Source organism: Panthera pardus, unplaced genomic scaffold (genome assembly GCF_024362965.1).
Source record: "Panthera pardus isolate Hobbes unplaced genomic scaffold, ASM2436296v1 HiC_scaffold_22, whole genome shotgun sequence".
In the NCBI taxonomy this organism is placed as follows: domain Eukaryota; kingdom Metazoa; phylum Chordata; class Mammalia; order Carnivora; family Felidae; genus Panthera; species Panthera pardus.
Genome location: NW_026526788.1, coordinates 85,776,992 through 86,013,182, shown reverse-complemented (window position 1 = coordinate 86,013,182; position 236,191 = coordinate 85,776,992). Strand labels below are relative to the sequence as shown.

General features: G+C 58.7%; 3 protein-coding genes, 1 long non-coding RNA gene and 1 pseudogene across 28 annotated transcripts; 2 read left to right on the top strand and 3 right to left on the bottom strand.

Annotated features, from left to right (window-relative positions):
- Positions 1–363: 363 nt before the first annotated feature.
- Positions 364–1,536, bottom strand: LOC128779051 (uncharacterized). The gene is made up of 2 exons (XR_008424989.1): positions 633–1,536; positions 364–599 (listed from the first exon to the last, which is right to left on the bottom strand). It is a non-coding gene; the product is annotated as an uncharacterized LOC128779051 (long non-coding RNA).
- Positions 1,537–17,546: 16,010 nt separating this feature from the next.
- On the top strand, positions 17,547–96,137 carry STK32C (serine/threonine kinase 32C). The gene is given in 15 exon segments (XM_019432264.2): positions 17,547–17,766; positions 17,768–17,845; positions 17,847–17,910; positions 17,913–17,954; positions 64,174–64,229; positions 84,491–84,642; positions 87,298–87,471; positions 88,346–88,383; positions 88,485–88,574; positions 88,787–88,890; positions 89,359–89,475; positions 90,728–90,853; positions 90,944–91,075; positions 94,492–94,559; positions 95,467–96,137. Coding segments are annotated over 15 exon segments (1,455 nt in total). The 5' UTR covers positions 17,547–17,691; the 3' UTR covers positions 95,606–96,137.
- LOC109256716 (small nuclear ribonucleoprotein Sm D2-like) lies at positions 35,300–35,868 on the top strand (annotated as a pseudogene).
- A 1,391-nt stretch (positions 96,138–97,528) lies between the features above and the next one.
- On the bottom strand, positions 97,529–112,221 carry DPYSL4 (dihydropyrimidinase like 4). Its single transcript, XM_019432316.2, has 14 exons — positions 112,016–112,221; positions 109,519–109,607; positions 108,845–109,029; positions 106,676–106,840; positions 106,034–106,095; positions 105,859–105,939; positions 104,381–104,449; positions 103,904–104,024; positions 102,892–103,048; positions 102,469–102,610; positions 101,606–101,776; positions 101,122–101,301; positions 99,278–99,443; positions 97,529–98,447 (listed from the first exon to the last, which is right to left on the bottom strand). The coding sequence occupies exons 1-14, from the start codon at positions 112,052–112,054 to the stop codon at positions 98,356–98,358; spliced, it is 1,719 nt and encodes a 572-aa protein (XP_019287861.1). The 5' UTR covers positions 112,055–112,221; the 3' UTR covers positions 97,529–98,355.
- A 2,255-nt stretch (positions 112,222–114,476) lies between these two features.
- On the bottom strand, positions 114,477–229,888 carry JAKMIP3 (Janus kinase and microtubule interacting protein 3). Of its 25 annotated transcripts, none has more exons than XM_053910057.1 (24): positions 229,542–229,888; positions 183,025–183,272; positions 174,474–174,971; positions 164,057–164,272; positions 162,518–162,637; positions 161,808–161,954; positions 160,844–160,975; positions 158,308–158,343; positions 157,461–157,520; positions 155,578–155,709; positions 154,553–154,681; positions 152,713–152,796; positions 151,081–151,143; positions 148,497–148,595; positions 147,372–147,470; positions 147,233–147,292; positions 142,186–142,251; positions 141,388–141,456; positions 141,224–141,301; positions 133,708–133,911; positions 131,979–132,044; positions 130,096–130,137; positions 128,433–129,412; positions 114,477–116,987 (listed from the first exon to the last, which is right to left on the bottom strand). In XM_053910057.1, exons 2-23 carry the CDS (start codon positions 183,157–183,159, stop codon positions 129,254–129,256), a joined length of 2,694 nt encoding a protein of 897 aa, XP_053766032.1. In that variant the 5' UTR covers positions 183,160–183,272; positions 229,542–229,888; the 3' UTR covers positions 114,477–116,987; positions 128,433–129,253. The 25 variants fall into 25 exon arrangements, with proteins under 25 accessions (XP_053766032.1, XP_053766033.1, XP_053766036.1 ...); XM_053910058.1 differs by having other exon boundaries at positions 147,239–147,292; XM_053910061.1 differs by having other exon boundaries at positions 147,239–147,292; positions 155,578–155,706.
- Positions 229,889–236,191: the final 6,303 nt, after the last annotated feature.

Sequence of the window (236,191 nt, the reverse complement as noted above, 5' to 3'; positions counted from 1 at the left end):
AGAAGGAAGAAAATGCCATCTTAGGTCTCCAGTTATCTTCATGGTTTTAAAATGGGTAACATACGGGGCACCTGGGTGGCTCGGTCGGCTCAGGTCATGATTTCATGGTTTGTGGGTTTGAGCCCCGTGTGGGGCTCTGCACTGACAGTGAGGAGCCTGCTTGGGATTCTCTTTCTCCCTCTCTCTCTCTCTCTCTCTCTCCGCCCGTCTCCCCCAGATGAATAAATAAACATGAAAGCGTAGAAATAAAGTGTGTAATGTTAGTCACACACCAGGCAACATGAACACGTGATCAAATCCAAGAAAAACGAGGAAAAAGAAACTGACCTGTGGGTGGTCCAGATAATGAAATTTGCAAGAATACAGTTTGGTAAGGCTTAATATGTTCAAAGAAGTAATGATATTGGAAATTACAGCCAGGAATCAAATTGGAATTCTGGATCTGAAAAAATACAATAATAGCTTAGAGCTGAAGAGGGTGTTGGTGAAGCAGAAAGTAGGTTAGAAGACCACATCCATCAACAGGCAGGGAGAGTAGGGTCGGCACAGGGGATTCCACGAGCAAGTCTAACACACGGAGACTCTGGCCAACTCAGCACCTCCGTCCTGCCCTCGGAGTGCCTCCTCTGCACCTCCGTCCTGCCCTCGGAGTGCCTCCTCTCCTGCCCTGGATACTTTTCTGTGTGGTTACAGGGGCTCTTGCAGGAGGCTTGGAAACGGAGGAAGACGGGCTATTAGTTTCTGGAGGCACACGCAACGCTAAGGGCAGGTGAGAGGTTCAGAGCAGATTCCCAGATGACCCACGGTGGCAGGACGGGCATAGTGTGGCGGGTACAGATGTGCCTGTCGGAAAGTGTATGAAAAGTCTTTCTTTTGATCTCACTCTTGAATGAGGGTCAACTGGTATAGAACTCCTCGTTGGCAGTTATCTCGAGTCAGAATTTTAAAGACACGACTCTTTGGAAGCTCTTGCTGCTGACGAGAAGCTTGCTGTCCATTGAATTGCCATTTCTGTGAGGGAAATCCGTCTTTTCTTACTGTGTCCTAATGTCCTGACATTTCACTACGATAATTGTCAAGTGTGGGTTGTTTCAGTGACACTGCTTGGCACTTGGTGTGTTCTTTCTGTCTGAGAACAGAAAGGATCTTCGATCCCGGACATTCCAGGCGTTTTGTCTTCACGTAAATGTGGCCTGTGGTCTGCACCCCGACCTCGATTCTCGTATTCTGGGTCTCCTGTGAGGGGATAGATTGAAACCAGTCAGTCTGTTCTCCATGTCTCAAAACTGCTTTTCTTAATGTTTACCTGTGCTCTCCACCGGGAAATCTGTCTCCACTGGTGCCCGCTTAGACTTTGTATCATGTACTTAGATGGTTATTTTTTTATGACTTCATGTCTCATTTCTAATTTTCTTTGTTATACTGTTCTTATTTTGTTTTTCCAGTTCTTGTTTTATAATCTTTTCCAAGTTTTTGTGGATGTTTTCTCTTTATCCAATGTGAGAATCCTAAACATGGTTATTTTAAAATCTCTATTTTAATTTTTAGGTTGCTGTATTGTTTTCATTTCATCTGGGATGAATTCATCTGCTGGTTGCTGATCTTGTTACCTTTCTTCTTAGAGTAACGTGGTTTGGAGTTGAGGCTGGCAGGCTCGTCGTAAACAAGGGGCTTGTGTTCTGTGTTCTCTGTCTGCTCACCTGTCTGTGTTTCTCTGTCCTGCAGGTGCCTCCACACAGCCTTTTGGGGCTCTGCAGCGCTGATGTGTGTTACACTGGGTGCTCGGGGCTCTCGTGCAGCCACCCCCTGAGAAGTGCAGAAGTGTCCAAGTCCATCCTCTGGGGGATCCTCAGGTAACTGTTGCAGAGGTGATTTTCTTTCTCAACTTCCTGTCGTAGAGGTGGGAGACTTGCCCTGGGTCCAATTTTAGGTGATGCTCTTGGCTGTTGTTCCCCCACTCCCTTTGGGCAGTTTTAGACTCTTCGACCCTCAGGGACCGCATTTCCCAGCCACTTGCCTATTTCTGGACCCAGAGCCCCGCAGGTCCAAGGTCTCTATCCTGCACCCTGTTCTGTGTCTTCCTTCCGCCTTTGGTCTGTGGAAGGGTTAGGGTTTTTAATGCTTTCTTTTTAAACATCTCTGTCGTGGCCGTGGATGGAGGGAATGGTGGAAGGGTCTGTGTGCGCAAACCTAGGGTGCCTGCTTGCCCAGAGGAAGTAAGTGTTTTATGCACAATGGACAATAAGAGCATTTTGTTCTGTTTTAGTTTTTGCTGTTTAATTTCTTGGTATGAAGAGGCTGTAAGTTATGTTTGGTAGATTCCTGATAACTAACATCCTTCTGTATCAAAAGAAAAGCAAAATAAAAACTATGTATTTTTTTAATGTTTATTCATTTTTGAGAGAGAGACAGAGTGCAAGTGGAGGCGGGGCAGAGAGAGAGGGAGGCACAGAATCCGAAGCAGGTTCCAGGCTCTGAGCTGTCAGCACAGAGCCCAATGCAGGGCCTGAACCCACGAACTGCAAGATCATGACCTGAGCTGAAGCCGGACGCTTAACTGACTGAGCCACCCAGGCGCCCCCAAGACAAAATATTTTTAAAACTTGAAATCTACTTTCTAGAAAGTTTTAAAAAAAGAGAATAAGCATTTCTAGGTAAGCTTCACAGACTTCAGAATGGCTGGGAGTTATTTTCTGGAAAACGTTCCAGATGCTTCTGAGCAGCTGGCGCCATCTCTGCTCTGCCGGCCGCGCCGAGTTCTAAATGTGGCGGTTGAAACGTATCCTTCCTCAGAAGGCAGTGAGGCCGCAGAGGGAAGACGACCTTGGTTTTCACGGGTGCCACCCGCCACTGAGGGTGCACGAGGCGTGGGCAGCGGGACTGCCTCAGGAAGGCAGGAGGACCACGCGGGGATGCTGGTTCTCTGGCGTCTCAGGAGGAGCGTGGGATGACTCCTCAGTGAATGCTCCAGGCGAGCCCGGGGGTGAGCTCGCCTTTGAGATTTGGGGACAAACAGTTGAGCCCCATAGACGGCCCCCACCGGCTCCATGGCCCATGGGCACCGGTCACCCTCCCCCAGGCTCCCGTGAGCTCCGGCTCTTGGGGGTTCAGGGTGCAGCGGGGAGGGAGGGAGGGCTGGCTCTGCATGGCCCTCTGCCTCTGCCCTCCCTCTCCTACCCGGCATCGACCCACTCTTAAAACCCAGGCGTCCGCAAGGTCCTCACGCAAAGCCCTCGTGAGAACAGCAGCACTTTCCGCATGGCTGGGGACAAGGGTTCGTATCCCCGTGGAGCGGCAGCCCCGCTGTGGGGCAGTCCAGACACGGTCCCTGCCCCACCCCCCACAATCTTCCTGAGTCCCGGCGCTCCCCTCTTCCTTTTCCACTCTGGGGATGAAGCAGATTCCTCTCCAGATGTCTCCTAGACAGCGGGCTTTGAGTCGCTTTCTTGTCCCCTGGCGAGGTCCTTCGCTTCCTGCGAGCCCATCGGTGCCATGAAAGTGTGGATTATGTGAGACCTTGCTGTTGTGTCGCTTGGGGGCCCCTCGGGGTATCAGCACGGAGGCCGTGCCCGAGAGCGGCACACAGCGCCCGTGGCACGAGGGAGCCCAGTCAGACTTGAATGAACGAGTGAGGAAATGCAGGTGCATTCCTGTCTTTCCAGCTGGCGTGTGGTTCCACGCCCACGGCACGAGGCCACGTGTCCGGGATTTCTGATAAGCGGAGCCCATGCTGCCACTGGAGAGAAATCAGCCCTGTAACACGACACGGCCCTCATGGAACGGACGGTGCGCAGAGGGCAGGCGTCTCCGGGGCACAAAAGGGAGCCTAACACAGGAAGCGCTTTGCTTTCAGCCTCAGACGGAAGGCTCTCGCTCGCACGGACTGACCTGTGACCCGAGCACTTCCGGGCCGTGTCTGCTGGGCTTTCGTCGCCTTGGCATTCATGCCCAACAGGGTGAAAACGGTTTGCCTCAACTCCGTGTCCCGTGGCTGCCGTAGAAATCCGTCAGAGCCTTGGTGGCCTGTGACAGACGCGTTTCTCCTACAGCTCGGGCGCTCACAAGTCTGGCTGGCTTTCCCTGGGTGACATGAGGTGTCTACAGGACTGCTTCCTGCTGAGGCTCTGGGCGAGGATCTGTTTCCTTGTCTTCTCCAGCTTCTCGAGGCACCTGTGTCCCTTGGCTCACGGCCCCTGCCTCGTGTCCTCACTCCCATTGTCACACCTCCATCTCCGACTCTGACCCTCCCGCTCCCTCTCCCACGGAGCCTGTGATGCCGTTGGCCCATCAGATAATTCAGGATCATCTCCCCCTCAGCATCTGTCACTCACCACGTGTATGACGTCCCTTTGGTCCTGTGTGTACCATACTCACAGGTTTTGGGGGTAAGGTTGTGGACGTTTTGGGGCCACCACGCCGTCCCCACAGTGAGCATATCTCCTGGAAAGGAACTGTCTTCACTGGAGAAAATGTGGCGACGAGCTGATGTGGAGGCTCACAGCCTGTGGCCGTGGGTACTGGCCTGTGATGGCAGCGAGCGTGAGGCCCGGGCCGGCCAGCGACGGCCCCGCTCAGTCCGCACGGTCCAGAGAAGACGGGGATGGAAGCCAAGAAGCCAGGGGCAGGCGCTGCGGCACCAGTCATGACACCAGGCCCGTCTGCAGACCCGGGCCCAGCGGTGGACCCACATCGCCCTCTGAGGAAGAGGGCTGCCCCAGCCCAGCACCGGCGGTGACCCCCGCTGTTCCCCCCGGGTGCCGTGACCACGGGCACTGGGACATTTCGAGAACTGGGGAACGTGGGCTGGGTCCATATTCCTACCTAAGTGGGGGGGTGCTGAGGTGTCACCGTGGCAGCTGTTTGAGTGCCGCACGTAGAGGTGAGGTAAGAGAGATGTCCTGGCCCAGCTGTGTGTGGTGGGCACGCGGGGTCCACAGCCCACCCCCAAAGCCGTTCTCCCAGCCCCCGGACCGATCGCTAGAACAGATGTACGGCGGCCAGCCTCTCCTCGGTACTAACCACACTGGTTTATTTTCTGTATGTTCGTGCCGTGGTCTCTGGGGCCTTGCTGACTGGGCAGAGACGCCGCCCCCAGGCTGGGGGAGGCAGGGGATGGGCGTGCACGTGGGGCGTGTGAGGGGCCGAGTCGTGTCTCTCTGAAACCCATGCATTGAATCCTGGTCCCAGCACCTGAGGGGTGGCCCTGACCCATTCTGACGGGCGTCCTTGTGAGAAGAGAGGACACGAGGACACAGACACGCACGGGGACGACCCCGTGGGGACATGGGGAGGGCCGGCCGGCTACACACTGAGGACTGCAGAGCGAGGCTTCGGGAGGAACCGGGCTCGTGGACACCTGATCCTGGACCTCCGGCCTCCAGAACCGGGAGGGAATTAGCCTCTGTTGTTTCAGCCGCCCCTGCTGTGGGATCTGTGGTCGCGGCTTCAGGGGGCTAATGGGTGGGGTGCCGGTGGCGGGGTCGGCTCGCGGGGTTCCTGCTTGCGCTTCAGAGCTTTTATATGTTCCACGTGTCACGTGTCCCAGAGCAAATGAGCTACGGGACGAGCACCTGCTGCCCAACTGCTGTGGGGGGCACGGGGTCCTAACCCACCCCTGCTCACGCCCGGGCCTGGGTGGGTCCTTCCGACCCTGTCACTCGCTTGTAAAATGCGGTGGTCACGACGGGGATCTTGTATGATGGTGTGAGGTCTGAATGCAGCTTGTGGTAAGACAGCAGCATGGTGCCCGACGGGCCAGCAAACGCCGGGTGCTCGTCTCCGTGACGCCGTGTGGGGGTTGTTTCCCGATTCCACACGGAGAAGCGAAGGTGCGGGGGTGGCGACTGGGGGCCGGAGACGCCCCCGGGAAAATGGAGGACCTGGATTCACGCCTGGCTCTCGACCCGCCCCTCCTTCCAGGAGCATCTAAGGGGAGCATGAGAAGGTGGGGGTCCCCTCCCACAGCCAGACTCTAAAGCAGAAGTGATTTCTCCACAGGGGGCCTTTCTGGAAGCCCAGAAGCAGCAGGCTCACACTCTTAGGTGGACTTAACCAGTAGCCACGACACCGCAGGCCTCCGGCCCGGGTCTGACATCCGGCCCCTGGTGCCCGGGTCCTGGGCCAGATCTGAGCTGAGCGTCCACACGGACCCAGCCTCTGGGCTACAGGGCCCAGCCCCTGCCCGCGGATGTCGGCCGCATGGCCAGAGGGGTGCCCACGGGCCCCTGCAGAAGCTGACACACAGCCTGACCTGGGCAGCATGACCGTGTGGCCTCTCCCAGGGAGGGGACGATGGCACACAGCCCAGTGTGGATAACCTGGGGCTCCCGTGCCAGCTTGTGCTAGGTGTCCCCAGCCAGGACAGGCGCGGCTTTTCTCTGACCAGCCAGACAGAACTTTCCCAGTCAGGCCTGAAGAAGCCTGATTTCTTTCTTGCTTTCTTAATTTTTTTAATGTTTGTTTATTTTTGAGAGAGAGAGAAACAGTATGAGCAGGGAAGGGACAGAGAGAGGGAGACAGAACATGAGCAGGGGAGGGACAGAGAGAGGGAAACACAGAGTCCGAAGCAAGCTCCAGGCTCCAGGCTCCGAGCTGTCAGCACAGAGCCCGACACGGGGCTCGAACCCACGGACTGTGAGATCATGAGCCAAAGGTGGACGCTTAACTGACTGAGTCACCCAGGTGCCCCATGAAGAAGGCTGATTTCTACTGCAGAGTCTTTGCTTCAAAACCAGGTGAGGCAGCCAGGGTGCTCACAAGCCGATGTCGAAGCAAATGAGCAAACCTTTTTAAAATTTTAGAGAGAAAAGAAGAGCTTTATCGGAGCCCAAGTTAGGCCCAGCTGCCCGAATACACGACTTTCACGAGGAGGGACTGCTCCGGGGAGGGGCCTTTGGGGCAGCGTCGTATGTGTTTGCACATAAAGAATTACAAATCATCACGACCGGGGACAGTGTGGAAGGTTAGAGACTTTATCTTCTGTTTCTAGTCTGTGCAAGGCTGTGGGACTTTAATTGCATGGGGAGCAGGGAGGTTTTCTCTTTTTCTTATCTGTCTGTTCAGAATGCTCCTTTTTGCTTAAGTTTCTAACGGAGCAGATATACGGTGTGTGTGGGGGCAGAAGTAGCCCCGTGCTTTGAGGTTTTGCCAAGTCATTCTGACCCCGTAAATGTTGAAGGACAGCTTCCCTGGGCGCCCAGGAGCAGGGCCCACAGGCACGAAAAGATGAAACTTCCCTTTATTTTGTCACCTCTTTTGAAGAGAGGATTGAGGACAATGCAGAGAATTGGCCCTTTTCCCTGAAGATTTCAGGAGTGTTTGCGCAGAACTCCATCAGAAGCGGTGGGGGAAGGATTCTCCCCCAGATCTCTCCACCCTGTGTGGTCCTCATCCTCAACAAGCCGCTGGGGCCACCTGGAGGTTCAGTTTTACTTAAAGGCAGCACTGAGTGCTGTGGCCGTGGAGGGTGGCTTGGTGTCCCAGCCCCTGCCTGGGGACAGAGACCGGCCTGGCCCTCTGAGGCGACTAGCTCCGGGCTCAGAGGGAAGGTGGGCTGGTGACGGCCGCTTATCCACTTGCTGCGGAGGGACGTGCCCCCCAGAAAATGTGCAGTCGTCAAACATAAAGGTCCCTGAATCCCGCACAGCGCCCGAGAAACAAGACGTGGACACGTCAGTTTAGGTCCGTGGTTCCTTGTGGGTGGGCAGCACGGGACAGAGTGATGAGGCGGGTGGCCCCTCACCACCTGACAAGCCCGTGTTCCTGGGGCACGTTTGCAGGAAGTCCGGCGAGGACACGGGCTCTGCCTTCCGGGAGACCTGCGTCTGCCTGCCTCACCCACACCCGCCTCGGGCGCCCCACGAGCCAAGTCTGGGACCCGGGGCTGATGGCTCGCCGCGCTTCCACGGGGTCCGGCATCAGATCGGTGTGAGCTGCGGACGGTCCCCGGCAGCCAGGTGGAGGGTGAGGGGGGCCACGTGGAGAGAGCCGCACGCGGCACCTGCTACGTTGTGCCCCTTCACGTTGTTAATGGTCGAGTGGTTCAAAGTATACCGGACAGATCTAATTCAGGGCAAGGGAGTTTTTTAAAGGAGATTTTTTTTTTTAAGTTTATTTATTTTGAGAAAGAGCGAGCATGCAGGGGAGGGGCAGAGAGAGAGAGGATCCCGAGCAGGCTCTGTGCTGCCAACACAGAGCTTAAGGAGGTTTTTTTAAAAAGCAGAAATAAAAAATGTCAGATGGGGGCGCCTGGGGGACTCAGGCAGTTAAGCCTCCAGCTCTTGATTTCAGCTCAGGTCATGAGCTCACGGTTCATGAGTTCGAGCCCCACGTCAGGCTCTGTGCTGACAGCGCAGGGCCTGCTTGGGATTCTCTCTCTTCCTCTCTCTCTGCCCCTCCCCTGCTCATGCTCCCTCTGTCTACCTCAAGATAAATAAATAAGCTTTATATATATGTATATATATATATGTGTGTGTGTGTGTGTGTGTGTATATTATATTTATACACACACACACACACACGAAAATGTCAGATAAATAGAGTGCCACTTGCCTAATAACAAGGCAGTTTGAAGCCATGTTTTTCTGCATTTGGGGATGCTTACCTCGTGCACACCCCGATTGTTACAGATAAGGAAACAAGTTCAGGGTGGTTAAGGACTTGCCAGCTCCATGCAGCCATCAGTGAGAGAGCTGGGATGTCGTCCCCCGATCACAATCTCCGAAGTAGTGAGGTCCCAACAACACGGCTATTTTTCAACCACGTGAAAGAAAAAGGACGAGAAATTCGCCCAGGCACGGAGTATAAGAATGCATGAATTCAACCATAAAACCAGATCAACAGGAATTCAGCCGCAGACAATTCAACAACAACTGCAGGTAGACTGTAGCCCATGGCTCTCCGTTCGTCCGTAATCTGACTGCCAGGCCACGTGAAACCCCTCCGTCACGTGCAGTTGAGACGTGGCATGTTGTGGTTCCGGCAGCTCCAGCCACCCTCAGTGGCCGTGACAAAGCTTTGAGAGCGCGTGGCCGCTGAGACGTCTGTGGACAGGGCTGTCGTGCAGTGGCCACCGGCTGTCACTAACCTGCCTCGCGGGGACCACAGGTGCCTGTGACGTCCGGACCTCCTCCCGTGTCACGCTTTGCCAGCCAGCCAGCCCTTCTCACCTCGGGGCCACGCAGATGCTCTTCTCGTCACGGAGTCCTTCGAGCTCCTCCACAGTGTGAGCAGAAGGGACGTGAGCAGAGTCGCGAAGGCCCTTGTATCCGTGTAGAAAGCACGTGAGTGGCCTCCTGCTCCCAGAAGAATAGAGGCCCACAGGACAGACGTGGCCTGAATCCGTGACCCACAGCCAAGCCTGGTGAGATCTGCCGAAGCACGGCCGACCGCAAGGTGCACGAGTCAGATGCAAATCGTAGGTGGTAGAGAGAAGTTGGGGGTGGTTTGTTAGCGGAAATGTCATGGGAATGGCCAGCTGGTGCAGGGTCACCTCGCCCCTCTCTGGAGCCCTCGGGGACGGTGTCCAAGAGGGCCCTGGGCCAGCTCCATGCAGGGAGCAGCTCCGTGTACCTCTGCCCTACCGAAGGGGCCACTTCACCCCTCCCTTGTCTGCAGTCTCTCTCACAACATGGCTTTTGAGGGACCACGGTGAGTTTTGCGGTCTGTTAGTTATACTTTTGTAAAAATGGAGAGGTGACAAACAAAAAGACCCCTGACCACAGCCCATCGTACAGACACAATTCAATGATTTGTAGTAAATGTATAGAGTTGCAACCGACACCACCGTCCGGCTTCAGAACGAACTTCCCACAATCCCCATTTCCACCTCCAGCCTTAGGAGTGCGCTGATGTGTGCCTTCTGCCTCCACAAATCTGCCTTTTCTGGACATTCCGTATAAATGCAACCATACGATACATGGTTTTTCATCTGTTTTTTTCCCATTTTATCCTGACTTTAAGGTCCGTCCGTGTTGCAGCAGGTAGCAGTATTCCACTCCTTTCCATTGTTGGGTGATATCCCGTGGCACGAATCTACGGTTTGTTTATCTGTTTGCCAGCTTGTGGATATTTGGACTATTTACGGTGTGGGGACATTAAGAATAATGCTGTTATAGGGGCACCTGGGTGTCTCAGTCGGTTAAGCCTCTGGCTTTGGATCAGGTCATGACCTTGTGGTTTGTGAGTTCAAGCCCCACATCTGGCTCTGCACTGACAATGCTTGGGACGCTCTCTCCCTCCCTCTCTCTCTCTGCCCCCACCCCCCCCACTTGTGTGTGCACACACACACTCTCAAAATAGTGAAGAATAAAAAACTTTAAGAAAGAATAATGCTGTTATGAATATTTATGTGCATGTATTTGCATTGCTGTGTGTTGTATTTTTCTTGGGTAGATTCTTAGGAGGGGAATTGCTGGGTCTTATGGTGCGTTTATGCTTCAATTCTTAAGGAGTTAACTATTCTCCAGGTGGCCATATCACTGTACATTTCTATCTGCAGAATTTGGGGGTTCCAGTTCTGCTACGTCCTTGAAAACACCAGGTATTTGGCCACCACAGAATATGCCACCCTGACATGGGATCACCTTAGGTGAATGGTGCTGAGAAACAGTGTGTCCCCACCACCAAGTCAGGGTGCAGATGTCCCTCCGCGAAGACGCTCTCCCGCGCCGGGAGGGGAGACCGCTCTCAGCTCTGGAGATGGTGCTGACTCCAGTCTGTATAATAAACCTTCCTAAATTACCTTATCTTCCAGTACTTTCTCCCATATGTTTTTCTTCCCCCAACTTACCATCCCTAGAAGCCCAAAGCACTTTTTCTTGTCACTTCTCTACAATTTACTGCCCTTTGTTAAAATGGCGTATGAATCCCCAGGCCAAGTAGCTTTTTTGAGCTTTTCTTGTCTTCTCTCTGACGCCTCCCTTGTGCACAGAAAACAAACGTTTTCTCCTATTACTCTGTCGTCGTTTTAATTCACACACCCCAGAAACTGGGTCTGAGAAGATACAGGGAAAGTTTTTTCCTCCCCTGCAGTAGTGAGTGTGGTTTTTATTATAGCCCTTCTAATGAGCATGGAGTACTATCTCAGCGTGGTTGGAATTTTCATCTGCCTGATGATTAACGGTGTAGAGTACGTTTCTACGTGTGCATTAGCCGTTTGTATGAATCGGTCAAATGTCTGTTCAAGTCTTTTGCCCACCTTTTAACTGGGTTGCTTGTTTTCTTATAACTGAGTTGTGAGTCATTATATATTCTCTGCACAAGTCCTTTGCCAGAAGTATAAGCTTAGCATCACCGCCTCCCAGTCTGTGCCTCCCCCTTTCGTTTTCTTTATGGTGTCTCTGAAGCACGCGAGTTTTTAAGTTCAGTGAAGACAGACACGGGCTTTTTGACAGCTTGAGCTTTTGGTGTCACATCTGATAGCTCTTCGGCCAACGGAGTCATGTAGGTCCGCCATGTTTTCTTGTAGAACCTTGTGGTGTCAGCTCTCTGACACCAGAGGCCTCTGATCCGTTCTGAGTTAGTATCTGCGTAAGGGTCTCAGCTTGTTCTCATACGGATATCCAGTTTTCTCAGCAAATACACTTGTCTTTGGGGGCATGTTTTTAGATATAGAGTCAATTTTGTGCACACATATGACCTATTCATATTCTCTGTTCTATCAGTCTTGATAAACTGCATTTTTAAAAAGGCTTCTCCCATTTTATTTGAGTTGTGAATTTATGGCACAAAATTTCTGCGATATTCCCTTATTTATTTTAACATTATTTTTAATGTTTATTCATTTTTGAGAGACAGAGAGATAGAGTGTCAGCAGGTGAGGGGCAGAGAGAGAGAGGGAGACACAGAATCTGAAGCAGGCTCCAGGCTCTGAGCTGTCAGCACAGAGCCTGATGCGGGGCTCGAACGCATGAACCGTGAGATCATGACCTGAGCTGAAGTCAGACGTTTAACCGACTGAGCCACCCAGGTGCCCCCTTAATTATTCTTTTAATCTCCTTAGGCCCTGTAGTGATAACCCCCTTTTCCATTCTGATGTGGCAATTTTTTTGCTCTATTTTTATTCTATAATAGTAGGGTTTTATCAGTTTTACTGGTTGTTTTCAAAGTACCAATAATTTGCTTTATTGACTTTTTCTATCATTTGTCATGTTCTGTTTCATAGATTTCTGCTCTCATGTCTTTTCCTTCTACTCACACTGAATTTAAATTACTCTTCCTTTTTTAGCTTCTTAAGATAGAACTTAGATCATTGATTTTAAACTTACTTTTTTCATATAAGCATTTAAAAATAGCTGTATCCCACACGTTTTGTTATGTTGGTTTTCATACTCATCCAGTTTTAAATATTTTCTAATCCCCTCTGTGATTTATTATGTGGTCCATGGATTACTTGGAAGTTTGTCATATAATTTCCAAATGTGTGCAGCCTTTTAGGACATCTGTTATCATCGGTGTCTTTTTTAATGTATTGTGTTCAGGCAACATATTCTGTATGATTTTAAACCTTTGAAATTTACTGAAACATTTTTCTTTTTTGGTCCCAGGATATGACTTATCTCCATGAATATCCCTTGCACGCTTGAAAATGATGTGTAATATGCCACTGATTTTATAATGTTCTCTAGAGGTCGGTTAGGGCAAGTTGGGTGACGGTGTTGCTCAGACTTGTGTGTGTGTACTTGCTCTATCAATTAGAGAGAGAGAGGAGGATTTAAATCTACCACCATTGGGGATTGTTTTCTTCTTGGGTTGTTGTACGAGTCAGGGTTTTCCAGAGAAACGGAATCAAGAGGATATGCAGAGGTATATATACGGGGGTTCATTACCGAAGCCGGGTCATACGGTTACAGAGGTCGAGGGGCCCTGGGATCTGCTATCTGCAAGCCAGAGAACCGGAGTCGCTGAGTGTTACTTCCCAGTCTAAAGGCCAAAGGCCTACAAACCGGGGAAGGGGCTACGAGGGGGTGGAGTGGGTAGCTGGTTTAAGTCCTAGAGTCGGAAGGCCTGAGAGCCAGGAGCTCCATCCAGTGTCTGAGGACAGCCGAGCTCCAGAAGAGAGAATTCAGGCCCCCAGCAGGTTAGATGCTGCCCACCCATGGCGGGGAGGATAGTCTGCTTTGTTCAGTCTACCAACTCAAATATCAGTCTCTTCCGGAGACACCCTCACAGACTCGCCAAGAAATAATGTTTTGCGAGCTCTCTGGGCTTCCCAAGCCCAGGCAGGGTGACACATAAAATTAACCATCACAAGCCCACCCCTTGCCGACCTGACATCATACACACCTCTTCAAACGACACTTGGTCTCCAAACAAAGACATAATGAGATCATAATTCCACCCAATAAGACATACACCCCAAGATGAACTAAACTCTTCCCCAGTGGATGATGACGGGAGGCATTCAACCACCATGAGCAAGGTGGCCATGGTGGCCGTGATGCACAGCAGAGGCCAAGTCTGACTTGAGCAGACCTGTGGTGTTGGCTGGTCAGTCGCAATGTTTCCGGAAGTAGAGTAGACAGGAAGCCTGTGTTAGCAGAGAAGTTCTAGGTCAAGTGAACAAAAGTCTAACCTGAATCATAAAAACAGGGAGCCGTGGCCCCTCAACAGTTTCCAGACCGGAGCTGGTTAACAGACCCAGGGCCCCTTGAATGGAAGGGCCCCCTCGAAGAAGGACTCCGGAACACTCCGGAACACTACCAAAAATGTATACTGCTTATCTTTCTCCCGGCCTTCCCCGAAGGGACTGATGGCCTTCTACCAGGGTAACTGAGCACTGGGGGGGGGGGGGGGGGGGGGGGGGGGGGGAAGGACATAATCAGACATTTGGGGACTACTGAACACCAGCTCTGAACTGACATTAATTCCAGGAGACCCAGTCGAAATGCCCTGAAGAGACAGTTGGTAGAAATATGGCCCGCCGGGGTGGGCTGGTGAGGACTGAGGACGAAGGGAATGCTGCCCTCGGACAGGACACACACCACCATGAGCAGGATGTTTGTTGGCGGCAAGGTGAGCATTAAAGGTGGTGGGGTCCCCGATGGAAACAAGGAACGTGCTACTGGAGACCAGAGGAACAACGAGCCCGGTTGTGCAGTGGCAGAAAACTGGGCTGCACTGCATCCTGATGTCAGGCAGAACGCCTTGCAGGTGATGAACTTGGCTACTGGCTGAGGAGATTTATAAGCAAAGTGTTGAAGGCGTGGGCTGCTTTCCTCTTGCTGCTCATGGGAGAACATGAGAGAAAAGAGATAGATTGAGGAAAGTCTCTTAAGCAAAAGTGAACCAGCGCTTCATGATTTGGGCCTATCTGGATTGCAAAGAACACTAAAATTAGGAAATTGCCTGTTGGAAAAGCATGTTGGAAACAGAGGGCCAAGGGTGTGGCTGCACAGCCGCTTGCCGGAGAGGCTGGTGTGTGACTCTTAAGTCACTCAGCCGTCGCAGCAGAGCCCAGCGGGAAAGGTGGGCTCACTGCCCCCCCCCCCCCCATTTAAGGGAGCCCCGTGTGTGTCTGCGAATGCTGTGCCGGCAGATGCACCGCTCGTCGGCACTGAGAGCAACAGATTCAGGGCGGGGTGAAAGAGTGCTATCAGACTTTCTAGAAAGTTCTATAAGCAGGAAAGGGGCTGACAGGGCTGGTGAGCTGCAGGTACGTGCAACCCATCAGGATAAAGGAAGAACACAGCTCTGAGGACGGGGCTTCCAGTCGCAGAGGATTCTTCTCGGGTCTTGAAACTTAACGGAATTTTCTCTGCTGCATTTTGAGTTTACTTGGGAGTGGTGACCCCTTTGTTTCTTCCACGTTCTCTTTTTGGAATGGAAAGGTCTGTCCTGCGCTCGACCTGCCCATGTATTTGGGAAACAGGTATCTTGTTTTCCAGCTGCACAGATGAAGAGGAATTCTGCCTTGGGATGCACCACACCCAGAGTGTCACTAGCGCCTGAGAGACACGGTGACCTTTGGGACTCGTGAGCTGATCGTGCTTAGGTGGCATTTTAGGCCTGGAGCTCACGCCGCAGTGCCGAGTGGGGTATTCTGCACACAGGATGGACACAGATGTTGGAGGACCCAACAGTGGACTGTGGTAGGTTTAATGGTGGCCCCCCAAAAGATATGTCTGCCCAGAACCTATGAATGGGACCGTCTTTGGAAAGACAGCCTTTGCAGGTGTAATTAAGATCTCGAGATGGTGTCCGCCTGCGTTAAGCTGGGCCCTAAATCCTCATAAGGGAAGGAGGTGAGGACACGCAGGTGAAACATGATGTCACAATGGACGCAGAGAGTGCAGTGAGGCCCCTGCGAGTCAAGGGTCACGTAGGATTGCCAGGAGCCCACCAGAAGCCCAGAAAGGGGCGGATTCCCTCTCAGGACCTCCAGAAGGAACAGGCTCCGCTCCAGGGCTGTGGGAGAATCCACTTCTGTGGTTTGCAGCCAACCACTTGGCGGTGCTTTCTTGCAGCGGCCCTGGGAACTGATGCGCGAGCCTGTGTTCAGACCTGGTACCATCCCAGCGGGTGAAGGGCTCCCTCCAATGCACCGTGGGGCTCCGGCCCCTCCGCTGTGCGTTCCCCTCTCTGATGATTCTCTCTGTGGTCATCAGAAGCCAGGCAGCCAACCATCCCAGCACTTGATCCCCCAAACTCCTGCCTGCCACCGTGTTTGGGACTCTGTTTGGTCCCAGCAGAGTCAGTGCTGGTGGCCCACAGCCAGGGACGGTCTGCTTCCCATCTCCTGCCAGGACCCTCCACATCGGTGAGCCGTGAGCGGTGAGCGCCCCAGGATCAGAATCCCCTTTGAACTTGTTTCCTGTTTCCTGGGGCCAGTGCTGGTATCTGCTTCCCAGCAGAGCAGCTCAGAGTTCCATAAAAGGACTGTTTACGAAGAGGTGGGCAGCCCACAAGTGTTAATCTCATATCGGCGACATAAGATGAAGCACACCTGAAAACTGGAGACTGTCCTGGACTCTGGCTACGTGACAATTACTGGCTCAATGTCAGGGGCATCCCCCTAGGGAAGCACAGCTCATTTGGAGAAGTGAGAGACCAGTTCACAAGATCAGTGGGACTGACCTGGCTTCTGCTGGAGCAAAAATGCGCCCCTCCCCCATCTCAATGGCCCAACACATGTCCTACAAGCCTGGGGCTGCTCTGCAAGTGTCCCCAGTGATGGGGGCTTCCTCTTAGCCAAGGGGATATGTATGGCCAGTCCCACACCTGTGTTATACAGCTCACCACAGTTCTCACTTCATTGGTCAAGCAGGTCAAGGAGCCACGCTGAATTTCAAAGGTGGGGTGGGGTACAGGTGTAGCCAACCATGGAAAGAGACCGGAGTGGTGACGGATAGACTGAGTATCACAACCTGGGGTTGGGGGGGGGTAGAGACAGGGCAGAGCCCAGGGTGGCCGAAGGATGTGCGTGGACAGAGGAGCAGCGGCGAGGAGATCCGCAGGGCCTTGCAGGACCTGCAAGCCGGGAGCGGGGGGGGGGGGGGGGGGGGGGGGGGGGGGGGAGGGGGGGGTCCATCGCATTGTGGGGAAGCAGAAGGCCCCTCCGCGACCTCTCGGGGAAGGAAGCAATGACCGGGCTTTGGGCCTGGCTACCAGGCAGAACTTAAGGCCTCCAAAAGCCAACCCATCACAGAAATGATTCTTCAGTGACAAAGTCTAAGGTGCAGGAGGCTTGGCACTCCTCAGAGCCGTCTCCTAGGGCGTCCGCTGTGCCCAGCGCTGGACTCCCGCGGTCTCACGTGGCCTTGCGAGCAGGGGTGGAGACTCACCGAGCTTAAGCTGTGCGTGGCGCTCCCCAAAGACGCCGCGAAGGCCGTGGAGAACCCCGCGGTCAGCGCCAAGGCCCTCGTCGACCCGGGCAGGGCCAGGGGACTCTGGGCAACTCGGGCACACGGTTCCTGGAGGGCTCGCGGAGTGCACCTGCGCCAGGGGCTCCAGCTCCGGATGGGCGTCCGGCAGGCCTCACCGAGAGGAGGACGGGGACCCTGCCAAGGAGACCCCGAGAGCGCGGGTGCACGAGTCCGTGAGTGCGCGCGCTTGGCAGCCAGGCTCCCTCCCCTCAGACCGCTGGCGGAGGGGCTGAAGCACCGGGCCCCGAGGCCCGCCCCGCCCTCTCCCTCCCCTGCACGCTCTGACCCCCACCCAGCCTCGGCCCCCGCCGCCCTTCCCCGGCCCCGCGCGCGGCCTGGCGAAGCGCAGAGCCTCACGATGAAGTTGAAGGCCGCCCCACATCGGGTGGCCGGCTTTGTTCGCGAAAGCGGCGGGGGTGGGGACACCCAAGGGGAGCCCCGAGTCCCCGCCGCCTGGCCGAGGCGGGGCCGTTCCCGTCCTCTCGGGAGACCCGGAGGGGATCGTGGCCTTCCCTCCCTCGCTCTTGTCCCCGCCTCCTAGTCGGTGCCGCCGCCCCAGGGTCCGCGCAGACCAGGCCCCGCTCGAGGTGGGCGGCGGGCCCTCGGCGGGGCGCGCCACCTCCAGCGCCGCCCGCCGGGTCTCCGCCCCCAGGCCCCGCCCCCCGCCGCCGGCCCCGCCCCGGCCCCACCCCCGCGCGCGCCGGCAGCCAGCGCCGAGGCCGGGGCGCACGGAGAGCGCCGCTAGCCGCTCCGGCCGCCGCCCCTGTTCCCCGCCCGGCGGGCGGGCCATGTCCCCGGCTGCGGCCGCGGCGCGCACCCAGGCCCGGCCATGAGGAGCGGCGCGGAGCGCAGAGGCAGCAGCGCCGCGGCGCCCCCCGGCTCGCCGCCCCCCGGCCGCGCGCGCCCCCCCGGGCCCCGACGCGCCCCCGGTCCCGCCGCCGCCCGCCGCAGGCCAGCCCCGGGCCCGGGACGCGAGCGATGCCCCGCGCGCAGCCGCGCCCCCTGTTTCCGTGGAGCAAGTGGAAGAAGAGGATGGGCTCGTCCCTGTCGCGGCCACGGCGCGGAGGCCGGTGTTTGACGACAAGGAGGACGGTGAGCGCGGGGGGCCCCCCGGGCCGCTCCCGGGGGCAGCGTGGGGACCCGCGCCGCACGGACACCGTGCGCGCTCTCGCGGGGCGGCCGCGGCGGGAGCTTTTCCTCGCGCTCAGACACCGCGGCCGCCCGGGTGGGACGGCGTCCCGGGTCGGCTCGGTTTCCGAGGAAACTCGCTCGTGGTGCCTGCGGCGCCCACGCGCCCCCAGGGCTCCCGCCTGCGTCCTCCGTGTCCAGTGGCGGCGCGGCGGGCGGGAACAGGCTTGGGCCCCGCCCTTTGGGGCGAGGGTCCGTGGTCGGAGTGGCCCCGGGGTTAGCCACGTACTGTGGCGACGGCTGTGTGTTTCCAGTTTCCTTTCAGGGGCGCTGTGCAGGCTTGGTCTGCTCTGCACCTGTACTGTGCCGCGTTTGCGAAGGGAGAGAGGCCAGCCCCACAGGTGGCGCGGGGTCCCTGGCCCTGGGAGCTCTGCCTGGTGACGGTCGTGGGCGTGGCCGCCCCGTGCCCGGTCTTTGCACGCAGGTGTGCAGTGGGGGAGACGGCTTTGCCTTTGTGCAAAGACCTGCCCTTTGGGAACTGCCTTTGAGAGTTTCCTCTCAGGTCCCCTTACGGGTACAGCTGCTGACCCAGGGGAGGTATCTCTTGAGTGGCCATGCGGAGGCGGCGCCAGTGGAAAGGAGTGATGGGCCACCGTTGACTTAGCACCTGCAGGGAAGGTCTGCCTTTGGGGCACTGTGATAAATTCACATGCAAGCATACAGCTCTTTTTACAGATGTCGTGCAGATAATTTAAATGGTACAATGATGACACACTTGATGTTTTCTGACATTTTCTTAAAATAGTTGAAATATGCATTTTTCATTTGTAGGCAGCCTGCAGAGGTATGATGGGTCTTTTATAATTTTAGAGCACAGCTCAGCACAAGAGCCCGAGCTATTTATTCTGATAAATAATTTAAGCGTTATAGGAAATTACAATAATACGACCTGAGGCCAGTGGTGGTGGATGTGCAGGCAATCGTCAGAGAGCAGTGGAGAGACTGCTGTAGGTGCCCCGGAGTTGGTGGGGGGGGGGGGGGGTGCCGGCTCCGCAGCTCAGCAGGGGCAGGCATGGGTGCATTCCGGACCCACCCCATCGACCCACCCCATCGGCACAGCGTGCTCTGAACTTGAGAGCCGCAGAGCTCACTGCTGTGCGTGTTTCGTATGTTATACATTTTTGCTTTTAACATAAATATTCAAGGTAGAGAACGCCCAGAGTGAATTGGCAACTAGTGAGGAAGCAGGTCTACCTACATGTGGCTTCTCTGGCTGCGGGATGAGAAAGACGGCTGGGTTCAGCACGTGCTGGTGTCAGCCAAGGGCCGGCCGCTCTCTCCGTACCTTAGCCCCGTGCTCTCCGAGGCAGAGAATGTGAACGTAGAGGAATTGATGTAGCACAGGAGCTGCCTCCAGCTTCTCAAGGTGGGGATTTTCCTGTTTGTTCACGGTGTGCAGTGTCTCAGACTTCAAGGATCATTGAAAAGGCAAAAAGAGCACAGCGTCTGTTTATGATGCGCACAGTCTGACTTGAGACTTCTTGAGCACATCCCGCACCCCTCGTCACCTGCCTGGAGAAGAGCGGCCGTGGACCAGCTCTTGGGGACGTGTGTGGGCGTGGGCGCCCACTCGGGCCACAGGTGCTTGCTGTTTCGGACGTGTGACCGTCAGTCAGTTGCTCATCGCTTGGCACGGTGGCCACATGCCCAGCAGACTGAACACGCCATCGGGCCTTATCCGGACTTTGTTGGGTGAGACTGGGAGGCGAAGCCTGGGCCTGGGCCGGGCAGCCGGCAGCGTTGTCCAGGCCGGCAGCCGCCTTGTCCGTACCTTTTGCATGTCACTGTCAGGACACATGTGGCTCAAGTGTCTCAGCACACGTTTGCTGAGAGCATGTTGTGCAGCTCTTGGCGTGAGGTCCGTGGCGTTATTTAGATGGAAGGAGTGGGGTTTGGAAAGGAGGAAGGAGAGTCGGGACGCGAGCCGTGGCCCCTGAGCCCCAGCTGTCTCCCGGCCCCTCCAGACAGCGGTTCCATGACTTTCCCGGCCCCGCTGCAGAGCCGGCTGGAAGAGGCGGCCGAGTGGTGCTGGAGACGTGCGTTTGCTGGGGGCTGGACGGTTGCTATGGCAACGGAAGACCTTCTGTGTGAATTTTTTGGATTAAAACTCCCGATTAATGTATCAAGTTTTGGTGTGCAGAGAAACGGGAAAAAAAAAGAAATAAAAGAGGGCAGTTTAACAGAGTGCCAGGTAAATCCCAGCTAAAAAGCGTGGTTGTGATGTAGAAAGTCTTAAGTGTCCTCGTCCCTGTGGGTCCTGCGGCGCCGAGAACCCTGTGCTCACTTGGCGGGTGCCGGGCCGCGTGTTCAAACTCTGCGCGCCTCTCACGCCGGACCGGGGCCCCTTCCCTGCGCCCGTGACCCCACGCCTCAGATCCCTCGCCCACTTCTGGGAGCCCTGATTTCCGGAGCTGAACCCTGCAGGGGACCCGCCTTTCTTCTGCTCTCTGCCCCAGAGTTGCGGCCGTCCCGCAGCCCCCTCATCTCTCACTGTCCTTGGTGTCCCCGAGTGGAATGGGGTTGCTGAGCCGGAGGCCATGGGGTGGGGGCTGGGGCTCCAGCTCCTTCCTGCTGAGCAGCTCCATAACCGGGGGGCACCTGGCCTTCTCAAGCCCAGTGTGCGTTAGCTTAGTAGCGGGGAGTAAGTACCTAGTCACTGCAAAGGTTTGCTTCCCCAAGAAAACCGGGAATAAGGGAGCCTTGAAGGCCGTAGAATGCCTCGCCCGTGTCTGTTGGGTGGGTGGACAGCCTGCCAGGACAGGAGGCCAGCAGGTTCTCAAGCACCTTTCTTCAAAAAAAAAAAAAAAAAAAAAAAAGCCTTTGGGTTTTTTTTTCTAATTAAAGAAGCATTAAAATAAATTAATGTGTATGCTTTCCTGTTTTTTCCTGAAATTGTCCTCAACGGGAAGACTCAGACGTGTATCCTTGGCCCCGAGAGCCCGCCGCGGCCAACGGTGGACGTCTTCTGCAGCCTTGCCCTAGGGGCATTCTCACGCGTGCAGCCGTGGGGAGCACACTTTTTCCCTCTGATACGGAAATGGGAGCGTGTTTCCATATGTGGATCTGTCGTAACCTGCTTTTTTACTCAGCGATATGTGGCAGATACCTGAAAGATGTACAGCATCATTTGTTGGCTGGATTTGCCACCGTGGTCCTCAAAGTGGCCACGAGCTAGACTCCGTGGTGCCCTTAACCACCAGGCTGGCTGGGCCCACCCCCGGGAGATTCAAGTTGAGTTTATCGGGATGGGTGGGGGTGGGTGGGGGTGGGGGCAGAGCTCAGCCACCGCTACGTCTTTAGGCCCCTGCTGGTGGTTTTGATGGGTCGTCAGGTCCCGGAGTCCCTGCCTTTCGGCTCTCCTCTGTGTAGACAACTCCTCTGTGTAGATACCACATTCCCTAATTACTTCATTTCCTATCGTAGGACATTGGGGTGTTTCCCTGTCTGTGAATATCATAAACAGCTCAGCACACGCATCTCTGTGCATTCAGCTTCACGCACTTGGGAATGACACACGCAAGAGTGTCCACCTAAGGCATCTTGGTACGTCTGCCCGGCTGGCCTCGATTCGAACGGCCCTCTGTGAGCCAGCTGCCGTCGGGGCTGCGCCTTACACGCTGGTGACCAAATGGGTATGGCTGCTGGGTGTAGGGTAACCAGACAGGGGGGGCAGTGGGGAGACCGACAGCGGACAGGAAACGTGAATGAGTAAACTGAATGGCAGGAGGGACCCGGGGGAGGGGCGAGAGGGCAGAGACTTCCACGGAGCAGCCGGGACGGAAGGCCGTGGTGGTTTGTTCTCGCTGTGCGCTCCAAAGCCCTCTTTCCCTGAGTCCTCACCGACTTGGGCTGGCAGAGATGTTTTACACTTTTGACGGTCCGCAAGGTAAAGATTGTATTAATGCTTGGAGTTTCTCTGCCAATGGGACTGGTAATTAATCTCTTTGCTTTCTATCTCTGGGGCGGCTGTCTCTTGTGAATCGCGCGCCTCCCACTGGGACCTTTGCTGTCCTGTTTCCTTTCACCGTTCCGCGTGCACACGGCCTCACCCGCGAACAGCCCCTATGCACATTTGCCACCTATCTTGCAGTGTTGCTGGGGGTTTCTTTGTACGGATGTGTTTAATTTCTGTGTGGTCGGATTCATCAATAGCTTCCTTCCTGGCAGGTCCTGGCCTTGGTGTCGTGTTACTGTCGTCCGTTCCCAGTTTATAAACCTGCACCTGCGCTGCCTTCCGGTACTTCATATGGAAACTTCCAGTCCATTTGGAACAACATCTGATGGCAGCGAGAAGGTCTTCCTCCTGTGGGCTCACTTAGGGTGCTTCTAAGTTTAAATGCCCTTTATCGTGTGTTCGCCGCTGGGCTTCAGGATCTTTCCGCACTGGTTAGTGCCGGAATGAAGGAAAACTCTACTTTTTATTTCATTGTTTAAAAAAATTTTTTTAATGTTTAGTTTTTGGGTGTGAGAGAGAGACAGAACACGAGTGGGGAGGAGCAGAGAGAGAGGGAGACACAGAATCCGAAGCAGGCTCCAGGCTCTGAGCTGTCAGCACAGAGCCCGACGGGGGGGCTCGAACCCGCAGACTGCGAGATCATGACCCGAGCCGAAGTCAGACGCTCAACCGACTGAGCCCCCCAGGCACCCCAAAACTTTACTTTGGAAACTATTCATCCTGGAAATGGCCACTCTGCTGAGACCCTTGCTGGTTCCCAGGGTTTTGATTTCTGTGCTTGGGTTTTCTGGGTGGCCAGTCACACGAGCAGCAAAGAAGGGTTGCCCACTACTCTACGGTGCGTGTGCCCCACTTTTCCTTTGTGTTTTCTAGAGCTTGCAGGGCCGAGAGCAGCGGGGTGGGGCACACGGGTGGCGGCCTGCTAGTGCTCATGGGGCCACCCTTGTGGGGGTCAGTCCGGCCCCTCCTTATTAAGAGTCTGTTTGCAGGGGGCATAGACTTGAGTTTCAGGAAGTACCTTTTTCCTTCCCTCCTGACCGGGAAGAGGGGGTGGGGGGGCCGGGCGGTGGCTCCCTGTGGGACCCAGACTTGGGCTAATGGCGGTTCACACGCCCTCCCCACGTGGCAGGGGCCTTGGTGGCCAGAAGCCCTGTGGGTGCAGACCCTGGGACCCTGGGGTCCTTGACCAGCTGGTTAAGGCTGGTTAAGGGCAATGCAGAGGCCCTTGGTGTGGGGCGGGCATTTGGTTCAGGTTGGGTAGGAGGGCGCGTGGCCCCTTTGGAAAGCCCCCTTGCGTGTTCGTTCCTGGATTTCTGGGGTTCTGGGGGGGCAGCACTGGGTGTCCTGGAGGGCGTTTAGGCAGCCCTGGAGCTTGACGTGTTTCTCTCCCGTGGCTGACAAGGCTGGTCTCAGAATGGACTTGGGACCTACCGTCACGTCATCTCTGCACGCCTGTCCATCTGGTTGTGTGTTTTAAAGTGCTATAAATAAGCCGATTTTCTTTTAAAAATTTAACCATCCAGCTTTCCAGTTGAGAAGTAATGTACGAATGCGCGGGGGTAATTTTTGTTCAGGGCTTCTGTCTGAGGATGAGGGTCTGAGGGTGGCAAAGCTGTGGAGGGGCACTCATTCTGAACAGGGTCAGGGCGGCCCAGCCGTCCTGGGCCGCAACCCCCCCGGGGGCCTTGTGAAGAGGCAGATTCCGACTCAGCAGGTCTGGGGTGGGGCCCAAGGGTCTGCATTGCCAACCGGCTCCCAGGCGGTGCCATTGCCGCCTGCCCTGGGACGCACCTTGGGCACGGAGGGCTTAGCAGGCCCAGATGCTGAGGGCAGAGTCCCCTGGGGCTCGGCGTACTGGGTGACGGGCATTGGACGGGAGCCCACACTGGCCCTGGACACAAGCTGGCTCTTACCGTGAAGCTGCTGGTTATGAGATGGCCCCATGTCTCTTTCAGTTGTGTCTTTATTTCTTCATGATCCGTGTCAGGTACGGCCTGGGGCACACGTAACCACAGCACATTTCCACCGTCTTCCTTTTTCTTAAGTGGGGACTTGGCATCTTCCTTCTGATCCCTCCCCAGGTGTGCCGGGCAAGTGTACCAGTGGGGGTTGCTAAGGGACATCTAGGTGCTCCCCGATCCTGTGTGCGTGTCCTTGGTCCCAGAGCCGACTGCTTGGCGGGTGCCGAGGGCTCGCGTGTCCCAGAGGTCGCTTGGCTCCCCTCCGGTGTGTGCTGGGAGCTTGGCGGTCCAGCCCCACACCCGAGGGCCTTGCTGGGGGCTGACGGGAGCCCTCTGCCCTCCTGGGGGGCCTGGGACAGCCCCTCTGGTCCTCTTTGGGGCCGGTTGGTTCTTATTTTAAGGGCCTGTGCCCGGGTCCCCGTCCACAGGAAGCTCAGTCAAATGTGGCATTGACCTTAGTGAAGGGCCTGGCCCTGGGGCTGGGGTCACTGTCCTTCCTGTGCACGTCGTTCTTCCTTACTTCGAATAGGTCGACCGCATGTTTCCTCACACCTGCCTCGCTCCGCAACCTGTGTGTGACCACGGACACACACACAGCTTCGGTAAGCGCTCCTCCTGCTGGCTGGTGTTCCCACAAACGGTCAGTCCTCGCCGTCCGGCGCGCAGGCCTCCTCCGTTCTGCTCCTTCTCCCCAAGGCGGGTGGACACCGAGCTCCTCTCGGGGTGCGAGCCGGCCGGGCCCCCGCAGGACACGCTGGGCTACTTTTTGCTGCCCCAAACACCGGCTGGATCCAAACGCGGAGTGATTTCCGTGATCAGAATTTGAGACAACTTGGGAGAAGCTGTAATTAATACAATTATTGTTATTTTTAAAATCTGGGATGCCTGCTTCATCAAAAAATGTTTTCTGTCATTGACCTAAAATCTATTACTTTAAAAACCAAGGCAGCTGACCGCTGGGGGCTCTCCCTGCCTGGCTCCACTCAGCTGTGGGAAGGCCCCTCCTCCCCCCGCCACGTCCCGCGTGTGCCTGGGAGCCCACGGAGGCTCCGGCACAGGCCCGCGTCGATCCTGCGAAATCCTGGCTGGCTGTTATCTAGGCTCCGAAACCGAGGAGCTGGTGTGGGTGGGAGTCAGTGTCGCCCCCAATTTATTAAAAATAGAGCTGAGTACATTCAATTTCTCACAGCGATTTCAGAAGTTGACTTTAGAAAGGTCTCTGCTCTCAGAATTCACATCATGACTCCTCATGCTTTGTATGCGTGAGGTGGAACTGGTCACAAAAGCAAGACACAGACGACTTTGCGATTTCCTTGGGAGCGTGTCAGGCCTGGCACAGACACTCGGGCCTTTGCAAGCGTGGCCTTTGTTCTTTCGTGCCTGTGGCAGCGTCGGGGCGAGGAGGGGTCTGCTGTGCCATCGGCTGCCTCCCCCAGGACCTGGGCCTCTCCTGGGACCTGGCTGGCCACGTGCGACCCGGAGCCCTGGGGGCGGGGCAGGGTCTCAGCACCGAGTCTCTCAGACTGGTCGCTGTTTGTGCCCGCGGGGCCCGTCGTCAGTTACTCATCTGCGGCGACGAAGGGCCCCAAAGCTCAGTGACTTAACCACACCTCTTCTTATTGTTTCTCGGACTGGCCAGGGTCCGGTGGGGACAGGTCCCCCAGGACATCCGCGGTGGCTCCCTTGCTCACGTACACGGTGCCTCATTCCCAGCTGGAACGGCTCAGAGGCCTGGAGGCCGAACGTCACGTCCCCGGGGGTCGCGGCTCAGGCTGTCGCCTGCTGTGTGTTATCTGTTCCTGTTCTCTGTGACGTAGCAAACCACCTCGAAACCTCAGGCCTTAAGACGTGCCGTCACCTCCATTTCTGTGAGCTGGGGGGTCGGGAGCGGCTCTCCCGGGTGCGTCTGGCTCCGGGCGCCCCGGGAACCGTGAGCCGTGGCTGCACCTGCACCGTCTGCAGCTTTGACAGGCGGGGACCCTGCTCCCGCGCCAGCCCCTCACCGCGTGGGCCTCTCCGTGGGGCTGCTTGCGTGGCCTCACGCCACGGCGGCCAGCCTCTCCGCGAGCCGGGAGAGAGGAGCAAGCCACACTCCGAAGTCACATGCTGTCCCTGGCGCCTTAGGCCACTTGCCGGAAGTGGGTCACCGTGTCTAGCCCACACTCAAGGGGAGGGAATCGGGCCCCACCCTTTGAAGGGATCATCAGCGGCTGCGTGGGCCTATCGTCCGTGGTCTCGGGGCTCCTCCGTGTCCACAGGTGTCTGCCGTGGGGGAGTGGGACTTCCTCCCGAGAGCGCCGAGGCCGATGGAGCCCAGCGCACGGGGGCTGAGGCACGCGGTGGGTGTGGACGGGCACCCTGTCCCTCCGCCACATTGCATGGCTGGAGCAGGTCCCGCTCAGGCTCAGGAGAGAGCACGCACACGGGGGTGGCCGGCAGGGACGAGCCGGAAGCCCCTCCGTGTGTCTGCCCACGGCCACCTCGGGAAGAGGCCTGCCTTCCCCGTGTTGTGTGAGCGCCCTCTTGGCCACCTCGGCCCCGGGGCCACGCAGGGTGCCAGTGTGGCAAGAGGACCCAGCACCACCCAGCAGAGCGGTCGCTGTGTCAGAGCCCCGGGAATCCCTGGGACACTCGTGGAATTCAGTTCTCTGCCTCGAAACTCAGCCTCCGGGGAAGTGCCGTCCGTCTCGGAAACAAACAGGAAGAAAGAGGGGAAGCGAGCGCCTCCTGAGTGTGAAGAATGGAGCCCAGGCAGCCTGCGGGCTGTGCACCTGCCAGCGCCTGTGACCCACCTGGCCCTGGGGACTTTTCCGGGAAGCTCACAGGGACCCTGGGTCCAGGGGACCCACCTGGGCTGTCCCGGGTCGTGTCTCTCCTTCGTCCCCAGTTCTTTTGTTTTCTCCTTTTCTTCTAGAATCAAGGTCGACGTGTGTTTCTGAAATTGTATTTTAGCTCCTCGGCAGAAAGGATGCTTTGCAAAATTAGCACATGACTGGGAGGGTGGGGGACAGGGAAACAGGAAGGAAGCCACAAAGAGAGGGGGTCCCCGTCCACACGTGCGCGAGCAGTTCATGCCTGGGCTGGGGGCCCCGTGGCACATTCAGCAGCTGGAAAACCTGGGGTGGCCCTCCCCCCACCCCTGTAGGGTGCTTCGGGCAAGAGTGCGTGGTCGGCCATGGGTGAGCTGGCTGTGCGGGCTCACAGGGTCGAGAAGGTTGAGAAGGGCCCCCGGACACCAATGTCACGTCTCGGTGCCTCTGACAAAGCCTCCCCGCTGACCCGGCTCTGCTCTGGGGCCACGATGCGCAGGGATTTAGGGAGGACGCAGCTACGACCCTGTACCCCGCACGACTCCGGTTCCTGCTGGTTGGTCGGGCGTAGTGATTAACGGCCTCCCTGTCACTCTCAGACGTGTCCTGGTTTGTGTGACAAATTACGTGGCTGCTCGTGTAGCCACCAGACGCTGTTGCCAGGACGCTCCTTTTTTTTTTTTAAACTTTATAGCTTCTTATTATATAACAAAAAGTGACAAGAAAAAATATTAAGAAATTCAACGTCTTATGTAACCTCAGCACTAATATAACAACCACCTGCAGTTTTCCGTATCGCCTTCCAATCCATGCTTGGATCCATATGAAGCGTGTGTTACTTTTTCAAAACTTTTTTCTTGTAAACTTGGAGTATTTTAGGGGCCCCTGAGTGGCTCAGTGGGTTGAGCGTCCAACTCCTGATCTCAGCTTAGGTCTTGATCTCAGGGGCGTGACGCCTACTTTAAGAAAAAAAGAGAGAGAGAGAGAGAGAGAGAATATTGTAGATTTGCAGCACAGTCTGAAGGCAGTGCGACGAACCGTCACCACGGGTTTCCACGAACACCAGTGTCTTGTGTTGGGGTGGAGGGTCAGACAGCCACACCTGGTGAGCCCACCGTGACCTGACCCCATAGTAGTCAGGGCTGTCGGGGGGGGGGGTGCACTTGCAGAACGGGAGTGTGGTGTGTGCGTGTGTGCACGTGCATGCGGGGGTGTGTGTGTGTGTACTGGGGGATTTATTTAGACCGGGGGCTCGCACACTTACGCAGCCCAAGCAGGATACAGTCAGCCGTGGGCCGGCTGACCCTGGGAACTGAGTCCGCGTCCGTGGGCAGCTCCCGGTCCGAGGGCAGAACGTGACACGAGCCGTCCCGGAAGGTGAGGCAGGAACAAAGGGAGAGTCCACCCTTCCCCCATCAGGGCCTCGGTGGATTGGTCGATGTCCACACTCGCTGGGGTGGGGGTCGGCTTTACTGAATCCACGGACTGCAGTGCTGGCATCACCCGAAACACGCCCAGACCCGCCGGGAGAGTGTGTGATCTGGGCGCCCGTGGCCAATCGAGTTGACACGTGGAATTAACAGTCACAACTGAGTAACGGAGGCCCATAGTTGATTCAGGTTTCCCGTCTGTACTTGATATTCTCCTGTTCCGTGGTTCCACGTGACGTGTCTTTCTTTACATTTCTTGGGCCACGACAGTTTCTCAGCCTTTCCTGGTTTTTGATGACCTCGGTGGTTTTGAGGAGAGCTGGTCAGGTGTTTTGTAGCATGTCGGGGTCCCACTGGGTTATGGGTCTGTGGGACGAGCCCAGCGGGGCTCTGACCTTGTCCCCGTGGCTGCGGCCTCCTACTCAGGAGCGTCCGCCGTCAGGGACTGTCCTGTCGGCAGTCCCCACGCACCACCCACGCTTAGGGGGTGGGTGTCAGGCCCCCCATCCTGGAGGGGGAGGCGTCTACGTTCTGCGCAGATTTGTCTCTCCTCCCCATTTGTGTGGTTGTTGGGTCATTCACGTATATTAGTGTGGACGCAAGGGTGTTAGTGGGGCACTTGGGTTATAATCCAGTGTGACTTCGTTGTCACTTCTGTTGCTGTAGCTCTGGCCTGGCCTTCGGCTGGCTCCCGTGCCCCTGGCACGCCCCGTCGCCCTTCTCTTGTTCCTGCAGCCTTTTGAGCCCTTCCTTTCTGGCCCCACAAGGTTTGTCCCCTGGCCCGGTGCTGGAATCAGTCAGCTCTCCAGGGAGCCCGGGTCTTCCTGTCGGGGAGGGGACAGTGCCGGGGGTGCTCTCTGTTCCTGGGAAAGGACCGTCTCTCTGAAGCACGGGCTCTGGTGTGTGCCCGTCACCTCCTTCGGCGAGCTGAGTATCTGCCGTGTGCACCTGCTCTGTACGCCCCGGGCAGAGGGAGTGTGAATTCACACAACCACTTCAGAAGCTGCTCGGCGGGACGTGGCAGAGAGAGCCCAGCCTTCACGTCTGGAGCTGGCCTGGCACGCGGCCGGGCCCTGGCGCTCTTGTGTCGCACGTAAACGATATCACAGAACACCCACGTCCGACCGTGATGGGCCAAGACAGAGACAAGAGCCCTCCGTGGCACGTCACGAGTGTTGTCCAAGCCCAAATGGCCAGACTCCCCCTGCCCGGCTCTGCCAGTCACAGCTCTTTACCCCCCACCTTCTGTGGACGAGCTACGAGGATGCCCAGCCCTAAAGCTGTCCAAGCACCCTGACAGTGTCCGGGCCGCTGCCCCCTACGCCCCCGTGCCGCCGCACTGAGCCCAAACCTCCCCGGCCCTTCTCGCAAATACCCTCCGGCTGAGACGGCCCGGGGCCCCCGTCGTGCCAGAAGTGTCCAGCCTCAGATGGCTCCTACTGGCCCTCGGCTGGGGGGCAGTGACCCTGCAACCCAGGATGTGTTCCTAGGTGTAGGCCTGACAGAATGTCCCTGCCCCAGGACGTCTCAGAGGCTCTGTGGGGGCGGGAAGAGCCGTCCACGGCGGCAGCGGAGACGGGCGGGTGGAGCTCCCGGGCCCCCCGGGTTCAGCCGAGCCCTGCGTTGAGCTCAGCTCAGGTTTCACGCGTGTTGACGGGTTGCGTCACCGGCTCCTGAGGGTGGCCAGGGTGGAGCCACGTGATTCTGTGTCCTCAGGGCCCTCGTGGTGCAGGCGTCCTGTAGGCGTTGCATGTGCGCTGCTCCCCGTCTCCAGCAAAACTCATCAGGGGCTCTTCGTCCCTGCCTCTCTGCCCCCGGGAACCCGCGGCCCCGCGCCCGGGGGAAGGTCCCCTCCACGTGGCTGCCAGTGATGTCCAGCCCCGGCCCTGCTCGTCCTCCACCCGTGGCAGCACCTGGCACCGTGGAGCCGCCCAGAGTCGCTCCCCCGCTGTGGCTCCCAGGGTGCCGCCACTGGCTTCTCCTCGGCCCCTCGGCCGGTCCTTCTCTCCCCACTGTGCGTCACTACACTCACACGTCGGCCGCCTCACGGCTTCAAATGTCATCCATATGCCGACTCCCAAATTTATATCTCCAGCCGGGACCTGCCTCCCACGTTGCGGACTTTTCTGTCCAGTCTCTGACTCGACACTACCACTGATGTGTCTCACACTCTCAGATTCGGCCCCTTCAGAACCGAGCTCTGGTGCCCCCAGGCCCGAGCCCTCCTTGGGGCCAGGTGTAACCAGCCCGTGCGTCCGGCATGGCTCCTGCCCACTCAGTGCCCTGTCGTGGCAGTCCGGGCCCTCTGGCCCTGCCCCCTGCCCTCCCCCGTCCCCAGCTGGCAGCAGCAGAGCCCTCTGGACGGCCAGACCCTGGCTTCGGTTCTGGATGACTCTGTTCCCTTTTCTCCGGGGGCGTGTGTTCTGTTCCAGGCCGTCAGAGAAGTTAGGTGAAGCTGCCTGGTCACTTGGACAAACAGGCTCAGGACACTGGGCTTTAGGAGAAGTCAGGGCAGGGCCTGCAGGGGACGGGGAATGGGGCACAGGGGTGGGAGTGGCTGTTCCGGCTGCTGGAGACACAGGAGACTGGCTGCACTTGCCTTCGGGCTGAACGTGATGGATGAATTTGGGCAGATGCGGGTGCTGCTGTCCCAAAAGCCCTTTCCTCGAATTGGGTTGGAGAGGCTGCGTGTGGGCTGCTTATGAAACGCACATCTGACAGGAGCTGAGAACCCGGCTGGTGAGCAGGTGTGTGCCTCGTGTCGGGGGCCACAGCCGCCTCCCTCCGCACAGGGTCCCCGTGCCTTCTGGGGCGGTCACTGGTGTGCAGGGCGGCTTTGGGGCCTCAGCTGGGTACAGCTCTGACCACAGGGTCCCCTGGACTTCCACAGGCCAAGCCGGCGGGGGCTGCCCTGTGCAGGGTGGAGCAGGGGCCAGCTCTAAGCCAGGCAGGCTCTGCAGCGTGGACATCCGGGCCGGGTCGTTCTTGGAGGGGGAGGGGCGCGGTTCCTTGCACTACAGGATGTTAGCAGCATCCCTGGCCTCTGCCCACTGGTGCCAGCAGCAACCCCCCCCCCCCACACATTTGTGACAGTCAGTCATACATCCAGGCATTGCCACGTGTCCCCAGGGGGTAACTGCCCCCTGCTGAGAACCACAGTGCTAGCCATTGGGAGCACTGAGCCTTGAGTTTCCTGTGACCACTGGCTGGGAAATGCAGTTGAGGCGTGGCTGAGGGTCTGGGGGAGTTGGTGTCCCTTCCAAAGCGTCTCTGGGAGTCCCTGCCCATGGGCCTGGCAGTGTGTGTGTGTGTGTGTGTGTGTGTGTGTGTGTGTGTGTGTGTGAGAGAGAGAGAGAGAGAGAGAGAGAGAGAGAGAGTATATAAGGATATATTTATGCCTGTGTGTGTGGGAGTGTGTGGGAGCGGCCCCTGCTTGGCTGACAAGTGTCCTGGGCTGTGCTCGCCTTAGCTGTCCACTCCGTGTGGGCACCTCCTGCCCGTGGAGGGGGTGCCGTGCATGGTGCTGCTGGACTTCGCGGTAGCAGCCTTCGTGGGCTGCTGCCCAATGTTCTGGCTCCTGTGTCTTTAGGAAGCAGCTGGAGTGGTCTGGGGCCCAGGAGATGCTTTGTCTCGACGGGGCCCCCTGGACCCCTGCAGAGGGAGCCTTGGATCTTGAGAGAGGCCCAGTGTTGGGGGACCCTCCCCCCGCCTGCCTGCCAGGGCCCATGTCTGTCTCGCTGGGACACGAGGTTAGGAAAGGCTGTCCTGTGCGCACAGGTGGACGCAGAGCCCGTGCTGACCGCACCCCCAGTCCGCAGGCTGAGCGTCCCCATGGCCGTGCGCAGGGTGGCAGAGCTGTGTCTTGGGGCCGGGAAGTTAAGGTTTGTGCAGCCCAGCTCACCTGTGGGCTTATCACTTCCGGGGCTGACAGGGCTCCTCAGTCCTCGGAAAGTTGAGCCCACCCTCTTGCTGGGATGATGCGCATCTTCGGGCCCACGTGTACAGTCTTGGAGGGAGGGCATTGCAGGCCAAGAAAGCCGAGGGGACCGTGGTCACCTGGAACAAGGCGGGGCCACCTGCCTTCAGACCCTTGTGGGCGTGTCCAGTGGAATCCAAGAAACCTTTACAAAATTATCTCAAATTCCTTTTAATTAAAAAATCTCGGTGCTCCAGAGAACAGGAGTTTGCTCATCTGCAGACTGAGTTAATTGAAACGTCCCGAAAGGCTCTGTTAATTACACAATCTTGCAGTGTCTCCGTTTCCAATGAAGGTGCCGTTGACATCCCCTTGGTGAGTGGACGGCAGCCCTACGGCAAAGAGAGCCGTCCTCCACGCGAGTAGTGAGGTGGGAGCTGGTGGTGCGGCGCCCTCTGACTGGTGGTGCCTCAGCTCCCAGACCCTGGGTCAGCCCGCCAGCAGCCTGGGCCTCAGAGCCTCGGGGCACAGCACACAGGACATGGCCACGGCCTTGGGTCGAGGACTCAGGGGGCTTTCGATTTCCTGGGGGCTCGTGGAAGCCAGACTCACAGACAGCAGCACGGATGGCCCAAGAAAAGCAGCTTTCTGTTTGGAGACGGTGTTCTTGCGTGTGCTGCGGGTCTGTGTGTGCGCGTGTGTGTGCGTGTGCACGCAAGCCTGCACAGTAGACAGAGACCCTCTCCAGGAGTCTCCTGTCACAGGAATGTGCATCTTTCTCCAGTGCCCGCGATGCCGCGAGGGCAGGACCACACTGTATTTACCGGGGGCTCCCAGGGCCTTGCTTGTTGCATTTAAGTCGACTGAGCGGAAGGAGGGAATGTGCGAGTTGACCCGGAAGTGCTCAGACCAACCCCAGCTGGAGTCTTTCTGACCCGATGGGTGTCACACACGCCAGGTCTACCTTCAGGGAATGTTCTGGACTATGCAGGGGCAGTCGTGGCCCAGACTTGCTCTCCTTTCTGGCCGGACCCCTGGGGGTGCTCGTGGGGTCTGGGTTAAAGGCATCTGCTGGCCCGCAGGGCGGCCGGCTGGTGTCTTAGAGGCTCGGCAGGATCTCTCCAGTAGGCACGGCCAAATCTAATCGTCATGGAGAACTATACAATTATCAAGAAAATTATGCTTCTTACATTGGCAGACGATGAGTGTTCCAAAAATGATGAACAAAGAGAAATTTTGGTGTTGGGAACATTTGCATTCCCCTGATGACTCATGGTATTGATGACTTTTTCATCTGCTGGTTGGTCATTTGTACAGCTTACTGTGTGAAGGGTCTGTTTAAGTCTTTTGCCTGTTTGGTGTGTGAGTGTGCGCGTTGTTAACACTGAGTTCTGTATGAATACTGAGCTCTCTAAAAGGAGTTCTTTAGACATTCTGGATTCAGGTCTTTTGATGGACGGATGTGTTGTGATATTTTCTCTCCATCTGTGGTTGGCCTGTTCTTCCCCTCAATGTTCTTTTTAGATGAGCAGTCATTCCCTTCTGGTTGGTGATTTCTCTGTCTTGTCTGAAATTTTTGTCTACCTTCGAGTCAAGTTTAGGTCTAGGGCCAATTTCTGACCCATTTTTGTGCAGAGCATGAGGTAGGGAGTTGGTTTTTCCCATGTGGATACCCAATTATTCCGGCACCATCCCTTGAAAAGACTTTGTTTTCCTCATTGGATAACTTTGGTACCTTTGTCAAAAGTCATTTGATCTGCATGTGTGAGTCTGTTTCGGGATCTGTCTTTGTCTTTCTTTATACCAGTGATACACTCTCTTCATTGTTACAGCTCTATGGTAAATCTTGAAAAGAGATAGTGTATGTCTTCCAGCTTTGTTCATTTACCAAAATTGTTTTGGCAATTCTATAGCCTTTGTATTTCCGTATAAATTTTGAGTCCAATCTACAAAAAAGTCTGCCGAGATTTTGTTGAGGTTATGTTCTATCTGTATATCAATTTTAGATAAAATGGATACCTTAATAATATTGAGCCCTCTAATCCATGAACATGGTATATGTCACCATTTATTTATTTCTTGTTTAGGAATGGGTTGGAGTTTCCAGTATGCAGGTCTTGTGCATCTTTCATTAATTTTATTTCCAAGCATTCTGTTTATTTGATGCTATCATAAGGGGCCTAATTTTTTTATAGTTTTATTTTTAGGTTTTTAATTACTACTACATAGAGATATAATTTTAAAAAACTGTAGGTAGCCTTCATGCCCAGGGCAGAGCCCAACACAGGGCTTGAACTCACGACCCTGAGATCAAGACCTGAGCTGAGGTCAAGAGTGGGTGTAGTCACCCAGGTGCCCCAGCAGTTAATTTTTGAATTCAGTTTCCTGAATTGTAATTTACATAAAGTAAAATTTATCATTTTAAAGGGTGCGATTCAATGACTTTTGACAAATGTATACAGTTTTGTAAGCACCACTGCTGTCAAGTGTGGGATATTTCTTTCATCCCAGAAAGTTTCCCCCATCCCCTATGGCTAATCCAATTGTGTGCTGGTTTATAGGAGCCAGTTCTGTATATCTGATTCCAATTTGGGTCTTAAAGGGGATTCTGGAAAATAAGTCAAAATTTGATGAAGTAAAAATTTCTTCCTCTATGGTTTGTTCCTTTCTTGTCCTTTCTAGGAAATATTTGCCCAACTCAGGATCACAAAGATTTTATCCTTTATTTTCTTCTACAACTTTTATAGTTTTAGCTGTTAATTTTAAAGTTCCATTTCAAGTTGATTTTTGTGTTAATATGAAGTAAGGGCCAAGGTTCCCCCCTCCCTTCTTTCCTTCCTTCCTTCTTGTCTTTCTTCCTCTCTCCGTCCCTCTCTCTGCTCTTCCCCCTTTCCCCTCTTCCTCCTTCTCCTCCTCCTTCTCCCCTTCCTCCTCCTTCTTTTGCAATAGGGATGTCTGTTTTATCTTTTACACCAATACTGTACCATATTGATTATTATAGCTTTATAATACATCTTGAAAGCAGATGTGTTTGCCCTGCAACTTTGGTCTTCTTTTTCAAAATTGTTTTCACTATTCTAGATTCTTTGCCTTTCCATGTATATGTTAGAATCAGTTTGTCAATTCCTAAAAGATGCTGGCCGAGATACTGATTGGCATTGCGTTGAAATTATTGATTGATGCAGAGAGAGTGGGCCTCTTAAAATTTTGAGTCTTCGAATCCATGAATATAGCAAATCATGCTGTCCGTTCCGGTCTGTACTTTCTGTCTCGTTCCATAGTTTCAGTGCAGGGGTTGCACAAGTTTTGTTCAATTTTCTCTCCATATTTAATACTTAATAAGTTGTGAGAGGCAGAAGCAATGCAGAGGAGTCAGCACTGACCTAGGAGCACAGCCACTACCACTATGAGTGTCCTCAACAAACCCAAGAGTGAGGTGACCCTGGAGCAGCCGCAGAAGCAGGACGAGGAAGAGTTTAACCCGGGTCCACTCACTGTACTCACAGTCAGTCAAGAACAACACCCAAGTGCTCATCAGTGGCCACAACGACAAGAAGCCCCCAGGCCGTAGGAACCCCCTTCGACAGGGACAGCGACGCGGTGCTGGAGATGTGGACCGAGGTCCCCAAGAGCATTAGGGCAAGAAATCCACCCCGGTCGACAAGGACTACTACATCTCCAAGAAGTTCCTGCGCAGGGCCTGAGTCATCATAGTCCTGTGGAACCTACTCATCCCTGACAAGTAGGGGCCTCCTTCTCACCCTCAGAATTCCCTCCTTCATCCTGCAAAGACCTACCCTTTGTAATGGGAGCAGTAGTCCTGTGTTCTTTCTAAAAAAGCAAACAAACAAAAAACAAATACAATTTAAAAAATGTTGCACATCAACTGTATCCCTAAAACCTTGTATGTCACGATCATGGCATCTGTGAACAAAGACAATTTTATTTCTTCCATTTAGAACTTTATGCCTTAGCACACTGTCTAGGATCCCAGCACAGAGTTGAACAGAAGTGGGAGAGCAGGCACCCTGGCCTTTCTCCTGGTCTTAGGGGAAGGGGTTCAGTATTTCACCATTAAGCACAGTGTCAGCTGGGCTTTTTCGAAGATACCCTTCTCAGGTTGAGGAAGTTTCTCCTCCTAGTGTGGTGAGATTTTTGCTTTTAAGTCATTAATGATGTTGAATTTTGTCAAGTGCTTTTCCTATTCCTGTGGAGGTGATCACATGATTTCCCTCTTTTATTCTGCCAATGTGGTAAATGACATTGTCTTTTGAATAGTATCCCAGCCTTGCACCACTAGGTTGGATTTTATCTATCATTGAACCCAATTTGCTAATATTTCTTCAGTAATTCTTATCTCCATGCTCATTAGGGATATTGTCCTAGATTTTCTTTTCTTGCAATGTCCTTGTCCGGTTCTGGTATCAGGTTTATGCTGGTCTCAGAAAATGGGTTGTAGGTGTTCTCTCCCCTTCTGTTTTCTGAACAAGTTTGCATGACTTCCTCAAGGGTTTGCTAGAGTGCATTGGCGAAGCCATTTGAGCCTAGAGTTTTCCTTGTGGGAAGATTTTAATTACAAACTCAATTTCTTTAATAGATACGGCATATTTGCATTTTCCATTTCTTCCCATGTTAGTTTTGGATTCCCATTCAAGGACTGGAATCTGCCCATTTCAGCTAAGCTAGTGACTTCATTGGCATAAAGTTGTCCTTCTCCTAATGTCTGTAGTGATGCCTCCCCTGTCATTCCTGGTAGCGGTGTTTTGTGTCTCCTCTGTGACCAAGAGAAGAAAACCTCCAACCCTGTCAGTTGGTCTGTGTCGTCCTGTCGTTCTGTCTGGTTTTGTTGCTGGGTGGGTGTGTGCATGGCTGGCACTGTCGTGTCTGTTTGATGGCGTGGTCCTGTGGTCGTTAGGAACTATCTCTCTTTGTCACCGATAACAGTCCTTGGCTTAAAGTCCACTTTGATATATATGAGACCATGTGGCTTTCTTTTGATTGATATTTGCATGATATATCATTTTACACCCTTTGACATTTACGCCATCTATATCTTTAAGAAGTAGTTCTTTTATAAATAACACGTCATAAAGTTTTGCTTTTTTAAAATCCAGTCTGAAAACGTCAGCCATTTAGTTAGATTAATCCACTTACTTTAATATAATTGTATATATGTTTGCGTTTGAATCTACAGGTGCACTATTTTTTCTGTTTTTCCTTTTTCTCCATCTATTAATTGTTTATCAATTGTTTAACAATTTCCACGTGTTAGAAAATAAAGGGAGAGGAATCTTTTTCACTGCACACCCCAGCACCTTAGCCCTGTGACTGTACTGAATTTGTCCCTGGTCTTTGTCTGCTGGGCCCAGCGCTGCAGCCATGCACTGTTGATCTGGATGCAAAGGGCCCGTGTGGTCAGCGTGGTGTCTGCGTGGGATGGCTTTGCCTCTGCCTCTTCCCGTGTTCTCCACTGTGAGCCACTGCCTCTTGATCTGCAAGGCCATGCTCCTGGGTTTCCCCTGCAGCCTGGCAAGCCCGTGCGTGCGGTCTGGGTGGTCTTGGGCCTTGTCTGGTCCTTGTCTCCTCTTAAAGGCTACGTGCCTATAGGATGCTTCTCCTCAGTCGGCCTGCAAAGGCCTCAGCAGCAAGTCCCAGAATTTGGAGAATCTGGCCCTTTGGGCGCTGGCTGTGTGCTGTGCGTGCGTGTTCGTCTGTCCCTGTCTCCCTGTTACCTCTGGCACTCGGGACCCTTGGCCTTTGAATGGGGGTGCGGGGTCTGGGCCGGGCCTGCGGAGACAGCCTGGGACTGTGTGGGGAGAAGTGGGAGCCATCTGGGCCCATGGGGGCGAAGGGGTGGGAGGCGACAGCTGGTGGCTTCCATGCAGAGCAGGCGTCATCGGCTTACCCCACTCGCTGTGGCGCTGGGTCATCTCCATGGCAGCCTCTGTCTACATCCCCCTCTCCCCTCCCGGGCCCTCGGCTCTGCGGCAGGCGCTGGGACCAAGAGAGCCGGCCAGAGGCTCCCTGCTTCTGCAGCTGCCGAGGAGACTGTCCTCCCACAGATGCCACCCAGATCTGCTCCAGGGAGCAAACTGCTCCCTCGTCCTCTTCCTCTGCGCCCAGTGAGCACAGCGGCCCCCCTGTGTCGGGCCTCAGGCCATGGCCTGCAGCCCAGGTGAATGGGTGTCCTGGTCACACGGCAAGGAAACACCACCTGCCCTTGCCCCTGAAGCTGCCAGCCGCGTGCCACTCGCTGCTGAGCACAGGGAACCGGGGCCTTTCCAGAGCTGCTTCCAGTGGTTTCCAGACAGAGCAGCAGACTCTGGCCAGATGGCAAGTGCAGCCGGGTCCCCGGGTCGTCAGCTGACCACAGGTTGTGCCTCACCCTGCCGACCCCACGCCATCCCCGGGACGCCTGCACCTGGTGCACGTGGGCTGTCCACATTGGCGGTGGCCCTTTGTGGGGGAGCAGAGGACTCAGGCCCTAGCCTCTGAGGGGCTGACAAGGGCCTGCCTCCTGTCGTGGACACGCTGAGTTGTGGCTTTACCATCCGGAGCCTTCCCCCGGGGCTCCATGCCCTCCCTTCCCTCTGGTGTAAACAGGATGTGGAGAATCTCCTCCGCTGGCCGAGCTCCGAGCAGGAGTGGCAGTAGGTGGCCAAGACGTTTAACTGATGGCCCCGGTCCCACGAGGGCAGCCGAGAGATCAGAATTCCCTTTGCTGCATTTGCCTCACTGTCCTTGACTTTCCTGTTTCTTTCCTTAAGTGGGGGCTTCCCCGACGAAGCCAAGGGCCGGGAGTGATGTTGGCAACATGGTTCACGGATAGGAGACACCAACGGGGCGGCTGGTGCCCAGCCCTGGAAGGAGGCCTCACAGAGCCGCCACAGAGAACGCACCGTGCTGTGTGCATCTGGGGCCAACGTTGCTGACGCCTGGGGGACTGCCTGGCCAGCACTGTGGCTCTGCCGGGGTTGCGTGGCCCACGGAGGGGCCACAGAAGTCCACTTTTTTCTGTGGCAGGTGGTTCCGCAAAACCTGCGGGTGCCACGGTCATCGGCGCCTCTGAAGTCCCGTGGCGTTTCCAGCGTGGCCCGAGCTCTTGCCGAGCACAGTGCGGCGGCCGGCTGCGCAGTTTAGAGCCTGGCCTGCCCACGAGTCCTGGTGCTGCGCGAGCCTGGGTGCAGAGCACAGCCCCTCCCCTCCACCGCGCTGCGGACAGACGGACGGAAGGCCAGAGGCTTCCCCTGGAGCCGGCCTGAGACTCACGCAGGAGCAGCCCCGCCTGACATGTGCTCCCTTGCCTGGATCTGAGGGCTCCTGAGTCCCCAGAACTGGTTCTAGGTTCTGGTTCCCACCGAGCTGGTCCCCCTGAGCGAGGGCCCCATGCCGGGCCGTCAGAGCAGGCAGAATGGACTTCTCTCGTCCAGTGGGGGGTGGGGGGGGGGGCAGCACGTGCAACAGGGCTTGTTGTTTTTGATAAACAGAGAGGCGTAAAGAAATCATCTGAGACCCAGATAATCCCTGTTGGCCTGAGAAAGTACCTCACGTGCAGGGTGTGAGCGGGAGAGCCGCGCAGAGGGGCGGGGAGGGGAGGGGAAGCCCCTGGGTCACTCGCGGGCTGGTGTCTGCACACACGGGCCCCCCGCGTCGAGAGGTGCGTTTACCCAGAAGGAGCCTCCATCCGCAGGTTCTCCGCACTTTTATGAAAACCTCGCGCTTGTCTTATCGGCACAGAAATCCGCCTGGTTTTCAGCATCCACACGAAGTTCGCGTCACAGCTGTGACGGAGCCACGCGACCACCACTGGCTGTGGCGCCTGGGTCGTTCGGGCGACTTGGGTTTTGTAGTTGCGCATGCACTGCCCACAGACCTTGATGGACCCTACGGCAGTGGCTTTGTTGCCCGAAAGAGGGGGTGTGCCCCGACACCCCACTGCAAGCAGCTCCTGCGAGGGCTGGGCCTCCCCACCCCCACCAGGAGCGCGAACAGCACGAGGCAGAACCAGACCTTTCACTGTGACAGGTCAGAATGGGGTCTCTGTGTTGTCCGTGGACATCTTTACGCTGAGGTGCAGGGGGGACACGGTTGCATTCTGACCTGCCTGTGGGGCCCCCGCTTCTTTTCCTGTCCAGTTGGGTTTCTCACAGATCTTACAGGTTCACTGTGATGGGAGGAAATGAGCCCCCCTTGTCATATTTCTTGCAAATACTCTTTCACAGTTGGTAGTATTTTGATTTAAAGTGTTTATTTTTTCTCTCTACAGAAGTTTTGTCATCTTGCATATGATTGAACTGATGCCTCTGTGGTTTCTGGATTTGTCTGTCTTGCTGTAGAATTACAAATGAATTCACTGTCACCCGTTGTTTAGAGCTCTTGTGGGTTCAGTGTGTGTGCACACGCCTGTCTGTGTTGTGTTGGGAATCTGTTTTGTCATCAGGTCTGAGGGGGACTAAATGTCACATCTCTTCACAAGCCCCCTGTGTCCCACGCTGAGTTCTGGATGTCTTTGGGTCTCTCTCCACATGCCAGTGACGAGGTTTGGGGGTATTGTGGAGCCGGCGGCCAAGAAAGAATCCCTGAAGACGTCTTTGGTGCAAAAAGGTGATCTTATTAAAGCACGGGGACAGGACCCACCCGTGGGCAGGAAGAGCTGCCCTGGGGTCGTGACAGGTGACTCATTATATCCCCTCAGGCTCGAAGGGGTCAGGGATAGAGTAAGTCCCTAAGGAATATTGGAAGCAAGGTTTCCAGGACCTTGAGGGGCTGGCTGTTGCTAGGGAAGCGCCACTTACTACCGTTTAATGAAACCTCAGTCACGAGACCCTCCAGATGTATGTCGGGGGCCATCAGCTTGGGGGTGTGATCGCCAGCATGTACTTGGGGGAGTTGACATCAAGGAAGTAGACGTGCAGGATCCTGGGGGTTGGGATGACGTTGAGCTAAGACTCTCTTTTGCCCCAGCAAAGTGTCGTCATCGAGGCAGCTGAGGTCCTAGAGGGAGGTCACTCTGCCGGTCTCAAGGACTTGTGGATGGGCTGTGACAGTAAGGGAATTTAACTTTTCGTTTGCCTGAGTTTCCCACATCGGCATGGCCAGCACTTAAACCCCTTTCCTTTGTTCTCGGGCGGCCAGGAGTGTCTGAGGAATGTCACACGTATTCCCCTGGTGGGGGGGGGGTGCTGCTGTTAGCCTGTACTCTGCCCTCTATTTCCCCTTGCTCCCTTGTCACCAGCACAGGGACAATCTGTCTGTCTGGTTATACGGCAGACTGTATCCCTCACCCCCTTTTAAAAGTCCTATCAGAGGGCAAGGACTGCGGTGAGGGTGGCGGGAGATGGGATCCCTGGGAATCTTCACATGAAGGGGGTCTGTCCCCTTGAGGATCCCACCGCTCGGGATGCGGAAGCTCTGCCGTGCACCTGACTTCTGCAGGATGAATGTGACCTGATGTGATTCGGGAGGTGACAAAACCCTCATCCCAGCTGGTCAGAGGGCAGCCTGGCCCTGGGTGGCAGGGCTGAGTACTGATGGGGTGGAGGGTCAGGCCGGTATGCTGAGGCCCCAGGTAAGAAGTGAATTGCAGCCTGAAGGCAGAGGATTGGAAAGGAGTGTGTGTGCGCACATACGTGTTCAAGGGACACGGAGGAGAAACCTGTTCTATCCAGGGCTTTCCCCCTGCTCAGGTCCAGGCCACAGGTCCAGGTCCAGGTCTGGACCGGAGCCCGTGGGGGTCGTCCCAGGGTCCCAGGCTAGCAGGTGCTGTCCATGGTGCTGTCCGCTGGAGGCCGTGGGCGCAGGAGTGAGGCTAGTGGGTGGCGGGCAGGCTCTCCAGGCTCCTGACGCCCACTCACAAGGAGAAGCTCAGGTTGCAGGGGAGGCAGGATGCCCACGTTCCTGACTCCTGGAGGTTTGGGGCCCCGGTGTGGTCCCGGCACACCCCTGCCCGGCCGTCTCCCGATGCTAGTGAGTCCTGTCTCTTCCCCTCACGGCTCTCGGGGGGCGCCTCTTAGGCACGGCCAGCTTTATCCCACCTTCACATGGTTTCGTATCCTGGCCAAGACTCTCGTCCTGGAAACCACAGGCTGGATGGAGCACCCACAAGAATGCAGACTCCTGGCGCCACTCAGTTCTCTGATTCTTATTTTTGGAAACATGAAACAGAAGTCTTATGCTCTGTCTTGAAATAATACCTTTCCTTAATTCTGTTCAATTTAGCCAAAAATAGGCCCACCCTTTCCTAGGATGACAGTCCAACCTCTTGAGCCAGAATGGGGAGGAAGGGGTGCTGGGCTGGAGGAGGGGGCGGCATCTTGGCCACTGGGGGTGTGGCGTGGCCAGGGCACGGCCGTCCAGACCAGCCCAGGAGCAGAAGCACGGGCTTCCCCACACATGTGGTCATGCCTCCGGGATGTGAGCAAGCATGTGGGCCCTGTCTAAACACCCTGGAGCCAGCTCAGGGTGGTGGCCCTGACATGTCCCTGGCCAGGGATCCATGGAGGGGTCTGTGGGGTCAGGGCACTGACACAGCCAACCCCACACCTCGGAGGAAGGCAGATCAGAGGTCACAGCTGTGACGGGGACCCTAAGAAATCAGTCCATGGCCCCTGAGCCCCAAGGACCCACCCCTGACACAACAGGGCTTCCTTGAGGCACCAAAGGGGGCCCAGTCCAGGGCGCCGTCCCCAGCACCTGCCGCGCTGCATAAGGTGCCCAAGCCGGCCCTTATGGCTCACCATTTTATGTCTTTCTGTGAACATTTTCCTTGCTGTCTTCCCACCCTTGCTGGACATCTGTCTTCACCACTTCCCTGCGGCAGGAGGCCCCCAGGAGGGGCTGGCGCCTAGATTTTCCGGACAGACTGGACTTCCCGTAAACTCTGCTTCCCCGCAAGTGAGAGCATCTTTGGCCTCCTCACGGAGGTGCCCGGCAGGCAGGAGGCCAAGGCGCCTCTCTAATGGAGGGGGGTCGTGTGAGGTCTGGTGCGTGCCAGAGGAAGACAAGTTGGGTGGGCTCTGGGGGGCAGGTGCAGGGGTCCGGTGGTCCCAGACTGTCCAATTTAAACTCAGGGGTGCAGATGATTAGGCTACATGGGGCTGGCCCCACCCTGGTCTTCTGGTGCCGGGAAATCTTGTCATTGGAGGAGGCATGTTGAGGAAAGCGGGTCGAGGTGGAAGGATGGACGCCGGGCTCTGGGGTGACCCTGGAGTAGGTCACGCATGGTGGCGGGCTCTCCTTCGGCTCAGGTTCACAGGAAGGGTCGGGCTCTTAGCTGGTGCACAGGGCGCCAGGACCACTTCTCCACTGAGGACGGGGCTCCTTTGCTGTCGCGCACCCCCTCTTGCTTGTGGGCACCAGCTCGTCCCCCACCCACCCCCACCCAGAGGTCTGTGTGTGGACGCCTGCGGCCCTATGCCAGTGGGCACGCGGACAGTGTACCTGCCCTGACGGCTGTTGGGTGGGCCCAGTGGCAGCGCGGCAGGTGCTGGGGACCGCGCCCTGGACTGGGCCCCCTTTGGTGCCTCAAGGAAGCCCTGTTGTGTCAGGGGTGGGTCCTTGGGGCTCAGGGGCCATGGACTGATTTCTTAGGGTCCCCGTCACAGCTGTGACCTCTGATCTGCCTTCGTCCGAGGTGTAGCAGCCTGGTCCCAGCAGCTGGGACGTCCCCTGGAGACTGGAAGAGAGGGTGCCTGTGCCCCAGCCACTGGTCCTGGGAGGGGAGGAGGCCAGCCTGCCACGGGGGTCCTGGCCGGCGTGTGGCTCTGCACCAGAGAGGCCCCAGCTGCTGAGGGGACACCACACCGGGGAGGTCTAAGGGCCCTTCCTGCCCTGGTCCCCTGAAGCTCCGACTTGCATTTGCCTGAGGGACTGAGGTGGCCTGAGGACCGGGCCAGCTTCTGCCTGGACGAGGGGCAGGGGACAGCCCTGTGGTCAGGCCCACCAGGTTCCCGAGCCTTGGGTAAATGTCAGCCTGGTAAAAGGCTTTGTCGATACTCATTTCCTGCAAAACAAACAACCATTTGGTTTATTAATCTTTAAATCTCGACTTTTCCATCAAAACCATGTGCAAATGTCTTTTCGAAGAAAAGGTCTGACATAAAACCGTGCGCTTACCGTGAGATGGAATTTAAAATAGCAACTTTCCCTTAACAGTGCTGCACTGCTGTTTATGCAAACGCAGCGTGGGCTCGGCCTGACTGAGACGCCAGGCTGCCCGCTCGTGAGCGCTGGGCCAGGGTCGGCTGTTGGTGCTTCCCCGGGCAGGCGGAGCCCCCAGACCTGTCCCTCTGCCCAGAGCCCCCAGGCCGTGGGAGGTGGCCCCTCCACTGCGTCCTAGCCTGGCTGGCATCCAGGTGTCAGCAGGGCTGCGCCCGGGCGCCGATTGGCTCGCGGCAGCCGGGCGGGCTGTGCTGGGGAAGCCGGCTCTGGGACACTGGGCAGAAACACGCACCTCTCCCACACTCACTCCTTCACTCCCTGCTTCATTCATTCATTCACTCACGCACTCAACAAGTGTCTCTCGGGCGCAGAGGGCCAGGCCGGACGCGGCAGGACAGCTTGCTGAGCCCCTCGGAGGGCAGCGCCCGGACCTGCCAGGAGCCGGCGGCAGAACCTCAGAGCACCTTTTGGGACAAGGAGCTTCCTGGGTCAGGTGGAGGCCGCCCCCTGGGGGAGGCCGTGTCCTGAACACAGAGGCACGGTCCGAATCCCGTCAGTTTGTTTGCAAGCTGTCAGAAGGCCAGGTAGATGGTAACTGATTCTTGGTGAGCGTAAGTAGGGTATTAACTGACGGGAAGCGCTTGGGGCTGTGTGAGCTGCAGGGGCCCCAGGGTGGCCCCACCTGTGCACGGGGCCAGTTCGGGGCCCCCCAGGCAGATGGCGCACCGTGGCAGCCTGGGGTCTGGCAGCTCTTGACGTGTAAGCTGACGCACGGGGCGCGACCATCCAGCCTCATCGGCTTGGCAAGGGCCTTCGTGCCTTTGGGGATAAATCGGTCCTTCAGCCTGAGGCCCAGCAGCTGCAGTGGTGGAGGCGGCAGCTCGCAGCGGGGCGGGGGGGTGGTGATAAACGGCTGCGAGGCCCCAGGCTCCCTCGACAGCTTTTCCCTGGCACCTCTCTCCCCTGCAGCTCACGGGAGTTCTCTGGGGGAAGGTCTGGATCAGCCGGCATCCTCATAACACACATCCTTCCCACAGCCTAGAAGTTGCCAGATCCCAGGGAAGCATGCAGGCTCCAGGCTGGATGTGTCTGTCAGACCCGGGGCCAGCTGCCCAGTAAACCCACTGGAAGAGAGCCTGTGTCAGGCCTCCATGTGCACACATACACACGTGTGCACATGCATGTACACACAGAGAGCCACATCCACGGGCACACGCATGTGCACGCACACACACAGAGCCACATCCAGGGGCGCGCGTGGGCACACGCACACACACACAGAAAGCCACGGGCACACGCATGCACATGCACGTACACACCGAGCCACGTCCACGGGCACACGTGTGCACACACGTAGAGCCACGTCCACGGGCACACACGTGCACATGCGCCCGCAGACATGAACACATGCACAGGCACAGAGCTGCCCCCACAGCCAGCACATGCACTCACACACTCCCAGACACGAGCACACATGGACACACGCAGAGCCGCACCCACAGGCACATGCATACAGAGATGTGATCTGAGGTGTATCATTGGGCTTCAGAATAAAAATAAATTTTGTACTGTGCAAACTTCTCCGTTTTGGCCAGGCTTCTTTTCTTTTTTTTTTTTAATTTTTTTTAATGTTCATTTTACTTTTGAGAGAAAGATGGGGAGGAGTAGAGAGAGAGGGAGACACAGAATCTGAAGCAGCTCCAGGCTCTGAGCTGTCAGCACAGAGCCAGGCACAGGGCTCAAACCCGAGAACCAGGAGATCATGACCTGATCCGGAGTTGGGATGCTTGACCGAGTCACCCAGGCGCCCTGGCCAGGTTTCAAAGGACTTCCAAAGGAGACCAGCAGCCTGCACCCAGCACCCTGTTTCTAGAGAGGGGTGGCCCCTGGCACGGCTGGTTAGCTCTGCCCAAACGGAGCCCGGGGCACATTCTGTGGGCACAGCCTCCAGGCAGTGTGGGGGAGAGGGGTGATTCTGTGCGGGTCGTGCTGATCCTGGGGCTGAGCACCGGGTTGTGCGGGGTGCCCGGGGCCACCGCTGACTGAGCAGTCTCAGAGCTGGCCCACTCCCCTGGGGACTCTGTGGCCAGCTGGTCCGGCCGTGGTGGCTCCACGCGGGCAGGGCCCGGGAGAGCATCCGGCATGGCTGCCCCCGCCCAGCCTAGCTGCCCATCAGAGAGGGCCTCGCCCCAGAGCTGGGGGGAGTGGCAGAGGCCACAGTCGTGGTCCTCCTGGCCTCCTCACCTCAGCCCCGGGCCCCAGAGCCGCCAGCAAGTCCTGCTGGTTGGGCCTCCGTGGTCACCCTCGCCGGGTCCTGCTCACATGACGTGGGCTTCGTGTCGACACGCCCCTTGGCGCCCCTTCCCACCAGCGGAGCCCATTCTGAATCCCTGTGTCCCCCTGAGAGCCTTCTGAGCAGCTTCCCACCCCCATCGCCGGCCAGCCCCCCGCCGCACCACCCTCATAGCCCCCGGCCTCTCTCAGCATCTTGGTTGGCCCCTCCCATCTGGCCCTGGGCACAGGTGCGTGAGGATCCCGGAGACTGGATTCTGACCCACTGCTCTGTCCCTTGGCCCTGTGACTGTTGCATGGTCACTCAGCCTCTCTGATCCCGTTTCCTGCGCTCACTCAGTGAACGGCTCCTTCCCGCAGCGTAAAAGGCTGGATACCTATGACCCGCCCCCTCTGCAAAGTGGCATCATCTCTTTTTGACGTGTGGGGGGGTAATTACAGTAAAATGCAGAGCTCTGAACTATTGTTTTAAGTTTATTTATTTTGAGAGGGCGAGTGTGAGCAGGGGAGGGGCAGTAATTTTGTTCTTCATTTGCAGAAGTTCTTTATATATTTTGGTTACAGGCCCTATGTTGGACGTGTGTATTTGCAAACATTTCACTTCCTTACTAGTGTCCTTTAAAGAGCAGACGGTTTTGATTTCTGCGAAGCACAACTTATCAATTTTTTCATGGTTAACATTTCTGGCATCGTGTCTGAGAAGTCTTCGCCCGTCTCCAGGCTGCAAAAGTATGACCGTATGTTTTTCTTCCAGGAGTTGTCTTGTGTGTATGTTTGCAATCTACCAAGAATTATGTTTCGGGCACGGCACAGTTAGCACTTCTCCCGATGATGCTCAGCTGCTCCAGTACCACTTGTGGAAGGCTCACATTGCCCCATAGACCTTGTCAGTGCCTTGTGCCATTGGAAAACCCAGGTGACCACATGCGCTGGAGGCCGTTTGTGAACAGCGAGTCTGTTCCATTGCCCTGCGTCCGTCTTCAAACCAGTGCCACACAGTCTTCATTACTGTACTTTTTTTAAAAATGTTTTTCGGGGTGCCTGGGGGGCTCAGTTGGCTGATTGTTCGACTTCGGCTCAGGTCGTGATCTCACGGCTCGTGGGTTTGAGCCCCGCGTCAGGCTCTGTGCTGACAGCTCGGAGCCTGGAAGCCTGCTTCCAATTCTGTGTCTCCCTCTCTCTCTGCCCCTCCCCTGCTCATGCTCTGTCTCTCTCTGTCTCAAAAATAAATAAAAACAGGGGCGCCTGGGTGGCGCAGTCGGTTAAGCGTCCGACTTCAGCCAGGTCACGATCTCGCGGTCCGTGAGTTCGAGCCCCGCGTCAGGCTCTGGGCTGATGGCTCGGAGCCTGGAGCCTGTTTCCAATTCTGTGTCTCCCTCTCTCTCTGCCCCTCCCCTGTTCATGCTCTGTCTCTCTCTGTCCCAAAAATAAATAAAAAACGTTGAAAAAAAAAAAATTTTAAAAAAAAATAAATAAATAAATAAAAACATTAAAAAACAATAAATGAAAAAAACAAAATTAAAAAATTTAAAGGCAAAGAGCTAACAAACTGACTTTACACATTTTGAAAAGCAAGGACATGTAACATTTTAATTAGCCATTTAATTTTACTCTGAACAAATGTTAAGTTTTTAGTAAGACTTTGGGCAATAAGAGCGACTCCTATGTCTTCTCGAAGGCCTTGGAGGTGTGCGAACCTCCTGTGGGGCCCAGAGCCTTGGGTCCGGGCTAGATGGGGCAGCCAATGCGCAACAGTGAGTCACCGCAAGGCACGGGCAGACATGATGCCAAGGAGCGTGTGTGCACTTCATCACCAGCCCATCAGTACAGGAAGGAGGGTGTTCGTTCACGTGCAATAAACGTGAGAGTCCTGCCTTTCAACAACCTGTTCCAGTGAGCACAGACTAATTCGGACCAAAACGTACGCTAACTTTTCTCAGGTATTACTTTCCCATTGTCTACAAAACAAGAAACTGTTGGTGGTCACAAAACTCAACACTCAAAGTATTAAAGGGGCGCCTGGGTGGCTCAGTTGGTTAAGCGTCTGACTTTGACTCAGGTCATGGTCTCACAGCTCGTGGGTTTGAGCCCCGCGTCGGGCTCTGTGCTGACAGCTCGGAGCCTGGAGCCTACTTCGGATTCTGCATCTCCCTCTCTGCAACTCCCCCACTCATGCTCTGTCTCTGTCTCTCAAAAATGAATAAACGTTAAAAAATTTTTAAATATTTATTAATTATTTATTTATTTTGATAGAGGGAGAGAGCACATGCAGGGGAGGGGCAGAGAGAGAGAATCCTAAGCAGGCTCTGCGCTGTCAGCACGCAGCCCAGTTCGGGGCTCCATCTCACGAACTGTGTGATCGTGACCTGAGTCAAAACCAAGACTCAGATGCTTAATTGACTGAGCCACCCAAGCACCCGATTACTGTACCCTTATGTGAAGTCTTAAAATCAGGTAGTGCAAGTCTTCCAACTTTGCTCTTGTTTTTAGCATTATTTTTCACTATTCTAGGTCATTTAGATTTGCATATAAATTTTAGTGTCTGATCACCCCTTTCTGCCCAAGAAAGCCAGCTAAGGCTTTGACTGAAATTGCATTGGTTCTATAACTACCTCTGGGAAAAGGTGGGTCCCGCACAATGTTCACAGTCCCCCGGGAGCAAGGGGCAGTCTCCACTTACCTCGGTCCTGCTTAATCTCTCAGTGGTTTGCAGTGTTACATGGAGGGTCTTGTACAGCTTTGTTAGACATGGTCCTACCTTAAAAGGCCTTTGGTGCTATTGTAAGAGGGACTTGGAAAATCTCTTTTCAATGGCTTGTTGAAAGTACATTAGAAATCCAAAAAATTTTTATTTATAGACCATGTATCACGTAACCTTGCTTAATTCACAGAGCTTTTAGCTCTGGAAGGGGTTTGTAGAGTCCTTAGGATCTTCTCTGTAGACCACTAGGTTGTCTTTTCTGTGGTTTATTTTTAACTTTTCCTATGTCGTGGGCCAGGGCTGCATAACATTAAGGAAAATGATGAGAGTGGACAGCCTTGCCTTGTTCCCCATCTTGGGAGAGAATTCACTGCGTTACAGCTAAATGTGGTCTTAGCTGCAGACTCTGTAGGTGTCCCGTGTGACAGTTAAGAGGTCCTGTTCTCATTTGTGGAGTCTTCATCATGAACACCTGTACATTTTGTCAAACGCACCTCCTGCCTTTGTTGAGGTGATCATAGGGTTGTCCTTCATTCTGTGAGTGTAGTGACTCTTAAGTGATTGGTTTTCAAAGTTAAACCAACCTTGCATTCCTGGTGTGTACTTCAGCAGTCATGATGTATTATATTTTTTATATTGCTGCTAATTTGCTAATATTTTGTTAAGGAAGTTTGTGTGTATGCTCACGAAAAATCTCGATCTATGGTTTTCTTGTAATGGCCTTATCAGGCTCCGGTGTTTGGAAAATGCTGATCTCATAAAACAAGTTAGAAGGTGCTCGATTTCTCTATTTTCTAAGTGAGCTTCTGTAAGACTGGTGTTGTTTCTTCCTTAAAAAACTTGATAGAATTCACCAGTGAAGCCATCTGGGCTGGACTTCTTTTTTACAGAGTGGTTTTCAATTATGAATGCATTATTTAGGAACAATAGACGTGACACTGTGCAGGTGGTGTGTTTCTTTTTGTATTCATTTGGTAAATTGTGTATTTCAAGGAATTTCTCCATTTACGTAGCATAATTTGTTGACATGAAGTTAGTTCATAATCTTTTTAAATTATTCTTCAGATGCCTGTAGGATGGGTAATGGCATCATTTTTCTAAAATTCTTAATACTTGTGCTTTCTCTCTTATTTAAAAAAAAATCAGTCTTCCAAAGGTTTGTCACTGTTATGAATCACAAAAATAACATTCAGTTTTGTTGTTACTTTTGTTTTTCTGTTATTTGTCTCTAGTTAAGTGGTTTCCATTCTTTACTATTTTCTAATTTCTACTTTGGATATACTTTGTTCTATTCCATCGTCTGTTTATTTTTTTTCTCTTTTTTTTCACTTTTTTTTTTTAAACATTTTAATGTAATCTCTATACTGAACATGGGGCTCGAACTCATGACCCCGAGATCAAGAGTCCCATGGTCTCTCCATCGTCTTGTTTTCTGATGTAAGTACTTGGAGCTGTAAACTTCCCTCTTCAAACCACCGTGGCTACGTCACTTCTGATATGTTTTGTTTTCAAACGTGTAACGCACCCAACCAAAGAGCCTCAGCACCCAGGGGACCTGCAGAGAGCAGTGGTTAAACTCAGCACCGTAGCAGATGCGCGTCTCTCTGTCCCTGTCGGGCTGGGGAAGAAGAGACAGGAACCTTCCAGCAGACAGTGGGCTTGTGTAGAATTCTGCTTCCAGTAACTACGAAACACGTGGTTTTCTAAAACAAACAAGGAATGTTTGTTAAAATTTAGCTTTACATAAGTGAAACCGTGGAGTGTGTCCGGCCCCTTTCTCTCGATGTGCCGCGTCCGCGGGATGGGTCCAGGCTGTGTGTAGCAGTCGCCGCCGCATTCTCGTCGTGCCTGGAGTTCTGTGTGGCTACGTCACACCTTAGTATTATCCATTTGACGAAGGCCAAGCGCTTGGGGTCATTTCCAGTTTTGCGCCGTTCCGCCTCTCTTGCACTCGTGTCTCGGCGGGCGTGTGCTGTGTGTGTGCGTGTGGACCGGCCGGGCCGCGCGGCACCCGGAGCCCAGTCTCACTCCCACAGCAACGCGTGTGAGTCCCCGCTGCGCACGGCCCTGCCGGCCTCTGCGTCGGTCACTGTGCTGGCCGTGGGGAGGTCCCTGCTCTGCCCAGTTTCATACCCCTGGTCGCTGAGATGCCCAGCTTGTTTCTGTGTTGACCTGGCATTTGGGTCTCTTCCGCGTGAGGTGCCTATTCAAGAACTTGGCCGTTCTCTGTCTTTTTCTTGCTGAGCTGTCGGAGATGTTTCTGTGCGCCGGGCGTCTTTGTCCAGTATCTGTGTTACGAGTGCATTCTCCCCGCTCTGCGCCCCCACGGTGTCCCGTGACCAGCAGTATGTGGGTGCGTGCAGATGTCAGAGCCGATCCGGGCACGTGCTCTCCACGTTCACTGTCCCGTGTGTCACTCACGTCTCGATAAAGCCGTGAAAATGCCTTGTACTGTAGGCCATCAAGAGAAGCTGGGCCACGTCTATATGGAGGACGCCCGAAGTGAGTGAGGACACATGGCATTTTAGTGGATGCAAATATCATAACAATTTCTGTTTCCTCACAACTGATGTTCAGAGTACTGAATTTATTTTAATTTTTTAATTTTTTAATTTTTTTTAATGTTTATTTTTGAGAAAGAGAGACAGAGTGCAAGTGAGGGAGGGGCGGGGGGGGGGGGGACACAGAATCCAAAGCAGGCTCCAGGCTCTGAGCTGTCAGCACAGAGCCCGATGCAGGGCTTGAACCCATGAACTGTAAGATCATGACCTGAGCCAAAGAGCTTAACCGACCGGGCCACCCAGGTGCCTTCAGAGTCACTGAATTTAGAGAAACAAACAACCTACGGCTTCTGTGGAAGTTGATGGACTGACAGACGATTGACGTGGACGAACAAGGGCCCCTGGAGAAGGCAGGCCACAGCCCGTGGTGGCTTCCCCCACTGGGCACCAGTGTCCGCCGTAAAGCCTAACTGAGGAAGGTCGGTATTGCTTGGGGTAGACATGCAGGGCGAGGGAAGGCACAGACCCGGCAGCGCAGGCGCAGGAGGGCTCTGGTCTGAGTCACAGGCGGCCTCGGGAGTCGGCACTCAAGGGGACGTTAGTAAGAAGGCCACGCGGGCCAGAGAAACGGAGACTCTAATGGTGTATCGGGTCCAGGAGGAGGGGTCAGGGGGTGCTGATCCTCGTCCCCCATCCCCTCTGCTGGCTTCGTGCTCCCACGGTAGCCCCAGAAATGGTTCCTTCTGCTCCTTCTGCCCTGCTCTTGCCACCGTGGTGGACACTTCTCCTGAGTTCCGGAAGCTCAGGGCCAGCTCCAGTCGGACAGCTTCGCTCTGACGGGCCAGGCCTGGACAGTGTGACCCGAGCGGATGCTCAGAGAGCCGGGGGCTCCTGGGCGGAGGGGAGCAGATCCTGGTGCAGTCGGCCCCGCTGCCCCTCGCAGAGGGCAGCAGGACACAGGCTGTCCTGTCCTCCCGGACGGACCCGCTGCTCTGTGGTCATGATGCGCCAGCACCAAGGGAATGGAGGTCCACCTGGAACCCTGTTTTGAAACTGGACTGAGTGTAAATAAAATACAGATTTGATGGGTGGGGCTTGGGTTTGTATGAATTTAACACAGTTTAATGTTGTTCTAAAGCAAAGGGGTCAGAATGAAGCTGCCTTAGCCACACATGTGATTTCTTTTTTTTTTATTATTATTTTTTTTAAGTTTATGTATTTTTGAGACAGAGACAGAGCATGAACGGGGGAGGGGCAGAGAGAGAGGGAGACACAGAATCGGAAGCAGGCTCTAGGCTCTGAGCCATCAGCCCAGAGCCCGACGCGGGGCTCGAACTCACGGACCGCGAGATCATGACCTGAGCCGAAGTCAGACGCTTAACCGACTGAGCCACCCAGGCGCCCCACGTGTGATTTCTTATGTTTTCCATTAAGAAAAGATGGGATTAGTGACTGTCCTGCCCTCTTCCCTCCCACCTAGGGTGATCACCTTGAAATAGGAAAGTCGTCTAAACCCCATTCTGGTTGGCCCCCTGGCCAGCTTTGGGGCGACTGTGAGGTCCGGTGTGTGTGCATGCGGGAGCCTAGCCGTGCTGGTTCTGGCAGAGTCCTCCCTCCGCGGAGCACGCACCCACCGATGAGTCCAAGCCCCTGGGACGCCCCCTCTTCCACACAGGGCCTGCCCTGACCACCGTCCCCACACATGGGGCCATCTGTGTGGGGCCATGCAACAGCAGCCATGCCCCCTACGTGGCCTCAGCCCACTCGGTCGTGGCTCACTTCCAGAAACAATTACTATTGCTTTTACTGAAGTGAAAGTCACATCACATAAAACTAGCCATTTTATTTTATTTATTTATTAAAAAAAATTTTTTTTTTAACGTTTATTTATTTTTGAGACAGAGAGAGACAGAGCATGAACAGGGGAGGGTCAGAGAGAGGGAGACCCAGAGTCCGAAGCAGGCTCCAGGCTCCGAGCTGTCAGCTCAGAGCCCCACGCGGGGCTCGAACTCACGGACCGCGAGATCATGACCTGAGCTGAAGTCGGACGCTTCACCGACTGAGCCACCCAGGTGCCCCTAAAACCAGCCGTTTTAAAGCGACCAGTCGGCAGCATCTTGCACATTTTGCAGCACTGTGTTAGGACCACCTCCGACACCCAGTTCCGAGATGTTTTCCCCGCGGAAACCGGTCCCGCTGGCAGCCGCGGCTGCGGTCTGCTCTCTGGTCCACAGGCCGCCCATCGTGGGCACTCCTGGTCGGTGACATCGCGCAGGGCCTGTCAGTTCGGGCCCCTGTCACCCAGCGCCAGGGTTTCAAGGCCTGTCTCCGTTGCAGCAGGTGCCAGAGCGCCACCCCGTCTGGTGGAGGAATAATACCGCATCGTGTGGCTTACCTAAGCCCACGAGCCGCGGGGCACTCAGGTTGTCCCCACCTGTTGGTTGTTTCGTGGGTCCCCTGTCCGTGGTGCGCCTCTCACCATGAGCGCCCGGGCTCCCTTCCCCCTCTGCTCCCTCAGGCGCCTCTGCCCCGCGGTCCTCCTGCACCTGCACGGTGAGCCCCGCACCGCCTCCGGTCCGCGCGCGTTTCCTGGAGCGAGGCCGGGGTCCTGAGTCGCATCTCCTGAATTTCAAATGTGGGATTCTCGTGCACAGCAGGGACGCTGCCCTAGCCCGAGCTGAACCTCCTCCAGTGGCGCCATCCCTGTGCTCCCTCAAGGTGCCCGCCAGCTGGATTCTGCAGCCACTTTAGAAACCTGTCCCAATATGGGGCGTCTGGGTGGCTCAGTCGGTGAAGCGCCGACTTCGACTCAGGTCATGATCTCGCGGTTTGTGAGTTCGAGCCCCGCATTGGGCTGTGTGCTGACAGCTCAGAGCCTGGAGTCTGCTTCGGATTCTGTGTCTCCCTCTCTCTCTCTCTGCCCCTCCCCTGCTCACACTCTGTCTCTCTCTGTCTGAAAAATAAATAATAAAACATTAAAAAAAAAAAAACCTTTCTCGATATGCGCGCGCACCAGAACAGCATGCTATATAGCCTCGCTTGTGTTCGAACTTTATGGAGAGACCATCTGTTGCCTTCTGGGGCTTGCTCGAGGGGTTCCCTGTACCCCTTGAGTTGTGTGGCGCTTCTAGGCTCCTGGCTCACGGCACAGGGAGTGTGAGCTGGGCCTGGGCGGGGCCGGCCCCCGGGGTCCCCTCCGTGCACCCTGACTTGGCGCACAGGCGTGCCCGTCCCACCTGCAGGCTCAGCGGCCAGCCTCAGGGTCACAGGGCACCGGATGTACGTGTGTGGGGTGGATTCGCTGAGACAAACCCAGCACCGGAGCCCCAAGACCCTCTTTCTCTGTCAGTCTGAGAAAATAAGACCTGTTCTCGCGTTGCAAGCAGAAGCTTCTTGGGCCGTGCAGGGGGATGATAGACTGTTCTGGGACCCCATGGGCTTGAGGAGCTGGGCAGAGGCTTGTGCGCTGGGCTCTGCAGAAGACCCGGGCCCCTCGTCCAGTCCCGTGTCCTTTCTTCCTGCGTCTGCTGTGACCGTGCTGCGGCCCAGCTCGGGCCGGGCCGCGTGGGGCAGGTGTGGGCTGCCGTGCGGGTGGAGGCGGAGGGCGGATCGTCACCTCCGAGGTTCCCCAGGACCAGCAGTGCCACCCTTCGGGATCGCTGGTGTGACAAGCGCGGGTGCCAGACTGGCCTGCTGGCTCCCAGAGCGGAAGCAGTGACCGCGGCTTCAGGGTCTGTGCTTGTAGCAGCTGCTGTGGTATCTGGGGCTGCCTTCAGCCGGGCCCGTGTCCCCGTGCCCCCCGCACACACACGGGAGCCTGTGATGGGCAAATGGTGCCCACGTGGCTGCTGTGGCCCAGGCGAGGAATGCGGAGGGCAGGGCCCTGCTGCAGATGCTGTGTCCGGGCCTGAGCTGGGCACCCTGTGTATCTGTATGCTCCTCCGGTCCCTGGGTGACGGGTTGGGAAGCAGACCCTGACTGCAGCCCCCAGGGACTGGCCAGCTGGGGCGGGGGGGCCCTGGCTTCCTGAGAGGGGCCCAGGCCGGCCCTCCTGTGGGGCCCTGTGCCCTCCTGAGCATTGCACACACACCCCGGGTGACTTCCTGGCTCTGGAAAGACTCGGTCTCCTCCGCGTTGTGGTTAGAGCTTGCCCGTGGTGCGGGAGCCTGTGTGTGCGTGGCAGGGGTGCGGGGTGGGGGGCTGGGGCAGTGCCCCTCGCCCAGGACACAGGAGCTGGCTGAAGCCGGGGGCTTAGCCGTGAGCAGAGCCCGGAGACCCCCTCTCCCCGGCTGGTCCACACCGCTGACATCAGGAGTCCTGTGTTCTGAGCAGGACCTGTTCAGAAACCACCTTTGTCTGCACCCTGGCTGGGCTTTGTGGGGCGGTCCTGCGGGTGTCTCTGAGGTTTGGTGGGTGAGGCCCCGCCCAGGCTGCTCTGGCAGCTGTCGTGTCTGTGGAGGCGTGGAGGACGCGCCCCCGTTTGCGGGGACGGCTCTGATACGGGAGCCCCTGGCCTGTGAGCAGGGCTTTGCCCGTCCCTTCTTCCCTGAATCACACTTAATGCTGTTTGTGTTGTGTGGCTCTGGTGACGTGGCCCTGTCCTCCCAGTGGCTGGGAACTATGGCAACAGCCCCCAGGCTGCAGCAGGCGGGAGGAAGAGCCAACCAGCCGCCACATAAAGACCCACCGAGCTGAAAATGCTGGGCCCGTTCGTCGAAGGCACCTGCCTTGTAGGGAGCCACATCCCAGAAAGTCTGCGGGTCGCATTTCTCAGGGAAACGGCAGGGAAAGCTCTAGAATATCCAGGCGCTTTCCCCAGACACTTGGCTGCACCCACCTTGGTGGAGGGGGGCCACGCACGGCCAGTGTCCCCGCCTGGGCAGGGGTCTCTGGCGAGGCTGGCCGGGAAAGGAGTTTCGTGGCCTCGTGTGCAGCTCGGCAGCTCCACGCATGGTCGGACAGGCTGCAGTGTTAGCGCCCGGTCAACCTGTGCAGCAGAGCCCCCAGCCTGAGCCTGCGACTGGGGGTCCCGGGTCCACGGGGCGGCTCACGGGTACCCCAGGGACTGGTGGCCTTGACCCTGGGGCCTCTCTTGGCGTCGGAAAAGGGGCTCGGCTGACGAGGGGCTGGGCAGTGGGGTGTCAGGCCTGGGCCGCTGCCACCGGCGGGAGCCTCGGCGACCAGGGTGGAGGGTGGGCAGGGCGGTGGGGGCTCCAGGGCCCGGTGGACAGGGGTGATTGGGCTCTCGGTGCCAGAACACATGACGGGGCCTGACATTGAGGCTGCATTATTGAGGCTGGTCCAGGAGGGCTCGACGGCCAAAGCGAGTGTGAAACACCCCACTTGTCCCCTCCCAGGGGCTGAGGCCTCCCCACCCCCAACCCCCCTGGTCTCCCTCCCCCGGGACCCCCGAGCCTGCGCCCCCTCTTCTGGGCACTGCTGCTTGGTGGCCCGGGAACCCCGGTGCCCCCCTGCTCCAGCCTCTGAGGTTCTCCCGCTTCCTGGGAGGCCCCCATCTGTGGGGAAGGGGGTGGGGCCTGCAGGACTGTGCCTGGAGCCCAGAGGCTGCAGACAGGCAGATGGAAAGACAGAGGGATGGGCTTTCTCTAGCCCCTGGCCTGGCCGAGCATCTCTCACCGAGTGTTGACCTCTGACTTGCATCCTGGGATTTGTCCATATCCCTAGGGACTTGGGAACCCCTGTTCCCCCCTGGGAGCCAGCGTCCTAGGGGACTCCCAGCATGTGACCTGGGACCCCCCTCGAGTGTGGCTGCTGCCACCAGGACCTGAGCCGCCCTGGCCTCTGGGTCTGTCTGCGCTGCTAGCTGCGGGGGCTGGGCTGTTACTGACATGGGCCGGGGGGGGAGCTGCTTGCCCCCCAGAGCCAGCTGTGCTCTGCTCCTTCCCAGGGCCAGCTCTCCCTTCCGAGCACCCAGGAGGCACATGCATGCCAAATCCGGGCATGCTGGGTTCAGGGGGGCCGGGTCCTGACAGGGCAGGGAGGGAGAGGGACTCAGAGGTCAGACCAGAGTTGGGTCAGGAGCAGGGGTCTGGGGCCCGTTTGCTTTACTGGGCAGACCTGCCTCGGGGTTCAGGACTCAGCTGCTCCAAAGGCCTGTTTCCCCCCTCCTCAGCCCCCCACTCCACCCAGCTCCTGGGTCCTCAGTGCACTCCTGTGTCCCTATGTGGCTGAACTGGGGGCCCCCAGGGCAGATTCCACTGCCGCGTATTATTGGGGTGTTTGAGGTTGGTCCTGATGGTGGCACTGGTAGGGGGCTGAGCACCTGGGAGAGGGAGGTGGCCAGGGGTGGGCCTTGAGTAGGACCCCTCTGGGCGTCCCCGGGGGAGGCCCTGCCACCCGCAGCCACGGGAGGCAGCCTGGCCGGAGCACCAGGTCCTGTCGCACAGACTCCCCCCTCGGATGCTGGAGGGGCGGGGCCCCAGGCAGAGATGCATTATTGATCTGGCTGTTGCCTTAATCACTGATTTATGAAGGTTTCGGGTGCCGTCTGAGGATGTCTGTGCCTAATGCCGGAACTGAGCTGCAGACTTTGCGGACCGGATGGGATCTGGGGTAAACAGTGCTGCTCTGGGAAGGTATCACTAGTTGGGTTTCTGGGCCAAGGCTTTTACTGAAAGCAGACGGGGGAGGGGGGTCTCTCCTGGGGTCCAGTCGGGGGCAGGAAGGCGTCAGCACCCCTGGCTTCTCCAGTCACCCAGGTCCCCAGGCCTAGGCACTTCCTGGGCATGAGAAGGGGCATTATTCCAGAACCTAGGACCCCAGAGGCCTCGGCACAGTCTCTTGGCTGATACACATCCTCGCTGCTGTGTCTGTTCCTCAGAAAAGACAGGGTGGGTGTGTTGCTCCTGCCACCCTGGGCAGGGCACTGAACTGGGAAGGGCAGCTGCGCCCGCCCCCCCCCCCCCCCGGCATCCCACGCTGGGGCAGGTGCACGAGTGCTCAGAGGGGCCAGCGGAGGCTCCCTGGAGAAGGGCCCAATGGCTGAGCAGCTGGCAGGGAGGGAGTGGGGTGCAGAGGGGATCCAGATGGAAGGAAGGGCAGGCTGAGAGGCCCGGGTCTTTGGGTTGTGGTGCTGGCTCCCCGAGGCCCTTGCTCTTCTGCCCCGAGGGGCCCGGGGTCCTTCACCCGGAGTCTGCTGTGACTCTTCAGCTGTTTCCTCGCCTGGAAAAGGGGAGCATCCACCCCTTACCTGGTGGCTCTGAGAACTTGGTGGGATCAGAGCGGGAGGGCTTCAGAGAGTGCCTGCTCGTGGCACCTGCTGGTCCTGGTTCCCGGCAGAGCCGGTGGCCTTGCAGGACAGCTGGTGGCGAGCCGGTCGAGGCCTCAGTGGTGACCGTGCCTGCAGGTGACCCGCTTGTGCAGGGGCCGGCCCGTGCGCCCGGAGGAGGCAGGGATTTCCGCAGAGGCCACGCAGACCCTGCAGAGGGCCGGCCTCAGCCGGACTGGATGGTTTTCTGCGGGAGTTTTCTGGGTCATAGGACGTAAGACAAAATGGAATCGACTTCTGAATGAATTGCAGCGACTTGTGATGTTTGATTTATGATTGCAGCTTTCCCAGTATCCCCACTTCTGGCATGGAATTCACCTGAAGACGCTCTGAGGGCCGGGCCTCTCCTGGGTGACCACAGAGGCAGGCCGGGAAGGGGACTCGTCCCGGGGCCACGGGCAGGCCACCTTCCACACGGGGCCCACCTGCCAGGCCCTGAAGGCATCAGGAGCAGGCTGGCCTCTGGGTCTGCAGGGGCCCCCTCCCCCACCCCGTGGCACGGGCAGTGTCACCAGTGACAATAGCGGTGACTCACGGCCCTGCAGCGGCTCTATTTTTACCCTCCCCGGGCTCACCTCCTCTCCTGCTCTCCTCCTCGCTGGGGACGCTGGCTTATGAACCTGCTGGGCCTCACGGCTGCCCAAGGACCTGAGCCCACTGAGCCCACAGCAGTTGACGGGTTCCTCTGCCCACTGAGGGCAAGCGCTGAACTCCGGTCGGCAGACCAGTGTTATTTTTAGGGAAAAGTGTTCAGAGAGCACCTCACATCGTCTTTGGATTTGAGGCGACTGCATGAGGGCCTCCTGTTGGCTTTCACTGCTGCTCACTGAGCATGTGACCAGCGTCACGCTCTGGGGGCGACCCCCTCCCTCTCCTTCCAGCCACCTGTGTGACAGTAGCCAGGCCAGCGGGTTAGGTCAGGTCGGGTCGGGTCACTGGGAAACCAGAAGGATTTCGTGAGTCTTACCGGAACAAGGCTGTGGGAGCATCGATTGCCCAGCCTTTTCCCCGGTGGTGGTTGTGGCGGCTGAGAAGCTCTGAGAACACCTTGGGGAGGTCTGTCTGGGCGCCAGGCTTCACCTAGTTTCTTTCTTTTAAAAAACTTTTTTTAGTGTTTATTTATTTTTGAGAGAGACAGAAAGAGCACGAGCAGGGGAGGAACAGAGAGAGAGGGAGACATAGAATCCAAAGCAGGCTCCAGGACCCGAGCTGTCGGCACAGAGCCTGACGTGGGGCTCGACCTCACAAACCGGGAGATCCTGACCTGAGCCGAAGTTGGATGTTCAACCGAAGGAGCCCCCCAGGCGCCCGAGATGACCTATTTTCATAGCAATGCGGGGCTCTGTGATTGCCAGCTCGGCAAAATAAAGGCCTTCCTTGAAGAATAGATTTTCTTAAACCTTTGTGTTTTAAATATTCACCTGCACCAGGGACAGCCTGTGTCCGTGTGTGGCAGGAGCCCTGGCGGAGGCCGAGCTCAGAGCTGGCCGCCTCCTCGCAGGCACGGCTGCACCTGTGGCGCTTAGATTTCTGAGCAGGAGGAACAGAAGCGTCCGATAGGACCGTGGGGGCAGAGCTACCCTTGACCTACGGGGTCAGAGGTGTCTCACGGCGGGGGGAGGGGGGGGGGAGGTGTGCCGACAGCGTCACACAGCCACAGAAATCACATGTGAGGTGCAGCAAACTGGCCTCGCTCAACCATACTCCAGGTACTCCCGGCTCACGACCTCATCTCTGGGCCCAAATGTCTCCCCAGTGACCTTGGAAAAGGTAGCAGTCCCACCCACCCCTCTTCCTGCTTTATTTTTCTCCCAGGCACCAGGCGCCGTATTTGTCTGCTGGCTTGGAGTCTGTCGCCCACGATAGTGTCCAGTCTGGGAGGGCCCCTCCCTGCCTTCTCCCAGGGCCCAGGACAGACCTGGCCTGTGGTTCCTGCAGCAGCCTCTGACCTTGGCTCTCTCAGCGGGGCCCAGCCTCCTGAGTAGATCTGTGGCCGGAGCCCGCACTCGGACGACGCCAAGGCCCAGCCCCAAATGGCCTAAGAGAAGCAGAGTGTCCCCTGCAAGATGGGGGTGCCCGAGGGCCCCCGGTGCCAGGTGCAGGAGAGCAGGGCCCTCTGGGGCTGCAGGTGTGCCCAGGGGACGAGAGGGTAGAGACTCCCAGGGACCGGGGTGGTGACCTGTGTCTGTGGGGAGCAGAAGGTTTGCCTGCGGGACAGCAGCGTGGCCTCCAGGGCTTGGGCTCAACCCCACAAGGAGCTGGGCCTGAGGCTTTGCACCCAGTGGTGGGGCCCGTCAGGAGCTGAGGGTGGGGTGGGGGCGGGGCAGACAGGCGGGGCTGGAGGCCACTGGGCTTGCGCCCTCCTGGGACACCGCATGGCCCCCACCCAGGGTGAGAACCAGCCTTACTCTGGGCTCCATTTGCCTGGTGGCTGCAGCCCCTCTCTGGGTTGAGCAAACATGGACCGAGCCCACGCCCCTGCGTGGGGCCCCATCCCCCACGCCCTCCTGCTGTGTTCCTGGCGAATCTGGGGGGCGGTGGGCTCCTGGGGGCCCCAGCCCTTTCCTCCTGTTGGTGAGACCCGCTGGGTTCAGTGTTTGGGGGAACTTCACACTTTATCGGCACGGACTCTCCTGAACCCTGTGGACTTCTGGATGGTGGCGTATACGCCGCGTGGGCTTCTGCGCATCCACCTGATGCAACACGGCGCGCTCCGCCACGTCCGTCCACCGCTACTCGGGCAAACCCTGGCGGTGGATCTCCTCTTCACCCTGCCTCTGGATGCCCGAACGAAAGTCAGCACCTCCTTTAGGAGCCAGAGTGGGGCTGACGGCGGCAGGATGCTGGGCGGGGGCAGTTAGGGGAGGTCCCGGTCCTGCCCAGGGTGGATCCAGAGCCCACGTGGGGGAAGGCACCCAGAGCAGCAGCTGGTTCTCGGTTCCACCTGGAGGGTCTCCGGAGCACATGTGAGCCGCTGGGTGCAGTGACGGGGGCCTGGGCGCTGGGGCGGAGCAGCCGGTCCGAGGGGTGACCCGAGGAACCTCCACTTAGCAGAGGACAGAGTGACTCTGGCTACTCAGTGGGGCTTGAGGCTCCCCTGGTGGGGTCCGGGCCGGCTGCTCCTCTGAGCAGGGTCACTGTGGGCAGAGCTACCGCCCTCTGGGACGGCCTCGCTCACGGCTGCTGGCCCCGATGGGATGCCCGCCCTGCCCAGCCCTGGGCCTGCCCGGGGACCCCTCCCGGCTCGCCGGCCTCGCCTGTCCAGCAGCTACGGCTGGGGTTCCCGTCCCACCTGTGTCTCCCCTGCGAAGCTTCCACGTGGCCGGCTCAGTGCCCTACCTGCTGTCTGAGAGTCCCGTCGTGCGCCCCCCAACCCTGGGATCTTAGGAAGTGCTCAAAACCACAGGGTGCTGTGCACTGGGTTACACGTCCCCCCTTCCCTGTCCCGGAAGCGGGCCCAGGGAAGGCCACGGGGCTAGCCAGTGTGGAGCCAGGCCACAGCTCCCCACGGTGCTCGCACTCTCTGCTTCCATGCCCCCCAGACCTCTGAGCGCCTCTTCCCCGCGGCCTCTCCATCCAGGAAGCCCACCATGATAACCTAGCTTTCCAGGGCATAAAAGTGCAGGGTGTGGGTTCCCTTGTGCTCCTGACCGTGGTTTCATACACCTTGGTTCCTGTTTTCCTGTTCTGTTCCTCTCCTGGAAGGACCTGAAGTCCAGGATTTGTGGTTTCTCTAAAACCAGGGATTGTGCTGGCTGAGCCCCCTTGCTAACCCTTGGCCCGGTGGTGCCCCTACTCGGGGCCCAGCACCGTGCCGGCCGAACCCTAACTTCTCCTCCGGGGCTCGCTGGGCTGGACCTCCCAGCGCCACGTGCTGGGCCTTGTATGGCAGATGCCCTCCGCAGGCTCAATGTGCTGTTCTCGCTCTCGGGGTGGGAACGCCACGGCCCTCGTCTGCCGCTCCCTGTAGGGGTGGCCCAGGCCACAGGGCTCGTGGGCATCTGGAGACCCCGAGTTTCTGACAGGTGTTGGGGGCACATGGAGCCAGGTTTGCCCGGTGCACAGGCATGGGGGGCACGGACTTGGAGATGCAGACCTAGGGGGGCACAGACTTGGGGACGTAGACCTGGGGAACAGAACTTGGGGGGCACAGACCTGGGGCACAGGTGGGGCCCAGCTGGTGGCCTGAGAGTCAGCTGGGGGAGCCCCAGCCAGGACGGGGAGGGGGCAGGTGTAGAAAGCAAGGCTGGCTGGGGCTGCCTGGAGCCCGGAAATGCAAGAGGGAAGGAAACACGGCATCAGGTTGAGAGCAGAAGCGGGAGCCCCGGACTGGCGACTCCAAACTGCTCTCACTCACAGATTAACGCTCCCCGGGGCACTGTGTGTGCCTGGCGGGGAGCATCTTTTCTGAGAGTTGTGACAGTTAACAAGGCTGCGATTTCTAACGACCCCTTTCTCTGGGAGGGGTTCATGTCTGGACAAAGTTGATAGAAACCAGGATCTGGGTGGTTCACCCGTGGTCCCCACAGGCCCGGGGACCGCCCTTCGGAAAGTCCCTGTTATTCACCCTGGGACTGTGGCAGGCTCCCCTTTAGCTCATTCAGCGAACCCACAGGCGACCACCCCCAGGAGATGCGGCAGGAGGGTGGGGGCCTGCTTCCAAGGCTCTGGGCACCTGGGACCCCTGGGACCCTGCTTGCAAGGCTTCATGCGTCGGGTGCAGCTTTCAGGAGGGGGTGTCTGGGTGCCTGGGACCGAAGAAGGGCTGTTCCGGGCACCATCGGCTCTGTTCACGCCCCATCCCGGCTCTGGGTCCGTGGGTGTGGTGGCCTGGCCTGACCCCGCAAGGAACCCAGAACAAGGGACAGCATGGCCCCTAGGACCCACCTCTCTGCCCTGGCCCAGGCGCTCCCTGCTTTGCACAGGAGCCTGACTTCCGCCTTCAGCCATCACCCAGGCCCACTTCCAGGGTGAAGTGTGTCACTGGGGGGCCGCAGGGGGCTCCCTGCAGTGGTGGGGGGTGGCCTCGGGGGGCTGCTCCAGCCCCAGGCGTGTGGAGGGCACGGGTCTTTCTGCCACCTGACCCGGCATCCCTCTGTTTTTTCTGCAGTGAACTTCGACCACTTCCAGATCCTTCGGGCCATCGGAAAGGGCAGCTTCGGCAAGGTAAGGCGGAGCCAGCAAGGAGGCCATGACGGGACCAACCCCTCTGCCCGCCAGTTCTGGAGAGGCCGGCCCCAGCTGTGCCTGTCGGTGGGCCTTGTGGACAAGCTGGCGACGTGGGGGGTGTCAGGGGCACTAGGGGGCCTCACTCAGGAGCACTAGGGTCTTTAGTCCAGGTCTTTGGGGGGCTTGTAAGTCAGCCGGGAGCTGAGGGTGCAGACGGCACAGCTCTGGGCTCTGCGGGACCGAGACCCTGACCCCTGCTCTCCAATGGGGCGGCTTTCCTTAGAAATGGACCGGCTCGCGGCCTCAAAGGGAAGTGTCGTAGAAGCCCCTGCTGTGGGGAGGGGGTGGCGGCAGATGTCCAGTGTCCAGGAGCCGCTGGGACACTCGGACACCATTGTTGCAGTTGGAGCCCAGAGGCCAGGCAGCTTCTCCAGGGGAGCAGAAGGCAGGACTGGGGTGCAGGGGAGCACGGGTCTCACCCAGAACAGCCGTGCCGCTGGCTCCTCGAAATAGGCCTGTGCGGAGACCGTCTCCAGTTCCTTCTGGCCACATCTAACTTCCTGATTGCTGCCTCCTAATGTCTAGAGATTGGGGGTAATTATAACTCAAAGAGGCTTAACGAGCGCTCCGGGAAGGTTAAAATTAGCTCTCGGGACTCTGCCTTGATGGGTCTGTCGTAAATGGGTCACTTCTGAATGGATAGTTTCTTTTCGGCAGATAAGGAGGCTTGGCAGATGAGGCCTTTGGCCCCCTCTCCGCACAGCTGTGTGGGTGCTGTGGCCCAGGCTGCCCAAGGCCTGGGCAAGTCATAAACTGGGGCAATTAGCTCCTTTGCAGGAGTTCACTCAAGCACTCTTTCATTAGGGAGAGAGTATTTTAACATCTGCTGGTCAGGCTGACCTCTGCCCTCCCTGCTTCTCCCAACTGAGTGTAAATTCTGTCCCCTAGAGCCACAGAGAGCATGGGGAAGGTCGAGGGGCAGACAAGGTGGGGCTTAGGGTTAGGGTTAGTTAGGCATTGGAGGGCACCAACCCCGACCAGGATTCAAGACTGGCTTCTATGGGGAAACATGGAAGTCATGCAGACATTTGGAAACGGACTGAGGAGTGGTGTTGGGGACCGACCTGGGGCAGCCACTTCACTGTCCCCCCACTCCCCATCCCTACCATCCCCCTCATACGCTGCTGAGCACCACCACGCCCCACAGCGTCTGCAGAACCCCAGGGTTCTGGCTCCTCTGACCAGTTCTTGGCTTTAAAAGCCAGCTGGCCACAGGGTCCCGGAAACAGAGCTCTGCGGGGTGGTGAGGTGGGGAGGGAAGGGAGCCACAGGGTCCTGCTGAGACTTTACCCTTAGAAGCTGCCGTGTAGTGGGAGGACTCCTTCCTGCTCCCTAACGAGGTTGCAGCTGAGGGGTGCCGTGTGCTGGACGGGTTTCCGGACTGTGGACAGACCTGGGCTTTGGTCCTTCCGGCTGTCCTCGGGGGCTAGGGCAGTGACCCCGCTGGAGAAGGAATGAGGATTTGGAGGCTCACCACAACCGGCTCCACGTGTGTGTGGCTTGGCCCAATGCGCCTTTCTGTGCGCGGCCTTATTTCAGATGTCTGCATAGACTCGGCCCCACGTGGACACCACAGTCAAGACTGGCCTTGTAAGAATGACTCTGAAAGCCACTCTTGGTCGAGTGGGTGTAAACATTCAGAGCTCACGCATGCCCCTCAGTGAATGGGAGCAAAGCGGTTGTGCCTTTGGTGTGAGCAGTTACCTTGTGGCTGCCCCGCCCTTCGGGACAATAGCTCCGGAAAATGGATTATCCAAGCTTGCTGTACCCGGTCCTTGGGTACAAAGACTGCTTAATGTTTTCGTTTCTGTTTTTTCCTAGGTTTGTGTGTGTGTGTGTGTGTGTGTGTGTGTGTGTGTGTGTGTGTGAGATAAATTACACGTAACAGGAAACGTACCATTGTAACCATTTCTAAGTGTGTGGCTCAAGGCCGTGGAGCGGGTTCACACTGCTGTGCGAGAAACCCCTCCGTCCACCTCCGTCGCCTCGACTCTTTTCCTCTAGTAAAACCGAAACTCTGCCCCTATTAACCACCACCTCCCCTTTCCCTCCCAAGTTCCCGATTCTTGGAGAAATCACGTCCCGGGGAGCGTGGGAGCAGGTGGTGCGAGTCCACCGTCTGGATGCCGAGAACCCCCGGCTCGTGGGTCGAGGAGCCTTGTCCCGGCTCTTCTGACCAGGCGAGGAGCCTGGGAGCGTCCCCAGTGCAGGAGGCCGGGAGGGCGGCCGCTGCCACGGACCCTCGAGCGTTGCCCGTGCCTGGGCTGGGGGCCGGGGGAACCGGCGCGCCCAAGCGGGTGTGAGCCCAGCTGCGTGCCTCGCTCCGGGACAGGTGACAGCTCAGGTGAGCAGGTGGAGCAGGTGCGCGCCTCCGCGGGGACGAGTGTGACAGCCATCGGCAGGCGCTGTCTGCCGGTGCCCTGGGCCTCCGGTGGCAAGTGAGACTTAGTCCAAGTGAGCCACACAGGGGACGGTCAGGTGGGAGGAGAAGGGCCCGGGGAGCAGTCCGCGCCGCTCTCACCAGGCAGCCCTCTGATTGGCTGGGTGCGGCCCTGTGCTGCGGCCCGGCACCAATCACGCGGGGGTGCTGGGGCACTTTGATTGGCCCTGGCGGTCACGTGAGCGGGCCGGGTTGAGGGGGGCAGAGTGGTGCCCACAGTGGCTGCGAGCACGGAACTGCGAGGCTCTGTGACCCCTGGGGCCTCATGTCACGTCCGCGCGTCCCGGCCGGGCTGCTGGGCGGGGGCCCTTCTGTACTCCTCCCCAAACCACCCCAAACCCTCTGCGGGGCTGCGCCCCACTCCTCCCCGGGGCAAGGGGCGGCCCTGCCTCCCCAGCTGCCCTTTCCCTGCGGCCGTGACACTCCTCGAGGGCCGGGCACACCGCCTTTTCGGGGTGGATGTGGTGGGGGTCGGTGAGGTGCACCCCTTCCCGCCCCCTCCCCGCCCCAGCCTCCCGCTGCTTCTCCTTCCAGCTCCCTCCGGCCCCCTCCCTGACCCAGGCCGTCCAGGACTGCCCTTCCCGAACTCTCCCTGCCCCTTCCCCGCCCCCAGCCTGTCCCCTCCCCGCCCCAGCCTCTCCCTGCTTCTCCTTCCGGCCCCCTCCGGCCCCCTCCGGCCCCCTCCCTTACCCAGGCTGTCCTGGACCGGCCCTCCCGCGCCCTCCCTGCCCCTTCCCCGCCCCCTGTCGCCTCCTGCCCGCCCCCAGTCTGCTCTCTCCCCGCCCCTAGCCTGTCCCCGCCCCGCTCCCGAGTGCCACCCCCCCCCCCCCCCCCGCCCCTAGCCTCCTCCTCCCTGCCCCCCTCCCCTCAGCTTTCTGCCCCTGAGGCGCTCGAGTCAGCCCTGCGCCCTTGCTTTAAGACCTCTATTACTGTGTTTAGTCAGAACAAAGCAAACACTCAGGGTTGGAAAAGACTTGTTTACTCCATCAGAAATTTAACCTTGCACCTGGCCTCACTGTCCCTGGGCCACTGGCGGGCTGCCCTGTCCCTCCCTCCCTGGGGACCCCAGGGTCTGTACTGGCTTCCTACCCCCTACCACTAGGGGGTCTTCTAATCAGTCGTCCCCCTCCCGCCCCCCTGCTCTTACCAGATGCCTGCTGTCCTCACGTATGTTTCCAACTGAACTTTTACCTAAGTTTTGTCATGATCGAAATAAACATGAAATCTGGGTAGGAATTACATGTAAAGATTAAGAGAAGACTGATGTTACCTAGCTAGAGATCTAGTATATTTTTGTTCAAATGTTGTCATATATTTTCATATTAATCCCTCACATTTTACTGTTTATTATATATCATTCTTGTAGTTATCATATGTTGAGCTGTTGTGCACATCGTCTCTTTTTGTTATTGTGAATAGATTTTATTTTCTAAGTTTTTTTCCAGCGTATTGGAAAGTGGAGACCCTGTCACCCTCCTACCCCTGTTCCCCTACGGCTTCTGCTGCCCTCTGACTGCCCTCCCTTGGCTGCTGTGGCCGAGGACTTGAACGGTCACTGGCTGCGGCTGATGTACCCAGCCAGGGTGGGGGGTGTGGAGTGGGGGGGTCTGGCTTGGCCAACCTGTACTCCCACTCCTGACTGAACCAGGGGCATTTGGGACTAAATGTCCTCCATGCTGGAAGGTCTGGGCTCCCGGTGATGCTGTCTCTGGCGCAGAGGCTGGGTCCCCACTCACGATGGGCTACAGAGCCTCCTTGAGGTGTGCACCTGGTCAGGCCGCTGGATCGTCAGGAAGCAAAGGTTGAGGCAACAGACGGGCACAGCCCTTTATAGGAAGCAAAGGCCTGGCTCCTGGGCATGGGGTGTCCCTTTGTGAGTGCAGAGTCCCCTGACCTGGGTGCGTTCTTCGCAGTGGTCACGATGTGGTATTTGAGCGGGAGTGTCCCAGCCTTTGTCCTGTACCCCAGCCCCTTTTGGCCCCGTGGCCTGGTTTTGTCTCTGGGCAGATTTCTGCCCTTCACTGGCCGGGCCTCCTCCTGCCCGCAGCCCTGCGTGTCCCGCACCCCAGGGCACCGTTTTCCTCTCTGAACTTACAGAAAGGCTGGGCTGGAGCTCACACAGAGGCCTCTGGGAGTGCCTACTGCTGTCGGTTTTCAGGTGGGTGGGCCTGGCTGCCTTCTGCCCACCACCCGGCCCAGACCCGTCAGGAGGCCGTGGGTTCTGAGTTAGGGCACTTGCTATGAAATCTGGCCCGGGGACACTCTCCCATTCCCCCCAGGGTCCAGCTCTTGTGGGAGGGCTCTCGCTGGGCTGTTACTCGTGGAGGGAGGAAAGCACTGGCCAGCCTCTCGTGTCGTGGCCAGCTTCACATGACGTGGGCGGAGCCTCACGCGATGTGGCCGGAGTAGCGTGTCTCGTATTTCTCCAGTTTATGGGGAAACAACTAAGATAGGGCACAATGTACCTTGGCCACAGACCCCACTAATTCAGGAACCTTCTGACCCCCCTGTGACCCCAGCTCCTGATATGGTCTCTGGAGATGAGGTGGGCTGGGAGGAAAGAGCAGTCCTGAAGCTTATGACCCTGTTTGTGGGGACGTCCCAGGACTGCCCTGGCAGCACCTGAGACGACGCGAGTGACCAGCCACCCAGAGCTACAGGATCTCCAGTTGACCCGGGATGAGCCCCTCTGGGCATCACTATCCGTAATGGCAGAAGCGCCTCGGGGAGAGAGCGGCGGTGGCCGGAGCTCCAAGGCGTCACGTTCCTGCCGCTCCTGGACCCGGTCACATCCTGAGACGTCCAGGCACCGGGTCTGGACTCTGGATCTTAGAAACCATGCTCTTGTTCCCGTCACATGCTTGACGGTGACCCCGCCACGTAGGTCGCTCAGGGAACCTCGGGAAGCTTGGCCGAAGGCAGGCGGGCCGCGGACGGCAGTGTGGGCAGGAGCCTGCAGCTGGCGGCCTGGCGCTGGTCACCTTGGGACACACGTGCCCACACCCTGGTTCTTCCCCAAAGTTCCACCCTCTTGGCCACACAAATGACCCTGGACAGTGAGGGTTCTCATCCCATCCCACAGGGAGCCAGCGCGCACACACACACACGCACACATACACACACACACGCCTGCCAAAATCAAAATCCAAACAAAGGCAAGCAAATAGAAAATTATCCACGTTGGTGGTAGAAGAAGTTGAAACCTTGAATAGGCCAATGAACACAAGAGAACTTGAAAGAAATTAAAGCCCTGCCGTGAGAATATCCCACGGGACCGTACGGCCCATGCATCCCACTTCCGGGCGGGCCCCCTCACGAACTGAAAGCGGGGTCTCAGACACCCGCACCCCCGTGTCCACAGCAGCACACTTCACAGGAGCCCACAGGTGGAAGGGACGCGAGTGTCCACCGTGGACGAGTGGACAAACGGTGGTCCGTCCATGCAGTATCGTTCAGTGTTAAAAGCAGGGAAAGGCTGACGCCTGCTCCAACGAGGGTCACCCCTGAGACCCTGAGTTCTGGCTCATCTGACCCGGAGCCCCAGGCAGGGCTGGTGAGGCCCAGGTTGCTCACGCCCCAGGCCCTGAGCCCTGGAACACTAGTGGGGGGGGCTTGGCCTTGGCCTTTCTCCGGGTGCCGGACCGGCTCACAACTCTTACCCGGCGCCCTGGGCCTCCTGCACGGCTGCCTTTCTGTCTTGGTTCCACTCTGCAGAACCCATGTTCGGATTTAAATTTCATAAGTGATCCTATGAGCAGCTATTACCTGGGGTGCCCTGATAGGAAGAGTGTAGCCACAGAGCCACCAGCCCGATGAGGGACCCTGCCTAGCTGACCTGGGTCAGTCTATTCTGCCCCCAAAAAAGGGACCCTGCTGGGTGGGGTGCGGTGGGGCTAAAGGGCAGTGACTCTGGAGGGGAGAGGGATGCCGGGGACCAAACAGACCAAGCCCTAAGGAGTCGGGGGAGGGGCACAAGGCTCCGGTCGGAGAACCAGGTGCGTTGGTGGGAGGGGCCGTGGGCGGTCCGTGTCCAGCGAGAAGGAACTGGACAGGGGCAGCGGGGAGGGCGGAGGCCGAGAGCCCAGCCTCCTTCCTCTCCCTACCACAGGGAGCTCACTTGGTGGAGGGGTCGGCTCTGGACACCCCCCAGGCTGAGGGCAAGGCCAGGACGGGACCTGCAGGGACCGGCACCTTCGGACCCAAGAGACCCAGCGTGGCGGGTTCCCCTGGGAGCAGCATCGAACAGACCACGGGCTTCGAAGTGGGCCAGAGCACAATGTGAACTTGCTGGGTTGGTCTCTGGGTCACCCAGGCTTCGATTTTGTGCCTTAAAATAGCCATCTCCCTAGAGGCTGATTCTGGAGAAGGATGCTCACACCTGCTTTCTCATTCTTGTCCCCGGACAGCGTGAGTGGTCATCGTCCTGGCTGCGGGGCTGCCCGAGAGGTGCACCTGGTTCTGGGCCGAGTGGCTGGGGCGGGCCACGTGGGTGGACGGCGGAGGGTGAGCCCACAGCCCGCCAGGGACGGCCGCCCCCACGTGTGTCCTGAGTGAGAAGGGAGCTTCCTTTACTAGGCCGGTGCGGCTGCCTGGGTGCTTCAGGAGTGGGAGGCGGTGTGGGCGCCCTGGACCAGGCTGTCCCAGGAGCCCCCCGGGTCCATCTCCAGTCTGGGTGTCTGGCCACCTGTGGGCTTTGCCGCCTCAGGTGGGCTAATCGAGGTTCCCAAGGCACTCAGCCCTCAGCCCCCAGGATCCCAACCCCCAGGCCTCCCCCAGCGCCAATGCTGAGCTCCCCCCACCCCCCACCACAAACCTGCCCATCCTGTGGGCTCTGCCGCTTGGGGAGGCAGCTCTTGGGGTTCACCCGGTGCTACTCCTGAGGCCCCTGCTCAGGCCTCACATCTTCTAATTTTTAGTTTTTAATTTTGAAAAACGTCAAGCACATGGGGTGCCTGCGGGGCTCAGTCGGTTAAGCGTCCGACTTCGGCTCAGGTCATGATCTTGCAGCCTGTGGCTTCAAGCCCCACGTTGGGCTTGGCGCTGACGGCTCAGAGCCCGGAGCCTGCTTCGGATTCTGTGTCTCCCTCTCTCTCTGCCCCTCCCCCACTCACGCTCTGTCTCCCTCTCAAAAATAAATTTTAAAAAACATTGAAAAAATAAAAAATAAATTGAAAACTTCAAGCACAGGTACAGACGGGGAGGAGGAGAGCAGTTCCGCACCACCCGGGCATTCCAGCTCTGTGGACGCGTAGTTTCAGTGCCGGCCGCTGCCCGCCTCCCGCCCACACTCCGGGAAATGACCCCGGGAAAGTGTCTCCCCTTATCGGCATTTGCAGCGTGTGTCTGCGAGAGGGGAAGACTCTCCTCAAGCATGACCACGGCCCCTCCCACGCCTGAGATGCTTCACGCCAGTCGCTCGTATCAGGTTCACGTTCCCCGACGTCTCACAAATGTTCCGTGGTTTGATGGCGATGGCCCATGCGATGACGCGCAACGCCATCCACACGAGGCCCGTCCGGGACAGTCCGTGGCCCCGCTCCCCGTGTCCCCGTATCCCCGTATCCCCGTATCCCCGTGGTCCCTCTGTGGGCCTCCAGGCCGTCGTGCGTGCTGGTCCCTGACGTGCTCCCACCTGCCTTGTGTGCATCCGTCATGGTCTCCACCTGCAGGGCGGGTCAGGTTCGACCCCGCCGCACCCCCCACCTCGTGGTCCCCGGCAGAGCGTGGCGGCCAGCTATGACCACCGCTACCCCCTCCTTCCGGGGGATTGTTCTCTGATGAGCTGCCATAGTTATTTACAAAACAAACTTGCCGTCAGCGAAGTTTGTAGGGAACAGCTCGTGCGGGTTAAAGGCCTTTGTCCCCTTCACTGAATGGCGCTCCAGGACGAAGGGGATCCCCCCTCCTCCAGCGGCTACTGGAGCAGCGCTTATTGGCGCGGTGACTTTGTGGGCGGGACGCGTCTGCCACCCTCCAGTCCACTTCATGATAAGCAAGGTTGTGCATCTTTAAGTGTTAGGAGGCCAAGTGACGGGCCTTTGCCTGTGTTTCTATCGAGTTGATGGTCTTTTTTTTTTTTAGAGGCTCATTGAATACCAGGGATGTTAGCCCTTCGTTTCTGATGTCAGTTGCGAATATTTTCCCCGTGTGTTGTCTTTCAGTTTTATGTGTCTTTTCCACATAAAAAAGCTTTATTTTTCTGTAGTCTTGTTTATTGACCTTTCTCCTTGTTGCCAGAGGTTTTGTGTCCTGGGAATGTTGTCCCTGCCCCCACCGTGTTTTCTTTTCTCACACCTACATCTCCTGCATCGTGTTAGAACTGCGTCTGGAATCTGTTCTGGCTTGTGGCTTGTCATGAATGGATCCAATTGTGTCTTTTTTTTAAATAGTGGTTCGGTTATTCCAACATCACTTATTAAGAAGTCCACTTTCCCATAAATTTGAGATGCCACCGTTATGCTACACGAAGCCTTTCTGCGGCGGGTCTGTTTCTGGCTTCTCTCTTCCTTCCCTTTGGCCTGAACACCTGTCCTGCCCCAGGACACACTTTCACGGGTGAAGTTCTAGTGTCTGTGGTCACTGCCTTGCTCTCCTTTTAAATGTTTTTTCTGGGGGCGCCTGGGGGGCTCATTCGGTTGAGCGTCCGACTTCGGCTCAGATCATGATCTCACAGCTTGTGAGTTCGAGCCCCGCGTCGGGCTCTGGGCTGACAGCTCGGAGCCTGGATCCTGCTTCGGATTCTGCGTCTCCCTCTTTTTCTGCCCCTAACCCACTCACATTCTGTCTGTATCTCTCTCAAAAATAAATAATAATAATAACTTTAAAATTTTTTAAATGTTTTTCTGCCTATTTTTGCTTGTTTTCCCAAATGAATTTTAGAACAAGCTTGTCAGCTCCAGGAAAGGTGGACCGTGCTGATAAAGCCCCTGGGGAGGGAGCCAGAGGCAGGTGGCCCCGGCCTGCCGTGCACGTGCTCAGCTCACTCCTGAGTCCTTCAGGAGAGAATCAGTCTCCCTCACTTTCCGGTGCTTATTTGATTCTGTCTGATGCAGACACAAAACAAAGTCGTCGAGGTGGCTGTACGTCTTCCATTGGGTTTGGCCTGGACGCTGGGCCCCGTGTTTGCAGGCTGGAATGGGGGCTTCGTGGGGACCGACTGCACTCTGCTTCCTCGTCCTCAAGACGAGGGTGCTGTGGGGATTACATGAGAAAATGGAAGTGGACCCCCACCCCCGGTACCCGGGTAGCTGGTCGAGGGCCTGTCTGTGGATGAGGGGCCCCGTGTGGCCAGGACATGCCTGCGGTTGGCTCGCCGAGCACCCTGCTAGGACCCTGGGGCAGGAGCCCGGCCACACCTGCTCCTTCTGCCTGGAGAGGAAGCGTCTCTGGACGGCACTGGACCCTTCGCCACATGTTTATCAAAATGTCCTCACTATGCGCCAGCCCCGTTGCAGGTGCTGGGAAACGTGGGAACGAGGCAGACAAAATCCTGCTCCGCAGGGCAGTCTGGCATGCAGAGGTCGGCACGCCCGGGAGATCCTGATCCCAGCTCTCCCCCGGCGAGGGGCGGCCCCGCCGTGGGGTCTGGACGTGGGTCCCCGGGTCAGTGAAGCCGCCATGGGGTCTGGACGTGGGTCCCCGGGTCAGTGAAGCCGCCGTGGGGTCTGGACGTGGGTCCCCGGGTCAGTGAAGCCGCTGTGGGGTCTGGACGTGGGTCCCTGGTCAGTGAAGCCGGGCACCCTCGGGAAGCTGGTGCCATGGAGGCCGGGCTCCCACTCTTCCCTCCATCCACAGCCAGACGGCCTTTCCCGTGGGGAGAAGCTCGCCAGGTGGGACCAGGAGCCAGTTTCATTATGATGTGTTGAGGCTCCAAGGACCTGTCATCAGGCATTTGCTTTCTGGGGAGCAAAATTACTTGGAGAGGAAAAGAGCTTGGGGTGAATCACTAAATCTGCAAAGCGCATAAACAGCGTTGAGCGAACACGGCAATTACCCTCATTGCTCAGCAGCTCTTCCGGGCCGTGCTGGCCAGCCACACTCACAGGGACCCCCGGCCGCCCGCACTCGCGGGGACCCCCAACCGCCGCACTCACAGGGACCACCCTGGGTCCTGGGGTCGGCACAGTCCACTCCTCGTGCGACCATCCGGTTCCATTTCTTCTTAGTCCACCCAAGTCGATTACTGGAGGAAGCGGCTCAGAAAGCCGTTTTGTTCGAGGAACCGATTGGACGGCCCCAGAGGCTCAGTCGTGAAAGGCCCCAGCGCTCCCGCTCCCGTTCTGTGCTTGCTGCCCGTGTGGCCTGCGCGCCCGAGGTCCCCGCGAGCAGGGATGGCACCAGACCGGGCAGACCGTGGAGGCCGGGCCGGTCGAGCCTTTCCGGCCGAGGGGGGTCGCCAGCCCTTTCGGGGGAGCCCCGTGGCCGATGTGAAGGACGCCAGGGTGGAGCCCAGGGCCCCTCCCGGACAACTGTCGAGTGCCCGGCGGCCCGTGGGCCTCCCAGAAGTGGTGTGGTCAGGCCCCAGCTGGAGGACACGGGGGGTCAGAGGGGGCTGCAGTGGGGCCACGTGACAAATGGCCCGGTTGTCAGGGACAGAGGACAGCGGGTGTCAGGCAAGGGCAGAGGCTGGGGCCCAGCGGGCAGGGTCTCCGACACCAGAAGGAAGCAGGGTATTTTCAGAGGCGGGCACCTCCAGAAGGTGCGGGGAAAGGATCCGTGTCCTGGGGCCGCTAAGGAAGTGGTACAGCTTCAAGGCCTCCGACGACAGAAGCGTATCCTCCCACAGCTCTGGAGACCAGAAGTCCAAAGTCGGCGTGTCCTCTGGGCTGGGTCCTCCTGAGAACCCGCAGGAGGCAGACTTTGCTCTGTTAGGGTTTGCCGCTAAGCCCGAGTAGTCAGCTGACATAAGACACGTTTATTTAGTGCAAGTCTTAGGTGGCCCAGGAGCCCTCGTGAGGTCATGGAGACCCAAAGAAGTGGCCGGGCCCACGTGTTTTCATGTCGGGTTGGACAGAGGCAATGTGGAAGAGTTACCACACTCTGGGGGGACCGGAAGGTGAGAAGCAGGTCTGTCCAGAAGTCTCTCGGCCTTACCTCCCTCCTGGTGCAGGGGGGACATCTTCCACCATCGTCCGCGTGGGGGGTGTTCTCTGTTAGGAAGGAAGGGGGCGCCTTTCTCGCACCTGCTGTGTTGTAAATGTCTCAGCTCATGATGTTGTGCCCGAGTGGCGAATTTCAGCGACACCCCCGCCCCCTTGAAGCTCCCCCAGGGCGTCACAGTCCAGGCGCCGAGTGGACGGCCTGCTCCATCGCTCGTCAGTCCCGAGAGTAGGTCAGTTCAGCGAAACGGGTTTCAGCGTTGCAGGTGGTGTCCCCGCAAAGCCGCGCCTGTCTCTAAGGTGTGAGCAGTCAGTCGGGTATTTAATGAGAAGCGTTTCTGTGGAAACGAAGACAAGACAAAGGTTGATGTCGGACTAAATCATAAACCCAGACAGACTCTGAGCCCGGAGGGCGGTCAGCTGAGATTTTAAGTGACTGGTCTCAGTGCCTCTGGATGGTGGAGGGAGGAGAGACGGGGGCAGTGGGTGCGTTTCCTGGTGTTTGGTTGGAATGTCTCTGGTGGCCTGGGGCGTCGCAGGGAGCTTCCGGAGTGGCCCACGCAGCCGCATGCACGCGGTCTGCTGGCGTGCTCTCTCTGAAGTTATATCAGCTTGTCCAGCTGCTTTGGGCTTTGGGAAAAGGGCAGTTTTCATTTTTAGTTTTTCCAAGTCAGAAAGATCGGGGCGGGGGGGGGAATCTGGAAATGTTAATTATTGACAGAACGCACAAAATGGCAGGAGGCAGTTTACAAGGAAGAAGCGTGGCACCGCGGACACCCCACGTGGCACCGCGGACACCCCACAAAGGGTATCATCGCTTTTATCGAAACAAAATTCTCCCCCACAGTAACCCCCATTTTCATTAAAGACGATTGAAGTCAGACTCATTTTTTTGCAAACTAAGTCAAGGCTCATCAAACGTGGCCTCATCAGTTACGTAAGTATGGCGAGAATAGTGACTGACCGCATAGGCCCTTTTAAGTCAGCGTTGCTGGAACTTTTATGAGGAATCTCGGATCAGATGTAGGCTCTTGAGGCTAAGAAACCAGGTCAGGCTTTGCCTTCAGGACCTAGAAATTTGGATGAATTCCTGTCTTCTCCGGGTCCCCGAGGTGCCCTGGGGTTCCTGGGTCTGTCAAGAAGTGACGTCTTTACTCAGCTGCAGGGCCAGGAACCCGTGAGCAGGCATCAGGCTGGTATTTCCGGGCCCGTGGTAAGCGTGGACCCCGTCAGCTCAGAGGAGGAGTTTCTCACGTCTGGCCGAGTGATTCCACGTGCCGCGCTTTCAAATGTGGCCTCCCAGTCGGTCTTGGTGACAGAACCGATGGTTTTAATCACGTCCTACTGCTAAGAGAACAGATTCCCGTTGAACCTACACAAATCATCAGCGCGAAAGTCAGTTGCTAAATTTTGGAGGAATTAGGTGGGGAGAAAAGCCAAATGTCCCCATCCCATTCCAAAGCTATAATCTACCAGACGGCTGTGAGCTATAGACAGCTTGAGAGAAAGGAGAAATAGGATTTCTTAAGTCTGGAAAACCAAACATTAAGGAACCAGCCATGTTTCAAACAAAGGTCAGAGATGTGGTGATCTCCCTCACGGGTTCCTTCGGTCCTGCGTAATTAAATCTGGTGTGCTCCATCCTGGGCTGTCAGCTTCTTCAGAGTTTCCGAAGGTCTCCTCTGGCTCAGGGGCATGATCACACAGTTTCCAGAAGCCTCTCTGCCAGGGTCCCTGTGGAAGCCGGTCCCGGACTTCCTGCAGATGAAACTCTCTCGTCTGTACGTGGTCATAAGAAGCTTTCCACAAAGTGTCGGTAGACCAGTGACCATCTCCAAACAGGGACAGACTGAAAACAGCCGTAGTTACAGATCTGATGACAGTTTATTGCAAAAGGTGGTGCAGTTGACAAGGAAATTAGGTTATTTCTACGGTATGTGACGTTTTAAGATAATTGGAATTACGACCGATTAAACAACCGCTAGGGATGTTGATAAGCTTCCAGCCATTTTACATAACTTCTGCAACGTGCGTATCACAGCATATGTGCATACAAATGTAACATAAAGATTTAGCAACACTTCTAAGTTCACCGTTTCCCTGTGTCACTTCATGTGTCAAATAAGCCTCATTAATGTAACCTCTGTATTTTTATACGGAGAAATAACAAATCTTTTTCCTCAGGGACCCTCTGAAAACCCCAAAGTTAGTTTGAGGTCAAAAAGACTATTTTATTTCTTTATTTTTTTTAATTTTTTTATTCATTTTTGAGAGAGCGTGAGCAGGGGAGGGGCAGAGAGGGGGAGACACAGAGTCTGAAGCAGGCTACAGTCTCCGAGCTGTCAGCACAGAGCACGACGTGGGGCTCGAACCCACGAACCGTGAGATCATGACCTGAGCCAAAGTCGGCTGCTTAACTGACCGAGCCACCCAGGCGCCCCAGTTTGGAAACTATTCTTAAGTAGACATTTGTTATTGTTGAAAAGGTCATTTACAAACTTTTGGTCTACTTGCATCTATTTAATTTTTTTCTCTTTTTACTAATTATGCTTGGATTGCTCTTGAAAATTTCATGAGACGTTAAACAGCCACCTACCTATCTTCTTAAGTTAGTATTATTATTTTTTTGCCAACAAATTTTGTAGCATAGACGTAAAATGAACTTATTTGACTAGCAAAAACCCAGGTGGGGAAAGTTGTACGTCCGCATTAGATCTAATGTCAACAGCTCTGAAGACGCATCTGTGTTCGTTATGGCAGCAAACTTAAACTAGCTTTTCCCCACTGAAGATTTCCTAGATCACGTGAACTTAAAAAAAAAAATTGGGTTAGTTTCTGTATTTCTGAGAGTTTTAGAATACTTAAGCACGTAATACTTCCTCACTTATTTTCCTTCAAGCCGCCCGGATGAGCTGTTACAAATCCTTTGGCCACACCATCCCCCAGTGGGAAATGCGCCACACGAGGCAGGTGTGTGATCGTATAAAACTCACTAGTTTATGAAAGACCAGTTGGATCCAAAGCGCATTTCTAGGGGCGCCCGGGTGGCTCAGTCGGTTGAGCGTCCGGCTTCAGCTCAGGTCATGATCTCATGGTTTGTGAGTTCGAGCCCCGTGTCGGGCTCTGTGCTGACAGCTCAGAGCCTGGAGCCTGCTTCGGATTCTGTGTCTCCCTCTCTCTCTGCTCCTCCCCTGCTCCTGCTCTGTCTCTCTCTCTCCTTCAAAAATAAATAAAAACACTAAAAAAAAAAATTAAAAAAAAAAACGCATTTCTGGAAGTTGAGGTCGACTGTGTCCCACCAACATTTTAACCAGCTCTAGTGGAAAAGACTTTTGAGAGGGTTTCACTTGTCAGTTTAGTCCCAAACAGCTCCCTTCTTGTTTCCTTCGATTGGAAGTCGAGTTATTTCCCCAGAAGCTTGTATTTCCTCCAGAGGGCTCGCATCTAGCAAAGAGACCATCTGTGCATCTCAAACACCAGGAAAGAATGTACATTTTCATCAAGGAGTTCTGGGATGTCTTTTCCTATTATCAAGGACTTAGGGTAATTTTTAAGTTTTTCTTTCCCTACGGATAGGGTAGTCCAGTGACTTTTTGTGGTGGGGGCCCAAACGGGAGGGGTTGGTGCTGAGGGAGTTCGGTCACAGTCCCAGTGAGGGACCAGCATCTGGGGTTGGGGGAGCACAGGTGGAGTTTACAGGGGGTGTGGGCTTAACTCCCGGCTTTGTCTCACTACTGAGGCTCTAAGTAGCAAGACATCCCTGTGAGTCTTCCGTTAATTTAATCTCCCCACAGGCAACGCCAGGACATTATTTAGGATGAGGGCACTCTAAAAAAATCCTTTTAGGAATAAAAGTCCAAATCTTTAAAGGCATACCTATTTTAATGGGATTTTAAATCAGCTGGCCTTTGTATGGCTTAAAACCAATTAGCCTTTTATGATTTAACAAAGGACACAAGTGGTGTCCCCAAAGAGGGCACAAATGATGTGGGCCTCCCAAGGTCCAGACTTTCTGCCAAAGACAGTAAGAAGGCCAAGAGCCTTGTTGTCACAGGAGGTCAAAACAGCTTCGGGCTCCCATGAGGTAGGACGCCTTAAATCACGGACCTGCTGGTCTATCACTGGACAGGTGATGCTGGACAGTTTCCCAGCACAAACAGGACAGGTGGGGAGAGATGACGGTGGCCCCTGTGGCCTCTGTAGGACAAGGGACACAAAGGACAGCATCAGGGGGCTGAGGATCTGTAACCTGCCAGGCCTGACACCGAGGCTACACGTCACAGAACCAGGTTTTACAATGATTTTCTCCTGCCCCTCTGAACTTAGAAAGTAACTGGAGACACCCTCCCTCCTCTCTGGAGCAGGCAGTGTGGACAGAGAGCTGACCTGAGGAAGGAAGGACCATTGCCATCTGTGGGGCTCATGTCAGGCTCTGGGCGGGGGCCACCCAGGCCCTTCCTGCCTTGTCGTGCTGGGGCCCACAGCAGGGTCTGGAGGGGGGCTCCCAGGCCCTTCCTGTCCCATCGTGCTCCCCAGAAATCACGGAGACAAAGCTCTGCCTCCACCCCCTCCAGGTTTTTGGCTGTGATCAGTTGAGCTGTGAACTTTCCAGGACACAGAGCCCAAAAATTCAGGGAGTCTGGGTCTGGGCTTGGCTCGCCCTTCCTCCTTCTGGCTGGGAAGGGGCCTTGAGCTGTGGGTACTGGTGGCCCTGAGGTCAGCTTGCTGCTCGGCTGGGCTCCACCTCCCCCCAGGCCCCGGCCCAGCGAGCTGAACCCCATCAGCACCGCCTACACCGATTTCCTTGGAGATGGCAGGAGGGACCGCGTGGCCGCCCGTGTCCCCAGCCACGGGGCCGCAGCGAGCCTTTCCAGAGCACCTTCAGATGCACGCCGGGAATCCGCTCTCCCTCCATGTCGGCGCACAGACAAGTGGGCCTGACAAAAGTTGGGGGGGGGGGCGCGCAGATTTGCCCTTAGGATGGCTCACAGGCCCTTACCTGGCAGCTGCTTGATGGAATCCGCTAGGGCGGCCAGGCTCTGGGGGCAGCACAGGCCTTCAGAGCCCCGGGGGACTCAGCCAGGCTCAGAGCCACAGAATGTGCCCCCTCGGGTGGAGGCAGAGGTGTTTCTGGAGCTCTGGGCTTCTCCACCAGTGACCCCGGCCAGGAGCCCCTGTGGGCAGTCTGCCTGCCACCGTGGGGCCCCTCAGATCGTCAGCCAGCGGGAGAGAACTCCAGCCATCCCCACTCAGCTCAGAAATCTCGAGGAAGAGCGTCGGGAGAGCAGAGGGGACAAGCGGGTGATTTGGCTTTTAATTGCTGTGATCACACTTGATCAGATGCATTTGCATAATTGCCTAGAGCTGGGGTCTCGATGCTCCTTCAGTCTGCGTTTCTGGGTGACGTCCCAGATCCGAGGCCTGGCTCACGGAGACACGGGGGAGCCGGTAAGCCCACTGTCTGGGCCGCGTTGACAGCTTCCGGGTGCAGAAGCCCGGAGAGCGCCTCGGCTGCCCATCCCGTGGACGAACTTCGGGCCGTTTGGCTGAAATGAGAGGAAAGATTCAAGAAAGGGAACAGTTCTCATGCTAATGGCCTTGTCTGTGGGAGAGGCTTTACAGACCTCATGGTCTGGCCTGGCCTCTATCCAGTCTCCGTCCGTCAGGGCCCCCGAACCCTGCGTCTGCGCCCAGAGCATCCCCGACGGCTCGGAAGGAGAGTGTTTCACAGCAGAGATGGATCACATGGCCCAGTGACACCGGCTGTCCCTCACAGCTCCCAGGACGTGGCTTCCTGAGGCCACCGCGACAAATGACCACACGTGGCGGCCCCTCCCTCTGGGCGTCACGTTTCTGCCACGGACTGAACTGTGCCCCGACTTCCCATGTTGAAGCCCCCCTCCCCGTGTGATGGTATTTGGAGGTGGGGGCTTTGGGGGGGCTTAGGCTTAGCAGAGGGTGTGCAGGCGGGCGGGTGATGGCATTAGTGTCGGGCACCTGTGGAGGGGAGGGGAGGAGACCAGAGCTCTGTGCGTGCGCCCACAGAGGACAGGCTGCTGAGGACATGTGAGCACCGGAAGCGGGCCCCCACCAGGAACGGAATCTGCCAGCACCTTGGTCTTGGTCGTGCAGCCTCAGAGCTGTGAGAAATGAGTCTGTCACTGAAGCGGCCGGGTCTGTGCTGCCCGCTCTGGCCCAGACACCCTGCGGCTCACGTCTCCCACCGCCTCCCGCTCATGAGGACCCTGCTGAACAGTCCGGGATGATCTCCCGGGAAGGTCACGTGTCACGGGGCTCAGGGACCAGGATGTGGATGTCTTTGAGGCCATTGGCCAGCTGAGCGTGGCAGAGACAAAGCCGTGGTCAGTGGACGCGTGAGCACGAGAAGTCCTGACTCCTCACAGGCTTGTGAGCCAGCATAACGTTCACGTTTAGCAGGTGGGGAAAGGGAGGGTCAGCCGCTGAGGAGGCCGCTGGACAGCCGGCGAGGAGCGGATGACGGAGGACGGGCCCAGGGACAAGGGCGGCCCGAGGGCTCCCGGACAGGTTTCTGTCTGCTGTGTGTGGCCACAGGGGCCGGGAGAGCAACGGGTGAATCCAGGGGGCAGGGGCAGCCCTGTGGCTTGGGCATCTCTTTCTCAGACCCAGCCTGGCACCCTGCCTCATCCCGGTCAGCAGGGGTCCCCGAACATGCAAGGTCCCCAGGGGGGAGCCGGCGGGCACAGTGGTCACTGCCCCCGTCCCCACCAGGAGAGCTCTGCCCATCCCCACGCCCCTTGGGGACGTTTTTATGACTGTTTATGCTCCTGTCAGAGAAGTGACCCCCGCTGTTCCCTTTGGGGGACAGTCAGGAGGACGGGGATGGCTCCAAACCTCTCTCTGCGTGGGAAGGCCTGGCGGCAAGGTTAAGGCAGGACATTGGTCGTGGCCTCCCTTCCCAGCCCCGCTCTGCCCCCCCTCAGGGACGGGGCTCCTGCATGTCGGGCCCCCCCAGTCTGGGCAGAACAACGAGGGTGGGGGGGCCTTGACTCTCGCGGCATCAAGAGCAGATGGGGGTCTTTGGACGCCCGAAGCGACGCAGGTCTGAGGTCAGGTCCCCGGCTCCGGACTGCGGGCTTTCTAGGGAGTCAGCCCAGCCAGAGGCAGTCGTAGGCAGAGCTCTGCGGGGGTCTCGGCGGCCTGCACGGCCCCTGGGCAGGTTTGAGGTGGGAGCTGCACAGGCACATCACGCGGGCGTCACGCAGATGTCACGTGGGTGTCACGCGGGCGCCACGCCACACGCCTTGCCTGTCTGGGGCTGGCAGGGAGGTGTGCCCGGTGCTGCTGTGCCTCACGAGGGTCCTGTCCCTGGAGGATGGGGGATTCAGCACTCAGGCTGCTCAGTTGTGTCCGGCACCCCGAAGCCAGCAGTCACCGGCTGCCTCCCCACCGTGGGGCAGCACTGCCACCAGACTCCCCCACGGTGACGGTGCAGGAGCCAGAGTGAGGGGCGGTGCGTGCCCTGTGCTCAGTTCCGGTTCTGCCCGCATCGGGTACGTCATCGATGCGTCCCGCATTAAATGGCACAGAATTGCGGTTTTGCTTGGCCTTATGAAAGTCGTCACACGTGCTTAACAGTGTTTATAAATTCAGTTTCAGTGGCTGTGTGGCATTTCGTTGAGCTCACTTGCCCCGTGTTCATAAGGTTGCTGGATGCTCAGGTTGGTGAGCATCAGTCTGTGATAAGCAGTTTGCTCAACTGGTAAACATCTTCTGAAAAAAACCCACAAAACACCTTCGTGTCTTAGGATGTGTTCCCAGGTGAGGGACCGTGGGCTTCACCCAAAAGGGCTGCATCCCGCGGGTTTAGCCCGCGACCCTGATGCTCACTGACACTTCCGGTCAGGTCCAGGCCACCTGCCTTTGGGTGGGGCCCCCGGACAGTCTCCCCGCTCCTCGAGTTCCCCCAGCTCCGGCTACTTGAACACCTGGAGCCCAAAGGCTGTGGGGACCCTCAGGCGTGACTTGGGCTTTCTGTCCTCGAGAGGTCCCTCGATGACTTGAGTGGGGAACGTGGCCCCCGGCCTGTGATTTTGTGCGTTAGCCCCGTTTGCTGTTGGAGACCTTTGTCCGTGGCTCTGATGGACGCCCCTTGGCCACTCGGGCTCGCACGAGTCTCTGCTGCTTCTGTGGTTCTGCTGTCCCTGCACCCCCACCCTCTGCCCAACGTGTGAGTGCCGCCAACATCGCGAATGGACTTCGCAGCTCCGTGCTGGGTGGGATTAGCACTTGAGAGCCGTGCAGGGGCCCCGCCATCGTGGAGGGTCCCTGTTGCTCTGGGGATGGTGGCTCAGGGTTGACGAGGACAGCAGCTCTCACGCCTGGGGCCTTCCCAGGTGCAGGGCTCTGGCTGAGGGGTCTCCCCACCTCGTCCCCAGCGGCCCTCCAAGCCAGCTGCTGCTCCGAGCCCCAGGAAGGGGCAGTGGGTCACTGCTGGTGGTGGGGGTGGGGTTCCTGGGCCCCAGCGCCGTGCTCCCGGCTGGGTCCTGCCTGCTTTCCGAAGGCGCCTCGCACAGGAATTTGCCCCACCAGAGACATCCAGTCGTTCCCGAGTCATGTCTGCCGTGGCCAGCGTGGGAGGTGGGGTGGTGGCGTCCACCTGAAGCGCCCTCTGCCCCCAGGTGTGCATCGTGCAGAAGCGGGACACGGAGAAGATGTACGCCATGAAGTACATGAACAAGCAGCACTGCATCGAGCGGGACGAGGTGCGCAACGTGTTCCGGGAGCTGGAGATCCTGCAGGAGATCGAGCACGTCTTCCTGGTGAACCTGTGGTGCGTGAGCTCGCCTTGCGGGCACGGAGCCCAGGCTGGACCCGCCGCCACCCTCCCCTGCCCCCGGCACCCCTCCCCGCTGCTCCCCCCTCTCCTGCCTCTGGGATGCCCCGACGCCCACGGCCCGCGCCCCACGCGCTCACCTTCAGGTTCCCCAGGGCCAGCGCCGTCCAGGTGTGCGCGACGCACGTGTTGATGCAGGTTTCCCACCCGCGGGAAGCCCAGGCTTTCCCCGGAAGGAGGCCTGTGGCCCTGGAGTTTCTGGCGCTAAAGCCAGTGGGGGAGAGTTTTGGGGGCCTGAGTTCCTCCCTAGAATGGTCGCCAAGCACCAGCCCCTGAGGGGAGGCAGACACGGGCTGCAGTGAGATCACCCTCCTCTCTCCTCCGTGAGCGTCGGGCTGCACGAGAGTCCTCCCCGCCGGGGTCCTCCCCGAGTCCTCCCTGACAGCCTCCCGTCCTGGGGTCTGTGCTCCCTGACAGGCTCACAGACCCGGTGGCGTTCCCGAGGGCCCTCGGTGGGCACAGGTGCTGCGGCAGCTGGGGAGGCGTGTGAGAGACGAGGCCTAGCCCCGCCCCCCACTGGGAGCCGAGGGTCCGTTAGCCCAACATGGAGGGAGAGGCCGCCCAGCGGCATCGGGGACAGAGGCGGGGACGGTGCACCGTTGAAAGTGGCCTGGTGCTATAGCTCCTGCAGGACGCACTCAGAGCCGCAGGTCCCCCTTCGCTTATTTACCTGGGCCACAGCAGGTGGGAGGGTACCGCGCCGCGAACAGCAGCCCGCAGCCAGCTCTCCCCGTCGGAACCGGAACCGTGGTCCCGCCCAGGGGGGGAGACCGGGCAGGAGGAAGGAGCTGGCTGTGCGTGGGGGGTGTGGCCTTCCCCACGTGGTTGTGGGAAGAGGGCGAGGTGCTGAGCAGGGCCCAGGGCGGTGGAGCCCGGCTGCCCGGGCCTCCTCCAGCCCCTCACCCCTGCACGCGGCCCCGGGCCTCCCTCACTGTGGCCCGATGTCCCTACGAATGTCTAGTGTCCAGGCAAGCAGAGGGGCCGGCGGGGCCACACGGTGTCGCCGTGTCACTGTGCTCCATGGCGGTCTTCTCGGCATCCTGGGGCAGCGGTTCTAAAGCTAGGGGCGTCCAAGCACCCCTCAAACCCACCCACTCTGTGCCGGCCAGGGGGGGCCTCACTGGGCCGCGCCTGCTTGCAGCCTCTCAGGAAGGGGCTGACGTGTGTGGCTGACCCTCAACCGTGACACCGCCCTGGGGCTTGCCGAGATAGAAGACCCAGGATTTCCCACCTGGGGGCCTCTGCTTCCCTCCACACCCTCTGGGGCTGTCTCTGGGAGGCCACGTGCCTAGTGGCCAGGAGCACGGGCTCCTGCGTCAAACTCCTCCTGCTGCGGCAGACGACATCCCGTCTGTGGAGCAGGGGTGGCAGTGGTCCCCAGTGCAGAATTAGAGACGCACGTACACGGACAAAGTGCTCCACGTAGGATGACTGAGGGATGTGAGCCGTCAGCATGATGTTTTCCGGCCCTGCTCCTGCGGCCAGCACCCCAGCCCCACGGGCGGGCCTGCCAGGGATGCCTCCCGCCACCAGGACGGGGCCGCCTCAGCCTCAGCTCCCGGCGTGGGAGGCCGCCTGCTCTTGTCCACTGCTCCCCAGGACTCCTGGCCTGTCCCGGAGCCTGGCCTTCCGAGTCCCTTTGCCCTCTGGTCCCATATCCCCTCCCCAGGCCACCTGCCCCTGAGATGAGGACAGGGTGGCTTCCGGTGGGCAGCGAGAGGAACATCACGTGAAAAAAATCAATTCTTTGTAACTTTCTTCTTTTTTTTAAGCTTATTTATTTATTTAGAGAGAGAGAGACAGAGACCACGAGCAGGGGAGGGGCAGAGAGAGAGGCGGAGGGAAAGAGAGAGAGGATCCAAACAGGCTTTTTGCACTGTCAGCGTGAAGCCTGATGGGGGCTCGAACTCACGAACTGTGAGATCATGACCTGGGCCAAAAAAAGCTGGACGCTTAACCGACTGAGCCCCCAGGCGCCCCGTGACTTTATTTTGGAAAGAGCCAGTTGCTCAACAGTAAGACGGCCCTCTGAGAGCTCACAAAAGAAATTACAAAATGGAAGGAGGTCCTTAAATGTTGTCTTGTTACTCCCATTATCTTCGTCATCACCGTTGTCATCATCATCGGCATCCCCACCCCCACCCTCACCATCACCACCACCCCCACCACCACTGTTGTTAGAAGCCGGCCCCTTGCCCAGCACTGCCTGAGCATTTCGCCTTGAGGTCTCCATTCGAATCTTAACGGTCCTCCAAAGCAGATGCTTTTATCCCCTTTTGAGAGAAGAGGGGCAGCAGGGAAATGGCCAGAGACGATGTATCCTTCTCTCCATAGGTCACTCCCACGTCTCTGCCCCCAGCTGGGCTTCTCCCATCAGGACAGGCCCCTCCATCTTTCCCAAGGGTTCCGGCTCAGAGCGGCTCCCGAGCAGGAGCCGGGTCAGCACCCCGGGCGGGACCCCGCTCCCGGAGAGTGCCCGTGGGAGGTGGGGGTTCATCGGGTGTGGCGTCTGTGGGTTCCATCTGTGCACGGGACCGCGACCCCGGCTCCCCGGCCGTGCGTGTGTGCCAGGTCCTCCCCCGGTGCCCGCAGGTACTCCTTCCAGGATGAGGAGGACATGTTCATGGTGGTGGACCTGCTCCTGGGCGGGGACCTCCGCTACCACCTGCAGCAGAACGTCCAGTTCTCCGAGGACACGGTGAGGCTGTACATCTGCGAGATGGCGCTGGCCCTCGACTACCTGCGCAGTCAGCACATCATCCACAGGTGTGTGCCTGCCTGATGGCCTCCCGGGCAGGCTCCTGCCTGCTCTGGCCACCCCCTGCCCCCAGGTGGGGCGCCTGGGCCAGCCAGTGCCTGGCTCCAAGGCCGTGCACCTGATGTCCACCTCGGGGTGGGTCCTAGGCGAGCAGCCCCGGCTCGGCCGGGATCAGGGCGGCCCTCACCTGGTCTGTTCAGCTGCCGGGTCCCCGCCACCCCCAGCAGGAGTCCATTTGCTCATTGCCGTGCCCTTGGGGAATCAGGCTGAGTGTAACATTAGCTGAAAGCAGGTGAAGTTAGGAAGACAGAGCTGTATCCGCAGAACGAAACGAGGAAGCCCATGTGGTATATTACGAAGTCAAGTAGATGGGGTCTCTGTGTGTCTGCCTGGGGTTCTGTTATCTGGTCACAGTTCAGGCAGCGAACATTTACTGAGCAGGGTGAGGCCTGAGTCCAGTTGGTGCAAGGCAGAGGCCCAAGTCGTCAATTCTGTGCAGCCCCGGGGCTCTGAGGAGAGGCCAGCCCGGGGGGCTGGGGAAGGGCCAGCCACGAAGGGGGGTGCTGGGAGAGGAGCCAGCCTGGGGCGCTGGGGACGGCGTTCTGCTGTCCTCTGGGGGTTCTGGCAGCCTTGTGTCCAGTGCGTTCCTGCTGCCTTCCTGGCCTCACCCAGGTGGGAGGGGCGCTTCGCCAGAAACCAGAACGGCTACTTCACCTGGCTCGGTCAGAATTGCCAGGTGGCATCTCCCCAAGGCCCACCTGGGTCTCCGGGGCCTCTGCCTTGAGTGGGGAGGGGCCGTGAGGGAGCCGCCAGCCCTGCCAGGGACTGCAAGGCATGAACAGGGCTCCTGGACCATCTCCCCACTTCCTGCTCCCGCAACAGGGACGTCAAGCCCGACAACATCCTGCTGGACGAGCAAGGTGAGCCCGGGCTGCGGGAGGCTGGCCGTGGGGGCGCGCGCCCTGCCCACGGGATGCCCCTCCAGCCCTCGGGACCCCGGCTGTGTCTTCTCTCCTCGCAGGGCACGCACACCTGACCGACTTCAACATCGCCACCATCATAAAGGACGGGGAGAGGGCCACCGCGCTGGCGGGGACCAAGCCATACATGGGTGAGCCGCGGCCACCAGCCTCGCACCCGCCTGGCCAGCCTGCTGTAGTGCGGGACAGGCTCGGACAGACGCTAGGTGACGATGTGACAGCTAGGATACACTCCTGGGTCGGCCCACCGCCCACACCAGGTGGGGGAGGGTCCCCCGGGCGGTCAGCCGGGGAGGGGACCCGCGGTTCCGGGATGCTCAGTGGCCTCTCCCTCCCTGGAAAGCTCCGGAGATCTTCCAGTCCTTCGTCAGCGGTGGCAGCGGCTACTCCTTCGAGGTGGACTGGTGGTCGGTGGGGGTGCTGGCCTACGAGCTGCTACGTGGATGGGTACGGAGCTCCTGGGGCCGGGGGCTGGGGAGGAGGGGAGGGGCACTGCAGGGCCAGGCAGAGGAGAGAACTGTCAGTGGGGCTGCGTCCTTGGGACCTTCCTGTGGGGTCCCCTGCTCTCACCCTCTAGCCCTGGGAGGCTGGGGCCCTCCCGATCCCTCCTGGGGGGCCTCCGAGGCCCTGCACCCTCAGCCACGCTGCAGGACCCCAGCCTGGAGGAAGGTGGCCCCTCCTGGCCTCCAGGGCCGATCCGCCCAGGCCGGGGCATCCGTGGGGGTGATGTGCTTCCTGCCCGGCCAGAGGGGCGGCCTGTCCTGGCCAGTTTCCCGTCCTGGACGCAGGCGCGGCCCAGACCCGGCATCTTCCTGGGAGCGGAGGCCGTGCTATGTGTGTGCTGGGGGTGGGGCGCTGCCTCGGGGGCCTCTGGGTGGCGGGGCCCCTGCCGCAGCACTGCCTCCCCCGCCCCAGAGGCCCTACGACGTCCACTCCAGCAATGCCGTGGAGTCCCTGGTACAGCTGTTCAGCACGGTGAGCGTCCAGTACGTCCCCACCTGGTCCAAGGAGATGGTGGCCCTGCTGCGGAAGGTGAGTCCCCACCCCACCCCCCACCCCGCGCTGAGGAAGCACCGGCTTCCTGCGTGTGCACGTCCGTGTCGCTCCCGCCGGGCTCTCTGTCATCTTGCGGTAGCTGGGCCAGTCCGAGCACTGGCTGTGAGCCGAATGCCATGTGCCCGTCGCCAACTAAATCCTACGACCTGGCATCACCCCATTTCACAGATGCCCAAACTGAGGCGCAGGCCCCCCTGTCACACGTGTCGGGGGGGAGGGTGCGTGCAGGCTCTGGCCTCCTCTACCCGACCTTCTGCCAGACATGGGTGGCCACTGCCTGCTGCCAGCAGTCGGGCTCACCCCCCGGGAGCACACGAAAAAGACCCCAGACCCCCCTTGCGCCCCCCACAGCTGAACAGGTGGCTGCAGCAGCCAGGGGACCTCAGTCTGGCAGGGACCCAGGCCAGGTGCTGCTATCACAGTGCCTCGGTCCGGTGTCCAGGCCTGGGCTGGGGCTGCCCCTCAGCCGGCCCCACCGCTTTCCACTCAGAGAGTCGCACACGGGCACCTCCGGGGTCGGGACCGGCCGTGCAAGAGCTTACAGGACACACAAGGCCCAGCCGGCCCCCGTCTCCTGGCCCACAGGGCCCTCCCTGCATGTCCCCCCTGCTGCTGGAGACCTTTGCCCCTGGAATGACAGACGGGCAGCTAGCGGCCTCTCCCAGTTCCTGAGAGGCTCTTAACCCAGCCTCCACCCCACATGGCTCTGCCCACCCCTGCCCAGGTAGCTCCCACGGTGGACCTGGGCCCCAGACACCCAAGCAGGGAGTAAGGGCCATCCGTGCACCAAGCCTACACCTCAGGGACGCCTGGGATAGGGTTTGCTGCCTTCTCTCTGAGACAGGGACAGGGACAGCATGTGAGGGGACACCCAGCCTCACTGACCCGACCGCACACGGCACCCCGAGGCTCCCAGGGGCTGTGTCCACTTAGTTCCGGTCTTGGGGCCCTTCCTGCCGTTCACCAGGCTGAGGCTGCCACCTGCTGGTGACTCTTAGTCAAAGGTCCCCGTGGACCCCACACGCCCTCCCCTGGCCTTGGGCTCCAGGGGCTTGGCCAGGTTGTCCCCTTGGCCACATGACTGCACTGATCTGGAGTCAGTGCCCCCTTTCCTTGCCTGACCCTTGAGATCCTTTTAGTGGGGTGCCCTGGCCTGGGGCAGGTGGCCACCTGTGGGCGCCAGGGCTGTGCTGGGCGTGGGCGCCATCTGACGTGGGTCGTGTTCCAGCTCCTCACTGTGGACCCCAAGCACCGAGCCTCCAGCCTACAGGACATGCAGGCGGCCCCATCGCTGGCCGGCGTGCTGTGGCAGGACCTCAGCGAGAAGAAGGTGGCACCGGGCTTTGTGCCCAATGTAAGCCTGTGGGCGGTGGGCGGGGCCCCAGGTGGGCGGGGGCCGACGGGGCGGGGGGGGGGGGGGGCTCAGCTCCCATCCCCCCCACAGAAAGGCCGCCTGCACTGCGACCCCACCTTCGAGCTGGAGGAGATGATCCTGGAGTCCAGGCCTCTTCACAAGAAGAAGAAGCGTCTGGCCAAGAACAGGTCCCGGGACAGCAGCAGAGACAGCTCTCAGTCTGTGAGTGGGGGGCCTGGTGTGGGGTCCCCCCCTCCCTCCGGGGCACCGCCTTGAAACCCACCCCCCGGCCGAGCCCCTGGCTTCCTCTCCTCAGCATGTAGAAGCGCCTCGAGATCCTGCTCCTGGTGGAAGGGCTCCCGGGCCCGCATCACTCCCACCTCTGCCCCCAGGGGCACATGCACGTGTCTTCTCTTATAGGGCCACCCATCACCCACGGGTTAGGACCCACCCTAATCCCGATGACCCTCTCTTTATGTGACTCTGTGTCACGTTCCAAGGAGCTGGGAGTTAGGACATCACTCTGGGGGGGACACAGCGAAACCCACAGATACCCCTCGCCTGCCCCAGGTCACAGAGCTTCTCCCGGGAGGGTGGGGGCGCTCCTGGGGAGCTCGCGTGTGAGCGCACGATCAACCCTGCACCTGTCCCCGAGGGACAGCTGGTGCTCACAGAAGCAGCTGGGGTATAGGTGCAGATGGCAGCAGTCACAGCTGTGGCCCTCCTGCCCCTGGACCGGTCTGAGCACGCAGAAGACCCCAGCCCTGGTGCCGCCTCCTCGGGCCTGCCCCCGGGCACAGGGGTCAGGCGGGGGCTGGGTGTCAGCCACGTTCAGCACACTGCCGGGTCCGGGCTGGGGGGTGCCCTGGGAGCCTGGACTCTGGACTGCTGGTGGCGGCCCCTGGTGTTCAGAGGTGGGACTGCAGGTGTGGCCCCGCACGTTTCCCTCTGGGGCTGTTCTGTTGTGACCCTGGGAGCACCGACTCTGAGCCGCTCACGCGAAAGCACCGGAACCACGCTCCTTATCTTTTTATGATTGCTAAGAGCCGTTCACCTGTCCTGAGACACTCGTCAGAGACATGAGCTGCAAATAGTTTCTTCTGTTCGGTGGCTTTCTCTTTTCTCGTCGGGTGGGGTCGTTTGCGACAGATGTTGATGAAGTACGATGTCTCCACTCCTCTCTTATTTTGTGCGTCTGGCGTCTTATCGAAGATTTCCTTCTGCGCTTTCTTCTTCGCATTCTATCACTTTACCTCTCGCATTTAGGTCTGGGGTCCGTTTTGAGTTAACTTTTACGGGTAGCGTCAGGTCCACGGTCACTCCTGCACGTGGATATCCACCCATTCATGTGCTGAAGACGCTGAACTGCTTGGCATGGCTTTCAAAGACTAATCAACCCAAAATAAGCGTTTCCTGGAAGTACAGTCATCCACCTTGGGTGCGTGCACGCTGGCCCTGGCCCCTCCCCTGTGGGCACTGGAAGGGTGGCCCCGTCACGTCGGTGGCTGTGTGCCGCACACAGAGCCGTGCATGGTCCACGCTGGTAACATGCTGCCTCGGGCTCCGCAGCTCTGCCTGGAGCTGCCCTGGGCCACACGTGCCACGGTCCCCATCGTCTGCCCTGAGCCAGGTGCCAGGTCTCCCTAGTGAGCGGGAGGGTAACGGGGAGTGGCGTCCTTGTGCCCTGAGGGCTCGAAGGCAAAGGCACAGACTTACAGTCGTGACGGTGGCACTTGTCACTGCCATTCCATTCTGGTGCGGACTTGTTTTTGTAGATCTAGGCTGCTTTGTTGGGGGGGTGCAGTTTCAGGAGCCTCTTGGCCTCGTGCATGGTACGGCCGTTACCCCACAGATCCAGGACCAGCTACCAGGGCTGAACCAGAAGCCAAATGAGTGGATTTTGATTATGCACTCAGGGCGGGGGTGGGGGTGTTGGGGGCCAGCCACTGGGCGGGGTGGGGACACTTGCTCCCACCCAGCTGCCAGGTGGGCGTGGCCAAGCGTTAGCTCAGACCCTGTATCCAACAGACTTCCAAAGGTACACCCGGGAAATGGTGTGAATTTCCATCAAGGTGGCTGGTGACAGCTTTCTCTCGTACCCTTGATCTTACTGTGCATGTGTGCGTGTGTGTGTATGGGTGCGTGTGGGTGCGTGTGTGCGAGCATGTGTGCACATGTATACATGTGTGAGCATTGTGCACATGTGTGCATGTGTGAAAGTGTGCACACATGTGTGCATGTACGTGTGTGCACAGGGGTGCACGTGTGTGAGCATGCTTGTGCGTGAAGGTGTGCGCACGTGTGCAAGCATGGGTGCAAAGCGTGAGCGTGTGTAAATACGTGTGTGTGTGTGTGTGCACGGAGATGTATGTGCATGTGCGATGTGTGCACCTGTGCACATGTGTGAGGATGTGTGCACATATGCGTTTGTGTGCATGGGTGCACGTGTGTGTGTGAGCATGGGCTGGCTGTCCGTGTCCCTGGCCCTAGGAGCGCTGGGACCCATTGGACACCGCTAGACCCGGGCGCAGGGGGACCTGCTTCCCGCTGCACGGTGCGGCCGGTTACAGGGCTTACTCCCACTTGGCTGGGTCCAGATAAGTTGGGTCCAGGCTTGTGCTCTTCTGGCGCACCATCATCACCATGGCCGCCGGGGGGCTCGGTTCTAGAGCAGCGTCTCCTGCAGAGCCCAGGCGGTGCCAAGCTGCTCCATGGTGCCCTGCCCCCTCACCAGCTGAGTCGTTAGCGCCTCGCTGAAAGGAACGTCCTCTGGGCCCCCCAGGAGAGCATGGTTGTCTGAGGGCAATCAGTTCTTCGATGTTGAGTCTGTCCGCCCTTTCTGGCTGCCCACCTCTCTTGAGACAGCACTCGTCCCGGGCTGTTCTGGAATCTTCGGCGGGCTATCATTCTTTCCAAGTTTCCAGGAGCTGCCCGGCAGCATGTTAGACCCCCTCCAGGGTTCTTGCCCGGGAGTTAGCTCCCGGCCATGGGAGGACGCCCCACACCCACACTGTCCCTCCTGCGTATGCCCCACACCCGTCAGTCCTCCAGGCACCCACCCAGCCTCTGCTCCTGCACCAGGCGGTGCCCTTCTGACCTTAGCGGGTCTCACACAGACCCTGCTGCTGGGGGCAGGTGGAGGCAGATGGGTTGGGGGGGTGGGGAGGTGCTGCTGTCCTCCGGTGGGGAGGGCCCTCTTGTGGCTGGAAGGGGCCATCGTGGCCACATGTGTGCACTCAGGCCCTCCCAGATTTCAGAGGCCAGCTCTGTCTCCCAGGACCTTGGCTTTGATCCAGGGAGGGGAGGGAGCCAAGCCAGGTATGGTTTTTGGCCCAAGTTTTGTCCTGCAGACCTTGCCTTCATGGCAGCGTCTGCCCTGAGGCAGTGGCTGGGCTTCCAAACTGGGCACCCTTTGGTCACTGGCTGAGGGTCGCCCAGGAGATGCAAACTCCCAGATGTTCTGGCTGCCTGAGGGCAGAGTTTCTCCAACAGCCCGGATCAGGTCTCCACAGAAAGCCACAGGTGCTGGCCACAGCAGGGCAAGAGACAGGCTGGGAGGGACGCTTGAGAACCCATCTGAGGGGAGGGGAGGGAGTCTAACAGCATCCATTACATTCATTGGTATGTCTTTCTAACAGGAGAATGACTACCTTCAGGACTGCCTTGATGCGATCCAGCAAGACTTTGTGATTTTTAACAGAGAAAAGTGAGTGCGTGCGCTGGGGGGCGGGCAGCAGGGCGCCAAGAGGAGGCGGAGGCTCTCTGGGCCACACAGGTCCCGAGCCCCGGCAGCCATAGGGCATCAGGGGACCGGGGAAGCAGGTCCCCACCCTCCCAGGGAGGGAGAGTGGGAGGCCCCTGCTCAGGCTTGTGTGGGAGGGAGGGGAGCTTGGGAGCTTGCACTTCTAAACTGAGGTCTAACAGCCAGCCTCTCCTGAGGAGAGACTCCGCGGACTTCCCGGGGGGGGTGATGGCTGGGCAGTCCTGCAGGCACATGGACTGATATCCCTCCCTCGTGCACGCCACACTTTCCTGAACGTCAGGGACCGTGGGACAGAAAGGGCACAGCTGGTTAGCAGGAAGCTAGGACAGGCCTCAGACAGCTAAGACACCTGCTGCAGTGGAGGGAGGAAGCCCAGCGCTGCGGGCCCAGGAGAGGGGTGGTAAGGTGCAGCACGGAGGGCTTCCTGGAGGAGGCAGCTCTGCACTCCGGTGACCAGGATGATGTGTGGGCACTGGTTTAGGGCACTGGCTGCCATCCTGGAGGCCGGAGGCCTGGATAAGGACACTCAGGCAAGCTCTTGACAAGCTTTGTTCCAAAACTGCTGACCCACAGGACGTGCCCTTACACTAGGTGTCCTTCTCGGCTCTGGCTCCCCAGCCCCACTGTTGAGTCTGAGGCCTCAGTGGTCGGGCAGGGTGCTGCTGGGCTGGGCCCACCCCACGTCCATTCTCTGCCCCCTGTGGTGCCTGGAGGGGCACTTCTTCCGGCGAGTCCCTGGGGGACCCATTCTGCAAGTCCTGGGCCAAGACCGGGGTTGGGGGTGGCCAGAAGCGTCCTGCGGCTGCCGGAGAGGCTGCAGAAAGCCCCTCCTTGTGTTTCCCCCCCACAGGCTGAAGAAGAGCCAGGACCCCGCGAGCGAGCCGCCGCCGGCCCCCGGGGCCGGGGAGGCTGCGGAGGACCGCGAGGGGACGCGCCCCGCCCTGTCCATGTGCGGCCCCATCTGCCCCTCCCGCCTCACCGAGAGTTAGCTCCCGCTGCTTTGCAGACCCAGGTCTGCCAGGAGGACAGGACGGGGTGGCGGGCAGAGGCCCAGCGTGGACATTCCCCGCCGAGCAGCCCGGCCCCTCCCAGCACAGACCCCGGGCCTGGTGGCCGCGCTGCTCCCTGGCCTTGTTTGCACGGGGACGGGCTGACTGCCGAGCCTGCTCGAGGGCTCTCCGTGGCCCATGGCAACCGCCGGGAGTGGGGGACACGCCCCGGTGGCTCCATTACCTGCAACGGTGGCAGGAGGCCTGCGGCCTCCGCTGGTGCCCCCCCACCCCCACCCCTCCGGCCCACCACTGGCAAGCCACAGAGGCTCCAGTGCCACCAGCCTCAGCTGTACATAAGCCCTCGGCACCGGCCCCGCCGTCGGCTGCCGGACGTCCGTGCACTGGCTCCCTGGGGCGCACGGAGTCTCGTGCGGAAAGGTGAGGAGTGTTTTTATAGACACATTGTTCTGGCGACTTCTGCTGTGTTTCTGTACAGTTGTCACCTCTGAGCATCACGACCTAAGAGCTGCTCGGTGTCCAGTGTCGTGCGTGTTGTAAGCCTGCAGGGGTTGTACAAAGCTGGGGGGGGGGGGGGGGGGGGCGGGGGCAGAGGCGGAGTCGGCCAGTGGAGGCACGGAAGAGGCGGGGCCCGTCGATGAGGGCGGGGCAGAGGCGGAGCCTGTCGGTGGGGTGGGGCGGGGCAGGGGCGGAGTCTGCCGACAGGGGCGGTGGCGAAGCCTGCCAGTGGGGTGGGGGCAGAGGAGCCCGGGGCAGCGGAGAACCAGAACCAGATCCAGAACCGCAGCTGGCTGAGTTGGGCAGAGGGAGCTCCCCGCTCGCCGAGGGCCGGGGGGGTTCATGTCAGAGACAACCCCGTGTGCCCACGCAGGGGACACAGGAGTCACTACCGGGAAGCCAGGGTCCAGAGGTGGGCAGCTGCAGGACACCTGTGGGTGGTGCCAGCCCCCAGAGAAAGTTCTAGGTGGAGACCTGGTGGTTCCAGAGGCAAGAACGAAGAAGAGGTTAGGGTTCTGTAAAACCTTGTGAATCTCAGTGTGCACTTTGAGACCCCAGGGGATAGCACACCCCTTTCCTGTGCTGGCTGCGCGGATGTGGGTGTGACCTGGCTCCTCGATCACCTCTCGCCTGTGCCTGGACGTCGGCCCGGCGGAGCCCCGGAAATGCAGCTCTGAGGCTGCACTGACCAAACAGATCTGGGGACCGCCGGGTCGGGCCTTCTCCTGGGGGCAGCCCCACAGGAAGCCCAGATTCCAGGCTGGGGCTGTGCTCCCCCAGAGGGCACAGCTGGAAAAGCTCCCTGGTCACCACCAGGAATGGGCGCTGCAGGCGCAGGGTGGAAGGGACTGTCCCCGACCGGTGCAGCTTGTCCCCCTGACCATGAACACCCTGCTCTTAGAGCAAATACACCCTTCGGGGACATTGCACACCTGGAGCAGAGAAGCAGCACGATTTCTATGAAAGCAGTGAGGCCAGGCCATCAGTGCCTTCTGAGTCAAAGCCCTGGTTTGCTCTGTCTTGAGGGGGCAGGGCCCGGGGCGCACATCTGCGGGGGACACAGGCCTCAGGCTGGGGCTGCACCACCTTCTTGGCCCGTCTGGTCAGAACGTGGCGGAGGTCGTCCAGCCCAACTCTCTCGCTCTGCGCATCTGGCCACGGGCCACACCAGCATCTGCTGGCCGTGTCTGAGCTGCAGACCTGGGTGCGGCCACGGTTCCCGGGCCCCTTCCCTTGAGAGGAAGAGCCAGCCCTGCCCCGTCTCTACCCAGAGGCCGAGCAGAGCCATCCTGAGGGGTGGCTGGCCGTCCGCGCAGCCAGCACGAATGTTCTCGAGTGCCCCGCACGCGAACTGCTGGTGGGGACGTGGTGCGGGGTCAGAGAAGTCGGGGCTCCACACGCCAGCAGCTTCTAGCCCAGACGCCTTTAATAGACCCCATTCCCGTCCGCGCGGGGCAGAGGCGGCCGCTCGGGCTGTGGGTGGCATGCAGGTTCCTGGCTACAGCTGTCCTTGGTGCACGATGTGCTGCGCTAATCAACTACCAGACCGCACACTTGGTCGTAAAAGGAGAGCATCTCAGCTAAAGGATCCTAAAACTCCCCTGGACTCGGGCTACTACAAGAGCGGAAGTTTGGTCCTTGGCAACGTACGAACGAGGCTGCCCTTTGCGAAGTTCCTGATGGGTCCCTGAAATCACAGCAGCTCTGGGGCAGGGGGCTCAGCTCACGGGCGCTCCCCCCGACCCATACCGAGGCGGACAGGGAAAGGGGGCAGGCTGCACCTTCACCCCCAGGAGCAGAGGGGAGGCCTGGGGCTCCGTGGGGCAGTGATTCATAACGGGACGGGAGCCGACGCCCCAGCCTTGCGGCTGGGCCTGCTGTTCACGCGTTTGCGGGGCCCCCGTGGTTCCCGTGGTCCTGGCGGGGCGGCAGCCCTGCCTTTGTGAAGCACCCAGCTGTCCTTCGGGGCCACCTGAGCTGACTCCGCCATCACATCCAGCCTCTTCAACCTGGCAGTGAAACCCCCCAAATTCAGCCCTTTCCTTGCACAGGCTCCTCGTACAGGACCTGGGACCCCAAAAGGGTAGTTTCTTGGGGGGGGGGGGGGAAGGTGAGGCCAAGCACCTTTAAGGTAAGTCTGACAAAGGGAGAGCTATGTGAGGTGAGCAGCCCCGGCCAGCCGCCGCCCCGTGGGTGGGACAGCACTGGCTCGCCGGGTCCCACGCAGACACCTAGGACAGCGAGGTGATGTTGGAACGTCCGCCAGGGGGCGCCATGATCTTCTGAGCCGTGCGTCGCGCAATGTGGTCGTCCGCTTGGGACCCTGCAGAACGGGTGGGCATGAGGGCAGGGCACGGATGCGCTGGCTGCACCCGTAACCGGGGCCATGGCTGCGGAGCCCCTGCGCACCCACACCGCGGACAGCCTGGCGCACGGACGAGCAGACCATGCAGACGCTCCCACACCAAGGCCGCGGGTGTGCGGGAAGTGAGGTGGGGCAGCCAGGCCTGCTCGTCCCACCTGTGGGTCTGGGCCCCACAACAAGAGAAGCCTGCCCCTAGCTTTTATGATGACCCCAGGAGGCCAGCAGGGACTCTGCCGCCAGTGAGAGGGAGGACAGGCGGGGACATCAGGGGTGGGAAGAGGTAGGACCCGGGCCCAGTGCATCTGCAGGGATCTCACAGCACAGCCAGGACCCTGACCAGAGGCCCAAGGGGCAGCCTGCACCCTGGGCCCCTGGAGCCCTCCACGGTGTCCCTGCGTGTGTCCCCATGTGCTCACAGAGCCCTTCCTCATGTGCCTGACATGCAACTCCCGGGCTGGAGGGGCCGGACTCCACACGGCACCCGGCACAGGCATCGCGTGCCCACCCCGTCACTGAGCCCTCTCCACAGCGCGAATGATCCAAGTAGGGGTCACCACAGCCACGCTGGGGCAGACGCTGGAGCAGGAGGGCCTCCCCACTGGCCCCTGTGGGGTGGGGGTAGCATGTCCTGCCCCCCCATCCCCACACTCCCCATCTGCGGACGGTTGTGGGTGGTCTGCGGCCTTGCTGAACTCACCCTGCCACAGGCTGGGTGCTGGTGCCCACCCCGGGGGCGCTTCCTGACCCCCGGGACGCTCCGGCGGAGCCCCCACCCCAGCTCCACTCACCAGACAGGCTGAACCCCGACTGGTGCAGGTTGCGCACCGGTGGGACCGAGATCTTCCCTGGGCAGGACGCGCGGGCCTGGGCACCGCCCCCCGGCTTGGCGGGCACCATCACCTCGTGGACAGGCCCGTCGTATAGGCCTCGGGGCACGCCGTGGATCTCCGCCAGCTGTGGGGCCGAGGGGGCTGGGCGTCAGGGGGGCCGAGCCTGCTCCGCTCCACGGGCCCCCCTCTGCCAGGCTCTGGAACCCCAGGGCTCCCAGCCAACGGAGGGGTTCCTCCCACGACCACCCGCAAACCTTGAACACACCCCTCCCTCCCCGCTCCCCCCTACACAGTGTGCACGTCCCTCTCTGCTCACGCCTGTGCACACGGCCCCTCTTCCCCTGAGGCTAGAGGACACGCTCAGACAAGGGCAGCCCTGAGGACATGGCCTCTTTAAGGAAGGGGAAGCCGGCCCCCGTGGCCACTGCCTCATCAGTAGACTTCATTCATGGCCCCAGCAGAGCCCCCACCCCAGCCCCGAGGAAGCCCTGGGTCCTGTCCTCCCTGAAAACGGCCCCAAAGCCAGAGACGTTTCCCCAGTAGCCACCATGATGGACAAACGGTCCGTGGACGAAGCAAAACCCTCCTGTGTGCCGTTTCCTGCTGGCGCCTCCCTGGGGTTCACGCTCAGACTCGTGACTGTTGCCAGTCCCAGGGGGTCACCACAGGGTGCGGGGGGGCAAGTGTGGGGCTTCGAGTCCGACGGCTTGGGTCTGAGTCCACACCCCGCCTCCAGCACCCATGGTGAGGGACCGGGAGCCACCTCTCCCTGCCTGGGCTGCGTGTGGGGGCAGGGTCTGCAGGAGCCCAGCAGCGGACCCCCACCCCTGTGGGCGGGAGGCGGAGGGGCATGCCTGGACTTCGGCCCGGGCTCTGCACCTGGGCCGGCTGGGCCGCGTTTTCCAGGCCCCAGCTCGGGGAGCAGCTGTGTGGCCCTCACGCCCTGAGACAGCGGCATCTCCGGGAGTTAGAGCAGATTCCACTCTCCTTCCCCCTGGAGGAGACCGTCACCCCGGCCCCCGGCCCACCCTGGAAGCTGGCCCTCCTTGCTCTGAGCTCAGACGTCCTTCTAGAAAGCTGGATAAAGCAAACCTGTGTGTACAGTAATTTTGTGTACACGTGTGCGTGTGTGTGCGCGAGCCAGCTACGCGTGCCGCGGGGCCGGTCAGACGCCCGGTGCGTCCCTCAGACGCAGGGGGCAGCTCAGCCAAGGGTTGCAGGAAGGAAGGAAAGATGTGGAAAGTACTCCCAAATCCCCGGTTCATAAAGCTGCCATAAAGCCTACAGGCCCCTGCTTGTTTGTGAACGCGCGTCCATGCACGGGCAGCGGGGTGGGGGGGGCTCCCACGGTGCCCCCGCACAGTCTACGGCGCTCACTCAGAGAGGCGGCCACCACTTTTGTTGTGCCTCTTGGGTAATAAAAGTTTGCATGGAGGGGCGCCAGAGGGGGCTCAGCCTGTTAAGCGTCCGACTCTTGGTTTAGGCTCAGGTCATGATCTCGCGGTTCATGGGTTCGAGCCCCGGGTCAGGCTCTGTGCTGACAGCTCGGAGCCTGGAGCCTGCTTCGGATTCTGTGTCTCCCTCTCTCTCTGCTCCTCCTCCCTCCCCCTCAAGATAAATAAAGATTTAAAAAAACAAAAGTACATAAAGCCACTACTAAGAACCGACTCCCCAAGCAGGTGCTGGTCCCACTTATTTCCGCCGGGCCAGGCTGACCAGGAGGAGAAACCTCGTGGAGGTGGACAAGGTCGGAGAAGTCCAAGCCATCCCCCCCGCCCCGCCCCGGCCGGCTCCAGCCTTACCCGGTTGCGCGCCTTTATCCTCTTGTAGACGAAGTCGGGAAACGTCTTCCGAGGGATGAAGCGGCCGGCCCCGGGGGTGACGAACATGTTCCCGTCCTCCATCACCACCCTGCCCTGACTCACGACCACCGTGGGGGCCCCTCGGCACTCGAGGCCTTCAAAAATGTTGTACTCCACGTTCTGGGGAGACAGGGTGGAGGGCCGGCCTCACCCCCCTGCGGGCTGACCGGCACCCTCGGAGCCCTAGGGCCCCCGTTCTAGGACCTCTGAGAACCGGTCACCCCGGCTGGGCCGGAACTCGGACGGAACTGGCCACAACGGGCCGTGCCAGTTTCTAAAACGCGTGTCTCGGGAGGAAGGGCCTGCGGATGAGCCTGTAACAGGGTTGAGTCTCCCGCAAGGCAGGGCAGGTAGGTGGTGCAGGTCCCTGGGGCTCCCCCAGCCCTGACCCTGACGCTGACCCAGGGACTCAGGCTTCCCTTACCAGGTTGTGGCTCTTGGCAGAGATGATTTTTGTGGCCCTGGGGTTCCAAATAACCAGGTCGGCGTCAGAGCCCACAGCCACACGCCCCTTCCTCGGGTAAATGTTAAAGATTTTGGCCGCATTCGTACTGGTCACAGCGACAAACTCATTCTCATCCATCTTCCCTGAGGCCTGGGAAACAAGAGGGCCAAGGTGAGGCGGCGGGCGGGGGACGGGGGGTGCTTGTCCGAACAGCCCTCGGGGGTCTGGTCTCGTGGCCTTTGTGTGGACGCCGGCCCCTGTCCCCAGGCAGCAGGCGGCATCAGAACCGTGCTCCCAGGGCGTCGGAGGGCCCCGCTGTCGCAAACCCACGCGTCCCTGTTGGGCCCTGCACACCAGCACCGTGCTCACCCTGTGAGGCAATCAGCGGCCAGGTTTTGCTGACGTCTATCTCCCCTGGAGGACACGACCGTCCCCAGGGGTGGCCAGGCCTCGGGAAGAAGGGGGACGAGAGGGGGCTGGTGTCCGGGCCTCTGCGGGGGGAGGAGCTCAGGGCGGGAGTGCGGGGGTGCAGGCAGTCTGAGGAAACGTCAGGCCTTTGGGGGAGACTGGGCATAATCCCATCACAAACAGCGACCCGGCTCTGCCAGATGCATTCTGCAGGTGACCTGGTCGCCCCACAGCGGCGGGAGTTTCCTCCAGGGGTACCAGAATTGAATGTCTGGGGAGCCCTGGATGGCAGGGCTGGGGGCGTGATGCCCCGGGGACACGACACACCCCGACCTGTGTTCCAGGCGGTGTGTTTACTGGGTAAGTGGCTTTCTGTTCTGAGGGACCGGCGGGGGACGGGGGGGGATGGCCCACGACCCCCAGTCCGCACGCACCACACACTTCTCCCAGACCACAGACATCCGCTCCTCGATGCCGTTGGTGCCCTCGGGGATGAGCGTGAAGTTGTCCTTGCCAACGGCCTTCTGGGCGGTGGTGAAGGTGCAGTGGGCACTGCCGGTCACCTGGAGGTCCCCGCTGAGAAAAGGGGGGGTCAGGGGAGCCCACCGCGGCCTGATTTTCCTGAGCCGGCCAAGGCCAGCCGGCTTCGCCCCCCTGCCCGGCCAGCACAGCCCACGGGGGCCGGAGGCTGTCCCGGAGCAGCGCTGGGCACGGCCGGTGGCTCAGCACGGGGACGGGAGGGCCAGGACGGATCGGCGTGGGTTCTCTGCCCGGGGGGTCCCGGCCCGCGGCTCGTGCAGAAGCCCAGGGCTGCTGAGGGCTGAGGTTGTGGAAGGGCGCCCGGAGGGGCTTCTTACCTGGACAGCAGGGAGGTGAGGCGGTCTGCAGTGGTGGGGTCCGGGTTGATGGGGGGGGACGTGACGAAGGCCGCGGCCTTTGCCCAGTTCTTGCTCCAGTAGTGGGAGCCGTCGGTGCCCAGGCTGGCGGTGATGGGCTCCCCAAACACGACCACCCCTGCAGGGAGGCCCGTGAGAGGCACCCCCACAGGCTGCGTGCCCCCCGGACCCGGGCAGGGTAGGGCCCTTCGCGCTGTGCTCTTGCTACGCCCCTCAATTTCCAAACCCTGGATGGCTCGTCTCTGCCTTCCAGGACACCCGGACCTTCCCACGTGGGGGTCCTCTCCATACCCTCCCCTTCACACCACCTGCCAGAGGTCGGGCCTGCCGGGGAATCAGCTGGGCCAAGGGCAGGAAACGTGGTCAACTCTGCCCGCCCCTGCCGGTCTGAGGCCTGTCCCCTAGGACCCCCGTTCTTCTGTGTCCCCACCGCCTCCTCCACTGGGGGCGTTCTATGGGCAGAGGCCACCCGGGCTCGCAGTGTGTGCACCCCAGCTCCTGGAGGCACGGAGGCACCCAGCACACAGTGATGTGGGGCTCCCAGCGCAGGGCAGGGGGGCGAGGTCCCATCAGGCATAGGGTCAGCTGTCCCTCACACACACACGCGCCACACACGCACACACACACACACACATGCACGCACAGCTGTGTCGCTTCTGTGCACACAGGACCGACGGGCCCCTTGTTTCATGGCCCCTGGTGAACAGCTGCTACCTCGACAAGACAGGAGGCCCGGCCCCACCTGTACAGGGACAGGGCGCCTGTGTCTCCCGCAGGACTCACCCCTGGAGCCCCCGCCCGAGGCCCCACCGCCGAGAGGCCAGGCAGGGTGGCCGCTGCTTCTCCATCAGGCCTGCCCTGCTCTGAGCCTCAGTTCAGCCAGCTGGGCCCCCAGTCCTGAGAACGCGACCCCCGATCCCTGAGAGATCCGCCCCCACCCCCAAGCGTCTGGGGCCCAGGGCCCGGCACTCACCCCGGCGCTTGGCTTGGGCGACCATGTCGGCCGCACCCTTGCTCATCACTTTGGTGACGTACAGGGGGCAGTTGGCCTGCTTGGCAACGGTGATGGCACGGTACACGGCCTCGGCCTCCACCTGGGGACGGGAGCTCAGACTGAGTGGGCCCTGGGGCCTCCTGACCGGTGTGGGCATGGACGGCCACCATCACCCACAGATCCCGGGCCCAGAGGGGGGTAGCGTGAGTGACTGAGGACCCCAGCCTGCAGTTCAGTGCCCAGGAGGGTCTAGGTTGACCCACGTGGTTCCCAGAGCCTGACCTCACCGCCTTCTTGGCCTTGGGTAAAGGGCCACCAGTGGTGATGGGGGACATGAGCCAGAGGAGGACCAGCGAGTCACAGCCCTGGACGCCCACGGGGTCAGGTCCACTCCCGTGAAGTGGCTGTCTGGGATGCGGTCAGGGCTGGGACGGCGCTCAGCGGGCAAACTCCTACCTCCTCGGGGCGGCTGAGCACGTGGCCCTCGGGGCCGGTGATGCCAAGTTCCAGCAACCGCTTCTGCTCCTAAAAACACGGACAGGACATCACAGTCCGGCCCGGGTACAGCCGGAGTCTCACAGAGCCTCAGTCTGGGTGTGATGTAGGCAGCCTAGGAGACCCCGCCCCCAAGATGTGCCCTGCCTCCCTGACGCTCATGTGAGCTCTCCTCCCCTACACTGAGCTCTGGGCCTCCAGGCCCCCGAATCACCAACTACAGAGAACTCAGAACGGAGGAGTAGGGTGGGTCTGGAGAGGAGTGACCCCAGCTCCCTACATTACAGATGAGGTCGGGGCTTGGAGAGGGCACCCCGCCTGCCATACTGTGTTCGCCAGCAGGGGGCATCCAGGAGTACACTGGGGACTCCGCGGTCAGGGGTGGACAGGATGCACCTTCCCCAGCACGCCCTTGAAGATCTGTGCCTCTCGCATGAATGAAGACCGTGAAGAACCGGCGAGAAGCAGAATCCCGTGGACCCGATAACACGACTCCCCACACTGGTGGGGTTTCCCTGGCATGCTCTGCCCACCTGCCTGCGTACTGAGCCAGACCCACGGCGTTCTCCTAACTGAAGCCCGGCCTGGCCTTGGACCAGAGAGGCCACACACAGCACCTGGCGCTCTTGTGGCGGGGTGGGTGGATGAGGACCTGGGAACCCCACGTGCCCCTCCCCAGGTGTCACCACTTTGCTTTCAACTGGGGATGAGGCAGAGCCCAACCCACCAGGAAGCTTCTCTGTATCTGGGATGCCAGGGAGGCATGCTGCCCCGTGAGGAGCCCCCGCACCTCCCAGCACCCACAGCATCTGTACCTGCGGGCGCCGACCCCACAGCCCAGGCACAGGAGCAGGTGGGGGCCAGGACCTGTGTTCAGTGACCACAAGGAACAATTAATTCTCTGTGGGGCCTCGATCCACAGGGGCAGAGGACACCAGGAAAGCCTGTCTCGGTCTCCCCGGAAGCAACATTTTGGTTCTGGGAAACTTCTGATAAGAAGTATGATGATCAGGGGCGCCTGGGGGGCTCAGTCAGTTAAGCATCCGACTTCGGCTCAGGTCATGATCTCACGGTCCGTGGGTTCGAGCCCCACGTCGGGCTCTGTGCCGACAGCTCAGAGCCTGGAGCCTACTTCGGATTCTGTGTCTCCCTCTCTCTGTCGGCCCCTCCCCCCCTCCTCAAAAATGAATAAACGTTAAAAAAATTGAAAAGAAAAAGAAGTGTGATGATCACGGAGGAATCTCTATTCTGGACAAAAACCCCCAGGCCCCCCAACTCCCTGCTTGCTTGACCTCTGATCCAGGGCAGCCTGCCTACCAGAATATGTCCACTGTTCCCTCCCTGGGGGTTTGTTCGACAAAGTGCCCACATGTGAGTGTCCAGAAGCCACCCGACCCCTCATCCGCCCCCGCCCATCCTGTGGGCAGCCCTCCAGGCACCTCTTCCACGATGTCCCCGTTCTCTGCGTGCACTTGGGCCAGGGCACCCAGGTCCCGGATGATGCTGAAGATCTCGTACATCTGGGAAGAGAGTGTACAAGGCATGTGGGGCTGTGTGCACCCTGCCAGCGGCCTGAAGCACCCGCTGTCCCCTCCTCTCAGCCCCTGCCCTCACCTGGCCGTCGGTGCACTGGTACCTGTCCTTGTACGCCATGAAGACCAGGAAAGAGTTCACGCCTGGAGGACAAGCAGGGGGGATCAGATGCCCAGCCGCTGTCGGTCCGACGCCCGGGAGCCTCCCCTGCTCCCTGATCTCCTCTCCCACGGGCCTGCTCGTAACTAACTTGTGTCAAATCCCCAAGAAGCTGTGATGTGGGTTTTGCTTCAGGACTTTTGATTAAAAGAAATTAAGCCTTGTTCACAGACTGGCTTTTCAGCGCAGACAGCACAGAGAACTGTAGGTTGGAAAGTATTCCCTTCCTAAAAGGACGCTAGGAAAACTTGTAGTTCTTGTCTTTCGTCCAGGACAGGGACAAGGGGCCCGGGCTGCAGCTGAGGACAGTGACAGGACCCGTCCCTCAGACACAGAGGCAGGTGACCTCCTGCTCTGGATCCTCTGCAAGTAGAACAGACCTTCCAATATGTCCTTCTTCCCCCCAGCTCCCAACCCCCCCCACCCTGGGGTCAAACAGAGGCAGAGTCCAGCCTGGCCAGGGGCTGGGGGTAGGGGCCCTTTCCAGCCAATACCAGGGAAGCGTGGACCCCCATGCCTACCCGCCCTCCAGCCACCCCACCCGGCCTCTGGACATGCCGTTACCTTTGTCCTTGACCAGGGCCTCCAGCTCCTCCCTGATGCTCTCATGCCAGCGGGGGACATCCACGTGGAGGGAGTAGTCACAGCAGGCCCCACTGTCTGCGCGCTCCCGCCACTGCTCATAGGCTGCCAGCAGGCTCATACCCGTGTCGGGAAACACGTGGTCCACTGTGGGGGGGCAGTGCGGTCAGCCGAGCCCCCACTCTGGTCAGCGGGAACCACCTTGGCCTCCAAGGGAGACTGGTTTCATGTTCCCAAGAGATCAGGAAGTGCCTTTGAAAAAGCCGTGGAGAGGCCACGGGTCGCTTCCATGAGGCCGGTGCTGCTATGAACCTGCTCATTGGTTCTGTCCAAAGAGGCACCTTCTGCCTCATATCCCTTGGCCTTCTCTGAGCAGAGAGAAAGCCCAGACTCAAGCCACCCACGCCCTGATGGACACGTTCACCCCAAGGAGCACCGGTGGCCGTCCAGAGCCTTAACCTCCAACACAGGTGTCTACGGGAGCGAGCGCACCTGGAGGGCCAGTGGAGGGCGGAGAAGCAGGTGGTGGTGCTGTCCGTGGTGCTGAACCTGGCCAGCCAGCCCGGAACAGCAGCACCGGGCTGGCTCCCCTTACTTGAACCTCACTGACTACACACAACACCACCACCCCACCCCTGGGGAAACCAGGAGAGCACTTGGCCACTACACCATCACTTCCCCCACCCAACCTCAGGTCCAAGGTCCAAACACTGCTCACGGTCTCCCCTGGGTGCCGGGAAAGAGCTCAGAGTAGGGGTGGCCAACGAGAAGGCACACCCACCCAAGGGTTACTGGCAAACGCTGTGCCTTCCCCCAGCAGACTGTGGGTCCCCCCCCATGTGGATCTCCCATGCTCCCCACAGGTCAGATCTCACGCCCAGGACCCTGGGGAAGAGGGTGCTACCCTGCCCTGTGGTCCCTGCATGGCTCCAGCCTGGGGAAGACGGTTAGCCAGAGGCTAGCTTCAAGCCACACAGCATCTCTCTGTCCTCACAGTGACACCTCACGGCTTGTCTGATGCCTGGGCACTGGCACGAGCAGGTAACAGTCACAAAGTGTCCTGGCTGGCCGGGGCCACCAGTGATGAGCATGAGCAGTGACCTAAAATGGCCAGTCTCCTCACACTAAAAAACAAGACCATTGGTGGCTTGTTGGTGTTTGCTTCATGGTTGAGTAAACCAAACGAAGCCGTGGTTTGGGCAACAGCTAAACATAACTTGTGAAGCAGCCCAGAGTCCTCAGGGCAGCCTTCCTGGTGGCAGCACTGACAGCATGCACCGCGTGCCAGGCACAACAGAGCAACTTGTGCACTGACTCCCTTAGTCCCCACAGCCGTCTAAGGAGGCTCTTCCCCTCCCGCCCGCCTCACAGGTTAGCAAAGTGTGGCTTCTAGAAGTTAGGTGAGTTACTGAAGTCAAACAGCTGGAACGTGAAGCCAGGGTTCAACCAGGCGTGTTAGACCAGGTCTTAACCACAGCAGGGTGCCTGCACTCGGCACCGCCCAGCTGGTGGCATTCAAGGCCATGAGAGGAGGGCTGGGGTCTCGTCCTGGTTCTGAGCTTAGCACAGTCAGGTTCACCTCGGGCAGGTGAATCCGCCTTGCAAGCCGTTAGGTAGGCGGGGCTTGTCTGCCGAGCTCCCAGGGTTTACGAGCTGCAGGTGGCACAGAGCCAGCACTGAAGAAAGGGCAACTCTGGTGGCTGTTGATCAGATAACAGTAAGTATTCCTGTCGTGCTTTTTCTGAAAACGTAGCCTCCTTCTCGACATGGGCAGGAACTTTGTGCAAACCGAGTTTCAGAGGCTCAGGAGCAAACGTGTCTGCTTCAGACATGACCCCTCCCCTCATGCAAGGCATTTTGGTTTGGAAAACCTAGTCCTTGGCCGGCTGCCAGCTTCCCAGGAAATAAGAAATTCCTGGGCACACATCCATTTGCTCCCATGGAAATCCCAGGAGCACGCCGGAGCTGGCCAAGGCAAGATGACTCACAACGTGAACGGGGAGAACAAAAGCATACGCGAAGCTTTCTTAGACTGAAAGGTAATAAAGGGAAATAGACCAAAAAATCGCTCTATTGTAAGGCTCTTCCTGCAACACAGAAGCCTGGCCGGCAGAGCCTGGGATGGATGCTTTGCACGCGGGAGACACTCACGTATCATGGTGGTCCCTCCCGCTAGGGCGGCCTTGGTCCCCTGGCAGAAGTCATCAGCTGGCGTCATGCCCAGGACGGGCATCTGCAGCCTCGTGTGGACGTCCACTCCGCCTGGCAGGACCATCAGGCCATGGGCGTCGATGGTTTTGATGCCTCCAGGGACAATGAGGTTTTCTCCAATTTGTCTGAAAGCAACAAAGATTACTTAACTGGTCTGGCCTCCGGAGACCGTCAGAGAGCATGACATACCAGCCGTGGGCTTGAGACAGTCAACACAGAAGACCCACCCTGGGCACTGCCCTGCGGTGCCCACCTGGGTTCCACGTGTTGCTCTAGGGACTAGAGCCGCTGACAGGAGCAGAGACGCTGACAGGTGTGGTCAGTAAGTATTTATTAAGCACCTACCTCGAGCCCTGAATCATCCCACAGCTGTGATAACACACATAAATGTGTGAGCCACTGTCCTGCTTCCCAAGACCTTGCCACTAACTGGCAAGATTCTGTTGTCACTAAAGGCCTGGGCTGGGGCTCTTTCCAGGGAACGGGATTTTGGAAAAGAAAAACAAAGCAAAACAAAACATTTAGGTGGAGTTCACCCAAAGGTAAACTTGTGGACAATGTGCAATCAGTGTGCACACGTGTGATCTGTGAAGATATTTGAGGCAGAAACTTACTTTATCAAACCGTCTTCCACATACAAATCAGCATAAAAGGACTGGTCATCATTCACGATCTTCCCGCCTTTGATCAAAAGGCGGTCACTCTATTGGAAGCAAACAAAAGACAGGTTTTCTCCAAATTGAGCTATTCAACATCCTCCCCCAAACTTCTTCCTCTGGAATTAGGATTGGAACACTCGGATGCAATGTGTACACATAGAAATGAGCGAGGAAGCCAGCACTGTCTCCCACCCCCACGAATGGGGCAGAGGGGTCTGGAGGCCACTGTGGCTCACGGGCGGTGTTCATGATGGAAATGGGGGTGTTGCCTGGTGCTCTCTTAGGCTGTCTGGGGGTGCTGAGGGGCCGAGGAGGGATAGAGTCCAGAGAGGCTGGGACTCGGGAGGCAGGAGCTGCTGATGGAGAGGCCATGGGGATGAAGGGCCAGGAAGACATCAGGGTGACCACCGGCCGTGGTGCTGCCTGGAGGTACCCCACGTGGGTGGACAAAGTGCCAGCAGGCGAGGCCAGCTGGCGGGTCACCTGCACAGCGTGGAGCTGTGGCACCGGGTGGGGCTGGCCCAGTGCTCAGCAGCCATAAACCCACTTCTAGGAACCCCGCCAAGTGGTGGGGAGGTGCAAAGTGGGGCAGAAAGTGGGGTGTCATGCACGGAACTTGGCACAGACTCGGGAGAATGATGGGGAGAAACGTGGAAAAGGAGCAGAGACACAGAAGGCTGTGGACGAGCACCCCGCTCGGCAGCCCTTTCCTCCTGTTCCCGTGTTTGAGCCTCAACACCCCTCTGACCTGGCCCAGCAGGAACGACAAGTGTGCCTCACAGGGAGGCGTGGCTCTCCACGCACCAACAGCCAAGGCCACAGGAGCCAGGCTGTGCAGCGCAGTTAGCAGGAACCCCAAGAGCCCGCTGAGGTGCACATGACCCGTCACGGGGGGGGGGGGCCTTCCTCACTACGTGATCCTCCTCTCGTCCTCATTTCCATTTGGACTGACTTCTCAGGATTGTATTGATTCGTAAAACCACCCCCCACTGTCTACAAAACAGCTGATGAGCCAGGCCACGGGCCAAGTGCAGCCCCCAGTGGACCGACCATCCTCAAGTAAGCCCAAGGAAACCCTGACCAGGAAGACGAAGGCTTTGGCAGAAGAGAGCTGTGGTCTGTGTGTCCCCCCAACCCAGGCCGGAGGACACATGTGGCCTGTGTGCCCCCCCCACCCAGGTAGGAATACCTTACTTGTGGTCTGTGTGTCCCCCCCCCCCCCCAGGCAGGAAGACACTTGTGGTCTGTGTGCCCCGCCCCACCCAGGTAGGAAGACCTTACTTGTGGTCTGTGTGTCCCCACCGCCCCCCCCCCCCCCCAGGCAGGAAGACATTTGTGTTCTGTGTGCCCCGCCCCACCCAGGTAGGAAGACCTTACTTGTGGTCTTTTACATCCCTCCCCTTCCCAGGCACCTGAACTCACACTTTGGGAACCTTCCTGGGTTTGGAACCAAGAGGGAAATGCAGCTGGGATGAGGTGCTCACCAGGATGAGGCTGGAAGTTCCCCTAAACAAGCCATCTTGTGTCTGACTCCCCCCCCCCCAAACCCCAACCCCGTGCAAGCCACTGGCAGACTTCCCCAATCGGGCTGGACCCCGAGCCAGTCGAGGCAAGACCCCCTCCAGTCCGGGAAGGACAGGGGCTCCTTCCTCCCGGAGTATCTCTCAGGACGGGAATCCGCAAGCCCACCGCCCTCCTGACGAGGTCAACTCCAGAGTCGGGTCTCAGCCTCGCGGGCGCCCCCTGCCACGGTCCAGCTGGCGCCGGGGCGCCTCCCTCCCCCTCCCTCCGCCGGCTCCCGGCCGGCCGCCTGGAGGGGGCGGCTTTGTTTGCTGGCAGCGCGGAGTGAACCGTCTGACCTCCCGCACCTTCGCTTGTGGTTGTTGGGGGGTCTCCCCTCCCGAGGGCCGGAGCTGCCGGGGTGCCCGCTCAGCGGCTACGAGGGAGCGCTCGCCTCCCCTGGGGTCTCCGAACCCCGGCTCCGTGGAGGGGTTCGGGCCTCCAGGGGCTCCAGGCTGAGCCTCGGGGGCTGAGGCGCTTTGTCTCGGACAAAGAGCTCCCCGCGCGGCGGAGGCGCGGTCCGGAGCCAGGCCAGCCGCGCCGCGCGGGGGACGCACCCGAGGCCCGGCCGGCGGTGCCAACAAAAGGCCGCGCGTCCCGGGAGGACGCCGAGACCGGATCTCCCCGCCTCGGCGCGCGGCCGCCGCAGGGAAGGAGGCCCCTCCCCGCTTGGGGGAGCAGGCCTCTCCCGGCCCCGCGCCCTCCCTGGCGCACAGGAGGGCCCGGGACCTGTGCGTCCGGCGCGGCGCTCGCTGGAAGGACCAGCGCCGGGAGGGGGGCACCCACGCGGGCTAGACGCGGAGCGCAGCAAGCTGGGCGCGGAGCCGGGACGGTCCGGCCCCGGCGGTGGGCAGGGGGCGCGGGGTGAAGGGGGGTCCGGAGCGGGGCTCACCGTGATCCGAGGGATGTTCTTCTTGCCCTGGAAGGACATCCTGCTCCTCCCGCCCGCGCGGCCCCCACGCTCGGCCGGCGCGGCCTAGCTCAAGCGGAGCGGCCCTGGGGGTCCCGGGCGGGGGCGCGCAGAGCCCGGGCCTGTACGCGGGGGCGCCGGGCTTCCGAGTGCGAGCACGCCGGGCCGCGCGGCTCCGGTGCCGAGCCCCGCCCCCGGGCCCGCCCCGCCCCCGGCCCGCAGCTGCTCCTTTGCATTCAAGCCCCGCCCCAGCCGTGCTCAGTACCCACCCGCTAGCCGCCCCGGCGGAGGCCACAGTACCCCAGCCGTGCTCAGTAACCCCTCCACCCCGGGCCCCGGCGAAGGCCACAGGCGGGACCCCTGCGCCCCCGTCGCGGCGCGGACCCGCGGACGCACGCTGCCTGGGGAGGGGGAGAGGGCTGCGACAAGTCCTGGCCGCCGCGTGTGCGGAGTTTGGCCCCCGGAAAGAGGGTGATGTCCGGCCAAGTCCTGCAGGCCCCGCCCTCGCCCCTGCCCTGCCAGGGCCCGCCGCCTGCTCCCTGGTGACCCGAAGCACCCAAGGCCACTGGGATTGATCCTAATCTCAAGTCCAGGCCCGGGCGCTGCGGGAGCCGGACTCCCTCCGGGAAGCCGCCTCTGGCCAAAGCCTGGCTCCTTCGCATCCTATGGTCCAGGTCCGGATCGGGACGCAGGGCGGTGTACTGGCTCCGGGACCCCGCGGTGGACACACCTCCCGCAAGGCTGCTCCACGGCCGGCCGCGTGAAGCTTGGGGACAGGAGGAAGGGGACAAGGGCACAAGTTAAGGAGGCACAGAGATAGGAAGGCAGAGCGAGACTGAGACATGCAGAGAAAGAGAGCTACCCAGAGCCCCTGACAGACCGGAGAAGCAGAACCAAGGCAGAAGAGGCCCGACGCGCGCGGGTTCAGGACAGCGAGTTTCCCGGGGACAGACTCGGCCAGTCAGGGAGAGGGAGGCCCCTCCCTGAGCCCTCACGTCCCCTCGGAGAGGCTGCGGGTTTGGGAAGAGAACCAGCCCCTGGTCCACGCCCCGGCGGCCTGCCCTCCCTGCGGCTTCTCACTGCCTGCTTTTGGGTCAAGCGGGGCGGCCCTCCCAGACTTGCCGCGGCCTCCGGGTCATCTCGGCGGGGCTCGCCGGGTCCCTCTGGGTCGCCAGGTGGCCCGCTGTACTGCTCTCCAGCCCGAGGGCTCCGACGGCCACCGCCCGACGCGTCCAGCTGCAGCGTCTTGTTCTCAAAGGCGTCCTCCACGCAGCGGAAAACGCCGCCGAGCCTGGGCCGGGCCCGCGGGCTGCCTGAGCCCAGCGTCCCCGGGCCCGCGGGCAGAGGCTCCGCGGGCTCCTGCGGCCGGCGTGCGGCCATGGAGGGAGCGGGCGAGGGGTCGCGGGTCCCGGAGCCTCCTGCGGCGGGTGTGCGCGCGGCGCGTGACCCGGCCGACCCGGCCCGGCTCCCCCCGCCCCCATCCCCAAACCGACCCCAAACCGACCCCGAGCCCGCGCGCGGGGCTGGCGCTGTCCGCGCAGAGAGTGCTGAACGCGCCGAGCAGGCCCGAGGGCTCGCGTTCCGTCTGGGCGAAGCCAGGGTTCCCACCTCCCGCCCACCCAGCGGGGCACGCGCTGAAGAGACCCCTGCCTGTCGACACTCCAGCCAGATTTCCGAGCCCCGTGGTAGATCCTACGCCCAGCCGGAGGCTCTGACTCCGAAACGTCTGGCAAGTGGGGAGGGTCGGAGGGAAAGGCGGGGAGGGGCGATGTGCCCCAGGAGAGCTGCTCCTGACCGCCCTTAAGCCCCAGTTCAAGGCTCTGGGGTAAGACAAGGCGGAGGGACTCAGCCCGCCCAGGGTCACAGGACGATGCTGTCACTCTGCCAAGCCCTGCTGAGAGTGACTTTTCAGGAAAAGACATCCAGCCTTTGTGTTCTAACGCAGCCGGCATTTCAAAATGTACGTTTGGACATGAGAGTCACCTCGAGGACACTCGTGCTGGTGTGGCAGGAGCATTTCTGCAGAGCCAGATCAGCACCTGTCCCACCCCTGCCGAATCTCTGGCTTCCACACCACCACCCCACCCCCAGGGTGATTAATAAAACAGCCTCTACTCACCTGTGTGAAGCCATCTGCAAGTGAAACCTGTTGCCAAGTCTCATTCATTCGCAGAAATTCTCTTACTTTCCTAAGCTTTTTACATTTTGTCTTCTGGTTCTCACTTGATAAGCAGCTACATGAAGAAGCCTCCCTGGTGGCTGACCTCAGCCTAGTGCTGCCCGGTACCTCTGATTTCAGAGCCTGTCTTCCAGGTGATTCTCCACAAGGTAGGGTAAGGCTGCAGGTAAGACGCCTGGCTCCTCCGTGCGCAGGAGGGCCAGGCTCCCTTCCCGGCGTGGAAACGTGGCACTGCCTTCAGATAACGGACACGGGACACAGAAGTGGCTAGCATTGCCAATATGCCCAAACTTTAATGCCGTGGGAAGAGGGTAACTTTGATATTCTAAGATTTAAAACATTTTTTATTAAAACTGTACAATAATTTACAAATGAGTAAAAATTCTCTGGTATACATCATAGGAATCACAATACAAAAATAAGTGTAAAATTTTGTACTTGACCACCATAGGCACCTATTTTAGGCCTGTGAATACTGTTTAGCACTGAACAGAATATCGTGTTTAGAATGTGGTTAGTAAGAGAACACATACTAGCTGGCATAATGCCATGATAAAACAAGTCCGAACTCATTTTTGCATAAATGCACAATAAAGCTTTTTAAAATACAGTAAACAAATATATGATTTGATACATATATTTACAACTTGATTTTCCTGAGCCTAAATATAAATCCATTTCTGTGTTAAAACACACAATCCACCTTAAGGTTTCAGTGATGGGGTGATGGTAAATGTAGACGGACGTCACAGTGCCTCCAAACCCACTCCCACACACCGCCCTTCCTGACAACCAGGGTGGTATGCACAGCCGTGTAAGGCACGCGGGGTGTCCCGTAGGCTACAGGTTCTGCAGGGGCAGAGCACTTTAAGGAAGAGCACAGTCCTTCGGCAGCGGGACTCTAGACCGTGGAAATGAGGTGCACACACACGTCCGTGTCAGCCAGGGGGCTGCGATTCACGTGGATTTCCAGTTTAGACCAACGAAAACATCTGTGCGGTTCTGGGTGTTGTGCACACAGTGGGATTGCGTTGATGCTGTTATGCTGTCAGCACGTCCACGTCCTGGTTGCACAGTAAACATTTCTGGCAACTTCTGACCCCTCCCCTTGTTCCATGAGACAGTGGCATTCACCCACCCTTCTCCTGTTTGAGGAGGTTTGCGACAACAGGGCACAGATACTTCCAGCAAATTCAATCCAGCCCACCGGTTTAGCATAAAAGGTATCCTCTAGGATTTAGAAAGAGCACATTATTTTAAAACGCTTGAATTCTTCAGATGCTCACTGCACTAGTGGCAAACAGGGACAAATGCTCATATCCACTTTTGCCTCCCCCCACCCCCCGCCTGTTTTCTGTTGTTGGCAAAAGCCCAGTCCTGAAATGCTGGATTTCGTAATCAGGTGAAAAGAAGGTGCCCAGGATACACGAATAAAAACAATGACGTCTAAAGAGAAGAACTAACATTGGGACTCAATGGGGACTTTCAGGAACGTGGCAAGGGTACAAATGTGGTTTGGTACACGGGATATTATTAAAAACATTCACGGAGCCATTTTCGCTACATCCTTTTACGTGTAAGCAACTTCATAGGCATTGGTACGCATCTACATGCTTCTCTGTCCTGCCTAGTTTGCCCTTTTTGAAACTACAAAGCCGTGGTTAAGAACGTCTGGCACGTGTGCGGAGGGAATATGAAGTGCTCCAGACAAATGCAAAATCGGGATGATCCAAAAGAACAGGGGCGAAGCTGGGTCTCAACTGCACGTCGTCAGATCCCGAATGGCCATCCCGCACAGCTGCCGTCCCTGGGCAGGACCCACTGGGGTGGGCGGGGCCGCACCGGAGGCGGCAGCGCCCCCGGGGCTTGCCGCGACAGGGTTTCTGGACGCCTGCGTCACACCCTCCACCCAGCCCCAATCTGGGAGTTCACCCGAAGCTCCACAGGGGCTTTTATTAGCTCAAGACTACCGCTTGCCATTCGGTTCTGGGTACATCAAATGTATCCAGGGGATGCGGCCATGAGAATGAGGCAACACTAGTCATGGAGAATGAAACAAGCTTTCAGACTTGGTCCTCAAACCCCAACATCAGGCTCAGCCAGAGAAGCAGCGGATTCACCCTGTATCTCGTCCAAGTGAATACATAACCGTGAGTTAACGACAACAGAAAGGACGGGTGTCCCGGGACAAGTCTGACTAATAGTACGCTGCCCAGCAGAAACCCTGCACCCACTAGAGAAGAGCGTCTCTGTCTGATCCCGTAAGCCTCCTCCCGATTTCTCCCAGGGAATCAAGCCCTGCCTGGTGCCAGTCATCTGCGCCAGACTTGGACACGTCTTCCGACACAAATATGAGATGAACCCGACACCTGCAGACAACACAGTCACCCCTCCCTTCCGCTCCTCGGAAACACCGTCTGCTTTTCTTTTACGCGGTGTTTGCCGCACTCTCACCCGGCTGCAGGTGTCACTACGCAGCACGTAAACTTCCCGGTGCCTCAAAAGAGCCCAAATCTTGTCTCCTTGTTGAGCAAGCACGTGCGCACACACAGAGGCTCACGCACACGCACGCGCGCGCACACACACACACACCTTGCGAATTCAGCACTGGGAGCGACAACCTCAGGCCAGCAAGGGTGTGGGGTCGATGGAAGAGCCTCTTCCACCCATGAGTCGGGCTGGCTCCGAGTGCTGGAAGACGTTCCTGGGCTGCGGCCAGAGCGCTAGGCAGGAACGGAAGCTTCAAAGGAGCTTCATCGACGTGCTGTTTCCTCCCTGGAAAAGAGGGAAAACAACAGCTTTATTCTAGCGTGAGCCATCCGAGGCACTCTGAGGTTACACTGGCGGTGGGAAGGGGCGGAGAGATGCCCGGGGCACGGGCTCCGCACGGCGCAGTCGGACTCCAGCGGCTGGTGTGGGAGCCGCAGAGACGCGTCCCGGTGCCCCACAAAGCCGTGTGCAGACGTGGCCTCGGACCTGCCTCGAAACGCCGCGGGCAGATGCCCACGCTTCCGCCTGATTTCCATTTCTTCTCGTTACTTAGAAAGCGGGCCTCTGTTAGGTTCCATTTCTTCACTACCTTTTACGTTTTTATGTTTGGAACAGGTCTCCTCTCTGCACAAGGAGAGTGGGCCCCACATCAGCCGTGGGGCGGGGGCAGCACCGGCATCAATGGGGTGAGAGGCGGTGAGGGGCACGGACACCCGCGGCGGGGGGGGGGAACCCTGGGCCCACACGTTCCTAGGCTAGGAGAGGCTGCAGAGGGTTCTGTGCGTTTGGGGTTTTTCACCTTCTAGTAGGAAGACCCCTCCCCCCAATGCATGAGGCAAAGGAAACCGGGGGAATCACACACACTTCCTGCCCACGTGGCACACATTATGCGCGAATCTCAGGGCCGTGGAAATGAAGCACTGTTCTTTGTGACGTTAACCAGATCCATTTCTAAGTAGGTTCCCCTCGAATCATCCGTTTCTAGGATGTGAGATGTGAGAGGGCCGGCCTGGCCTTTTCACCTTGCAGACTGAAGTCTGAAGTTCTGAGCTTAGAGGGGCTCCCTCAGGTCACACCCCAGGCTGACCAGGGCCAGGGGCCCCGCCCACCTGCCCACCAGCGTCCGCCCCCAACCACAGCACTGCTTCCCTTGAGCTACGCAGGTAACTGCCTGTGGCATGCATCTCACACCTGCAAACACAGAAAACATCTTGTTGAGAATGACGTGCAGAGTCCTAAAAAGTCATTCCCCAAAGTGGAGGAACAGGACAATGGCATCTGGTTGCCTGTGGTCTCGGGACCCTCTTCCCGGAGCCAGTCCTGCCTGACTTTGCTAACACACTCTGTTCGCTGCCACTGTGTCCAGAAGGGGGGGGGGGGATGGGCTTTCTGTCCTCGTCCATGACTGCAACACTCTGCCCCCACACTCAGGGGCACACGCACTTGCGTGGGCACACACACGCACACACGCAGAGGCATGGTTCTGCTTCAGGATTCCAGGCTTCCCAAGCGCCTTCTGCCCCCCAGTCCCATCTCCTCTGGGGGACAAGGTGTTCCTGATCCCTCCCTGTTCTGACCACGGGCCTGACTTCCGGACTGTCCTCACAGCCAGCCCATGAGCTCATCCAGGTTGAAACCACAAAAGACACGAGGCAGGTGAGGGTGAGATCACCCGCTGGGTGTGACCTTGGTCTCACGGCCCCATGGGCTCTTCACCCCCCAAACCCCTGGTTCGGTGCTGGTCCAGAGCCTCTGGTGCGTCTGCGGCAGGAGCTGAGACTGCTGTGGGTAGGAGGGCCCGCTTGCGAGGTCAGCCCTTGACCGGCATCCGGGAGCCCGCTTTTGAGACGTTCCCTGAGCCATAAGGTTGTGCTGGTGGAGTGGCCTTGACCGTTTGCACAAATGATGTGATTTATGGCAAACACCTGTCTCCTTCTGAGGGCCTGACACTTTGGAGCGCAGGGGTGGGCTCCCCAAACGAGCAGCCTCAACAGAACACCTGAACTCTGAGCGTCAAAGGAACTTCTCTGGGGAGACGGACAGTGCACACGGATGGCCATGTCTTCACCGCTGGGTAAGGGTGTGCTCTGTGTGGTCCCCACAGGAGGCAGAGAGCCCACGAAATCTGCTTATGGATCCCTCCAGATCCAGCCACGTTTCCTGACTGTGTTGCCGAAATGAACCTTAGCCAGGGCACCACTGTGTGCTGGGCCCCGAGAACCCCAGTGACTCACTGAGAACAGGGGCATCCTTGGAGACCCCCAGAACACACTGCTTCCCACTTCCGGGGGCTGAGGTCGACTGTGAGGCCGTAAGACGGATCAGACACCGTGCCCAGCCTCCACGAGACATCTGCTCACTTACTTGGTCGTTCATGCAGCAACCATTCGTTTGTGTGCGTCTTGGGGCCAGGCCCTGCCTGAGCAGATGTTGGGGCCACACTGGGGACTGTGCAGCGAGCAAGTCGGGGACACTTCTGCCGTGGGCGGCTCCCCACCGATCACAAGAGCCCAGTACGCTGATGGTAACGTGGATTAGCACGGTGAGACAGGAGAGACGTGGGACACCGGAGGGGCTCCTGGCACACGGTGGGGCGGGTGAGACCCCAACCAGCTCAGAGCCCAGGGGGCGGAGGCTGCGGGGCACACGACTGCCCTGTGATGAGGTGATGTCCTGACAAGGGTGGACACCAAGCATCACGGCCCGCCTTTCCTTCCGAAGGGAGAGGCTATGACACAATTTTCATACTGGGCTGCACTGAAGCCCAGGGAGAAGATACAGGAGTAAGCTGGTCACCAGAGTCACAAATAGCCTTCACTTCCTAAGTACCAAAATGAACAGAAGAGGGCGAGGACAAGAGGGTGACAGGCTGGACCATCACCCCGCTGGGGGCGGCAGGGCATTTCCACGTGGGCACCGGCCCACAGCCTCGCTAACGGCTGCAGAAGCGGGACCCCCACGGGTGACGCCCACTGGGAACACATGCAAATGGGATCAGGAAACAGCATCTGATTAATGTCAAAACAGAGCGCGAGGAACAGGCTCCTGCCATCTGTGTTTGCCGGGAATTCTCACCGGGATCTCGACTGTTGCGAAACAGAAAGCTCTTGGCAAAGGAGACGGCGGCTTCCTGGGGCCGGAGAAGCCCACTGCGCTCGGAGCCAACGGCAGATGGTGGGCGCCGGGGGAAAGCCCCAGGCCCGCGCCTCGCTGGGGTTTCCAGAAACGCACACGAGACACGGAAACTCGGCCCCACACAGGGTGGGTGCCCTCCGCCGGGAGAACCCCCCGCGGCCCAATCCTCCCTCTCTGCCCCCAAACCCAAACCCGCCCCTACTTCCTGTGCCGCAGACCCAGATGACCGGCGCGCGCGCGCACACGCACGCACACGCGCGCGCACACACAGCATCCGCTTATAGGCTAAAAACAGAGCCCTTCCACGTAAGCTCTGTTTGTCTGGAAAAGTGTAGCCAAACGTTGTCAAACCAGAAAGAAAAAAATCGGCCAAACTAACTGTTTGGGGCTAAGGTCTTTTTTCCCCAAAGCTCTGGTTTGGGGGAAACATCAAGAAACATCTGGCCTCACCCAGACCCAGCTAAGCTTCCGGGTTCCCGGGTCCTGCAGGGCCATCCCACTCGCCCTGCGGATGGTGCCCTGCCCGCCCTCCCCGGCCCCACAGCACAGCCCCGCGGGGCCCACACGGACGCTGGGCCGGTCCTCCCCTCCGGAGTCATCCACCCTCACACCGCGCCCTGCTCCGGGCCCTCCTCCGGCTCTCACTCTGGGGCTGCTTAGTAAACATGTAAGAAAGGCAGCGGCCGCTTCACACAGCAGGCCACAGGTGAAGACGCGCCCCAGGACCCTTGAATGCTATGGTGAAGTTCACGCGTGACCTTGATGGGCCTTGGGGGGACCCAGACGTTTGCCAACATTATCCTGGGTGGGTCCGTGTGGGTGCTCCCGGGTGAGGTTAGCATTTGAAGCGACAGGCAGAGGAAAGCAGACCGGCGGCCCCAATGCAGGTGGGTCTCATCCAATCAGTCGAAGGCCTGAATAGACCAACAAGGCTGAAGAAGAGGAAAACCTCTCGCCTGACCCGTGAGCTAGGAGGTCGGCCTTTTCCTGGCCACAGTCCTGCATAGGAATCTGTACCGTCGGCTCTCCCGGTTCTTGGACCTTTGGCCTCGGGCTGCAGACACACAGGCGGCCCTCCTGGGTCTGTGGGCTTCTCAGCCTCCAATTCCTTTCAAGAATCCCCTCTCTATGACAGGCGGGATAGAGACACGTACGTTCTACCGGCTCTGTCTCTCCGGGGAACCCGGCCAGAACAACACATTTCCAGACTAACCTTCCATAGCTCAGGGAGGCCGAGGTGGACACGGGTCACCTCACCTGCTGTGGCCGCATGACTCAGGGCAGCAGCAGGGCCCGGACCCAGCCTGCTGGCCCCGAAGCAGTCGCCAAGTTTCCTGACGGCAGCCACAGCTCCCCCAGAACCCCACACAGACGGACGTGGCTGGTGCAGCTGGAAAGGGGCTCGGAGAACATTGAAATCCCAGAGCCACTACAATAAGCATAACACCGCGGCCAAGATACGAGGTCCGCTCACGACCCCAATCCTGGGTGACGGGGGGGCAACAGTGCCTGTGGAGGCTCCTCCCCACCGGGGACTCAACAGTCTCAAAGCGGGGCCCCGGGTCCCACAGCCCGTGGCCTCAGCATCCCCGGGACTCGTCACAAGGGCAGATTCCAGGGCCGTTCAGTCCGTGGAGGAGCCGGAGGAGGCAGCGGGGGCAGCGGGGCCCGGCTGGCTCGGGAGGCGAGCGTCAGGGCACCGTGGTCCCTGGATCCCCCACCCGCCCTTACCCTGATGGGGAAGGCGCCCCTGCAGCCCCACAGCCCACTCTGCCTCTCACCGCCTTCCCGCCTGGACCCCACAGCCCCGCTAAGCCCCTGTGGCCTCTGCGCGTCCGTGGCTCCCGAGGCCCGTTGCAGAGAAGGCCACGCCAGGCTGCTTCAGGGCTGTGCGTTCTGGTCCTCAGCCCAGAGCGCCGACCAGCTGTGGCCAGCTGGGCCCTCACTGACCCGAGGGTGGTGTCCCCGCAGCCCACACCACTGAGCTCTTAGCACACGAGAAGACAAGGCTGCGGCTCAGGACAGCGGGGACACAGGTGCAGGGTGACGAAGCACCCAGTCCCCAGGTGCCAGGCTTCCCCCGTTCACCACGGCTGGCCACAGGAGAGATGGGGCCCGTGGTCCTCTCCGCAGCCCCCCCACAAGCCACTACGCCTGGCTATCGGGGAACCATTGCGGTGAGGGGCCATCCCTGGGGACGCGGTGGGGTGGGGGGGGAGGTAATTCCAGAGGTGGGGGCAGGGCAGGACACCTCCAGTGCTGTGTTCATGCTGCAGGGACCAGTGAGGGCTGGTAATGAGCACATCCCCGCCTTCCAACCACCTGAGCACCCAGGACCCCCCCAGTTCACATCAGCCCAGAAGTCACCAGGACCAGAGCCGTGCCCTCCAGCAGTGGCCAGAGGGCATTCAGAAGCCAGTGCCTCCCCGTCCCTCTTGGAGAGAAGGCTGCCTGCCCTCACACACCTACCATATGCACTCCATTTGGCCAGTCTCCCTGCTTGCTGTGGGTGTACAGGGTCCCAGGCCTCTGCCTGACGACACCCCCCGAAATGCACAGACATGCACACACACACACACACACTGCATGGACGTGCACACACACGCAGATGTGAACACACACACACACCCGAATGACAGACATCCAGACACACACCCAAATGCACACACGTGCACACACACACACCCAAATGCACAGACATCCAGACACATACCCAAATGCACACACGTGCACACACACACACCCAAATGCACAGACATCCAGACACACACCCAAATGCACACACGTACACACACACACACCCAAATGCACAGACATCCAGACACACACCCAAATGCACACACGTGCACACACACACACCCAAATGCACAGACATCCAGACACACCCAAATGCACACACGTGCACACACACACCCAAATGCACAGACATCCAGACACACACCCAAATGCACACACGTGCACACACACACACCCAAATGCACAGACATCCAGACACACACCCAAATGCACACACGTGCACACACACACACCCAAATGCACAGATATCCAGACACACACCCAAATGCACACACGTGCACACACACACCCAAATGCACAGACATCCAGACACACACCCAAATGCACACACGTGCACACACACACACACACACCCAAATGCACAGGGCTGCACACACCCAGACACTACTAAACGCACAGATGCACACACATACCGCACACTCACACAGTGCACAGGCACGTGTGTGGACTCACGCACCGCATGGACTTTCTGCCTGTGCTCCAGCGGTTCTTGGTTTTGCTCTTATGGGGGTCACAGGCAGCCGCTCTCACAGCCCCGGAGGGGATTCTAACTATGACTTCTCTAATAGAGGCATCTCTTATTAATGGCTTCACGGTCACGCTAGTGAGAAGGTCCATCACTGCTGTCATGGAGATGGTGACATTTTTGGATCACCGGGCAGCTGGCCACAGGCGTGAGCCGCTGGCTGGAAAGAATGGAGGAGGCGACAGAGCGATAAAAAGGGGGAGGGGACACCGTTGGCTTCAAGCCAGCTATTCAATTTCTGCCTGAGGCTGTGAGCAAATCTAGTGAAGTCAGAGAACACCTTAGGCCGTAAGGTAAACACAGAATTCTAAGCGAAGAGCCAAATAGTGTGCTCTGAACGCCGTGACCGGAGGAGAGTCCCGCGTGCCTCCCGAGGCTGAGCTGCGTTCCGATGGCCCGGCGACACCCGAGGCAGCTCCTGCGTCAGCACACAGACGGGCTTCACAAAAGAAGGCCCAAGCATCCGCCAGAAGTGCGTCAGGTGCCAGGAAGAGGTCCCAGCACCAACCGGTAGTCGCACACAAAACACAGCGGGGGTGAATCTTAGCGCAAGGATAGCAAGGGTAAAGAGTGCGTCCAAAGGCACACGTGATGCCTCCTTTTCCAAAGACTTACAAAACAACAAAAATCATACCTTTCAGAAACCCACGTGTCTGCCACAAAGCTCTGCACAGGGACGCTGCCCCCGGTCCCAGATGGCAGTTACCTCGGGGGAAAGGGGCTGGCGATGCGTCGGGGGTCCGCGGTTAGAGGTCAGAGGACAAACAGAATGGCTACCGGGCCACTCCCGGACCAGGGGCAAGAGTGTGGCAGGGGCCAGTGTCGGGACTAACGCAGCTCTGTGCACCGGCAGCGGGCTCCAAGCTGGCTCCTGTGCACACAAACGTGGCACGAACACCGTGGCTTCACGTGAGTGGGAGGCTGCACGGGCTTGTCGCCTGCCATCAGACAGGCACACGTCTGACCGCAGCCTCTGACCCCTCCTCATCGCCACCTGGGGTGGGAGCCCAGGCCGAGGAAGCCTCCTGGAGGGCTGGCTGCCTCCGGGGGTGGGGGTCCTGCAGGAACAAGGCAGGTGCCAGGCAGGGCCCTTCGGTGCCCCCAAGACGGGACAGGCGGTGCCTGAGGACAGCGATCCTCTGAACTCAGCCTCCACCCCTGGGAAGAAAAGACTAGAAAAGCTAGTTGCTCGCATTTGGGTGAACCTTCTGCGAGGGAAAATAGCCTACCTTTTGCTCCATAAAAAGTAAATTAATTAATAAAACAATACACATGAATGAAGAAGAAAATTCCATTGAATTGTAATGAAGAAACTACAGATATTTTCGCACGAGGGTTCCTGCTCGCTGTGAACAGAAGCAGCCTCTCCAGTGTGATGCCATCACCCTTCGTGGGCCACCTGGGACGCCACGGCGCACAAAGGACCCGCCACCAGGCTGCTCGCCGGCAGCTGTAAATCCGGGTCTGCTGACAGCTAATGTCACACACGTCAGGCCTGCCCCCCAGCCCCAGGAACCAGTGAGGACCGGGCTGCGGGGTGCGGCCAGTGCGGGGACAGCAGCTAGCAGCACACTGTCCCCGCCTCCTGGCGTGAGGTGACTCGGAGCTGGGGAGGACACTCCAGCCAGGACAGGGCTGACCGCGGGGCAGGGCTTGGACCAGACAAGCAGAGGGATTTTGACCAAAAGCGGGGGGGGGGAGAAGCAGGGGGTGGGACACCACAGGCAAAACTCGTGCTTCGACCCAGACGATTCCCGCTGTGTGAAAACGGACTTGGAACCAGTCCCGGGTATGATGCCAGACACCGAGCCACAAGATTCTAGAAGGAAGCACGGGAGCAAACGCTTGTGATTTTGAATCGGGCAGTTTTCTTAGGCCCGACGCCGAGGGGTGGGGGCGGGGGTGGGGGTGACAGGTGGAGGGGGTGGGGATGGGGGGGTGAATGCAGAGGGCACAAGAGGGAGTTTGAGGGTTGGTGGCAGCGTCCCCTATCGGATTGTGGCGGGCACACGTGCGTGCCCAAGCCCAGAGATCTGTACAGCACAGTGACCTTTATGGCGTGTAAATAAAACACAGACCACTCTGTGGGGAAGCCCAAATTGGAACCCAAGCCGCGACACATGAACTAACCGTGGACAAATGGACGGCACAGGCCTATGGGGAAGAGGTGGGAAAGAAAAGGGCTAAGTTAAGTGGGAAAACACTATTTTGTCTGGACAGTACCAGCTACAGAGACAGGGAGCTGTGCCCAAAGGCACCCTCGTCGGTCAATCCGTTTCTCACAGGCTGTACAGGTTGGCAATTCTGCCGCTACTCCGTGTGTGCGCTGGGGCTGAGCAAGTGAGCACATAGAGTGTATACAGCCGGAGCCAAAGAAAGGAGTCACAGATGACAGGGGGAGACCGGATGGACGTTGAAGTGTTAACCTAGAACTGGAGGTATCATTATGAACTCATGGTTTTATAACAGACAGGGGATAGATGATTGATGATAGATAAATAGATAAGTGATGGACGGATGGATGATGAGAGATAGACGATAGATGGATAGATAAGCAGATAGATGAACAGATGGATGGATACATACATAGGCAGACGGATGGATGGCTGATGGATACACAGATGATAGATGGATAGGTGGACGGATGGCTGGATGGACGGACAGACAGATGATAGATAAGCACACGGATGGATGGCTGGATAGATGATGGATAGATGATGGATGGATGGATGGATGGATGATGGACAAACGGACAAGACAGACATATACATACATACATACATACATTCACACATGATAGATGGTAGACAGGTGGTGGGTAGGTGCAGAAATAAACAGGCATGTGCAGAAAGTAAGGCATGTGCTCAAGCAGCACACGGGGCGCGTCAACAGGACACAGGAGCTGCCTGGACGAGCGCTCAGTGGCCGGGACAACCCGACAGGAAGATAAGCAGTGATGGCGCTGGACTGTAGCCCCCAGAATAAATGTCCCGACCCGGATCGCTGGACAAAGAAGGGAACAGCTGGAATGGGGCACAGGAAGCCCGCGGCAGCACCGCGACATCCTACGGCTGCGGCAAGGCCCGCTGACCGCCGCCAAAGTCCGCGCCCAGAAGCTTCCGGAGAAACAGCACCCTTGCGGTCTCAGGTGCCTCTCCCCAGTGCGTTCACCGGGCACGAACAACACGTCTTTGGTGCAGAGCCTGGGAGGTGTTGTCCACCGGTGATAAAGGCTAACGTCACCCAGGATGCATGATGCGTGGGCATCGTGTCACTCGGCTGGGCAAACTCACGGTGACACTGTGGCCCCAGCCCCTCCGGCTGCCTCGGCCGTCAGGGGCCACCTCTCACGGGACATCAGGATGTCAGACCTACTGTTCCTGCCTGCTGTGACAGCCCAGCCCGAGGCCCGTCTCATACATTTTCCCACTTTGACGAGCATTCCAGAACTCCCTCCCTGATGCCCAGGCAGCCGGGAGGCTGGGCGACGGGGCGGGGAGGAGGCCTGCTTCTCTCCGGGCTCTGTGTCTGCACACCTTTAGGGCCGTCTGGCCCCCCTCGAGGGGGCTGCCGTGTGGTGTGTCCCCTGCCTCCAGCCCCGGCCAGCCCCGAGCTAAGGTTGCCCCACGGTGAGCACCCGGAGCTCCGCCCAGGCCCTGGAGGTCACTGAGGGCAGCTGTGTCTGCCCTCCCTACCGGTAGGACCCGCTCGCAGCTCTGGGGGCACCGAGCGTCCTTCCAAAGCCTGGCAGATCCACCCTGCCGCGAACACCGTAGGGCAGGCCACAGAGCCACTGGCTGGCTCACCGGGGACACACTACGGGGAAGGATGTGGGTGGGGCATTTCCAGGGACCCTGGACAGCGTGTTTTCAGAGGGGCGTGTGCCACTGTGACACACACGTTCACTGTCACCTCGCTACGGGCGACCTTTAAGGCTGTGATCGTGCACGGTCCTCGCCAAGCAGTCAAAGGCAAGGGCGGTGTGTTCAGCACTTTCCTGAGCACCATGTGCTCAGCCTGAGGGCTTCCGCACCAGCTGTGAACCGTGGCTCGAGCCCCAGGGACTGCAGGCCCCAAAGCGCATGCTTGGGTTGGAGCTCACGTAAGCCCTCGGGGCGTCCCGGGAGCAGGACTGGGACCAGGCAGGCTCCTGCTCCATTCCAGAACAAGCCTGAGAGTGACCCTCTGGGCCCGAGGCCGTGCCCATGCACCCCTGGAGGACCCCGGGGTCCCACACGTGCCATTATGTGCCCCTTCAAAGGAATGTGTGCCACACGTGCTCCATGACATGAAGACCATGCTGCTGGACCCCTTCTGGATGAGCAGGTGGTGACCTCACACGCTCCCCCTCCCACAGCCCCGGCCTCTGCCTCCACTTCTGCTCCCTTCCCTACACAGCAGTGCACATCCTGGGGAACCCCCTGCAGCCCCGCCACCCGAGGAGCGGGAGCCCCGATGGGGAGACGGTTCACCGAGCAGCCCTGGGTGTGGCCCACCAGCCTCCACCAGCAGCTCAGCAGGCCTCACATAAGTGGCCTCACTTAGGCAACTCCCCTGGGGGCTGAGAGCTCAGCCGCAGCACCCTGCCTGGGCCTGATCCCCCTGAGGACGAGCCTCCTAGCCTGCAGGGTGCGGGGGCTGGGCAGAGAGAGGAGGTGAGGGGTGAGGTCCTGACCCCTGAGCTCAGCCAAGTGCATGACTCTGCCTGAAGGGAAGGGGAGCCTTGGGGGCTGGGGCTCAGGAAGCGGGGGACGGGGGTGGGGGGGGACTGCTCTGCAGGGTGGAGTAGGAAGCTTTCCTTTACCTAAGCTTCTGGCAGCAGGAAGGTGGGGGTGGCCAGGGCTGGCCAGTAGACCTGTGGGGGCCGGGGCACATTTGGACAGCCCTTCACTGGCAGGAGAGGAGGCCACCCTGGAACTCAGGGATGTCCCCGTGGCACACACTTGGATGCATGGGGGGAGTGTCCTGGGTCTGGGCGAGGAAGCCCCCAGGGGTCACCACATTGAGGGACGCTGAGGAGCCCACACAGGGACGCCCCCAGGGAGCACCCTGTGGTCCAGGGGTGGTGGAGAGACCCCTCCCCGTCTCCACTGGCCGGGACAGACACCCAGGGCTCCCACAGCAGGGCAGGCCCCAGCAAACCGAACCCACATCTCCGCCGGGACCACACGGGACCAAGCAGAAGGAGGTACGGCAGTGCCCGCGAGGGCCCCGAACGGTGAGGGACGGGCGACAGGGAACACCGCCTCCCACGGACAAATGGCTGCGCTTACCTGCTCACCACCTGCGCTTCGGGTTCCCTCCTCGTATCTGCGGGACCACGGGTGCATGGCTGCCCTCGGTGGGCACTGCCCTTGAGGGAGAAGGCCGGAGGTCTGCACCGCAGCTTCGGCCCCGCTCGGCCCGGGGCCTCCGGGCTGGGGTGGCGCCGGGCGCCCAGGGCCGCAGTGTCTGGGGTTCTGCGTTCCAGGAAAGCCAGGCCCCTTTCCAGTGGGTCTGGGCCCTCTCGTGTCCCACCTCCCACTACCACGCTCCTCAGTCTCCCTCTGGTCGGTCCCACCACGCTCCTCTGCGAGGCTCAGGGAGGCCTAGGAGGCCGGGGGTTCATGGCACGGTGCATGCGGCAGCCACGGCTGTTCCCACGGGTGACAGGCAGGGGTGCGTCAGCCAGTAGGTGCTCAGGACCCCGGCAAGCGAGTCCTCCTAGGCCACCTGAGATGGCACGGGGAAACCGTCCTCGGAACATCCCCCTTGACCGTCTGGGGCCTCCCCGAGTGAAGGTCGCCTCTTGGCCGCGGGCTTCATTGTGTCACGTGGTGGGGTGCCTGTATCCGTTCATCTGAGACGCGTGTTGCACGATTAAGGGGCCGTGAGGTGGGAGCGCGGGGCGCCGGATGCTTCTGCACAGAAGCAGCTCTCTGCACCTGCTCAGCAGGGAACTCGTGCATCCCTGTCACCGGGATAGGGAGGCTGCGCCCCGAGGAGAGACCCCAGGGTCCAGCAGCCAAGACCAGGCCTCTTCCAGAGGAGCCCCAGTCAAAGAACGAGTTCTAATTCTGGCTCACAGAGTGGACAGGTGCCCACTCAGAGGTGCTCAGAGCGCCCCTTTCTCCCTCTTCCTCGACGGGCCGGGGTCCGCAGAGACCAGATCCTCGCGGGTCTTCGGGGACGAGACAGGGCGTCTTGTCTGGCGGCCCGGGCACCGGCTGCTCTCTGGTCCAGCTGGAGGAAAGGGGTCTGGCTCCTCCGGGGGCTGCAAGGAAAGGGCAGGACACACGTCAGGGAGACTCCTCTGGACAGGAAGGGGCTGGCGGGGTGGGGGACGGGGACAGGATGCGGCTGCCCCAGGGGGAGCCTCTGGGGATGCCCTCAGAAGGGCAGGGATGGCAAGCGGGTCGGCGAGGCCAGTGCTGCCTCTGGTCCTCCTCTGTGTGGGAAGGAAGCAGTGGGCAGGCCTTGTATGTGGGCCTGGTCTAACGCCACGGTAACACCACAGCTGAGCATGACTGCGTTCACGTCCGTGGATGAGACCCTCATGTCACGGAATCCCGGGCACTTGTGGCCGAGTGTCCAGTGTAACCCAATCTCGTGCTCCGTACCACGGGAAAAGGACAAGAAACACGAGACAACCGTGCTCCCCAGCACTGCTTCCTGCCAACGCCAGAAGCGGGGAGCAGGAGCCCACCTGGGGTGCCGTGCACGCGGCCCCTCCTGGGGGAGGCCCTCCAGGAGGGGTCCTCACTCTCCCTCCTGCTCAGGACACGCAGTGCCCTCGAGCCCTCTGACGTCGCCAGAGCCTGAGTCCCGGCCCGGGCTCTCAAGGCGGCCGGGTGGCTGCGAAACGACCCTTGGAGGCAGCTGGAGGGCCGGGCCCTGCCGGTCCCCGGGGAGCAGGCGGGACCCTCGCACACCACGACCAGCCGGAGCCATACTCACCACGTCAGGGGGCCCAGGCGAGCTATGACCACAGAATGAAAGCTAAGGAGAAAAATAAGAACAAAAATAGAAACTGAAAAGGAACGGGGGAGGGCAGAGACGGAGGGAAAGAGAGAGAAAAAGAGTTTGTAGACATCTGGCGAGAAAGGACGGCGATCACAGAGATCACAGACAGAACAAGACGCGCCGTCCGCCGGGCACAGGAGCAGACCCCGCTGCTGTCCTGCGTGCGCAGCTGGCGCTGGGAGGGGCCGTGAGGACGTCCTGGGTCCACAGGGACAGTGTGTCCCCACGCGCCCCACACGAGCGCCTTCACCCATCCCCCCGGCTCTTCCTCCTCCTTGGGGCCGACGGTGGGCCCCTCACTGGCTGACCACGAGGAGGGGGTCTTGTGGAGCCCCTCCAAGGGCCAGGCAAACCCAGCGCCCCGATAAGACTCTGGTCTCAGTCCCACTGTAACGGTAAAGGGCCAGCAACCCGGACCGATGTCACACTGGGGCCTCACTGGGGCGGGGGTGGGTGGACAGCCAATGCAGACACAAGAGAAGGTCTGGCGGAGGGTCCAGAGCCTCTGGAACCACACGAGAGGAATTCACACCCAGTGTTTAACACCCCAGTAGTTAATGCAGACAAACACTCCCACATTAAGACGCAAGGGAAGACCGACGTTTACTCTGGAGGAGAGGCTGCACGCGCCGTGAGGCTGGAGCCCTGAGCACAGCGCCCCTGCGCCCCCGGGGTCTGCTGGAAGCTTCCCCAAGTGTCAGCGTCCACGTGGCAGCAAACCCTGTTTGCAGGGCACCTCTCTGCCATCCACCCTGCACGGTCCAGGGGCACCGGCACGGCAGGGTCGCACGGTTACCGTGACGACCACTGGGCAGATGGCAGTAAAGTGTCCAAGGAAGGGGCAGGCGTTGTCACTGAGGTGGGGGGGGGGCCGGGGGGTGGGCTGTCACTGGGAGGGGCCACACCCTCCCTCCGTCACGGGGCCTCTGCGGGCTCCTCCTCTGGCAGAGGCTGAGGACGTGCAGCCCATGGGGCTCCCGTGTGAGCGCCCACCTCCTGCTTTCCCGGAAAGGACAAGGCAGGGAGGTGGACCCACCAGCCACCTCACTGAGCGCTCAGTGGGGAGCTGGCCATTTTAGGGAGACCTACCCCACAGGCGGGACCGACTGCAAGAACCGAACATCAGTGTGACCCCGGAGATGCTAACACATCCCTATATCACAGGAAAAGAACAACGCCAAAGTAAGCGATGCCACAGGAAGAGGCAGGGCTCTCTCCAGGCACGCTCCAGACACCTTGATTTGGGGACCGCCAAGTCAGGCTGTCACCAAGAGTGGACACAGTGCCTGTGACCTCACGCCTGGCAGGGCTGGGGGTCCAGGAAAAGAGCCAGACCGTCCGCCCTGGGGCCCCAAGCTGCGTGGCCCCAAACCAACTGCACACCGGGACCTCAGGTTCCTAAGCCTGGAAGCAAGGACATGAAGGACCGGAAACAAGAGACTGGGACTGGACAGATGGCCTGCTTCCGAGAGAAAATCCAGTCCTGCAGGAACTTGAGTTTTAGACCAACCGCTTGGGAAACGTGGAGGCATCACGTACTCCACACAGCCACCAGCACCACAAGGACCCTAGGTCACTGGCTCAGCTCCCACTGCTACGGCTGGGGACACGGAGTCCGTGAGCGACACGGCCCCTCCCAGGTGGCATGGCTGGGTCACTGCAGAGGGGGCGTTCCCAGAGCCGGGGCTCCCAGCTCTGCCCTGGAGCCTCTTTCTGACCAACCGCGCCTCAGCCCCTGGAGCGCACGCTAACGACACGTGTCAGCCGTCTGTGTTCCCAGTGAACAGAACAAGCCCCCGAACGTGCATCTGTCTTACCTTTTCCTCCAGTTCCTTGATCTGCCTCTTCTGACCTTCTATCCTCTCTTCTAACTCTTTAATCCTCTGCAATGTTAAGAAGAGAAAATCTTCAGTAATCAGAGCATGTATTTGGGGAACCAAGTACTTGGAAAAAACCCTTTCGAGGTTTGCACTCATTTACTGCGAGGGGCCAGGAGCCTGTCTGTCCTGTGTCCGTGGAATGCTGGAGGCCGTGTCTGAGCAGAGGAGTAGCCTCGCTCCCCTCGGTTTCCCTTTTGGACACAGCCATTCTTAGTCGGTGGCTCTGCTCCAACAAGAGTGACGTCTTCCCGCCCCCTACGATTTCAGATCGTAAACCATAACGTTAGCTAGAAACCCAAGGAATTGATTCACGCCCTTCCCAGATGCCCCTACAACAGCACCAAGGCCACAAAGCCAGTCCCAGGGAGGAGTCTCCTCGACAAGGTGACACGGTACTCGAAGCCCCAGTCTTCGCTGTGGTATACCAGGCCGACTGGATGCAAATTTGTGTGTCCACCCTGGAACCGGATGCCGTGTCTGGACCCTGCAAGCAGCTTAACTCTGGCTACAGCCTGTCGGATGGGCAAGAGGGGTCCACAGGTAATGGCCACACTGACCACCCTGAATCTGGCAGAGACTGTTCTGGTAGCTGACGATCCTCTGGTCAGACGTCACCCACCAACATTCACGGGAAACCGTGGTTTACTAATTTATCTGACTTCACAGGTTGAGCCTTTGAACACAGAACCCACCCGTAAAGCCCCCCTTCCAGGCCCCAAGGGCGCACACAGGGGAGCAGAGGCACGTCCGTAACACCAAGGCTGCCCAGAGTGTCAGGGCCCTGCACCTTCTGTTAGAAATGGACCTACGGATCGGTTTGAGGTCCCAAAGTGCCCGAGGCTAGAAGCCAGGGGCTTCCCCCAACACACGAGCTGCTGCTCCCCAGAAGACAACTTTACCAGGTCCTGACCATCGAAGGAGGAGTCATTGTAGAGACCTCACAGTCAGGGGTCCCAAGAGAGAGGGATGTGCTACCCTCAGGAGCAGATGGTACAACCCAGGTGGCTGATCAGAGGGGACAGGGAGTCTGGCACAAGGGCCTACCGTGGGAAGGCGTGGCCGTTGGCGATGTGGCCATTGGGGTGGGGTGGGGGGCCATGGGAGGGCGTGGCCGTTGGAGATGTGGCCATTGGGGTGGGGGGGGGGGGGGTGGCCATGGGGAGGGCGTGGCCGTTGGCGATGCGGCCATTGGGGTGGGGGGGTGGCCATGGGAGGGCGTGGCCATTGGAGATGTGGCTATTGGATAGCACCTGGTGAAGTGCCTGGCCATGGGAGGGCATGGCCATGGAAGGGGATGGCCTTTGGAGATGTGGCCATTGGGGTGGGGGTGTGTGGTCATGGGGGGGCGTGGCCGTTGGAGACTTGGCTATTGGACAGCACACCGTGGAGGCGTGGCCGTCGGAGACGTGGCTATTGGAAGGCACACTGTAGGAGGTATGGCCATGGGAGGGCGCGGCCATTGGTGATGCGGCCACTGGGGTGAGGGTATGGCCCTGGGGGGCGTGGCTGCTGGAGTTGTGGCTATTGGACAGCACACCGTGGAGGGCGTGGCCGTTGGAGATGAGGCTATTGGAGAACACGCCGCGGGAGGGCGTGGCCATGGGACTTCGGGAAAGAAGCGCGCAGCCCCCTTCTTCGGGCACCCCACCCCCACCTGCAGGCGCACCTGCTGTGCCAGCTGCAGCAACTCCATGCGCTCCCGCAGGATCTGGGCATCACGCTCGCGCAGCTCGCTCATGACCTGACGCTTCCACTGCTCCACGGCCACCTTGAGCTTCTCGCGCTCCTCCTGCGACAGAATCTCGGCCACTTTGGCCCCGGCCTCCTGCTGCAAGGCGTCGTATAGCATGGCTTCCAGCTCCAGGATGTGCTGGTGGCGGAAGGGCAGACATTAGTCTTGCCTTCTTCTCAAAGGGCTGCCTGGGCCTGACGGGGGCCAGGGAATCCCGTGACCCCTGGCGTTACAACGTCCCCAGAGCACCCACGGAGGGGACTATTTCCCCTGGACTGGCTTCAATGACCTTCTGTAGAGTGGAAACACAATCCAGGAGTAATTCGTCCAGGGGCATTCACCTCTAAATTACTGCTCACACGTGCACTGAGACTTCAGTGGCAGAATTCTTATGTCATGCTAACATAGGGAACACAGGTGAGCAGATATCTGAGACCAGAGTAGGATGACAGCCCCTAGGGAGTCGGGGGAAAGCATGACAGAGGTAGACCTCTTCCCTCGCTCATGGCCTTCATCAAACCCTGGGCTTATGAGCCCCAGTGAAGGAAGAGGGGCAGTGCTCACAGGTGTTTGTCTGATGTAAGGACAAAATCGACAGTAAGTCCCTGACTTCCAGCTTCTCTCTGAGGCCAGGCCACTCTGTGGTCCTCAATGACACCTGTGGTGGGTCAGTCGTGTCCCCAAGAAGACACGCTCAAGTCCTGATCCCCAAACCCCGTGAGTGTGGCCTTATTTGGAAACAGAGTCTCGGCAGCCGTAATCAAGTTAGGATGAGGTCATGCTGGATTGGGGGGGTGGGGCGGGCATCCAATGGATCGTGTCCTTGTGAGGAGAGAGGAGTTGGGAGGCAGTCACAGAAGACATGGGGGAGAAGCCACGTGAAGACAGAGGCAGAGGCTGGGGGAACCGCTGAAGCCCCCAGCAGCTGGAGGAGGCAGGAAGGACCCTCCCCTGGAGCCTCGGAGGGAGCATGGCCCTGTGACACCGGGCTCTCAGACTCTGGCCCCCTGAGCCCTGGGAGAATCCCCCTTTCTCTCAGCTGCTCCCTGCTGCCTCAGACAAGGCCTCACCGCCACTCAGCCTCGAGGCCCTGTGTGCCGCGGTCCCCACCTCCCGGCTGCATCACCTCCAGTCTCAAGATGATAAATCCCCAAACTGCCTGCACCCGTGGTGCCCAGTACATACTGCTGGACCTGGTTGAAGACGCCACCTCTGCAGAGCCATCCGGTGCCCACGCCTTCCGCGAGGCTGCAGCCCTTAGTAGCCCCAGGTCGTGAGACAAGTGGGGACACACAACTTGCACAGGGTCCCATGGGGACAGCTGGGGTCCGGACCCTGCAGGGCACTTGCTCCCGAGTCTAGTCTTCACCCTGCCTGTGAGGGCTTGGATAGAGAGCCCCTCACGCCCCTGGTCTCCAAGCACGTAAGCCACCCTACCCCTCCGTGGGGGACCACGGTCCCCAAACGTGTGCTATTCACAGTTAGGGGCCACAGCGCTCACCGCAGACTTCAGGGGAAGGACCCATAATCCCATAGGCTCCCCACCCGTGAGAGCACCCAAGAGAAGCAGAGAGGCTGACAGGCCAAGTGGAGCCAGGCCCCGGACGCCCAGGCCAGGGCTGAGAGAGCCGGGCTGGGGCCAGGCGGAGTGGGCCGGGAAGCGGCCGTGGGCGGGGACACAAGACGAGGAGAGAGCCGCGTGGGGTGTGGGGCTCACCCCTCTGCCACCTCCCAGAAGTCCAATGCAATGCCCAGAAACCACGAACCAATGCAAAATGATCTCTTTGCTGTAACTCAGCAGCCAAAATGCATACCTTGTTATAAATTCCTAAGGATTTACCAATTTGATCTGGAGTACTCTCAAAGCTCTTTCCTCGGGAAACTTTCCTGGTACAATCTTTGAAAAAACCAAGTTCTTCAACTACAGAAACCCCTCTTCCTATCAAAGCCATAACATCTTCAGAAATGAAGGGTTCTATTTCTTCAGGCAAAATGATTTTGAAAAGTCCTTTCGGCTTAGTGGACGTTTTAGGAAATGAAAATAAATAAATAAATAAAACCTTTGGACCTCACATTTTATTGCTTTTGACAACCACAGAATAAACTCTCCCCAGCTGTCACAAGCAGCTCAAGAGTCCCCATCAACCACCACTTCTTAGAGCAAAAGAGCTTAGGCAGGTAAGATAAGCCAAGCATTTAAAAAATAAATAAATGCAGCTGAGTGTGGGGCTTAGAATTAGCATCACAATGGCCTGGCACAAAGCTGGTGGCAAGAGATGTGTGGTGACTTTCTGTCTCTATGTGAGCCTGAGCCATGGGCCACCTGGAAACTGCCCCTGGGCCCTCGGCCTCTCCCAAGCCTCCCGCAGGAACAGCCTGGTCCGTGCAGCTTCCCCAGGGCGGTCATCACACGGCACGGACCGTCTTTACCCTTTCGAAACCCCAGCCGTGGCCCTGTGTCCACAGACAGAGCAGGGAGGGTGTAAACCCCGGACAGGTACCCACAGGGCACCCCGGCACCGGTCTGTGCCGCCCTCCATAACAGGGCTTCGTGAATGGCAGAAAGAACTAACCGTCCAGCAGGAAGTGCAGGCGTGAATGGCAGGTGAAGAAAACAAGAGACAGCAAACGTGTGTCCTTCCTATTGGAACTGGAGGAAGGGGGCATCACGGGGGAGGGGTGTCCCCGCAATGGTCTTCCCCCGGGGACGGCCCCCCAGCCCCAATCACATCACACAGCCCTGCGGCTGAAGAGGCCACCCTGCTCCCCGACCCTCTGAGGTGCAGGTGCGTGTGTGTGTGTGTGTGTGTGTGTGTGTGTGTGTGATATGCAGCCCACTCTCTGACATCACGTTCACCGGCCTATGTTCTCTGCACTGATGTCACATATAATCAATTCCTATTCCTGAGCTGTATCCTGAGGAATGCCCGGGGCCTGGGGCTGAGCTGTCCCCTCCCTGCACGTGTCTGGGATGCAGGACCAGAGCACAGGGAGCATCGGCGGCGGGGGGCTCGGAGCTGTCCAGCTGCCCCCCATATACTGTGAGCATGCTTCCCACCCGGCACCGTGGACTGGAAACATGGACCCTGGCACATATTTCTGGGACGGTCCATCAGCGCCAGCTCGGCTCTCTGAGGCCACCTCCCTCCGCCACCTCCTCCGCGGCTGCTCCCGCAGCGACTGTCTGGTGAGTGGGCCACTGTCACCACCATCGGCACCCAGCAGAGCCTCTGCCCTGCCTCGAGGGACCCTGATGGGGGAACAGAAACATCACGCTGCCAGATTCCAAGCTGGGCGACGCCTGCTCCGCACACAATTACCTCGCTGTCCTCACAACCCAGGGGGCGGGAACTAATGCCTCCGGTTACCGCGCACGGACGCCTCTGGCCTCAGGCGTCTGCTAGCGGCAGGGTCGCTTCCGGGCCCCTCAGCAATGCTCGGGCCACCTCTCCCGGGCCACCGGGCAGCTCGCCCTGAACAGGGTCCATGACATGCACTGGCCTGAGGGACGGCCGGCCCAGGGGAGAGAAAGGCGCACGCAGTCTGGAAGCGCCGCTGAAGGTGACACTGACCTGAGGGGTGGGTAACAGATGCCACCAAGGACACGCTCGCGCCCGAGGAGCCTCCCACCTCCGGGACGCCCCGCAGTGCGCCTCTGAGGAGCAGCCAGACCGTCCCTGATTCGGATTCACCCCCTTGAAACAAAGGCAGCCTGAGGCTCACGTGAGAATCCCGGTTCTCAAACCCGAGTCAGCGAGGACTGAGTCCCGGTGACGGAGCGGCGTCTGCAGGCACTCCCCGGTCTCGGTGCCACCCGCAAAGCGGACACCCTCCAGGCGCACGAGCAGGGACGCCTGCTTCCACGGGGCCAGCCGACGCGCAAAGGCAGGGAAACGCACACTTCTCGCAGCGGGGGCACACGCACACTTCTCGGAGCGGGGGCACACGCACACTTCTCGGAGCAGGGGCACACGCACACTTCTCGCAGCGGGGGCACACGCACACTTCTCGCAGCAGGGGCACACGCACACTTCTCAAAGCAGGGGCACATGCACACTTCTCGCAGCAGGGGCACACGCACACTTCTCGGAGCGGGGCACACGCACACTACTCGCAGCAGGGGCACACGCACACTTCTCGCAGCAGGGGCACACGCACACTTCCTGGAATAGGGGCACACGCACACTTCTCGCAGCAGGGGCACACGCACACTTCTCAGAGCGGGGCACACGCACACTTCTCGCAGCAGGGGCACACGCACACTTCTCGCAGCAGGGGCACACTCACACTTCTCGGAGTGGGGCACACGCACACTTCTCGCAGCAGGGGCACACGCACACTTCTCGCAGCAGGGGCACAAGCACACTTCTCAAAGCAGGGGCACACGCACACTTCTCAAAGCAGGGGCACACGCACACTTCCTGGAATAGGGGCACACGCACACTTCTCGCAGCAGGGGCACACTCACACTTCTCGCAGCAGGGGCACACGCACACTTCTCGCAGCAGGGGCACACGCACACTTCTCGGAGCGGGGCACACGCACACTTCTCAAAGCAGGGGCACATGCACACTTCTCGCAGCAGGGGCACACACACACTTCCTGGAATAGGGGCACACGCACACTTCTCGCAGCAGGGGCACACGCACACTTCTCAGAGCGGGGCACACGCACACTTCTCAGAGCGGGGCACACGCACACTTCTCAGAGCAGGGGCACACGCACACATCTCGCAGCGGGGGCACACGCACACTCGGAGCAGGGGCACACGCACACTTCTCGCAGGAGGGGCACACGCACACTTCTCGCAGGAGGGGCACACGCACACTTCTCGCAGCAGGGGCACACGCACACTTCTCAGAGCAGGGGCACACGCACACTTCTCGCAGCAGGGGCACACGCACACTTCTCAGAGCAGGGGCACACGCACACTTCTCGCAGCAGGGGCACACGCACACTTCTCGGAGGGAGCAGGGGCACACGCACACTTCTCAGAGCAGGGGCACACGCACACATCTCGCAGCGGGGGCACACGCACACTCGGAGCAGGGGCACACGCACACTTCTCGCAGGAGGGGCACACGCACACTTCTCGCAGGAGGGGCACACGCACACTTCTCGCAGCAGGGGCACACGCACACTTCTCAGAGCAGGGGCACACGCACACTTCTCGCAGCAGGGGCACACGCACACTTCTCAGAGCAGGGGCACACGCACACTTCTCGCAGCAGGGGCACACGCACACTTCTCGGAGGGAGCAGGGGCACACGCACACTTCTCAGAGCAGGGGCACACGCACACATCTCGCAGCGGGGGCACACGCACACTCGGAGCAGGGGCACACGCACACTTCTCGCAGGAGGGGCACACGCACACTTCTCGCAGGAGGGGCACAGGCACACTTCTCGCAGGAGGGGCACACGCACACTTCTCGCAGCAGGGGCACACGCACACTTCTCAGAGCAGGGGCACACGCACACTTCTCGGAGCAGGGGCACACGCACACTCAGAGCAGGGGCACACGCACACTTCTCACAGCAGGGGCACACGCACACTTCTCGGAGCGGGGGCACATGCACACCTCTTGCAGCAGGTGCACACGCAGACTTCTCGGAGCAGGAGCACACACACACTTCTCGGAGCGGGGCACACGCACACTTCTCGGAGCAGGGGCACACGCACACTCAGAGCAGGGGCACACGCACACTTCTCACAGCAGGGGCACACGCACACTTCTCGGAGCAGGGGCACACGCACACTTCTCGGAGCGGGGGCACATGCACACCTCTTGCAGCAGGTGCACACACACACTTCTCGGAGCAGGAGCACACACACACTTCTCGGAGCGGGGCACACGCACACTTCTCGGAGCAGGGGCACACGCACACTTCTCAGAGCAGGGGCACACGCACACTTCTCGCAGCGGGGGCACACGCACACTCGGAGCAGGGGCACGCGCACACTTCTCGCAGCGGGGGCACACGCACACTTCTCGCAGCGGGGGCACACGCACACTTCTCGCAGTGGGGGCACACACACACTCAGAGCAGGGGCACACGCACACTTCTTGCAGCAGGGGCACACGCACACTTCTCGGAGCAGGGGCACACGCACACTTCCTGGAGCAGGGGCACACGCACACTTCTCAGAGCGGGGGCACACGCACACTTCTCGCAGGAGGGGCACACGCACACTTCTCGCAGCAGGGGCACACGCACACTTCTCGCAGCAGGGGCACACGCACACTTCTTGGAGCAGGGGCACACGCACACTCAGAGCAGGGGCACACGCACACTTCTCGGAGCGGGGGCACACGCACACTTCTCAGAGCAGGGGCACACGCACACTTCTCGGAGCAGGGGCACACGCACACTTCTCGCAGCAGGGGCACACGCACACTTCTCGGAGTGGGGCACACGCACACTTCTCGCAGCAGGGGCACACGCACACTTCTCGCAGCAGGGGCACAAGCACACTTCTCAAAGCAGGGGCACACGCACACTTCTCAAAGCAGGGGCACACGCACACTTCCTGGAATAGGGGCACACGCACACTTCTCGCAGCAGGGGCACACGCACACTTCTCAGAGCAGGGGCACACGCACACTTCTCAGAGCAGGGCACACGCACACTTCTCGCAGCCGGGGCACACGCACACTTCCTGGAGCGGGGGCACACGCACACCTCTCGCAGCCGGGGCACACGCACACTTCCTGGAGCAGGCACACACGCACACTTCTCAGACCAGGGGCACACGCACACTTCCTGGAGCAGGGGCACATGCACAGTCAGAGCAGGGGCACGCGCACACTTCTCGCAGCAGGGGCGCACGCACACTTCTCAGAGCAGGGGCACATGCACACTTCTCGGAGCAGGGGCACACGCACACTTCCTGGAGCAGGGGCACACGCACACTCAGAGCAGGGGCACGCGCACACTTCTCGCAGCAGGGGCGCACGCACACTTCTCGGAGCAGGGGCACACGCACACTTCTCGGAGCAGGGGCACACGCACACTTCTCACAGCAGGTGCACACGCACACTTCTCGCATCAGGGGCACACGCACACTTCTCGCAGCAGGGGCACACGCACACTCGGAGCGGGGGCACACGCACACTTCTCGGAGCGGGGCACACGCACACTCGGAGCGGGGGCACACAAGCCGGAATCCCCAGAGAATGAGGTTCCTCACATGCAACTGTGTTCAGTTAACTCGTAGCAGCGTCACTTGTCGTGAATCCTACTTTTTCGACTCATTTTAAATATCCATTTGGGTTCTGCCTTCACAGGGCAAAGTGCTGACGGGGCAGTAGGGCATCTCGGACCTCGCTGACAGGGAGACGTGCAGAGAGTGACCCCACGGTGGTCACCCTGGCCCCAGGCACCCGACGTGTGAGCAACTCCCCCCGTTTCTCCCCAGATCTGCACCTGCCCTGCCAAATGGCTCTTACCCTGTGAGCCTGGTCCAAGGACTGCTTCCTGTAATCCAGCTCCTCATCAAGGTAACCCTTCTGCTTACTGAACAGCTCCTGAAACACAAGAGGACCCGTGTCTCGGCCTCGGGCACCCACCTGGCGATATCGTGCTGCGGACACGAGGCAAGACGCCCACCAACCTTCTCGCTCTCCAGGTCAACCATTTTTCGGTGCAGGGCTGACTCCGTCTCTTCGATCTGCTGGAGCCACTGGACACAAACCGAAAGAGCAGGTGGCGGTGACCTTTCCGGTGGCCACGCGGGCACCAAAGCCATCCCACCTCCCCCCAGGCTCCACAGGCGGCCTAGGAGCGGGGGTCGGGTTGGCACCGTGCGCTCCGCGTGCCCAGCGTCCAGACACCCCCACTTCGCCTCCAGGAAGTCTGTGCCCCACTTCTCCAGGGAGGGGAGGGGAGGGTCGTTGGCAGGGGTTCGGCGGGAAGATACACCCGAGAGCTCAGCCGGAGGACGTTCTCCCCCAGTCCCATGCCCCCTGGAGCCCGACTTGCCGGGACTCCCTCTCCCCTCCCTGCCGGAGGCCCCGGGAGTGGGTGCTGACGGCCGGCCCGCCAGGCAGCCTCTGGCTGGGGGGTGGGGGCCCAGGTGGGCCGGGCAGCACCCAGGGGAGGGTCCCGGTGGGGTGAACAGAAAGCAAATGGTACACAGACCCACGACACTGCCTGGTCCTTGGGGAGGAAACTGAGGCAGAGTCGGCCTTGACTCAAAGTCTGGCGGATGTGTGATGTGCACGCACGTGTGGTGGGCGCTGACCGGCGTGTTGCCAGACCTCCCAAGGTGGACGGGGTTAACGGCCTCCCCACCCCCAGCCCAGAAGCCCCTCCTCCAAGGACAGCATCCTCTCTGAGCTCTGAGCACAGAGAGAGAGGCCTGCGGGGCCCAGCCCTGTCCCAAGAGCATCCACACGGGTGCTATGGTTACCTTTTCGGCCAAGGTCAGGACCGTCCTAGCTTGTATGACGACCACTTGCTCCTCGTTGGTCAGATTCTGCACCCAAAGCAGACACGTGTGCAGTCAGGGGCAGCGCTTTCAGAGGTGCCCAGACTGAAATAATGAGGTGGGGGGGCAAATGGGGGTGCCAGGTGCAGTGTGGGTAGGTGAATGGGGGTGCCTGGTGGGGGGTATGAGGAAGGGGATGAATGGGGGTGCCAGGTGGGGGGAACGGGTGTGCCCAGTGGGGGGTGAATGGGAGTGACCAGTGGGATGTATGAGGAGGGAGATGAATGGGGGTGCTGGGTGGGGGGTGAATGGGGGTGTCTGGTGGGGGGGGTAAGAGGAGCGGGATGAATGGGGATGCCAGGTGGGGGGAATGGGGATGCTCAGTGGGGGGTGAATGAGAGTGACCAGTGGGAGGTACGAGGAGGGAGGTGAATGGGGGTGCTGGGTGGGGGGTGAATAGGGGTGCCCAGTGGGGGGTATGAGGAGGGGGATGAACGGGGGTGTGCCAGGTCGGGGGGATGGGGGTACCCAGCGGGGGGGTGAATGGGAGTGACCAGTAGGGGGTACAATGAGGGAGGTGAATGGGGGTGCTGGGTGGGGGGTGAATGGGGGTGAGGGTAGGAGGTGAATGGGGGTGCCCGGTGGGGGGGTACGAGGAGGGGGATGAATGGGGGTGCCAGGTGGGGGGGATAGGGGTGCCCAGTGGGGGTGAGTGGGAGTGACCAGTGGGGGGGTACGAGGAGGGAGGTGAATGGGGGTGAGGGTAGGAGGTGAATGGGGGTGCCCGGTGGAGGGGTATGAGGAGGGGGATGAATGGGGGTGCCAGGTGGGGGGGATAGGGGTGCCCAGTGGGGGGTGAATGGGAGTGACCAGTGGGGGGGTACGAGGAGGGAGGTGAATGGGGGTGAGGGTAGGAGGTGAATGGGGGTGCCCGGTGGAGGGGTATGAGGAGGGGGATGAATGGGGGTGCCAGGTGGGGGGGATAGGGGTGCCCAGTGGGGAGTGAATGGGAGTAACCAGTGGGGGGGTACGAGGAGGGAGGTGAATGGGGGTGAGGGTAGGAGGTGAATGGGGGTGCCCGGTGGGGGGGTACAAGGAGGGGATGAATGGGGGTGCCAGGTGGGGGGGATAGGGGTGCCCAGTGGGGGGTGAATGGGAGTGACCAGTGGGGGGGTACGAGGAGGGAGGTGAATGGGGATGCTGGGTGGGGGGTGAATGGGGGTGAGGGTAGGAGGTGAATGGGGGTGCCCGGTGGGGGTACGAGGAGGGGGATGAATGGGGTTGCCAGGTGGGGAAATGGGGGTGCCCACTGGGGGGTGAATGGGGGTGACCTGTGAGGGGTATGAGGAGGGAAGTGAATGGGGGTGCTGGGTGGGGGGTGAATGGGGGTGCCTGGTGGGGAGGTAAGAGGAGGGGATGAATGGGGATGCCAGGTGGGGGGAATGGGGGTGCCCAGTCGGGGGTGAATGGGAGTGACCAGTGGGGGGTATGAGGAGGGAGGTGAATGGGGGTGCTGGGTGGGGGGTGAATGGGGCATCGGTGAGGGGTGCAGGTAGGGGGTGACTAGGGGAGCCGGTGGGGAGGGGTGAATTGGGGTTCCTGGTGGGGGTGAGTAGGGGTGCCAGGAGTGGGACTGATGGAGAAGCACAGGGGACTGGGGTCACCTCTAAGGTTACTTTTTCTGAAATTGTCTCCTGGGGTCTTCAACCCCTCTACTCCTGACCCTGGGGACTCCGAGGTGCTTCTCTATTCTGTCCCCTCTGTCCTCCGTTGCTGGTGACCAGGACACTGTAAGTAGCCAGCTGAGGCAGAGGCGGGGGTGGGGGGGTAGCATAACACGGGCAGCGGCAACACACGTGTCCCCGCCGATCCCGTCCGCGTCTTTGTTGAAAGCCAGCTGCCGCCATGTGCAGCCCGCGTTACTATTATTAAAACACCGCCTGGACGTGCGGGGTGAACACCGGACACTCATGGCTACGAAATGGTGTCCACCCCTCCCTGGCTCTTTGTCTTTTTCTGCTCAGCGTATTCATGCCTCTTCCCAAGGGGCCACCTGGGTGCTCCTTCTGGGCGAGTCTGGCTTTGGGGCCAACGAGCGTCCTCGGAGGCTACAGGCGTTTCACTCACTCGGACCCTGACTCCCACCTGCAGCAGCACCGGGGCAGAGCAGGAGCTGGACCGTCCCCACTGCGGGGCCCAACGTGCGGGACAGCCGTGGGTGCGGAGGGGAAGCAGAGACCAGAGCAGGGCAGAGGCTGCTGGGATCACTGAGCCGGACGACAGCCCCCTACAGCCTGGAACGCCCCTGACTCAGGGTCAGTCTGTTGAGAAAGCCCTCCCAAGGGCAGGGGTCTCTCACCATCCTCTACCCCAGCAGCAGCCAGCAAAGGGGGGGCCGGTGACCAGGTGCCATAGGCGCAGAGCAAGCTGTGTCCTTGGGTCACAGTGACCCCGACTCGGCACGGAGCCGGGCTGGGCAGACGCTCCTCACACCCCCTGCTCTCGGGGAAGCTGGCCAGGCGCCCGTGCACGCCCTCCTCCCAAGACAGGAACCGGGGAAGGCTGAGCAAGGGGCTTCAGGGAGATCCTACCAGGACATGGTTATGCTGGGGGCTGAAGGGCCTGCAGCGTCCCATCGGGTGAGCAGCCCGGCCAGGAGGTGACCCCATCCCCAGGCCCCAACCTCAGCCAGGTGCCATCTGCCCCGCCTTCCCGGGGTGACCCATCTCTCTGCGGTCCAGGTACAGCAGTGGCGAGTGGTGCCGCCCACCAGGGAGGGTGGGGATCCACTCGGCCCCTGCCAGCCTCTGCTCAACTCCAAGGGCCCCGACTCTTGAGCAAACCGAGGTCTGGGGTTCAGGCACCCACGTAGCCGGTCTGGAGGCTGCGAGCTTCTCGGAGGTGGACTGTGCCAAGCAGCCACAGCACGAGTATGTCCTGGCTGTGACCGTAGCAGGGGCCAGGCTGTCCCTGTCACCTGCTTCAGGTGCCAGGCCACTCTGAGCTCCAGGAATGGATCTGTGGGCTCAGGCTCCATGGGGCACAGTCTTGGGTCACGAGGTGCGTGTGAAGTGTGCCCATATGCTTAACTGTGACCACCTGAAGGGATGTCCTCCGACCCACTGGCAGGAACTGCCATGGTCTCCCCATAGTCACCTGAGCATAAATCTGAAGGTGTATCCTCTAGGCCCCAATAGCCTCTGTCCCCATACTCTGAGGCCACTTGATGGCCCCATGGCTGTCCTGCCTCCTGGTTCTCTTGAGTAGGCAGCTACAGGGTTGGGGAGGGGCCCTGGACTGAACTGGACAGAGGTAGGCTGAACCTACACCAGCTCTGTGACCCTGAACGGGTGTCCTCTTGGGCCTCAGTTTCTCCAGCTGTGAATCGGAAGGTTAACCAATATGGTTCCCAAGAGCCTGTGATGGGGCCTGGCAACTCGGGACCGGACCCCATCCTTGCCACGAGCTGAGGCCTCAACGACCTACAGCCGAGATGGGTCTGGGGGAGGGCCAAATACAGCCAGCGGAGCCTCCCTTCCCAAGTGAAGGGGGGCCAAGGACAGAAGGGTTCTTGTCGACACAGGGCCCTGTACACGTCACAGCTGCTGGGAAGAACAACTAGCCCCAGGAATATGCGTGAGTGCCTGGGTTTGGGTGTGTGTGCCTGAGTATGTGTGGGTGTGTTTACACGCATTTGTTTTCGCGTTTTTCTCTTTCCGCTTCATGCAGTGCGCTAATTTGACTAAGTGCCTTGCTCTTTCTCAAGAACAGTGACCAGGATGGGGAAACCAAGGTGTCTTAGGATTAGCCGTAGACTGTATGCTTATTGGTATACCTTGGAGGAGGAAAAGTTCTGGGTGGTGAGTGAGGCTGCCTTCTAGCACAGCTGAACTGCTCATTGGACAGGCGACTCAATGAGCGCAGAATGATGGATAAAGGGCAGATAGAAGATGGGTGGATGGATGGATGGATGGATGGATGGATGGATGGATGGATGGATATGTGGATGGATGGGTGGGTGGATGGATGGGTGGGTGGATGGGTGGAGGGATGGGTGGAGGGATGGGTGAAGGGATGGGTGGATGGGTGGAGGGATGGGTGGATGGGTGGAGGGATGGGTGGAGGGATGGGTGGATGGATATGGGTGGGAGGATAGAGGGAGGGGTGGGTGGGTGGATGGATGGATGGGTGGGTGGATGGGTGGATGGGTGGAGGGATGGGTGGATGGGTGGAGGGATGGGTGGATGGGTAGAGGGATGGGTGGATGGGTGGGTGGATGGGTGGATGGGTGGAGGGATGGGTGGATGGGTGGAGGGATGGGTGGATGGGTGGAGGGATGGGTGGATGGATATGGGTGGGTGGGTAGAGGGAGGGGTGGGTGGGTGGATGGGTGTGTGGATGGATGGGTGGGTGGATGGAGTATGGGTGGATGGATAAGTGGAGGATAGAGGATGGAGGGAAGGAGTAAAGATGGATAGACGAATGGAGGGATGACAGACAGAGGATAGAGGGTGGAGGGAGGGATGCATGGAGGGTGGGATGAAGGGGTCCAGTCACTCAGTAATTAGTATTCTTCCAGGAGTTTGCCGTAGAAATCGAAACTGTCTCCTCAATAAGATTTGCAGATTATAAATGGTGCCTGCCCCTCTCCCAAAACCAAGGAGATGGGAACCCCTAAGAGTCTGGGCTATCTAAGCTACAGGAAGGAGCTGCAGAGTATCGAGGGTACGGAGAGGGTTCCAGAAACAGGGAAAACACTAGCCAGAAGCACCACTGCCGGAGGGGACGGTGTGCAGGCGGAGGCCCCCCCCACCCAGCAGAGCACAGAGCCGAGCTCCGTGTCTCTGGCTGCTAGGCACCACCCGGCCGGACGCGGGGACTACATGAGAAAGGGGCCGCCCAAGCGCTATGGCCGCAGGGAGGGTGCGGGCGGGCAGGGCAGCTGACTCACGGGGCCCCTGACCCCGGCGGGCTGACGGGGGTGGTGGCTCGCATGAGGAGGCATGCACAAGTCAGGAGAGCGACATACACTTACGGCGTTATCCCCCAGGATGTCCAGCTGCTTCATCAGCTCCGCGACCAGGATGTCCTAGAAAGACAGACGGGCTGCGGTGAGCGCCAGCCGGGTGGGCGGCACGGGGTGCAGGGCGAGGGGGCGGGGGGCTTACCGTCACGCCTTCCGCTTCGCAGTAGGCCTGGAGGGGGCTCTTCCCTTCCGCGAACGGGGTGTGGTGGAGGTTGATGGCGGGTGACTTCCTCTCCCTTTCCTAGGACAGAAAGCGGGAGGCTGGCGCGGAGCTGTGCCGGGGACCCGCAAATAGGGTCCACGTTTGTGAAACGAAGCCCCAAGGGCGGCAGGCGACCCCTGTGCAGACAGACGCTGGCGGAGAAGGGAGCTCCCGGCCCAGACAGGCCCTGGGGATCCGGCTCAGCTCCCTGCCCCCCGGTCACCACCCCCGCTGGCGACCTGCCGTCCACCGTGAACTCCAGGGCTGTCGGGAGCCTCAGGGAGCGGGTCCTCCACAGGCCGACCACAGCGAGCCCCTGGGGACCCCCATCTTCTCACAGTATCGTACAAAGTGTGGTCGCTCCCACCAGCGAGGGTCATGCCCTCGTCGTCACCAAAGGTCCCAACGGTGACCAGGACTGAGGAGGGGGCCCCCAAGGTGTGTGTAGGCGGCCAGCAGGGCAAACACCAGTCCAGATCACTTTCTCACGCCTCACAGGTGGACCGTGCCCCCAGCTGCCTTCACGGGGAGGAGTGACAGTGGCAGGTGAAGGCAGCAATGTGGCCGTCCACGCGTGGCTGGCCCTTTCCCCGAGGGAGCCTTGCTCCAGCTCCCTCCGCTGCAGGAGGCCAGGGTCATGGCAGAGGACAGACAAAGGGCGCCTGGTCACCGTGTGGCACCCAGCTGCCTGCACTCAGGGGCTTAAATGAGCAAGAAGGAAACATTGGCCGGGCTGACCACTGTGGTCAGGCGTGTGGCCCCCACAGCACAATGAGGCACAGCCATGATTGTCCAGCCCCCACGGGTCTAGAAGCAGACACTCATGTTTCATTCTTTCGGGGTACGTTTTGTCCTTGTTTCCTCCATGGTTCCCCACGCAGAGAGAAGCCCCCTTTCCAGCCCTCCCTCTTGGGGTCATGAACAAAAGCTCAGGTCAGGAAGGCCAAGTGACCGGACAACAGGCCTCCCTCCGTCCACGGCTGGTGGCCTGTGCCCCTTGTGCCCACCCCGGCTCTGCAGGCTGGTGGCCTGTGCCCTGGCGCCCGCGCCCGCCCTGAGACACACCTCCAGCTCCAGGATCCGGAACTCTAGCAGCTCGTTCTGGTCTCTGGCATCCTGGACCTCGTGTCTTAACCGACCCTCTTCCGTCTCCATTTGCTTGATCTGTAAAATAAAAGGCAGATGAGATGCCTGAGGTCACAGGTCAACTCCCCAGCTGTCCTGACAGCTGCTGGCTCTCTGTGGGGACAGCTGACCCACCCCAGTGCCCAGAGCCCTCACTCCAGCTGGAGTCCATGTGGGTCCATCCTAGTGAGACAGGGTTGAGTCTCCAGCCGTTGGTTAATCAGGATGGGGGGACGCAGGGGCAGATCAGGGGGCGAGGAGCCCCGAGAGCCCGGAGCTCGGCCTGGCCATCTGAGCAGAGATGGGGAAGGGAAGGGACCCATCAAGGGAAGAGACGGTAAGATGTCCCTGTATGACAGTGCTCCTTAGAGCCCAGGCTGGCCCAGAAGCAATGGAAGGGCCATGAGCCATCGCTGCCTGACCCCCTCCAGAGCTAAGTTTACTAATTAGGAGGTTGTTTAAACAGAATCAGAAACATGCACGGCCCATGCCCTCCCAAGGGTGAGTGCCACGCATCCTGGGGCACTCGGCCTTGTGAACACAGGAGAGGGTGTTCCAGAAGGGTGTCCGCTGCGGGCGGGGGACTCGGCCCATCCCCCGAACTGAGTTTGGGGAACCGAATGCCCTGCTGGGATGCTCGGGGGTGGGTGGAGAGATGGTTCCAGGGGATCAGCACCCAGCAAGGGAGCCGTGCATTCAGGGGCAGGGCCTTATCACAGTGCATGTGTCACAGCTGAGGCCGTGGGGGAGCACCCACAGGCCAAGAATGTGACCCCACATCCATGGTAGCCAGAGAAAAGTACAGGTTTGAAGTGTGCACAGTGTTTGCACATGGACATTGTGCATGTGTGTGTTTAAATGTGCACGTGTATGTATTGCGTGCATATGAGTGTGTAAGTATGTAAGAAGTGTTTAAATGTATGCATACAAATGTGTGTGCACAGAAGCATATATGAGAAGAGTGAGTACAGGAGTACAATGAGTATGTATGTGTGCACACAAGCATGTAGGTATTTTTGTGCACACACAAGCATTTACGTGTGCGCAAGTGTTATGTGTACGAGGGAGTATTTAAGTGTGCACAGTGGTTAAATGTGCTCATGGGTGTGTATGCAAGAACGTTTAAGTGTGCATGTGTGTTTGCATGCACACGAGTGAGTGTGTACGTGCATGTTTAAGGGCACACAAGATTTTAGCGTGCACGTGAACGTTATGTGTGCACACAAGCATTTCCATGCACACACGTGTTTACATGTAGGTGAGCACCAGAGAAGGTGAGCACAGCTGTCCTGATTTAAGATACAAGCGGGAAGCACGTAGGTGTCACTCACTGTTCAAGACATAATACCCAAAGCACAGCCTCGTGTGGGACTGACGGCTTCAGGCGGGGCGGGCGACTGAACTGGGACCCACGGCCTTGGTCTGGGGGCTGCTGGTCTGTGGGAAGCACCGTCGAGGATGTGGCCCTGAGGCTCGTGAGGACACCCTAGTCTGGCTCTTCTCGGTAAGGGCGGCGGATGCCACGGAAAGTCCTTGGCCCAGGGCGAGGGCTGTGGCTGGGAGGGACGGGCCACAACGGCACCGTCACGTAGGCATGACGATGGCGGGGCTGCGGGAGCCAACTGTAAGCCCCGATGGCCTTTCTGCCTCTGAACATGTAGCTCCGGCTCCCACCCCGTTCCGAGCCACCTGCTACAGCACTCTGGGCCCTACCCACTGGGGACGGTCCCCAGCTGCCAGGTGTCATCTGACGAACCATGTACAGTCCTCGGCCTGTAGTGCTGTGGGTCCCTCCCTGAACCGGCCCCAAGAACGGGCTGGATCAGAGAGGTGGTGATGTAGGCGGAGGTGCCCACGAACGGACGTCTCACGTCCAGGGACAAGGGGAAGCCAGGCAGCTCCTGGGAGGAGCTCAGGCCACTAACAGGCACTGGCCAGCTGTGCACCGTGTTTCCTGACCAGTCACATAATGTCTTCCAGCCAAAAAGCCCCAGTCTGGAGGCAGGGTGACAGGGATGACAGCATTTTGGAGCCTCCTGTTAGCCACAGCTAGGAGAGCCCATGGCCACGGCCACAGCCACTGCCAGGGAAGCTTTGGTTACGTCACACGCCCTCACAGTTGCGCGGTGGTGACAGAAACTGAAGCCCAGCTCCCGGGGACCCTCAAAGGACCTCTTCCCGGAATACAGTGTCCTGGCTCAACAAGGCTTCTGAATGGGGTGACTCCAGTGGTTTTGAAAGGACAACTCTTCCACAGAGCCTGCCTGGCCCTCGCCAACCACAGAGCCCATCCGTGGGACAGAACAGGAGCCCAGACGCAGCTCTACACGCACGGCTCACCGTCTCCAGGAGGTGGAGGGGGCGGCCTCCCGGGAGTGAGCCACCAGCAGGCCCGGCGAGGGGGCGGCCACGGAGGCTCTGCCGAGCGACCCCCCGCCCCCCCACCCCCAACCCAGCAGCGCTGGCCGCACACGCCTGGGAGCACAGGGGAGGCGGCCAGAGGGCCGGACGGCCACAGACATACCTTCTCCACGAGCTCTTGGTTCCTTCGATACAAAGCTTGCTTCTCTTCAATCCACTTCATGTCCTTGGACGCAGAATCAAATTGGAGAAACAGATTCGCCACAGGGTTAATCTCAAAGTCAGCATTTAAATCACAATTCAGCAGAACAGAGGATCCGACCAAAGGACTCAACACCCAGCTTCTGACATGACCACCCGGGACGGCTCATTCGCACAGCTAATGAACACCTCTGATTTCACCCTGTATCTCCTGGGAGGGGCCCGGACAGAGCAGACGGGGGCAGCCCCGCTTCAGGCGGACCCCTCGCGCCCCCACGTGGACAGAGCTCCCGGCCAGGCACCAGCGGCACGTGGTACCATGTGGACGTCACGGGTCCGGGGACCCTGACTGGAGCCGGCGGGAGCCAGGTTCCCTTGACGGGGTGGGAGGGGGGCGCCTGGTCCATCTCTCGGACACTCAGACGGAGGCATTTGTGCAACAGCGAGAGACGTGTGTGGCCGTCCTGTGGACCCCGCCCCAGGGTCAGGCCCTGGGGGAAGCACAGGGTCTCTGGTGCGCCCCCTGCCCCCTGCCCCCGCAGCGTTTCCAGTCAGGTGTCAGGAGGAAGGCCTATTGCCCCAGCTTCTTTCCAGCAAAGTCATCTTCGAAGCTTGAAAGATTCATCTCAGCAGATGAAAGGCAGCGTTGTCTTTTCTCCTTCTTCTCCTTCTTCTCCTTCTCCTTCTTCTCCTTCTTCTTCTTCTTTTTCTTCTTCTTCTTCCTCCCCCTCCTCCCCTTCCTCCTGTCCCTCCCTCTCCTCCTCCTCCTCCTCATCCTCCTTGTGTCCCAGATACCACCACTGCTCCTATCCAGCATGGCGTGGGGCCCAGGGATCTCACTCTCGAAGTCCAGGCAGGGTCTGTGAGGACTGTGCGCAGCTCGGCTCCAGAACGCCGTTCCTGCAGCCCAAGTGTGCCGTGGCCCCGGGCGGAGATGTGGTGGCCGTGGTGGGGCGCGAGCCAGTCTGGCGCTGAAGCCTGGCCGCGTGCTCAGGCAGGGGTGCTCACAGTGTGGCCCCGGTGTCACTCAGGCCCTCCTCTTGTCCGGCCGGCCGTCCACCCGGCAGTTAACACGTCGAGGACCGCCGTGGGTCTGCACGGGGCTCGGTGCTGGGCCAGGCGCCTCCCAGGCAGACCCTCCCAGCCCTACGTGGACGTCGTCCAGCCGCATCGTGGCTCCACCTGGAGCTGTGCCATCCAGCAGGTCACAGGCCCGTGGCCAGGGCGGGAGGATGCCCTCCCGCGGGGTTCGAAGAGCCCCGAGGTGGTGAGGGAGTGAGTGACAACCTCCAGGGGCCTGAAATCCTGGCCCCGAGCTGGGGGAGAGACGGGGCCCACCCAGACCCAGCCCAGAGAGGCCACGCACTCTCGGCCAGGCGCGTGCCCGCCCCGTCAAGGCTGCTGTCTCCTTCCTCTGGATACAGATTCCTTCCAGTTTTCACATTTTTGATTGAGGTGTGAGTCTTTAGTGCGCAGCCAATAACTTTCACCTGCACGCGCGCACACGGGCCGCCGCCCTCCCCAGGAGTCCGTGCCCCTCAGGCTCCCTCCGACCCCCTGGAGCCCCCCAGGGACCCGGGCTCCACACACCCACCTGTCCCTGCTCAGCCAGGGTCTGCTCGAGATCCTCTATCCGCGTCTGGGCCCTCTGCACCTCTGCTTGGAGCTGCTCACGGGTCTGTAGGATGGGAGGAGACATACATCCAACTTTCTCTAAAAGCCAGGACATACCCACAGGGACGGAGACTCTCAGCGACCTTCTGGCTTCTGCCTCCGCCACCTCTGCTACCGGAGAAGAGGCCGTTCTCCCCTTTGCAAGGAGTGCTCAGCACCGAGGGAAGAACTCTGAGGCTGGTTTGAAGCAGGCGACCTCACTTAGACCACAGGGACGGCCTGCAGACTGGCTCTGAGAGCGTGCTGGTGGAAGGAAGTCTGTTCACAGGATCGAACAGCTGATGGGCTGGGCCGGGCGCGGCCCAGGGGGGCTGGTTCCAGTCTCGAGGGCGACAGTGAGGACACTGGCAGGGCTTGGCCATCTGCCCAGCAGGGACCAGACGCCCTTCCCTTCCCTTCCCTTCCCGCACAGGCGCCCTCTGCCGGTCCTGGCTTCACCTGGATTCTGCTTGCTGACTTCACTCACTTTCTCCCCCCCGGGCCCCCTGTGGAAGCCCACTCTCACTGCCCTGGTGCATGCAAGGCCCCCGAGGGTCCAAACCGCCCTCCTGGGAGTTCATGCGCACTCGTGAGGTCCAAGCTATAGGGCACTCCATTCTTCTGGTGCTCCTGCTCCCCGAGGAACAGCCTCCAGGGCAGATGAGGGCACAGGGTCAGAGGTCCCTCAGCTTGGGGAGGGCAGGGTATCCCCTGGCCGGGCCCTGGGTGCCTCTCCTCATGACATCGGTGGACCCAGGCTCTCCCTCCCCCGTCCCCTCCTCTGGCCTCTGCTCTCCATCCGCAGAGATGAAAGTGAAGCTGGCCGGGGTCCTAGCTAGTCCCCACCCGATTCCCTGGAGGCCCAGGGGCTCTCCAGGCAGCCAGGACATATACGGTCTAGGGGAGGGGACCCCGCTGACACTGCGCCCTGGTTCGAAGACGTCCATGCTCAGCCGGCCAGCCAGAGTTGCAGAAATGGCTAAGTGGTGTTGTCCCGTGTGGCTGGGGACAGAGCTGGCCCCCAGGCCCCACAGCAGCAGGGCAGGAGACCCACAGGGACGAAGCTTATCTCTCTATGCTGGGCATGCCCTCTGAGCCCCGGCAGAGCAGGCCACGCATCAGGCACGGGGGTAAAGGGGGTTTGGGGGAGGGCGGCAGGACACAGCCCCTCACCACGGCCTCCCCTGGCGGCCGGCAAGGGCACCTGCCTTTGGCAGATGGACCATGGGTACCTGGCCCAGGGTCCAGGGAAGCAGGGGCAGGAGGAGACACCACCTGCTCCCGGCTGGGCCTGCCTGGAGAGGCTCAGGGGAAAGGGGGGCATGGCATCCGAGCTCAGCGTTTACTGGACAAACAAATAATCTTGGCTTGTTTCAAGAACCGAGCTGCGATGCCGGGCCTCCTCCGGCTCTGGGCCTCAGTTACGGGGAGGCCCCAGGAGCGCCACCAGCAGGTTGGCCAGGAAGCCGACTTTACCTTGTCCGCCAGGTGCAGTGCCCAGAGGGACAAACCTGGCTCTCCCGGGGGGCCACCGCTCACACCTGTGCCCGGGGCTGCCCTGGGGTCCCACCCGCGGCCGGCCAACGGCCGGCGCCACTTCCCAAACACGGGCTCCCGATGGCCTCGGCGAGCATCGCCGGGCCCGACAATAACCGCGGGACGTGGGAGAGGACTTGGCCCGGAAGGCGAAGCGATGCCAGTGTCCCTGCCAAGGCCGGGGGGTCAAGCGGGGAGGAGCCCCGGCGGGAGCCGGAACGTCGTGGAGTAGAAGTCAGTTAGACCTTAACTTCTCGCTCTGCGTCCAGCGTCCCTCCGACCTGCTCCTGCAGCAAGGCGTAGGCTCGCTGCAGGGCCTGGTACTCCATGGTCAGCTGCCGGAACCTCAGCTCTGTCTCCTCCTTGGCCACGCCCTGGAGAGGTGCACGGAGACACGCTGTTACCCGGGGACCCGGGGAGGTGAGCCCGGAGCCCCCAGGGACAAAGGCCCAGCGGGCTGCACTGAGGCCAGGGTGAGCCTCAGGGGCCGGGAGCCCGGCCAGGGCCTCAGCTGGGGCCCCCGTGCGGGCCAGGTGAGCGCTGGGCCCGAGAAGGCGGTTCCTCCCCACCCCACCGCACAGCTCAGGCTCCCTTCCCACGGCCATCCCCAAATGTCTTCCGGCCGCAAGGACACCCGGTGTCCCTGGGAAAAGGCGGGGGCTGCGGTTGCCTTGGCGGGGGCCCCAGCGGACCCCGAAGTGTTTGCTGCTCCAAGGAGAACACCCCGGTCTGCTGTGGGAGGGTGGCTGTGTCTGAGAGTGACCGGAGCCCGGCCCCTGCTCCTTATCCCCGGGGCCACTGGCAGCAGCTGGGCTACCATAGCTTAGGTCTCTACGTGGGTCGGTGGCCATGGGGCCACCTGCCCGGATCTGCCAGAGGAGGCCTGGCTCCTGGCCCGAGTGCCCCTGGACAGGTCCGTGGACCACCTGCCACTACGTGTCCTTCAGCCACAGGGGCCGGGCGGGTCAGACCAAACCCAGCACGGGCTTCCTGCCACGTGAGGGGGCTCAGATGTCCGCCTGCATATGAGGGCGGTTCCTTCCGGAAGGAGGATTGGGCAGGACAGGCTGGCTGGGCTTTTATCAAAGACAGGGCTGCTCCTCATTGTTTTGTTGCCTTGATGTACGTCTCGGCGTGGCCCGGACCCCAGGGCAGCCTGCGAGAGGGCAGGGGTGCAGGCAGCCAGGGAGAGGCACGTGGCCCTCCTTGCCAGGTCCCTGGACCCCCAGAGCCCCGCCCCGGCCCGTGCAGAGGCCCCATGGGACGCTACCTCATCCAGGTCATCGTCGGGGGTGCACGGGGTCTGGTCCGTCCTGTCCGTTTGGTAAGAGACAGAGGAGCCATCAGATTCCAGGGAAGCCTCTTCGTCGTATCCAAAGAACGTCTCCACCACAACCGGCTTCTGACCAAGAGGGACCGGGTTAATCCACACACGGACCCATGTGCCCTCCCCACCCCGTGTCCACTCTATCCAAGTCCCTCCTGTCAGTGTCCCCGGCGCTCTCCCAGATACAGGCCCAGACGGTCCCAGGAGCTCCCCGCGCCCTCCTTCTGCTGAGTCCCCAATGGGGCCCTTCACGGTCAGGCTCATGAGGGTCACCGGTCACTAAGGCTGGAGGGCGCCGTGGCCGATGCTCCCTGCCTTCGCCATCCCGTCCTCGGCTGCTGAACCTGTCCTGCACGTTGAGGGCTCCTGGCCTTTATCCCAGTTGCCCGGATTCTCCCCACTCCTGCCTCACGGAAGCCCGGGGAGCAGGGGGGCCTGGCGGAGAGCAACAGGTCCACTCTTACCACTGCACTCCCGGGCTCCCAGGCCTCCAGAAAAATCTCTAAATACTCTGCCATAATCCCAAAGATAGAGACCCCCAAACCCTCTCCCTCCTCCCTTGGGCCTTTCTGGGGGCCAGAGAAGCCAGCATTTGTGCCTAAGGAATATCTCACAGCCTGTGTGAGGAACGACCACTGAGCATTCAAAAGCCAAACGAGAAAACACTCATTTTGTAGAAAGCAGCGCACAAGTTACTTCCTTGAGGCTATCTCCTGAATCTCCTTTTTTAAAATTAATTAGTTAATTAATTTGTTTTTGAGACAGAGTGAGCACAAGTGAGGGAGGGGCAGAGAGAGAGAGCGAGACACAGACTCAGAAGCAGGTTCCAGGCTCTGAGCTGTCAGCACAGAGCCCAACATAGGGCTCGAACCCACAAGCTGTGAGATCATGACCTGAGCCAAAGTCGGACGCTTGACCCACTGAGCCCCCCAGGTGCCCCCTCTCCTGAATCTCCTCTAATAAAAAGCACACATTTATTGAAAAAGGTTGTGCTTCCAATTCCCTACGGGCGCACGCATGCCTGGGAGGGACCTGTGTGGGGCCAGCAGACAGGTGCTGCAGCCTGCAGTGCTGGCCGGGGACCATGTGGTGACGAGGCAGGCCTGTGGACTCCAGCGCAAGAGGGAATTCTAACTCCGAGCTGGCAGAGGAAGGTCAGGGTCCAAGGCTAGCCCCTCCTCCTTGCCGTCAGAAAGCATATCTTCTCTGGGAAAGTTAAAAGCAACAAGGTAGGATTTCTAAATTTAAAATTATAATCATTGTATTGATTTGGGTTCATTTTGGTTATTGTACAGTAATGATTTTTAAAAACAATTGGGGCGCCTGGGTGGCTCAGTCGGTTAAGTGTGTGTGTGACTCTTAATTTCGGCTCAGGTCAAGATCTCATGATTTGTCAGTTCAAGCCCAGCATCAGGCCCTGCACTGACAATGTAGAGCCTGCGTGGAATTCTCTCTCCCTCTCTCTCTGCCGCTCCTCTGCTTGTGCTCTCTCTCTCTCAAAATAAATAAACTTAAAAAAATAATAGAATTATTAGGGCACCTGCGTGACGCAACCTGATGAGCGTCTGACTCTTGGTTTCTGCTCAGGTCCTGATCCCAGGGTCGTGGGATCGAGCCCCGCATTGGGTTCCACTGCTTAAGATCCTCTCTTCCTCCGCCCCTCCCCTGCTCGTGCACTCTTTCTCTCAAAACAAGTAAATAAACATTAATAAAAAGGAAATAATAAAATTATCTTCTTTTCACCTCCAGAGAGAAACTCACTCCTGTTAAGTGGCTTTTAAAAACACGCATTTTGTGTGTGCACACGTCAGTGCTGTCTCCTTTACCTTGGGGAGTTTCGCCATTTTCTTTCTTTGCTTTCGAAATCTTAAAAGCTTATCTCGCTCCTGCAAAAACCAGTGGAAGAGATTTTGTGAGTGGTTGAGCAGCTCAGTTAATGTTCCCGCGAGGTCATCCGAACGGACTTGCAGAGCGCTTTCTGGATGGGCACGCTGTATGCTCATGAACACACGGCCCCGCTCAGGGAGGACCATCACGCTGCAGGTGCTGATGCCCTGTGGCTTCCGCTTGGGCTGAAGTGAGTGATGGCCCACGTTGGGGGGGCCCTCGCCCCACCCTGCTCAGGGTGCAAAGCCTCCTTCAGAGTGTGCGGGCGGGGGGGGGGGGGGGGGGGTAGGGGTAGGGGGCGGGCTCTGAGCGGCACGCACACCGGAACCGGAACCGGCAGGCACGGTGGCCCAGCCCTGCTCCGCACTGTCTGAGCAGGTGTCTGGAAAACGGCAGCCCTGCACAGGTGGAGACGGATCCTGCAGAGACAAAAATCCCGTTTCTCCCCAGGGAGCTACACTGTGTTTCCGTGGCCCTGACCACGCGCCAGCCACACTTAGACTGCTGGACCACGCCGGCGGGGGAGAAACCCGTGGGGGTGCGGTGCCCCAGGGACGGCAAAGCTGGGTGCCGGCTCCTGCAGGCATCACCAAAGGCCATGTGGGGCATCTATCTGACCCTAATGGATGGGCTTCTCGGCCACTGCTGCAAAGCCTTTGGGCAGGTAGCAAGTGCTGTGTGGGCACAGCCACCTTTGTCTGGACTGGAAGGAGCCACCAGCACCAGGGGTCCCAGGGACAAGTGCCCTGGAAAATGGGCGTGGATGTAGGAGAGAGAATTACTTACCAGCACACTCTTCACGTAGCCGGCAGTTTCGAGGGTCTAGGGGGAGAACAGCATGTTAGAGAACTGGGGGCCCAGACCTGCTCCTGCGGGAGACCCCGAGCCTGCTGGCTGCCCCAATTTCCACTGCCTGGAGAGGGAGCATGTGACTTGGCCCTCGCGGTCCTTTCTCCCTCCCAAGCTGACCTCCCAAGGGCACCGTGAACCTGCAGAAGTGCCCAGGGGCCCTCAGCTCAGGGCTGAGGTCCTGTCACCTTCCTTTCAGAAACTGAAGTAATGTACAATTGTAATCGACCAAGATTTCTTCCTTTTCCTATATTCCCCCGTAGATTCTCATTATCGTGGGCATCGACGGTCACTGTGTGCTTGAATAAAGAGGTCAGCTCTCAGGCACGGCCAGAGGAGGCTGTGTTGGGGGGACGCCATCCTGCAGCCCGCAGTGGGCAACTTCCTGCTACTCTGGAAGCAACTTACGTTGCTTGGGGCAACTGGCCTTGGGGCGCCCGGATGGCTCAGTCCATGGAGCATGGGACTCTTGATCTCAAGGTCTTGAGTTCAAACCCCACGATTGGCATAGAGCTTACTAAAAAAACCAGGAACAAAAAAAAAAAAAAAAAAAAAAAAAACAAGCCAGGCCAGGCCAGCACTTCTGGGCCACAAGCCACACCAGCAAGAGACAATGCTGTCCCTTCGGATGCCCCTGGAGGTCACAGAATGACCAAGGCCACTTGCTCTGAACAGATCTGAATGGACCCCAACAAGAAGCAGAAGGCCCCCAAGCAGGGTAATTGGAGGGGTCTGATGCAGGACTATTTGCAAAACTGTACTGGGGCTGTAGGGGCCACAGGGATAGGGCAGTGTAGCGGGCTGGATGGGCCCCCCTCCCCGGGAATGCCCAGAACCTGGCTCTGGACCTTATCAGGAATAGCGCCTTTGCAGGTGCTTTTGAGTCAGGGCTCTGGAGGTGAGACCATCCCGGATTAGGGTGGGCAGGTGTCCTCAGGAGAGAAGAGAACGGGAGGGACACAGAGAGCAGGCCCCGCGGAGACAGGCGGAGCTCAGAGAGAGGAGACGTGGTGATGAACGGACCCCGCCCTGGCGCTCCCTGAAGCAGCGGGGCCCTGCCCGCACCTTGACTGGATTCTGGCCTTCAGACAGAGAAGCGTGCTAGCCCCCAGGTGTGCTGCTCTGTCCCGGGGTCCCAGGAGCTAACACTGCGGCACTGCTGCCTTTGAAACCTCGGGTCTAAAGCGAGGAGGGGACCACGCAGTTTTAGCGCTGGGGCCTGACAGCGGGGCCCCTAGGGAGGGCCGGGAGGACTCCCCTGCTGGGTTCCCCAATGCAAGGATCCTGTGGGAGGGGAGGGGCCGAGGGAGGGAGGAGGGGGAGGGGCCCAGGGAAAGAGGCGGGGCCTATGAGGACAGGGGCTGAGGGAGGAAGGAGGGGAGGGACCGAAAGGAGGAGGGGAAGGGTCGAGGAAAAGAGAAGGAGAGGGGTTGAGGGAGGAAGGAAGGAAAGGGCGGAGGGAGAGAGGAGGGGCCTATGGAGGAAAGAGGGGAGGGACCGAAGGGAGGAGGAGGGCAGGGGCCGACTGAGGGAGGAGGAGAGGGGGCCCAGGGAAGGAGCAGAGGAGGTGCCCAGGGAAAGAGGAGGGGCCGAGGGAGGGAGGGGAGGCGGGGCCTAGGGAGCCGGGAGCGGAGGGACCGGAGGGGGGAGGGGAGGGGCCGAGGGAGGAGGAGGGGGGGTGCCCAGAGAAAGAGGGGGGGAGGGGCCCAGGGAAAGAGGAGGGGGCTAAGAGGACGGGAGGGGAGGGGCTGAGGGAGGAAGGAGGGGAGGGACCAAAGGGAGGAGGAGGGGAGGGGCCGAGGGAAGAAGGAAGGGAAGAGCCCAGGGAGAAAGGACGGGCCTAGGGAGATGGGAGGGAAGGGGCCGAGGAAGGGAGAAGAACCGAGGGAAGGAGGAGGGGAGGGACCGAGGGGAGGGGGAGGGGAGGAGCCCAGGGAGAGAGGAGGGGCCTAGGGAACGGAGGGATGTGATTGAGGGAGTAGAGGGGTGGGGCAGAGACAAAAAGAAAGAGTGAAAGGGAGGGGCCAAGGGAGACGGGAGGGGTGGAGGGGAGGGGCTGATAAGCTGTAGGGGCGGGGCAGAGGGAAGGGAGGGGAGGACAGGGTCGAGCGGAGGGGCTGGAGGAGGGAGAGGTGGGGCCGAAGAAGATGAGAAGGGTGGGGCCCAGGGACGAGGGAGTGGAAAGGGCTTAGAGGTTGTGGGGGGGGGAAAGGGGCGGAGAGGGAAAGGACGAGAAGGGAGGGGATAAGGGGAGGGGCGGAGGGATAAGGGGAGGGGCGGAGGGATAAGGGGAGGGGCGGAGGGATAAGGGGAGGGGCGGAGGGATAAGGGGAGGGGCGGAGGGATAAGGAAGGGACAGGACCCGAGGGAGATATGAGGGGGCGGGGCCGAGGGCGATGGGGAGGGCGGAGGCTGGAGGGCACAGGGGTGGCGCGGCGGGACGCGAGTGCCCCGCGGAGGGGACGCTGGGCACCTTAGAAAGCTCGTCTATGAGGTTCTGCTGCTCCACAATTTGAAGTTTCAAGAAGTCAACTTCTCTTTCGTCCTGACTTTGATCCAGGTCGTTTAAGGAGCTGGGTCTCCTTATGATCCCGGCTCTTTGTCTCTGCAAAGCCAAGCAGACCGCGGCGGTGGATGAGGGGTCGACCGGGCGACGGGGGAACGGGGTCTTCTTTGCCAGCGGGCACGCGCAGCCCGTCTGCTGGGGGACAGGGGCCCCTCTGCTCGGGCCTCGGGGCAGCGGGCTGCAGGGCCCTGGGGACACGCGCGGGGCGAGTCTGCACCCCAGGATGCGACGGCGTGGGCGGCCTGCCATCCCTCACCCGCCGCCTCTTCCCAGCTCAGCGCGGGAAGAAGGCATTTCTGCAGCCGGGTGCTGAGGACACCCCGCTCCCGAACGTCGTACTGAGTTACTCTTTGGCTAAACTCTCGCCCGCGACCTCTGGGGCCTTTGGGACGGAAGGGACGCAGGAGACACCGGCTAACCATCCCACACTCCGTGGATGTGCAGGAGTGAGCCTCCCCCAACGTGGGGTCTGCGGGGTGCTGCTCGGCCGACTCCTTCCCCTCCACGCAGGCGTTCTGGGACTCTCCCCATCTGTGCCCGAGAGTTTTCAGAGTGAGAACAGGCGCAGTCCAAGGTCCTCGTGTTATACCCGGCAGCAGGCCTGGGGCTCTGGCGGGACTTGCTCAGTGACTCCCCTGCCCGGTTCCCCCAGGCGGGCGCCCAGGACCGCTCCCCACCAGTGCTCGGACCTCCTCTCGCAGCCAGCAGGCCTGGGCCGGGTCCTGGCCCCACAGCGTATGTGAGGCCCGAGGCCCGCGGGGATCTTGGTATCCAGCCTTGCTTGCTGTGAGCAGTGGGGGAGCTTGTCGCTAGCTGCTGGTGAGCTCTCCAGCAATCCCGCTGGCCTGACGGACCAGCCAGGGCCCCTTACCATTTCTATGTTCTCCTGCGTGACAAATTTTAGCTTGTTTTCCATCCGACGCAAAGTGTGGGACAGATCTTCATTCTTCCGAGTGAGACGCTTGTTTTTATCCAACAACGGTTTGTATTGACTCTCAGCTTCTCTTAAGCGCTTTAACTGAAAGACACGACACGATTTTAAGTGTGACATGGGACCAACAGTCCCTGAACAGAGTCGGCAAACCGACCAGAATACGCTTTGGCCACAGTGGAGGGAAACAGTCCGGGGCCAAGGCTCTATTTTGCCAATTAGAGCTGCAGTAAACTCGCCCGCCCGTGACCCCTCAGGGCTCTCCCAGAAGCTCACCCTCAGACACAATCACCTGGAAATTTCAGGGCCTGTTAGGACTAATCGTGATGGCTCCACCTAGGGGTGAGGACCTCACTCATCCCAGATGACACACAGGACTGAGGGTACTTTTGCTCAGTAATGAGAAACCGGGATCAACCAACCAGTGCCTGAGGCCCGCATCTGCCCCGCCCCCCGGCCCCCTCCCCCCCCCCCCCCCCCCCCCCCCGGTTTTGTTCATAAAGCTTTATTGGAACAGCCAAGAGGCCTTACGCAAGCGCTGCCCTTGGAACTATCGCTCCTCCTCTCCAAAAGGAATTTTGGAAGTGGGCGCCCCCTGCCCCTCCCCCACACCGCAGCCATAGACCCGCAGGGCCCAGACCCCCACTCACCAGCTCATTCCTTTCTTCCGACAGCAAGGCATTTCGGTCCTCCAGCTTCCGAATGATCGCGCTCAGCTCTGCAATTTTAAGTTGGAAGCGCCGAGCGTCCTTTTCATCCAACTGCTGTTCCTAAAACAAAAATCACTGCAAATAACTGTCCACAGACACAGACGTGAAAACCTCCGCAATCCCAACACACCATGGAAAAACAAAGCGGTTCCGCGTCACGAGCGCCCGTGACTCCAAATGGCGGGTGGGCGGGTGCGGACCGACCCCCGGGGCAGGTGACTGCTGGCTCCACCGCCGGGGGCACCGCAAGCCTCGCAATGGGGACAGAAGGAAAGAGCAGAAATGTCCAGGGGCGTGCAGAGGTGTAAGGCAGGCAAGGGCGTGCAAATGCAGGCACCACAGGCGTGGCTGCTCCCGGCCGCGCTGGGGGCTGCTGGCCACGGCTCAGGGGGGGTCCGCCCTGCGCCTGTTTCCCCCCCCCCCTCCCTCGCAATGTGACCTGAGCACAGGAAAAGAAGTTCAACTGAAGGCTTGCAAAGGGCGGTTTCCCAAGAAGTGTGCTCCCTCACACGGAGGTTCTAAAAGGTCACTTTTGAAACGTCTGGAACCTCATTCAAAAATCAGTGAAAACGTTTTGATCCAGTTTCAAAATCTCTCTGGAGTTGACTGCAATCTATCGAGTGCCAGAGCAGGATTTAATTCAGTTAAGCCATTTATAATAAGATTATAAAAAATCATTTTCTATTCTTGAAATGTCGCTGTCCTCGGGCTGGCTCAGCTCAAACATTTTGTCCTCAGAGCAAACAAATGTATGTCCAGGAAGGACTGAGGAAGGGTTCCTCATTCAGCAGGTGCAGGAGAGGCTAGGGAGCAGGCCCAGCAGGACCCGCATTGAGGGTCCATGGAATTTAGATTCCCCACCCCCCCAATCCCAGATTTCCCAGAACCACTCCAGAGGGCTCTGAATGAGGAGCAGTGATGACGAATGAATGATGTCACGGCCCTGCGGCTGCTGGCTGCCCCCACGCTGTCACAGCAGGCCGAAGAGGAGCAGAAAGGTGGCATGGTCACACAAAAAGCGGGTGAGGGGTGACTGGTGGGGATGTGGGCGAGTAAGGAGCCAGGAGCCCGTGCACTCGGAGATGGCCTCATCCCGCTAGCCCGGGGCCGGAACCAGCACCAGCAAGCAAGGGCCCTGAGCCACCGGGGGATCCCGGCAACTGCAGGTGGGCTCCAGCTGGAAGCCTGAAGCCTTGGGGGTCCACGGGAGGGTGATCAAGTGACGGCCAGTGCTGTGTCACGTTAGCAAGGAAGGAAGTCTGTTTGCCCTCCCAGCCAAGCCAGAGAAGCCGAAGGGTCCGGGGTCTGGCTGGTGGGCTGCAGATATGGTCAGTCCCCGGGGCAGGAGGTTCTGGTTCTGGACTCTGGACCTAGGCTCTCAACTCCCTGGGGAGCTGCCAGAGCAGGGCCACATAGCTACGTGCAGCGGTGTCTGTCTGTGACTCTGGATCACCAGGCAAAGCGTGGGGAGGTGCTTACAGGGCTTCCCGAGTGGTCTGAGGCGTCTCCTGCACCGCCTGCGTAAGGAAGTTCCCGCCTGGGGCTGCCCAGGTGCCGATCAGCCTCTTTGACCTGGGACAGCTGCTCATCTAAAGCCTCTTTTTGGAGCTGCAGTCTCTGAGCATGCCCGGCTTGAACCCCTAACTCTCTCTCCAGCACGAAGACTGCTCTGTCTTTAAATTTTATCTCCTCCATCTACAAGGAGAACAGAACACAATCACACAGGCAGGCAGAGTACAGATCTGCAGTTACCATAGAAACAGATGGAGCAGAGCTACGAACAAGCATCGGGAGGGTCCCCACGGCAGCAGCCCCACCAGCGTCTCCCGGCTCTGAGACCGGAAGGAAGCAAAGCGGGTAGCCCTGGACCGAGAGCCCCACCGCTCAGGCCGCAGCGGGACTCCCCCGTCCCGGGCGGGGCTCTGCTCTGCTGGGTCAGTCCGAGCTCGTGCAACTGACACACACTCCTTCCCAGACTCCGTGCAGCCCTCCCAGCCTCCCTGTGCTCTGGCAGGACCACCCTCCTGGGTGCTGGCCTGCGGGGGCTCCTAGGCGGCACCGGGGGCTGGCATTGTCTGGCAGGTCCACGAGGCCCCCTCCAGCTCCGTGTTGGGCATGGCAGGGGGATTCCCCGGGTTCCCTGAACCCCATCAGTAGGGGTTGTGAGCAGCAAGGTCCGTCTGCACACAGGCAGGCTGTGGACACGAGAAGCAGAGCTCCTCGCTGCCTCTTTCCTCCCCTCTCTGAGGGGCACTCGGACCAGAAGGGGCTGGAGCCCACACGCTTATCCTGCCTCCAGCCTCTCCTTGCTCCGAGGCGTGGACGGAAGCCCAGCTGCTGCCCCACTGTCTGCGGGCAAAGCTGCATTTGTAATTAATCTTGCTTTGAACCAAAGCTTGGAGGAGAGGGGTCTCTGGACAAGTAGGTTCCAGCCTGGAGAACAGGAGCCTCTGATCTGGCCAGGCCTCCACGTGCCCTCGGGCTCCTGGCTGTGAGGGGCCCGCAGCCCTCCCCACTGTCGCTAGAGCGCTCAGCCCCCCACAGCAGCCACCTGTCCCCGAGGCCCTCGTCCGGGCTGCCAAAGGGCGGGAGGCGGGACAGACCCCACTGCTACCCATTCTTCAGACCCAGTTTAAAACATATTTTCAAAACAGAATAGGATAGGACCCCTCGATGCTTCACTTGCTGTTTTAGGCTAAATAAGCTAATAAATCAGCCGTCTGCTGAAGTCAGCTTAGAAACAAAGCGATGAGATGTCTAATTAGCCCAGATCACAGCATTCACAGGCAAGCGATGAACTGAACAGAATAAAAGAAATCCTTAATTGCCAACTTCCCATTTACTCAGGCACACAGAAATGCGGAAAGAGGCAACACACTCAATTAGTGAAAACAAAGGGGCCAGGAAAATAAAATCATATTAATAAGCAGCTGTATTCTGGGTCTGACGTTTACACTCACACACGGATACTTTAGAAACCGTTTTTCTTTCATAGAAAACAAGAAGATAAGAGTCTCTACACAAAGATCCCACTTAAATGAGGTGTTTAAGCCGACGGTTTGGACCAAAACGCAGACCTCCCTGAGAAGTCACCCGTGCAGGTCACGTGCTGCAGCCAAGGGAGGGGGTCTCCCCACAAAGGGGATTCGAGGAAACGTGCGCTCGCAGAGGGGCACGATTTCACTTTTGAAAGGGGGAAGTCACTTTACGGCCAGTGAAACGTGGAACGTGGGGTTCTGCACGTTCTGTGCTCAGTCTCCGTTGGCAGGAGATGCCGAGGCCACGCTTCCACCCAGAAAGCCCACTGGTGGAGGGGAGCCTGGGCGCTCGGTGCAGATGCCAGGTGAGACACAGAAAGAGCTTTGCCGGGTCGTGTGGGGCCCGCCCCTCACTTCTAGGAGCGGTTTCCGACTTGGGGCACATACTCAAATACAACACCCAGCCAGGCCAGGGAAGCGGGGGTGGGCGGTGCAGGAGGTGGGGGGCTGCACCCCTCCTCCCCCTGAGGCACCCCCTTGCCCTCACCCCCCCCCCACAGCCCCAGGAGCTCCCACACCTCCAACCCTCCACACCCCCACGCTGCCATCTCCCCACACCCCTCCCCCTCCCCTTACCCCCAGGAGCTCCCCATGCCCAACCCTGCACTCCCTCTCTCCAAGTTACAGAAGGTGGATGGAAACCAGGGGAAGCCCTTGGGAGGGTGGGTCCCCGGGGAAGGGGTGTGCTGGAGGATGCTGAGGCCAGAAGGGCCCTTGTGGAGGGTGGGGGGAGACCTGCACCGCCTGACGCCCCCCTCCCCCCCTCTGCAGGACAGAGCAGGCTCGGCTGGGATGCACAGAACCAGAACCGCCAGGTGGAGCCTGGGAGCTCGCATTTAAAAGCACGCCAGCTGACTGCGGGGCAGGCACGGTAGAGCCTCCGTCCCGCGGTGCCAAGCGCCAGCCCCAGCACCCTCGTGGCCGCTCCCACCTGGGAACCACAGCGAGGGACCCTGAGGGGTGGCCTTCCGTCAGGACCCTCCCTGGCCTTGCACCTGCTCCAGGGAGGAACCCTCCCCACAGAGCAAAGAAGCCAGCGAACGAACGTTCTTTGGCAGCGTCTGGCCCTGGCGGCTGGAATTCTCTGTCACCCACCTTGCCTAGGACCCAGCCGGGGGGCTGTGACGCAGTGTCGCCTCTGTGTTTGCAAACGTCCCCTCTGAAAGCTCACTCCTGCCCAGACCCTGCCAGGCTCCGCCAGAGTCGGCCTCTCGCACACTGCCGCCAGTCTGTGTCTCCGTGGGAACCAAGGTGAGCGGGCCCCTTCCCCCAGCGAGCAGCGCTCCAGGAGGACGTGGTCTCCTTTCACAGCGATCTTTTCTGGGGCTTGATCACTGCTCCAGACCCTGGGTGGGGAGGGGACGACGCCTCGCAGACTTCTGTGAGAAAGCCAGAATCGGATTTTGCCTCTCCTTGTCTGGCTTTATGGAACTTCTAGTAACTGACTGAGTGTGTGAATGACTGACGTGTGCCGTGCCAGACAGACATCCCTCCGGGTTCAGTAGTCACGCGCGGCAGGAGAGTCCACGAGGCTGCCCCGGGGGCCCAGCGCCTCACCCCCTCCCCGCCCAGCACAGCCCTGAACAAACTGACTCTGCCTTGGGGGGAAATGCGACCAGGATCCCGCCCCCCCTGACCTGGCTGCTGCAGGGGCACTGTGGGACAGGAGTTGGCTCTAGCACCTTCTGAAGCTCCAGGCTCCTCTTCTGTGAGATCAAGGGGCCCCTGCAGGCCTGGGCCTCACCAGGAAGGTTCTCAACCCACAGTTACCTCCTGAAATCCACCCCCAGCCCCCACCCTGGGCAATCTGATATATGTCCCTGGAGCCACACCTCTGGTCCCTCGGGTGACGGGAGCAAGGTGAGGGTGTGGCTGAGTCCCGAACTCATGGTGTCTCCTACCCCTGGAACTCCGTGTCCCAGCCCTGCCCTGGCTCTGTCTGCGGTGTGCTTGTGGTCACCCTGCCCGTGTCCTGGCTTCCCTCCAGGTGGCTTCTCTTTGACGCCTCTGTGACCCCCACAGGGCGCCACACCTCCAGCCGGGACTTAGGGTCTTCGGGTCAAGACAGGGACTTAACTGTCACAGACTCTGCTCTGCTCCAAGCCAAGCTGTAGCCCTGCTGCTGGGGCCCCACCACACCAGGGTGGCCCCAGGCCAGATGGCCACGGACAGCCACGGCCTCCCTTCAGCACCCAGAGCCACGTTCCAGAGGACACGAGGGCTGGAGGTGGGGCAAGGGGGCAGTGGCCAGGCCCGGGTGCCAGCGAGTGTGAGTAGGTAGCTGCAGGGGACCCCCTGGCTTTGGGGGTCGTCCTGGTCTTTACAAAGTGGCCACCACCACTTGCTGAAATCCACTCCCTCCCAGCTCCCTCCCTCCCCCAGCCAGCCTGCCAGTGAGACCTGCCCCAGGGCGTGGGGGGTGCGGGGGGGTACTCAGGCCCCAGGTTTGCCACCAGCAGAGTCCTCAGCAGAGCCCCCCTTGTTCAGGGCGTCTGCCACGCGTGGAACATCGTCACCATAGAACTCCGCGCGCACTCCCGAGCGTCCTGGGCAGGGTGCCCGCGGCCGCAGCGCCCCGTCCCAGGACCGGCCCCGCTCAGCCGCCCGCATATCTGTCCACGGACCTGTGCAAGGCTCCCAGCCGCTCTCACACACCCTGGTCCCAGCGCCAGCCCTGGGGCCGCACACCAGCCAGAGGTTTCTCCCGCGGGCCGGCGCTGCCTTGGGCACCGGTTGCCCCCTGGCCTTCTGGGGCCTCCACACCTGCATCCCAGGCCCTGAGAAGCCGTGCCACACCCCGCAACGGGCCGGGGCCGTAGCCAGAGCCACAGCAAACTCCACCTGACGCTGTTAAGGAAGTAGGATTGTCAAGGATCGTCAGCATCGGGGCCTTTCCACGGGGGCAGCCCTGAAAGATCCGGCCACCATTGCCCTGGGCCGACACCTCGAGCCTCTACTCACCCAGAGCTGCGCTGTCCTGGGACTGAGGTCATGTCCTCCCTCCTTGCCAGGGCCCGGGAGGCTGCCGTCCTCCCCCTGGACCAAGGGGCCTGGCCGTGCACTGTGCCTCCGGGCTGGGCCCCACCTCTAGACAGCCCCCAGCTGGCCCGTCCCTCAAGCCAGGACCTTTCCCAGACCCACCCTGGTCTGCTGGGCACAGACGCCTTGGGCCTCCTCGCTCCACCTCCTCCCAGCCCCACTGTGGGCGCCTTGTCCAAAAACGTCCCCAGGTCACCCGTTGCCAGCCAAGGCTGCCCCCAACCCCCCAGGCTGGACACCACACTCGGCCGCACCCTTGCACCAGCCACACCAGCTCACGTTCACGTTGTACTTTGGACGTATCTGCACACCTGGGCCTGGGGTTGGGGGGGGTCTTTGGGCCGTTTGATGACTGAGCGCAGACATTCGACCGAGAGACAGTGGGCGCTCCAAATGCTGCTGTCTACAGACACATGCACGGTTCCTGTCCCCAGGGCTGCAAGGGAGCTTTGCCAGGCAGGGACACAGATCTCTTCAGATCAAATCCTCGTGTGAATTGGTGGCAACATTTTATTTGTTTCCTCATGAATAAACAGGTAGGATTTTTGCCGTGTGTTCACTGTACCCTTTAACGGTTTGGACATAAACAGGGATTGGGCATAAACCCAACAAAAATCCCCGCGGGTTTTTTGTTTATTTGTTTTTAATCTAGGGAAACTGATTTTGAGGTTTTTGTGGAGTTTGAAAAACTCCCAGGAAGAGTCAAGTCTGTCTGGAAGAAGAACGAGGAGAGGAGACCCGCCCTCCAGACGTCACCATGGTTACCAAGCTGGGTCAGCTCTTGCACGACGGGCTCGAGGGGTCAGAGGGGAGCCATCAGATGGCCCCTGCCCCGGGGGACACGCGCTGCCTGACAGAGGTGACCCTTACAACACGCATGCACACACTCACATGCACACAGACGCACACATGCACACACGTACACACGTACATACACACGCATGTGCACCCACGCACACACATGAGCTTGGGGCAAGGACTTTTGCACAAAAGGCAAACCATAAGGTTTCAAAAAGATAAAGCTTCGTGGCTTCAGAATAAAAGCATTTCTCAAACAAGACCCAACAAGCACGGGCCCCACAGGAAAGGACGGACAAATTAGAAAACCTGAAAGCTTTAGATCAGGAGACGCTACCCCTCAGCGCATGGCCCACGGGGAGAGGTGCTTGCTGTCTTAGAGTTTTCAGACCGGCTTGTCCAAGCCTGCAGGAGAGCGGCCGGATGCTGACAGGCGTGGCTGTGACCTTTAAGTTAATTCGGGGAGAACTGGATCTTAGCAATACTGAGTTTCCTGAGCCTGGGCAGGAAGGTCTGTGTATCTACATCTCCCTCCGTGTTGTTCAGCTGTGTTTTGTGGTTTCGGGTGCAGGTCCCACACATCTTTTGTTAAACTTATTCCCACGTATTTTATTCTCTTTATGCCCTTGTGGGGGGACGTTTTTCAAACTTCATTCCGGACAGGTTGTCTGTCGAGCCTGAAAATACAACTGATCTTGGCAGATTGATCTCGATCCTGAAAACCTGCTGAACTCTTTCAATGGTTCTAGTGGTTTTATGGTGAATTCCCTAGGGTTCCCTACGGTCACGGCACCTGCAAGAAAGATGTTTTAATTCTTCCTTTCCGGCCCCATGTCTTCAGTTTCATTCCTTGGCCTTATCGCCCTGACTCAACTTCCTCAGCGGAAGGGGGGGAACAAAAGGTCAAGAAAAGTCCCCCTCGCGACACAGACTCTCTTCCAGTCCACCTTACAGCCAGCCCCATGAGGCCCCCTGGCGCTCAAGGACGCCCTCTGGCGGGAAGGAGCACAAGAAGACGCTTTCAGAGCCGATTTTCATCACCGCCTCAGAGAAATGAGGGGCCTTCCGTCTCCGAGGATGCGGGAAGGCTACGGAGAAGGAACGTGCTGGAGAATTCAGTGTATGGAGGCAGAAATAAAAGCCTGAGCAGGGAAATTAGGACACGGAGTTGAGGACATCTCCCAGAAATCAGAGCCAACGCCAGGCCAGAGGGGAGAACGGGAAACCTGGGGCGCCAGCTCAAAGGCCCAGTGCCGTGCTGACGGGACGTCCGGAAGGAAGATGGTAGGGGAGACAGTCACACGAGATTTCCCCAGCCGGTGACTGAGTTTCCAGCTAGAAAAGCTCTCGACCACGGGGTGTGGTGGGTGAACAAATACACCAGGTGCATCACCGCCAGGGTACAGGGCACAGGACACAGGGCTCAGGGCACAGGGCACAGGGTGCAGGGCTCAGGGCGCAAGGCTCAGGGCTCAGGACATAGGGCTCAGGGCGCAGGGTTCAGGACACAGGGCTCAGGGTGAAGGCTCAGGGTGCAGGGTGAACCCCGCAGGGCTCAGGGCACAGTGTGCAGGGTTCAGGGCATGGGGCCCAGGGCTCAGGGCACAGGGCGCAGGGCTCAGGGCACAGGGCGCAGGGCTCAGGGCTCAGGGCGCAGGGTTCAGGGCACAGGGCTTAGAGCTCAGGGCACAGGGCACAGGGTTCAGGGTGCAGGCTCAGGGTGCAGGGCGAACCCTGCAGGGCTCAAGGGCACAGGGTGCAGGGTTCAGGGCGTGGGGCCCAGGGCTCAGGGTTCAGGGCACAGGGCTCAGGGTGCAGGGCTCAGGGCGCAGGGCACAGGGCACATGGCTCAGGGCGCAAGGCTCAGGGTGCAGGGCTCAGGACACAGGGCTCAGGACACAGGGCTCAGGGTGCAGGGCGAACCCTGCAGGGCTCAAGGGCACAGGGTGCAGGGTGAACCCCGCAGGGCTCAGGGCGCAAGGCTCAGGGCTCAGGGCTCAGGACATAGGGCTCAGGGCGCAGGGTTCAGGACACAGGGTTCAGGGTGCAGGCTCAGGGTGCAGGGTGAACCCCGCAGGGCTCAGGGCACAGGGTACAGGGTTCAGGGCGTGGGGCCCAGGGCTCAGAGCTCAGGACACAGGGCTCAGGGCTCAGGACACAGGGCTCAGGGTGCAGGGTGAACCCCACAGGGCTCAAGGGCTCAGGGTGCAGGGCTCAGGGCGCAGGGCACAGGGCACAGGGCTCAGGGTGCAGGGTGAACCCCACAGGGCTCAGGGCACAGGGTGCAGGGCTCAGGGCGCAAGGCTCAGGGTGCAGGGCTCAGGGCACAGGGCACAGGGCACAGGGCTCAGGGTGCAGGGTGAACCCCACAGGGCTCAAGGGCTCAGGGTGCAGGGCTCAGGGCACAGGGCACAGGGCTCAGGGTGCAGGGTGAACCCCACAGGGCTCAGGGCACAGGGTGCAGGGTTCAGGGCGTGGGGCCCAGGGCTCAGGGCTCAGGGCACAGGGCATAGGGCAAAGGGCGCAGAACATAGGGCTCAGGGTGCAGGGCTCAGGGCTCAGGGCACAGGGTGAACCTTGCAGCTTCAGGGGGCAGCAGGGAGTGAAACGGGGCCACGGGAAGATCAGGAACCAGAATGTTTTCCAACTTCCTCATGCAACACTGGAAGTTAAAAGACAATGCAGAAATACCTTCAAATTCCCAATGGAAGGTTTTTCCAACCTATAATTCCCTTCCCAGTCAGAGCATCGAGTGTGAGGGTAGAATAAAACTTTCATACACACAGGGTCTTACAACATTGATCTCCACCCTCTCTGTTTCCAGGAAGCTATTGGAAAATGTGTTCCTCCGAAATAAGAAATTACGTAGATCAAGAAAGAGGAAGGGGGCGCCTGGGTGGCTCAGTCTGTTAAGTGTCTGACTTCGGCTCAGGTCATGATCTCACGGTTTGTGAGTTTGAGCCCCGCATAGGGCTCTGTGCTGACGGCTCAGAGCCTGGAGCCTGCTTCGGATTCTGTGTCTCCCTCTCTCTCTGCCCCTCCCTCTCTCTCTGCCCCTCCCCTCCACTCATGCTCTCTCTCTCTCTCTCAAAAATAAATAAACATAAATAAAATTTTGGCTTCTTTTTTTTTCCAAAAAAAGAAAAGAGGAAGATGTGGGAGGAATCTAGCCCAGGAGAGAGGAGGGGCTCCCAGGATGATGGCAGAGGAGGGTGGGGCTGGCAGCAGGGGCAGCCGGCAGGCAGAGGGCTCCAGAAGGGGTGTCTCAGAAACCAGGTCAATGGGTGGATCGTTCATCGTTCACCGTGCTCACAGCAGAGGGGCATTTTACTGGAAATCCCGGGGTGAACTAGGAATAAGCACTTAGAAAGCTAATTCCGAGAAAACAAAAGTACGTATAACAAAGGTAATAGAACCAGGGGTCACTGTGGGTCTTTTGTGAGTAACGCTAACACAGCAACAGTCGTGCAAATGGTGATTCACTTAAGCCAAGGTAAAGCTCCAAGTGTCCCACGGGACCCTCTCTTATCCCCAAATTACCCCCAGGAGGATGGCCCCATGCTCCCCCCTCCCGACTGTGCTGAGTTGGCTGTGGCAGGGCCCTCCAGGGGTCCGGAGGTCCCGTGGTCACCGCCCGCCCCTTCTCCAGGGCCCCAGCAAGCCCCTGCTGTGGTCACCACCCCCGGCTCTCCCCTGACACTGCCCACGCCATTGTGAATTGGCCCACAACAGGCGGTGGCCAGGACGATCGAGGCAGAGGCGGGAGCACAGTGGAAACTGAGGTTTCAAGGAGTACACGTTTAAGCATGTTTTTGAGAAGCTGGCACAGACTCCAGAAGAATCGGCTAGAAGCACTGCCCGTAGCTGCCTCCGGGGCATCCACGCTAGGGGTGAGGGACCCACAGGGACCCGCAAGGGACCTGCTAGTTTTGTTACAGGTCCTGAGCTAAGGAGATGGGGCCACTGGCCTGTGCACAGTGAATCCCATGGACGTGAACAGGGTCCACCTGGAACTGGGCATCGGGTACTGACCGCCCTGCCCCTCCTTCCTTGAGCAGCCTGGGCAGTGGCTTCGTTCCTCTCTGGGGCAGAAGAGGAGCCGAGGGGCCATCCCGTCACGTGAGGAACCCCTCACTGCTCAGAGGTGGTATTTTGGCCAGGTCCTCGGTGGCTCAAGGAGGTGCCGACACATGGCTTAGAGTCGTCTGGGGGGTACCCGGAACAGGGGACACTCTGGGAAGGAGGGGGCCCTCCAGGTTGGGAGAGTTCAGGGCCCCCACGTGCACAACATGGCAGCGCTGTGTGTGGTTCACAAGTCTGTGCTCATCTCAGGGCCGCGGGTCCGGACAAGGGCCACACCCCATCTGGGAAGCGGTACCGCCTGGGGGCAGTGTCTGGAAATCAGAGCCCCCCGAAGTAGGGAGAGGTGCCCCGGGTGCACAGCTGTGCGGCTGGAAAGATGGCTGATCCCATGAAGGGAACCCCCAGGGTCCTCCGTGGGATGGGCGGCAAAGCCAGCTGGGTCCTGGCGAAGCCCCTGACAGGTGACCCGGGGCTCGATGTTCGAGCGGTGTTCCCCCAAAAGCACGGAGGAGGTCCAGGTTCCCGGGGGAGGGAGGGGGGTCAGGCACAACCCCTCACAAACCCTGACCATTCTCTTCAACTTCTTAGCTCTGGGTCTCCGACAACATGGAGTCTACGGGTGCCGGCCACGGCCAGCCGGTCCCTGGAGCCATTCGGACGCCCCAGAGGCAGCTGCCAGCATTTGGCCCTTCCGACCGGACGAGACGCGCTTGCTACGGCCCAGACGGAGAGGATGCTTTCCCAGGTAGTGCACAGGCATCGATGCCAGGACGGCCTTGGAGGCCCAGGACCTCCCCCCGGGGGCTTCTGGTCTCACCCCTCTGGATCCAGTGAGCTCCCACGCCCCACCTCCCCCCACGCCCAGCAGGCCCCCCGCCCCGCGCCCCGCACCCCACACCCTGCCGGCAGCCCCCGCCCCGCGACCCCGCAGCACGTACCAGCCTGCGGATCTCCCGCTCACACTCCTTCTTGATGCGGGAGATCTCCTCCTGGTGGAGGTGATACACGCTCCTGATTTCCGCGGCCTTGATCTTGTCGGCCTGGATCACGATGGTCAGCGCCTCCTCCACCTGCCTCTTGGCCCCCTTGAGCTCAGAGATCTCCTGCTGCATTTTGATCTTCTCCACCTCGAACCCCTTCTTGGCCTCCTCCTTGGCCTCAGACAGCAGCACGGTCTTGACCTTGTCGGGGGCGCCGTCGCGGAGCGCGTGCAGCAGCGCCTGCAGCCGCTGGTTCTCGTTGTCCTTGATCTTGATGACCCTGAGCAGCTCGGCCTCGTGCTGCCGCAGCAGCACCTCCCGCACGGCCTGGAGCTCCTTCGTCTTTTCCTCGTGCAGCTTCGTCTTCAGCTCGGTGAGCAGGACGGCGCTCTTGTGCTGCTCGTGCTCCCGCACCTGCCTCAGCTCCTGGTTCTTCTCCCTCTCCACCCTGCTCACCTGAAACACAAGACCGAGGAGGCGTGTTGCTGCGGGGCCCGCCTCTGCCGCCGCGGGCCCTGGGGGCCGGGCGTGGGGACCTCCGGGGTTCTTTCCTGCCGTCTTCCCTTCCAGAATGTCTCCTTGACGTGCGGACTGGAGGCCGAGTCAAGCCTTGCCCGCGGGCGGTGGGACCACGCACCCGTGGGCGTCCGCAGGGGCGGGAGGCTGGAAACACTGCGAGCCTGGAGGGTGAGGTCACAGACACGAGGGTGCACACAGATGTGCTCTGTCGTCTCCCCCGTGGCCAGGCCCAGCCGTGCAGGGGGCCCAGCGGCCGCCTCTCCCGTGAACCACCGGGAAGAGGGCGCGGGAGGCCCCTCGGGCACGACCCTCCAGCCCCATGACAAGGGTGTCACGCTCACCTTCTGTGACGGGGAGGCCCACCTAGGCCGCCGCGCTCTGTCTAGATGACGCGTAACGTCTAGATTTTTGGAATCACTTGGATTTTTTACCGAATCTTTTGTTTTCATCTAGAACTTCACCCTTGGCTCAATGACCACACCGCCCACATGTGGTACGAAGTTGGTGCTCAGAACCTAACACGGGATGAAACAGAGGCTAAGCTGCCCTGGGTCCAGCCTGCCCCTCCCACCCCACCTCCACTCTGCATCCCCATCCACAGCACCTCATGTGGGGCCACGGTCCTTGGCTGCTGTCCCCCCAAGCCATCCGACCCCATCTGACCCTCGACCCTGCCTGGGTGCCTGCAAATCTTGCCTGCAGTCTCCAGCCCTGCCTCTGCACGCTGACCCCGCCGTTCACGCCCCTGCACAAAAAGTGCCTTATTCATCCCTGTCTCTGGGACAGGGCGTCCCTCCTGCAGGGCAAGTGTCCCCGGACGGCTTGGACCCCCCAGTGCTGGAGGAAATTCCAGCCCGGAGCCCTGTCTGAGCCGTCCAGGCCCCTGACACTGGCACAGGGGACGGAGCGAGCCCCTGGCCAGCTCTCTGGGTTTCCTCCAAAGAATGGGGTGGCTGTTGGAGCTTAGCGCACACGGGTATTTACTCCTTTTCCATCCAACGTGAACTGCCCTTTTTTCCAGTTTAAATTGAACTGAGGACACACGGAAAAGCAGATTTTTGGTAGCGGTTCTCAGTCGTGGGGGCAGGGCGGTGCGATTAGTAATCTGTACTCTCGAGGGCGCCCACTCCGGGGCGGTGTCAGCACACGTGGGAGGCTGCCACGGCCCCCACTGTGCGGTGTGGACGCCGAGGGTCGGGTGCCTGGACGTGGTGGAGCCAGAACGGCCTCCTGGACGGAACCAGCAGAGAAAAGGACAAGAATCTGCACTCAGAGCAGGTGCTGGTCGGAGCCGGGAGGGAGGGCGGAGGAGAGAGTACCAGAAACGTCCAGGGTTTAGTGCTGACCACCGTCGAAGCCGTCTGGGGGAAAACGGGGCCCTCCCGTCCGGTGCCCGTGACTGCCCCGGGACGGTCTGCCAGCGCCCGAAGGGCCTGCTGAACACCTAGACCCGCACAGAGCGCCCTGCCCCGCGTGCCTCAGAATGCGAGCCGTCGGCTCACAGGGAGCAAACGGGGCCGGGGTCCCTTCAGCGCCTGCGCCCCCCGCCACGGCCGCTGCGGAACCGGCCGCTGAAGACAGAGGAACAAGCAGAACGGGGCGCTCCCAGGAGACGCTTCTGCGCCCCGGGACTGTCTGCGGCCTCGCTCGCCTGCGGTTCTGGGCTCCCATCTCTGCCGTCCGCCCCCCCGTCTGTCTCCCGCAGCGGGCTTCCTCCGAAGCTCCCTCCACGCGCAGCCTGAGAATTCCTCCCCATTTGGCGTCTGAGTCTCCCCTACTGGAGATGCGGGATGGCGGGGAGGCGCGTGGCCCCGAGCACGCGGGTGGGGGAGAGGTGGCTGACGGAAAGCTGGCGACAGCCTCACTGCAGCCTCGCAGCGGCCACGAGAGCGGGCCACAGCACCGGACACAGTGAGCAAAGTGGCCGGCACCCTGAGCCCCGGGGGCCCTTCGTGACTCAGGCCTGTTTCAGGAACACATGACAGCTTTATAGTGCGTTGCTGAGAAGGTTATTCCACCAATGAAGCACGTAGAGATGTTTCCCCGAGATCCACAGCTGTCCCCCGACGGGCCGCAGCCTCCCGGGACCTCATTAAAGTCTGCCTCACGTGGCCACGCGCTGTGGGTGGCTCAGCGGCAGGGCTGGTGGCTGGGGCTCTCGACCAGCGGGGCTGCGGCTTTGCCTTTTCAAAGTCCCGGGGCTGAGCGGTTTCTGCATCTGGGGTGGCTGGTCCCCCCGACGCTGCGGGACGCCCGCTGGACCCATTGCTTCAAGGGGCCCAGTTTTCAAGGGACCACGTCGGCCTCAGAAAGGATTTAAACACAGGTAACAATTTCAACCACTGCTGGCCTCACCCTTACTGGCACCCCGAGCACCCCGTGTGCGGCCAGTGAGAGGCGGCCCCGAGCCCTTCGGACGCCCCGTGACCCCAGTTGTCTGCTGTCCACCAGGCCGAGCGTTCCGGGCCCGCGTGCTCACCTCCTGCCCACGACTGTCCTCCAGTCGCCCTGATTTCTTGCGATGGGAAATGGTATTCCAGTCACGGCCCGGGCCCCGGGCGGCTCCCTGCTCCGGGCTGGTCTCTGTGGCAGGCCTTCCCGATGGACCCCGTTCACGTGGTAAAACGCCCTGAAGTTCCCACGCGGTTTCAAACTCAAACGCAGTGCTTCTGTCCCAGTTCTTGGCGGCTTCGGCGCCTCCGCTCCCTCGCGCTGAATCTGGTTGCCAAGGAAACCAGGGATGGCAGGAGAACATCCCATGATCACTCCTTCACTTGGTCCGCGGGAGGCGTGCGGTCGGGCGAACACAGTGGCTGCGATGTTCACGCTCTGCCCGCCCGCCGTGATGACGAGAGCGCCTGTTCCCCCACGCTTCCCGCTCCCTCCCAGTCTGTCACGGCCGTGCCGTGCCTGCGTGGTCGGTTCCGTGGCCGTGACAGTCCCGCCCTGCTCTCTGGGCTCTGCGTCTTTTCCTTGAGGAATCCCAGGGTGTCTCCTCATTTTCCCACTGCTCTGCCCCGACAAGACCCGCCAGCCACGGAGCACACGTGGCCTCTCCATCCTCAAGTTTAATTCAGAGAGAAACTGTGTTCAGTGCTGCCTGAAGTCCTCGAAGAAACCTTGGGGCTGGGGGTGGGGGTGGACACTGACGAGACCTCCGCGTCCCACACGGGGCCGAGCCAGCCTTTCCCAGAGGTGGGGGGTGCCGGCACAGGAGGACCCCGCCCGGCCTGCCATCCCGGTGGCTCGGACCTGCCCTGGAAACAGAGGGCGCACGCCGCCTGCAGGCGCGCCGTTGCCTCGCTGGTGGGCGCGACCGTCTCCCCTCCTGGGTCAAGACCGGCTTCACGCTCAGGCCGGACCTCAGCCCCACGAGGATGGCCCACTCGTGGCCTGTGACCAGCACGGGCCCGGCAGAGAGCAGGTGCTCACAGGACGGGCGCTCCCCTGAAGGGTCGGTATGGAGCCGGCCGGGCGTCGGGACACAGTCTCCCAACAACCTCCTGAGCAGAATGGAGGTGCGCCTAGAGTCTTAGCTGGAGAAGCGTAGGCAGGCGACCAAGGTGTGTGTTAGGAGCAGAGTTCGTGTGACTGGCTTAAACCGCAGAGAAAAGGCACGGCTCCAATACGCAGCAGCACGGCCTCGGGCCGGCAGGTGGGGTCCTGCGCTCAGGCCACCGTGCTGGGCAGGCCCCACGGGCACCGGCCACGCCGCCAACAGTCCTCCGTCTCCTGACGGGCTTTGGGATCCTGCTCCACACCCATTTACGGGTGGAAGCTGCTGTAATCCTTTCTGATGCCATGAATGTTCGTGGCTCTCAAATACTGCTTAACGAATTTGCTCAGAGGTTGACGGAATTTTAAGTTAAATGGATAAACACTCCCACTGGGACGCTGCCTCGTTGCTTGTGGGCCACGTGGAAAGGACTTTTTTGTCTACGGTCTTATTTCCAGGAAATAGTCTGCGGTTCCCTCAGATATGGGGTGCTGAGGACTCGGCCATCTGCATGAGGACCCACAGGGGAGCAGGGCCCGCCTCACATGGTGCCACGGCTACACGGCCCACTTCCTGGCTGGTGCACAGTCAGGCCTTGCTTTGAATGACTGAATGCACCCCCTTAGGTTCCACGTGGGTTGCCTGTGGCCTTTCCCCATGTTAGGCCAGTTTCCGGAACATTCTGTCTTAGTCTTTGTTCTTTCAAGCTATTAGCTTTATGAAGAAGGCACTTTTTCTCTGGCTCGTTATTTTGTTCCTACCATGTTTTTGTCTCCAGAGTCCCATGTGGCTCTATTTCCAGTGAGATTTACGTCCAAGTCTCGCCTGACGAGAAGTCTGAAGCTTCCCTGCAGCCCCTCGGGCACCGTGGCGGGGACTTGGTTCCCAGGCCTGTAGCAGCGAATGACTGTCTCCCACAGGAGGTGTGGACACAATCAGGATTTGGGGATTTGGCAGTTAAGTCCCTGCCGTCGACTCCCACACCTTCCATGGACAGAGCTGATGCCACCACTCCCTGTGGACCCAGCCCCACGCCGTGGGCTGCCTCTGCTCCAGCCTCCTGCCCTCATTCCGTGCCCTTCCCTGCCTGGCCTCCTGCTATGTCCCCTCCTCATCATAAACGGGCAGGACACTTGGTATTTCTAGACTCCCCCCACCTCACTGGGTTTGGAAAGACTGCAACCTTCACTGCTTTAGTGTAACAAACACACTGACCTTGTGACCAGGACACTGCACACGCCGAGTCTGAGGCTAAGTTCATGGTCTCCTGGTGGGTCCTGATCTGCTTCAGGACCCCTCCGCTCTCCCAGGTGTCCTGGTCCAGACAATATGGCCACCTGCGCGGCCACCGTGGCCTGAACTCTGGACCGCCTTTCCTGCCGCTGCACCAGGTGAGCCCTGCCCAGAGCGAGACACCCTCAGACCCACCTTTACTGGTCATTCTGGTCTCTGTCTAAAACCACCTCTTCTGAGAGGCCCTCCCCGATTTCCAGGTGGGGTGACTGCACCCCAGGTGCCTGCCAGCCTGGCTTCCTCTGGCCCGGCCGACTTCCTGTTCCTTGGTGTCTCCCTCATTGGGACACGGCGGCTCCCGTGAGGCCTTCCCTTTGAGCTCCTCTCCCTGCAGAGCTGGCTCCCTCCTTCCAGAAGGTTCTTCACCAGAGATGGTCCCGCTTCAATCTCCCGACAGAGGGCGGGCAGGAGGACAGTCCTGCTTCCATTGGAGTCATTTTATTCTTTACTGTCAAGTCTCCATTCACACAAGCATCCTTCGGTGACAAATTAACCGCTGGCTCGAGACCCAGAGTGCTCTGCTCTGGCGGCGACGTTCACTGGCATCTTTCCAGGCTTCCCAGCGACTTTCTCCACCCTGACAGCTGCAATCTGCAAAACGAGGTGTTTCTCCTCCAGAATTTTGCTGCGCTGGGAACTCCTGGTGAGGGGTGGGCGCTGTGCGCAGGTGGGGTCAGTGCCTCCACGGCCTCTGTGAGACTCCCGTCGTCCAGGCAGGCTTGCGGAAGAGGACAGGGTCCTGTGGCCGTCCCCGGACTTCCACCGTGAGTCCAGAATCAAGCCCCCCTCCCCGGGTGCTTCCAGAACATCTGGAACATGCCGAAAACCAGACAGAAGGTGCCAGTCCCGCCTTCTGGGTCTGGTTGTGCAAATCTGTCCCGTGGGTGCACCAGGGACACTAACTGTGGCACATGTAAAGATTTCAGGATTGATGAGGACGAGGCTATTGACGGTTGTGATCACCGGACTGTGTTTTCCATCCCCCACTTCACGACGACCGAGGTGCGTGGTTCGCGGCCCACATGCAGCGTTTTTGCAGCGAGGCTCCTCTCGATGGGCTGAGCGGACAGACCGGCCGGAGGCACCTTCTCAGGATCCGAAGGGATCCTGAGTTACTGAACTGGCTGCCGGGGGAGACGGGGGAGCGCAGGCGGGAACTGGAAAGACGCGTGAGGAATGTGTCACCCACCGGACCTGCGTGGGGCGGGGCAGGTGTGGGCGCCCGTGCGATCCCTGGAAACGTGCACGCGGCCGGACCCAGCAAACCCACCTGCGAGAGCTTATTCTGCAAGTACCCTCACACGTGCACACAGCGTGCTCCCTGCACGGCGCCCCGTCAGCCGAAAATCAGAAGCAGCCAGGATGTGGGGGCCAAACATCGGGCACAGGATTGCGAAGGGGTGCTGGAGCCGCTCCGGAGCCGCACGCGGGACCCCCGGGAGCCTGTGTGCGGTGAAGAGAGAGGACCCGGGGGCGGCACTCTGCTGTCGTCTCTGTGTTAGAAAGGGGCCCCGGACGTGCGGCGAGGAGCCTGTAACACGAGGCCTCCGGAGCGGGCACCGGGGGCGTTTCGTCCGTTCCTTCTGAATCTTGTACCAAGAGGCACGTCATCTTTCCAAAACACAAATGGTGGCAGGGCCCCAGCCCCAGGGCCCTTGCCCGGCAGCGAGAGGGCGTGATCTCCGACCCCGCCGGCCTGGGGCGCTGACAAGTGAGGAGGCGGCCCCCTCCCGCTCCCCTGGGCTGTGGGGATGGGTGGGTTTTGGTAAAACCGCACAGGAAGACAATGCCGTGGCAACGGGCACAGAGTCGGCACACGAGGCAAGTACCGCTCGGCGATTTCCGCGTGGTGCTTCTGCGCATTGGACGAGGAGCACTTTCACCCAGTGAGACGAGGGCCTTGCTGTCCGCGTCCCGTTGGACAACCCGTGGGCGGTGTCTGAAGCGGGGTCCTGGGCCTCCAGACGTCTGCACCTTGACCCTGACTCCACCCACGCCGTGCGCCCGCGCCTCTCGGTGCCGCCCCTGCTGACCTGGCGACTGCCTGACCCCGAGCAGTGCTGACGTCGATGCCGCCGGGCTCCCCCGTGGGCTCCGACTCTCCTGTGGGCCCACAGAGGACGCCTCGCCACGGGAGCGGCCACGTGGTCGCTGTGACCGCAGCCGATGGCATCGGAGCGGCAAGCTCATCCTGGGCCCCTCGAGCTGTCCCTCCCTGGCACCGAAGGTGCTGCTACTGTCCCCTTGGTGCGGAGCAGGGACCTGAGGCAGAGGGTAAGCGCCCGGCGTGGGCCACACGCTCTTCCTGTAAAGAGTCTGGCGGGAAGTCACGGAGGCTTCGTGGCTCAGCCAGCAGACAGCACGTAGACGGGCAGCACGGCCGAGTCCTAATACCAGTCTGTTGGACACTGAATCTAATTTCGTGTCATTACCACATGGCACGGAATAGTACAGCGTTCATGATTTAACCTGCGTGGGTAACCCAGGCGTTAGGCAACTGGGCCCAACCACCTGATCCCCTCCCCCACCCGCCTCCCGCAAGAACCGTCCCCCTCCAGACCCGCCTCTCTCCAAATCCTTTCTTCTCAACCTCCCTGGATGGGGAGAGGGCAGAGGGCAGACTTATGGCAGAGAGGGGGGCGGTGGGCCGGTGGGATGCCCACCACCCAGGCTTGGCCTGGCACTGAGCTGCCCTGTGACCAGCCCCCCGCACTCCTCCCAGAGGCCCCGGCCCCAGCCTTCCCTATGGGCCTCAAGGACCCCAAGTGCTGATGTCCGGTGGGGCCATCTCGCACCTGCCCACTGTGGTCTCTGGGCCCCACCACCCCTGCGGGCCCGCCCCTGCGTTTCCGACCGCACGTGGAAACAGCAAGCCCGGCCTGTCTCCTTCATCCCACATGCCAGGCCTGCTATATGTGGGCTCAGTTCCACGGTGACCACTTCAGGGGGAAGGGACATTTCCCAGGATGCTGCCACAGGCTGAGGTCCCTCTGGCGGCCCCGGCACCCACCCGGCACGGTCCCCTCACTCACCCCAGCCCGCCCCCTGCCCCGCTCTTCTCCAGAGCTGTCTGTGCACCCCAGCTGCCCGGAGAGAGCTGGCGGGCACTTGGGCAGAGACCCTACCGTGCCCGGCTCCGGGCAGACCCCGGGGCCCAGGAGGATGTGGAGAAGTGAGAGAGGCAGGGCGTGGGGGGCCCACCTTGCTCTTCTCCTGCTGCAGCTCAATCTGGATGTCGGTGAGCTTGGCCCGAAGCTCCTCGTTGGCAGCCTGCAGCGCAGCGAAGGCCTCTGCCTTGTCCGCCTTGCCTCGGCCGCCCGTGCCCTTCTTGGACATGGTGAGGGTGGCCCACAGGGGGCCCGGGGAGGGCCGCTCGTCTAGGCTGGTCTGTCCGCACCACGCTGGGCACGTAGCGCCTCGCCGTGGACCTGCTACATTTTCTCCGTCACCTGCAGGGAGAGCACACCTGGTGAGCGGGCTGGCGTCCCGCGACCGTGATGGGAGCCCCGAGACCCTGGCGGGAGGCGGGCGACCCTGGTGGGAACCGCGAGACCCTGGCGGGAGCCTCAATACGCTGGTGGGAGCCAGGCCGCGGGGGGTGGGACAAGGCTGGCATCTTGTGCCCTGAGGAAGCCATCCCGACCGCACCCAGGGTCCCCAGCCACAGACCACAGAGGCCCTCGGCCCTGCACTCAGCAGCTCTGCTGGGGACCCCACAAGTAAAGCTCTTCTCAGCGACTGGCACGAACGGGGAGCTGGAGAGGAGTTCTTTCCCTGCCCCTTTGGAAGAAGAGGCTGGGCACCCAACTTTAAGGCCCGAATGTCATACCTGGGTGGGTGGCATCCTGGTGGCGATGGTGGGTGTGAACCAGGAGCTTCTCAGACAGAGGCGTAGAGGCGGGGACCCCCAGACCCCCCAGGGGGCCCAAGAACTCCGCCCCGGAGGACGTGCACTCTCACCCTGAGCCAACTTAGGGGGTGAACGCACACCCTCATCCAGCCCATGGAGCAGGGGCGCTGCCCTGGGCCGCCCACCCACCACCACCCCGCGGGCCTGCGGCTGCGTTTCCTCGGTGCCCCGGCGCCAAGTGCGGGAAGCAGGCCCATCAACCAACCGCACAGACGGTACGGGCCTGGGCTCAACAGCAGGAGGCACGGCTGGAGTCCTGCTCCACACTTACTACCCGGGAAGCCCCCTGCACAAAGTGGGGACAAGAATGTCCCTGGCCCCCGAGGCCTCCTTCCTGCACTATAGACACCAGAACAGTTGTCCAAACAAGTGACCTGGGCCAGAGACGCCCTGTGCCCACCACCCGCTCCAGCTGACAGGCTGGGACAGTCCTTCCCAAACCTGGGATATGACATCAAAGTTCAGCTTTCACAGCGGGGGCCTGGGCGCAGGCTGGGTTATCGGCACTTCCCGGGAAAGGCTCTCCAGACGTGTCCCCACGGCCTTTGTCCTCCCTCCCGGCTCGGTCCCTGAGGCCCCGAGACACAGAATGAGTACAAAGCCCCAGAGGTGCAGGGGGCCCGGGCGGCACAACGGTGAGAGGTGGCCGCTAGGAGGCGGGGGCCAGTGAGGGAAGGGGCTCAGAGTGGGCCTGGGTGCAGAGCCAGAAGAGGGACTCAGGAGGGCAGCAGCCTCCCGAGGAAGGAGAGAAAAGGGCCGGCCGAGAGTTTAAAGGTGTTTTGCCGTGTCTCAGAAGAGATGTCAGCAGGCACGTGGTCCCCCCGCCCTAGCCTGGTGGCTGGCCCACGTCTCCCTGCCCACAGCCGCCTGTCACGTGAAGAGCTTGTTTAGGGGAGGGGAGGGGAGGAGCTGAGCCCAGGCTCTCGATTTGGGGTGTGTTTTCTAAGTCACCCCTGGGCACCGCTTTGCAGATTTTCCAGCTCCGTGTGCGAGGGTCTTCTGCCGGCTTGTGGTGACCTTTCCCACTCTCCCCCCACCCCCCCGAGTCTTCAGAGCTGGCGCTGAGACCCGTGGGCTCCTGCTGTGGCTGGTTAGGGCATGCCTGCACCCCATCCGCGCACCGCCCCTCCGCTGCTGCCACTGCGGTGGTCAGGGGCATCCCGACAGCTGCAGGTGCCTGATGCTCGGGCACCAGGGCGTGTGGAGAGAAGGAGGATAAAAAGTAGCCAACAGAATAGCTGTCTTCCGCCGGCTCTGCTCTGGGAAACAGACGGAGCCGCTTTACAGGGTCCCGGCGGCTCTGACCTGTGTGGCTTCATTTGTGGGTGGGGTCAGCGATGTGGTGTGGCGGGGCTCCATTTGGGTGAGGGAACGTGGAGGAAGTTAAAAGTCTCATCCAAACTGGAGGAAAAGCCCCCCAGTTCCTGCTTTGGTCGCCAAAAGCGCTTGGGGGGCCAGGGGGCCTCAAGAAGGAATTCACACCGGGTTTGGGTGGAATTCACACCTCCAGGCACCCGCCAGCTGCCAACAGGGCCCCTGAAGGCGCATGTGAGGTACCTGCTGTGCCCACACCGGCCCCACTGGTTAGACCAGTTAGACCCGTGCTAGTTCTTGGCCAAGAAGCCTGCAGCTCACACCCTGAGGGCTCAGGCAGAAAAGCAAACCAGGACAAGGGCTGGGGCACACAAACAAAAGCAGGGACCTGGAGGAGGGCTGGGGGTGCCCCCCCGCTCTGGCCATCCCTGGCAGGAAACCACCACAAGGAAAGCTGGGTGGGGGCACCTGACGGCCCACGGGGGGCGGTGTCGGGGGAGGCTCCATCTGTTCACGGAGGCCGAGTCCACGGGTCCTGGCAGGACCCCAGGCCCAGGAGCTGCCTTGACCCCAAAACCCATCACGCTTGAGAAAATGACAGAAAAAGGACTCTGCTCTTCACACACCCAGTGACAGCATTCTGCCTGCCTCGGTGACACGTCCTGGACGCCTCACCTGGGGTGCGATGCTGGTCCCGGGCGCCTGCTGAAGATCTTAAACGCCCTGGCCCGGGGACATCCTTTGGGACCCGCTGGCCTGGTGCTTTGGGTCAAGGGCTTGGTGTCTTCAGCCCACGGTCCTCTGCGAGCAGAGCCCCTGCGTCCCGGGACCAGTGTCAGCGTGTCCCCCAGACCCGGGCCTCCTGACCACTCTCCCTACGTTCTCTCCAGGCTGTTCTCTGCAGTGACTCCCACGCCACCATTTCAAGACACAGCCTGGCCCTGTGGGCAGAGAGGGTCGAGGGGCCTGGAAAGACAGACAGACGCAGCTTTCTGGACACGGGAAAAGTCATTTCACGGGTGCCTGGGTGGCTCACTCAGTTACGCATCTGACTCTTGATTTCAGCTCAGGTCTTGATCTCAGCGTTCTGAGTTCAAGCCCCACATCGGGCTCCACGCTGGGCATGAAGCCTGCTTGAAAAAAAAAAAAAAGAAGAAGAAGAGGAAGAAAAGTCATCTCAGGCCCCGGCCGCCTTGGGAAAGCAGGAAGAAGGACGAGCAGCCGCCATCAGGCAGGAGGCAACCTAATCACACGAGGGACGGCTCATCGGAGGCGTGACCCCCAGAGCCGGTTTGGAGGTGAAGTCTGGCCGGACGCGCCCTCCGGGGCGACCTCTGCAGGATCTCAACCCCCCTGGGCACCCAGGTCCTGGCGGAGCTGCCTCAGGCCGGCCTCGTGACCCCGGCCCGGACTCCGTCGCCTCCGGACTTTTGCCACCGTGCCGTGCCGTGCCGGAGCCCCTGCGCGCAAGCCCCTCGGTGAGCGTTAGCCCCTCGGGTGAACCCCTCCCCGGGTTTGCTGTTCGGGGAGACGCTGCTTTGGGAAGGATCCCGCGTTCTCGTCACTTGCTGCAAACAAAACCCTTCCTCCTCCCGTTCTCTGGCCTGGTTGTGTCTTTTGTGTCCTCGACGCCCCAAGAGGGACCCCAGTCTCGGGTGACAGCCCTGGCCTCCCCCTCGCCTGGTCAAGACGCTGCATGTCTCCCCGCTGCCCGCCCCAGATTCCAGTGAATCCCCAATCTCCTGGACAATTTGCCAAGGCTGCCTTCCACCCCAACAATTCTTTACTCAATGTTCTCTCTAAACGGGTTCATTGTTTGTTACGTGTTTTACCATGAAACTGCGCAGGCCTTTCCTGGATAGACAGCCAGCGTCACCAGGTGTCTAAAGAGGGAGACGCCCTGCGCGCGGGTTCCAGACAGACACCTGCCCCACAGCCCTGAGGCGGCACGGGCCCCTCCCCTCCCTGCCCCGTGCCCTCCGCCCACCATGCCTTTTGCTCTGTTTGGAACACGCTCCCACACAGCTCAACACAGACTGATTGCTCTGGCCTGGGCTCAGGGCTCCTGCCCACCGCCCCCCAGCCCCTGGGGGCTGAACTGCTCCTCTCGGTACTGGCCACCCTGCTCCGACAGTTTTGATGCAGCCAGGGGTCTCAAGCCCTCCCTGACATCTCCCCAAAGGCAGCGTGAGTAGCTTTCTCCGACACCAATCTGGGGACAAATGTGATAAACGTGTTGACTTTATTATTTGTGGAAACGAGTGGAAACAGAAGAAACACCCCCCCCCCCCCCCCGCCCCCGGGTCCTCCGAGGGCACCTGGCGGGCCTTGTTCACGCACACCCCAGGCAGGGATTTCGGACGGGCTCCTCCTTCCAGCCCAGGCTGCACCCTCCTCCGGGAGCACTTGATGAGATCACTGCCGAGGGGAAGGAGAGGGGTTTTCACGCCTTACCCCAAGTCCTACTTGTGCTGATGATATCAGCTTGAAGCTTGCACGGGATAAGGGCTTGGTGGAAGGAAGCATCTGGCCCCCGAGACACCCACCGTCTATGTTGGGGGACAGGCTCCTGCAGGGGACGGACAAGTGGCACCGAGGGTGTCCAGGGTCCCCTGTTCTGTCTTATGTGCTTCTGTATGCCCCGTGGCTTTGCCCCCCGCGCCCACACCCAGTAAAGCCTTGGCTGTAACCATTGCGTCCAGGTCATGGATCCCACATGTTTCCTGTCACCCTGGCAGACAGAAGAGGTGGCTGGAGGGGGACACCAGGCCTTGGGAGGCCCCTGAGCTTTGCTGGATGCTTTCGCCCTAGTGCTCACCCCTGCCTGGGAGAATTACTGGCCTCTGCAAGCAGGGGCCAGGGGTGGAGGGTTTGGTCAGAGCAGGCTGCACCAGCCCCCCACCCACCAGGTCATGGGTGGGTGGGAGTGTCGTCTCCACGGGCCCACGGTCAACACTGCTTGAACCACAGATGTGAACAACCCTGATGGTCAGGCCTCGGGCCTCCTGTCGGCAGAGCTCAGTCACCAGGTCAGCGTGCAGGTGGGGGGCAGGGGTGTGGAGGGACCCAGCAGCGACAGCTCAAGGGGGAGCCAGCTCCCTAAAATGCACAACACTGGGCATTTCAAATATTTTCTGGATTGAATTTGCGCCTCCCCCCCCAATAAGTGTCACCAACCTGCTCGGGAGACCCAGGTGTGTGGGAGGAAGGGGGGGGCAGGGTCACGTCCAAGCCTCAGGCTCACGCACCGACCCGATGCCCACTGCCTCCAGCCATGTGGGTCACACTTTTTCAGGAAGTCGCTACACGAGTAGATTAATAGTGCAGTCCGCCCACCTTTGTTTCGGGGTCAGGAGCTCCCTCTGCTCACGGTGTTAGCGGTTCTATGTTCAGAGGGTTTAGAAGGAGCCAAAGCTCTACAGTCGATGAACGCGCTTGCCCCGACCGCCAACCGGAGCCGCTAACCAGGAAGCGGGTAGGTCAGCGCCGCTCCCCAGCAGGTCCCTGCTGGCCTCCAGGGTTTCTCCCCCGCGGAGCCCAGGCTCCTGTCCTCACTGCACCGTGTAGCGAGAGGGTCCCTGATGGCAGTAAAACCGCCTGCCCGCGAACCGCTCAGGGCAAGGCCCCATGTAATTTGCAAGTGTCCTGGGTCGTAAAGGGGTTTCGACCTTGTAAAGTTGATAGTATCTGACCCAGATCCTTTCCAGGTTAAAGATTTCATCTACGGAGAAGAAAGGATAATCTGATGTTTCTAAGCCTTATTTCCATGGAAATCCAAGGCAGGCAACAGGGCGGGGGGGGGGGGGTGGTGTGTCGGAGACACTTGTCAAATCCACAGGGACCCTCCGAGTACAGCCTGTGGCTCCCTGTTGGCAGTCGGACAAGGGCCCGTGCCGGGCAGTGCATCTGGGAGGAGAGTGGGCAGAGGCCGAGGCCATGCTGTCGGGCATACGTGGGGTGTCGGTGGGGGGGCCCCTCTCCAGGCAGGACCCTCACAGGGAGCCTGGCAGAAGGCGGGCCATCACTCCACACCCCTCTCCCATCAAAACCCACTTGTTCTGGCAAAGAGACACCCAGAGCGCCGTCAACCGGCCGCAGGCACGTCCGGGAGCAAGTGCTGACACAAGAACCGGGTCCACGCCTGCGGACGGGGAGGCAGTCGCGTCGGTGGGGCAGGAGAGCGACTGGAGCGGGGGTGGGGACAGGCCTCGGGAGGAGGGGAGCAGCACTCGGGGCCTGGGTGCCGGCGGGGAAGAAGCCGGCCCCCCGTCGGCACCGACCCTGGGACGGCGGACACACAGCACGCCGGGGTCTTTCCCACCGACGACCACGGGGCTGCACAAGACCACGCTGTCGGGACACAGAGGCTGAGGCCTCCGCTCCATCCGGAAGTGCGTCTTCTAGAAGCCAGGGGCAGAGGTCAAGAGTCCAAGCGTGCCACGTGAGGTCACGGGGTGGGAGCTTCCCTGACGGCAAGGGCAGGAGCAGACCGCCCCCAGGTGACAACGGCACGGCCCCAGGACACTGACCCCGAAGTGTGTGCACAGGACTCCCGGTGCCGCCCGGGGAGCCTGCGCCCGCCTTTGCCCTCCTCGCCCGACAACCACGAACCTGCCTTCCGCCTCTGTTTTGCACGTCAAGAATGTGACAGAAACGCAAGCGTGCGGCAGGGGGCCTTGCGGGGACCCACCGCGTGCAGCCCTGGCTCCCTGTGTTTATTACCGCGGTGCGCGTTCCCGGCGCGGACCCGCCGTGGCGGGTGTAACGGCTCGCCCACCGCAGGACGTCCGGGCGGTCGCGGGGTGGCCGCCGCTAACATCGCTGCTGTACAGGTGCACCTGCGGGTGACTGAGGAACAGTCTTCGTTCCTCCGATATAAACGCTCGCCAGCGCCGTTTCTGGGCCGCGCGGTGGCTGAGCGATGAGGTGTCGGAGAAGCCGCCACGCCGCGCTCCGCGCTCCGCAGGGGCCGCACCACCGTCCCTCCCCGCCCCCAGCGCGTGCGGGACGCGGCTCCCCTGCTTCCTCGCCCGCATTCGGTGCCACTGTATTCGATTTCAGCATTTTGCCAGGCACAACCTCACCGTGGTTTTCCTTTGCTTTTCCTAATCGTGACTGACACCTGTCCGTGCTCGCCTGCCGTCTGCGCGTCCCCCTCAGTGAAGTGCTACCAGGCTGTTCTCCTGGCCCTTCGGCGAAGGCGGCAGGCTCCTCCAGGCCCGTCCGCCCTCGCCACTGTCTTCCTGGTCCCCGGGTCCCTAGTGGACCTCCTTCTTCACCTTCTTCTTATGTTTGTTCTAGATCCAATATCCAGACTGCTTCACCATACTGATGGGAGGGCTAGGAGAAACTGGGTTTACCCTGCCTTCCTGGAGGCGGAAGCCTTTCTCCATCAAAGGAAAAATCTTACGCTTGTATTTACCTTCATATAATAATAATGATTATCATAATAATAACAATATAAGTGGTTATAATTTAAGCCACAAGCGTGACTTAAAATTTGCCAGCTCACCTCCCAGGATAGAGGACGCAGATGTTACAGGAGATGATTGTGGGAGCCGACCACCTGTTTGAGGAAACTGTCCTCACCTGCAGCACTGCCTCTGGGCCTGGCTCCCCCCAGAAACCTGGGCCAGGGGACCCCCCCCCGGGGACCCCCCCCCCCGTTGGCAGATGGCATCTGGTCCCACCACACTGGCTTCTTGCATTCATCACCCCAGATACAGGAAGAGTTTAAGTGAAACACTGAAATCTTTTCTTTGTCCTCACGGACAGCTTCTGTGGCTCTCAAACCAGGTAGCCACTGAGCTGCAGCGTGGGGTTGAAAGCACGGCGTCTGGGGTGCCCTTCCGTGTGTGTGTTAGTGCCCGAGCCGTCGGAGGACAGCGGCTGTGGTCTGGGGTCGCCGCTCAGCTCGGGACCCCTCGGGAGGCCTCGGCTGAGGATGGGACCCAGCTCCCGAGCCCCCAGCCCGAGCTGGAGGCCAAGAGCAAAACGGCCTGAAACAGGCAGTCACTACGTCGGAGGAGCAGCCCCGGAAACCAACCCGAGAGTCAGGCCGCTCCTTCTCGCGGTCCTGGCACAGATGAACAGGAAACAGTTGATCGAAACAAGTAATGTGAAGGATGATCTTCAGGTAGGTGAGAAGGCAGACTGACAGACGGATGGACAAAAGCAGCCTCCCCCACTCTCCTTCCCGGAGCATCCAGCCGGAGTTCCGGTGAGCTTTCCCAGGCCTCCTGGGAGTTCACCTGAGGTCTGGAGGGGGGTTTACCCATTTCAAAAGGGTTTGCGTTTCATTGCCTCAAGCAGACATCAGGCCTGGCCCTTAGCACGGGGCCTCAGTGAGGCCTGCTGTGCCCCGCCTCCCAGGTCCCCTGGTGTCAGGAAAGCGTCACAGGGCCCACTGAGACTCCTCAGCTCACGAGGACCACATATCCAAACAGAAGGCCTCGCTGATCCCACAACTAGTCCTACACTGTGCGTGAACAACAGCACGGCTCATCAGGGGCCAGGGCCCTCCAAGGGCATTAAGGAAAGACAGGGACTGAGTCAGGACAGACAGCGGTCCAGCACCAGGCCCGCAGCTCAGAAGCGGGGCAGCACACGTGTGCGACCCGGGACAGCACCGCACGCGGGGACAGACCTGAGCGCGGCCGGGGCCCAACGCCCAAGGACAGCGGCTGCACGGCCTCCCTGCCCCGTCGCTCTTGGGGAATTTAACGGTGGCAGGACAAGGTCAGGGCCAGCGACCCCGTCTCCGCCAGGAGGGGAGTTCAGGAAACACTGTGTTCACAGAACCCACCTCAGAGCGAGGGTTTTGCAAATATAATTTAGGGGGAAACGCTGTAATGGTTGGAATGAGTGTTGGTGTGCAGCAGAGACAGAGCAGATTGTCTAAGAACAGTCAGCCTATAGTTTTAATTGTGTGTGTGGGGGGGGGGGGTCTGATGGAGCCCAGGAATGGGAAGGACGAGGTGACCCTGACCCCACACCGGGAGGCAGCCGTGTCCACACAGGCACACAGCACAGCCCCGCCCCGCATCGACAGGGGTCTGACTCCCAAAACAGCTCTTCTGGGAAAAAGGAAAGTGCTCGGACAGCATCTAGAAACACCTACTTCCTGACCTCTCTCCTCGGGGGACAGTTGCTGGGGATGCACAAGCCCCCACGTTCCCCACGCAGACAGCAGACCACGTAGCAAACAGCCCAGAGACACGAGCAGCTGCGGGTGTGTGGCCAGAGCTCAGCAAGTGCTGCTGCCCTTGTAACGGGACCTGCATTTTACCCGGAAGGTCCCGGAACCTACTACTGACGCGGCTCGCATTTAAGCTTGATTTTGTCTGTCCCGATTAGCCAGTATGTATTGTGTATCTGTCCATTACAAACATACCTACAGTGATGAAGTTCCTTTATTAGTGAGGTTTTGTAGACAATTTACGTGGTTACCATAAATCTGAAATTTTCAGCTCCCTGCCATTTTACCCATGGAAATAATTTGTTTCAGGATGTTTTTTTGAATACAAGACGTCTTAGTAACCGGACTATTCCATCCCAGCAGAAGAACTGTGTTAATTGAGGAAAGAGGGTCCGCGGTCAGGCTGTGAACACCCAGGGAGCACTCCGCCAGGACAGCAAATGCTTGGTCCCCCGATATTGGCCGCATCCTAGTCCTGGAACCTGTGAACGTGTTTCTTTATGCGACAAGGGGGAGGCCGAGACCCCGGGATGGGGTCTGTGGTCCAATCCAGGCCCACGGGACCCCAGGGGCGCCGCCTGAGAAAGACGCGGGCCGAGCCGCTGGCCTGGACGCGGGAGAAGACACCGCAAGCCAGGGGCGGGGGGCCTGCAGGTCCCAAGCACGAGGAAATCGAGCCTGCACTCGATAATGAGCAAGATAATGAGCGCCACTAACGAGCGAGTGAGCAAGGACACGGGCCCCGGAGCCTCCAGACAGGAGAGCCGCCTGCCACGCTCCAGCTCAGCGCCCCCCAGACATCGGGCTGAAGAACCACGACGTAGCGGGTCCGTGCTGCTTTAAGCTCCTAGATTTGTGGCAATTCGCGCTGGCAGCCACAGAAGGTTAATACAGAGACTGGTGCCCGAGGTGGGGCTGGAGCCGCGCAGCAGCCCCCCATGGTGACCCCTGCAAGCCAGGCCCGCGTCTCGCCTTCCTTGGCTGCTCCCAGGACGCCGCCCCCGTCCCCTGGGCCACAAGCGCGAGCGGGAGACAGGAGGCGCGGCAGCAGGAGGAGGGCCCCGGGAACCGGGCACCTCGGGGCCCGTTCGAGACGACCTGGCGGCCACTCCACGTCCGGTCGGAGGGATGGGGCGCTGGGGTGCGTGCCTGACCTCGGGCCTGGAGGGTCTCACAACACCCTGTTCACGCTCAGGGTACACGGCAACTCGGAGGCCCGCGGTTAAACGTGGGTCCTAAAGCCCAGTGGCCGGCCCCAGGGCTGCAGCAGGGAAGGAAAATGGGCCTGCCCAGTGACAGCTGAGACACCCTCAGACCAAGGTGTCCGGAGAGAGCCTGGCAGCGACACGGCAAAGTCTGTAACAGAAAACAGTTTCCCTGGTCAAAACCGTGTCCTTTTGCTAAGCAGGAAGAACCCCAACCTCACGACTGAGAAAGATCACCCCGTTCAGAAACAGGCCCCACAGTCTCTCCCACATACGTCACGTTCCACGGTAAGGAGAAGGACGTCACCTAAAAACACCAGGCGATTAGCTGGCTAATTGTCAAAAAAAAAAAAAAAAAAAAAAAAAAATAGATGTATGGAATACTGCCCGCCCAATGGAACTCTAAGTGGATTAAAGAGTGCTGAGGATGAAAATCAAAGCAGGGAAAGGAGAAATGAGCATTTCTCAAATCTCTGGAGAGAGACGCCTTCCTGGGCTTAGAGAAGATAAAAGGAATTCACAAAAGGGAAAGCCGACAGATTCCACCACATTAAAAATTTACGTTTCTTTATTACAGATGGCGTGCAATTAAGCTAAAAATGCACTCAAAGAGTATTTGCAGTAAATCCAATTAAAAAGTTAATATCTTTACTATATTAGAAGACTGTGAAACTCAATAATAAAAACACTAAGATCTCACAAGATAAACGGGTAACTATCAAAAGAGATAATTTACAAAGAAGGGAAAAAGGGGTTTCAAAATCACAAAGAAACCTCCTCTGCTTAAGATGTAGAAAATCGCAAAAGAACGTCTCGCCCATAAACAAAACCCTGTCTTTCCTTGAGCCCATGAAAGAGTTGAGGTCCCAAGGCAACCGAAGCACCAGATTCCAAATGGTGACCAGCCCCTCTGAGGGGAGACGGGCGCATGATCGGGCCGAGCACAGGAGAAAGAAGTGGGAAGAAATCAGCTCCAATTTTAACACACTTCTAAGGGCTGCACGTGGCAGGTCAGTTTGGAATCGCTGGAGTCCAGACACGAGAGAGGTTGAGGGCAGGGCAGGGCAGAGGCTGGAGGGGCTCCCCCCGGTGCAGATATGCAAGAGACCACCTGCCGCCTGGGACAGGTACGGGCCTCTCCCCACCCCCAGAACCCGTCCTGCACACAGAGCAAAAGCCATAAGCCACCGGGACAAGGGCAGCAAAGCCTCTTGTCCGCAGGGTCCCTGGGCTCAGGATGAAAGTAAGATCCCTCCTTCCTTCCTGCTTCAGGCACTAGGAAAAAATCTCTGCCTCTACGGTCAGAGTCGAAGCCCCAAACACCTGCCCCTGGGGAGGAAGACGGAGGCACTGGGGCTCAGGGTCCTGCACTGAAACAGAGCAGAGCTTGGCCGCTGAGGAGGAAGGCAGGGACCCTTACAAGGCCAACTACCCAAGTTCAGGTGCATATGCCTTGACTGACCTAAGGCTGCACCAGAAGAAACTGAGATCCCCTTTCCTCAAAACAAGCCTCACGCCAAGGAACAAGCAGCCACAGTCAAGCTGGGAGAGGGGCAAGGCTGCAGAAGGAGCCCCTGCATGGTACGGGGGTGCAGGGGGTGTGGGGGCTAGGTGCAGCAGGAGCACGGAAGAGACCCCCAGCACAGTGTGTGGGCAGCCCGCCATGACGAGTCTGAACCCCGTGCTGGGCTGGCCGTAAGGACAGGCTACAGGCTCCTAAGCCGGCTCAACTACTCCCTGCCTTCATTCCAGCCCGCACACTGACACAAGGAGAGATGTGTCCACATCTGTGCTTAAATATCATTTTCCGGGGGCGCCCGGGTAGCTCAGTCGGTTAAGTGCCCGGCTTCGGCTCAGGTCGTGATCTCGCGGTCCGTGAGTTCGAGCCCCGCGTCGGGCTCTGTGCTGACAGCTCAGAGCCTGGAGCCTGTTTCGGATTCTGTGTCTCCCTCTCTCTGACCCTCCCCGTTCATGCTCTGTCTCTCTCTGTCTCAAAAATAAATAAACGTTAATAAAAAAAAATTTTTTTTAAATATCATTTTCCGCAGATAGATACCTTCTACTGTTCTTCTACAATGTCTGACGCTCAACAAAATAATTACAAGACACAGAAAAAGGGAAACAAAAAACAAAACAAAACAAAAAAACAAGGAAAACCACCCATTGTCAAGCAATCAGAAGAACCAGATTCAGAGATGCTGAGTTGTTGCTGCTACTGGACAGGACATTTAAGTAACGTATATGCCTGAGGGTCTAAAGGAAAAGACGGAGACCCAGCGAGGAAATGGAAACTACAAGAGAGGCTCAAACGCAGTCATTAGAAACAAGGGTCATGACATCAGGGGTGAGAATTAGAGGAACGCACTTGGCAATGGAAGGACTCCGTGAACTTGAAGACAGGACACTGTCTGATGTGAAACCCAGGAGAAGAAAGAAGACAGAGTCTCTAACAGGGCCAGGCAACATCAAGAAGCCTGGAAGAGGTGGGGGTGGACTCCCAGAGAACAAAGAGAAAACAGGGAGAAGGAAAACATAAAGAAAGGAAACAACAGAGGATTCTTCAAAATTAGTGAAACACAACAACTTACGGACTCGGAGCTCACAGATCCTCAAACGGCCAAGAGAAATGCAGACACAGGAGTCAAACTGACGAAAACCATAACTAAAGAAACAACCTGGAACAGAATGAAGGGAGGAGAGCACACAACACGCAGAGGAACAAGGCAAGAACCAGCTAGAAGATGATGGGGCCGTGGCTCAAAGAGCCAGAAAAACAAAACAAAACACAAACACCCATGAAACCCGAATTCTAGACTCGGCAAAAATACCTTGTGGGGATGAAGCAGCCGACCACCTCACGTCCATTAACACGGCCACCATAAGAAGTTTTTTTAAATAAATATTTTTTTAAACCCAGAAAAGAACAAATGAGAACATGGGTAAATTGGAACCCTTGTGTACCGTTGGGGACGTACAATGGTGCGTTTTCTTCACACAGTGAAACGCCATGTGGCCCAGCAATTCTCCTCCCGGGGATGTGCCACACGAACGTCACCGCGAAGGTCACTGCAGCGTTACTCATAACGGCCAGAAAGTGGGAACAGCACCGATGTCCACCAACTGATAGACGGACAATAAAACACGGCATAGCCATACGATGGCCCACCACCCAGCAGTGAGTAGGAATACGGTGCCGGTACAGGCTAGTATAGACGCGCCTGGAAAGCGTGGCAATACATGAAAGAGGCCGGACCGAAAAGGTCACATGCTACATGATTACATTGTGTGAAATGGCCGGAAAAGGCAAATCTATAGAAAAAGAAAGCAGATGAGTGGTTGCTGCAGGCTTAGGACAGGGGAAGCGAGAAGTGACAGCTAATGGTCCAGGGCTTCTATTTGGGGTGACAGAAATGTTCTAAATTTGTGGTGATAGCTGCAAAATTCTGTGAACACACTAAAACCCTGTGAATTCACACTTTAAGTGGGTGACTTACATATTATTAAATCTGTTACCAAAAGGGAGAAATAGACTTTTTCAGAAAAACAAGAGTTGAAAGGATTTATTGGCAAAAGATGTGTGCTACAAAAAAATGTTGGAGGCAGTTCTACAGGCAGAAGAGACATTCTCAAGCTGGAAACTGATGCACACAGAGAATGGAAGCACGCTCACAGTGGTGAAGATGAGGGTGTGGAGAGCAGGCTCTTTTCTTAGTTTTCATCCCTTTAAATTTTTTTTTAACGTTTATTTATTTTTGAGAGGGAGAGAGAGAGAGACAGAGCACGAGCGGGGGAGGGGCAGAGAGAGAGGGAGCCACAGAATCCAAAGCAGGCTCCAGGCTCCTAGCTGTCAACACAGAGCCGGACATGGGACTCGAACTCACAAACTGCAAGATCATGATCTGAGCTGAAGTCGGTCACTTAACCGACTGAGTCACCCAGGCACCCCTATTTTTCATCCCTTTAAAAGATAATAAATTAGCTAAAGCAAAACCAGGAAGTGCAAGTGTAGAGCACAGCGAACATAGAATTAAAATATCTGAGAACAATACAAAAAATGGGAAAGAAAACGAAAATGAAAGTCATTAATTACATGAGAACTGGCACAATATTAAGAAGGACTGATGAGCTAAAGACGATGTTTAGCCCCTAACGTGAGAATTAACGATTACCCTGCAAGAGAAGGGCAGTGAATAAGCAATAGGTGAACAGGGTCCTAAAAATACTCACTCCCTCAGAAGTCAAGAAAAGAGGACCAAGGAAGAGATGACACAAATGGAAAATAAAGAGCAAAAAGCTAGATTCAAATCCAGCCATATCATTAAATATAACAAGTAGATGGGCTAAAAAATACAATTTAAAGGCAGGCACTTCCAGATGATATTTTTTTAAAAAGGCAAGCACCAACTTTACACAATCTGAAACTCACTTTAAATATAAAGGCATAGATCAGTTAAAAGTCAAAGGACAGAAAAAGTTATAACCTCCAAACTCTAATCAAAAGAAACTGAAGTGACTACATTAATGCTAAATCATGTAGATTTCAGAGCAAGGAACATTACCAGGGATTAAGAAAAATACTTTAAACAAAAAACAACAGAAATGCAAGTAGAAATAGGAATTTTCACAGCTAGAATTGGAGGCTGCAACACTCACCTCTCAGCAAGCGGTGAAATAAGAACATAAAAGATCAGTTAAGGATATAAGAGATTTAAAAAACAGTATCAACAAATTCGACCCAATTGACATTTGTAGGGTACATCATCCAACACCAGAATATGCAGCATTTTCAGGTGCACATAAGATATTCATCAAAACAGACTACGTGCTGTGCAATAAAACAAATCTCATCAAAGTTAAAATAGTGGAAATGATCCAACTGATGTTCTCTGCCCCTTCCCCAAAAAATGAGTTATAAATAAGTAATAGATATCAAGAGAAAATTTAAATACTTGGCAATTTAAACACACTTTTAAATAACCCATAGGTGAAAAAGGAAATGCGAAATAAATTAGAAACATGTTTTGAACTGAATGGAAATAAAAGCACAAACACCAGAATTTGCAGAGCATAACCAGAGTGGTACTGGGAGGGCACTAAGGACAATAAGTGGTCATATTGGGAATGAGGAAGGTCTCCAATCATAATATAATCCTAGTCTAAGACTCCATCTTAAGAACACAGAAAACAAATAATAAGGTAAATGTAACATAAGCAGAATAGAAACAATAAAGATGTTAGTAGAAATTAATAAATTTGAAAACAAAAACAATAAGAGAAATCAATAAAACTAAAAGCCGGTGTTTTGAAAATATTAATAATACTGATAAACCTCTGGAAAGACTGATCTGAAAAAAAAATGAATACATAAATTACAATATCAAGAATCAACAAGGGGACATCACTACATGTCCTACAGACATCAAAAGATTTACAAATGAAATGGGTAAATTCCTTGAAAGACACAAACTAACAAAGCTCACTCATAACTTGAGTAACCTTTTATCCATTAAAGAAATTGAATTTGTAGTAAAATCTTCCAACAAGGAAAATCCTAGGCAGAGACGTATGCACTGGTGAATTCTAGCAAACATTCAAGGAAGAACAACAATTCTACTCAACTCTTCCAGAACTTTTCTTATGAGGCCAACCTTATTCTGATACCCAAACGACACAAAGGCATTACAAGAAAATGTCCCTCATTAAGGTGGATGCAAAAATACCTAACAAAAATAGCCACTCAAATTCAGCAAAAATAAATATATAAAAAAAAAATCCCACTCTATTCAGCAATAATACAATGGGATCAAATGGAGCATGTATAAGGAATGCAAAAATTGGTTTAGTATTTTTAAATGAGGCCCTTTAATTCACCATATTAATACACTGAAATGAAAACATAATTATCTCAAAAGATGCACAAAAGCCTTTTGACAAAATTCGAAGATCCGTTCACAATAAAAACATGTAGCAAAATAGTCATAAAAGGAAGCCTCCTCAACTTGAAGTGTCTGTAAAAGAACACTGCCACTAACACCATACTTCATAGTGAAAGACTCACCGCCTTTCCCCTAAGATACAGAACAAGGCAAAACACCTGTACACACTGCTCAACACTTCCATCCAATGGTGAGCTAGGAAAAGATCTCAAGGCATAACAAATGGAAGTAAAGAAATCATTTTTGCTCACATGTGACCTCATCACCTATGTAGAAAATCCCAAAGAATGTGCCTGGAACACGGGATTTAGCAAGTTAACAGAATAAAGGTCAAAGAGAAAAATCAATTATGTTTATCAGTTATATTTCTTCATACTAATAAGATATTTTATCACAAAACAATAACTTTTACAACAGCACCAAAATCATATGAAATACCTAGGAATAAACCTAAGAAAATATTTACAATATTTATACCTTTGAACCCAGATATTCATGAGAGAAAATTAAAGGCTGAATAAACAGAGAGATATACAGTGTTCATGGATCACAAAACTCAACATTGTTGTTATGTTCACTTTCCCCAAATTGAAATTTAGATTAAACACAATCCCAATCAAAATCCTAACAGGGCTTTTTTTTTGTATAAACTGACAAGCTATTTCTGAAATGGCTACGGAAAAGGTAAATGATCTACATTAAGCAATTTTGAAAAATGACACGTTTGGGGTTGGATATCACCACCAGACTTCCAGCTCACAATAAAGCTATGGTCACCGAGTGTGACATTGGTCAGTGGAACAGAACAGACCACAAAGTATCTGATCGACTGATGTATAATGAAGGATCCAAGAAAACTCACTGGAGAAAAGATGGTCTTTTGAAAAAATCATGCTGGAATATTACACGTCTTTATGCCCAAAGTCACAAAAAAGCCCCACAACACCCACAGCTCAGCCCATACCTCACGTCATATTCAGAAACCAAGTAGAAAGGGATTGTGGAACTGTAAGGTATAAAACCTCTAGGTGAAAACATACATCCAACCTTCACAATATTGAGACAAAAAAGCAAAAACCATATGAGAAATATTGACAGGGGCACCTGGGCAGCTCAGTCAGTTGAGCATCTGACTTCGGTTCAAGTCTTGATCTCGTGGTTTGCGAGTTCCAGCCCCGCGTCAGCCTGTGCTGACAGCTCAGAGCCTGGATCCTGCTTCGGATTCTGTGCCTCCCTCTCTCTCTCTGTTCCTCCCCTGCCCACACTCTTTCTCTCAAAAATAAATAAAGGTTAAAAAAAAGTTTTTTAAGAAAATATCGACAGATTCGACTTTATAAAAATTTTAAATTTGGGGATGCCTGACTGGTTCAGTCAGGGAAGCAAGTGACTTTTGATCTTGGGGTAGTGAGTTTGAGCCCCACATTGGGTGTAGATATTACCTAAAAATAATAAAATCTTAAAATAAAGGAAAGAGGGGCACCTGGGTGGCTCAGTTGGTTAAGTATCTGATTCTTGATTTCAGCTCAGGTCATGATCTCACGGTTCCTGGGATGGAACCCCACATCGGGCTTTGGGCTGACAGCAAGGAACCTGCTTAGGATCCTCTCTCTGCCCCTCCCCAACCCCTCTCTCTATCTCTCAAAACAAAATAAACAAACATTTAAAAAGAAAGAAAGAAAGAAAAATCTCCCCCCAAATTTGAACGTCTTATCTCTGAAAGATACTGTTAACAAAAAGGAAAAGACAAGCCACAGATTGAGAAAACATATTTGCAACACACACATCTGGTAAAGGACTTGTACCCAGAATATATAGGTATGTATATATTTAAAACTCTCAAAATTCCGTAACAAAAAGACAACCCAATTTAAAAATAAGCAACAGATTTGCAAGACCCGTCACCAAAGCAAGTGTAGAGACAGCAAATCACCACATGGAAGGGTGTTTGCATCATCAGTCGTCAGGGGCTTAGAGTAAAGCAAGGACGCCTGCTGCACCCCTGGGAGCAAGGCTGACTGGCTGACTGGCTGACTGGGAAGGGGAGGAACGGGGGGAACGGGAGGAACAGAGGAACAGGGGGAACGGAAGGACCGCGGGGAACAGGAGGAACACGAGGAACGGGAGGAACTGGGGGGGAACAGGAATTCTCCTACGCAGCTGCTGGGAATGCGCAACGGTTCAAGCATCTGGAAAACGCTTTGTTACTTTCTGAAAAAGTGAAACACACACAGAGCATAGACGAGCCTGTAGCAGGCTTCTCGCACAGAGAGTCATGACACCGAGGCTTCTTATCCAGGAAGCAACTTTTATTCGTGCCGGCACCGCTCAGTCGGGTTCCTACCCAAAGAACTGAGTGGTGAACATCACACGGCAGAGTCTGTCTGTACATTTTCTATTTCGTCTCCCACATATGGTAACACACATAAACGCGCAGTCCGATTAGGCGGTCTCGCTTTACAAGGTCATGAGGGATGTTGTCACGTAGGCGCACAGCCAGGTTACCTTGAAGTTTTCTCTCCCTTTTCTCTCTCTCCTTAGGGAGGGGACCCTACCCCAAGCCCACGTCTGTGCCCAAAGGGAGCGAAAGCCCAGGTCTGTGCAAAGACTTTGCGTCAACGTTCGTAGCATTGTAAGAGCAAACACTGGCAGCAACCCCAAATCCATCAACCGGTTCAGTGTGTGGATAAACAACTGGGGACAGCCACACATTGCTCAGAAAAAGGGGAAAAAAGAATTGATTCATGGTACGTGCAGCAACAAATCTGAAAATAATTCCACTGAGTGAAAGAAGCCATTTACACATATTTTATAGAGGGGAGAGGGGTCGAGAGAGAGAATCCCAAGCGGGCTCCAGACCCGGCACAGAACTGAAGTGGGGCTTGATCTCACAACCCTGAGATCATGACCTGAGCTGAAATCAAGAGTCTGACGCTTAGCCAACTGAGCCCTCCAGGCACCCCTCAAACGTATACATATATATACCACAGGACTGCATTTATACACAATTCTGGAGAAACAAACTGATCTAGTGATAAGCGGATCGGCGGCGGCCTGGGGGGATGGGGCTTGTCCGCGAGGGATGTACAACCTCTAGAGAGGGACGTTAAGTTCACTATCTTGACGGTCAAGGCAGTTTTGCGGGTGGAAAGAGAAGTTTCAAAGCCACAGATATTCCACGAAATGGGCTGTTTTGAGTACCCCTGATGAGAAAGGTTGGTTGCGAAGGCTCCTCTGGAGAGGAAGGTGATAATACGGAAGAACAAATCTCCAGGCTGCCCCTAACTTTTCAGGGCTCTCCTCTCCAGCAGTCTATCCAAAGAGGTCATCTGAATAGGGGGAAAGCCCCACACTCAAGAGATGTTCGAGGCAGCACTGGCTATAATCGTGAACCCCTGGAAAAATCTCTACTCTTATGGGTTACGTTTCTGCACCATGAGATACTGTGCGGACTTTAAAGTATTGCTCGGTAAGAGTTTATTCTAAAAGGGAAAGTTTTGTCTTGTTGGTATCTTATCGTTTTTTTTTTCTTCTAGATTTCTTTTTAAGTTTCATAATGAGAAAACACATCTACTGATGCATTAGAACCATGCAGACGCTCAGTGCCCCCCCCATCCTGGGGGATGGGACACATCCGTGAGGGCACACAGCTGGCAGCCGGGTGCTGCGGACCCCGAGGGCGGGAGGAGATATCACCCGCCTGCGAGCTGGGAGGCTATGCACCGAGGCCCGCGTCTCTGCACCCAGGGCCCATCCAAGATGAAGCCTTCTCTTCTTTCTTATCTGAGTTGGCTGTAGTAGGTATTCCAGTCGCCCCAGCCTACGCCGGGCAGGACCCCTCACCTGGTGGCGGGCACTTCCTCCGGCGGCTGTGCTCTCTGACCTTGGAGTCACCATGTGTGTCTATGGGTCTCTGGCCTTGAACATTCACGGCCTTCGTCTTGGGTCAAACCCCTCATCAGGAGCAGGACAGAATCCCCCGCGGAGGATCCCTTCCCCCACGAGGCCTGGGTCTGGCCTCACGTTGAGGTCAGGCTGCTCTTGGGCCCAAGCCTCTGTGTCACTGACGCGCGTTCCTGCAACCTGCCTTGTCCGCTGTGCCCGCTTGGAGATGTTCTAATTTCCTGAGCCGTCACAAAGTGGTGGCACTCAGGCCTCCGAGAGGGTGCCACCGGGTGACCACGGCCCACGGCGCCACGTCCTGGGCAGCATGAAGGCCGGCCCCCGTCAGGGGCTCCCGAGTGCCCCTCATGCTGCTGGATGCCTATGTGGGGGCCAAACCAACAGCACAGAGTCCCTGAGATGGGACACGTGTGCCCGTGAGTTTGTGGGGGAAGACGGGGTGGGGGCCATGGTTCTAGAAAGGCCGTGGTCTCTGTGGTCTGTGTCAGCCTTCTTCACCCTCTGACTTCTGCCCCACAGAGGCTGTTTCGGGGTCCCCGCACTTGTGTCTGGAAACGGGGCAGGCGAGGAGAAATGAGCAGACGTGACGTCTGTCCTGCGTGGAGACCCCAGTGCGCAGAAGCCCGTACTCAGGATGAAGCCCCGCGAGCTCACACCTCAGCGTGCCCCGGACTGAGGGGTACGAATCGTCCTGGGTCCTGGTTCGCAGCCGCCTGGATGCAGGCAGGGCACCCAGCTGTGTGCATGTTGCAGGAGGGGCCTGTCGGCGGCCTCGGGCATGCACGTGACCTCGGGAACCGCCAGCGCCCTCCCACGGTCAGCAGGGGTGGCGGCAGATTGTCTTGGAATCACGGATGCGCTTGGCCCCGCCCCACATCCTTGGCCTGAAGAGGGAACCGACCGCCAGGGACAGGACTTCCTGAAATTCCCAGAGAGCCTCAGACAGAGGCCGACCGTCCACGCGGGACGTGGGAGTGAGGTCGTGCCCTGGCCCGCTTCCCCGTTCCACCAGCCGCTACTGACCTGCTCCGAGGCTCGGCCCCGCAGAGAACATTCGCAGATGTACGACTCTGGTCCTGGGTTCGAACGAGGGAAAACTTTCTCTCGCTGTCACGGGCGCTCGCACGCCTAGGAGCCCACAGCAGACCCGAGGCGGAGGTGAGCGTCCAAGCCGCCGGCACCCTCCCCTGCCGCGCGGCTCGTCTTCCCACCACGGCGTGCAGCCCAATCGCCTGCGATAACGTTCCCACCATGCCCGCCCCCGTCAACCACCGATTCTCCCTGAGCGACCGGGGGAACTGAGGCACGGTGTGGTAGCGACCGCTTCTTTCGAGGAGAAGTGTTGGAAACCAGTTAATAAGCCACTGTTTCCCCCAAACACGAGTTCCTCGCATAAGACGTGGTGTCGGGGGACAACATGTGAGTCCTGAGTAAGTTTCACAGAGAAGACACCGCCCAAGCAGGGGGCAGGCAGGAGATAAGGACGTGAGCCATAAAAGAAACCCAGGCCCAAAGGGCGCCTCCCATCACTCCCACACCCGTCCGATCAGGATCAGGGAGATCGGGATCAGGGAGGAGGGAGCCAGTGAGGCGGTGACCACACCCAGCAGCAGCCAGGGTCCCCACCTGGCTCTCTCCCCCCCCTCACCCCCCGCCCCGCACCCACGGCCACCACGTAAACAAGCTCCAGCCTCGACTATGAGACGGGAAAACAACCACGTTCAGGAGGAGAAACCCACTCCCAGGAGGGCGCGGGCCCGGCCTCCCCCGTGCACGCAGCACCACAGATGGACGGGCGTGAGATCAAGCATCCCATGCTGTGATGGTCTCTGCACACCTAGCGTGACCTCTCCTTCCACACCGCTAGCTTCCGGCCGCGTACGTCTGCATACTAAATATAGAAGCGAATTCAAGTGTAAGAAGCAGAAAGACCCGGAGGCCAGGCCGAGCCAAGGCTCTGCGCCATTCCAAACAGAAACCCTTCCCGCCGGGGACCGAGGCCCCGGGCGCTCACCTGCGCTGCCTCCTGCCCGGGGATCCTTCCGGCAGCTGGAGACTCAGGCCAGCGCTTGCGGCCGGCTCCCAGGGTTCTATGACTCAGCAGAGCACTCAGCTTTTATTTTTCAGTTGGAATTTACCAGCCGTGCCTACATCCAGGGGGAGGGACCGTCTCCGCGGTGTTTCTAAGCAGATGCCTGCAGCGGTCCCTCAGCTCTCCGCTGCCCGGACAGGCTTTCTCAGGAACACCCAGCATGGTGCCGGGTCCCCTGACCGCATGGACGGCCCCTGGGTGGGGGAGGAGGCAGGCTGCCCTGCCCGCCGCAAAGGCACGGCCCTGCCCTGCAGACCGGGCCCGACGGCCGCCTCCTTCCGTGCGCACACGGGGAGGACTCCGGGCCCACCTCCTCCGGGGAAAGCAAGTGAGGGACACGGGCAGGCCTGGCTGAGTCCTGTGCACACAGCCTTCCGTGTCTGCAGCCGCTGCGGGAGAGCGTCTCCGGCCCCTCTTCCTGAGAAAATCCCCCCCTGGGTTTTGTGGCTACAGGGTCCGTAATATGAAGGAAGTTCCACTCCAAAGGGCGGCTTTATTTTCTTCCAATGGTGAGGTGCCAGAAGGGAGGTGTATCCATTAAACCCTGGAGAATGAAAGTGTAGAAACGAATCCAACGAATGAGACCAGCGCTGGTGGAGCGATTGTGCAGCGGCACGAGCTCTCCTTGCCGGAAATCCAGCCAAGTCCACGATAAACCCCCAGAGAAGCCAGTGCGACCAAAGGAAGACGCAGGGCCCACGGGGCTGAAGCTGAAGGGCACTTAGGAAGAGCCAGTCTGATCCGACCAAGGAAACACGGACACAGATGGTCCCTGCACCTCACGGCCCTGCCTGGGGACATCGGCTGTGGCTGCGCTGGGGTCTAGAACCGTGAGGGGGCGAGGAACGAGGCTCCCGGCCCTGGTTCTCCGGAGTTCAGGCTTGTGAGGGCCCTACTTGTCCCTCTGCCCCCAGCCAGCCCTGCACCCGCCCTTCCCTTTCACTCCAACTCTTCAGCTTGGACCCAGACGTCCAAATTTCACCCCATCCTAGTCCCAGAGGGCATCGTTCTGACGGGAACCCACAGGGTAAATACCCACGCCAATCACCTGTAGCTCGGAAATGAGAATGCGGGTTATCCTGTGCTTGTCTACACCTGGGCGACTAATAAATTAGAACAAATTACCAAGTTGCTGTGCCTTCGAAACAGTCAGAACACCGTGCTGGTTGACGCTCTCCTGAGCTCCTCGTAGGCGTGAACTCGTTTCAGTCACGAAAGCCCCACTGGCTAACTGTCACGGTCTCCCCCGCACAGGCGAGGAAACTGAGGCCCCGAGAGGCTGGGCAGCTTGCCCACCATCACACAGGCAACAGCTGCCGGAGCCAGCGTGCACCTGCCGGGGGCTCCGGACACCGAGGTCCACACTCCACCCTCAACAGCGCCCCGAGACAAGGTCGCTTACACTCGTGGGCCCGGGTCCAGCCCAGTGCCCGTCTCGGGGCGGCTGCTCTCCAGGCCAGTGGAGGGAGACAACAGGTGGTACATGCCCATGAACTCAGCAATGTGACGCCTGGAAATCCGTCCCAAGGAAATGATAGAACAATGGCGTTGGAGCATATTCTATGTAACAAACACTTTTATAGCACTTACCCTGTGCCAGGCACTGCTCTGACAACCTCAAATACAACTCATTCAAGGATAATTATGGTGATGTGCCCATAACACAGCTCGAACAATTGGAAGCGTCCTAAATGCCCACAACAGAGATGATTCACACAAACGATGGAATGCACATAAGCCAGACTACAAGGCCACCATTTGGACATGGCTTGTCTACACTTACTGACATGGAGGGGTGTAGACAACACGCTAAATTTTTTTAAACGCCAGTGTGTATAGTACGAGCACATTTCTATTTGAAGAAATAAGCGGGTGCATTAAAGACAGACATACAGACCAACAGAATAGAATAGACAGCCAAGAAAGAAATGCTCACACATACAGCCAAACGATTTTTCACAAGGGAGCCAAGACCATTCAATGGAAAAAGGACAGTCTTTTCAACAAACGATGCTGGGAAACCTCGATGTCCCCAGGCCAGGGAGTGAAGCTGGACCCTTACCTGACACCACAAACAGAAATGAACTCAAAATAGATCAAGGAGGTAAATGTAAGACCTAAAACAACAAAGCTCTTCTAAGAAAACAGGATAAAAGCTTCACAAAGTGGATGTGACAGTGGTTTCTTGGATTCAGGGCCAAAGGCACAGGCAACAACAGGAAATGGCCGAACTGGGCTTCAAGAAAATTTAAAATTTCTGTGCATCAAGAGCCACGATCCACAGAACAAAAAGGTGACCCAAAGAATGGGAGAAAGTATCCGCAAATCATGTATCTGATGAGGGATTAGTATCTAGAATACACAGAGATTTCCTACAAGTCAACAACAAAGAAACAAACAACTCGACGCAAAAATGGGCAAAAGGGGGAGGCTGGGTGACTCGGTCGGTTGACAGTCCAACTTGATTATGGCTCAGGTCATGATCCTAGGGTCATGGAATGGAGCCCCACGTTGGGCTCTGCACTGAGTGTGAGGCCTGAGATTCTCTCTCTCTCTCTCTCTCTCTCTCAAATAAAAAATCTAACGGATAGATAGATAGATAGATAGATAGATAAATAAGTAGGCACAGGACTTGCATAGACATCTCTCCAGAGAAGATACACAGATGACCAATGAGCTCACGAAAACATGCTCAGCATCACTCATCACTAGGGAAATGCACATCAAAACTATGAGATACTACCTCACACTCATTAGGATGGTTACTATCAAAAAAATCCCCCAAGGGGCGCCTGGGTGGCGCAGTCGGTTAGGCGTCCGACTTCAGCCAGGTCACGATCTCGCGGTCCGTGAGTTCGAGCCCCGCGTCAGGCTCTGGGCTGATGGCTCGGAGCCTGGAGCCTGTTTCCGATTCTGTGTCTCCCTCTCTCTCTGCCCCTCCCCCGTTCATGCTCTGTCTCTCTCTGTCCCAAAAATAAATACAAAACGTTGAAAAAAAAAATTAAAAAAAAAAAAAAATCCCCCAAAACCAGAAAACAAGTGCTGACAAAGATGTGGAGAAATTGGAATGTTGTATACTATTGGTGGGAATGCAAAATGGTGCACCTGCTGTGGACAACTGCAAAGGCTCGCCTAAAATATTAAAAATAGAATTACCACACGGTCCAGCAATTCCATTACTGGGCATCTACCCAAAGGAATTGAAAGCAAAGTCTCGCAGAAATATGTGCACCCCCATGTTCACAGCAGCACTGTTCACAAGAGCTAAAACACGGAAGCACCCAAGTGTCCGCTGACAGATGAAGGGACAGGAGAGTGTGGTCCATCCGCGCGACGGAATACTACTCGGCCTCGGAAAGGGAGGACGCCGTGACACCTGCTGCAGCCCGGGTGGACCCTGAGGAGGCTGCGGAGTGGGGTCGTGCAGACACACAAACCGTGTGATTTCACTTACACGACGCACTTGGGTCCAGGTCACAGAGACAGAAGGTGGCCGGTTGGGCAGCGGGGGCAGGGGAGGGGTCGGGGAGTTGGTGTTAATGGGGGCAGGGTTCCGGTGTTACAAGACAAAGAGAGCCCCGTGGGCGGACAGCGGGGACGGCTGCACAACAGCGTGGGTGTGTGTGACACCCCTGAACCGTAGACCTAAAAATGGTTAAGGTGGTGGGTTTCATGTCGTGTGTATTTTAACACAGTAACAAAGGGAAAAACTGTGTGTGTGCTGTTTTCACAGAAAAACTTGAAGTCTGAAACTGTACAGGCCAGGTGGAAAGCGGCCATCTCTCTGGGGGATGGAATCTCAGATGATCTGACTCTCGGCTTTAATCTTTCCGAACCGTATGCACTTTTTTAACCGCAAATATGTATTTATTGTTAGAATTAAAAAAAAAAAACCTTCATCTTCAAACTTTGGCACACGCACAGACCCACGTACACGCCTTTTATCACCATAACCGACATGCCCCTTGCAGACCGTGCTCGCACAGAACCCCGTGGGAGACAGTAACCTTTCCCAAGACCCCAGAGAGCGAGGGGAGGAGGGGGGGTTGCTGAGAAAAGCTCTAATTCACAAAGCTTCAAGAGCCACTTGCCGACCCGGACTCGGAAGGGAGGAAGCCGAGGCCGAGCGTCCAGGATGGAACAGCCATGCCCGGCAGCACCGAGGCGCTGCACGGTGGGGGCGTTCTGGGAGCACCGAGTGAGAGTGAGCGCCGGGGCACCTCCGTTTTCTCGTCTGCGGAAGACTCCCGGCCACACGGCCCTCTCACCAGGTCCCCGGAGGCCCCTGGGTTCCGATTGCTTCCCTGCAGGTGCCCACAGCCTTTCGGAGAGCTTGGCTGTGCCCCAGGCCATTCCCGATGGCCCGTCCTGCTGTCCCCACGGCTCCAAGCCCCAGATGCACGCCTCCTCCGCTGGCCTCACCTCTTCCCGCATCTCTCCAGGGCCTCCCGGAACCAGCACATCCACAGTTACTCTGTCCCTCCCTCCTGTTCCAGTGTGGGACCCCCCCAGCCACCAGTTGTCCAAGTCAAAGCCGGACCATGGTCCCGGCCTCTTCTCTTCCCGCCCTCCAGTCCACCGACCCCACCTCCTGCCAGGACCCTCTCCCCTGGGGCGACGCCGCAGCCCCCACCCTCGGTCACCGTCGCTACCCAGCCCCAAGGCTCTCCTGACCCAGACTCCTTGTCATTCCCGGGCACGGCTCTCCAAGCGTGTCCGCGTCTCCCTTGTTACCGCTCCGTGTGTTCTGAAAAACAGCAAATGTGGTGTCACACTTTGCGTGTCCTTCTGCATTTTCTGTGTTCACTCAACACCGTGTCCTTGAGGTTTCGGCACGTTGGTGCTCGTGGATCCCGTCACTCCAGCGTGCTCCCTCAGCATCCAACCGTATCACGCGTTCATTCCCACCGCCCTGCTGATGCCACAGCCGACGGCCCTGTGCACACCCGAGGCACGTCTGTCAGATGGCGGTGGGCAGGTCCCCAGCAGGGCGTGGCTGGCGTGAGGGCGGCCAGAGAAGCTACCAGAGCCCCAAGAAATGCCTGTCTCCCCACATCTCAGCAAGCGTGATGCCGGCCGGCGTGACGGCTGAGAGGAGACCCCGCTGCGCCCCCAGCCTGGTCCCTGACGACTGACGAGGGGCTCGTCTTTGCCGCGCCGGCTGCGTCCGTGACCCTCTGTCCCCTCCCTCACCTGTGTCTCTGTCCGAGAGTCGTCCTTCACTGCTGGGAGGGAGGCCGGTATCTATTCTGGATACTGACCCTTTGTTGGTAAAGTCCTGGCTGGTCTTTTTCGATGTTACGCTGTTTTCCATCCCGCAGAGACTTCAAACCCAACCACTCTGCCCATCATTTCCTCTGTTGTAGGATGGTTCTGTTTCTCGCCTAAGAAACGCTTCCCCGACGCACTAAGGCACCCTCCGAGGTTCCCCTCCAGAGGTTTTCCCGTTTTCCGTTTCCGCAGGCCATCTTCTCACATCAAGAACCTAGTGTGCACGTCCTCCTTAGTGCGGACTCGTCCGTCCCGCCGGTCTGATGCCAGCCTGGCCTCACCGCCTCCTGATTTTACGGGACTCGAAGCCACCTGTTCCAATGTGCCGGTTTCTTTGTCAATCTCCACGAATAGCGCACTGCTTCATTATATAATTTTGTCAGAAGTTTTGATGTCTGATAGGGTTCGTCTGCTTTGCCCCATTATGTTTCCTTTTTTTTTTTGACATTATATTATTACTATTTTTTAAAGTAGGCTCCATGCCCAACGTGGGGCTCGAACTCATGACCCTGGGATCAAGAGTCAGATGCTCTATCGACTGAGCCAGCCAGGTGCCCTGCCCCTGCCCTGTTGTTTTCAAACTTGGCAATTTTTTTTTTTTTTTTTTTTTTTTTTACCGTTTATTCTTCTTTGTCAACTAGTCCAGAGCAGTGGGAACCCTGTCTGGATTCTGCTTGGAACTACACTGAACTTACAGATTAATTGGGAGAGAGCTGACATCTCTTTGATACTGTGTCTCCTTCACATGAAATAGTATAGCTCTCCCTTTATTTAGACCTTTTTTTTAAGTCTTTCAACGGAGTTGGCTCATTTTCTCCAAAAGGTTTCGCACAACGCTTGATCTACGTACTCCTGGTGCCTGACATCTGTGCTGCCATCACGAAAGGTGTGTTGGGAGTCACCACCGCCTTTCTCCACGGCAACTCAGAAAGTTGCTGTAGAGGAACATTATTTATTTCTTTACAGATTTTATTTTTAAGTACTCTCTGCACCCAACGTGGGGCTTGAACTCACAACCCCGAGATCAAGAGCCACGTGAGCCGCCGAAGGCCAGCCAGGCACCCCCATTATTGATTTTTTCTTTTTTATATTGAGCTTGTGCGAGCAACGGCCTCAAATTTCTTCCCGGCTCTGATACTCCATGTCCACCTTCTCCAGAAACGGGCATCCCGTTCTTTCCTCTCCAGTCTTTACACTTTCAAACTATTTTTCCCACGCTCGTGTGCAGACAGGACTCCAGTGCACGTTAGGGAGAAGTAACACAGTTGGCCTCTTTCTCTTACTTCCAGCTTGAAGACGGATGCTCCTGGTGTCTCGCCACCAAGCCCACGGGGTCTGTTCCTCGGGTTAAAGAACGTACCTGCGTCCCAAATCTGCTAAGCGTGCGTTTTTACACACTGTGGGGGCTGCTGGGAGTTCCGGAAGGCTTCTCCTGCTTCTGTTAGGGGAACCGTATGGTTCTCTCCCCGTCCCTCGGAGCCGGCCTCGTGTCCCCCACCCTGACCCCTCTCACCGTTGTTCCCATTATTCCAAGCCCCGAACCTGGCAGAGGCACAGCCCTGACCTTGAAAGTCTCCCTAAGATGCTTCCCACCCAGACTGAATGGCGACAGGGCTGGTGGGCATTCGTAGCCCCCTCTGGAGGGGCGGCCTTTCGAGGGTCCGAGCGCGCGGCCGGGTCTTAGTCTCAGCTCGCTTCGTGGAGGCTTTGTCTGGTCTCCCCATCCCTGCGCGGGCATGATGGGGCGGGCTCGGGCAGGAACAAACCCCTGCCCGCCCAGCCGCTGGCTGCAGACCCTGGGTCACAGCTCTGGGTGTCTACGCAGTCTCCTGACCCCAGATGGATCTCTCTGCCTCTCCCTCTCCCTCCCTCCCTCTCTCCCCTGTAAAAGGAGCTGGAGACAACTCTGGACCCTTCAGCCGCGCTGGGAGCAGGGAAGGTCTCCCAGGCTGTGCTCACCGGCCACCTTGCCAACAATTCCTTTCGCCCCTTAAACTGCAGCCCCTCCACCCTGACACCACGAGCTTTGAACAAAATGTCAACTTCCCGACCCCCCTCTGGTTCTCGAAAGCCAGCTTCTCGAAACCTGAACCCCTGTGGGCGAGCCCGGCCGGGAGAGTGATGGGCAGCGTGGACCCTGGGGACCCCGGCTCCGACTGTGCAGCCGCCCCGTCCCGTCCTGAAGCGGCCCCTGCAGCCTGCTCTCCGAGGAGCACACAGCGGTGGTGCAGTCCCGAGGCCAGACGTCCCGAGGGACTGTCCTCCAGGCCCCGAGGACAGGGCAGCACAGAGCCACTGGCAGGACCACAGCCCGCTGGTCCTCCTGCTCAGCAGGACAGCTTGGCGGTCACACGCGGCCACAGGTGCTGCGCAAAACGCGGTCTTTACTCGAAAATGTATGAAGCTGGTGTGTTAAGGTCCCTCCTGACTTGGACAAGTGAACGATTCCACCTCCATCCTCCACACGGTGGCCTTGCTTCAAGCAAGAAGATTCTTGACACATCTCAGCTCCTACTGAAGACCCCGGACGGACCCCCCACCGCAGCAGGACAAGGGTCTCCTGGGGGTGGAGGGCAGTGTGGACACCATCTAGGGGGCTTCACTGCGTGACCTTCCTAGGAATATGGCAACTCGGTCCCCAGCACAGAACCTTCCGGAGGAAAGCCCCTTCCGCTTGCAGCTGGGCCACAGGAGAGGAAACCCCAGCCCTTGACCCGCACAACTGCTCAGAATCAGACAGGAGAGGACCGCCACCCAGAAGCCTGGACGGCAGGCCGTTCCCACCGTGTGAGCGCCCGTTGGGGGACGGCTCCCACCCACAGGTGTGTAGGGAGCCTGGGGACAAGCACGGGAGCACAGGATACAGAGGGTCACGTGTGCCCGGAGCCCCGGAGCTGGAGGGCTCTGGAGCTGGGAGGGCGTGGCGTCACGAGATCCAAGCCAAACCTTCTATTTTCAATAGAACTTGCCGCCAAGATCAGCTGCGATTTTCCAGAAACCCTGTGGACCCCCACTCACTTCACTAGTGGGTGACTAATCTTTCCACTCACACACCGTATCAGAGCGCGGGCGACACGGACACATGCAAGCAGGGCACGTCCATCCCCAAGGTGTGGCAGCAAAGCCTAGCGCCCTGGGGAAGGGGGCTCACGTCGTGCCCACCCCACCTCCTGTGGGGGAGGGGCGGGTCACACCCCCCCCACCCGCACCCACCGTCCAGGGACACGCCCTGAGTATTGGCTGCTTCTAGAACCCGTGAGCCCCAGTCCCCCCCCCTCCCCCGCACGCAGCCTGCACCCTGACCGAGAACCCACAAGGACGCACTCACCAGCACCACCGAGTGGCCCCCAAGTCACCGGGTCGGCCCTGGTCAATGACCGGAGCGCAGCTGGGGCTGCAGGAGCGCAGGTCCCCACCTACCGCGCCCCTCTGGCTGGGTCGTCCCTGGAGCCCCTCCCTGCCGTGCGCCCCAGTGCGCAGGGCGACACGGCCCATTGTGCCCGGTGCTAATTAGCGTGTTTCGTCCAGAGCCACAGCGAAGAATGCCGCATTCATGCTGAGGGGCGGAGTGGGCCAATGTCCCTGGCTCCCCTTTCATGAGGGTCAAAAACACAGGACACAGCTGTCCTTGTTCCAGCCCCAGCCCAACGGGCCCGCTGAGGAAGAGCGGGAGGCAGACAGCACACACTCCTCTTGCCCGGACAGCTGACCGCCAGCTCAACACGGGGTGCTGGGTGCCTGCGCCCTCGTCCCCGCAGCCCTGACGTGACCCCGCAACGCAGCGGCCGGCTGTCGCGGCCGTCCCGCCCATGTCCTTCTGTCCACCCCTCCTCCAGCGCCGCTCCGGTGGGATCCCACCCAGGGTGCGCGGAGCAGGGACCAGCGGCCAACACAGCCCTTGAGTGGGCCTTCCCTCCGCCCCCCTCCCCTGGCCTGCCCCTCCCACTCCCCCTTCTATTCCCCGGGACCCCTTCCTAAAACACACGCCCTACACACAGGCCATTTTCTCAGGTCTGTCTCGGGAGGAAGGACTCCAGGGGACTAGACATGCCCACAGTGGCTGCGGAGAGCTGCCTCTGGGAGGGGCGGCACCAGGGAGGGGTCTGTCACCAGGAAGGAGTGTCACCAAGGTGGGGTCTGTTCCCCAGGGAAGGGTGTGGCACCTGGGAGGGGTCTGGCCCCCAGGGAGGGGTCTGTCACCAGGGAGGATTTGTCACCAAGAAGCTGGGTGCGGCACCCTCACTGGCGGTGGAGCAGGACGAGGGTGGGTGGAAGGTGGGAGCAGAGGGTCACTCTATGTCCAGGGGTCACCGTCGCTGTCACACGGTGCAGCCGGTGGGTGGTGGACCTGTGTCACGGCATGGTGGCCTTGCACACAGAGGATGGCAGCTAGACCTGCCCAACTGTCAACCTCAGGCGGGGAGACCCCGGGGGCAGCGGGAAAGGAGCCCCTGTGCCTACTGAGCACGGGGTCCAGGAACCAGCTGCAAACACAAGTCCACCAGGAAGATTGTGCGTGGCCTTCGCGGGTCTCTGGTGCCGAAGCGAGGGCCTGGGAGGAGGAGACGGGGTGTCCGGGTGTCACTCTGGGCTTGGACAGGCCGTGTCCCCCGCCCCCATAGCCACCTTTGTCACCTAAGGAAACTAAACACCCCACGGAGGTGGAGGCGCCCAGAATAGGGCTTCCAGCTTCGACACGCGCGGCGTGGTGTGGAAACCGGGGGGCTGTGTCCGCGGCAAAGCCCTGGGGCGGCCGGTGGCGGGACAGGAGCCGAAGGCATCCCCTCTGTTCAAAGGCAGCCAACGGCCGGGGGCGCAGGGAAGGGGAACCTCACAGAGCAGCTCACGGAGAGCACCCGTCAGCAGAACCGTCTGGGGCCGGATCCGTGGGTCCTAAAAGGGGGCCTTTTGTTCTTCAAGAGTGCACAGTGCTGCCTCTCCCGGTGACGGGGACACGGGTGTCCACACGTGCATGGGAGCAGAGCAGGAAGGGCGCAGGAGCTCTGGGGAACCCGCTCTTCCCAAAGCCCCATGGACTCTGGGGGGGCCCCTTTCCAGGCGGTGAGGCCTGCTATTGGGGAGGGGGGGGTCTCCCGGGGACAGTCGGGGCTCCAGGCGTTAGTGTTTCAAAGGCTTTCTCTGCAACCAGCGGAGAGGAGGCTGTGTTCACAGGGCGATGAAGAAACTGGTGCCCACAGGGCGGGCAGGGGTGTCCTGCGGCCGCCTCAGCCCTCACCGGGCCTCACAGCCCCACGCGAGCAGCACCCCTACCTCTCAGGGAGAAGCTTGGGCTCAGAGAGGTGAGTGGAGTCCCACCAGGAGCGAGGAGGCCACACTGGAGTCAGATTTCCAGCTCTCGAGCCAGACTTTTGGAAGACAGGCCCCGGGTGGCCACTGGCAAGCTGGCCGGGGGGACAAGGGATCACCAGCAGCACCTCACAGAAAACACAGGCTCGAGTGACGTGCGGTGGCAGGGAGGGAAAGGGCCCTGCAGTCCCGCCGTGGCTGCCTGAATGAGAAGGGGGGTGTCAGAGGGCTGGGATGCCCCCGGGGGAGAAGGCCAATTACTGGGTCCTTCAGCCCAGGGGTCTCACGACGCAGGCTTTTGACCCGCTTGCAGAGAGGAAGGCAGCCGCTCATTAACCTCCTGCTGACCAGCTTCCCAAGTTCAGACGGAATTTGAGATGGAAAAAAAAGTCAGGGAGTGAGAGTGAGCATTAATTAAAGCCACGGTGCCGGCCGCTCAGGCCCCACGAGCTGCTTTGCAGGCCGCTGACTCTCCCCCGGCTTCCCGGCAGTCTTCCTTCCCAATTTGGTCTCGCCGTGGCCTACAGGCTTCTTGGCAAGGCCTGCTTTGCTTTAATTTCCTCCCAAATGTTGGCGGAAAAGAGATGTTAAATTTTAATTGATTCACGACGTTTCTCAAAGCAATTGCTCTGAGTGGTGGTTCTCAAGACAAGTTAGCGACCTAGGCCGGTGGCCCAAGTGACACAGCCGTGTCCACTGCGCACGACTTTGGTCCTTGCTAACCCGCTCCCACTGGAGAAGGAATCTGCCGCCAACCCCCGCGCCCCGCCCGCCCCACACCTGCCTGCCCCAATCAGGACACCGTTCGTTTGCTCCCACATCTGCCGACGCTCCTAACCTCGGTCGAGCCTTGCAAGTGAGTGACTTGAGAGACGTCTATCCAGAAGTTATTTGCTCAGCTTGTAACCGAGGGAGCTACGTGGTGGCTCTCCCACACGCACACGACCATTTCTAAAATTCTTGGGAAACAGAAGTTGTTGGGAGAAAGAGAAGGGGGGCCGGGCCTTTCCCAGGCTTGCTCCTTACCCTAAGCGAAGCTTCCCTAGCCCGCTGTTTCTCCAAGCCACGGTTGACCCTGGCCGTAGGCACTGGGCTTAGAAATCGTTTCGTGATGTGGGTTCCTCCTTCCACATCCTCCTCCAAGTTCGCAGAGTGAGGCTCCCTGGTCCCCCCTGGGTCGTTCCAAAAGTGAACTTGAAACCCCAACAATACGACCTTGAGCTTACAGTCTTGCTTTCCGTGGCTTTTTGCTAACGGATCCACCTGGACAGAAGCCAACACCTGCAGACCCTCCTTGATTCTCCATGGGGGCAGAGGAATTCCAGAACTCTTTCCCAGGGAGTGGTGGGCTAGGCTGGGTCAGAACTAACTCACCTTCCTCCTAAGACAGCAAAATGCTGAGGGGACAAATCCCAGGTGCCCCCCCCCCCCCCAACCGAGAGAGAAGTGCCTCACTGAAGGACTCAAAGCAGCTTTTGCCTAAGAAGTCGGCCCGCACCCTGCACTTGGACCCCTGCTCCTTAGCCTCCTGCGGTGAAGGAGGCAGGAGAGACCCCTGGTACCTGCTCCAGTGGGGCGTTTTGCTGGTCGCCCGCCCCACAGTGGAGCCCCTGGGGGACGTGCCAGAACATGCCCACCCACACCGCAGCCTGACTCCAAGGGGCTGTGGGAAGACGGCCACGGTCGCAGCAGGGAGTCCCCTCACCGAGAAGGGGTGACCACAGATGGTCCTTGCACAGAAGATGGTCTGAGTGGCATCCAGGGCTCCAGGTCTGGCTGGGTCTGATATGGTCCCTACCGGGTGCCCCAGCCGCCTGGCAAGGGCAGACGTGACCCTCCCTAGAGAAGGGCGCGTTCGTCCAAGGTCTCAGGGAAACCCCACGAGCAAATGTTTGAGGACAGTGACAAACACGCAGCTAAGGGAGCCAGGAAACCAGGAAGCAAGGCAAATGAGCAAGAGCCAGGTTTAAAGAAACAGGACCTTCAGGCATTGCATTTAACCAGCACGGGTCACAAAAGAACAAGTCTCCCTGCTTTTTAAATAGACCGTGTTTTTTTAGAGCAGATTTAGATTCACAGCAAAACTGAGCAAACAGCAGAACTCCCGTACACGCCTGCACAGAACCCTCCTGGTTTATTTAAGGAAATAAGTTACAAGCTTGAAAATAACTTCAGGGAGTAGAAAACTGTAAGAAGGGATATGCCAAAGCTGAATAAGAAGACAGGACTTTGTAAAAACAAATATAATAACTGAAATCAGACACCTGGTGGACACTCGCGGTGGCAGATCGGGCAGCAGAACCGCGAAAGGGGGAGAGAATTCGGAAGAGATCACCTAGCATTGAGCACAAAGACACAAAAAAGAGAACGCACAGAGGAAGGGTATAGAGAGAACGAGAAGCTCTCCCGGAAGGAAAAACGAGGGGGAAAAACTTAGAAGCAGAATTTGAGGACGTAGTGAACAGGATTCTCAGGGTTTGACGGAAGAAAACGTCAAGATGCAAAGTAAGCCCAAATCTAGGCACATCGTAAGGACACTTGAGGGGAAAAAACGGCAAAGACGGACAGAAATGGAGACAATCTGCCCGAGGAACCGAGCTCAGGTCGGAAGGCAGGAGGGCCGCGGGACTTCTCATCAGCGCGATGGGGGCCGGAGGACGGCGGAATAACGCGCTAACCGTGCCTTAAAAGTACCTGCCGAGCAAGAAGTCTGTCCCCCGTGAAAATATTTTCACCCTCATCCCTGAAAGAGAGAACTTCTCAGACAAAAAAGGGGAAATAAAGGAATCTCCACGGGGTGTGCCTCGGGCGGGAGCGTGATTCCCAACGGACAGTCCAAGAGGCAAGAAGAGAGGGAGAACGACAGAAGTGCTACGTACAACAGGAAGTCTGAACTCAGTGCCTGTAAAACACTGACAATTTCTCGTGGTGTTATGAGAGAAACAGGATGGAAACAAAATGCCAACAACAAAGACATAAAATTTCCAACAAGGATGAGCTCGGTTCAAATTCTCAAGCTCCTCTTTCTTCTCTGGGGAAGCTTTGGGTTCGCTTTACCTCCAGTAACATGATTTTGCTGCTACTTTTATGATAATCATGAAAATAACAGAAAACACACTCTGCGACGTTTAGAGGGAAGGGGGGAAACCCCTCAATCAGTGCAAAATGAGGCAAGAAAGGGGGAGAAGAAGGGTCACAAACAGAGTAACACAAAATAAAACACAGTTCAACCCCAAATACACCCCCAAAACCATCAAGTGGAAATTTAAAAACGTACTTCTCAGGTGGAGGCAGAATGGCAATGACGATGTCATCGTTCCAAGCACCCCCCCCCATATCCTCTCAACACGGAAAGGGAACAGTCAGTGCAAGAAAGCACGGGAAACATCAAAAACGTTTTCCACACAACAAGGTGACGAAACACCGTCCTCCTGCCCGCTGATGGTGTTACCGAACTGCCCCAACACTTACTGGCTTAGAACACGTGTTTTATTCTGCTCGGGGGCAGGAGGGTCGGGACTCGGGGGAAAGCTTAGCTGCGAGGCTCCCTGCCGACCCCCGTGCTGTCAGGAGCAGCTGCGGGGCTGGGCTCCACCCCAGGATGGGGAGTCGGCACGGGTGGGGGTGGTGGGAGCTCAGGTGTCCTCTCCAGGGCGGTGGCCGTGTCCCCAGAGTGCACACCCCAACAGTGGTCTCTCCGAGGGGTCTCTACGGAGGCTTCCTACCAGCCATCCGGGAGCCCCGGGCCATCGCCACCGAGAAGAGGGGGAGGGGGGCTCTGCCTGGACCGGGGGATCGAGCGTAGGCACCCCACCAACGCCCACACAGTGAGGGCCTTGGACCCGCTCCTCGTCCGTCAGAGCCCAGGGGTCGCTAACAAGTGCTTTACCTTGAAAACAGGGTCTCCACTCGAAGCGGAGCCTCGGCCAGACAAGCTGATCTTGTCAGGAGAGAGATGCTTTTCAATCTTTCAAGGAACACAGAGGAAAGCAACGAAACAGCAAAGCTAAGTGGTAAGTCACAACACGCGGGGCCCTGCGGAGGGGACTTAGTGGCCTACAGCCCATTACAGAGTCCTGTTTGTTTCCTTTTGGTCTGGAAATCCCTTTTGTAATGATCGAGTCAAAGACACGCTGGAAAACACACAGAGCCATTTCAGAGTAGAGCTATTTCTGATAGAGACCAAACAGAGAATGAGCTGCCACCCGGGGATGACCACACGCCTGCAGGAAAGGAAGGGGGACGGCTGTTCGGTGACAGGAAGGGACCGAGGCGCAGTACTGAGAAAAAGTGGGGCAGGGTCCTGGTCGGCTGCATTTCGCCTAAGACGGGAGAGGGCACGTGGACACACAAATGCCTTTGCTGAACCTATTTTTAAAGGGAAATATGAACTAAAAAACTACCTTAAAAATACTGCCACTGAGAGGGTCGCCTGGGGGGCTCAGTCGGTTAAGTGTCCAACGCTTGACCTCGGCTCAGGTCGTGATCTCACGGTTCGTGGGTTCGAACCCCGAGTCAGGTTCTGCACTGATGGCACAGAACCTGCTTGGGATTCTCTCTCCCTCTCTCTCTCTCTCTCTCTCTCTCTCTCTCTCCCCCTCTCTCTCTCCCCCTCTCTCTCCCCCTCTCTCCCTGCCCGTTTCCTGCTCATGTTTGCACACGCTCACTCTCTCTCTCTCTCAAAATAAACAGGTAAACTTAAAAAAATAAAAGGAAAAGGAAAAATAATGAAACAAAATATCAGAAAACAACGATACATTTCTCTTAGAATTTCTTGTAGGTTTGTCGTCTGAAAACCTGTTAAATCGTGACCAGCTCAACAGCCACGGGCTCCCCCCGCACTCGGCTCTGACACTCAGCTCTGTGGGGCTTTCCCACTGACAAGAGCCGGGGCCCCCGGGGGATGCTCAGGACGCGGGCAAGGCGGGCACCTGGGATCCGAACACGAGGCCGCGATGCAAGACTGCTGGGCTCCGCTCAGGAAGACACAGGAGAAAACGTGGGACCACGGGGCCGTCGCGGGGGAGGCCGGCAAGGGTCCGGACGAGACGCAGGGAACAATAACCACAAAGGAAGAAACGGATACATCAGACTTTGTCAAAATTTAAAACTTCCTACGACAAGGAAGAGGCAAGGAAGTCGTGTCTCACGCAGAACTGGGACCTACCGTTCGAGAAGACAAACCAGTGAAAGAGGCAAAAGATGTGACCCGCTTCACAGAAGACGTGCTGGCCGCCAACAAGCACGAACACAGCGACTCCGTGTCAGTCTTGAGGCAAACGGAAACGGAGCCACCGGGAGCCACGCCCGCAGACTCACCGGCGGGACTAAGACGCAGATCAAACGACCGCGGCCAGGACGGGAGCAACCGGGACTCTCGCACCAAATGCGTGGCCGTTTTCGGGAATGTTCTGGTGGCCACTCATAAAATAATTCGTACACCTTCCCGACGATGCCCTCCGTCCGCTCCCAGGAACCTCCTCACAGGACGGAAAGGTGCGTCCATGAAAAGATGTATTAAAAAAAGGTCCCGCGTAGAAAATCCCGTAGGCTGTGTTACGGGAACGAATTTCCCCCAAATCTCCTCCCTAAACTACACAAATATTTCACATCAAACATTCTTTGCAAAGCCACGTGCTTGGCATTGCGTGAACACAGAGTGTCCCTAAACCGTGAGGTCTCCGCGAGTAAAAAGAGAAAAGCTAACCGATCCCAGCGCCACCGACCCTCACGCTTGTGCCCGGCCGCGGGGAAATGGGACGGTGCGGCTGGAGGGGTCGGGGACATGGGGTGGGGGGAGCCACCTCCACGTGTGGGCACCACGGAGTCCGGCCAGTGGCGGGGAGGGGCTGGCAGGCCCTGCACCTGACCCGAGCCTGACCCTGACTCCGACCCCGACCCCAACCCCGAGCAGGGTGGCCCCAGTGACCGAGAGAAAGCCGGCTGAGCTCTTGAAAGTGACGAACTCACTGAACAGAGGCCAGCATGGCATGAAGGACACACATGGTCTAAGAGGTCAGCCTTCCAAACACAGAGCCTCTGGGTAGAAAAAAGGCAAAAAGAGAAACTCTTAATCAAGCAGAGAAGGAGAAAAGAAGAAAAAAGGAGAAGTGTAGGGTCTTTCAGGCCAAGACCCTCTCCTCAAAACAACCTCCTGAAGCGTGGGGACTTGGCCAGGCTGGCGGGAAAGGGGGCTGTTAGGTTAGGGATCTTGTAAAATCCCCCAAACACCCGATGTCATAAACACGAATACAAGTCAAGTCCGCAGATGCCCCGTGCAGAAAATCAGGAATGAAATTTTACACAAGAGTTGATGCAAAGTCTCTCTTGTTCAAAAGCAGCCACGAAGCAGAAGAAACCTGTAAAGCCACACAGAATTATGCCCTGGAGGGCACGGACAACCACCCGGAGTTAGAAATCCAAACACTAAAATGGATCAGAAATGAGGATAAGTGAAAACTTGACTGAACCCAGAAGAAAATACAAGAAAGACCCGAATTATCTCAGCAATGAGCGCTCATGAAGCATTCGGGGCCCATAAGAGCAGGGACCGCGGTGCTGGGCTGGGGTCGTGCTCTTGGGATGGGGACGTGCCCCCTGGGCCAGGGTCGTGCTCCTGGGCTGGGGACATGCTCACGGGATGGGGTCATGCTCCGGGATGGGGACGTGCTCACGGAACAGGGTCATGCTCCTGGGCTGGGGTCGTGCTCTTGGGACGGGGATGTGCTTGTGGGACAGGGTCATGCTCTCGGGATGGGGACATGCTTGGGGGATGGGGACGTGCTCCTGGGCTGGGATCGTGCTCCGCGGGCCTCCTATTCAGAGCTATGATTCAGGGAGACCTTCCTCGCACAGAAAGAGACCTGATCTGCACATTTCAAGGGGCTCACTGGGGAACCCTGAGACGCGCCCAGCAAAACATTTGGATTTCAAAACTAAGGTAAAATCCTCAAAGCCTGCAGGCAAAAAGATCAGTTATCTTCCAGAGTCAAAAGAATGAGATGGGTCAGACTTTTAAACCAACACAGAAGCAAGGAAACAATGGAAACATTAAGAAAAAATCAATGAAAGAAACCATGAACGAAGGATTTCAGAACCAGCCAAGTCCAGAACATCCGTGGTTCCAGAAAGTAAGAAAGTGCTAAATAACAATGATAATTTAATCAAAATCTCACGGAACAGACAAGATGGGGCGTGTGGAAGGAACACACGTGCTCCTAGGTCACCAGCTGGAGCCGTCTGGTAAACCAGCCTGCCCTGTGGCTGCGGGACGCCGACCCGGGGGACGAAACGGTCGTCCGCGTGTCCGCACCCAAACGAAAATCATTGTGTAAAGAACGAGGAGAAGGCGCGGCTTTTCCCGAAAGGAGCGTTCCAACCAGCCACGTGAGCCGAGGCTGGAGCTCCAGGGCCCCCAGCGGCAACGGCACGGTGACGACCGTCAGGCACGGACACGCGGAGGAGGCGAGGCTAGCGAGGGGGGATTCAAGAAGCAGGGTCCGCACGCCTCGAAGTATCTCCCCAGGATACCGCCCGGCCACGGCGGGGAAGCCCCGGCCCCCGGACACCCAGGCCAGGCTCACCACGAGCGGGAGACAGACACGGACAACTCGGACGCAGGACGCGGAGGAGAGGACGCCCGCGCGGCCGCGGGCTCCTTGCCAAAGACACATAACCGTGTTCCGATCATGAGAAAAACTCCGATTCTGGGTATTTTTACAACGTCGCTCCTCAGTAGCCTGCGGAGGCGTCGACGTCGGAAGAGGACAGGCAAGACTGAGGACTTGTCACCGGCTAGAGGAGACCAGGCAGACGCAACACCCACACGCAACGTGGGGTCGGGGGTGGGACCCCAGGGCAGAAGAGGGACGTGGGTGGGTAGGGAGGTCTGAATAAGGTCTGTACTGCGGCACCACTATCGACGCCCCGGTTTCGGTTACGCAGGATGGTTGCAGAAGACGTCAACGCTAGGGAAACCGGATGAGGGGTAAACGGGGCCCCGTGCCATTTTTGCAGTTTTCCTGTAGGTCTGGAACTAGTTTAAAATAAAGCTTTTAAGAAATAAGCACGTAAAAAGATACTTAATATCACTAATGGGAAACGCAAATCGAAACTTCAACGAGACACCGCCTCACCTCTCTCTCTCTGTCTCTCTCTCTCTCTCTCTCTCCATATATAAATGAAAAAGAAAACCAGGTGTTGGCGAGGATGTGCAGAAGTCGAGACCCTCATGCGCTGTTGGCGGGAACGCAAACCAGTGCAGCCGCCATGGAGAACAGTACGCAGCTTCCTTCAAGTGTGAACACAGAATTGCCACGTGGTCCGGCCATCCCACTTCTGGGTGTGCACCCAAAAGAACAGAAAGCAGGGCCTCGAAGAAATACTTGCACACGCGGGTGCACGGCAGCGTTACCCACAATACCTAAAACCTGGAAGCAATCCAAGCGTCCACCGACGGTGAACAAAATGTGGTCCACGCACACAATGGGATATTATCCAGCCTTGACCAGGAGAGAAATCCGGCCACGTGCCACAACGTGGATGAGCCATGAGGACGTTGTTCTCAGTGAAACAAGCCAGTCACAACAGGACAAACACCGTCCGACTCCACTTACGTGAGGTCCCCAGAGGAACCTAGAGGAGTCACACTCGTGGGGACAGAAAGCAGAAGGGTGAGTGCAGGGGCGGGGGAGGGGGACGGGGGTTACTATTTCATCAGACAGAGTTCAGTTCTGCAAGGTGACAAAGTTCTGGAGATGGACGGTGGTGACCCCTACAGCAAGGCGAGTGTGCTCAACGCCCCTGAACGCACCCTTGAACGTGGCTGAGATGGTCAATTTTATGTGATGTGTATTTTACCACGATTTATAAAAACGAAACAGAAGAGGGGTGCACGGGTGGCTCAGGTCATGATCTCACAGTTCATGAGTTCAAGCCCCGCGTCGGGCTCTGTGCTGACAGCTCGGAGCCTGGAGCCCGCTTTGGATTCTGTGTCTCCCTCTCTCTCTCTGCCCCTCCCCTGCTCACACTGTGTCTCTCTCTCAAAAATGAATACACTTTAAGAAAACAAAACAGAACAAACCCACGAACCTGACCTCTGTCTTCCACACATGTTGATAAGCCCCTCAGCTCTGAGGGTCCAGCTGCCCTAGCAGCCCAGCCTCGCAGCAAGCGCCCCCGGCCACAGCATCCTGCCCAGCCTGCTCCTGGCCCGCGGGTCCCCACTGTACCCTCACTGGCTTCCTCCAGGCCCCAGGGCTGGCCTGCTCCTCCCCTCGGATGGCTGTGTCCTGAGCTGCCTCTTGGACCTCCAGCCAGCAGAAGGCCAGGTCACAGGCTCTGGGGGAACTGGGAAACACCTTGGTGATTTTGGTCACAGCAGAAACAGTATGTGTTTTCACGGTGGCTTAAGGCACGTCCGTCTGGCTGCTGACCACTCCCGGAGGGCAGAGACCACGTCTGTCCCTGTTCACCGACCTCCCCAACTGAGGGCCACGGTGCCTATCCCAGACAAGGTGACTGATTTCATGTTTTGTGGGCAGGAAAGTCTGGTGGCATCAGGCCATGAGGCGGGGCCAGGAAGGGACGGCGCTGAGTGACGCAGGGGGTCCCGGCGGTCCCCGGGCACAGTATCCAGGCCACAGCTTCACCTCACGAGTATCCTCCTGAGTCCCCAGGTGGGTCTCTGCTGTCCAGCCCTCTCCCCAGACTGCGTGGCTGCACTGAGCTCAGATGTGGGTGGACAGCGCAGGAGGGAAGGTCTTTGTCGCTCGAAGGGAAAAGAGACTCAGCTTGACTTTGCCTCCTGGCGTCCTTCCCTCCATTTCTTCATTCTGCCCCCAGGATCTCAACCCAGATCTGGAGGGAAACCAGCCCAGAGGCCAGCCCAGGGCAGGTGGACAGGAGGTCTCCCTGGAGTCTGGGCTGGCCACAGGGAGAGCCCTGCCTCGAGACTTCTTCCTCACTCCCCGGGCCAGGCAAGAACATTCCACCCTCTGGGGCATCTGGGTGAGCACCCAACTCTTGATTTCGGCTCAGGTCGTGGTTCCAGGGTTGTGGGATCAAGCCCTGCTTGCTTCGAACTCTGTGCTGAGCATGGAGTTTGCTTAAGAGTCTGTCTCCCTCTCTCTCTCTCTCTGTGCCCCTCTCCCCCACTCGCTCACTCTCTTAAAAAAAAAAAAAAAAAAAAAAAAGGAACCTTCTGCCTTCTGCTGGCCTCTGGCCGCTCCCCACAGCCTGAGCTCCAGAAACTGAGTGGAGAGAACCTTGGGCCTCCGGATGCTCCATAAAGATGTGCTTTGGGGCCAAGAGAACCCAGCCCCGTTCTCCTCCCGGAACCATCCGTATCGTCCCTGCACTTTCACACCAAGGAGCCCAACCCGGAAAAGCCTGGATTAGAAACCGCAGACCAGCAGACTCCCTGTTTATAATGCAAAAGATTCCATACAAAGGGCGTGTGTAACACAGTACGGACTCGAAAACAACCCCAGAAACCCGCAACACATTGATCAGCAGAGGCACAGGCACAGCCACCTTAAGAATGAACGACCAGGGGCGCCTGGGTGGCTCAGTCGGTTGAGCGTCCGACTTCGGCTCAGGTCATGATCTCGCGGTCCGTGAGTTCGAACCCCGCGTCGGGCTCTGTGCCGACAGCTCAGAGCCTGGAGCCTGCTTTGGATTCTGTGTCTCCCTCTCTCTCTGCCCCTCCCCTGTTCATGCTCTGTCTCTCTCTGTCTCAAAAATAGATAAACATTAAAAAAAATTTTTTAAAAAGAATAAACGGCCATAAAGCTTCCCAAGAGGAAAGGCTGTTGATAGGACCAACTACGTGAAGCTGGTGAAGCCCGTTTTTGCTAATTATCTCCAATATTGTAATGATCCATGTAAATTTCTGCCACAGAGGAACCGTCAAACCAGAGAGAGAGGACAGAATGGGTGCTCAGCCCCTGGGTCGTTAAAGGGAAGTTAAGCCTGGTGGCGGCCCTCCCAGCCCGACATCCTTCCGCGCTCACGGATGCTGAGGGCCTGGGCTCACTTCCCCGGGGAAAGCGCAGAGGGAGGGGACTCTGGGGACCCAGCCTGGGCTTGCCACAGAGGGGAGGGAGGAGGGCAAGGCATGGCAGGTAACCTTTAGCAGGAAGTCTGGCCGGGGACAAGGCCTCATCACTCTGCTCTGGACCGTGGCACAGCACCCTGACTGACGACCCCGCGGTCCAGGCCGAGCCCTGGCGGGAAGCGTGGAGGAGGGGCACGGAGACCCCAGGGAGGAGCAGGGCAGAGACCGGGACACAGGTCTGGGGTGCGATCCGGGGCCCAGGGGAGGGCTCTTATGTGCCAGGACTAAGAGTCACAGATCCTAACTTAGGACAAGACCCTTCCCGTCTCCGGGTCTCGGGGTCCTCACTTCTCGATGATTCTTTGCGATACTGTCATTTTGTCTTTTGCAGGTTCCTTGAGGATGTGGCCCCAGCCTGGTTCCCTCCACCCTCCTCAAGGTGGGTCACCGGCATCCTCCAGCCTCTCCCAGGCCTCCTGCCGCCCATCCCTTCTCTCAAAGTCATGCCCACATACCTTAACACACAGAAATCAGAACGGAGCCTGCCATAGAGCAGGCTGTGTAACAGGTGAGGTTTTTTTTATCCTATTTCCTCTTTTTTATAACAGTTTTTTTGTTGCTATGCCATCGTTCACAACCTCTTAGATCTTGCATCATGAAAGCAAACTGCTCGTGCTGAAAGCCCAGACCCTGGAACGCGTTGGTCATGATGTCACCAGCCGCCCCTGGGAAAGGCAGACACTGCGCACTGGTTCCTGGGGCCTCGGGCACGTGGGACAGGGCGGCTGCAGGAACACGCCGTGGCCCCGGGCATCTGCACTGACCCCCTGCTACCAGTCCATCCCTTCACCCTCCCCCCGTGGGCCCGGTTCTCAGCGGCCACCATCAGTACTGATAATAAATGCCAGTCACGCCTGTGTAAATATTTTCAGCACACATAAAGTTCCGAAACAACAGCATGTACGATGCATCAGCCTGCTTGAAAATCCTATTTGGACTTGAAATCATAACTTCATCAGCCCCCAACCGACAGGCACCGTTATAAAAGCTCCTTCTTTCCAACCATAGTCTTTTTGGGAAAAAGCAGGTGTGGTAAGGACTGCTTACTCCCTTCCCCATTAGTGGCCGGGACCCCAACCCGCTGCGGCCAGTTGGTGGTGCTGTTCTGTACCCCACAGAGCAGCCGCTGCCCAGGCGGCCCCTGGATGGGGCGTGAGCGCCACAGCAGGTCCCCAGTGGAGCCCGAGATCGACTGGGCTGGGCCAGGGTTCTTGCTTCTGAAAGCACGTCAGTGTTCTGCTGACCTGTCCCGGAAACGCTTCGAAAGGGGGCATAATACTCCTTGTTACCGAAGTTTACAAGAAGGTAAACAGGTCTGTGAGCCGTTAATGGGGGGGGGGGGGGGGCACTGCAGACAGCGGCCAAAGCAAGTCTTAACTCAGGGATGCAGATCGGCTTTCAGAAAGGCAGGAAAGGGGCGGGGGGCGTCCCTCCTTCTAATCCTAAACCCCGGGCAGACACACCGCCTGGTGCCTTCTCCCCTCCACCACCCTAAGGCGGAGAGAGCCCTCTGCACCCCCCGAAGTGCCCACCAGCTCCCCACTCCCTCCGTGGCACCCAAGGCAGAGAGGGTGCGTCTGATTTCTGGCTGCCCTGCCAGTGGTCACCCTGGTCCCTGTGTTTGCAGACAACACGCACTCCTTCCTCTGCAGGAAGTGAAGCTGAACCAAAACCTCAGGTGCGGCAGGAAGTCGCTGCCCACAATCCTGCTTCTCCAAGAGACAAGGTCAAAGCGACAGGCCGGAGGGCTTTTCTAGGAAAGGTGTGGAGCCCGAGCCTCCCCTCCGACTCCTGACCCCAGTCGAGCCCTTCACGCTGCGGCTTCCGAGGCTTCGGATACCGTGAGCCTCCGACCGCCCTGCCGCCACCCCCGGAAACAGGAACACGTGAAAGCAAAACACTAGACACCGAGGGGGGTGGGGGCAGCTCAATCTGCGGTGCGGAAACGCCCAAGTGGCGCGGACCCGGACGAGAGCACCTGCGCGCCGCCCACCCGGGGCCGGCGTCCCTGCCAGCACAGAGGCCTGTGCACCTGCCGCCGGCTCCCGGGAGCTCCCGCGAAATGGGCGCGATTGAGACAGGTGGCCCGCGGGGTCGCCTGGAGAAGCCGAGAGGAGCCTGGCTCCAGACAGGGGCGTCCCGGCCGCGGGCCCCCCGACCAACAGAACGTCACTCTGCCACCTCCCCCCCCCCCCCCCGCCAACCCCGAACCTCCCCCGGGCCACCCCCCCACCTTACTCCCCCCCCCCCCCCCCCGCCATCTCCGGACCCCACCCCGGGCCACTCCCGGGCCACCCGCCGGCCGCCCCCAGGGCAGGGGGCAGGACGAGCGCGCGGGGCCACCGCCACCCCGCCGCGCAGGGCGCAGGGGCCGCGGGACGCACGGTGCCAGGCGCCGGCGCAGCGCAGAGGCCCGGCGGGGCGGCGGGGCGGCGGGCGGGGGGCTGGGGGCGGCCGGCGGCTGCTCACCGAGGCTCCCCGCGGGCGGCGGGCTCCGGGCGGCGTCCGACGGCCCGGCTCGGCCATTGCGGAGGCGCTGCGGCGGGCGGGGGGCGCGCGTCACCGCGGGCGGGCGGGCGGGCGCCCCAAACCCAGGGCCCTCCCCCGACACTCCCCGCTGCCGCCGCCGGGCGCGGCCCCGCGACACCCCAACCCCACCTCTTTTCCTCCTCTGCCATCTCAGGCTGGCGGGGAGCGGGTTTGCGTCTACGGAAAGCCGGCGACGATGCTGCCGAAAATAACCCGGGTGCTGCGCAGGGCGGAGGGGGGGCGGGCGAGGCCCGCCTCGGCCGCGCCCGCACTGACCGCCACCCACCCCGTGCGGCCGGGGGCGTCCGCGCTCAGAGCCACTCACCCACACTCCTCGCCGCCGCGCAGCCCGCAGCCCGGAAGACTTGCACGTGCGTGTTTTAGCCGTTAACTCCCGGCTTCCGTCTCCAAACGCTGCCTTCCACGCCCCGGATGAGAGAGAAATGCTCTTTGGAGCCGTGCGTGGAACAATCCTCTCCGTGCTCCGGAACCAGACCCACAATTCCATCGTTAAGCCGCGGGCTCTGGGGCTGCTGGCCTCAGGGTCCCAGCACCCCCACTTCTTCAGGCTCCGGGTCTGGGGGGCCCCCCGGAAAAGTGCCCGCCTCTTAAAGTTGCCGGAGGGGCTCCCTGGGCTGATAGGTGTGGCAGGGCAGGGTAAGGATTGTATGAAAACCGACTCGCGGGGCACAGTGGCCCCTGGGAAGGACATTCCTTCTCCCACACCCAGACTTGGAAATCAGCAGACCCCAAAGTTCGGCGCGTGAGAGCAAACGTGTTTGCAAGCGGATGATGCCTGGTGACCCTCACAGGTGCATATGCCCCTCCTCCCTTCCTCCCAGACCCAGGCACTTTGGCCGCAGGAAACCCGGAACCGTCCGGGGATTGTTGGCTAAGAACACGTTTGCTAGCACAGAAGCTCACGTGAAGAGTTGTTCTCCCACCACCGGACACCCTGGGGCACCTTCAACTGGCCCATTCCAACATTCTCTGCCATCCGGATGATGGGCACGGAGTACGACTTGGAAGTCCCGCCGTGGCAGCCCCCGGCTGCCCTTCCTTGGTGAGTGGCTCAGTGTGAAAGAGAACGCGCTCTGTAAGTCTCCGGATGGCGCTCCTGGTGGAGACCTGGTGAGCAGGGAAGGAAAAACTACCCCGGGATGAGCCTTTACTCCAATGAGGTCCCACGGAACCACTGTGCTCCCAGGGGGCTGGCGGGTCACGGGGGCGCGTGGCGTGGCTCTGGTTGGTCTCAGCTGCTGGTCTCAGACTGAGCGGGAGGCGCGGCAGTAGCCTGGGCTGGGGATGAGCGAGGTCGTCAAGCCCGTGTGGAATCGCCATCACGCTACGACTGGGGCTCCTTCCGTGAGCGGTGTGTGCCGACAGGGGGAGCGGCTGGCTGCCACCTGCAGAACAGGTGTCTCCCCACCTGCCGGGCATGCGTGCGGAACACGGATATTCCCAGACCTGAGCCCGCTCCAAAAGGTCCATCCAGACCCCCTTGACCCCATCCTCCGAAGTGGTTCCTTCTCGGTCCCTGATCATCAGCGTAGGGGAATATGTCAGCTCACTCTCCTTCCAAGGAAAGTGGAAAACCAAACATGCTGCTTGCAGTCACCCACTGGGTGGGGTCCCCTCCACCATCACCACCCCCACCCCCAACCGGGGCCCGTTCCAGCAGTGCCCCAGCCAAGAGCGTCACCGCACACAGAATCATGCGCACAGCAGGCTCCGTTTCTCAGCCATCAGTCAGTGGGTTTTAGGGAGCTGGTCATAAATCTAAAGATGCCAGTGGAGGGAAGGTGAGGGGGTCAGCTACCTGCTCAGGCAGCCTATTTACATGTTACTTGAGAACAATCTCGTCTCAGCCTGCTCAGGCGGCCACAACAAAATCCTACAGACTGGGGGGCTTTAACAACACGTGTATTCTCTTGTTGTTCTGGAGCTGGAAGTCCAAGATCTGGGTGCTGGCAGGGGCTGGTTTCTGGTGAGGCCTCTGTCCTGATGAGTGCGGGTTCAGGCTCAGTTGCAATGATCCCCTAAAGGTCTAGTGTTTTCCTTTCCCTTGTGCACGATCTGGGGAGTGTGGCTACAGGTCCTTTTCTGAAAGGCCAGGAGGAAACTTTGTGAACACTCACGGTGTCAGCACAGGATCCTTCCCCAGGGACACCCAACCTCTCCTTAATTAAAAGGATGTGGTGTCTGTGAACTGATTCAGGTCTGACCGTCGTGTGAGGGCGGTGACTTCTAGGATAGTGACTCAAGTCTGGTTCTGCTCACTAAATTTAGAGTTCGCTATTTTGGTCAGATGGGCCGAATAGGCCCTTAGGGGGCTTCTCATCTAAAGGCTGAGGGAGACAGGCAAGATGGAGGGGATTTATCATGTGCACCCCTCCCACACACCTGCTGTTTCCCCCAGCATGGCATAAAGGCTCTCCCCTCCCCGAGGCCTTAAGGCAGACATTGTCAGGGCAGGCGCCTGAATCCCGGGGAAGCCTTGGAGTGGCTGTTGCCACCACTGGTAGTGGTGCCACCATGAAATGAGCAGTCCTGGATAAGGGAACAGCATGAGTACAGTCGCTATAATCACAACTTCTCTATATATTTGAATGTTTTTCAAAACAAAAGGTAAACATGGATATGAAGATTATATAAAGCATAACAACCGTTTACAACATAAAATTGTACCGGTTCAGAGGCAGCTGGGTGGCTCATTGGTTAAGCATCCAACTCTTGGTTTTGACTCAGGTCATGATCTCATAGTTTGTGACATCAAGCCCCACGTCGGCTCTGCACTGACAGCGTGGAGCCTGCTTGGGATTCTCTCTTCCTCTCTCTCTGCCCCTCCCCTGTTCTCTCTCTCAAAAATAAATAAATAAATAAACTTAAAAAAAAATATTGTGACAGTTCAGTGTCTCTAGCAGCAAATTAAAAACAAAACAAAACATAGGAGTGCCTGGGTGGCTCAGTCGGTTAAGCATCCGACTCTTGATCTCAGCTCACGTAATGATCCCAGGGTCAATCAGGAGCCCTGCATTGAGCCACAATGAGCATGGGGCCTGCTTGAGATTCTCTGTGTGTGTGTGTCTCACTCTCTCTCTGTCTCAAAATAAAAATTGGAAACTCAGACAGGGTTGGAAAAACACTCATGAACAGAGAGTTCTGGTTCTAGATAAAATGGAGTGAGCACACTGCCCCCCCCCATTTCTGTCCTAAATGCAGCCATAAAATCTGAACAGAAAACATGGAGTAGCTATTTAAGAATTCTGGAAGGTAAATGGTAGCAGGTAGATTGGGGGGAAAGACCAGAATTTGGAGCACCATCACCTGGTTGTGAGTTTCTGTTACTTCCCAGCCTGGATTAAATCCAGCCCCAATCTGGAAGTGGGCATGGGCTGAACAGAGAGCATTCTGAGAGACGCCTTCCAATTCTAGTTCAAGAAATAGTTAAGGGCAAAACTAAAAGGCAACTGATGTAATGGGAGAAGATATATGCAAAGAGAATATCGGATAAAGGGTTAGTATCCAAAATCTATAAAGAACTTATCACACTCAACACCCAAAAAATGAATAATCCAGTGAAGAAATGGGCAAAAGACATGAACAGACACTTTTCCAAAGAAGACATCCAGATGGCTAACAGAAACATTAAAAGATGCTCAACATTACTCATCCTCAGGGAAATACAAATCAAAATCACGATGAGATACCACCTCACACCTGTCATAATGGTGAAAATAACTCAGGAAACAACAGATGTTGGCAAGGGTGTGAAGAAAGGAGAATCTTTCTGCACTGCTAGTTGGAATGCAAACTGGTGCAGCCACTCTTGAAAACAGTATGGAGTTTCCTCAAAAACTTAAAGGTAGAACTACCCTACAACCCAGCAATTGCACTACTAGGTATTTATCCAAAGGATACAAAATGCTGATTCGAAATTGATTCAAAGCTGATTCGAAAAATGCCCCTTCAGATGTTTGTAACGGCACTATTGACAATAGCCAAATTATGGAAAGAGTGCAAATATCCATCAACTCAAGAATGGATAAAGAAGGGGCACCTGGGTGGCTCAGTCGGTAAAGCGGCCGACTTCAGCTCAGGTCATGATCTTGTGGTCTGTGAGTTCGAGCCCCGCGTCGGGCTCTGTGCTGACAGCTCAGAGCCTGGAGCCTGTTTCAGATTCTGTGTCTCCCTCTCTCTCTGACCCTCCCCTGTTCATGCTTTGTTTCTCTCTGTCTCAAAAATAAATAAATGTTTAAAAAAAAAAGAATGGATAAAGAAGATGTGGTTTATATATACAATGGAATATTACTCGGCAATCAAAAAGAATGAAATCTTGCCATTTACAACAATGTGGATGGGACTAGAAAGTATTATGCTAAGTGAAATAAGTCAGCAGAGAAAGGCAGATAACATATGATTTCACTCATATGTGGAATTTGAGAAACACAACAGATGAACATAGGAGAAAGGAAGGACAAATAAGAGAAAAACAGAGAGGAGGCAAACCATAAGAGATTCTTAAATGGAACAAACTGAGGGTTGCTGGAGGGGAGGTGGGTGGGGGGATGGGCTAGATGGGTGATGGGCATTAAGGAGGGCACTTGTTGGGATGAGCCCTGGGTGTCATATGTAAGAGATGAATCACTGGGCTCTACTCCTGAAACCATTATCCCACCATATGTTAACTAACTAGGATTTAAATGAAATTTTGAAAACTATTTTCTAGCGTAATAAATATGCAGTTATAAGCTAATAAAAAAAGAAGAAGAAATAGGAAAGGGTTTCCCTAACGCTTACCGAGGGGGGAGTACATCCTCCCTCGAATTTTTTCCTTTCTTCATTCCCTCGTGCGCCAACCCCACAAAACCCGACGGTGGTGGCAGCAACTCCAGGGCTGCAGGGGCCTAACACCTTGGCGGGAGGGGAGCATCTTCCTCTCTAACTGGGGGACTCTGCTCCCAAAAGGTTGGGCAAATCACTGTTGCTTTCTGTCCTCCTCCTCTTCCCCCACGTGGCCCAAGATGCAGGTGCAGTAATCAGAAGCATATAACAAAGCTTTCTGGGAAAATGCCCAAAAAGAGATGCTCCAGGAAGTTGATAGCTATGAGGAGACTGCAGAAAGGGGGTTACTAAGAAAAGTGATATGAGAAAGTTGTGTGTGATCTCCTGGAAACACCCCTGGGCCGCAAAGGCGCACATCCGAACCTGAGCGGCCAACCATAGACTGTGAGAGTGCACAAAGGGCCAGGCTGCTGCCCTGGTCCCGCTGGGCGGGGCACCCAAGGGACAGACCCACACAGTACTGCGCAGGTCAGATGGAACACTCAGCATGAATTCAACTGTGTTACGTGCCTCGTACGATGACGCTTATCACCACTCTCCGTAATTGAACAAGTACCAGAGTCTCATAACATAGTATTCAATACGTACAAGATACGATCCAGAATTGCCTGGCAGACAAAGAACCGTGAACATGTCAACTGGAATGTGAAGAGATGACAGTCACCAGGGCCGAAAAAGCAGACATTGGGATTCTGTGACAAAGCAAGTATTACAGAAATGCTCTGACCAGGAAGAGTAAACGCTCTTGAGAAAGTGGAAAGCCAAGAAATAGAAAATACAAAGAAGAATGATATGGAAATTTTAGAAATAAAACATATAATAACCAAAACAAAAAGCCCACTAGAGAGACTCGGTGGTGGAACGAGGATGGCAGAGGAAAGAGGAAGTGAACTTGAAGACGGATCAACAGAAATGACCCACTTTGTATTACAGAGAGGAAAAAGGGGTTCAAAAACAAATGAACAGAGACTCAGGGACCTGTGGCACAATATTGAAACGTCTCACATTTGTGTTCTCAAACTCCTAGAAAAAGAGGAAGGTGTGGTTAAGAAAAAAACATTTGAAGGGGCGCCTGGGTGGCTCGGTCGGTTAAGCGTCCGACTTCGGCTCAGGTCATGGTCTCATGGTCCATGAGTTCGAACCCCACGTTGGGCTCTGTGCGGACAGCTCAGAGCCTGGAGCCTGCTTTGGATTCTGTGTCTCATTCTCTCTCTACCCCTACCCTGCTCATGCTCTGTCTCTCTCTGTCTCAAAAATTAATAAAAACATTAAAAAAATTTTTTAATAAATTTAAAAAAAAGAAAAAAATATTTGAAGAAATAATGGCTGAAAACTTGCCCAATATGGTAACTAAGACAAAGAAAACAATCCTGAAAGCAGCCCAGGAAAAATGATACATTGTGTACAAGGAAATAATATGAATTCCTGCAGAAAACATGGAGGATAGAGGATGTGGAACAGCATTGTTAAATGCTGGGAACAAAGCCTGTCAGAATTCTATGTGCACAGAAAACATCCTTCAAGAATGAAACTGCTGTGGACTGAATGTGTGTGTGCTCCCCAAGTCCATATGCTGAAATCTTACCCCCACCCCCCCGCCCAGTGTGATGGTGGTTGGAGGTGGGGACTTTCAAAGGGGATTAGGTCACGAGGCAGAGCCCTGGTGGTGGAATTAGCGCCCTGGTAAAAGACACAGCACAGGCCCTTCTTGCCCCTCCACCCTGGAAGGACACAGCAAGGTCACC

Excerpts from the sequence above, each read along its gene's own strand:
- DPYSL4 (XM_019432316.2), bottom strand. The coding sequence starts at position 112,054 with ATGTCCTTCCAGGGCAAGAAGAACATCCCTCGGATCACG. Across the intron at positions 109,030-109,518 it reads GTGGAAGACGGTTTGATAAA|ACAAATTGGAGAAAACCTCA; the intron begins GTAAGTTTCTGC and ends TGTTGCTTTCAG. Across the intron at positions 106,841-108,844 it reads GGGAGGGACCACCATGATAC|TGGACCACGTGTTTCCCGAC; the intron begins GTGAGTGTCTCC and ends GCCCCCCCACAG.
- JAKMIP3 (XM_053910057.1), bottom strand. The coding sequence starts at position 183,159 with ATGTCCAAGAAGGGCACGGGCGGCCGAGGCAAGGCGGACAAGGCAGAG. Across the intron at positions 160,976-161,807 it reads CGCAGGAGAACATAGAAATG|AGACAAAGAGCCGGGATCAT; the intron begins GTAAGGGGCCCT and ends TTGGCTTTGCAG. Across the intron at positions 141,302-141,387 it reads TTGACCTGGAGAGCGAGAAG|GAGCTGTTCAGTAAGCAGAA; the intron begins GTTGGTGGGCGT and ends CTTGTGTTTCAG.